The 274440-nt window shown below is 39.7% G+C and overlaps 38 protein-coding genes and 1 long non-coding RNA gene across 100 annotated transcripts; 21 read left to right on the top strand and 18 right to left on the bottom strand.

Annotated features, from left to right (window-relative positions):
• Positions 1-27: 27 nt before the first annotated feature.
• Positions 28-3676, bottom strand: LOC119557971 (odorant receptor 13a). 2 transcript variants are annotated; one of them, XM_037871038.1, is made up of 6 exons: positions 3303-3676; positions 1025-1459; positions 729-828; positions 550-657; positions 301-489; positions 28-248 (listed from the first exon to the last, which is right to left on the bottom strand). In XM_037871038.1, exons 1-6 carry the CDS (start codon positions 3668-3670, stop codon positions 174-176), a joined length of 1275 nt encoding a protein of 424 aa, XP_037726966.1. In that variant the 5' UTR covers positions 3671-3676; the 3' UTR covers positions 28-173. The 2 variants fall into 2 exon arrangements, with proteins under 2 accessions (XP_037726966.1, XP_037726967.1); XM_037871039.1 differs by having other exon boundaries at positions 1025-1456.
• A 1417-nt stretch (positions 3677-5093) lies between these two features.
• On the top strand, positions 5094-31940 carry LOC119557969 (zinc metalloproteinase-disintegrin-like batroxstatin-3). Of its 22 annotated transcripts, none has more exons than XM_037871021.1 (24): positions 5094-5836; positions 10337-11012; positions 11906-11956; positions 12118-12266; positions 12350-12406; positions 12481-12554; positions 12636-12708; positions 13105-13251; positions 13348-13647; positions 13720-13889; positions 13960-14129; positions 14198-14361; positions 14472-14636; positions 14703-14847; positions 14903-15074; positions 15246-15365; positions 15450-15627; positions 15789-15939; positions 17183-17288; positions 23668-23826; positions 24622-24683; positions 26690-27485; positions 28647-28943; positions 30082-31940. In XM_037871021.1, the coding sequence occupies exons 2-24, from the start codon at positions 10943-10945 to the stop codon at positions 30677-30679; spliced, it is 4374 nt and encodes a 1457-aa protein (XP_037726949.1). In that variant the 5' UTR covers positions 5094-5836; positions 10337-10942; the 3' UTR covers positions 30680-31940. The 22 variants fall into 22 exon arrangements, with proteins under 22 accessions (XP_037726949.1, XP_037726948.1, XP_037726947.1 ...); XM_037871020.1 differs by lacking the exon at positions 17183-17288 and adding an exon at positions 19741-19879 and having other exon boundaries at positions 5095-5836; XM_037871019.1 differs by lacking the exon at positions 17183-17288 and adding an exon at positions 19741-19879 and having other exon boundaries at positions 5095-5836; positions 28644-28943.
• Positions 31941-32295: 355 nt separating this feature from the next.
• On the bottom strand, positions 32296-32916 carry LOC119557973. Its single transcript, XM_037871040.1, has 2 exons — positions 32578-32916; positions 32296-32520 (listed from the first exon to the last, which is right to left on the bottom strand). The coding sequence occupies exons 1-2, from the start codon at positions 32845-32847 to the stop codon at positions 32314-32316; spliced, it is 477 nt and encodes a 158-aa protein (XP_037726968.1). The 5' UTR covers positions 32848-32916; the 3' UTR covers positions 32296-32313.
• A 950-nt stretch (positions 32917-33866) lies between these two features.
• On the bottom strand, positions 33867-37450 carry LOC119557566 (protein tramtrack, beta isoform). Its single transcript, XM_037870350.1, has 3 exons — positions 36922-37450; positions 35096-35982; positions 33867-34981 (listed from the first exon to the last, which is right to left on the bottom strand). Exons 2-3 carry the CDS (start codon positions 35902-35904, stop codon positions 34300-34302), a joined length of 1491 nt encoding a protein of 496 aa, XP_037726278.1. The 5' UTR covers positions 35905-35982; positions 36922-37450; the 3' UTR covers positions 33867-34299.
• Positions 37451-38311: 861 nt separating this feature from the next.
• Positions 38312-44018, top strand: LOC119557213 (stromal interaction molecule homolog). Of its 3 annotated transcripts, none has more exons than XM_037869870.1 (8): positions 38312-38404; positions 39559-40023; positions 40947-41110; positions 42058-42290; positions 42550-42665; positions 42807-42979; positions 43042-43633; positions 43710-44018. In XM_037869870.1, exons 2-8 carry the CDS (start codon positions 39693-39695, stop codon positions 43799-43801), a joined length of 1701 nt encoding a protein of 566 aa, XP_037725798.1. In that variant the 5' UTR covers positions 38312-38404; positions 39559-39692; the 3' UTR covers positions 43802-44018. The 3 variants fall into 3 exon arrangements, with proteins under 3 accessions (XP_037725798.1, XP_037725799.1, XP_037725796.1); XM_037869868.1 differs by lacking the exon at positions 38312-38404 and adding an exon at positions 38429-38580; XM_037869871.1 differs by lacking the exons at positions 38312-38404; positions 40947-41110; positions 42058-42290; ... (2 more) ...; positions 43042-43633; positions 43710-44018 and adding exons at positions 38425-38580; positions 40389-40414.
• Positions 44019-45362: 1344 nt separating this feature from the next.
• LOC119556564 (ran-binding protein 16) lies at positions 45363-51269 on the top strand. Of its 3 annotated transcripts, none has more exons than XR_005219980.1 (18): positions 45363-45603; positions 45670-46065; positions 46129-46358; positions 46812-46911; positions 46972-47187; positions 47242-47388; positions 47452-48131; positions 48194-48486; positions 48679-48832; positions 48893-49298; positions 49357-49495; positions 49553-49630; positions 49689-49750; positions 49808-49947; positions 50008-50127; positions 50207-50277; positions 50352-50439; positions 51070-51122. XR_005219980.1 is itself a non-coding variant. In XM_037868859.1 (18 exons), the coding sequence occupies exons 1-18, from the start codon at positions 45601-45603 to the stop codon at positions 51181-51183; spliced, it is 3429 nt and encodes a 1142-aa protein (XP_037724787.1). In that variant the 5' UTR covers positions 45363-45600; the 3' UTR covers positions 51184-51269. The 3 variants fall into 3 exon arrangements, 2 of the variants coding, with proteins under 2 accessions (XP_037724787.1, XP_037724788.1); XM_037868859.1 differs by having other exon boundaries at positions 50360-50439; positions 51070-51269; XM_037868860.1 differs by lacking the exon at positions 51070-51122 and having other exon boundaries at positions 50352-50480.
• A 153-nt stretch (positions 51270-51422) lies between these two features.
• On the bottom strand, positions 51423-55320 carry LOC119556565 (gamma-aminobutyric acid receptor subunit beta-like). The gene is made up of 8 exons (XM_037868861.1): positions 55191-55320; positions 54172-54387; positions 53631-53802; positions 53381-53562; positions 53171-53328; positions 52067-52570; positions 51780-52001; positions 51423-51723 (listed from the first exon to the last, which is right to left on the bottom strand). The coding sequence occupies exons 2-8, from the start codon at positions 54246-54248 to the stop codon at positions 51548-51550; spliced, it is 1491 nt and encodes a 496-aa protein (XP_037724789.1). The 5' UTR covers positions 54249-54387; positions 55191-55320; the 3' UTR covers positions 51423-51547.
• A 757-nt stretch (positions 55321-56077) lies between these two features.
• On the bottom strand, positions 56078-58741 carry LOC119556637 (gamma-aminobutyric acid receptor subunit alpha-6). 2 transcript variants are annotated; one of them, XM_037868966.1, is made up of 6 exons: positions 58576-58737; positions 57577-58239; positions 57438-57520; positions 57178-57380; positions 56467-57039; positions 56106-56414 (listed from the first exon to the last, which is right to left on the bottom strand). In XM_037868966.1, exons 1-6 carry the CDS (start codon positions 58611-58613, stop codon positions 56106-56108), a joined length of 1869 nt encoding a protein of 622 aa, XP_037724894.1. In that variant the 5' UTR covers positions 58614-58737. The 2 variants fall into 2 exon arrangements, with proteins under 2 accessions (XP_037724893.1, XP_037724894.1); XM_037868965.1 differs by having other exon boundaries at positions 56078-56414; positions 57178-57520; positions 58576-58741.
• Positions 58742-59956: 1215 nt separating this feature from the next.
• LOC119556487 (low-density lipoprotein receptor-related protein 4) lies at positions 59957-69973 on the bottom strand. 3 transcript variants are annotated; one of them, XM_037868743.1, is made up of 13 exons: positions 69906-69973; positions 68727-68957; positions 66761-68088; positions 66578-66699; positions 66171-66362; positions 64638-66103; positions 64051-64266; positions 62758-63983; positions 62307-62698; positions 62122-62247; positions 61942-62059; positions 61383-61881; positions 59957-61187 (listed from the first exon to the last, which is right to left on the bottom strand). In XM_037868743.1, exons 2-13 carry the CDS (start codon positions 68776-68778, stop codon positions 60829-60831), a joined length of 6096 nt encoding a protein of 2031 aa, XP_037724671.1. In that variant the 5' UTR covers positions 68779-68957; positions 69906-69973; the 3' UTR covers positions 59957-60828. The 3 variants fall into 3 exon arrangements, with proteins under 3 accessions (XP_037724671.1, XP_037724672.1, XP_037724670.1); XM_037868744.1 differs by lacking the exon at positions 69906-69973 and having other exon boundaries at positions 59957-60966; positions 61030-61187; positions 68727-69886; XM_037868742.1 differs by lacking the exon at positions 69906-69973 and adding an exon at positions 69863-69880.
• Positions 69974-77601: 7628 nt separating this feature from the next.
• Positions 77602-80457, top strand: LOC119557638 (G1/S-specific cyclin-D2). 3 transcript variants are annotated; one of them, XM_037870472.1, is made up of 6 exons: positions 77602-77795; positions 77851-78707; positions 78924-79145; positions 79219-79393; positions 79455-79600; positions 79658-79966. In XM_037870472.1, the coding sequence occupies exons 2-6, from the start codon at positions 78129-78131 to the stop codon at positions 79964-79966; spliced, it is 1431 nt and encodes a 476-aa protein (XP_037726400.1). In that variant the 5' UTR covers positions 77602-77795; positions 77851-78128. The 3 variants fall into 3 exon arrangements, with proteins under 3 accessions (XP_037726400.1, XP_037726401.1, XP_037726402.1); XM_037870473.1 differs by having other exon boundaries at positions 77602-77799; XM_037870474.1 differs by having other exon boundaries at positions 77602-78707; positions 79658-80457.
• Positions 80458-81038: 581 nt separating this feature from the next.
• Positions 81039-97066, bottom strand: LOC119558062 (dynamin). 7 transcript variants are annotated; one of them, XM_037871214.1, is made up of 17 exons: positions 96960-97066; positions 96115-96401; positions 94201-94274; positions 93377-94133; positions 93193-93309; positions 92903-93131; positions 92689-92846; positions 92516-92622; positions 90750-90943; positions 88906-89025; positions 88438-88449; positions 87586-87591; positions 85768-85971; positions 85615-85708; positions 85080-85219; positions 84873-85015; positions 81039-81511 (listed from the first exon to the last, which is right to left on the bottom strand). In XM_037871214.1, the coding sequence occupies exons 2-17, from the start codon at positions 96258-96260 to the stop codon at positions 81361-81363; spliced, it is 2652 nt and encodes an 883-aa protein (XP_037727142.1). In that variant the 5' UTR covers positions 96261-96401; positions 96960-97066; the 3' UTR covers positions 81039-81360. The 7 variants fall into 7 exon arrangements, with proteins under 7 accessions (XP_037727142.1, XP_037727141.1, XP_037727144.1 ...); XM_037871213.1 differs by having other exon boundaries at positions 96115-96489; positions 96960-97038; XM_037871216.1 differs by lacking the exon at positions 96960-97066 and adding an exon at positions 96897-96912.
• Positions 97067-97939: 873 nt separating this feature from the next.
• Positions 97940-98968, bottom strand: LOC119556579 (putative ribosome-binding factor A, mitochondrial). The gene has a single exon (XM_037868878.1). It carries the CDS (start codon positions 98906-98908, stop codon positions 98048-98050), a length of 861 nt encoding a protein of 286 aa, XP_037724806.1. The 5' UTR covers positions 98909-98968; the 3' UTR covers positions 97940-98047.
• Positions 98969-99928: 960 nt separating this feature from the next.
• LOC119557545 (membrane-associated progesterone receptor component 1) lies at positions 99929-102232 on the top strand. The gene is made up of 4 exons (XM_037870318.1): positions 99929-100123; positions 100301-100740; positions 101699-101851; positions 101921-102232. Exons 2-4 carry the CDS (start codon positions 100374-100376, stop codon positions 102157-102159), a joined length of 759 nt encoding a protein of 252 aa, XP_037726246.1. The 5' UTR covers positions 99929-100123; positions 100301-100373; the 3' UTR covers positions 102160-102232.
• Positions 102233-103711: 1479 nt separating this feature from the next.
• Positions 103712-116380, top strand: LOC119558219 (mucin-12). 4 transcript variants are annotated; one of them, XM_037871531.1, is made up of 14 exons: positions 103712-103820; positions 105325-106900; positions 106963-107961; positions 108018-108170; positions 108232-108273; positions 108329-108355; positions 109037-109459; positions 109524-111067; positions 111136-111333; positions 111398-111879; positions 111948-112348; positions 113181-113613; positions 113676-113763; positions 114390-116380. In XM_037871531.1, the coding sequence occupies exons 2-14, from the start codon at positions 105374-105376 to the stop codon at positions 115618-115620; spliced, it is 7548 nt and encodes a 2515-aa protein (XP_037727459.1). In that variant the 5' UTR covers positions 103712-103820; positions 105325-105373; the 3' UTR covers positions 115621-116380. The 4 variants fall into 4 exon arrangements, with proteins under 4 accessions (XP_037727459.1, XP_037727457.1, XP_037727460.1 ...); XM_037871529.1 differs by having other exon boundaries at positions 103716-105257; positions 114390-116379; XM_037871530.1 differs by having other exon boundaries at positions 103738-103820; positions 104987-106900; positions 114390-116379.
• Positions 116381-118462: 2082 nt separating this feature from the next.
• On the bottom strand, positions 118463-123955 carry LOC119556758 (BTB/POZ domain-containing protein 7). Of its 2 annotated transcripts, XM_037869179.1 has the most exons (7): positions 123747-123955; positions 122866-122971; positions 122610-122800; positions 122042-122145; positions 121386-121978; positions 118804-121323; positions 118463-118731 (listed from the first exon to the last, which is right to left on the bottom strand). In XM_037869179.1, the coding sequence occupies exons 5-7, from the start codon at positions 121794-121796 to the stop codon at positions 118588-118590; spliced, it is 3075 nt and encodes a 1024-aa protein (XP_037725107.1). In that variant the 5' UTR covers positions 121797-121978; positions 122042-122145; positions 122610-122800; positions 122866-122971; positions 123747-123955; the 3' UTR covers positions 118463-118587. The 2 variants fall into 2 exon arrangements, with proteins under 2 accessions (XP_037725107.1, XP_037725108.1); XM_037869180.1 differs by lacking the exon at positions 122866-122971 and having other exon boundaries at positions 123747-123949.
• Positions 123956-124813: 858 nt separating this feature from the next.
• LOC119557988 (glyceraldehyde-3-phosphate dehydrogenase 2) lies at positions 124814-126364 on the bottom strand. The gene is made up of 2 exons (XM_037871082.1): positions 126220-126364; positions 124814-126123 (listed from the first exon to the last, which is right to left on the bottom strand). The coding sequence occupies exon 2, from the start codon at positions 126102-126104 to the stop codon at positions 125106-125108; it is 999 nt and encodes a 332-aa protein (XP_037727010.1). The 5' UTR covers positions 126105-126123; positions 126220-126364; the 3' UTR covers positions 124814-125105.
• Positions 126365-129086: 2722 nt separating this feature from the next.
• Positions 129087-134606, bottom strand: LOC119557987 (guanine nucleotide-binding protein subunit beta-1). Of its 4 annotated transcripts, none has more exons than XM_037871080.1 (3): positions 134453-134606; positions 133230-133353; positions 129087-133124 (listed from the first exon to the last, which is right to left on the bottom strand). In XM_037871080.1, the coding sequence occupies exon 3, from the start codon at positions 132913-132915 to the stop codon at positions 131893-131895; it is 1023 nt and encodes a 340-aa protein (XP_037727008.1). In that variant the 5' UTR covers positions 132916-133124; positions 133230-133353; positions 134453-134606; the 3' UTR covers positions 129087-131892. The 4 variants fall into 4 exon arrangements, with proteins under 4 accessions (XP_037727008.1, XP_037727006.1, XP_037727009.1 ...); XM_037871078.1 differs by having other exon boundaries at positions 133230-133565; positions 134453-134601; XM_037871081.1 differs by having other exon boundaries at positions 133230-133472; positions 134453-134556.
• Positions 134607-135271: 665 nt separating this feature from the next.
• Positions 135272-136582, top strand: LOC119556552 (nucleic acid dioxygenase ALKBH1). 6 transcript variants are annotated; one of them, XM_037868837.1, is made up of 4 exons: positions 135354-135465; positions 135531-135557; positions 135664-136069; positions 136126-136582. In XM_037868837.1, exons 3-4 carry the CDS (start codon positions 135831-135833, stop codon positions 136472-136474), a joined length of 588 nt encoding a protein of 195 aa, XP_037724765.1. In that variant the 5' UTR covers positions 135354-135465; positions 135531-135557; positions 135664-135830; the 3' UTR covers positions 136475-136582. The 6 variants fall into 6 exon arrangements, with proteins under 6 accessions (XP_037724764.1, XP_037724768.1, XP_037724767.1 ...); XM_037868836.1 differs by having other exon boundaries at positions 135272-135465; positions 135531-136069; XM_037868840.1 differs by lacking the exon at positions 136126-136582 and having other exon boundaries at positions 135272-135465; positions 135547-135557; positions 135664-135803.
• Positions 136583-137231: 649 nt separating this feature from the next.
• On the top strand, positions 137232-137973 carry LOC119557258. The gene has a single exon (XM_037869942.1). The coding sequence runs from the start codon at positions 137535-137537 to the stop codon at positions 137937-137939; it is 405 nt and encodes a 134-aa protein (XP_037725870.1). The 5' UTR covers positions 137232-137534; the 3' UTR covers positions 137940-137973.
• LOC119557257 (myb protein) lies at positions 137964-140279 on the top strand. The gene is made up of 2 exons (XM_037869941.1): positions 137964-139326; positions 139386-140279. The coding sequence occupies exons 1-2, from the start codon at positions 137991-137993 to the stop codon at positions 140039-140041; spliced, it is 1992 nt and encodes a 663-aa protein (XP_037725869.1). The 5' UTR covers positions 137964-137990; the 3' UTR covers positions 140042-140279.
• A 208-nt stretch (positions 140280-140487) lies between these two features.
• On the bottom strand, positions 140488-141795 carry LOC119556812 (glycosyltransferase-like domain-containing protein 1-like). The gene is made up of 3 exons (XM_037869265.1): positions 141678-141795; positions 141343-141625; positions 140488-141284 (listed from the first exon to the last, which is right to left on the bottom strand). The coding sequence occupies exons 1-3, from the start codon at positions 141760-141762 to the stop codon at positions 140522-140524; spliced, it is 1131 nt and encodes a 376-aa protein (XP_037725193.1). The 5' UTR covers positions 141763-141795; the 3' UTR covers positions 140488-140521.
• A 5346-nt stretch (positions 141796-147141) lies between these two features.
• Positions 147142-148087, top strand: LOC119557388. The gene is made up of 2 exons (XM_037870133.1): positions 147142-147703; positions 147764-148087. The coding sequence occupies exon 1, from the start codon at positions 147218-147220 to the stop codon at positions 147518-147520; it is 303 nt and encodes a 100-aa protein (XP_037726061.1). The 5' UTR covers positions 147142-147217; the 3' UTR covers positions 147521-147703; positions 147764-148087.
• Positions 148088-148672: 585 nt separating this feature from the next.
• LOC119557364 lies at positions 148673-149624 on the top strand. The gene is made up of 3 exons (XM_037870105.1): positions 148673-149242; positions 149297-149377; positions 149431-149624. The coding sequence occupies exons 1-3, from the start codon at positions 148788-148790 to the stop codon at positions 149537-149539; spliced, it is 645 nt and encodes a 214-aa protein (XP_037726033.1). The 5' UTR covers positions 148673-148787; the 3' UTR covers positions 149540-149624.
• Positions 149625-151616: 1992 nt separating this feature from the next.
• Positions 151617-153670, top strand: LOC119557780 (nudC domain-containing protein 1). The gene is made up of 2 exons (XM_037870680.1): positions 151617-153010; positions 153076-153670. Exons 1-2 carry the CDS (start codon positions 151750-151752, stop codon positions 153558-153560), a joined length of 1746 nt encoding a protein of 581 aa, XP_037726608.1. The 5' UTR covers positions 151617-151749; the 3' UTR covers positions 153561-153670.
• A 650-nt stretch (positions 153671-154320) lies between these two features.
• Positions 154321-155561, top strand: LOC119557821 (transmembrane emp24 domain-containing protein 7). Its single transcript, XM_037870761.1, has 2 exons — positions 154321-154470; positions 154543-155561. The coding sequence occupies exon 2, from the start codon at positions 154641-154643 to the stop codon at positions 155271-155273; it is 633 nt and encodes a 210-aa protein (XP_037726689.1). The 5' UTR covers positions 154321-154470; positions 154543-154640; the 3' UTR covers positions 155274-155561.
• A 6862-nt stretch (positions 155562-162423) lies between these two features.
• LOC119556854 (mediator of RNA polymerase II transcription subunit 15) lies at positions 162424-165671 on the top strand. Its single transcript, XM_037869326.1, has 3 exons — positions 162424-162450; positions 162615-163091; positions 163311-165671. The coding sequence occupies exons 1-3, from the start codon at positions 162445-162447 to the stop codon at positions 165525-165527; spliced, it is 2700 nt and encodes an 899-aa protein (XP_037725254.1). The 5' UTR covers positions 162424-162444; the 3' UTR covers positions 165528-165671.
• A 1288-nt stretch (positions 165672-166959) lies between these two features.
• Positions 166960-170096, bottom strand: LOC119556665 (probable cytochrome P450 28c1). The gene is made up of 5 exons (XM_037869015.1): positions 169876-170096; positions 169090-169435; positions 168501-168911; positions 167785-167908; positions 166960-167727 (listed from the first exon to the last, which is right to left on the bottom strand). Exons 1-5 carry the CDS (start codon positions 170061-170063, stop codon positions 167291-167293), a joined length of 1506 nt encoding a protein of 501 aa, XP_037724943.1. The 5' UTR covers positions 170064-170096; the 3' UTR covers positions 166960-167290.
• Positions 170097-172800: 2704 nt separating this feature from the next.
• Positions 172801-173629, top strand: LOC119555886 (protein FAM170B-like). The gene is made up of 3 exons (XM_037867548.1): positions 172801-172851; positions 172960-173475; positions 173570-173629. Exons 1-3 carry the CDS (start codon positions 172801-172803, stop codon positions 173627-173629), a joined length of 627 nt encoding a protein of 208 aa, XP_037723476.1.
• Positions 173630-175504: 1875 nt separating this feature from the next.
• Positions 175505-195722, bottom strand: LOC119557693 (breast carcinoma-amplified sequence 3 homolog). 3 transcript variants are annotated; one of them, XM_037870568.1, is made up of 8 exons: positions 194690-195719; positions 187744-188877; positions 186933-187236; positions 185944-186871; positions 185572-185878; positions 185202-185458; positions 184987-185139; positions 175505-177146 (listed from the first exon to the last, which is right to left on the bottom strand). In XM_037870568.1, exons 2-8 carry the CDS (start codon positions 188610-188612, stop codon positions 176632-176634), a joined length of 3333 nt encoding a protein of 1110 aa, XP_037726496.1. In that variant the 5' UTR covers positions 188613-188877; positions 194690-195719; the 3' UTR covers positions 175505-176631. The 3 variants fall into 3 exon arrangements, with proteins under 3 accessions (XP_037726496.1, XP_037726495.1, XP_037726494.1); XM_037870567.1 differs by lacking the exon at positions 175505-177146 and adding an exon at positions 178449-182528 and having other exon boundaries at positions 194690-195722; XM_037870566.1 differs by lacking the exon at positions 175505-177146 and adding an exon at positions 178449-182540 and having other exon boundaries at positions 194690-195721.
• On the top strand, positions 192491-192904 carry LOC119557695. The gene is made up of 2 exons (XR_005220116.1): positions 192491-192582; positions 192640-192904. It is a non-coding gene; the product is annotated as an uncharacterized LOC119557695 (long non-coding RNA).
• A 488-nt stretch (positions 195723-196210) lies between the features above and the next one.
• LOC119558254 lies at positions 196211-205805 on the top strand. Of its 2 annotated transcripts, none has more exons than XM_037871581.1 (8): positions 196211-196322; positions 197154-197543; positions 198792-198976; positions 201413-201592; positions 202469-203405; positions 203803-204215; positions 204317-204644; positions 204713-205805. In XM_037871581.1, exons 2-8 carry the CDS (start codon positions 197429-197431, stop codon positions 205252-205254), a joined length of 2700 nt encoding a protein of 899 aa, XP_037727509.1. In that variant the 5' UTR covers positions 196211-196322; positions 197154-197428; the 3' UTR covers positions 205255-205805. The 2 variants fall into 2 exon arrangements, with proteins under 2 accessions (XP_037727509.1, XP_037727510.1); XM_037871582.1 differs by having other exon boundaries at positions 196236-196318.
• Positions 205806-208522: 2717 nt separating this feature from the next.
• Positions 208523-214236, top strand: LOC119558255 (endoplasmic reticulum chaperone BiP). Of its 3 annotated transcripts, none has more exons than XM_037871584.1 (3): positions 208523-208765; positions 210724-210869; positions 211445-214236. In XM_037871584.1, exons 2-3 carry the CDS (start codon positions 210745-210747, stop codon positions 213285-213287), a joined length of 1968 nt encoding a protein of 655 aa, XP_037727512.1. In that variant the 5' UTR covers positions 208523-208765; positions 210724-210744; the 3' UTR covers positions 213288-214236. The 3 variants fall into 3 exon arrangements, with proteins under 3 accessions (XP_037727512.1, XP_037727511.1, XP_037727513.1); XM_037871583.1 differs by lacking the exon at positions 208523-208765 and adding an exon at positions 209275-209428; XM_037871585.1 differs by lacking the exon at positions 208523-208765 and adding an exon at positions 210363-210483.
• Positions 214237-214467: 231 nt separating this feature from the next.
• Positions 214468-224747, bottom strand: LOC119558256 (casein kinase II subunit beta). Of its 7 annotated transcripts, none has more exons than XM_037871587.1 (7): positions 224035-224371; positions 223777-223852; positions 223408-223510; positions 223137-223328; positions 220900-221089; positions 220705-220786; positions 214468-215901 (listed from the first exon to the last, which is right to left on the bottom strand). In XM_037871587.1, exons 2-7 carry the CDS (start codon positions 223846-223848, stop codon positions 215833-215835), a joined length of 708 nt encoding a protein of 235 aa, XP_037727515.1. In that variant the 5' UTR covers positions 223849-223852; positions 224035-224371; the 3' UTR covers positions 214468-215832. The 7 variants fall into 7 exon arrangements, with proteins under 7 accessions (XP_037727515.1, XP_037727514.1, XP_037727517.1 ...); XM_037871586.1 differs by lacking the exon at positions 224035-224371 and adding an exon at positions 224613-224747 and having other exon boundaries at positions 214543-215901; XM_037871589.1 differs by lacking the exons at positions 214468-215901; positions 224035-224371 and adding exons at positions 217543-217725; positions 224613-224747.
• Positions 224748-225525: 778 nt separating this feature from the next.
• On the bottom strand, positions 225526-229606 carry LOC119556690. The gene is made up of 4 exons (XM_037869085.1): positions 229351-229606; positions 226477-226614; positions 226288-226411; positions 225526-225928 (listed from the first exon to the last, which is right to left on the bottom strand). Exons 1-4 carry the CDS (start codon positions 229510-229512, stop codon positions 225612-225614), a joined length of 741 nt encoding a protein of 246 aa, XP_037725013.1. The 5' UTR covers positions 229513-229606; the 3' UTR covers positions 225526-225611.
• Positions 229607-233923: 4317 nt separating this feature from the next.
• On the top strand, positions 233924-234436 carry LOC119558158. Of its 2 annotated transcripts, none has more exons than XM_037871403.1 (2): positions 233924-234034; positions 234108-234436. In XM_037871403.1, the coding sequence occupies exons 1-2, from the start codon at positions 234004-234006 to the stop codon at positions 234401-234403; spliced, it is 327 nt and encodes a 108-aa protein (XP_037727331.1). In that variant the 5' UTR covers positions 233924-234003; the 3' UTR covers positions 234404-234436. The 2 variants fall into 2 exon arrangements, with proteins under 2 accessions (XP_037727331.1, XP_037727332.1); XM_037871404.1 differs by having other exon boundaries at positions 233940-234011.
• A 7184-nt stretch (positions 234437-241620) lies between these two features.
• LOC119556922 lies at positions 241621-252290 on the top strand (the record flags this gene model as incomplete). Its single annotated transcript, XM_037869409.1, has 4 exons — positions 241621-241646; positions 244426-244528; positions 249419-249722; positions 250522-252290. Coding segments are annotated over 4 exons (2076 nt in total), but the record flags the coding sequence as incomplete, so codon positions are not given.
• A 1755-nt stretch (positions 252291-254045) lies between these two features.
• On the bottom strand, positions 254046-255008 carry LOC119557441. Its single transcript, XM_037870203.1, has 2 exons — positions 254429-255008; positions 254046-254368 (listed from the first exon to the last, which is right to left on the bottom strand). The coding sequence occupies exon 1, from the start codon at positions 254933-254935 to the stop codon at positions 254609-254611; it is 327 nt and encodes a 108-aa protein (XP_037726131.1). The 5' UTR covers positions 254936-255008; the 3' UTR covers positions 254046-254368; positions 254429-254608.
• Positions 255009-255399: 391 nt separating this feature from the next.
• On the bottom strand, positions 255400-262032 carry LOC119557300. The gene is made up of 6 exons (XM_037870009.1): positions 261955-262032; positions 258762-258915; positions 258567-258694; positions 258350-258497; positions 257815-257937; positions 255400-257748 (listed from the first exon to the last, which is right to left on the bottom strand). The coding sequence occupies exons 1-6, from the start codon at positions 262030-262032 to the stop codon at positions 256304-256306; spliced, it is 2076 nt and encodes a 691-aa protein (XP_037725937.1). The 3' UTR covers positions 255400-256303.
• LOC119557301 (farnesol dehydrogenase) lies at positions 260579-261756 on the top strand. Its single transcript, XM_037870011.1, has 2 exons — positions 260579-261259; positions 261332-261756. Exons 1-2 carry the CDS (start codon positions 260684-260686, stop codon positions 261509-261511), a joined length of 756 nt encoding a protein of 251 aa, XP_037725939.1. The 5' UTR covers positions 260579-260683; the 3' UTR covers positions 261512-261756.
• Positions 262033-274440: the final 12408 nt, after the last annotated feature.

Below are 274440 nucleotides of genomic sequence, written 5' to 3'. Positions count from 1 at the left end.
TAACCTAAAAAGTACACTTAAAAGAAATTTAAACATATAGCCTTTTTCATTTTATTTTGTTCGGAACTAGACTAGACACTATATTTTTTCTACATCTAGTTTTTAAAGCAATATGATATCATGTTCGCATCTAGTTTAAATATGCGTTGCACTACTTTATTATAAACATTTATTTAGTCAAGTTTATTTTCGTCATCGAAGTAAACAGACCTCAAAAGGGTAAAATAACTTAAGGACGTACTTAATATCTGAAAAAGATTTGAAGTAGGGATTATTTGCTTTACATATAGGGTTACATACCGCGGTAAAACTTTGCAGAGACAGAGTTGAGAATTTGAAAGCCGTTATCCTTACGGGTTGTTGGCTGCAAAGTATCATAAAGCTTAAGTGATTTCGGACTCGCTTGCTAGATGGTTTATAAGAATGATACTCAATTCGATCTGAGCCTTCCCATTGACATTCATAAAGAACTTGCGCTGTCAGAGTGGACTGTGTTTTGCAAAAATATGGGTTAAATTGGTTTAAAGTACTTTATTTACTAGTTCTAACCTGTTTTATTAGAGCATCGCCATTCTCGCAGAGTACGTATAATTGCGAAAGTGCCGAGGATATATATATAATAAACTTTACATAGTCCCCAATAAACATATTATTTCCCTGATTAAGAAAATAAATAAAATTGTTAGCCTTAAGAATTTGAAATATATTTCTATATCTATGGTACCTACAGTTATTATTTGAAAGCCAACCATGCAAATAAGAACTGATGAAATCATAAGGTTGACCAATAGAATTGGATTAAAGAAGTCCTCCAAGCGCTTAGCGAATCTAACAAGAAAAATAAGAAAGTTATTAATGAGTTCCAGTGTTGAAAAAATTTGGTATTATTTTTTAACGGATTAGAAACAAGAAGGCTTATTTATACAAGGGCCAGGGAAAAGTGTACAATATTTAATTTTCAATATTGCAAATAGAAATAAGATATCAATTTTTAATACGGTTAGTACATTTGCAAAATACCAACCTGATAATATTGTTGTGTTTTTGTACAATACGTTTGATGCGCTCCAGTTGAACCTCTTCAGCCAATTCCGGATTAACTATTCCCGTAAATATCTTGTCGATTCGTTCGTGTAGCAATCGAAACTGGCCGCAAGTGTAGGTTATAAAGAATCCAAGTATTGTGTCTTCTGCAAACAAAGTGGTCACCACGCAGATTCCTGCATATGACGTAAACATGTAGGTCAGCGCATAGCTGATCCAATTATGGTACGGATTGTATGGAAAGACCATTTTGTAGGGAAATGGCTTTTCCTCTTGGTCTATTTCGGGGCCGAAAAATAATTCAACCAAGGGTAAGACGCAGTACATGATTATAAGGCATGATAGCAACGCCGTCATTATGCTAAATGTGATCATGCGCTTACGGCACTCCTCAGCAACATTGTTTTTAGAACTGCTGTTGAAGGACAAAGTAAAAGAGGGGTATTAATAATAAATGTAAGCTTAAGAAAGTTTTACTGAGAAAAAAAAGATCACGAAAAAAACATTTAGATTTTGGTAAAAATACTATTTTCTCGCGGTTTTTGATCGTGGCTTAGCCAAATCACGGCGTACAGCTGTAAGAGTGACAGTTTTGAGCAGCTTGCTAGATATGCCAACGATCCCCATCACTTAAAGAAAAATTTATTTTTTGACCCATTTTCCCATTTTTTATAAGGGGTAACATCACGTTTTTTTGCGAAAATTGGAAAAAATTAAAAGTTTTCAGGTTTTAATGCCAATCGATTGGAAATTAAACTACGAGAACAACGAGGTATGGCTTTCGGTTTTCTGACTTTTATAAGCTTTACGGCATCCAAAATACTGATTTTTTAGGGCTGGAAAAAGGGATTCAGATTTTGGTCAAAAATACTCATTTTTCACGCGGTTTTTTAATCGTAGCTCAGCCAAATCAAGACTTACAGCTAAAAGAGTGACTGTTTTGAGCAGATTACGACCTATGCCAACGATCCCCATCACTTAAAGAAAAATTTATTTTTTGACCCATTTTCGCATTTTTTATAAGGGGTAACATCACGTTTTTTTGCAAAAATTGGAAAAAATTAAAAGTTTCCAGGTTTGAATGCCAATTGATTGGAAATTAAGCTACGAGCACAACGAGGTATGGCATTTGGTTTTCTGACTTTTATAAGCTTTACGGCATCCAAAACACTGGTTTTTTAAGGCTGGAAAAAGGGATTCCGATTTTGGTCAAAAAAACTCATTTTTCACGCGGTTTTTTAGTCGTAGTTCAGCCAAATCAAGACTTACAGCTAAAAGAGTGACTGTTTTGAGCAGCTTACGACCTATGCCAACGATCCCTATCACTTAAAGAAAAATGTATTTTTTGACCCATTTTCGCATTTTTTATAAGGGGTAACATCACGTTTTTTTGCGAAAATTGGAAAAAATTAAAAATTTTCAGGTTTTAATGCCAATTGATTGGAAATTAAGCTACGAGCACAACGAGGTATGGCATTCGGTTTTCTGACTTTTATTAGCATTACGGCATCCAAAACACTGATTTTTTAAGGCTGGAAAAAGGGGATTCCGATTTTGGTCAAAAAAACTCATTTTTCACGCGGTTTTTTAATCGTAGTTCAGCCAAATCAAGACTTACAGCTAAAAGAGTGACTGTTTTGAGCAGCTTACGACCTATGCCAACGATCCCTATCACTTAAAGAAAAATTTATTTTTGACCCATTTTCGCATTTTTTATAAGGGGTTTTTTTGCAAAAATTGGAAAAAATTAAAAGTTTCCAGGTTTGAATGCCAATCGATTGGCAATTAAACACCGAGCTCGACGAGGTATGAAATTCCTCATTCTGACTTTTATTTTTTTTATAGCAGCCAAAAAACTGAAATTTTATGGCGAAAAAATAGGGTTCAGAATTTTGTTAAAAATACGATATTCAAATTTTTTTCTCTCCGGTTTTTCAATCGTAGTTTAGCCAAATCAAGGCGTACAGCAAAAAGACCGACAGTTTTGAGCAGCTTGCTAGATATGCTAACGATCCCTATCACTTTAAAGAAAATTTATTTTTTGATCAATTTTCCCTTTTTTTGTTTTTGCAAAAATTATAAAAAATGGAAAATTTCCAGGTTTGAATGCCAATCGATTGTAAATTAAACAACGAGCCTAATGAGGTATGACATTCCTTATTCTGACCATTATTTGCATTACGGCAGCCAAACCAAGGCGTGCAGCTAAAGGACCGATTGTTTTGAACAGCTTACATTATTTTATTATTTTAACTTACTCTGGAATCCAGATTTCGTATGAAAAATGTTCAATTAGTTTCCGAAATTTTCGCTGGTTTAGGCGCAAATGAATGAGTCTCACAAAATTAAGGACTCCCATAAAGGTTGTACAACAGTTTTCCGTGGTGATTATGATATCCGAAAGGTTTTTGAGCAAAAAAGCCGTTTGATAACTGATTGTTATCCCAACGGAAGCTATGACGTACCACGCCCATGTTGTATAAGCAGTGGCAAAAAATGAATTGCCATAAAAAGGTTTGCTTTTCTTTTCGATTGACGATTCCGCTAAAGGCCATGAGCCATTCAGTTTTAGCCAAATACACTGAATGGGAAAACGAAGTTTTTTATATGGATAGGAATAAAACATGTCCTTCTATTTATCAATCGACTTGGTTCTGAAAACCCGGCAGCACTTTTATAGTAAGCCAAAACAACTGGCGATAAGGAAATATAAAAGAGAATTTACAGTGCGTCAAAATTACCCCCTTTAGTAATTTCCTATAATTACACAGTAAATATTTTAGGAAGGGTTTGCATACAATGCCCATACTCACCGCCCAAATCCTTTGACACCACCTCATTAAACGCTTAATATGAAATTTTTATCAAACGCATTTTCCAACAAAGAGTCTTTGTCGGTTAAATCGTTTGAGGGGATATACGTGTTTTACAGCAAGTAAAAATATATCATATAATAAACATTTTCAATGACATTTTTATCCTGATCTCAAAACGGTATGATATTTCTATTAAGAGTGTTTTTGTGGTATTTTTGCAAAAATACAATTTACCTTATTTAGTGTCCTTATATCTTGATCAAAAAGGTCGAATGCATACATGTCGAACTGTTTTTTGCATATCACCCTAATTGTTGATCCATATCACCCAATTTTTTCTAAACAACAAATATTTTTTAAAGCTTATCTTTTTTTGCAAAATATGTAAAAAAAAAAACAGAAAAAATTATTGGTTTGACTGTCAATTGATAGATAAATTTATTGTGAAGACACAAAGTTGTCCTCATTTCCCACGATTTTCGACAAAAGCCCACATTTTCAGAGTGTTTTAGGTGCTTTAAAAGGTCAATTTTATTTTTAATTATAAATGAAATTTCTTACATATGACATTTTATATTAAAGAGTAATACAAATATCACCGTTTAAATTAGGTCAGTTTTTGCTGTTCTGCAATACTAATTTATTTGGGGGGTGTGGCCGAACTTTAAGACCAACCTGCGCTGAGCGTGCATCTTTGGACCCAGTTCCCTAGCTAAAATAGTTCCCAAGATCTCGACAGGCGGGCAGACATGGCTAAATATATATGTATGGGTGGGTACATGTACACTTTACCTTCTTTTACAATTACGCACCTTTGCACGAATACAATATACCCTTTTGCTCTACATAACGGGCATAAACAGGCGTACCCGGATTTTAAGTCTGGTCGGAATCTGAGGACCCGAGAGACCAGAGAGCCTGACAACTGGAGGACCCGAAAACCGGAGAGTCCGAAAACCAGAGCATCCGAAAACGAGAGAACCCGAGAGCCTCCGAAAAGCGAGAAAGAGAAGGAGAGAGAGAGAGCCCAGATGCTGAGATGACAATGCCGAGATGACGGGCTGACCGGGATTGGGATTGCGACTCCGATTCCGGTTCGGTTTCGGATTCCGATTCGTTTTTCGGACTCCTATTCCGATTCGGAATCGGTTACCCAGTTCTCCGCTCAGGTTGTGCGACTGCGTCGGGCTGGCTGGCCATCGTTTTTCGCCTGCCCAAATCCTGCAGACGTGTTCGAGAGCTTTAGAACGTTGTTTGCAATTGCGGAAAGCGGTAGCGAGGCTAGAGATACGGCCACGGCGATAGTTTTTAACAGAAAAGAGTGCAAGATGCAAGAATAGCCGAGTTCGAGTCGAGCCAGCGGAGCAATAGTTAATTGAGGAATAATCGGAGTCGGCGCTTAAAGATCCATCACATAGCCAAGAAATAACTCAATTATTGACAGGCCAACAAAAAAAAAAGAAGTACACATATATATATATAACAAATTCCGTTTTCGTATCTCAACATTTCAACATCTCAACACACCGTGAACTTTCAACACAATAAAAAAAAAACAGAAAAGAAAAGAAAAGAAAAGAAAAAGAAACGCCAAACGGTTGGTCAAAATGTGAAAATTCAACAACTAACTCAACTCAGAATCAAATGATTGATATAGCAACGCAACGCAACTCAAAATCGGCTATAAAACCAGCACATTTTAATCAAATATGGGAAAAATAAATAGAAAATAGAATAAATATATATATGTATATGCTGAAAGCGAGAGGAGAGAAGATCATAAAATACATATTTTATGAAAATTTTTTGCATATTTTTTTTACTGTTTGGCCAAAAAATAAACTGAGTGTGTTCATAAAGCAGTACAATGTAAAATTATACGCAAGTCTTAACGCAAGGATAAACCAATAAATAATTAGTTTAAACATTAAACTACTGTATCAATGGATTCAGGCGAAATTTCCGAATTTCCGTAGGTAAGTGTCACTCGACCAGATAAACAAGTGTACAACCCAGAACCCAGAACCCAGAGCTCAGTGCTCCGAGCCCAGAGCATAATGATTTTTGTGCCATTACGTACATAGGTACTCTATAGTATGTACAGAAATACCATGCATATATGTACGCGAAAATAGTGGTATACTGTTTACTGGCTGTTAGGAATGGATGTACTTTATAGGGAAAATGTGTACTTTACAGAAAACTTAGCCAACGCACTATTATTGCGAATATTGTACCAAACCCCAAGCCCAATCCCTATCGGAATCCCTTTCCGAAACCGAAACCATATCCCCACTCGACTCTTGAACGGAAATGAGGCGCGGCTGACTGCGCATGACCAATGAATAATAGCGATACAGAAATGCTTTTATCCCACACTTTGTATTCCAATGCATATCTGGATGTTCTCAGTCGCTCTCCCTCTCTAGTGTATTGGCACGCAGGGATTGACTTGCCAAAAATTTGATTTCGATTTTTGGCAAAGGAGTCTCCGGGTTTCTCGGTACCAGTTAAGTGTGTCAGGGGGCATTTCTTTTAAGTACGTGCACTCCTTTCTTCTGCCAAGGCACATTTATCCGCAATTATTGTGGGTCTGGGCATGCGTTGCCATTGACCCACCTACACGAAGTACTGCACGGTAAGAAATCTATCACCGACTTTCGGTATTTTTAACTTTCTATACACAAGTGCCGCCTTAAAGCAGTCAAGCGGTTGCGGAATAAAACTAATTTGCATTTAACAATATTTAAAAACTCTTCCTGAACCCTTAGTTTTACATATGTTCCGGTGTTAGAAGTGTTCAATCTGATGGTTCAAAAGTGTATGGATCAAGAAACCAAATACTTAATAGATAGTTTTACAAATTTTTCTTAATAAGTGGCAACGCCCAAACATCCAGTGATCTGGAACAGCTGACTGTGCTGTTATAAGATCACCCACTCTCTTAAAACTGTGCTTCCAGTTTGAAGCTGTAATAAAATAACTATCAATAAACTTTATCAAGTCCAAAACAATAAAAAGAAAGATTAGTTGAATTAAAATTGCAGAAAATGTTACAGGCTTTATTTTGTTTACGTAAAAAAAATTATTATGCCCACAAGGCATATTTACTTTATATTTGGAATATACTAAAAACATTAGGTATCAAAACTAATCCAAAACCAAAAAAAACAATGGATTATATTAAAATAACTACAAAGTTGATTAACATATAGAGATTAAAGTAGCTTCCTTATAAAAAGTAAGTAGTAAAAGCATTAGGTTGGATACATTTTCTTAAATACGTTACAAACTTAAGATCAAAATTGAATACCCTCTATATAAAATATTTTTCTTTATACTTTTTTAGAAAAAAATTGTCAATTTATGGAGTTATGTATAAACTGATCCTCAAAATAAAGAAAAATTGAACATTATTTAGTCTTGTGTTATAATGTAAAATTTTTAAGGTTAAAAAAAGATTATAAAAATCATTATATACTTTAATTTAAGCTTCTAGAATTTTGTATTTCCTCATTCAAAAAATAATTGCTTTGTTGGGGAATTGGTCTAGATAAAAATACATGACCTACGACTTGACAGAATCCATCTAGAGCTCACTTGTTGCCTAGTTTAATGAAAAACCTTGTATGGGTTTATTGTTTCAATCGCAAATTTTATTTTTTTAATAATAAAAAAATAGAGATAAATAGTAAAATTCCCAAAAACAACACTGTCAGAATAGTTTCTTATTTCTCTTAGTGTACAACTACTAACTTTTGCCCATTTAACGGCTAGGTACTTTGTAAAACTTCTCAGAGTCATGGAATAATGTAAAATTTCAAACAATAATTGGAAGAGTGCGGTAGAAGTATTAAATTAAAATAAAGTGGTTTTATAATTTGATTTGATGTGACAAAGTGAAAGTTTTAATTAGTGAAGTTGCGGGAATTTTCCACCACTTGTGACCTTTTCCACTGGACAAAAGTATAGGTTTCTGCTCGGCTTTTTCGTTTTTGGAAACTGTGGGGGCATAAGTAATTTTATTGGCTAATAGATTTATACACATGTGCATTTTTCCATCTTTGGCTTTCCTAGACGGAAAGTCGGAGGCTGCGCAGTTTGGAACTGGAGAGCCGACGACTCTCGCGTTCTTAATTTTCATCCCTTTATTTATTTATTTTCTTGTCAGCTGCCGCTGTCTGGTTTTTTGGTTGTCTGCCCAAGGTTTCTGTTTCTGATTCTGAATCTGATGCTGATTCTGATTCTGCCGTGGACGCCCTCGACACCAAGAAAAATGTGTGACAATTCAGAGCTCCAAGTATCTCAGCATATATAAGCTAAGGACCTCTTTTATGAGAGCTCCTTGCTTAGCTGGGTTTTTTTATATGCTTTATGGGATTTAATAACTTGAAAGTTCGGGCATAAAAGTTTTTATACAGACTGATACCTGAGATATACCAGTTCAACACCCTTGACCGGTATTTAAAATAAAATACAAAACTTTAGCTGATATACCATCAAATGTTCTATGTACTTTAAAGTAAACATTGTATGGTATAGGGGTTCCTGAAAAGAGCTTATAAAGAGATCACTCCATTCAATTCGCATGTCGAAATCTTGTAAACTTTAATAGTTAAAGAATCGGTTTTGAGAAAAGAAATATTCACCTTGTTAAGTTCAAATTGATTCCAAAGATTAGCCACACCCAAATTGAAAACCTTTGCGACACCCACATTTTTAAAGGTGGCATTTTATCATATACAACTGGGTGACATAACGCCGTTTGAATTGGGACATCAACAATATTATTCGGTTCACCCATATTACCGTACTTAAAGAAAATGTTTACCCAAAAGTTTTGTTATTCTCGGTTTTATGCTCTCCCTAACCTCACTCCCTTTCGGCATCCGTCGCATCCTCTCCCTAACCTCACTCCCTTTCGGCACCAGTCGCATCCCCATTTGCCGCAATAAATTATCTTACTGTCTCTCCGACGAAATGACCTGAATTTGACGATGCTCTCCCATGAAAGAAAATTCAATAAATTATAGCATCGCATTTGGTAAATTTGAAGAACCTGTTGATTCTTGGGCACACCAAACCCAATATGAATTATCCTTTAATATATTTGTAATTACATTAAAGTAAAGTATTTTTTCCCACAATTTCTGATAGTTACTCCGATTTAAGAGATTTTCTATGGGTTGCATAAGTTTTGAGATAAACTAAGCCAAACTGAAATCGTAGTAATTCCACACACATACACACATATAAAAGGTAACATTCTAAATTCTCGGAATGTAAACAAAAGCTGTTGTGAGCAGCGCAGCTTGCAATTTTCCCCTTCGATCCCATCAAGTACTTTCGTTTCTGCTTTTTAGTCTCTGATTATCATTCTGTGCAAACGATTGCTGCAATCTGGGTTTCAGCTGCCGGTATAAAGGTGTTTTTTTTAGTTTTGAGAGCTCTTCAACTTAAATTTTTAAAGCTGGATTAGCAAAAGGTAACCTTTAAATAAATAAAAAGGGAAAATAAAAATATATTTATTATATATTTCTTTTAAAATCGAAAGCTTAGTAGGTTAAATTTTTCGATGTCCTAGTGTCTCAATTCTGGAAATCCCTGCTGTCTTGCGGAAATGCAATCGCATTCGCATTGGCAATCGTCTTGCTTACCGCCTAATGAATATTAATTATTTAATAGGATTTTTCTGCTAATTGAATCTGCTTTCTACAATTTCTCTGTCACCGCTAAATGTCTGTCCTTGCCTAATTAGCGCAAATTAAAATTGTCGGCTGTGGCCTCGGTGTGCTCTTCACTGTCCGGTCCCCAACATTCACATTCGCATTTAGATTCACATTCACATTCGTATTCACATTCACCTTAGTGCCAACGTGGCTTTTCATTAGTTTCGGTTGGGCAATCCCCTAATGCACAGCTCTAAACAGATTTAATCTCGGCTTTTTGAGAACAAAAATCGTTCATCTTGGCTTAAAATCCACTAAGCCCTCTAGAATCCCCAAAATAAAGAAAACGGAAGAAGGAAAACTACTTACAATCTATAAAGAAAGAAACCCGGAACTCGGTTAGAAAAATGTTTGTGACCAGCCTTGGCAAATATAAAATCTTCCTGGTAATTGATTACAATTTGTACTATCCTTATTCTGATATGGAAATTAGAAACACCAAAAGTTCTTTTTTAACTAAAAGTTTTTTTTGAAAAAGTTCTTAGTGTGGGGTGTTAACTTTTTTTAAATGTGCACCTATTGATATCCTATTTTGTGAGTAAAGTAATATTCTTTTGATGTTTACAAAAAGTAATATCATCGCCTAATTTGGATTTTAAAATGTGTGTTCTAGTGGTTATATAAGTATAGTGATTCGTATTGTTTTGTATACTTTCCAACAGTTATATGATATCCCATGATATTTCGCAATAAATCTTCATCTCGCTATAGGCTATACTTTAAATTCAACACATCTTTTATTTGCAGCAACAAAGGACATCGCTTGTTCAGAACTTGAGGCGGATTTTGATGCATTTTAATCCTGCTACGGTTGTTATAAAGAGGCGTTCTATGAAACGTTCCAGAGAGTGAATATTAGATTTGAATTTTATATCATTATCTTGTTTATTTTCCGAGCTTCCTTGAGCCAAGCCAAGCCAGTTCGTCGTGTGATGAATGCACAATCCCAGCAGAATCTGCAAGCCATTGAAAACCAGAAACCAAAAACCAAATCACAGCCTCAGTCACGAAAGCAAAAGCAAAAGCAAACCCACTGCCACTGACACACAGCAAACGCCTATACCATATATATACCAAATGGAAATTAAAATGTTCGGAAGAAGCGGTTGAGCGAATTCCCGATGGTCTAGAACGAGGAGTACTACTGCAAATCAATTCGAAAACCCACAGATACTGGGACACTGATACTACTGGAGGGAAGTTAACTAATGCAAAACAGATATTTTTAAGTACCACATGAAGGCAGTTTTCTATAAATTATTAACGAGAGCAAAGTAGGAGAGAAAACTAAGACTTAGAAGTGGGGCTGGATTCGACAACTTCACTTTTGATCACAATATTGCAGCCGCCGTCATGTGGATAAACATCGCCAATTTAATCGTCGTCATTGCTCAGCTGTGCGCTTTCGTCACATCTGCAGGGGGTAAGTTATATATAATCCTTTTATCTTGTATCTAACAGATTGCATCCTGAAAAACCCAACCCTTTTTTTCAATTTTCATCTCAACCCCATGTCTATCTTTCGATCTAGCGGTACAGAACAGTATTAAATCCAATCGGACGATTTAAACCTATAGAAGATATATCTTTTGTATTTGGGATAAAGTAGTTTACAAGCTTTTAGGTTAAAATAAACCATACAAAAATTGATTTAAACCAAAAATGACTTTATTTTTATTTAGACGAGTGTGGATATCAGATCTACTGAGATGTTAAATTGTTAAAAATACACCTTGGGTGTTGTAGAGTTTTAGAATTCCTACGCTTTACCGTAGCATACGAAATTCGGCAAAGCGTTTGGATTCTGAAACCCTACCGATCCATTATCTTTTGATTAACAATAATACAGTTAGGGCACTTAAACCATGAGTAATGATGTATTGAGTGCTTTACTGGGTTACAAAGTAAATGGTTATCTGTTAAAATACAAATGTTTAAATTAAAATGCAAGCCCCTCATCTTGTATTTAAAAGCCGTAAGGAAATAACAGACAACATTGTAAGAAAGGAAACATGTGTCAGTCCGTACTTTTAGCATTCTAACCAATTCAGAATGGTTTTCCTTTTATAGAAGGAAGTACGACTTTATCATTATATTTGACCAAAATATTTTTACGAAAAACCGAACCAAACTACTTTTATTTTTTTCAATGCTTTCTATTTCTAAGAAACAACTTCCCATTACAAAATAATATATCCAAATTTGTAGTTTGTCTTCTGTACAAAGTCCCTTCTTATAAATTGTACTTGTTCTATGGAGATCTTAATATGTTGATTAACCTCTAAGAATAAAAAAAATAAAATTATCTCCTTGCAGAAGCAGATTACACATTAGATGATTCATTTTGGAATGAAGAAAGTCCTGTTGGTAAGTGTATTTCTATCTATACATCTGTATTCATCCTTACTATAACTCAGTAAAAAAAATTGTACTTTTACTGCTTTCAAGAATATTTTATTAGATTGATACCATATGGTTCAAAACCAAGTAAATGCTTTAATACCATTTATTTCGCGTGTTTGTTTTAGGTGAAGTGGAACGTTTACTTAAAGAATACAGGCAAAATCAAGAGCTTGTCCGTCGAATTGGTGGTCATTATTACCAAATTATATATCCAGTACAACTGCGCCATCACGAGAAGATGGGCATATCCACGCGAGAAGTCAGTCTACCAAAGGTGAGAGATTGTTTCAAAGCCAAAACTATCCACCAATTTCGACTGACTAATCTTGCTGAATATCATAATTTATGTTTTGACAGCCGGGACAAAGACCTCGACCACACGACGACAGTGGTTTTAACAGGGGAAGAACAAAGGTGGGTTTTTCAAATTAACTTTTTCCTATACGTATCTTTACTAAAACAATTGCTTTTGATTTCTACACTTACAGAAACACTTCCATCGCACATCGCTGCTAATAAAAGCATTTAATCACAAATTTCGCTTGGACTTGGAGCTTAATTCGTAAGTTTCAATTACAAATAAACCATAAATGTGTACAAAGTTATATTAAATTGTTGTTTATTTCTATACATTTCTTTTCAGACAACTTCTTTCTCCAAACATACAACAGAAACATTACCACGTGGGTGGATATCTTGTGGATGGAAACCGACATGTGAGTTAAGGTTTCAACATTTCAAGAGCGATATTAAGTAACATTTAAGTTCGTGTTTAAAAGTTATACGGAGAAGGTTAAGTCACAGAACCCTCACAAAAAAAATTTTTTTTTTATAAACAATTAAAAAAAATAAATAAAAAACAAAAACAAATTATATAAATAAGAAAAGAGTTATAAAAAAAGAAATATTAGATAAAATAAAATTAAAAATTTAGATATAAAAGAAAAATAAACAAAACAACACTACAGAAAACAAAAAAAAATACAACATCCACAAAAAAAATTAGAAAGATTAATTTTGTGCATACATTTTTATTTATTTCTAAAGTGTAGGGTACAATTTACGGAAATCCAGCATTGTTTGACCCACTCTTTTTTTCCACATTTGTATAGGATATCGAGCACTGTTACTACCATGGGACCGTGAAGGATTATCCTGGTGCCAGCGCAGCCTTCCACACCTGCAACGGCGTGAGTGGCGTCATCCACATTGGTAACGAGACATTCGTTATCCATCCCTTCTACGGCGGGGATCTATCGGTAAGTCTTTCGTTACCCGCATTTACATTATTCAGAATATGTAGATATTCTCGATTTTTACATATTTGTTTTTTTTTGTTTTTGTGGCAAAAACAGAAACATCCCCATGTGATTTTCGAGGCCCGTACAAAGGCGAACAAAGGATGCGCCAACTCGGGCAACCTGGACTCGTGGCGGCTGTCGCGGCGCACAAAGCACTTGTCCGCCGGAGTCGCGGGCGTCGTCGAGGAGATCCTGCAGGGCGGGGTGGGTCGGAACAAGCGGGACGTCAGGGAGGCCACCAAGTACATTGAGACGGCCATCATTGTGGACAAGGCAATGTTCGATAAGCGAAATGGCAGCACTCGCGCGGAGGTAATCCACGATGCCATACAGGTTGCCAACATAGCCGATCTGGTAAGTAGTACACTGGATACTATGGAAACTTTAAATATTATTCGGTTATTTTTATTATTTTATTTTTTTTAGTACTTTCGCACTCTGAATACCCGTGTGTCGGTTGTGTACATCGAGACCTGGGGCAAAAACCAGGCTGTTATCGATGGTAGCAAGGATATAAGCAAGGCGATATCTAACTTTAATGACTACACCTCGAGGAATCTCTTTCAAATCGAGCGGGACACCACGCAGTTGCTCACGTAAGACTGTAGATTATACGAATATATTCTTTATGATAGGTATATTATATTATATTATTTCCCCATCAAGTGGTGAAACATTTGCGGGTGGGGAGGCTGGCATGGCCGTTCCCGAAACTGTTTGCACACCCCGTGCTGTGGGCATCAGCGTGGATGTCAATGTGTATGAGCCGCACCTTTTGGCGGGCACAATGGCCCACATGATTGGCCATAACATCGGCATGGGACACGACGACGGACGTAAGAGTTATCTTATCCTTTATCCTTTATACGGCTTTTGCCCAAACAGACTCTCATTTTTGCCGTAGGCGAGGAGTGCTTCTGCCGTGACTGGCACGGTTGCATCATGGCCCAGTCGATTGTGGGCCAGGAGAATGTGCAGCCATACAAATTTTCCGAGTGCAGTAAAAAGGATTACATTGACGCATTGCGGACTGGCCACGGGCTGTGTTTGCTGAACAAGCCAAATGAGGTGAGCAGATAACCGAGTGGCTAGAACCGGTTGGGAATTATAGAATTATAGAAGGAATTAACTTTGAAAACATTCTTTTTTCCGTGCTATTCCAACTAATTTCTATTTAGATCGAGCTTCGTCGCAATTGCGGCAATAAGGTGGTTGAAGAAGATGAGGAGTGCGACTGTGGTACTTTCGAGGAGTGTTCCATGGACCCCTGCTGCGATGGCATTACGTGTAAATTGAAATCAGAGGCCCAGTGTGCCGGTGGTGCTTGCTGTGATCAATGCCGCGTAAGTTATTGATTGGCTGACTAACATCGTAATCCTTCGTAATCGTGTTGTATTCCCCCTTTTCAGCTGCGCTCAAAGGATTACATATGCCGTGACACCAATAATGAGTGCGACCTGCCTGAATATTGCGATGGCGAAGTTGGTCAATGTCCATCAGATGTCTTTAAAAAGAACGGGTCACCATGCGGACTTAGCAAGACTGGCGTCTCAGGTGGGTAAACCATTTGACTACGCACATAATGTCCTACATATCCGTTGTCCCGTAGGTTATTGTTTTCAAGGATACTGCCCTACGCTGAGTTTGCAATGTGAGGCAATATGGGGTTACGGTGGATCCGCTGCGGATCGTCAGTGTTACGAGCAATTCAATTCTAAAGGCTCGATCAACGGACATTGTGGACGTGATTCCAATGAACATTATATTAAGTGCGAACCCGAGTAAGTACTATACATCGATAGGTCTGGATAAACCCCTGTTAAAGAATTCTTTGATTAAAACAAGTATTTAAAAAGTTTAGCAAATGGAGTAGATATTTTATTTTACTTATGATAACCTAAGGATGTATATTATATGGATTTCTCGTTTATTTTACTCAATCCCCTCAACAGAAACGTCCAGTGTGGAACCCTGCAGTGCAAGGATGGTGAACGACAACCAGTTAACGATGGCATCGACCAACTCTATTCACGAACCATCATTTCCATCAAGGGCCAGGAATTCGAATGCAAGTGCGTAGCAGAGACCAGTCAGGCTGGAGGAATTCAGGTGATGTCCGGATAAGGATAGTCTCACAATCGTTTGAGTATTCACAGGGCGACCAGCGGGCAAGTGGGCTCCAACAGCTATCCGGAACATGGCCTGGTCAAGGATGGAACTCCCTGTGGTGATAATCTTATATGCCTGAACCAAACGTGTGTCAGTCTCTTTCCCCACGTGGATCAGACCAAGTGCCCAGTCAACTCGCAGGGCCAAGAGTGCTCAGAACACGGCGTAAGTTCATAAATACATACCATGGTGATGCCATCGGCATCAGCTAGCTTCTTCATCTACCATAAGCATGTAGACTTGATTGGGCATGCAGACATGTGACATTTGACAGACATTACCACGACCACACTTTGCATATTTCCAAAATTCAAACTCAATTCCAGGTCTGCACGAATACCAACCGCTGCTTCTGCGATATGGGATGGGGCGGCAACGACTGCAGTACCATCGTCATTCTCACAACAGCAGTGCCAACGGAAGCACTGCCCACCCCGGAAAACACAATCAAGATGGAAAAGAAAGAAACCCCATATGGTAAGAAATAACTATGGTGTCGAGTGTCGAGTTCAGCGATGCTTGTATCTTGTATCTTACCTTGCGCCAGCTGGAAGAAACTTGTGAGCACCAAAGCTAAATAAAATACATCAAGTCCATATCGAATGGAACTGGTCTAATCAAATCCTATCCTTAGATATTTACCTGATTACTAGAGCTCTGCTTGAATTAACAGTATGTTTTGTAATTATATGTATTGAATTCTTTAAAAACTTTTAAGCATTGAAACATTTTGATCCTTACACATTATCAAACCTTAGAACATGCAACATACTTAAATATAAAGAATTCGCGCAGGGCTCTATTCAATACCAACCAAGTGTTGTTGAACGAGGTCAGTATCGCCTGGTTAAATCACGTTGGCAACTCACAATTGAATAATTGGATACAATCATATGCAATTCAGTTTTGTTACTTGTATGACAATGGTAGTCACGTCGGTAATTTTTCGTTTGGTCAGGTTCGCAATTAAACAAAATTGCAAAAAAAAAAAAAAAGAACTTAAGACATTTAAAACTTGGCAGTAGAGCACACTGATTTTTGGGAACTATTTATTTTAAGTTACTTTGATCTTTAATTGTCATTACACACCATGGAACACTAACACTTAAAACCAAGTTTGAAAGATTTAAGAGTGCAATACAGGGTGTCCTAACCTACACACTTTTTTGTTTCAATTCCTAAAGAATCCAAGTTTTTATACCCTCGCAGCATAAAGAAAAAACGCCATGCATATATCCATATACGCAAATATGTATCCGTCATTACACTAGATGTACTTGCCAAAAATCGTATAAAAAGTTAAAGCAAGGGGTTGTAAGATATACTTAATTATCTACAAGACACTACCTTTAAAAGCACCAGCAAAGTTTTGAACACATACAAATCGTAACATCGCTCTATGAGATACCTTCTACTCACTGGCCAATATTTATTATTTTTGAATACAAATTTACCATTTTATTGAACACTTGTATGCACTTGTTATGAGTAGCGGGTATCTTATATAAATCATATGACCCTAATATAAAATGCAAGCAATTAAGCATTCCGGATATCAGCGGATACCTTTCAAATGTTGTATGCGAAAAGTAAACAATTTTATAATTTTTGTTTTACTTTCGGAAATTGTTACAACGTAATTCAAAGCCGCAACACAAAGAATGGGGCATATAATATTTATATACTTTGATAAAAAATAAAACGCAACCACCATTTGCAGGCACCTCTGACCAAAATAGGATCAGCACATTAACCATGGTCATCATTTTAACAGTTATCGTCAAATGTGTCTTCATTAGTTTTGCAACACTGGCCGTTTGTTACAGGTAGAGTACCGAGCAAGTCAAGCTCTTCCTCTTTGAATTTAGCAACACTACCATCACCACACCTAAGTATACACGAACATTTTCATGTCAATACATTTCTTTCAATCTTCAATGGATACATTTTCGTTCATGTCTAAAATCTGAAAAATCTCTGAATGTGTCAACTCAAAGAAATATATTTTCTTGAAAAGATTAAGCATTTTCAACACAAAAAAAAATTAAAATACTAAACAATTTTTAATAATATAATAAAAATTTTATTCAGGAAAATATATTTCTCGCAGTTACTTTCTCAATTAACAGAAATATTGTCTCTCTTGTGATGAAAAGTACAACTAAAGAAGTTACTTTTGGTGATAATAGGCCTGTTCCTTAACTTAAATGTCTATTCTATCCTATTTAGTTTCTCTATTAATAGAACCATTGGTTTTGCCTTTAAAAGAATATACTGTTTGACCTTCTCTGATATTCACTTTCAAGCAAATCTGTAATTAGGTGGCCATTAAAAATTTACTTTGGTCTATACTTCAATGAGGTACAATTAGGGTACCTCCTGTTTTCGAGTTCAGCAGAAATAATATGTTTTGTCTAAATGCTTGTACATATATCTTTGCCACATCCTATCTCACACTTTAAAACACAGTGACTACATACATTTAACTTCATACTCACATTAAACATTTTACTTTTTGACTGCCCTTTGGATTTTATCGCTGTGTGTAAAATATTCGTAGTGCTTTTATAAGTTCAAAATTGTACGTGCTCGTAATTTGTCGTCGTAATCTACAAAATGTATAATATCAATATTTTTTGTTTGGGATTTCTATTTTGTTTTGGTTTACCATATTATTTATGACAATATGCATATAAGAACCTATCCGCAAACATAAAAAGAAAAAGAAAACACAGCAAAAAAAAATTCTAAATAAATTAAGAACAAAAATTATTGTTTATGCATTTACGTAAAATTATTATTGACAAATAAACATGACACTTCGTAAGGTCCTATTTTTAGTATTCTGATTTTTGCTCACACCTTTCGTAGGCATACTCATCAGAACACATGTATCAGCCATCATTTATCGACTTACGAACACGAAAAGGGAACAAAAAATAACATTTTGGAGACTGAAAAAAGAGCCAAAGAGCCTAGACATACTGGAAATTAAAGATTCTCAGGTTTGGCTATACAAATTTTCGGAATGTATAAAAACACCGATCTTTAAGTGTGACCAGTATATGGTTTTTTTCAAAACCATCGCTTAATCAGATTGTTAAAAAATTATTGAAAATTCTTTGAATCGACTTTTTTGATATCTCATATTGTAAAATATTTGAAAACATGTGGTGTATCGTTTTGCTATGAAATTGGGTGGAGACTAAATACTTTCTTGATGCTTCGAGGATATAAAAACCAAGCCTTGTCGAAGTTAGTATTTCTGTTATATTTTTAATCGGTATTTTTATATCGTAAACTTCTTCTAATGAAAATTAAATTTAATGTGTCATAAATTATCTTCAAATAAAATTGCGAATGAGTCCATACCCAAGGATTCTTCTTCTTTAATACGTTCCCATAAAAATGGGAACTTGGGAAATTTTGTTAGAATCCACTCAACATTGAGTTTTTACGTGCAAAATATACTTCTTGGGAAAGGGATTTTAAAATTCTTCCCTTTTTCGGAAAATTTATTCGAATAAGAAGTTACATAATGATCACCAATTTAATCTAAATAAAATTGAAAGGGTTTTTCTTAAAAAAAGTGTGAAATATAATGGAATCACAAATAATTTCCGGGATTGGATCTTTCGGTAGTATATGTAAGATTAATATCGAAAGCTCAAAACAAGTGGTAATTAAGCTTGATGTGCACAAATGTGATTACCATTGTCATATAAAAGCAAACAAAAAAAAACTATTAACTAACCTTTAAGCAATTGTGAGAATCGATTTTCCGTTTATGGCCATTTCAAAAGCCTTGGCAATCCGATCAAAATTTTCTCAATGAGAACACATACTACCATGTATGCATGTTATCGTTGTCATAAATTTATGTTTTACGTATTCATATTCAAGTAAGGAAAGTGATTTTACAATACAGTAAAACCAGAACAAATGAAAATGAAAAATTGAAAAAAAAAACCTCAAAGAATGTGTGAGATGCCTATTATATCATATTTCCCCCCAATGCAACAAAACTTTGTATTTCCTTGTTTTTTCGGCTGACTCACAACCCAACTGCAATAATGAATAACAACGAAATATCGTCTTCGAAATATCGAATCACTACGTAACCCAACGAAAAAAAACTATCATACAATATAATAAAATGAATCAACCTAAATGTATAACTCCATTATACGAAAACCAAACAAAACTCGAACAAACTGCACACAAATCAAATACAATGGGGCACATTACGAAAAACTTGGCTGAAAATTTCTCGTATAGAGAACTACCACGGCTCAAATACAGTGTTCCTAGTCGGTGTTCTAATGTCAGTTGTAGGGTTCGTTTTTATAACATTCACCTTGATGGCATTGTGCTACAGGTCAGTTGTAGTACATAGAAACTTCTCCCTGTGTCTAAGGTTAGTTGAAAAGAAGTAATGAAAAAGCCAGCTTTAAATACAAATACAAATTACAACCACAAAAAGAACAAGCAAAAAAGTAACATAAAAGTATTTTTTAAACTTTAAAAAAAAAAAAACACTTGCAAATGCAAATATGAAAAAAAACTTTAGTAAATTTGTTTATTTTGTTTCGCATTTTGATAAATTTGTCTGTGTCGTTGCATTTAAACCATTGTCATTGTTCATTTTTGTTAAGCTTCATAAAAAAAAATACCAAACGTAATTCAGTGTAATAACTAAAATCTATTTAATATCAGTAGCGTACGCTGGAATAACTTAAATATATTATTGCTTGTATTTCAATAAATTGGTCTGTATTTTTGTTTAAACAATGCAAGAAATAATTTATTTATTCTGGCTCAATCCGCGTACGAAACTGATTACCTTACACTTGCACATCTCTATACATCTTCTTATATTTATAATTCTTACACTCATAAAGATATTTTTCTAAATTTTAGAGCTATCGTGGCAGTCTTTAAATCAATAATATCTTTCTTAATAGCAATGTTAAAGAACAACTTTTTAAATGTACATTTTTTATTTGTTTTAAAGGCGATTGCAGTAGTCACACTTTCTAATATTTGTAAAAATCGAAATCGTCTTAAAAAAAAGGATTTCCAAAAAAAGAAAAAAATATTTTTGTATATAGATAGGTAAATATTTAAAAGATATTAAAATTGTGTGTTTTCTACGATTTGTGGACCCAATACTTTGAACCAACTTGCGCATCAAAATTCTCTATCACAATATTAGGTTATCAGGTTTTGTTGGGAATACCATAAATTCTAGTAAGGTGAAACACGTACCCCTCCCAGAAATTATTCTTCTGGGGTATCTATAAAACTGGATCCAAAGTCCCAAGAAATCTTGGTTGAATAAACTACGATTGGCTACTCCTGAAAATATTCTCCATTCAATTACAAATTAAAAAATCTTTTGAATGTCAGTTATACCAAGTCTTACATTTTCTGGTAATATTACTAAGAGACTGATGCAGAAACAAAAAGCGTTACCTAACGAGTAAAATCTTTAAAAAAAAATGGTATTGACGATCCAACAAAGTCATTATTTTGTAATTATTTTTTTACAGAAAAAACTAAATATGTAAATGTCTAAATAAGGTTACATTAACTAATTAAGTAGTTACTATATTGGTTTCATATTTTTATTGAACATATTTCATTAATTATATCTTTTAGTTAGTCACCGATTCTGGCTTTAAATTCTTATAGTTTTTGAGTCAATAGCACACAATTTGAAAGCGGCTATACAAAGGATTGCCATTTGTGTATGTTATCGTTGTCGTCAGTACGGCGGTGATCTCGTTGACGTTTTTCATTACTACTTTTGTTCAGTTTAGTCTGTCCAGCACTGTAATCATGCCAAACTATATATCCATATATGTATAATCCAATCAACAAGAAAAATAATGCTGTTGTTTCTGCCACCACCATTAAACATACCTGCAACGAAACCGATACCGATACCGAAACCCGAATCACGGGGCATATTAACCCAAAAAGTGTGCTCCGTAGATAGTTTTCACATAGATACTCTCGTAGACCCGACCCCCAGTTTAAAGTTACAGTTACAGTTAAAGTAAAAGTAAAAGTATATGAAAATGTATTCGTTTAGACCCGCTAACTTGCAGCCCAAAGCCAAGAGTACAAGTATACAATATACATCCACGACTTCTTGCCAATATCTAATAAGTGCGTATATAGAACACCAACTATATACTATATATCCAAGCGGAAGCTTGCGACTTTGACTTCTCTTTGCGCTTAGGGCCCAACATAGATGAAACTGACTTTGAGCTATGGTGGTGCTTTCTGCAGAGTAAGCCTCCTGTGTTCCGAAAAGCCGTCTTTATGAATGCGAATACGAATACAATGTACACACATAAAGCATTTATGTTTTGTTTGTGTAATATGGTATGAACATTGGGATCAAAACAACAATCACAGATACATTACAGATACAGATACTGATCATGAGAACATAAAAACACGAACAGTTACACGAACAGATACAGAATTTTGGTACAGATACAGATACAGTAACAGTAACAGCTACAGATACAGATACAATGGCCCAAATCATTATGGATACCGAATACACCTATATTACTACTGTCGAAACCATTGAAATTGGAAACACCTAAAGTACAAAATAACGTTATAGTAATCGCTACTGATCATTCCCGGTTAAACATATCGAACATTCAAACTTTTCGTGCATGCACAAAAAACACGTTCGCTGAGAATGTATGTTTAAAAAAAAAACTACAGTGCCGAGTTTGTTTAACGAATCTTTCGGTGGGCTTTTTAATACATAAACCAATTCACATTTAAATCACATTTTTGTTTCAAATCAAAATTTTTCGTACCTTCCGTGGGACTCACTTCAAGTTTAAGTCGCACTGCGCGTAGTTGCATGTGCCTTTTAATTGATTTTCGGGACTAGTTTCTTTTTCTATACCTGATTCCGCATGTGAGACTTAAAAAAAGATTTATCTCTTCCCATTTTTTTTTTTTAATTTATAAAAATTTAAATTCCTAATCAGATTTTGATCTTACTTTTATTTTTATTATTATGATTTACTATTATATCGTGCTGAATTTTTTTATTAAACCATTTTGAACTCCAATGCTATTTCGCGTTTTTATATAATCTTGGCCTGTATATTTGTTTAATTTTGAATGGCTTCTAAAATTTGTAAATATACGAGTATATATATCCTTGCATAGAAAATTAATTGCCAGATTCTTAAAGTAAAATAAAAAACCAGACGAGTTTTGATAAGTCTGTCTGTTTATATAGGTCGAAAACTTGTTACCTCTTTAAGAAACCTAATAAGACTGTTTTTTGTATAATAAATGCAAAGGTACATATAACAATTTCGGTTTACCGAGAAATGTAGATTTTTTATCCTTTCTATGACCTCCAAAAATATGCATGTATGGGTGTAAATATATTTTTTAGGACCAGGCGTATAACTGTGTGTTCATTTTTACAAAACATATATACAATTCATAACAAAAATCTTTATATTCAACCCAAAATGTTTATTCAAAATCTGTAAGCATTTGATTAATTACGACTCTCATTGCAACATTTCGTTTCCAAACAACAATCAACAACAACATCAATATAATGATCCAACAAAACAAAAATCAACAAAAACCAAATTAAACCTATTCAAATCGGTATTTATTAAATTACAAAAAATCAAAATCCTGATAAAAACTCTACAATCAAAACAAATTATTCAACGGGCCCCTCAAATACACACGCATGCACGTTAAACTATAAAAAAAAATATAAAAAAAAATTTTAATCGGGTGCATGCGTGTGTATGTGTGCACGTTTCTACCTCATACTCTTCAAATAAACCATAAACATTGTTTATTTATTTACTAACCGAACCAAACTGAACCAAACCAAAAACCAAAACCAAAAAAACATATACAAACCTACGAATTACCCATTTACCACGCCTCCTGTCCCATAATTACAAAACACTCTGACGTAAAATTGATTTTGCCGAATAATCAAATAAAATAAATACGATAACTGACTTCATTAACTATCTGTAAAACACGCATAACCTTACGCCTTAAATTATTACACATACTATATACATTGGAGTGTATGCAAAATCTATAATATATATAACGCATATAAATGAATAAACAACTACAACAACAACAATGTGAATGTGGGTACCGATGGCCACACAGGCGAAAGACCACAACGCTAAAGTACGATCCGCCCTATTCGAAGAAACCAATTGCAAAAAGTTACGGTGGAGCGGCGACGGCACCCAACCATCATTCCGTGGAGGAAGTCTCCTTGGATGGATCCAGCAAGTTAGTCTATGCCAATCAGACTGGCTTCAGGTGCGTATTCCAAAAAAAAAAAACGTATGAGAGTGTGACCAAGTGTCGAATAGAACTGTACCTGGTTATAAACGATACATCAGTAACTTTTTTGGCATTTCCAAAACTGTTTAATTGCTGAATTGTTGAATTTTGGTCAGCTGGTAATCAACTGCTCCATACAAACTCCATTCCATTTTAACCTCGAGGAAGTTGAATTGCTGAAAAAAAAAGTTTATACCTTATTTTATTAAAAAGCCATGGTCACTCTTTAACATTTTAGTATATGCAGTATGCATTATTAATTATTTAAAATCACTTCAGAAAGTATATTTAAAGTTCTTCTTACCTTGCCTTCTTATGATGACAAAATAAAATATTACATGTTTTTACTTCCGAAAAAGTTGACAACTGGTCACAGCTGTTTAAAAATTTAACAGGAACCATCATTTGGAGTCGTTTAATAATTCAACAGTTTAGGGAAACCCAGTTCTTTATCTGAAACGAAAATAGAATCAGTAAGAATGAGGAAAAATCGTACAACGTATGTCGGGCTGCTTCATCGTTTACAACCATTTTGAATTGGCTTGGTCACACTATTTCGTTTGAGCAAGATATGGTGATAAGCGATGCATCAGCCTTTGCATTTTCAAAAGGATTTTTTTAAGTAGAAAAAACGATCCTAGTACTTATGTATTCTGAAACCTTTGACGAACAGGCCGGCTGATCCATCGTTTACAACCAGTTTCAGCCGCTTGACCACGCTCTTACGAGCGAGCATGGTATATGCCGCCATTTCATTATTATCATTCACAGGGACAAGGGCATTCATGGACGACGCTACACGACATGTGGCGAGGACGATCAGTCACATGCAGGTTAATACATCATGTTTACAATATTTTAAATACTTTTGCTTAGATTAGATTCACAAACAAAGTGGCTGAGGGGTGTCACAGAAACCTCTTAAATACAAATTTCAACTAAAAGTCCAAGCTCGGTGTTACAAATATCTACAAAACTATATTTACAAAGCTTGTTCCTTTTAAGTTTTGTAAATATAGAATGATTTTTCACAATGAGTACTGCAATTCAAAATACTAATAATAACGTACTAAAAGAGCTAAGATAAAATCAAACTTGGTTAGACCTACAAAAAAAAAAGTTATATCAAAATCTTTGTGACACCGACGGAATTTTTTAAAGTTTCTTGAGATTTCAGTGATACCCCAATAATAAATTTAGAGTTGCATTTAAGGGGAGGTTCTCGTTCTATGGCCTCAAAAACGATTTATTTCAAAAACAATTTTTTCTTATAACTTTTCAAGCAACGAATCAGTAACAAAAAACAAAATTATCTAGGGGACTTGACAATTTTTGAAAACTACATTTACATATCGAAAAACCATTTTTAACTTATATTCACAGAAGTCTTTGGACTCAAGTTATTTAAATTAAATTTTTTTTTTTCATCCAATTTAATTTTTTTATTACGTTGAACGGGAATTTCCCCACAAAGACACTATGTAATCGCATATTAATGAAAAAAAAAACGGATTAAACTAATTTGTGTTCCTATGTTCCCGCTTAAAGTTTAGATGCCTTCCATGTTAACAACCTAAATTTGAATAGAATAATAATTGATTAACGTTTACTGCTTGTACTCTTCAGAGCTTCTATTATTGCAGTTACAGTTTTACATTAATACTCTCAATAGCAATCATAAGTTTATTTTCAGCGAACATAAATGTTATTTCTATATACGTACACTCTCCCAACAAGCTTCTTATTCCCTTTTAAAGCGACCTAAGTTTTTATCTTTGTTTTTTTTTCAAGATATAAAAAAACAAATTTATGTGGGATATATTCATATTCTCCGTTACTTTTGAAATATATTAGATATTTGTATCCATTTTAAATAGGTAAAATTACATTTCCGACTTTCTATTTAAAGGTCGGCAATTTTCCAAAGAACACTTTTGGCAATATGAAGACTTCATTTAGGATTGAAAATACCTAAGAAATGGCTGAAAAGCGTTGTCTATTTATGTTTTTATTCGCGTTTCAATGAATTGTTATTAATATGTATGTAAATAAAGACATTATTTAATTAATTTAAACTGAGCTTTAAGGTTTTTATTTAATTTATTATTTATTGACTAGTTTAGAAAAAACAGCGATGGACCGCCGCTTATCGACAGTATAGGTCGTGAAATTATTTTGAATTTTCATTTGAATCATTTGAATTTAAAATATATCCAAAATTTGTAATTTTTAAGGACAAAGTATTAGGTATATATATTCTTAATCAGCATCAACAGTCGAGTCGATCGAATTGCGTGTGTCTGTCTGTCCGTTACAAGAAAAACTATATAGCTAATACTAGATACATACAAATCATACCATATATTGATATAATTTTCTTATGTTAGAGATGTTATGTATATAAGACGAAACAAATTCTTTGATATTTTTATTTTATTCTGATTTCTTTCCTATCTTTTATAAGATTACTTGCCAAAAATTACCCCACTTTGTCTCGAACTCGCATGGTAATGATGATTAGAAATATACACACAAAATGGGGTAAAAAAAAACTGGGTCAACATTCGACCGAAATTAGGAATCGTTTTTATTCAGGGGGAACTGAAACAACTAGGGAAATCACAAGTCCAAAGAAATATCTAGGTATATCTGTTGTGCATCTTGTGCATATACACATATAAGTATACAAACATAAGTCATCCCCACTATAATCGCTGTTTTGCAGTCACGTGCCTTTCTCTACCAAATTTTGTACATATGTATATTCCTTTACATGCACATTGGAACTAAATACTAACTACTACCCAAACTTAATGCATTGTTATTGGCTGCCACACAGAGAAGGGTATATTAAAGAAGCACGGCTATGGTCTGGTGCACGGTGAGCAGCTGAAAGATAAATGGGGCGATGACAATCAGTCCGATAACCTCGAGCTTATAACCCAAGACGGCACCCTCGCCTCGACAAGCGGCGGGGCGGCTGCCTCCGAAGTGGAGCGAACGCTGAAGTCCCTCAATGGATATCACGAGGATATATTGGAGGCGCTACGAAATGCTGCAACGCACCGTGGTACCGGAACCGGAAACACGCCCGTTGGCAGCGGCAGTCTCAGCGAAGAGATGCTGCGCAAGACGCTGCAGGACTGCAACAATTCCCAGCTGGGATACTCGGCTGAGCAGCAGTATAAACGGAATATCGGATCGAAGTCCAGTTCGCGGGAGAATATCTGCGACAATGCGGCCGTGCACGCGATCATCCTCGATGGCAGTGGAGCTGGCCTCGGTAGCATGGGACTGGGTTCGAGCGTGGGAGCCGGTGGCGGATCGACGTCCATCTCGGGGGGTATACCGCACGGTGGTCAGATGCTCCATCACCATCGATCGCAACATCAGCTGCACCAGCCGTCGGCGGTCGGTATGCAACAGCAGCAGCAGCAGCAGCTGGACGATGATGATGCCCCGTCGACGGGACCGCTGCGAATACGCAATCTGGAGGATCTAATACGGCAGCTTGAGCACCACTCGTCCCGTCACATGAGTCCCAGCGGATCCGAGGATATACGAATGTCGGAAACAGAAGCCGATCGACACTATAGATTAGAAAGTTCCGCAGCTTGTAGTGAGTCATCTCAAGGGTTAGTGTTATTTCTGCTTCAGAACTTAATCACCGTACCGTAAAACCTTTTACTTAAAAGTATTGGCACCGAGTCAGTCAGACACCCGAAATGCCCGTCCTGTCCTGTCCTGTCCTGTTTTGTCCTGTCCCGTTTTGTCGTGTCTTGTCCTGTTTTGTCGTGTCGTTTCTTGTCTTGTTTTGTCTTGTCCACATGAATATAAAATGTCTTACATCTGTTTCTTATACACACTTCAACATAAATGACTAACTGCTGTGACTATGAATGTATAATTCATAATTTCCTAGAAGTTTTAAACACCTATCTGTATTGCTATCTGCTTTGTAACCATGGTATTAACGTAGGCAGTGAAAAGTTGCTTCCCATTAACCAACCGTATTCTTAATAGTCAACGCGTTTATAATTTTCCAAATAGTCAATCTGTGATAAACAAAAATTTCCAATCAACCCATAACTAAATCGTAGAGCAAGTGATTAATTACCTAATATATTTGATGGCTTGAGAGTATCTCACATGTTCATACTTAAAAAAAACTAACGAAGACAAAAGCTTCATACTCATCAAAAAGCATATACAAATTCATGACGTTATTTTAAACAGAAAAAAACTGACCTACCATTAAGGCATGAAAGCCACTGCTTGTTTGTACTGCAGTATATTAAATGTAACTCAAGCCAATGCCAATTTATATTCGCATTTCTTGCAGGCTTCAGGCTGGAATACCTTGTGTGATAAAGGTTGGTTCCCACTCTAACTAACTTAACTTAATACCATCTTGTGGTCTTATTTCTTAAGGGTCTTGACTTCACATCGTTTTCCTATTTATGTAATCACTTGCACATTTTTTAACAAGCATTGTTACCAATGCGTTGACATTGCTCTTAAGTTCCTCATGGCTATCGGTCTCTGTTTTGGTCTCGGTTTCAGGCTCCGTCCAAATCTCGTTTGCCTGTCGTTTCTAAAAAAAAAAAAAAAATATATGAAAAAAGAAAAAAAATACCAAAAATCAAAAGCCTAAAGTCCCCCTCCCTCCATTAACTCCCATGCCACTAAATAATTTGATTATTTGCTTGCCTTTTTCTTATCCTTATCGCCTATAGCTCCAATCAGCAAATACCACAATCTCAGAAAACCGCTACAATTCATGCGTCTTACAGCAGAAGCTGTCGTCCCCGTTCCGATGAGGAGTCTCGATTCACATTCGGTGGACGCTACCGACAGCCGGCATCTTCAGGACGACACGCGCCGCACCAGTCGCACTCACCCCACGCATTCGGGCACCACACGCACCACTCCCATGCCCACGGACATGCCACGCACGGTCCACACTCGTCGCACCACTCATCACACACCCATTTGCAGCAGGAGGACGAGGGCATCTACGAGACCGCTGACCACCACGAGCGCCAAGTGGTCGACGCTCGACTCGACTGCCACGAGACACCAGATAGCGAGAGGTAAGTCCTGGCCTCTATTTCTGTCTGTTTGTTCCATTGCCATTGTCCTTCCCACATGAGAAGCAGGTTGTAAACGGTGAATCAGCTACATGGATATTCGATTTTTCATATTTTGTATGCCTTTTTAATGATAATTTAGTGATATTATGTTTTTTTCGTTGTGTGTCCTTTTTGTTTGTCCCTAATCACGAAGGTCACCTGCTGATGCATCGTCTGATTGTTCCATTGACATTGCCCCTTCCACGTGAAAAGCTGGTTTCAATTGGAGAATTAGCTACAAGGATATTTGCTCTTTTCTATTTTATATCCCGTTTTTATGATGATTTATTGGTTCTACGTTCTTTTCGTTGAATGATCTTTTTTATTTGTTCTTAATCACAAGGGTAAGATGCCGATGCATCGTTTATTACCAGTCTGTCTGCTCGTTCCATTTCCATTGTCCTTCCCATGTGAAAAGCAGGTTGTAATGTATCAGCTGGTATATATCTTTTTTCCTCCTGTTATGATGATTTTTTGTTATTATTCTGCTATTTAAGTTATATGTTCTCCTTATATTTGTTCTGAATCACAAAAGTCATATGCTGATGCATCGTTTTTAACCAGTCACAAGTTATCAAGTTTTTAAATCCCAAATTTGTTGTCCGATACACATACAATTCGAGTATTTTCTTTTAATGATTGGTCTGTATTGGGATGCATCTATGTACCTTCTAGTTTATAAGTTCCTTTTTGATTTAATTGATTTAGATTCGAAGAACTTACTATTGATTTTTGATGATGATTTGAATTTTTGGTTGAAAACGTTTAACATACAGCTGTTTTAACCGTTTGCAAATTAAGCTAAAGAACTGCTTGTATCAAAGAACTATTATCTATATGTGTTGTAAAAACAATAGTTGTATTTGAATTTCAGTTGTAGTTCATTTTTTAGAATCGGTTGAACGACTTTAAGAGGAGTGATCAAAGTAAATTTTAATCTGATCAGTGATATAACTCTTTGCTGTTGAATCTTTAGAGAACATTAGAAATCCAACCCGAACCTATCAACCAACCGATCCGATCCCACATTCCCGTCCCAGATGGCCTCCTTTTGTTCTTACCATGTGCCGTTGTTCCTGCTACGATTATTATTTTCTAGTGATGACTTTATTCAAGCTCAACAACAGTTAGCCCGGTGGGCGAGTGAGGATGTGGTATCCGTCGTGGTATTGGACCAGCCGCCATCCGGTACAATGTCGGATTCCCAACCATACATCGACGTCGGACCCATTTCGGGGGCTATAACGCAGCAGCAGCAGCAACAGCAGCATCAGCACCACGGCGATCATCATCAATCCTCCGCAGCGGCATCGGCATCGGCAGCGGGAGCGGCGACGGCGGTAGCCAACAATTCCATAATGGCTTTGCCAATCGTCCCAAATGGTATAAGTGTAAGTCAGAGGGACTATTATCCATCCCCGCCCTCAACGGAAACGGAAAGCAGTGGAAGTGTTATCCAGCCGCCCATTCGTCGCGGTTTGCCATTAGCAGCAGCAGACACGGCGGCACTAAGTCAGCAGCATCAGCAGCAGTTGCAGCTCCTCCAGCTGCCAATTTATCAGCAGCAGCAGCATCAGCATCAGCAGCATCAGCAGCATCCGCATCATCATCAGCAATCAGGCGATACCAGCAGCAGCAACAACAGTCAGTCCGAACAAATCATCGAGAATGGCTGCTACCCGGAATATAAGCATTGATATTGTTATCTATATCATGGTCATCCCGACCAGGATCATGTTCACGATCGGGATCTGAGTCCAGATTACATCCAGAATCGCGCATAGATCAACAATCAGCCACGCCCACTCCACATTCCACTCACATGTGCCCGGAGCCAGCGCGCAGCTAGCTTTCTCTCTAAATAATGAAATTTGTATCGACCTTTATGATTACTTTAGCATAGTTACAAATACGTTGCTCGTGTATAAGCACATAAATAAATTTTAACTTTAAGTAGTTAAGTATATAAATGTAAATGTGAAGACAAAAACCAAAAAACAAATCCAAACTAGTTAACGTAAAATGGAGCGAAGAAAAGCAAAAAAACCAAACAAAAAACAAAAAAAGACACGTGGAGGAAAGGAGTAAAACAAAAAAAGAACAGAAAACAAACTTAACAAGCAACAAAAAATGTGTATTCTTATGTGTGAGTGGTAAATACATAGCCATACTTTATTCATAGATTAATAAACAATTATTAAGTGAGTACATCCCAATTTATATTCATATACTCGTCAAGATGAGATACAACAACAGCAGAACAGCATTAACGAAATACAAATAAAAATTGGGAAATATTTACATATTTTTTTTGCATACCTCGGACCAAGCAATGCCAACGTTCGAGTAGGAAAAACTTTCAAAAAACCGAAAAAAAAACACAAAAAACACAACAAAATTAAAAAAGCCAGAAGAAATAAATTAACACAAAACGCAGCTGTAAATAAGAAAACAAAACAAAAAACAATTAATATTTATGCTAGTTAGTAAATTATACGATCCTTTGCTGGACGTGTAGAGAACTTGAACATTTCGATGGTCACGGATAAGCGGCAGGAAAATAACAATTGTGCACTGGGCCCAGCCCGGGCTTTAAAAACCCCCTTATTGGGGCAATCTTACACCGACTGATAGAAAATTTTGGGCTATATTGCCAGTTCTCGTTCAATAATCTTAAAAACAAAATAAAATAAAAATAAAAACAAAAGAAAATGAAATGCAAAACAAAATTGCTATATACATAAATAATTAATAATTCAAGAAAACAAGAAAATGGAAAAAATTAAATCGGAAATATTAATATCTGTATGGTTAAAGTATTGAATATGATCAACATAAAGTTAAGGACAATGCTAATGTTAATTTATCGGTTTTGAAACATCAGTAATATATCGTATTGTACCGTAAATTAAGCCATTTAGAATGAAACGTACGAATTAAAATTATTTTCCAGCTTTACAACATTATTTTGTCTTAATTTCGGGGCTTGGCTTATGGGTTTACCAGAGGATTGGATAATATTTTGAGATTTATGCAAGAAGTATTCCCCGAAAGGTTACCATGAGATGACCACCACAATTTATAGATCTTATAAGTGATCTAAGCAGTAAGGTATAAAGTTATACAGTATAACTTAAGAGAAAATAGTAAGAACTGAAATCAAAATACGATCAGTAATATTCCCAACATTATACTAACCTGGATGGTTTTCTGTATGTTATGTATGGTATGTATGTACATATGTATGTTGTATTTGAATGGTATGGTGAGTGAACAAAGTGTTTTTTTGTTATATTTTTCAGACATTGCTGGGTAGATTGGTAATTTTGTTTTATTTCTCGGTTTGTTCCAGACTTTTATTATATTGTGTTTCGGTGACCATAACGCCGTCCATGTCCACAAACCGCGTGTGCGTTCCTGCGGCAATAAATCGCTTGGCAGCCTTAATATCCAGTCTTGGAGCCGCCAGAGATGCGTCTATTTCCCTATCGCGGGCAAGCATTTCCTTGGCGCGCCCCAAATCGTGCATCACACCATGCTGAATTGGAAATATATGATGTGTTATATTATAATGTATTATAGTATAATATATTACCTTTGCGACATCCACACCCTGCAGTTTCAGGTGTATCCAAAACAGAGTGCTGGTCAAATAAGCCAAGTAACTATCCAGTTTAATTTGGTCGTTGGTGCTCAATGTGCGTCCTGCCTGTATCGCAAGTGCCTTTTGCAGGTCGGATTCCAGAACTTCAATGCTGCTGTAGAAGTTCCTCAATGTTGCCTGTATATTTTTGTCATCTTGCAGGCTTTTGTCCAGGTAGGAGTCACACGGCAACCCCTTTTCAACAGTGTTTCCTTGAGACATTCTAAAAAATGAATATAAATCGTGTGCGAATATTTACATCTAGCCTTGAAGTGTGACCGCAGCGTGACCGTGAAAATATACCAAACTGGCGCCGAAAACAGTTCTATAATTTGATCATATTAAGTCCTGTTTACACTTACAGCGTTCGCATCAGACAACCAGTGGATCTTAACGACTTATGATGCGTTTACACTAGTGTCGAATTATGGAGTTTGCAATTTAGAAGAAGTTCCTTTGTTTTATTTGCGAAAAGCTTTTCTTAACAAAACTGATAGATGGGCGGGAAATTCGACGAAGGGAGTAAATATATACTGAACGTTGTAAGCAAACCAGCCGAGATATAAACAATTTCTAAGAATAATAAACCATCGTAATGAAATCCAAACAAAACTCTGCTGATTGGAAGTAAATATGAAATTCTTAGTAACCAAATCGCATGCACGAAGACAAAACTTTCCATTGTTGGCAACAAAATGTAAGCAAATCAAAAGTTTATAAACGGTTAAATAATTTGATCTTTAGCTTACTACTCAGATTGATCTTTTCACTATCTGTACATTAAATTTCTTACAAAAAAAAGATCAAAATATTTTTTCATTCTCTGCCGCCTTAAAAACTAGGTGAAAATGCCATACATCATTTTATTGGTACTTTGAATGCATTAAAATTTTTATTGCCAAGCCTTCTCGTACACAGTACTCATGCATTTAATACTATTTTCACAACGGCTATTGTAGTAGCGTATTACTTGAAGATATGGCCCAAAATTGTTGACACGATTGCAATGAAATGACCATATATCTACGCTCCGAATGAGTCTGAACAAGAATATATATACTTAATAGGATCGGAGATGTCTCCTTCTCTGCTTTACAAATAACTCTCTGAAAGTATACATAATGGTTTTCACATTTTGGGGTATTTGGCCAATAATACCACACAATATAATATATCCTTTGTCGTTAGCATTATGATTATGTCTTTTACGACCTTTGATTTTATTATGAATTGTCATTTTATATTTGCAATCACACAAAAACCTAGTAAAAGTTTCCAGGTTGATTTTATTAATAATTATCTTATTAACAATACAGTAATTTCTTAGAGTACTGGGGCGACAATAAACAGATTTTAGATTTTTACGCAAGTTTTAGTCATAGTCCTTGATAGAATACGTCTACTGTTAATATTTGTGTAATTTTTGAAATATCTTGATGATGAATAAATGGGTTGAACAGTGAGTACAATCAACCAAGGATGAAACTTAACTTGAAAGCGTATTAAAACAAATCTAAGAATAAATTGTATTTTGTTGACTATGTTATGACTAAAGATCCCACACGAGCCGATGCGTACCCCGAAATTAAAAAAAAAGTAAGCAGCAACTGCTTGGAAATCGCACTCTATTAATCTTTGCCCCACTAGTACAATACAGGTTCGCAAACAGCGTGGTTAGATCATGTGCAGCTTTTGATCGTTGAGCTTGAATGCCGCCGCCGCATCGCTGTGGAGGTGAAAAGGCACGATATCCGCTGCCGAGGCCATGTCAAACGATGGTGACATCGAGGTGGCCGTTGCAGTTGCCGGACTATTGCTGCCACTGGTGTTTGCGATGCCCGCCTTTAGCTGCAGGCTGTCCAAGGACATTTGCTGAGATTGGGAATGAGGATGAGGGTGAGGAGTTACGCTCGCAGGGACGGTTGAAAGTTTTCCTGAGTTTGTTGTGATTATTATGTTGCCGGCATGGGAAGCACCACGTCCACGTTTCCGCTTCGGAAGTATTCCCTTGCGCGCCATATAGAAGCGAATGGTCGAGACAGGAATATTGAACATATTGCTGACAGTTTGGAATGTCTCGCCCTTCGAAACACATTTGGCCGCTTGTGCTAGAGACGCCTCTGAGCGTCGAACGCGCTTATATGAAGTATATCCGTCGATCGAATTGTGGCTCAGTCCGCCGGAAGTGTTGGCCGATGTGTCGAGATCAGTGTCCAGGCTGACGGACAGACCGGAGCCGCAGGCCATGCCGGCGGCAAAGCTGCTGTCATTGTTTTCATCGTGAGCGGCCACATAGTTGTGGTCGTCCTCAATATTCGAGTCCAAATAGTGCTGGTGCTGCAGCTGCATTTGAATCCTGTTATAAAAGCGAAAGCTTACTTTAGTGGTGCAAAGTTATGGCGGACCCATCAAACAAAATAACAAATAAGAAATGAAACCTTTGATAACAAAGTACAGGTCGGCTACAAACCTCGACTGCTGAAGGGCTAACTGAGCATTCATTTTGTTGTCCTCGAAGTGATCCCCGTAGGCACTCCAATTGTTGGACACCTCATCGCCGGAATCATCCTCGGTCGGGGCATTCGAGTGGCTGCCCAGGACAATCGCAGAGGTGGCCTTTGATGACTGCTGCTGCAGTGCATTACTGCCGTTTATATGAGGTCGTTGCTGACGGGCGTCCTGATTTTGGCGCTTCAATACTGTCGGTTGTTGTTGTGTCTGCTGGTGCTGCTGTTGCTGCTGGTTAACTGGAAACGGTGGAGCGGAGGAGGTGGTTATCGTTGAGGTGGTTGAATTGGTGGCTGCATCATCCGTCTCCGTGCTGTCCACATGCTTAATGCCTCGCGGTGTGGATGCAATTGGATCCTTGAGCGCGTCGAGACTCGCCTGATGGAGCTGCTTGTAGTTTATCGTCGCCTCGGAACCGTATAGTCCGCGAATCTGTAGTTGTTCGGCACAACGCAGTAACTGACCAAGACCGGCTTGCGTGACATTGACCTCTCCCTTGTACATGAAGTCCACCAGCGCCTGGATCTCCCATAGCTTGATCTCACGGGGCAATATGATGACTGGATGCTTGCAGGGATGCTCCGCCAGTATCGCCTCAAAGTAGGTGGAGCATGCGGCCAGAACCAGGCGATGGCAGTGCACCTGGGTGCCCTCGCAGGCCAGGGTTACGTCCACGAATCTCTGCCCCGCCAAAAGCTGGGGAAACGCGGCCCCAATGCTTCCCAAATGGCTGTTCCAGCGTACACAAAATTCCTGGGTAACGCCACTCATCGTACTCGAATTAGTTGGCGCCTTTACTGTGCACGTTTGTTCACAAAACTATCTCTCATTTAAAGATCCTTGAATATCCTGCAGTGAATAATATACATTTGTTTTTCAAAACGTTTTCCAATGCAATATTTCAATACGAATTAAGGAATATAAAGTACGGGCTTTCTATAATTATATCCTAGGGGATCCTATAGTTGGTCAAGATAAATAAATTTACTTCACAGGATAGAAAACTTTTCATGCTATTTTTATAAATCACAAAATCGTCCGATTTTTACCAATATGAAAAATGTAACATTTTTTAGATTCATGTTTTTCAGCTACATATATAATATTGGTGTCAGACTTTGGTCAGAATATTGTTTTAAAATGTAAGTTATATCTAATTCTAACGATTCAGGTTTAATTTCCATCAAAAGACTAAAGATATTTATAAGCAATTCTTGAATATGTCATCCTGCAATAGGAAGCTTGTAATATTTAGTATTTATATGAAAAGCATAATTCCAAGTTTGGATGAAAGTCGAAATATCAGAATATCAAACTTTTCTTTTAATTTACTGATGATATGATAATATCATGTGAATGTGAGATAACCATTAATTATACAACGGATTTTAATATGTGCATTTTCAGTATCCCTTTGATTTGTTTGCATAAAAGTTACGGTACTTTCAAGTGTCAAATGTCAATGTTTCCTTTTTAGCTGTTTACCACTGTATATACACACAAACACACACCCAAACGCATACACACAGGTGTATGTGCCCGTGTACATGCGATTATTATGCGAGTAAATAATATCCTACGTAGAATTTGCAGGAAGCATGCGAATTTTCGCATGCCAAGCATTTAGCTACCCACATACACACATAAACGTTCGCATAAATACACACATCCACTGGCAATTTGCACAATTGGAAATGCTTTGATTTCTGCTCCTTCTATATTTAGTAATAAGGATGTAAACATTCGGATGTACGCGTTATGTGTACATATATTCCTGCGAATACATACCTGTTTGGCCAAGGAATCGGAACGGATTTAGCTGCTCTTTTGGGTTTTGACTTATTCGCTATGTAACACAATGGATATACATAGATGGCGTGAAACGAGAGTTTTATGTTAGGACCGTGGTGTCCTGTGCGCGTGAGCTATGTATCAATGTATCAGCTCCAGAGACTTGTTTAAAAATACACTATTTCCGCACCGAATATGTCACAACACACACAAATCTGTACATTATAGGGCCTTAACAATGGTATCTACTCTAATTCGCCATCGGGTATTGGGTATCCCATTCAAATGCTTACTTTAGAAATGTTTATTTTAACCAAAAATGCTGCATGCGCGCGTTTTTATATATTTTTCTTTCGATGTTTGTCTCGTTTGTTTAGTCTTCACATACTATCAACATATAAATGCCAATTACATGTGCCAATTCGGTTTTCTCCTAATGCTATCGAATATTCGCCCTTTCTAACGTTGCTCACGAATTACATGTAAATTATTAAATTAATATTGTCTTTCGCGCTGACAACTTCTGTAGCAATCAATTGTTATTTAAACTACGCGTTAGGCAATAGTTGGTGACATTTGTCACGGACTCAGAAACGCGCTTGTGAGTCAATGCATGTTTCCCACTGCGCTGATGCAAACACTTTATTTGGATATTTAACGGCTAAATGTTGCTATTAATTTGAAGTTTCTGTATATTTATTGAAAATAAATTACAAATATTCAAATGGCTGTCCAAACTAAAGAAGCCATGAAATCATTTATCGATGTTATTTGTTGTTTTTGATATATTATTATCGTAATTTAAAAAACTTGCTTAGAAATTGAATATTTAACATATCCTTACTTGCATTATATTTATATATATTTTTTACATCATTCCATAATTCCAATAGTTCCCTGGGTGAGACTGGGATATTATACTGTGCAATAGATTGTGCGCAGTGCGAATCATAACTTCATATGTTTCAAAAATCCCAACTATTCCTTTAATTATTCTCTTTAAATCACCCAAAGCGCTATTTAGTTAGGAAAAAAACTCTCCAAAAACTTCGTTTCCAATTCTTACGTTCTTCAATCAAATTTAAACAGTCTATTTTAAAATTTTGTAAAGCTTTTTCTGACTTTATGATCCTACTAGTGCAAGATTAAATTGCTTTTAGTATTCTTGCCGGAATTAAATGTATTTGAACCACAACGAATAAGCTTTTGAATGAAGAGTGATGAAAACCGGCGCTATGAAATAGTGGAAACATTGCTTTTAACCTGCATTCACTGAACTCGCGCAAATAGTTTGATTTCAAATCTTGTTCATTAGTTCAGTTTTATACCATCGTTGAAAGAATATTTTATGTCCAAAATTATGTTTTAATTAGTATTACATTATTGGCCCGAAATGATTTTCCAATTTGAAAAGTGATGATTGTATTTTGGCCGTTCAGTAGACTGGTCACATCGTTCGACTGAGGAATTTTATTTTAGTGTGAGTGCTTTTATTTTTATTTGAGGTCTAAAAAAAACTTATGGAAGTTTACCACTGGGCATCCACATATGTGTGGTTATTAAGTGTTTAGCAATGGCATTGTAAATTGTGCACTCATAACGCAGCCGAAACCAACCGAACACCATTGTATTTCGCAGTTTTCTACGTTCTTGGAAGTAAACAAATGTTGATGCCTTCCGAAACTTACATATGTACACTCGTATATAGTATCAATGTCTAATATTAAAAATATTAACAAAAAAAAAAACAAAAAAACAGTTATACAGTAAGCTTTGCCCATGATTTAAAGTCGATTTCTCAGCTGCCATGTAAATGTACCGTTATGTGTTGAGTGTATTACGATCACTGCACGATTGTTCTATGTTTTACGCATTTATTTCCTTCTAATTACAAATCAGAAACGATCTTTAGTGTATTGCAATTACACAGATGTAAATCGCATATTTATTCGACATGATACAATGGATCACAGCCCTGAGCTATCGAAAAGGTTTTATAAAGCACTTACAGCTATACTTACACTTGTTAACAAAAAAAAAGCAACCGAATTTTCAAATAACTACCCAAATTTTTATCTTGGCGAGCCAGAAATCTCTTTATTCTATTACTCATACACTTTTCGCCATAATTTGTTTTTCTAAGCAAATATTCGCTCAGCGGTTATCTTATAATAACCCTAAAGCTGAATCTCATCGACAAATAACAGCCTCATAAGTCTTGCGCCCAGTAAATCTCTATTTATTGGCGTATGCAATAATACTTTTGCACACAGTTGGCTTTGCCTGGTTATTTAATCAATTTTATTCACGTACTATATCACTATGGAATCTAAGAGAACTTTATTTTAGGGTACAAATCACAAGATCTGCGTAGGAAGAAGGTTCCAATACTAGAATACTATACGAACAGTCTCTCTATCGTATTCAGAACCTTTAAAAATCCGATTTGAACCAGAAATGTATGCCTAATAACCCGATACTGCTCAATAATACACTTATTTCCATCTGTTATGACCCTAGCATGCATATTCTTTATTATTATTGTACACGTTTTGAGAAGGTTCTCGCTATTTCCCTTTAAATCTATAAAATCTGACTTCATATTTCTAATATTTCATTAATATCCCATTTCAGGCTATCATCTGTTAAAACTATGATTTGCACGACCAACAAATGTGAACTGTTGACTTAGAGAACCCGAACCGATTGCTGATTATAAGGAGACGTCTGCGATAATTTACTTAAAAGAAGTCCGCACATTTACAAAAATGCGAAAGAATACTATTTGGAACTATTCTTTCATATTCATATGCTGTGTGCTGAAGAGCATAAGTTCGCAAGATCATGGGACACACACAGTTTCGGTCGTTTCGAATCGATATAACACGCAACATCAGTATAAGCAAAATCCCAATGTGGCCTCGCGTCACTCATCCCATGAGGCTGGTCACAATTCCCAGCCGGAACATGTGACCCATATCGCGGCATCGCATGCCGGAAGCGGAGGAGAGCACTCCACTCACCTTGAGCAAAATCTGCATAGGAGCTCATACAATCTCCTAAGCGAGGCTATGTCCCAGGCTGTCAGTAATGAATTTAGTAAGTGCCATGTGAACACCATTCTGCTTGTAATCAGATTATATTCCCCTTACCAAAAACAAGTTATTACTAACACATACTAGGCTAATGCATAAGTTTAGGTTTAAATTTAACAATTGAGACACCAACAAATTGTATTGATAAATAGCCTTTCTATTAATCCCAATATGAGCACGATTTTAAACTAAGATTTACATACCCTTGCTGAGGGATTCTTAGCAGTAAGCAGTATTATAGAGTACATGGATAAAATAGATATAAGCATGTCCGTATGTTTGTCTGTCCGTCCGTTTCTAAGCAAACTAGTATTTCAGTTTTGAAGGCAGACGGATGAAACTTTAACAATAGTCTTCTTTCTATTGCAGGTAGAATATAAGTCCGAACGGCTGGGATCGGACGACTATATCATATAGCTGCTATAGGAACGATCGCACAATTTATAGGACAATCTGGCCAAATTGGTAAAACCTTGCTGTTTTTAAATTTAAATTTTATAGTCGTTTAATTTGATTTCAGTAATTTTTTTTAAATTTAAATGAGAAATTGGCACTCCTTTTGTTTTATACTAAATATGACGACATTCATTCCGATGATTTCAGTAAAACGTTTTAGTTTTTTTTCAACGGACGTCTATAGCACAAAAACAGGGGTTTTTAGGAGACTTAACACTGTATTTAAATTTAGAAACTATCTTTAAGGACACAAATATATTTCTTTATGACTGCAAGGGTATGTAAACTTTGGCTTGCCGAAGTTAGCTTCCTTTATTATGGTTTTTCTTTAAAATATACCACTACTAGCTATCATCTTTAGGTCCTATGTTTATAAATGTATGTATTATATTTTCGTTTTTATCTTATTTAAACTAGATAATTTAGTTTTTATTTTTTGTATGATATCATTAACCCATCTATTTTTAATAGGTTCCATGGGTAGCGGTTCGGCAGATGGGGCATGTGCTGCTGACGATTTTGACTGCTATAGTGGAAGTGTTCAGGATCGTTTCGGCATGGAGGCTATTGCAAGCTTACATCGCCAACTGGATGATGATGATAATGGAAACATCGATTTGAGCGAATCCGATGACGTATGTTATAATGCCTTTTGTTCTTAAAGTACAAAGTATATCAAAATCACGTTTTCATGACTAGAAACTATAATCGCAGTTCGTTAAGCCGACACAAATTATACCCGATTCATGTGCTAGAAATAGAAATTTCATCATACAGAACCGGATTAGAGTATTAAAGTTTATAGCAAAGTCATTTGACACGCATCTTTACCAATTGGCTATTGCCTTATCCAAATGCTCACTCCTTTTCTGGACCATTTGACCTCAAAACAAATAATCATCTCCTTTTGTCCATAAAAGTTCGATTTTCAATCGGTTAATTTTGTTGATTTGATGTAAATAATTTCTATTTTAAAAGATAATTTTTTAAGATTAAAAATATAGTCTATATAGGTTTTTTGTTTAGAATTTTATCAGTTTTTTTTTACATTTATCAGATGCATTTATATTCTTTTTGACGGTTTTGGATAAATATTTTTGTTTGTTTTTTTTTTTAAATGTGACGACTATGCTAAAGATGCAATAAAGAATATGTTTATAAAGATATTGGCCTTTATAATTTGTATTATATCTGCAGGGATATACAAAACTCGGCTTGCCGAATAAAGCTTCCTCTCTTGTTACCCAAAGTTCATACTACAACAATTGTTTAAAATATTTTAAAAGGGTTTTTGATCTAAGAATATTGATTACAGTACCGATCACCAAATAATATTCTTAAAATAAAATCAGTTATCACCTTACTTATTATTCCTATCATGCCAGATCTTAAGTTTAAAATATTTTAATCGCGAAATAAGCTTACAGCTTTTGAGGGTGCTATTTTTTATTAGTTCCCCGGCCAATCCCTATTGGTCGCTAATGTAGGTCACTCTTTATTATTTCATTGTTCATCATTAATTTCAAACTATCAAAACTTCATTGCCTTATTTATTTTCTCATTTTTAAACGTATTTTTACAGTTTTTACGGGAGGAATTGAAGTACGACTCAGGTTATGAAAAACGGCAGAAAGCATTTCACTTCAATGACGATATGCATATATCGGTCAAAGAACTGTGGGAGGCTTGGCTGAGATCAGAGGTGCATAATTGGACCATCGAACAGACCACAGATTGGTTGGCACAATCTGTTCAGCTGCCCCAATATGTTGATCTGTTTAAATTACATAAGGTTACTGGAGCTGCTTTGCCAAGGTACGCTATAAATCATTTTTGGTTTAAACACTATAAAAATTCAATTATCTCATCTTTAAAAGGTGTTCATCATAGCCCATAATTTTTAGGTTTTTATTTTTTAGAAACTACAAAAGTTTTTTAAGCCAAGAAAGGAAGCTAACTTTGGCTAGCCAAGGTTTAAAAACTATTGCTTAACTTTTAACTATTCTTAGGTTTCCAATTACATTGGATTGAGCTGTAAAATTCAACGATTTTTTAATTATGTTCTGCTTTTTAGGTTGGCTGTGAATAATCTTCAGTATGTGGGCAATGTACTTGGAATCAAAGACCCTATACATAAGCAAAAAATCTCATTAAAGGCAATGGACGTTGTACTTTTTGGACCACCGAGAGGTAAGCTTTACAATCTATTAGTTAAATATTTCTGGTCCTAAAATATATGTTCTGAAAATGTATCAAAGAGAAATAATTTAATTTAAAGATGACTTTAATATTAAAGTTAAAATATATTGAATTACATTTATCATTTAATAGAAACTGGCACCCGTTGGAAGGACTACATATTGGTTACCTTGTTGCTAAGCGCTATTATTGGATGTTGGTACGCCTACCAGCAAAATAAGAATGCCAAACGCCATCTGCGCCGCATGGCCCAAGATATGGAAGGATTGCAGAGAGCTGAACAAAGTCTACAGGAGATGCAGAAGGTTTGCTTTTAATTTAGGTTCTAAAAAAATGTAAATATTTAATATTTTTATGAATTTTATAGGAACTAGAAAGAGCCAGAATGGAGCAGGAAAATGTGGCAACTGAGAAAATGGATTTGGAGCGGCGTCTCAAAGAGGCCCCCACACTCAGTTCTTCAAACTCGGATTTGGAAGTGCAGCAGCTTAAAAAGGAGATCGAGATGTTGCGCAATGAGTTGTCTCGTGCCGAATTCGAGTTAGTTGACAACTGCTGGGCACCACCACCTCAGCTTCAATCGTGGCTGCAATACACCTATGAACTAGAGAGTAAGAATCATCAGAAGAAACGCACATCGGCTGAGAAGCAACTTCAGTCGGCCAGAGAGGCTTGCGAGAAATTGCGGAAGAAGCGATCAAGTTTGGTGGGAGCGTTCGTTTCCACCCACGGCAAGAGTATTGATGATGTCGATCGATCCATTGTTGAGGCACGAAATGCCCTTGGAGATGTGACAAATGAGTTGCAAGAACGGCTTCATCGCTGGAAGCAAATCGAGACGTGCCTTGGCTTAAACATTGTTAATAACAATGGACTGTCGTACTTGGAGAATGTTCTATATGGCCGAAATGGAGGCTTACAAAGTTCCATGGGCGTGAGCTCAACAAAGGGGTCTAGAAGTGCGTATACGCTAACATTATATTATGCATATTATTGAATAGAATCTCATAAATATTCGTTATCTTCCATTGACAGCACGTATTACCAACAGCACCGAAGACTTGGACGATGAGTCTATACAAGGTAAGATGAATTTTGAGAACTTTTCGCTGCTTGCCACGGAATAAGGCTTGTGCGCTCAGTCTGTGAGGACAATAAAACCCAGCTCTTCAGTAAAAAGCATACTACTTGACGAACTAAATAAAACATAAAACCGCTTATTGAACCCTGAATGAAATCTGTTTTACATTAAGATGCTGTATTAATGAAGGTCATATAACATTATGTGTGTATGATATTTTAATCTTTATATTTGTAATATATCCATTTTATTTTTGATGTATACACAATGTCATCTACTTAAATATTTGTCTAAAACAACGAATACTATAAAACCAAACAGAGTTTTGTACGTAACAATGAACTTATTAATGGTGGTCCACTTAGTGGCAGATTATTTAAATAAACAAATAAAGTATTGATGGGGCCAGTTATGATTTGGTTATCGAGATTTGGAGACGGGTGGTCCTTCGAGTTGGATTTGGCACGCTTCTCGCAAAGGTAAATATGAATTTAAAAGGTTAATACACCGGTTCGTAAAGCCTGGCTTGGCTGAAGGTTTTACATAACAAACAATATCAGATCAGCAGGCCTTTCTAAGCTTTCAGATCTCCGTCATCGATAATAATTTATTCACGGGTGCTAATTGATTGGCTGAGTACATACCCCACCACATTAATAAGACGGGGGAGGACATAGAAATCTTTTCGGGTGCAATTCTTTCGTACACCAATAAATCTCGGTGAGATTCGATTAAAATAAATTTATGTCGATTATATTGCATGAGTCAGGTTCTCTTATTCGTTTCGGAATGACTTCATTACATCAGGAGATTATTTCCGTCTCTTTTCCACTTTTGTTATCTGTTTTTAAATGTTGTATATTATTCAATGTTTTTTTTTTTTGCAAATTTTTTTTTATATAAATAAATTTTATAACTTCAAATCTCATTTTTTATTTTAACATATAAGTAATTGCTTTCTAAAATATAAGAATAATAGTAAGGAATTGGCAAGAATTTTGTTAAAGTTGTGAAATAACGATTTCCACTTCAAGACATTGTGAAATACGATAATCTCACCTAGAACCACTCAGCGGAATGGTTGGGATTTTTCAAAGATGTGAAACTCTGTTTTTAATTTGAGCTTTTAGTCAAATTTTGATATTGATAGTGCAGGTTTTATTTTTGTGATTATAAAACTGACGGCCCCTTAATAGTTTTCAACTCATTGAACAGAACAAATTAAAAGCCTATTAAAATTTATTGAGCTTGTAAAAATGATCGAAAAATTCCGAATTTTCATAAGCTTGGAATATTTTCTAGAAGGGTACTTGGCTCTGCTACAAATTCTTTTCTTAATTTAAATAGGGCTTTTAAATTTGACGGAAAGAATTTTCGCCACATATATTTTTTTGCAAGCCCATGAATTTGTTTAGAACATAAGATTTAGTAATTTATATATAGATTTAGAATTTTAGTAATTATTTTACGCGGCGTCTCTTTTCATCAAGGGCATTTTTTGCGTAACGAATATTCGCAAATGCGATAATACCGCGTTCGCACTACTGCAGTTCAACAAGTGCGCGAATACCCCAACCATTCACACTTTGTTTGTTTTGGTCACACTTGCATGTTTAAGAAACGAAGTTGGCGTTTTGTTTTCATTCATGAATTTACCCAAAAGTTAGACATATCTCAGTCAGAGCAAAGCTACCGACAGCTCTATGACTATCATTTGTTTAAGCAAGTTATAATAAAGCCAAACTTTTCTTTTGCGGTTGATTCTAAGACTTAAAACAGGACTAAAAAGCGTTTCCAGAATTGACCAGATTGCTTTTGAAGCCAAGGCATCCGGCGTTCATCGTTATGGTATGTATTTCATGCGCGTTCCTAACAGAAAGTACGCAAATATAGGCGATTCCATGGTGCCCTCAGGATATACAACAACTGGAGGTACTGTGCAAGCAACTCTACGAAGCCACAGACATTAGCATTCGTGCGGAGGCGGAAAAGGCGCTGGTGACATTCGTAAACAGCCAGGATGCGCTGCCCAAGTGTCAGTTGCTATTGGACAGAGCCGATTCCAGCTACGCCCAGCTGCTGGCCGCCTCCACGCTCACCAAACTGATCCAGGGCCTCAGCCTCGAGCAGCGCATCGACATACGCAGCTATGCCCTCAACTACCTGGCTACGCGTTTCAACCTGCAGCACTTTGTTATCCAGGCACTGGTTACTTTACTGGCCAAGATCACCAAATTCGGCTGGTTCGACATGTACAAGGGGGAGCTAGTCTTTCAGAACCTCTTGGAGGATGTGAAAAAGTTCTTGCAGGTAGGGTTCTCTCTTTGGGTTACTGCAACGACCATCATTAATCATCCTGTCAACTCGTTTTAGGGCTCCACTGAGCACTGCACCATCGGTGTGCAAATTCTTTCGCAGCTGGTTTGCGAAATGAACTCCATTGTGGAGCTGGACGTCCACTTGTCGTTTTCGAAGAATCGAAAAATAGCCACTTCCTTTCGGGACCAGCAGCTCTATGAGGTCTTTTTGCTATCCTGCTCACTGCTGATCACGGCCCGCGACAATAGCAAAACCATTAATTTTATGGACGAATCGCAGCAAGCGTGAGTTAATTAAGCCAATTTTTTATTTCATGTCTTTAGTTTTTAAGAGTAATAATAAAGTATATGTATTTATATCTCTTACTTTTCATAATCTGCATAACAATGTATAATCTTAGCTATAGAACACTTGCTATAAATGTAATTATAATAGATTGTAAGTTAACTATGATCTTATTTTAATTCCTAGGATTAGTTTTCAAGAGTTATTAGTTTGGCATTATAAAGTATATGTATATATAGATCTCACCTTTCGTAATCTCTCCTAATCTTTCAAATATAAATTTAATTATAATATATTGTGAGTTAATAGTTTGACATAATAAGTATATGTTTACATATATAGTTCTTACCTTACTTTCATAATATGCATACAAAAGTATAATCTTATCTATAGGACAATTGTTATAAATGTAATGAAGTTAATAATTGTAAATATTTTGTTTTACCCCACAGGTTAATATCCCACGTGTTGCGTTTAACGAAAAATTGTCTTAGCTTTGACTTCATTGGCAGTTCTACAGATGAATCCGCAGACGATATGAACAATGTACAGGTATGTACGCAAATGCAACTAATTCATTTCGATTTACTATTAAATTGACCTTATACGTAGATACCCACAGCTTGGCGCCCTGCATTCTTAGATTCGAACACACTTAAACTTTTTTTTGCTTTATACCAAATTTTGCCCAATGGTTTAGCTAGCTACTCCATATCCTGCCTGGTACAAATGACATCTGTGCGTCGCTCTCTTTTTAGTAATTCTGAGAGAACGAAATTCCTTACACATTTGGTCGAAGGAGTGCGTGATATTTTGAACTCCCTGCACGTAAGTACATGAGAAATGATTCACAATATGCATTTCGTCAAGAATTTCTTTCAGGGCTTGAGTGATCCAGATAACTACCATGAATTCTGCCGCTTGTTGGCTCGCCTTAAGTCCAATTACCAGTTAGGCGAGCTAATAGCGGTCCCATGTTATCCCCAAGCCATTGAACTGATAGCAAAGTTTACTGTGCAGTCTCTGCATGTATGTATGACTTAGAGCTTTGGGATGTTGGTAAAAATACTAATAGCAATTCCTTACCCTTAGATGTGGCTTTTTGCACCGAATAGTGTACATTATTTACTCACATTATGGCAACGCATGGTTGCCTCTGTACCATATGTAAAGTCCCCGGATCCGCATTTGCTAGGCACATATACCCCGGAGGTTATCAAGGCGTACATTGACTCGCGCCTGGATGCGGTACCCGTGATTGTCCGAGACAATTTGGAGGACCCACTGGACGATCTCTGCATGGTGCAGCAGCAGCTGGAGCAATTGTCTGTTATAGAAAGGTGCGAGTATAACAAGACTTGTAGTCTTCTTGTTCAGCATTTTGACCAGAAGGCCCATGAGTACGAGAATCTTTTGCAGTCGCCCAACGCCAATCCCATAGACATCACCATACACGAGCTACAGCTCACGTGGTTGGTGTACATAATCGGGTCGGCCATAGTGGGTCGTCTTTCGGTAACGACAAGCGATGAGCATGACACCATGGACGCGGAGCTCGTGATAAGAGTTCTCCAGCTGATGAGCCTCACCGATGCTCGTTTGCCACAGGCTGGCTGTGAGAAACTGGAGCTTGCGATACTTAGTTTTCTGGACCAAGTCCGAAAAATGCACAGCAGTGAGCAGGCTCAAAAGGCAAATGTATACAAGAGACTTAACGAGGTGTTTGGACTGAGTGACGAGCAAATGCTTTTAAGTTTTATAAACCGTAAAATGTAAGTTGGATATTTTCAATTTAACTTACCATTGATCCTAATCATAATATTAACATTTTCAGTATTACAAACCTTAAGTTTTGGGGACGCTCTGAGCCGATTATCACCAAAACCCTTATGCTACTTTCCGATCTCTCTGTGCACTTTAACTCTGTGCGCAAACTTGCACGTCTCGAGGAAGTTCAATTCATGCTTACACATCACACGAGCGAGCATTTCCCATTCCTAGGAACCAATTCTACATTGAGTGAAATGAGATGTCGCACCATGTTTTACACTTCGTTGGGGCGTTTATTGATGTTCGATTTGGGCGAAGATGAAGAGAGATTTTATAAATTTTTGGAGCCTTTAACAAGTAACAAAAAATGATATAAATTGTATATACAATATATGAGGGTTCATGTCATAACGCTTAGTGTCAACGCTCGAGGGCACAATGCCACTTTTTGAGTGGGCGTTATGAAACTTTCAAAAGTGTTATGCACCCATATATATGCACCCAATTTATGATGACTAAATAATAATGCCCTTTCTATTTTCTATTTAGATCAATTCGAGTCCCTTGGTTCTGTGCTGATGGATACCAATATATTTCCTAACGATGAGGCTAAAAAGGCCACCATTGGCTTGGCTCGTGACCTTCGTGGCTTAGCTCTGCCGCTCAACGCTCGCATTCAATACACCATGCTCTTTGAATGGCTGTGCGTATAGATGTTGCTTTAATTTTGTGCTGTAAATAATAGTTTAATTATTACTTTCAGTTACTATGCGGACTACCTGCCCATACTGCTGCGCGCAATGGAACTATGGGCTCACGATCCTGCCGTCACGACACCAGTTCTTAAACTATTTGCCGAGCTGGTGCATTGCCGCACTCAGAGACTCGCAGGCAATGTGTCCAGCCCCATGGGCATTCTCCTGTTCCGCGAGGCTTCAAAACTTATTTGTATATACGGCAATCGCATTCTGCATCAGGATGTACCGCGCGACCGACTATACCCAATGAGACTTAAAGGAATTGCCATATGCTTCTTAATCTTAAAAAACTCACTTGGTGGAAATTATGTAAATTGTGGTGTGTTCAAACTGTACGGCGATGATACATTGGACAATGTACTGAATGTAATCGCAAAGCTAATACTCTCGATACAACAGAGCGATCTACTAGTGAGTAAACCTACTGTAAAAGGTATAACTACTTTTAAAACTACTTGACTACTTACAGGAATACCCAAAACTATCGACGGCCTATTACAACTTACTAAATTGCCTTTCACAAGATCATGTTTCTTATTTGGCTGCTTTGGAACCTGCTGCATTCGTTTACATTTTAAAAAGTCTCACTAAGGGACTGGCGGCATTAGGTGTGTTTAAAATATTAGACAAAGATTATAGCGACTGTAACCAAATTGTATTTTTAGACTCAGCCATTTACATTAGTTGCTGCACAATTTTGGACAGTATTGTTTCCTACATCTTTAAGCAGCTACAGATGAAAGGTAAATCAGAAAGTACATTAAGTTATAAGCATACCACTAATTCTGTAATTCTTTTTAGTTTCCACATTTCCAAACAAAAAGCTTCGTAGCTTAAACCAGGAAAATGCCCAATTTTTAAAGGTATGTATATGTATATCTATAATTTATAAGTTCTACATAAATATTTATTTTTATTAGGTTGTTGAAATGAATTCCGAGTTGCTTCAGAGTATGATGTCCTCGTTGTTGAACAACGTTTTGGCTGAGGACTGTCGAAACCAGTGGTCAATGTCACGACCATTGCTGGTTCTTATTTTACTCTACGAGGACTATTATCGGTACGATGATTTAATTAATTCCATAAATTACAGTCGGTTTATAACTGATCAATTTAACAGCTCCCTAAAAGATAGAATCATCTGCGGACAACCGATAGAGAAGCAACAGACGATGTCTCAATGGTTTGATGACCTTATGGTTGGCATTGAGCGAAATGTTTCCAGTAAAAACAAGGAAAAGTGAGTTTGGTTTTAGTTTACTATGGCAACAGTCGGTGTTACTAGCAATATTAATGAAAAATGTCTTTTGTTCTTATAGGTTCACCCAAAATCTGTCAACATTTCGACGCGATATGGTTAACTTGCCCAAATCAAATGCAAATTTAACAGGTGTGTAGTTTTACATGCTATTTGATTTGATCCGCTTTTAAACCTTACTTTGCCAACTCCAACTTATTTGTAAGTCACATAGGCGGTGGTGATCACTTTGCGACAAACGCACCTTCAACGGCGGATCAAAATTCAAACTCTGAGAACCAGTCCATGGTTCGGGTATGTGAAGCTATATTCATGTCTTAATTCAACACTGGTTTTCAGAATTAAATGAAGGAAAATCTTAAGACACGAAATTATGATTTTTTTTGGTGCAATTGGACTTTCTGAATATCCCATATTATTTTTATACCCGTTACTCGTAGAGAATGCAGATTCTAGAGATGTTGAGCCAATCCCATTGTTAATTTAAAAGTTATGAGTGACTAAGTTAAACAGGTTTTGGCATGGTCAGTAGTACCGCTACCGTCCGCTAGGTGCCGTCGTGCTGGCATCGGAATTTTACTTTATTTGAAATTAATAACAGAGTAATGGGTATCTGATAGTCGAGTCTCTCGACTATATCATTTCTTCTTGTTTTGTAGGGTAACGCTTTTTAACGCTTTTTCCCTGTTTTCGTTTATATTCCACTTTTTATCTCGAGTTCAAGCATATATTTTAGAGATTGGCAAGACAAAGGAATCTCGAAATAAAAAATTAAACCGGGGGGCAAACATTTGTATGTTTTTTCTTATTAAGAGAATCATATTTTTGGTTTCTGGATTAATTCCTTCTGTCAATTTTGTCAACTTTTGTGATGTATGTGAAATAAGCTCGAGTTCTGAATGTTAATTTTGAACTTTTGGTCAGCGTTTTCGTGTGATCGACCAATGTGCGACGGTGGATTCAAACCATGTGAGCCTGAGTCCTCGCCATATTAGAGCTAATGGAGAACTTGAGGACGAATGGTGGTTTTTCGAGTAAATTGGAGGAGCGGATTGGCAATGGATGCAGAATGATATAAATAGAATGGCTAGACTTAAGACTAGCTATAAGCGACTTGGAGTAGTAAACAGTAGAAACTGAAATACTGTGCGTTCTTAATGGACAAATGCGGCGGTAACATATAAAGCAGACTATTCAGACATTTTTAAAGTTATGTTTTTCAGATCTAATATATATATTTTTAATTCTCCATAACCTGCAAAGGAATACGATGACGATTCAGGTACGCCCAAATATTATGGCGAAGTCAATCTTTATTATGGAGGTTATAAAAAGTTGTATTTGGATCCCATGGTTCTGTTTCTAGGGGGAATTAATTACTCGTTTTGTTTGTTGGCATATATCATTCCAGAATATAAAACAGCCAGTAGCCAAGATTGAACGCAAGGAAACTGATCGGAAATATCATGCGGGAGTACTTGTCAATGATATTGACATCCTTGATCTTCGGTATAGTGGCTTTAATAGCAGAGGCACCTCTTTTGAGTGCATGCAACATACGTGGGCGGGCGGAGATACCTGTGAAGCGATATTATATTATATTATCATCTTATAATAGTAAGATATATTATTACCCCTCTGTGCTCGACGCCTCAGCTGGCTGTGTCCGGTGCCATAATTACGAGTTATTCGAAAACTTGGCGGAAACTTTCCCAAGTTCATGGTTTCGGTGCCTATGGAGTCGAGGGTGGCGTTGTAGGTACCCCTTCGTAGAGAGGGTATAGGACTCATGCGAACATCCTGCAGTTCGATAATGTCCTCTGTCGTTGAACACGTTTCGGATCTTTCGCTCTTTCCTGTGGACAACAGAGGTTAAAGGTTATTGTAACATGATCTAATCTTAACTGACTACTAAACTCACCTATCTTCCCTGGACAACAATCTTTGACCTTCTTTATTTTCTTTTTAGCTCTTTTGCCCCAGTAAGTATAGTTAACGGCAGCGTATTCAAGAAGGGCTGCAAATACAAAAACGAAGCACATGACCAGATAAATGTCGATTGCCTTTACATACGATATACGAGGCAGTGAGCTGCGAACACCCGTGCTAATTGTGGTCATGGTGAGGACCGTGGTGATCCCCAAAGCAACCCGGGCGCTCGTCGCCTCGTGGTTAATCCAAAACGATACCCACGACAGCATTACTATCAGAATGCTGGGCAGGTAGGTTTGGAAAACAAAATATCCGATATTTCGTTGCAATTTAAACGAGAGCGAGAGTCGCTGATAGACTCCGGTGGCCAGGCGCTCCTTGCGATCATTGGTTTCATATCCAATGATGGTGAACTGGGGCAGTTCCGCATCCTCCACTCCGCGGACTGGGGTTGGCTTCCAGTACATGACCACATCGCTGACCGTATATCCATCTGCAATAGTAATTAGTATTTTAAAAGATAGTGATAAGTGGAACAACGTGCTTAAAACTAGGAATAAATAACATTTTGTATTCAGTCATAGGATACTCTGGTATTTTACCTATATAAGTATTAAAAACAAAGTCTATATATCTAATAGAAGATATCTCTGGGTTACCCCGAACATTAGGTCTTGAGATCTCTATCTGTATCTCCAGATTGAAAAAACAAAGTCTATATATCTATTAGAAAATATCTCTGGGTTATTCCGAACATTAGGTCTTGAGATCTCTATCTGTATCTCCAGATTGAAAAAAACATTTTGTATTCGGATATAGGATACTCTAGAATGATTCCCATAGAAGTAAAAAAAAACCAAATCCATTTATCTAAAGAAAGATATCTCTTGGTTATTCCGAACATTAGATCTCGAGATCTTATTCTTTATCTCCAGATTAAGAAATCAAGTTGTATTCGGCCATAGGATACTCTGGTGTATTACCTATATAAGTTTTAAAAACAAAATTTATATATCTCTGGGTTATCCCGAACATTAGATCTTGAGATCCTTATCTTTATAACTAGAACTAGAGTATAATAGAGTCTACTCACAGCTCTCTATTTCCACAGTGCAGTTTTGGGAGTCCAATGGATAGTAGTGCAGATCCATCATGCACGCGAGGGTCGTGGTGAATCGCATGCCATATGTGACAGCTCCATCGCCGCCCAGACGTACCAGTTTATTTCTCTCAGTGACATCGTGCAGAAAACTAGGCGAATGAGTTGAAGATTAAGTTGAAATATAGCTGTCCTCAGTGGTACCTGTTTTTATCATTGGCGAAAAACGTGTCTGGTACCCATATCTTTTCAGCAAAGTCTCCTGATAGTGTTAGCACATCACTAATGCCGTCGTCATCATCGCCATCATAATATTGTCCGAAGATATTAAATGCCAAACGCTCATCGCGCCAGTACTGATTTAAATACATTGTTATCGTATAATCCTAGTGGTTAAATGGGATAATATAAATTCAGGTAATGTTCCCTACATTATAAATATGCGTAAACTTACCATGTTAACTTCTGATATGGCATCAAAGCTGGCTATGGTCAAATCCATACCGACATGCAGAGGCTCTCCGCCAAAATTGGGCCTGAGTCGAATATCGTAGCCTTGTAGTATGTTTGATATTGTTTGCGTAACATTCTCAAGGCGGCCGGCGAGCACATCTTTTCGAAGACATCTGAAAGTAGGTAACTCAGTTCCGTAATTATACGATACTATGCACTTTTACATTGGAATAGTCTACTATTTTAGAGTTTTTGAAATTACTGGATATTATTCTGTATTTATTTTCACTTAGGATTAATGGTATTGTGGTAGTTTTGTATTGACTGTATTTATTTTTACTTAGGATATGAAGATAATGCAGATTGGAAGTTTTTTTATTCGGACATTAAAATAGACTATACTGTTTTAGAGTTTTTGAAATTACTGGATAGGACAGTATTTTTAGTAAGGTCAGACTTGCAGGCGAAAATTAAAATAAACACCCTATAGGAACAATAATTGTTCCTTAATTTTTCTGTAAGTGTACTTTTTAATCACCTACCGAATCAATTGTAGCTGGGCGCCCAGTAGGAAGAAGAACAGACTACAGGTTACTCCGACGCGCGTAAAACATGTCATATTGACAGCTTTTGCTTGTGTCGTTGTTGGGTCTCAACTTTTTGGAATCGATTGTGCTGTCATTTCCAGCTTTTCTTCTATCATCGCGGCAGCAAATTCAAATGCATCTGTCTTTTTTACCCTGGCATGTTTTGAGGAGCTGTGGATGGCAACACAAAATACCCATTTCAATGATAACATGGCTCAATCATTTTTAGGAAATACATTCGAAAATAGTATTAAATTTCAGCAGCGAATTCTTTAGATCTTGGTATTTAAGTCTTATTATTGTGAGTATTATAAACATTTTAAAACCTCGAATTTCCTAGCGTTTCCCACATGTAAACAAAATAAGAATGCTGTATGCACACTGTGTTCTTATTGAGGACACTCTCCTTAAAACCATTGTATTATGTAATGTGTCGGAAATAATCATGGTGTAGAAAATAATTGGTCAATTATAATGTCATTAAATTAATTGTTCACTTTAAAACGCCTCAACAAGGTGGCAACGCTAAGCGCGTGTCCTTGTTTTTATTGTATGCATGATTAGTATACCCCGATTTTGTTCTCATTTTCTATCCAGCGCACATTTTTGGATGTCTCGCTAACCGAATTAATTCTTAAGCATCAAGTCGTTGATACTTGATTCTTTCTTAATTAAAAATATGTCGAAAATCTGATTTTTTTGTGGACTAGCACATTGAAAAAAAGCCGAATCAGGTGGACAAAAGCACAATTAAATAGACGTTGATATTAAAGCACGTTACAATCGAATGCAGGCCATTCAAATCGGCAGCACTACTTATGCATTTGGGGCAGCAGTTCCAGTTTGTCTTGCCTTTTCATCCATATCAATATCACCACCACTAGCCAATAAAAGGGGAATTTGCAATCGCACACTCAGCTTTATGCATTGGCAAACTTTATCACTGTAGTGCCCTTTCCCCTGCCCGCTGGCACCTTTTATTTGCCGACCCTGTCCAGTCAGTATTTTGTATATTTGTATTTTGTATTTTGGTCCTGGTTAACGCGTAGCCCCGAACTGCTGCGTGCGAGCACCCACAGTATCTATATCTATCTAATGAATAATTGCTTATAGAGATGCTTGTGCAGAAGCTTCTCGGGTGAGTTCATTTCGCTCGGCTTGACCTGCATTGCGCATCCCTATTATCCAAGTTTGTTCGCTTTATCAAATACATACATAGGCCTGTGCTTTCCAAGAATGTCCTTTCTATGCCTTTATGTTTGGCAATGGGACTGTGCTTTTCGAAAGCGACATCCTGCGGTCGTTGGGCTAAGCTATTAAAAAGCTTTACAGGTTTTTTTAAAATCTCTGAACTCTTTACCAAAGTAAATATGAATAAATTTAAATATCGATTTTTAGATCCAAGTATTGAATGTTAAGAAGTAGCGAAGTTAGAGATATTTTAACACTAAGTCAATCGAATCAATTATATGTATAAACACTGAGATTTTAAAAATGGTGTTTGCATTGTGTTTAAGTAATTCTGAAAATTGTATCTTTATGGTTGAATATATTGGGACCACTTACCACTAGTATCTCACCCCCTACGACGCGTTTTTTACATTCATTCATCTTGTCTACGCCATCATATTGGACCATGAGAACTATTTGTAATATATTCCGTATCACCACCAGTAGAAAAGATTTAGGAATGCACAAGACATGGAAAATTTTGAAAATGGTATCCCTGTGATCAAATATATTGCGACCATTCTCCACTAGGATCTCTCCCCCATCCGACGAGCTTTTGCCGACAAGGCAGTGAACCCAATATAAAGAAAATAGCGAACATTGAAAGTTCATAAATAGTATATAATTCTGATTATGATTTTAACATTTATTTATCTTGTCTATGCCTTCATATTGGACCATGAGAACTCTTTTTTATACATCCCGTAAGCCCACCAGTACAAAACGTTCAGAAATGCAAAGGACATGGGAAAGGCGACTCTTGCCACTCGATCGATTAGGGATACACTATTCACATAGCAATTGGCGCCCCCTTGTTCGCTTTTTTGTGCCGCTGCGTTACGTTCCCTTTGTTTCCGGAAACTATTGTCGCTCTTCAGGCACATCCACATCTGATGCAATCGCGAGACGGCCGGAGGCTCCGTTTGAGTGGTTCTCTCCATGGTGTTAGGCAGTATATACGACGGATCCTGGTTAAGGAAGAAGGGTTACTTACAGATCTCTTTCGCGGAGCTTACTTACATTATATGTTGGACAGAAAATAGCGTTGCGCTTGATAAAACCAGGTCCGGCCAAGGAATTTTGCAATGAAACCTCATATTCCAGATCAAGAGCATCGTGTTTGTTGCAAGCACATACCCCGTTTTTAGAGTCAATCGATTCACTAACCGGGCCCTCGTTTTCATCATTTTCAGTGCCATCACTGGAGCCCTCATCTGCAAATGGATCAGCATCAGCATCGGCATCACCATCACCATCAGCATCAGCCGCGTGATCCGACAAAGAGTTGGCTATGCAGATGTCCTCCCACTGATCCTCCAGCTGAGGACTCTCTCCGCTCCCGAGCTTCGTAAAGTAGTGCACGCCGGCGAATTCCAGTAGTGTGGCAATGCAATATAGAAAGCTCATCAATAGAAACCAATCCAAGGCGGTGGCATACTTGACTTTTGGCAAATCTGTGCGTGAGTCCAAACTAATGGTGGATAGAGTCAGCACTGAGGTTACACACAGACTGACTCGGTCACTTGTGGCCTCGCGATGTATCCAAAACGAGACCCATGACAAAACCACGATCAGTATACAGGGCACATACACCTAAATTAGTTAAATATTAGGCACTTTAGATACTAAAAAGGTGCTTAAAAGTATGCTGTGACTACTGGTCTAAAAACAAATCGTTGCATACTTTTAGATGCCATTTAAAGAGGTTTAAAACCTCCAGAGATTTCTTACTTGAATCAGAAAATATCCAGTGTGACGCTTGAGATTAAATGCCACATGTAAGACCGAAAAGTCACCTTCGCGACGCACAGTTGTAAAATTACGATGCATCATGCTAATGAGATCAAATTGATTTAATGTCATCCCCGGAACGAAAGAGACGGCATCATCTTGATTTTTCCATTCATAGATTAGCTGTTGGTTGATATAACCATCTGAAATGTTTAAAGATACATATAGTATATGAAAAACATATAGAACAGTGAACTTACAGCTTCCTATAACAAGGGGGCATGATTGCCTGTCCATGGGAAAGTTTTGCAGTTCCATGGGACACGTGGCCTTAATTGTTAGTCTGAATACCAGAATTATTATTTGAAATAAGTTATATAATAATGGATAAAAACATACCGCATTGAGTAGAGAATCCCTCCGTTTTGGTCGAGTCTAAGCAGTTTGTTGGGTACTGTAATCATGTGAATTTGGGAATGCTTGCCGTTGTAGAAATACGTGTCTGGCCTCCAAATCTTGTCCAGCATTTTGATGCTAAGGGATAAACTTTTGATGGGTCCCTTGAAGCTCAGCCGTTTGTCCCGCCAATACTGCCGGAAATAGCAATCCATCGAATAGTCCATGTCCAGTTCCGAAACTGGACCCATGCTACGGATAAGAATATTGGTTTGCACCACCGTGGGAACTCCTTGTCCATGTGTGGGTAACTGCGATTGTTCGTAGCGCTTCAGTAGGTTTTCCAAAATCATGGATATGTTGCGACTGAGCATATCAGCCGATGCTTTTCGCGGAACTCGACTTTGATTGGAAATCTCGGAAAAATAACCGCGTGTCATGTTGTTTTGGCTTCGTTTCATCGATCGAGCTGCCATTTCTTTTAGTGACGGCAATACGCGAATGGAATTGAATATTCTGGAACTAAACTCATTTGTTATATTTGGCATTTTGGTCAAAATCGCAGCCGGTCCTAAAGCCTTTATATAAAGAAGATCCGATGAAGTTGGCGCTAAAGTACCATCACCTACGTTTCCTTCGCTAATGCAGATAAAGTAGATCAAAAATCTGTAAAGCAAAATTATTGTCAAAAGTTTAGGTGCTTTGGTTGTCCTTCAGTTCATTCACTTTGGCCCAGAGTGTCGGAATTATAAAATCAATCGACTGTTTGCCCACTTTTATTGATTGCATCCCGTCGAACTAAGTGAGTGACAAGCTCGTGTAGCCCAGATTTTCAAAAAGGGGGTACTTATGTGGGCATAAATGAATATTTCATTGTTGTTAATGTCACTTAGCTTTATTAAATTGGGATGTCACTCAGTGCAGTTTAATTTTACTTAAAGGTTTTTGAAAACTATTAACAAATCTAGACTAAATAGATCCAGATTGTATTGGAAAACTTACCCGGTTATAATAAGTAGAGTTGGCGATTTTTGAACCATTTTAAATATTACGAAAAGTGTATGGGTATTATGAATATAATTATTTTCTGAATATAGACGGACACCAAAACCCTGACGTTCTCATCACCATTTGGACTAGTTCGTATTAAAACTGCTGCACGTTGTGACATGCTTTATATAATGCAGCATCAGTAGCCGCTGGCACTGTTTTGTATTCGCCATGCGCAAAGCATGTTGCAATTAAGTCGAGACGCCTTTTATGTTATGTCCCTTGGTCACAAAACCCTTTTTTGCATTAGAGCATGTAGAACACATACACATTATGAGGCATACTCATTTTTTAAATTCGTTTATTGTAACAAAACAATCAAATATCACTCACAAAAGTACCTTTGAATGTATAGAAAAACAATTTTTTAAATGAATTGTTTGTTTTTCAATTTGGAAAAACTATACTTAAACAAATTTAAACTGTGTGCTTTTTTATTACTATCATTATTGTCAGGTTATTAAATCCGAATTTGAAGTTGAGTCATTTGAACAAAACACAATCCGATCGCATTGCGATCAAAACGAAGCCTACGAACTCGAAAGTGAAGAGTTCGTGCACTAAACATTTTAGGGGGAGCATTGACCTAGGTTCTAGGATCCACCCCGTTGACGGCGAGCTTTTGCCGGAAATTCAGCGTTCATCACCTAGGTACAGTTCCTCGGTCATGAGATCTTATGGAAAGGGTACTCTTTTGTAGTTAATTGAGAACGGCTTAAAATATATATTTACAAAAAAATAAAACATATTACGCTAATCATGAACCTTTGAAGGCAGAATCGAATCACATGCATAAGGACCGAAAAGCACAGTATAACTTTTACAAAGCTCTATACGATAAAGCTTTCCGCACCATTTGTCCTTCTATCAAATGGTTTATTTCCGGTTTCACTCTAATCCGTGAAAACTGCAATGCTCTCTACTAAAAACGAACACCTTTATAATACTTACGTCCCGAGCATTAAGCTTGCTTTAAGCTGAAAGAGCAAGCTTAGAAACCAACGATGATGCTGATTTGAAATCAAAAATAAAACACATTCAGTACGCTAAGTAAATTCGTAACAACATTTAATGTAGGTAATACCACATATATATCCAGAACGATCATCGCCGATGGTAAACATTTCCTTACATTTTTGCATCACCCTTGAAACCTCAAAACCTTTAACTCTTTAGGACGCTTTTACAAAAGTTACAATATTTTGGCCAAAACCTATGACACCCTCAGGATAAAAATTCAGCATAGAATTTCCGGAAAAACTTAGCGAAATCATTACAGTTACAAAAAAAGTCAAAAAATCATTTTGCCCCAAATTTGTTGAGCAAATACAAGAATGCTTCTTTGTGTATTTAATAGTTTATACATCTGCAAGCAAAAAATATATTTACAAACACGGATAGAAAACTTAAGTTACCAGATATTTTGCTGAAGCCCTGAATGGAATTAAGCCCGCGGTTTTCATATTTCGAAAAAACATTTTTGAACTAAACCAGTTTAATAACATTTTATGTGAACCACTAAACCAAACGGTATGGGGCTTTCTTGGGCTCGGAAAAATGTGTTGATGCCTTTTCATTTAATTAAGTTTAAATACATTTTGCATACAGACTTAGGTCAACAGCCTAGCACATATATAAAATAAGGGCTAGAGAACAGAAATGAGAAATTTTTTCGACATTTTCTTTGCGGGGGAAATCTATCAAAAACTTCCGCAAACACCTGTTTTTTATGATTGGACTTAACAATGATTTTATCATTATCATATCCATCAGACATAAACGTAAACCAAGTTATGGCCATTTTAATTTGTGATCAGCAAACAAAAATCGCGCCCAATAGTAGGATTTTTTTTGTTTCAAAGTTGAAGCACCCGAATTACTTAATAGTTATTACTTATTATTAAAAAAAAAAATAGGAAAATAATTTAGTGATTTCATAATTGAATAATATATCATTTTTATATAATATATTTCTTTTGTAATATCATAAACACCCTTTGATCTTTAACAGGACATATTTGCACTCTCAAAAAAAAAAAAAAACACGAATGAAATTAACGGAATTTACTACTGGGTTTCAAGAGAAAATTAATAAAAAAAACCAGTTGATTTCCACATTTACAATCAAATAAATCACAATTGCATGAATAGAGAAATGGTTTCAAAGATATTTCTTTTGTAGGGCCAATTAACTATTTATGCCAGCTATGTGATAGTCGAGAGCGTTGTCAGTTGGATTGTTTTTGTTGAGGGCGATGCCATCGGTGATGGTGTCGGCACAAAAAGGCTCGAGGAAGCCGTCTCTGTGGTTAGACTACGCTCTTCATAGACCCCGGCTCGTTCCTGCAAGGAGAATTGCAATTGTATATCAATATGTTGGGGTTTTTGTTCTGTTTTAGGTCTTACATGAGATTTATCGTATTTAAATCGTTTCCATATATTCGTCTTTGGTTCCATAGGCGTACCATCAACGTTGTAGTTCGGATTTGAGAAGGTTAGTACAGATCTACTGGAACCGCGGGAGTTGCGATTGTTTTTCTTCTTGCTCGTATTGAAGGCAAGCACTACAAAAGGGAGAAATTTATTATATCAATAATAATTTGAGATAACAGTGAGTGTTTAAGAAATCTTTAGAGGTTTAAAACCTCCTTAAAAATGTGTTTTAAAGAAAGCTGTGAAAATTGAAACAATTCCATTTTTAAGATTTTAAACCTTTAGTGATTTCTTAAGCTTAGTAGGGGATTATAATTTGTACTTACTGAAGATAACTAGTATAATAATGACAACCATAACAATGACCACGCCCAGCGCCACTAGGACAAAGAACTCTCTTTCCTGATCACTCTTTTTCGCTAGACCATCGTCGCCATGGTTATTGGACTCGCCCATCAGCTCGGGCGCTGTGGAATCATCGGTGGACTCATCGGAGTATTCGAGCAGCGGATCGTTTTCCAAATTGGCATGCACCAAAACCTTGGGCTTCGTCGAACATGGCGCATCCTTGGGATCCATTATGTCCGGACAGGCACACACGTAGTCGACAAAGCGATAGAGACAGAGATGGGAACAACCTCCATTGTCCTGAGCGCAGTGATTCCAGCTTTTGGGTTGGCGGTTCAGCGAAACGGCTCGAATATCCAGAGCTCCACTTAGGGCGTCACGAACCTCAAAGGGATTACCAAATCCACTTCGTGGCAACCGCTGGGAACGGTACACCGATTTATTGTACCAATCGGTCCAGAATATGCTATTATCAAACTAGATAACAAAGGTTCTGTTAGGTTCACTTCGATTGACCATGGAGATAGTCATCCCTACCATAGTCAAACCAAATGGATGCGGTGCATAAGGAACAATAGTTTGACGGCGTTTGCCATTGAAGTCCACTTGGCCAATGTTGTCCTCCAAGGCGTCGGCCCAAAGCAACCTCCGATTGCTGTTTACCAATAAAATAATATCAATATAATATAATGTATAACATAAAGGGTTTTAACCTACCTAAAATCGATAGTTAGGCCCGTTGGAAAGCCAATTCCGGAAGTTATAAGGACAGTTCGATTCGAGCCATCCAAGTAGCTACGTTCGATCTTTGCAGGGGAGCTCCAATCCGACCAAAACAAATAGCTAAAATGACAGACAGTTAAATAAAATGCTTATAGATCACAAATGGATAAAGTTCATACGCCTTTTTAGGATGCACAATCAGTGAGCGCGGATCACCCAGATTGTCTTCGATTATCCTTTTACGAGAGCTACCATCAATCCGAGCCACTTCGATTAGCTTGCGATCAGTATCAGACCAATAGAGGTTGTCTGCTATCCAGTCGACGGCTATTCCATTGGGAGTAAGCACTTCGGTATTGACAATAACCTTGCTTTCGGTTAAATTCAATAGATTAACTCTTCGAATTACGTCCAGATTGACATCGGCGAAAAAGAGCAGATTCTTCCGGTAATGGAAATCAAGTACGACTGCTCCATGCACTCCGTTTATAGGCAAGACGACATCCATGAAATCTCCAGAGTTCAAAGAAATCATACCAATTCCCGAACGCAAGGCAATGAGAAGATAGTCCTGGGAGAAATTGTTTTGCTTAGCAGGATTTCTAATGGAGGACGTGGGATAAAGCTTACCTCTGGTAGATTTTGGCATTGCGTTGTGCTATTCTGACGCAACCTCAATCCAATGGGGCATTGACACGAAAACCCAGATGGATTACGCAAACAGAGGTGAGAGCAGCCACCGTTATCGCGTCCACAGACATTCTCAGCCATCTGCTGATCCTGATAGATGACCTTGATGTCCATCAATCCATCGATGTTAGTGATTATATCACGCTTTGCCGTAATGTTCCTTCTTTCGGTCATGTGCAAGGCCTTCGACTTCCAATCGGTCCAGTAGATGTTGTCCTCAGACAGAGCCAAAGCGTATGGATGATGCAGGGATGACATAATCAACTTGCGTTGATTTCCCGTATAATCACACGAGTCTATGGTCTTTAGACGAGCATCGACCCAGTAAATTCGCTTGCTCTTCAAATCGAGTGACAGGCCATTGGGCCATCCAAGATTGGCGGTTACAATGCGAGATCTTTCATTGCCATCCAAATGGGATCTCTCAATCTTACGATAGTGCCCCCAGTCCGTCCAAAACAGAAGACCAGCTTCATAATCCAAGGCCAAGCCACGTGGGGACTCCAGATCCTTGTAGGCTATAACATGTCGATTGCTCCCATCAAGACTGGCTACTTCGATAGTGTGGCGACCAGCATCGGCCCAATATATAGTTCGACCGATCGAATCGACAACCAGTCCATCGGGATTCTCCAAACTATCCCCAACGACCTTATGCACATGAAGACCATCTGGACTGGAACTCATGATGACATTCTCAACGGTGTCCGACCAAAAGATGTTGCCCGTCCTCCGATCGACATCGAGAGCCACCGCATTTGAGATTGGCGGCAGGGGGAGGACAACATCGATCAAGTGGTCGAAATCCAAGGATATTTGCCTTATATCGATTCTGTGGGCAAACAGAATGTACTGAGTTGGGCCTTCGGAACACGTGTGCTTGTCATCCTTTAGTTGAACCCCCACAGTGCAGGCACAGGTGTAACTAGTGGGATTCAGAAGACACAGGTGGGAGCAACCTCCATTCAGTTTATCGCAGGCGTTGAAGATGCGCCTTCGGGTGCGATGAAACACCCGGATGTCCATGAGATCCGTACTATTGGCGATAATTACATTGGTGTCCTTGCCCGTCAGCTTATTGGCGCTCATCACAGACTTGGTATCCCAGTCAGTCCAAAACACGCGGCCTTCGTTTACATCCAAGCCAAAGGGATGCCCAAGTCCATCTGTTAAAAGAAAGGCAATTTTACGTTAATGATAAAGTGAGGTAAACTATTATCGTTGACTACGTACTTAAAATTACTTGACGACCGCTGCCATCAAAGTTCATGTACTCCAACGTCTTTGTGCCACCGTCAACAAAGTAGATTTTACTCTTTTCATAATCAATCGCCAGTCCATTGGGATAAATTAACTTTTTCGATGATATAGTAATGCGATCATGTCCATCCATATTGGCACGTTCAATCATAGGATCATCACCCCAATCCGACCAAAACATAAAGCCATCTTGATACAAGGAAGTATACAAATTAGTACAGAAGGCATTGAAATAAAGGGTACGGTATCTTGGGATAAAAAGTAGGTATGTGTAAAAATTAATGATACTAATGACTAGCATTTTGCTAAAAAAGGTGGGTTCATTTTGAAAAGTAAATCGGAAAATGCTTGCGAAAGTCAAAACCAGAGCCTACCTGAAGATAAAACTCTCTATACTGAGTATCACAGTAATATTGATGATTCGACTTGTATGATGAGTATGATAAGGTATCGAAAAATACCTCCATATCATGCAGAATGTTAATACATATCTAATATATACCGCCTTAAGCTTTACACACCCACACATGACTTAGATAATTAGAACGTGTTCAACTAACCAATCGGGTTCACAACGATATCCCGTGGCTTGTATAGTTTCTCCCATATAAGCAGGGTTCTCATCTTTCCATTCGTAGTGGCCACTTCAATTCGATTCGTTGACGGGTCTGTCCAATAGAGTTTATCGGTTATCCAATCCAGGGCCAAGCCGACAGGAGAAACCAGATTGGAGTGTACGACACGCTGTTGATAGCTTCCATTGAGATGGGCCTTGTTAATGGTGCTACGCTCCACGTCGGTCCAATAGATGAAGTCCGTATCACTGCACCAATCCAGAGCGACGGCATGTTTAAGGTTGTCCAACGGGACTATCATATCAACCTCGTTAGGATCCGCTTGATTGTTCTTTAGGTGTCTCAGCCGGATGTCCTTGCGACGAGCCACTAAAACCAGTTTGTCGGCAGTACTTTTACAGGTCTTTGCATCCTCTTTCAGCGAAAGTCCTATAGGACATCCGCATCGACGGGAGGTTTTGTTAGGCAAACACAGATGGGAACATCCTCCACGAAGACCTCTACGATCCTTCTGGCAACGGTCGGCATACTCGGGCTGTCGGGCAGGATGATAGGCATGGATGTCCATGGGGAAATGGAAGTTCTCATGGACCGCTCGGAATTCCTTTCCTGTTATTTTATCGGCTGCCGATACTGTCTTCGTATTCCAGTCAGTCCAGTACATTGTGTCCTCGAAGAGGGTAAGGGCAAATGGGTGTGGCAGGTGTGTGCTGAGGATTTTATTTCGATCACTACCATCCAAATTGGAGCATTCGATGGCATGTTGCTTGGCATCCGCCCAGTAGATCTTGCTGTTGGGAAAGTCAATTGCCAGGCCATTTGGCCAGGTAACACCCTTTGATATGATAACTTTTCGTTGTGTACCGTCCATGAAGGCGCGTTCTATCTTCGGATTCGGTCCCCAATCGCTCCAGAATGCCAGAGCCTCTCCAGGATGCACGACGATGGCACGGGGCTTATCCAAGTCGTAGGAGGCAATGACGGTGCGCAGGTTGCCCTGGAAATTGGACACCTCCACTCGCCTGGTGCCGGAATCAGTCCAGAACAGCAGATCGTGAATCCAGTCCACTGCTATTCCGCCCGGGGACTCCAGACCCCATTTGATGACGTCTCGAACCCTGGTCCCATTCATATAAACCATCTTGATGACATCGGTGGAGACATCGGACCAGAACATCAGTCCCTTGCGATGATGGAAATCCAATGCAATCGCATTGTGCAGTCCCTTGACAATCGCCGTATATCGGTTATTGCTGAGCGTTACCCGGCGAATGTCCCATCGGTTGGCCACCAACAGCGTCATCGCCCCACCCAGCGCTTTGCAGGATCTTAGATCTGGACGAAGTATGTAGCCCGTTTCGCAGGAGCACTTAAAGGAACCCAGGGTATTGTGGCACTTTTGCGAACAAACCGGACTGGTCAGGTACTGGCATTCATCTATATCCGTGCAGCTGATCGATTATGGTTATCATTTTAATATCATGTCGGTTAACCCATAGACAATCGTGTACTACTTACTTGACTTTGTTTTTGTCCATGACATAGCCAAGTCGACAGGCACACTCCTCCAATCCCGCATTGGTTTCAATGCAGAGTTGCTCACACGGACTGGGCTCCAGGCACTTTCGTTCCTTGGGACAGTCCGCCTCGTCCTCGCCGGCAGGACATTCGTTGTGGCCATCGCAAATGTGTTTCTGGTGAACACATATTCTGGAAAAACAACCATGCACCAATTATATTCCTAAAGTCCTTTGTTGGTATTACTCGTACAAAAAACTCAAGATATAAAAGAAATAAAACAATAAAAAAAGGTAAAATAAAAAAAAGGTAAGCAAAAATGTTTTGGGAAGAAAAAAAAAATTCTCTTTCTTTTCTTTTCAGAAAGACACATCGACTCGTTTTACAGAAGATTATTTTCAACTCACTTGAGATTTGTTATGTTTTGTTTGGTTGGGCATAAAAATTGTCCCAGGTCGCATTGTAGGTGGCACTCAACCTCATCCTCTCCAGATGTGCAGTCTGGATAGCCATCGCAGAGCCAAGTTTTCTACGATAAGAGAAAACAAAGTTCTTATATGATATAATAGATTAAAAAGTATAGCTCATACCAGGATACAGCGTCCATTGTTACAGGTGAACTCATCCGATCCGCAGGTCAACGGATGCTCCGAACCCAGGCTTCCGCAGTCGTTCTCGTCCTCGCCCCCATCGCAATCCTGTTCCTTGTCACACTTCCAGCGCTTCGGGATGCAGGTACCATCGGCGCACTTGTATTCGTTGGAGGTGCAAAGCGATGGTTTCTGTGGGCAGTTCTCCTCATCGCTCCAGTCGCCGCAATCGTTGTCCCCATCGCAACGGAAGCGATTGAGGATGCACTGTCCACTGGGACCCCCAGCTCCACCCAATCCGCCGCGACACTTGAACTCCCCCTCCGGACAGCTGTTGATCACCGCAGCGCACTTGAGCTCATCCGAGTTGTCGTTGCAGTCTTGCTCCCCATCGCACCGGAAGGCCAGGGAAATGCAGTAGCCATCGTTGCAGGTGAAGTGCTCATCCGTGCAGGTGGTGCGATTGCAGTGGCTCTCGTCGGAGAAGTCCTTGCAGTCGTTCTCCCCATCGCAGAGCCAAGTACGCGGAATGCAGAATCCGTTCAGACACTCGAACTGATCCTCGGTGCAGTTCGTCCGAGCTCCGCAATGCGTCTCATCTGAATAGTCACCACAATCATCGTCGCCATCGCAGAGCCAGTACTTGCTAATGCATCGAAAGGTTCGGGGGCACATCACATGTAGCCCGGTCTTCTCGCAATCCCTCTGCAAATTCGGCATCGCATCCTCCTCGGGGTTGCAATTCTCCCCGGATTCATTCGAGTTCTGACAGTTGGCATACGTTTCGCCCGGTTGACTGGGATCATCCTGCACCAGAACAGCCAGATTGACCCTGAACGGTTTCTGCTTGTTACTGGGTCCACCTATGAATCCTTCCCGCCCGCGGGAACTGATTCGATCAACCTCCCGTAGACCTCCACCCCCGACTTCGGCTCGACCCCTTTGGGCGCCGACGTTACGAAATTTCGGAGTATCGCTCGAGCTAGAGCCACCGGATATCCTCGCCTTTGATGGCACAGACGATTCCATAGTATGCAATCTACCCTCGCCACTGTGATGGACTTCCTGGCTATCCCTGTCCTCGTTGTTATGTTGATAAGGCGGATAATTGGAAACGGGAAGGAGCTTCTCTCCGAATTTGCTAAGCTCCTCCGAGAGCTGGTCCTCCCGAGACTCGTTTCCCGTCTCTAAATGCCCAATCCTGGCGTCTGAGTGCAACTGTTTGTGCTTATTCCAGTCCCAACGCCCCAGAGCATTTGTGGGGTGAATTCCATAGTGGGGCGCGTTACGTTTCACAGCAAATTTCGTCAAGTCGCCTAGACCGAAACCTAGTCAAATATAAATTTCTCAGAATCATTAATTTTCCTATCAGTTGAATTTGCTTGCAAAAATTTTTTATAGAATAGTGCTGTATAATTTCTTATTATCAAAAATAGTTAAATATATTGATTTAAAAAATGGCAGTTTTGTTACTAATAAGAATAATATTTAATGAATCTATCTACAGATTTAATAGTATAGATAGTATGTAACATAAAGAGTTCAAATTAGAACCATAAAAATACAAAACATTCCAAAATGTTTACAAACAAATATTTCATCATTTTTTTAAGTGCGTTTTAGTAAATGTAAACATTTTGTAGATTCAAAATTAAGTAGCTCAAAAAATTGTCTTCCGTTTAATACACTCAAAAAAATGTATAAAATTGAAAATCAAAAAATAATCTGATTGTTCTGAGGGCTATTTTTGATTGTTTACAAACTCCATGATCATATCTACTAACAAATGGCATATTTATATTCTAGTAATCGAAATATTTGAAATAAAACCGCTTAGAAAAGAATGTTTTTGAGAGAGGTCAGTTTTGATCGGGTTGGGTTAACTTGAGAAGATGCTACTTTTCGGCTGTTTAAAGGTCTCTGTGTGGCGTAGGCGTTAACAGATATCCACAAAAGGAGTACTTACAGAGCCACACGAAGCATACCAATGGCCAAAAGGGAAAGGCTGTCAAATACATGTCCAGACATGTACACAAACTCGCCCACTCATAGGCACGTTACGTATGTTGTGGCGGTAGGCGAGCTTTACTGCTCCTGCTGCCAAAGCATTTGCTCGTGCTCTGCTTCTGCTTCTGCTTCTGCTTCTGCCGAGCGGATGCTGCTGTGCTGTTGCTTTCTGATGGCTTCTGTTACGATTCTGTTAGAAGAGAGAGAGAGAAAGAGACAGGTTCTCGATTCAAGCGCTTGCGTATAACATATTTGCCTCCCGAGGCAGATCTAGAGTTATATTTCGGGGGCGGAACTTTTTAAATAATGAAATTCACTTAATGATTTTGTCTTGTTGTTACATGTATAACAAGAAGTTGTGGGTGTGTGGGTGGTTAGGTGGGTAGGTGGGTGGGTGTATGTGGGGGCGGGGGTGCGGTCCCATCCGCGAATCCCGCCCACCTGATGTATCTCTTCTGTATGCCACACTAAACCAAACTTATTTTAAGCGTGGGTGTCACTTAAAAAAATATATATTCAATTTTCGCCTATCCCTTTTTAATGTGGATGCATTTGGTTAAAAACTGGTTGGTAATTATAGAACTCGTAATTGATAATTAATATTAATTATAACTAAATAATTTCACTTGTCTTTGTCGTCACTGTTACACCCTTAATATTTTTTGCATTACGGTTCGTGACCGTGGGAGGTGGAAACATTATCCTATTACTCCCACTTAGATGACATTGGAATTGGAAGCGATATTATGCGGCACTAGACTCATAGCACTACTCTCTTCAACTGCAGCTCCTATCCTTCTAATTGCACAGGGAGTTCCAAAGGACCCAGGGCTTATTCAGTCGCTGCGTGGGCTAAGCCCAAGGTCTGGTATTTCATAAATGTGTACAAAGGTGTTTATAGAGTTCTGCAAGGACCTTTCAGTATGAATACGACTTTTGGGACTTTGTTGGTATTTATATATGTCATGCGCACCACACACGCGAACATATGCAGATTAAACTAAAGATTATTAAAATTTTTTCAAAACTTATGCACTTTTCTATGCCTTTCAGAGAGTACACAGAACGGTCAAAAAAGTTATTAGTTCAACACACATTTTTGTCGAGAATTCACTGGAAAGAAAACTTATTTTCGTACAGCACGTCTCTTGTCTTCTCCGAGAATGTAACCAATATGAAAATTGCAAAGATTACATTACAGCATCCCTCAGTCGGAAAACAAAGTCGGTAAACGCGACTGTTAAACTTAACTCTCGGGTCCTGTTCAAAGTTTTTGTTTGGCTGCATGCCTGAGCTTTTTTCCGGGAATCGAGCTTTTGACGGTTTTGAGGTAAACTAATTTATTAGGCACTTTCCTCAGAAAACAAATCTAGTTAACGATAATAGCATAAGGCCCATTTACAATCCTGCATTTTTTCGGTTAGGAATAAATTCGTTAATCCGTGATACTAGTCAAACAGTTAAGCTGCTCAAAACAGTCGGTCGTTTAGTTGTACGCGTTGATTTGAAAACCGCGAGAAAAATTAGTTTGACCAAAATCTGAATCCGAAACGAACACCCTTATAAAAAATGCGAAAATGCGCCAAAATATAAATGTTCCTTTAAGTGGCCTGAATCGTTAGCAAAGGTCGCAAGCTTCTCAAAAAAGTGGGTCTTTTTGCTGCACGCTATGATTTAAATAAGCTAAGATTAAAAAACCGCGAGAAAATGGAGTAATTTTGAACAAAATCGGAACCTTTCGCAAAAAAATGTGATGTTACCCCTTACAAAAATTGCGAAGATTGGTTAAAAAATAAATTTTCCTTAAAGTAATACGGATCGTTAGCAGATCTAGCAAGCTGCTCAAAACAGTCGGTCTTTTTGCTGTACGCCTTGGATTGGCCAAACTACGATGGACAAACCGTAGAGAAAAATCCCATTTTTGACTAAAAACCGAATATCTTATTTTTGACAAAAACCAAAACCCCATTTTTTCGCCACAAAAATTCAGTTCTTTTAGCTGTCATAATAAAAATAAAAGTCAGAATGAGGAATGTCATACCTCGTTGAGCTCGATGTTTAATTTCCAATCGATTGGCATTAAAACCTGAAAACTTTTAATTTTTTCCAATTTTCGCAAAAAAACGTGATGTTACCCCTTATAAAAAATGCGAAAATGGGTCAAAAAATAAATTTTTCTTTAAGTGATGGGGATCGTTGGCATAGGTCGTATGCTGCTCAAAACAGTCACTCTTTTAGCTGTAAGTCTCGATTTGGCTAAACTACGATTAAAAAACCGCGAGAAAAATGAGTATTTTTGACCAAAATCTGAATCCCTTTTTCCAGCCCTAAAAAATCAGTGTTTTGGATGCCGTAAAGCTTATAAAAGTCAGAAAACCGAATGCCATACCTCGTTGTGCTCGTAGTTTAATTTCCAATCTATTGGCATTAAAACCTGAAAACTTTTAATTTTTTCCAATTTTCGCAAAAAAAAAAGTTCCTTAAAGTGATGGGGATCGTTAGCTTTTGTAGCAAGCTGCTCAAAACAGTCGGTCTTTTAGCTTTACTCCTTGATTTGTCTAAGCAACGATTAAAAAACGCGAGAAAAAAGAGTATTTTTGACCCAAATCGGAATCGTTTTTTTCCGCCCTAAAAAATCAGTGTTTTGGGTGCAGTAATGCTAATAAAAGTCAGAAGTTGTTAGCTGCTTAAAACAGCCTGTCATTTAGCTGCACGCCTTGATTTAAAAAACTGCGACCCACCGTAAAAATGAGTATTTATGACCAAAATCTGAATCCCTTTTTCCCTTTGAAATCCAATGTCAATATAAAAATTTTAGAGAAGTTTTTTTCTCAGGAATAAATTCCATAATCCGTTATATCAGATAAACTGTTAGTGCCAATTAAATGACTCCTTAAAATCAATTTAAATCATTTATCATTTGAGAGAAGAGGTTATAAAGCTTTAATCGTTATTAGGTAACACATATCGCAGCCACGACTACAAAGTTTATCTTAATCTTTATTAATTACGAGCAGAACCGTATGAACCTTTGTTCAATATGTTCAAAAATTGTATATAGAAAATTGTATATAATAGAAAATTTAATTTAACTACTACTACTTTGAGATTATTATATACATCTCTTCTGACCATTAAATATTGCTGGCCATGAGCTTGTTGACTGTAAGAACTACAATTGTTTTCCTGTTTTTTTTTTTTTATTTTAAAAGCTAACGGATTTTATCTGTTTACAAGCCCTTAACCACTCAGTTTTTCTAATGCAAGGTGGCAACGCCCATTATCTTTTTAGTATTTTTTCAGGGAACCCACGCAAGAATGGTTGGGATTCTTTTAGAGATGGCAAATACCCAACAGCATTTATTCTAAACCTTTATTTTAAAAAAAAATTGCAAACTTACAGTTATTTTCTTACGGTTGTTTTATCTGCCGTGACACTTTTTTAATCATGCATACATTTATTGATTCCTCTTCCATCGTTTTATAATAATAATAATATTGTTATAATTATAATATAACAACACTTTTTTTTTTTTTTTTTTTTTTTTAGTATAACAAATTTATTTATTTAACGTTGATCAGCCAACTTAATGGCTATAAAACGTTGTCTACGAAGAGGAAAAAATTAACATGGAAACATAACAGAAAAGGAGATTAACAATATTTACAATAATTGAACAATTTCATTGCTTTAGGACTCGAGAGACCTGACGTCCTCTTGTCCAGAGATCACCGGGGTGCCTTCGCTTTAGTCTTCTTCTCGTTGAGATTCGGTTTGCCAGGGATGCTGCTAGGTGGTTCGTGTGGGCTTGTAGACGGTCGTTGTAACGGCTTGAGTGCATGTTTATCTGCTCTCGCACCGAGGGGATGTGAAGGTCGCAAGCCAGGACATCGTTCCTTACGTACCAAGGCGCATCCGCAATCGTACGTAGCGCCCGGTTTTGAATTCTTTGGACCCTCATGACATTTGAGTCTGAAGCGGTACCCCATATTTGTATGCAATACGTGAATGATGGAACCACTATCGACCTGTACAGCAACATCTTGTTGCTAAGGCTGAGCTCACTTTTACCTTTAAGCATCCAATTTAGTTTCCGCAGCTTGGAGCGACATGTTGCTGTAATTTTGGTTATGTGCTGCCTCCACGTAAGACGTTTGTCCAAAATCAAGCCCAAGTACTGAGCCTGGGCTGATTGCGGTATGAGTGAGTCATGTAATTTCACTCTGGGGAGAATTTTACTTCTAAGAGAGAAGTTGCAGTGCTGAGACTTATTTCCGTTTATCGAGATGTTCCATCGATTCGTCCATTCGCCATACAAATCCAAAAAGTTTTGTGTGATTTGGGTTGCTTCAATTCGACACGTGGAGTTGGCAATAAAGGCTGTGTCATCAGCATATGTAGCCAAGAGGGTACCCAGTTCCCTAGGGTATGGCAGGTCAGCGGTATACAGAGTGTATAGTACCGGACCAAGAACGCTACCCTGAGGTACGCCAGCTCGAATGCATCTGATGGACGATCTTTCGCCTCTCACATCTACCATAAAATTTCGTTCTAAGAGATACGATTTTAGGAGAAGATATTGGGCAGTAGGCAGGAGAGTTTTCAGCTTATACAGCAAGCCATCGTGCCAAACGCGGTCAAAAGCTTCTTTGACGTCAAGAAAGACTGCTGAGCTGTACTGCTTGTTCTCGAACGCTCCAAGGATGTGCTGCGTTACCCGATGTGCTTGCTCTGGGGTTCCATGGTGACTTCTAAAGCCGAACTGGTGGTCTGGAATGGCGTCCTGCACACTTCTTACTGCCATCATTCTACTAAGAAATATTCTTTCGAATATTTTAGAGAAGGTGGGCAGTAGACTTATTGGTCGGTAGGATGCAACAAGGTTTTCCGGTTTTCCTGGCTTGGGTATCATCGATATCACAGCACACTTCCACTGTGTGGGAAAATGGTGGATACGTAGCATGGAGTTGAAAAGAAGAACTAGGAAAAGTATACCTTTCCTAGGTAAAGCCTTGGCAATTCTGCTGTCGATCCCGTCGAAACCGGGAGCCTTACTGCGTTGCAGCTTGCGAATTTGAAGGCAAACCTCTTCCGGACTCACGTGTGGGATAGGTTCAATCGCCGAGGAGGGGGCATTTAGGAATGCTAGGGTATTATCCACGTCTTCAGGCTTAGCAAGATTGAATGGCTGAAAGCGCCCTTCCAATTCCTCAGCAAAGGCCATCGAAATTTCGCTGTCTGATCTGCACCACGTGTTGTCGGCACGCTTTATTGGAATTCGGCGAGGGGGCTGTCGCTTAATATTCCTTGTTGCCCTCCAGAGATTGAAACCATACGGCTTTGTGGGATCAGCATTGCGGAGCATATCAGCAAAGTATTCACTCTTCGTTCTCAGCAAAAGTTTCTTAAGATCGTCCTCAGCACGACGATACTCTCTTTTGTCAGCAGGGTCTCGAGAACGCATAAATCTGCGGCGCAACGTCCTTTTAAGCCTCACCAAATCCAGGACCTCAGGTTTTAAAAGGGCATGAGGTGGATCAGATGGGCTGTTTGGTCTTTGGCCGCAGGTTGATGATTCGGCAGCGATGTGAATATTTCGCACAAACACTTCAGTTGCATCGTCAATGTCATCAGGAGTGTTCAGCTGCATGTTAAGGTTCACTAAGCCGTTAATCGCTTCCTGAAACTGTGGAATATTTGCATTCAGGGGCAGGACGAACGTCTTGCGGGAAAGCTTACAAGCGGAAACTCTGTAGTGTATTATTAGTGGGATGTGATCCGAACTTAGTTCAACAATTTCAGAGATGCTTAGTAAATCAGAACGAATTCCTTTGTAAATGGCAAAGTCTATGGCTGATGGCATGCGTTGGCTGTACGGGTAATGTGTAGGCCCTCCGGTAGCAAGAACCTGCATATGAGATGCGAGTACAATATCCGCTAGAGTTCTGCCCCGAATTGTGGAGTTACGTGATCCCCAGAGACGATGATGCGCATTCCAGTCCCCTGCAATTATAAAATTTGGCCCAAGCTCACTAAGAAGCTCTTCGTAGTGGTTAGCTGTAAGAGGCGAATTTGGAGGACAATATATAGATGCAATGACGATTTCCCCTTGGTCAGTCCTGACTTTGATCGCAACGCACTGAGCCGTTTGGTGTTCTATACATAAAAATTGGTAGTATTTAAGGCACGATTTGATGATAATTGCGGATCCTCCGCGATGGCGATCAGCAGGATGGTTTGAAAGATGTACGTCATATCCCCTTAGCTGGTAGTATGATCTAGAGCAGAAATGAGTTTCGCTGACCAACATAACGTCGATATGATGTTGTTTTACAAAAAGCTCCATCTCGAGTGACTTGTTGGCCAAGCCGTCGGCGTTCCACACACCGATTTTGAGTCCAATTTGACTCATGGTCGGGCTGTAAAGGCAGAGTGGAGACCAGCGGCTGCTTGAGCAGATCCTGGCGCTATTTGTGGTAAAAGGTTGGTGATAAGGGACATCATTGACATCATCATCTGAAGCATTTTGTCAAACCGAGCAACAAGGTCAGAAAGTTGTTCTTCAGATCGTAGATACATTTGTTCTTGTCGTTTCCATTGCTGATCATTTTGGAATTGCTCGTGATTTCGTTGATGTTGTTGCTGGAAGGACTGCTGCTGCTGATGGCGGGTCTCTGGGTATTGTTGTTGGTCTGTCGTCTGTATGGTTTGTGTCCGTAACCGAGGGAGGTCATTTGGTTTATGTTGCTGGTTAGGTCTCCTATTGCTGGTTCCCAGTGGAGGGAATTGGTTCTGGTGCAGGCTCGCTGGCTGCTGCAACTTGGATCGGCCACCCTGTTGGTTTTGGTGACGAGAATGACCATTGGTGACATTTGCGTACGACAGAGCTCCCACGACATCCGATCGAACAGTAGTCCTTTTGGTAGAGGTTTTTTGGGGAAGAGCGTTACCCTGGGATGAAAGATTTTTTCGGCGTCTTACTGTCTGCTGGTAGACAACACAGCCCTTGTAGTTTGCTGTGTGATTTTCACCACAATTAACACATTTAACAGGATGAATATCACGTTCGCAGGCCTCTATGGAATGTTTCTGACCACATCTCACACAGTTATGATCCAGAAAGCAGTTGTTTTTTGTATGGTGGAAGTCCTGGCAACGATGGCATTGTACGACATCATCCTTTTTGTACGGTAATTCCACTTGAACACGCTGGCGACATAGGGTCTTAACTTCGTGGATTTCCTTGTTGGTTGGAGATGGCTCTAGTTCAACAAACACTAGGTTGACGAACTTTGATTTGTCGAAACGGCTTTTTGGTCTATTGATAAAGCGAACATTATGGCCAAGCAAGGTAAGGCTTTCTTTGATGTGTTCGTCCGGAGTGGAGTGATGAACACCTCGAATAACCACGCGATAAGATCTGTCCTCTTTAAGCTGCCAGGAGTGGAACGGGACCTTTTTTGCAATCAAATATTTACTGATTGCTCTATACGCGTCTGAATCTGCAGAAAGGATCGAAACAGAATTGTTGGAATGACATTTTACGGAGTATTTAGACGGGTGTACGATTTTATCTGTGGATCGAATAAGCCCATTCAGATTCTCGCAGTTATTGATTACAATCGGCGGTGGCTTGTGATTGGGTGGGTTAAGAGCATTTTCGATACTGTTGTTGTTGGATTGACTTCTGTTGCGTTCGACGTTGTTGTTGTTACCGGAGCTGCCGTGGCTTAAGCCTGTGCTGGTGCTGGCCTGATCAGGGTTGTTAACCAACTGGCTGACTGGTTTGTAAGCTTGTAGATATTCTTCGGTTGTGTCCATGTCCGAAAGCTCAGCAAATCGGTTGGCGGACTCTGTGGTTTTGGGACTAGTGGCATTTCTCTGCACTTTATTAGCAGAATTGGGAGACCTGGACTCTGGGCGGCGTTTGTTGTTCCTTGGGGTCCACCAGTCTTCATCGTCGCCGGCTATGGCTTCTAGCTCGGGTTCAATGTCATTAGATGGTAAAGGCTGGGCGTTGATGGAACTGGCTTTATAAATGCTGCTAAATTTTTGTAACGAGGAATTAAGAGCATTAGTCATAGTCTGTTGCGCCTTAACCACCTTTGAATGGATGTCGAGATCGGATTCGGAGTCCGACATTGTAGGCATATTGGAAGCTGTGCACTGCTTTGTACTGCTTTACCGACTTCTAGTAGACAAACCCACTTAGAGTAGGTTCCACGAAAGCAGTCGTAGCCTAGTGGGCAAGGTGTGCACCTTGCAGCCGGGAGGCACTGGGTTCAGTACGGGGAGCGGATGCCTGTATTTTTGTTAAATTTTATTTTATTGAGATTATGAATAATTTGAATTCGAATTTGAATTCGAAGTAGCGGTGATTTGCCAGATCAACAAACTGCAACTGTTGCCTTTAGGTCTCTGTTTCACTTGTTTTCGCGATTCACCAGAGCTAACGGAGAGTCTGAGCACTGTCACTGCAGCTTTAGCTGCCGGATTTACAAAAACGAATTGATTTGCCACGAAGGTGGACTTGACCATAGAATCTTCACAAAGAATTTCGCAGCAATGCAAAAACGCGTCTGCACTCCACGAAAGCATGATCGAGACTGATAACAACACTACGTATAATAACTTTAAATTAATAAAAAACAAACAAAATAATTTCGGTTCGATTTTTTTTAAATACGGTATAATCGATTTTTTCTTGCCAAACATTTTCCTTAAAAATCGATACGCTCAAGATCAATATATATTATCGCCAATATTCAGTGGGTAAGGGCTATAACACAAATGGAACTAGTTTCTTTTTAGGGTAAGGTGTAACTATCTGGTTCACATAAATGCTTTGTCCACGCCGGTTAAGTGGCAAACGTGTGCAACATCGAGTATATATTCTCAAATAATTCAATTATTCCATCAAATGGAGCTCTGTGCAATTTGGATATAAAGCCATATCGTCGGGATGTGTTTATTCCGATAATAGGACAAACAGTTCGGCTTGTTTGCGATCATATCGATCATGCCATTGTATGTATGTATGTACATCAATATACATATGAGTATGAAAGACATTGTTCAACAGGTCGAAAACATATGTAAATAAAGACATGTAATGTGCATTAGACGAAATCAAAGTACTGCGATTACGTACATATATGGCGTAGAGGAATCGCTGTGAACGCAAGACTACATTGGGCATTTCTTAGAAATTGATATTTGTATGTCAAAGACGGGTTCCCCCAATATATGTACTTACGATCGCCTCCGATTGTACGCAGTATTTCGATATCAGAGTTCCCCGAAAATTCTTGATAATTCGGCACTCATAAATGGCTTAAGGGTGCCCCCAGACTCTCAACAATGGATCTTTTATGTTCGGAAAACCTAGTTGGTGAATCTGATTCATCATTGTATCGCCTAAACAAATGCCAAGAGAAAATGTCTGCGCCATATCCAACATCGTCAATGGGTGCTATAAAACCCCATACAGATCCAGAGCCGGTGCAAAGTCCTTCAGAATATACACAGAACAACCAGATGGACGAGAAGATTATGTACATATATGCATCGGTAGACGCGGCTGGGAAGAATCCAGAAGAATTGGAGCCAGAAGTACCAGTAGCAGCACCACCAACGCAATCATCTCTACAAAGTTATGCGCATTACATCAGCCAGGAACCGAAGCCACTGACCACGTCGCAAACACAATCACAATCACAGTCCCAGCGTTATAACGATCGGGTGCCCAAAACTGCCGATTCACCCGCCACGGACAACGTGAACACCGCCATCGGGGATCCCACACTGTATTCGGATCGGTGCCTGGAGAATGCCCTCAAGGCCGAGGAGAAGTACCACCAAATTGTGGACACGTACTTCACCATTCAGAAGGATATTACGCCGCCAATGCGAAAAATTGTCGCCGAATGGATGATGGAAGTGAGTATTTTAATTGCTGGTACTTAAAAAGATTAAAGACCGATTTAGACATGCCCTCTAGTAACCAATCTGTAAAAAAATAAGTTTTTTTTAATTTAATTTCAAATTAAATCCCTATTCTCTGTATTCTTATGGTACCTTACTAAACCCCCTTCTCCCGGCACATCCTTTGTTGTTGTAATTAAATCAACTTTAAAATTATGAATTATTTTGCAGGTGTGTGCTGAAGAAAATTGCCAGGAAGAGGTCGTGTTACTGGCATTAAATTACATGGATCGATTTCTTTCAAGCAAATCGGTGCGCAAGACGCATCTTCAAATTCTGGCTGCCGCCTGTCTTTTACTTGCTTCAAAACTCCGAGAGCCCAGCTGTCGTGCACTTTCGGTAGATCTACTAGTTGTTTATACGGACAACAGCATTTATAAGGACGATTTGATTGTGAGTACTGGTTACTTTATGATTTTTCCATATTCAATAACTTTGTATGTCTTTCTACTCATTCTAATTTAAGAAATGGGAGCTGTATGTACTCAGCCGTTTGGGTTGGGACCTTTCATCTGTGACTCCCCTGGATTTCCTTGAGCTTTTAATGATGCGCCTGCCGATCGGAAGTAAAAACTTTCCGGACATAAACATTGGAAAAGTTAGGGGACATGCTCAGGCCTTTATATCTCTGGCAGCAAAAGGTATGCTCAATGGGTTTTATAAAACTTATGGTAGCTGATATACTGTTTCTCCCTGGTAAAGAACATAAATTTGCCAAGTTTTCGGCCAGCACAATAGCCGCATCCAGCATAGCTGCATCGATGAATGGCTTAAAATGGCATCTGCGGTCGGGACACAACTTACACTTCCTATTGAGTCTTATGACTGACCTAACCAGCGTGGAGCAAGTGAGTACACGGTGATCCTTCATTTGTAATCCTGCATTTACACGTTTTCTTGAACAGGCTCAGGTGCAGGATTGCATGTTGCACATGGAAGACATCTTCAAAGAGCACAGTCGAAACCTGCAGCCCTTTCTAGTGAACATAGACCCCTCGCAGATGTCCACGCTGTACTACCAGGGTCGTTTTCAGATACATCAAGCCCAGCACCTCTCGCAAATCTCATTACGATCCTTGCCTCTGCCGAAAACTTCAGCCGACTGTGTGGAACAGCAACAGCAGCACAACTTCGGCTCGGCAGCGCCTCATCGAACACATACGTGCAAAATGCAGGCGCAGGCCCAAAATGAGCTACAAGACATTACATTTTGAGGTGTCAAATAGTAATACAAGCAGATAGTTATGCTAGATTTAAATCTAAAATAAATAATATACCATTTTTACTACTGTATAGGATCACGATTACATTATATTCCTATGACTGTAAAATTGGTCAATATCATATTAATTACGTCTGTGCCGATGTATTTCATTAACCCAACTATTGTGACCAATTTATGGGTTTTTAATTTAGCTATCATTAATAAATTGTATAAAATAGCGTTAGACAATCATCATGAAACTTTAAAATGGAAAAAAAACATTAAAACGAGACTGAATGTAAACAGTAAAGCAACATTTTATATATTGTGTATATAAGCTTTTCGAAAAACCTACCCAGGCAACCAAAAAATATCGAACTATTAAAATAAAAGTTTTCAAAACCCATCCAATAAAAGAAATAACAATATGTTAAAGATAAATTCAACGAAAAGTTTGGATAATAATAATTATAGTTTGTAATAAATAATAGGAAAAAGCAAGTTCTTGTTAACTTTTTTTATTTCCCATGTCGCCACACCCTTATAAGGTTTGTATACATTTTCGAGTACATAGTTTTTACCTCAAAAACACTAAAAAAGGGGTTTAAAGGGGAAAAAACCTTACCTTCACACCCCATACCAAATAATTTCAGAACGCACAAATTATTTTGTTTTAATTTATTTTCTTATTAACATATGACTATAAACAAGAATCATTGAAGACCATAGCCTTAACACACAATAATATTTTTTATAGAATAGATTTCTGGTGAATTTTAATATTTTGCGGACATATCGATGCTAAATAATTTTGTTGGCATTTCATACTTTGTTTTTAAGATAGTCCATTCAAATTTTTAAAGTGAGTATATAGATAATTTTACCATCAATTTAGAAGCATTGTAACACTGCAATTAACAATTTTTTTTTAGTTATCCTTCCGTTTTATTTGAGCTTTAAAAAAATACTGGCTTTATTGCACTCCTGCGGGCGTTGTTGCACTCGCCCGTCTCTTTCACTGCGTTACAAATATAAGATAGTACCCTCTGTAAACAAGACTATAAACCTAAAATCGTTTTACATACATACATATATATATATATATTCATAAATACTCGTTTTGGAAAATAAATTTGTTTATTTCACGTTAAAATATACTTTAAAAAGTAAATGGTTGATGATGATACTACTAATTCGAGAGCATTAATTTGTATGTGGAAATATCCAGCGATGTTGTGACACACCGATGGATTTTTCCATAGATTTAAAACCAAACAGACATCTTGAAAGCTTCGAGTTATACTTCTTTGACTTTTGATGGTGATATGATGACGCGTACGTGTTTTTGCTATTCCTCAGTAAATAATTTGCATACTTTGCATATTGTGCTTAATTTTGCTCGCATTACTTGAATCGGGAACTAAAGGCATTGGATAACTCATTGATAGCTGACTGGCCGACGGCCTGGTTGACCTGTCCACGCATACTCTCCGGAATATAGCGATTGGCGCCCGACTGCTGAACAATGGCACCGCCGACAGCTCCAGAGACACGGCTTGAAATGATAAGTGGATTATTGAGTTTGGTATTAAAGCACTTCAGGGGTTTATAAAGCGTGTACTGATAGATTTGCGCAATTATCCCAACCAACCAAAAACTTGTCGAATCGAACTAATATGTTATATAGTTATGTGCCACTGACCGTAAGGATTATAATTTTATTTATTTAAAAAGATAAAAATATTTAATTTTACTTTATCAAGTGTTCCATTTTAAAGTATATTTAAGTTATGGTGATTATGCGATTTTCGGTTTTTGGTATATACTCATAAAAAATTTAATAGTATATTCGGTATTTTAGATTTTCGAAGTTTCATTCAAAGTGTAGTAATCTATCCGCAATCCAAACAATTTAAGAAACGAACTTTTATGCATATGTTTATGTAAAGATTATAATTTTGTTGAATAATAATAAAATTATATGAGATTTGCATTTAAAAAACTTTAAAACATTTTGTTCTAGTTTTTAAAGTGTTTAGTTTAGATGTATGTTTAAGTTTTGATGATTTTTAGATTTTAATAAGGTATAGATTTATAAAGCTGAGTTCTTAAGAACTCTCAAGACCTTTAATAGACCTGAAATAAACCATCAAGAGTATTCCCTTTAGCTTTTCCCAACACGACTTCGCTATGTATGTATGTTATATCGGTGGGTATTATTATTAAGTCTAAACGCCAAACATAAAGTAAATCATGTTTCCCGCCAGTAAGCAATACACACTTATTTAATACGAACAATTTATGTATTTATTTATGCACTTTATTTGTGTATACGCAAAGTGGTCATATGTAATATAAGTTGCTGCATATTTCCATCGTCACAATCCATTTGAGTAAGTCACAAGAGTATTTTCATGACTTATATTTGTAATCAACATTAAAAATAATACATTTTACATATAAATATTGGAAACACGTATGTATATTAGTTTATAGTTGCGGTGGCAAAGAATCGATCTAATTCAGCGATCGGTACATGTATGGAATATGCCGATCGCTGGTCTAATGTCAAAACCAAAGTATACTTGATATTGCCATATTAAATTATGTTAAATAATATAGTTTTATGTTATTGGGAATCGATACAAATCACTCAAATGAATGGCTGTTCAATACACAGCTAATTTTGTAAATATTTTCATTGGAATTACACAAAAAACGTTTTATTAGATAACAATACAAATACAAACTGATTTTAATCATTGAAAAGGAATGGACAATACAAATAAGCGTTAATTTAATCGATTAACTTAATCGTTTCTTGGAAACGGGACACCTAGTAATTCCACAATCGATACATTTTATCGTTAGGGGAATACAATGTTTTTCTTACAGAAATTACATAAAAAAGAGTAACAGAATCTCGATGGCAAACAAATAGTTAATGTGTGTCAACCAACTCATTTTTAATTTACAAAAAAATGGAAGAATGCTTATTGGAGATCAGAGAAACGAAAGCACTCAATATGTTTTAATTCCAATATTTGCAGTTACTTTTTCGATTAAATGGAAGGGGTATTTATCTATTTTATTAGTTTTTGAGTTTTGTTTTTAAGTTCAAGGAAATACTTTGTGACTGACTTGAAATGTTTTTAACGTTGCTTTACCTAACATTTTCTAATTTAATTGGGTTTTTTTTATAGTTTAACATCAACAACAACACAATGCAGTTAACGAAAGCTATTTATTAATAGTTAGCTATATAATTAAGATCATTGGTTAATATCGTCACTAAGCATCTGCCCATACAAATAGTTTACAAACTTTTGAGCGTATGCCATTGATAAGGGGACATCAAATTATAATAATAATAATTAGACTTGCACGAACAAATGCACATACATTTGTACATATATATATATGTATATTATATCTACACAGGAAAGTAGACATTACGAAAAACATCTTATGGAATTAAAGAAATCATGTGCATCTCGACTATTTGCTTTTCACATATTAAGAATTTATATCAGTTTTAACGCTTTCAGATTATATATATATGACTACAATAATACGCAAGCGATTTAAATGTATCGATTTCCCATCGTTGTTAGCTTTTGGATTTTGCCGGAATAATATCAAATTACAATTGTTGAAAGTATACTATAATTGGGTATTGTGTTGGTTAAATCGTCAGCAAGCTACTTTCTGAAGTTCATCCCCATAGATGTTTCTCGATGCTGACAACAATTTAACGACGTCTGTACAATTGTATATTGTAATATTTTTTATTTATTTGGTGTTGTGTGAGTGAGTTATAAGAATGTTTCGGTTTTAATCGTATCACATAGAAAGAGAAAAAGAGACAGCAAAAACAGTTTTATTAATTTTGTTCAAAATATCTGGGACAGGAACATTGTCATTTAACTTAGGTTTAACACTATTAAGAGGAACTTCAAAGGTTACTCGAGTATTTCATAAAATATTTGTGGGGGTTTCACAGAAATCGCTTTTGCTTTAATTTCCAATTCTCTTCAATTCCATTTCGCGGTGCCACCGATATTCTTTTCAAAGTCTACTAAATAAAGGCTTTCTTTTTCGAAAAGAAAGTTAAGTTCCTGATTTTTAACACTGGTTAGGTAAATAGTTAGTGCATAGTCAGTTAGTAAGCATTAAAATCATAAATTAAATACATAGTATACATTTTTAACCAGGACTATATTGTGATTATAATGTAATACCCATTAAAAAATATACACTAGCGAAGTCGCATTGAAATATGCTTGAGTGAATACTCACGGATTTCAAAAGTCATTGTACATCGTTAAAAAATGTACTTTAGAGGGCACTTCTAATTATTATTAAAAACACTTGTAAAATGAGATCATTTCTATGCAGCAAACACATGAGATAAAAAGGTCTCTGCCGATTGCGAATAAAATAATACAAATAAACTACACAGAGGTGCCACATAAATCGCTTTCGATTGAATTTATCTTTAAATGTATTACCTAGAATAGAAATATGATTATTTTGAAAGCTTAGTTACATATTACATGATTTAAAGGGAGTTAAATATAAAAGAAAAAGCTTAGAAATTAAAAAATTATTGCAACATAAAATCAAATTTAAGATTTATTGTCTATTCGGATACATTTAAAAATGTTTTTTGCGGTTCTGTGGCAACGCGATTATTTTGGCTTATCGATAACCCATATCGTTAAGGATTTCTGTGACACCCCTAATATATGGATCATTATTTACAAATACCGCTTTTCCACTTGCAGTTTTCTTTTAGATAATTAATTTCAGATGTTTAAATAAAACCAATCATTCGAATTATCAACTTATTGCATAATAATGACCCATATATGGTTATGTGTATTTCCAATAGACAGAAAACGGGGAGTACTCACGATGGTAACATTGGTGGGGGCAGAGCTCCTCCGGGACGACCGCCGGGAAGTGGTGGTGCCCCACCGCCTGGGCGATTGGGAATCGCTGGAGCTGGGCGGCCTGTGGCTGGTGGCAATGGTGGGTTCCGTCCACCTAAGGAGCTCTGGAAAGGAAGCCATATAAATAGGTTATATCCCTACCATGAGTATTATTTCATTCAGCCTTACCTGTGCGGGAGGTCCTGGTTTACCTCGGGCTCCACCCGGGCTTGGAGGGGAAAGACGTGGGTTATCCAAACCACTTGGTAACCAATCATTTTTAACTGGAGGAGGCAAGGGCGAGGACACAGTTGCCATGGATACGTCGCCTTAAATTTAATTGAATGTGGAAAAGCTCTTAATATACATGTTAACGAGAGAGAAAGCTATAGTCGAGTGTCTCGACTATCAGATACCCATTACTCAGCTAACCAACTCAAATTAAATGCACCTTCAAGTGGAGGCAAACATAAATGTGGGCTCCACTGTTTTGGGCGGTTTGTGGGCGTTACTTTGGGCGTGGTACCCAGCTGAAATAAGCTTTCGCTGCGCAAAAATCTCTAGAATCTGCCAGCCTGATCCGAAACTCCGCGCTTATACGGACTAACGGACAGGCGGACATGAATAGTTCGATTTGGATAGTGATCCTGGTCAGGAATATATATACTTTATAAGGTCGAAATGAAAATTAGACTGCAGACTGTAGCAGACTGTTAATATTTACCTATGATCTGCAAAGCATCTTTGCAAGCACGGTACATTCGCAGCATCTCCTCTCGTCGTGTAGCGGACTCAGCCGACTCTTCCATCATCTGGGACTGTAGGAGAAGAGCTAGTTGGTTAACCCTCATCTAAAGACCATTATTAGTTAGCATACCTGATCACCAGACGCATAGAGATGTGCTAAAAGCTCTCCGTTGATAAAGTCCTTGGCATTGTTTATAATCAGCATCATAATTGCCTTGGGCACCATGTCTCGCGTGGTCTTTGTCACGATCTTCATGTAGGAGTCAACCAGATTACGGATGGTCTCGACCTGTCGTTCTAGCTGTGGATCGGTGGAACTCTCCTCGCTGGCCGACTGTTGTTTGCGGAAATTCGTATAAGGTTTGGGGTTTGGGGAATTTGATAGTCCATAAATGATCGTTGATAATTTTATAAAGTGCATAGGTATTTGAAAACAAAAAAAACAACTGAACAAATATTTTGAAAACATAATCACCAACTGAATCGTGCACATAAAAAGGAGAAATAACGCTTTAGTCGAGTTTCCGACTAACATTTAACCCGCTACTCACTTCCCTGGTAAAAATGATGTTCCATAACCAAAAGGATTTGCGAAAAAAAAACATGCATAAAGGTCGTATAGATAGATATAGGTTTGGTATTTAGTGTTTTCCTGGGGCAAAGTAGCCAAGGCGAACAATTTTCATTGACTTTTGGACTACATGAAATTACGTACATATAGACAGGACCTTAAATCGGAAAAAGTTCCACGAGAGACTAAGACCTTTCCAAATGGAATTTAATCTCAATTTTAAATAAAAGTTAAACTTTGATATAAGGGATCGCCTATGATATTCTTGATACTGTAGGTTTTTTTTTAAATAAAAAATTAACACTTCATTTTTTCAGGGGTGGCGTAACCCCTTTAATAGTGATTTCTAAGCTAAGGCTTTATTAAATATGGTACTTTACTATTTTATAAACAAATCCAATAACGGGAGGGATATAAAAAAATACTTATTTAATAAAATTATAATTTGATATCTGTATATCCCATTCACTTTGGAGATGGTACCTATCCATTTCGATACATTTTAATCAGGGACCGTATTTATATTGTTTAAAATCAATTTGACCATAAGGTATTTAGAAGATCTCCTCCAATAAACAAGCTTCAATAAAACTGTCCGCAGTTTGAAGATTATATTTTAAAAATGGGAAACAGAACCTTTTATCATTTATCAGTAAAATAAAATCAAAACCAGAAAAAATTGTTTAATAGCTTTAATGGATATTTAATTTTTTTTTCAGAAAAAAATGTGTGCCTGGGGAATAATAAATTTTATTGAATTTTTATGAGCATGAATTCGATGAATTTGAAATTCCCCCACTCGTTTATGGAATATCCGAACTCTCATCTTTATTATGACCAAAAACATGTTAAGTACCATGCGTATAAATATTTAGAACGTTGAGTAAAATAAATGATACCAATATGTAAATATAATAACAAATAATTTAAGAAGACCAAATTGCATGCAACTGACGACTGTCTCTTTTAAGTAAAATTTTGATAAACATTTAGGGAAGAGGTTTGTATTCCAAAACAATAACCTCTTCGTCTATATACAACACTTATTTACTTCAAATTGAGACGAATCATCTTGAAATTTAATAAAACTAATAAAGAACGCTATAGTCGAGTGACCGACTATGGGATACCCGCTACTCACTGCCCTCTTACGCAATGATTCCAATCCCAAATCGTTAAGTCTTTGAGGTCCAGAAATCCCGACGATCTTACGGACAGACAGACATGGCTAAATCTTATATAGGATTGGTAATAATTCCAGTATACGATTTTTTCTCTACGAGTAACGGCTATAAATATATAATAAGGTAGTGGAAAATTCAACAATTACATAAATAAAGAAAATGAACTCAATAAAAACGATTGAAATCAACATACTTTTTGCTAAAAACCAACCGGAAGAAATTATTAATTTTGTGTATATATTTTATTTGGCGTTTCATAGATTTGTCGTTTTGTTCGGTAGGTGGCGGAAAAATAGAAGAGAACAACATGTTCACAATTGTTAAAAGAAACACGTAACAACACAATAGTCGAGAGTTGCCCGACTATGAAGATAATCTGTAATTTTAGGCTAGTTAAATAAACATGGCGTACTAGGTATATCAGGTAAAAGAACCGAGTCAGCTACCTTCTTTCGATCACAGATTTGGTTAATGAAAAAAATATCACAGTCCGAGAAAATCGATAAATGCTCAAACCAGAGCAATATAATTGATTAATGGTAAATAAAAAAACTTTTTTGAATAGTTAATAATGTTTATAATGTATTAAAAGTCCCACTCGGATGGTGATATTTCAGTTAATCGCACCTCTAACCATTTAAGGGGTTACACCACCTTGACATTACCAGGTGTACTCTCTTTTAATATAAACACTTAAAAAAAAGTTTTTGTTCACTATTAATACAAATTATTACTTTTTTTGAATGTGATGACATTTAAAGCCGTAGTTTTAAGCATACCTCAACCAATAATGATATATTAGTAATATTAGTTTACAAGGAATTTTGAAAATAATTTTTCAAAAAACGGCTAAAATACCTCACTATGTCTCTTGAAAATAAAAAAAAAACAAATAAATCGAACAAAACAAGTCTTAATTAATCAAAACATGTTAAAATAATGTTAGTAATGTTATTAGTAATAAAATTCGCATAGGTTGATACGAATTCTCGTACGTGGATATATTAAATAAAATATAGTCCGTAAAGTTCAAAGATTAACAAACCTCTTGTCCTTCCTGGATGACGAATATACATTAAGCATCAATATTGCGAGTTATTTTGTAGATTCGGTCAGTGAAACAGCGAAAACAAAGATATATATATATGTAAATTATTCTGCCATGAATGTTTAATTATTTTTAGTTTATTATCTATGTAATAGTTTGAATTTTGTTCACTTTATTTGGAATAATACTTAAATGATAAACAAAAAAAAAAAAACAAATTACGCAAATGGGAGAAAAAATTCCTATGACAACTATAGGAGTAAAAAGAACACAAGTATCATATCATATATACACTTTATAGGGTTGAGAATTTTAACCTAAGTTAAAATACGAAGTGTATGGGTTATTATTGAAGGGATTGCACACTTTGTAGGCAGTTAATATAACCAATTGGTGTAGATATTAGTGTACAGACCAGTATCTAGAAGACGTACTTATGTGGATAATGGGTTTCTGTATACGCACCTCATCGCCATTCTCCTGAGTCTCCTGCTTCTCGGGATAGACACCAGCTCGCAGGAAGGAGGCCTTCCACGACTCCACATCCTCCACGGTTTCGCACGACAGCTCAAGTTGTTTGTAATCCTAAAATACCGTGTGTTTGGAAAACAAAACATTTGTGATGAGACATATTGTGAAGCACATGGTACATTCATTAGACAATCAGATCAAGAAGATGGTTATATTTCTTAAGAATTAATTTTGCTTGCTTTGGTTTTCAAGTTATATTATATAATGAACTCATATTAAGACGTGCTCGGCGTAACTCGATACTCATTCTTTGCTTTTTTTAAATAAAAAAAGGACTAATTTGTTCTTATTCTTTAAAAAATCTAGGGTTCGGCACTGAAGATCCTTAGAAGGCGGAAAAGTATGAGTTATATTATAGAGTTATAGTTCCCGAGAACTTGGTATTTCAACAGACGGACTTTGAGAACAACGCAGACAATGGACTTCTCTCTTTCAGGATGTCTCTCCATCGAATGCTCGGTTATTCGCCGATCACGCCATATATGTATACCCATTGAAGCTTTCGCATTTCGAAAGTCATTGTCGATCTGTGTAGCCTAATAGCCCCATCTGCGCATCTGTTGTGGAACCGTTGATCGACTGTTAAAATGATAACTATAACAAACATGAAGAATTTAAGAGAAATTAATATTGTGTGTGGTGTCGTCTTTGTTGGGAAGTGAATAATACTGTTTTTGTTTTATAATGTTATTCAAGACCGATCACACCTTCGATTAACATCCCTAGACATTATATTGTGTGCCTCTGAGTCCAGGATATCACGGTCCGTGAAATATGTCTTTGTGCTGAAAACGCGATTTCAAGTCTCCAAAAAATGTTTTGAAAATATGCAGTCCGTTTAGGGATTACTTTTTAAATATTAAACTGCTTGTCATATGTCTTAATATGCTATTTATAGCTAATATCTGCTTAAAAGTATAAAATAACTACTGCTTAAACATAAATATTAGATCTGTGTATACCGAGTATTTAAAGGCATTGTAGGAAATTCTGGCACATGAGGGATACTAGATGAAAGCTCAACTTGCTTACAATGGGTTAAATGAAAACGCCCTTTTAGTAGTTCCGAAAAGGAAAGGAAAAGAAAGAGTTGATTCTGATAAATCTTTTAGTCTCCTCAACTTAAGCGAAAAGTTAAAAAATACCTCTCGGTATCTTAGATTTCCTGGACCAAAAATCGTTTTAGACCATAAAGATTCTCAAGATTCGACAAGCTTTACGGTATCATCAACGATTCTGGAATATCATTTCTAACGTTTTGTGCACTTTCGAAACAAAGTTTCTAGACATTTTCATTTTCTGACTACTGCGCTGAGGTGCATAAGCTTTAAATACAATTACGAGATTAGATAATGATGTATGACTAATTTTTGCGCGATTCACTGCGAATCAGTTATTGTCGTGAACTTCTTAAGCTTAATAGCATCACAAAATAAAAAAGCAAAAGGAGTTTACGACGCAGCAAGCTCCTTTTCCTTTAGTTCGACTTAAATGTTGATAAAAACATAGTAATTTTTATATTATACAAAAAAATAATTAATTGATCTCTTGCCCGACTATATTCAACCAAAGGATTCAAATTGGGGTAGATTATGAAATTTGAAATATTTTGCAAAAAATATCTTCAAAAATTCCTTCTTTTTTTTTTTTTGTCGTTTGTTTAGTTATTTTGATTTAAAGTTTTTCTCTGGTTTTGTTTGTTCTTTTTTTTTTTTGCTTTTGCTTTTTCTGAAATCATTTAAAATTCATTTTTTTGTATGTTAACAAAAATTACTAACCTTATAAACATTACGTCCATCGGGACTAAATAAAGCAAATGTAACACGTCTAGACATTGACATAAATCCCTGTTCAATATCACGCAATTTTAAACCATCCAACGGCAGCATAAACTTCTTTTCCTTCTCATCCTCGTCCTTATACCAGGAGATACTCTCGGAGGTCAACACAAACCAATAGGGACGCGATCCACCTGCAAGACACAGTTGAAACTCAATGAATGCCCATGGAATTAACGTGCGTGGTAAAAATTGTAGGCCAGTCCTGTGCTAAATATTACAGCGTTAACCGCGGGGGTAACCTCTTGAAGAGGTTACAACTCAATTTGGATTAGTAAAGCTTGTTTTCTTTTGCCCAACGCTTATATCTACTATCATATTCAATTTTAATATGTATACAAAACTTTTGTATATTTGATTTATTACTTTTTCCCCAGTTTCTTTGTCAAATTGGGATCGGGGATTTGGGTTTCAAGTCGAACATCCATCTGGTGAACAACTGTCGCTACCCTAACCGAGGTTCTGAGAAGAATAGAAAACATTCAAGGTCTGTGGGTGACTAGATGATAAACATGTTTGCACTGAGGTGAATGCACACAAAAATGCAAACGGATAGTTACGTTATTATTAATAGTAAAACTACCATAAAATGATATCTTTTGTGTAATTTGTTGTTTACGTAACTGTAAGAAAAGGTTAACAACTATTATTGTTGATTTGATTACTATTTGCTGGTAAAACAACCAGAAAGTGGTAAGTTGTGCAATTTTGTTGCTTACGTAACTGCAAAATAAGGTTAATAACTATTAAAAATAGTGACGTGTATTTTTTTGTCGCTTTTTTTTATTAATTAATAGTAAAACTGCCATAAATGGTAAATTGTGTACTTAGTACTTTGTTTACTATTTACTAGTAAAACAAACAGAAAATGGTAAGTTGTGCATTTTTGTTGTTACAATAAGGTTAACAACTATTAAAAATAGTTAGTTTGGTTAGTATTTAATAGTAAAACTACTATGAAATGGTAAATTGTGTGTTTTTGGTTGGTAAAATTGACCAACCGATGGTCTATTTTGGTGGTATAATTTAACTATTATATTGGCCAATTTTAACTAAAATTTTTTAGTGTGTGGAGTGCCAAAACCGATGGAGGATGGATGCCCAAGGGGCTAGATGTATTAGCCGCAATAATGCTTTCTATGATGGTGAACTATCCAATAAATTAAGGCTTATAGCATATGTCAGGTCAATGTATGGAAATCGCAAAAAAGTTTAAGCACTTAATCACAAAAGTAATGCAACACAAAATAATACCTGCAGGAGGGCGGTTTCTTAGTGGATTAAAAAGCAGTCCAGGTCGTCCCAATTTTGGTTCTTTTGATAAAAAGATGTTTTTAACATAAAATAGGAAGAGTATAAAAAAAAATATCAAGGTTCTGTCACCAAAACCGTTTTGTCATTTCATAACCATCCTTCACCATTTACAAGGCCCAGTACTCCAAACCGAAACAAAGCTAATGCTGCAACGCTCAAAAGCGGTTTATAAAGAGGTTCTTCGAATATTCGGAAGCTATCACATAAAAAGTGAAGGATTAACAATGTCCCGCCCCCAACGATGAAAAATAAAATGTTTACAACGCGTTCCTCCATCATTCAGAGGTAATTTCTCGAAGGCAAAGAATAGGGGGATTCGGCGGTACAGGGGTACAAACAGCTCCCTAAAATGTGCTGAAATATGCTGAGACCTTGAGAATTCGTGTACTTACCTTTCATGATACCAAGGTTCTGTATGACCATGTGACCCTTACGAATAACTTGGTTGCCAAGCTGACGAGTACCAGTTTTATTGGCATTTTCAGATTTATTTTGAGCGCTATAAGCAAACGAAACCAAGTTCATAAAACGTTTTAGAAAACAAAGAGAGATTTTCAATACGCACTTGGCGAAACCAATGAAGTCCTCATGGTTGGTATTCATGTAGGCCAGCTCAAAGTCAATGAGCAGAAGAATCTGTTCCTTGCAGCTGTGTTCGCGTTGGCGAACATGTGTTGTGATAATACGTTCGGTCTCCTCACGCAAACGTGGGTATCGACTCATCTAGTTGGAAACATAATTAATACATAATCGTAAGCCACATGAATTGGTTAACTTACTTTAGCTGTGCACATGCGCACAACCACAGAAAGTTCCTGTACGACTAGATCGACACACTTTATAACCGGCTCCTTGAGCAGCGCTATTTGCCTTTTCACAATTGCCTCGAACGCCATGTCCGGAGTGAAGAGACCCACGCGAATACCGTGAATATTCCGAATTGCGAATGAGATCTCTCGCCGCAGTTCCTTTTCATCACAAGCCATCTTAACGATCTCGAATCGCAGACTGTAAAACAAACGAAATGTTAATACAAATGCGGAGGAGGCTTTTGCTGCGAAAAACATACCGTTCGTGGAAAATGCGATTGATCTTGGCGCCACCTGAGAGCTCATTTGTATTGACCAAAGCTGAGCCGCTGCCTTCAATTGTCCGCTCAAAGTCCGATTGCAACTGCTGAATCATTCTATGTAAGCACACATATGTTTTATAAGTTATCGGATATATATAGATAAACATCTTCTTGGCCTTACTGGAGCATAGCTTTTGTCTTGATGCTGGCATCGCCGGGCTGAAAGTGCTTAAACTCCTCAACCTCCTTCTCCAGGGTGAGCATCTGCTTTTGCAACTTGTCTCGCAAGCCAGGTAACGTGTCCCTTATATGGTTGGTGAGTTGTTGGTTGAGTACCCTCTGCAAGTAGGGGGTTCCAAGACGGTCGGCCATGTGACGGTAGGAGGGATGGCTCAAGAAGAACTTGCGCTCGGCCGCCAACGCCTGGTGGATGTCCTTGCGCCCCTCGATATCCTTCTGCGATCGGTTCACCACGCCAATATAGCCACGGCGCAGAGGAAGCAGCTTGTTCTCAAGAATGTCCCGGGCATCGGTGCCCTCGTCCATAAGATCCAGCTTTGTGATAACGCCGATGGTGCGCACTCCCTGCGGATCCACCTCCTTGGCCAGCTTGAGGGCATCCGAGTTGGCCAGATCCGTGTTGGCCGGTGTCACAGCCAGAATTAAACAAGTCTCTTTGCGAATAAATTGGAATATCATCTGCTTAATTTGCTGTTCAATATCCACTGGCTGATCGCCAATTGCCACTTTCGTTAGGCCAGGCAAATCAATCAGAGTTAGATTGAGTACATGGGGCGAGTAGACGCGCAAATTAATTGGAATGTTTGAAATGCCTTTGTTACTACCGGTCACACGATCCGTCTCATCTTCGATTTCTTTTCTGATCTCATCAAAGCTTGAGAACTTTTTGCCTTTAATGTGAAGGAACTCGCCATATTCTGTAACGAATGGAAAGCAGTTTTATTTATGAATGCCCCTTTGGTGATATTAACCCCTTTAACTCACCGGTAACTCCATTGATCAACTGCAATATTAGGGGTCTGCGGGTCACGATACCAGAGCCACGCGGCAAGAAATCTCTGCGAAAAATAAGAAATTTTTGAATTAGTTATCAGATGAGATAAGGAGATACTTAAGGTGTATGCCTATCCCAAAAATCCTATCCTATACATTCATATTGATGCCGATTTCAATTTGATTGTGCGAAATCTCATCTCATAGGTAAACGCCCCTTCCTTAAACATAAGTATTTTACGATTCTCAATGTTTTGCTTTTAATCTCATTGATAGGGTCAACGCCCCTTTTCTTGAATATACGAAATTCGGAATTTGCAGTGTTTAATTGCAGGCCCTCGCCACTATTTGTGCTTTTCGATTAATGCGTCAGCGAAGATGACATTGTAATGAGGTTACATCTCGTTTATAGCGCATCCACCAAGTTCAATAAAGTTCCCTTGAAAGAAGGGGAGTTTGATTTTTCTAACCCTATGAAACTGCCCTATTTTATTTAAATATATTATTTAACAAAAAGAGATTTAAGCAAGTAAGATCTAAAACCTTGATACTTTGTTACACATTTTTTTAATGAATGATTACATTTAATAAGCTCCTATATATTTTTTAGAATATGTTATTTATATATATGAGATTATGTTAGTACTATCTAAAGGCAGGATAATTTGATAACAACATTTTTTAATTGGATTATTAAATTAAAAATTGTTCTTGACTAGGGAGATTGTAAATAAAAATACATATATATTAAAACGTTGTAGCCCAATTGTCGTTATCATTAATCTCTTGTATCTTTTGATTGCTTTATATGTAATATGGTAAACCTCCCCAATATAAAGATTTACATAAATATATGGAAACAAAGATTTTCATAAAAAACAATTCGTCTAATTAATTGTTTCACAAACAAAAGCCCATCCAAAGTATTTTGCCAGTCAAAGTAAAATTCTGCCCCCAACATTTTCCTCCATTTTCCTACATACATATATGTATGTATGTAGGTACATGTAAACACGGCGCATGCGAAATCTATCTGGGCTATTTTGAAAATGGTTAGCTTATGTAAGCACAAACTCTAAATGGTATAATGCAGTTTTTAAATACATTGATGTGTTTATTGATTACTCTATTTTCAGCACAGATACTCTTTCAGTATAGCTTAAATAAATAAATCAAATATCCATCATGTCGTATACAATAAACGGTTAACTGATATTAAATAACCATTTAGAAATTATGTTTCTTTACAAATCGTTAAAAAAAACTTTAATGGCCTGGTACAAACATTTTCCTTATATCATTTTCATTAGGTTTGTATTAAGAGTGGGCGATAGCAAGGAAAAATGAGCCACAGCGCAGGCTTATAGATACACAAAATAAACGTTATTGATACATATATTCTAGATTTTTGGTTAACAATTGAGCTATATCTTTTCCCTGTCCCTGTCCATCGGAATTTGAAACTACATTTTAGATACAAATTTTGATAGCCAACCAAAAAGATAAACTTTCTTATCACGATAATTAAGTTACGGCCAGCGCTGATAATGTTTGGCCATTATTTACAAGTACACTTGCTTCGAAGACAACAATTATAGATTGTTAATAAACAATAAAGAAGAAGAAAAAAGTGGGGGGTAGAGTGTTATCATATGATGATTCATACGTAATTGAAGCCTTATAAATTGGGTAAAGCACAAGGACTGCTCTGAATCATTATGATAATGTCCATTGGGCAAAGCTATCATACAATACAGAGAATTCCGCAAGACTGGAAAAATCGATTTGCTGTGGGCAAGAAGCTCCACAAAAAGCACAGCCAAAGCCAAGCCAGGCTATTATCAATCAAAATATAGGCTAGTAATTTGGGGTACTGATAGCACAAATAGGGGTTGCGATACTTACTTGCCAACGAAGTTCTCCAAAACAGAACTCTTGCCAGCTGATTGGCCGCCGACCACTGCGATTTGCGGCAGATCCAATTGCATATGGACGCCCAGCGATGTGAACGCATCTTGCAGCTTGTTTACAATCGTTATGAGGTTATCCATTGCGGCAAGTGCTGCTCTTTCACAATCAGATTAGAGATTGGGGGTGTTCAGAACGGATCGAACTGCGATCGTGACTCCGTCCGGGTGCTTCGTGTTTTATTCTCTGCGTTTTCTTCTGCACTGCGCCCTCCTCTGCAATTACTGTATTGTGTTGTTGTACATTAATTACATATCATATATATATGTGTACTTTTCCAGGTCCTTTCTTTTTGCACTCTCTGCCACTTTCCTTTTCATATAGCATAGTATATAGAAGTAGGATTAAAAAAAAAAAAAAGAAATAACAAATATGCGTAAGCAAATTGAAGACCGAAAACGTTATTGGAGAGCGCTCGTGTGTTCGTTCAAGAGTTACTCATTCTCGCACACGGTGCGAGTTAACCCGATATAATAATACCACACCACAATAACCTTTTACTTCATTTCATGCTTCTGATTATAATGGAACTCTGAGAATTCGCGACATCTAAAGTTTGTTGCGTTACAAGCGAAAATGTTTATCGACATTTACACAAAAAGAATTTGTATATATAGAAATTATCATCGACTTTTCCAATCGTCGTTGTCGTTCAATTCTCAGGCGTAGTAACAGTGTAGTGTTTGTGTCTTAATGTCATGCCCATCGGCCAAACGCACAGCTAATATAACAATTTTGGGTCTTGTCTTTAAACAAATATTCTTCTTATTGTGCAAACTGACGACTATCACCACACTCCACCACTCCAAAGCGTTTCAATGAAATTTTTCGACTAAAACTAGAGATGCAAAAACGCATTCATAATCTGTACCCGATAAGCTGGTCTGATTTTTTTTTTGGTATAATTGATAGGGCTGTGTGAATCACCCGCAGTATCGATATTCGAGTTTCGATAGTAATCGATGGCTCTCGGGGTCTTGTAGCGTGTTCAGGTGGAGTATAGTTCTGCAACAGCGACAAAACTCTGCAACTGCGGCAGAAAGCGGAAAAAAGTTACTAATCCTCGCTGCATTGAAAAGTAAATCCGTATTTACAGCGGAATTATGTAATTCGTATTTCTATTGAATTTTTTTACGAGCATTAAATTGGAAATCACTCAGTACTATTTTCAAAAGGGTGAGATATTAAAAAATGTTTTGTACCATGTAGTTCCTGTAATTTCAGCATACAAAATTAAAAAAAAATATTTTTATAAAATTGTTTTTTTTTTAATTTTGTAGGCATTTTGAGTAATTGAATCTTAGCTTTTTACACAGACTACCATTGTTCTATTGTTGCTGCGTTTGCAGCAGCGGCATCCTGTTCGAACAGGTTGCAACAACCACATCACTATGTGCGGCTTTCCCTATCGATAACTATGCAAGCGCAAGGTCGCGGACAAGAGCTTTTTAAAAACAGCTGACTAGTTGGGCAGAAGATTATGGATTTTCTATACTCATTGCTATCGAGCTCTATTGTTAACCTGAAATGGGGTTACTATTCCTTACTATTACTATTTCCTCTTGCGCATGTCAGCTTATTTTACGTATTTTAGCCACTGCGCAGGCACCGTATCCATAGGGGTGGCAAAACGTTGCAATTAGGGCGAGTGGGTTCGATATTTTAGGGTATAATCGATTATAATAACCTTTGGCATTTGATTTAAAGTCGTTAAAGCTTTTTTTTCGAAATAGTCGTTAACCTAAATTGAGTTGGGACAAAATTAAAATTTGTACTAATCGATTTTTGTATTTCAACAAATTGTAATTTTAATTAAAATTTATCTACAATAAAACAGAGTGCAACAAAAACGGTCAAAAGGCCCTATCAATCATGAGGTCTTGGAAACATTTTGCTTATGATGAACCCAGGCATCTTTGGACTTGCGCATCTTGCCGAGAATCTTATCCATAACTGAGCTTTGGTTAAAACTGAGGAAATCTTGTCTCATCTCCGGCCATTCAGTGTCTGAAGCAGCCTGACAACTCTGTACATCGATTTCCTCCGGTTCTGTATGGCTATTTGGACTAGAACTGGAGTGTTTATTCTGGATGTCCAGTTTGGATAGTACTTCCTGGACCTGATATAGACCACTGCTCGTTTTGTCGCGAACAAACTTTATCCGGGGTACTTCGCCCATCAGGTGGAGCTGCGATAGCTCGTGCTGCAGTTTGCCGCTCAAGCGATTCAGTTTATCCTCGAGCACATCGTTGGCTGATCCATCCTTGCCCATCCAGTAGACATTGATTCGGGAAAAGTCGCTGGTGATCTTCACATAGGAAATTTGCACTCCTTGTCCCACGATAGAGTCGGCCACTGCGCCGGTGGCCAAAATATCGGTTATGTTCGTCATGAAGACCTTGTTCAGGACGGACATGCGCCGAATGTTGTCCCGAGCCGAGTGCGAATGGGGTGTTCCGAACTTCAAGGCGTGCAGCGATGAACCCGACTTTTGGTTTCCACTGCCGCCATGTGAGCTGACCTCAGGTGCTGGGTACCACCGGCTATTACTGCCCTTAAGCCGGTTTCCAAACAACGAGCTGAATATTTTGCCCTGCCGCATTACGTTGTCTTTCTTCGTGTTTTTTGTGCTTTTATTCCGTGAAAGCGTTCGTTGGTATACATTGTTAATTGCCAAGTTTCCAGTTTGCAGCCTCAGTAAACGAATGGCTAACATTTGGTATAGTTGCATTAATTATTATTTACTAGATAATATAAATGAAAACAAAGTATGAGTGTGACCAGGCCCTTGGCTTTTAAGTATTCCATAGAGATGGAAAAAATATCGAGACGCATCCATCATTTATTTCTGAAATAGCCTCCTTCCACTGATACACCAGCATTTCAAAAATTCTCGTTCGGTTCATTTTCGAAATTAATAATTAGACTTGACAGAAATATTATAGTTAACATCTGATTTTTTTATAAAGGTTTAAAATACAGAAAATTCCATGTCTCTGCAATTTGAATAAAAATATACTTACGTATATTAATCGAGTTTCATTCAAAGAAATTACTGCCCCACCCCCGATTGTCTGTACACAGTTTAGCCTTCACTACGATAAGTAAATTAAAAGATTTTAAAAGATTGTTACTTTTCACAAATCTTAATTGCAAAATTTTGCAAAATATTCGAAAACAATACAATTTTACTGACTTTTCCGCATTTTTTGCTTTAAATTAATAATACTTAGAGAATTCTCAATTTACAATATTTGTATAGTTAAATGGTAATGTAAGCCATACAAAAATTAAAACTTAGAATTTCTTAATTGTTAACAACTTTTGATGATTGGTCTTCCCACAGAGATCTACCCACCATCCTCCACCCGTTTATCGGATGGTCAATTAGAATTTGCCTCTCCGAAAATATTCCGTTAGACCTCTATCCAATCTGAAGGGCCTTTTTATGAAAAGCTGCTACAAATTTTGGAACGTAATATATTAAGGTTTGTTGAAAAGTCTCAGAACATGTTGTGCCATACGTAAGTAACAACTAATATTATTTTTATTCTTCGTTCAAATAATGAGAACAGGAAAAATATTTACATCAGCTGTTAACGTATGGCGGATAGTGGATGTGCTCTGTGAAATCGCAGTTTCATACCCAACTGTTCCCAACGGATGGATATTTTCAGTGGGAATCGTACATAGTACCAACACTTCAGTGCCTGACAACATGGTGCTATCGCTCCTTTCGATTACTTTTCAGTAATAAAAGACCTTTAACCTACTAAAATCATTGTCACAATTTTCATAGGTAGCTCGCAAATTTGTAAATACAGTAAGATCCAAAAGGTCAGTATTTCTGAGCAATAGTAATATTCATTTGTGAAATCATACTCGTGTAGAGAGGTGTAAATACATGAATATGAAAATAAACTTGTTGAAAAGACACGGATAAAGGGTAAGCGAATAAACTTTGGAATTTACATTGCAATTGCATATGTACATATATTTCGACCCATTACTGATGCGCTTACACATATATCTACCTTCTTTTTCGGATACCAACCGGAATGTGTATATTTAAATGATCATCTGTTCGTGACGAATTGCATACTCCCCAAATGACGATACACAGGTTGATGTACAATATTGTAAGAATCAGCGCATAAAAACATCACAGGGACAAAATACAATTCCCCCAAAACAATATGGACTCCAAAATTGGTGCTGATCAGGCACAAAATTCTGTCTATGACAAGGAAATCGGAAATAATCTGAGTAACGATGAATCTTCATTTCTGGGCAATATACTGCGCGAAATCCTGTACAGTCCAATGAACTTGGCCCTGTTGGCCATAATATGCTTCTTGGTCTATAAAATTGTTCGTGATCGCACCGAAGTTCCCTCTGTGGGTGTAGCAAAGCCATCTGAGCCGGAGTTACCTAAAATTCGCCGTGACTTCACCGTTAAGGAACTGCGCCAGTACGACGGAAATCAGCCGGATGGTCGCGTTTTGGTTGCCGTTAATGGAAGTGTTTACGACGTTAGCAAGGGAAGACGTTTTTATGGCCCAGGTGAGTGTTGCATTACAATTATAAAAGTATGATTGTACTTGGTCCTAAGTTTGTGGGTGTAGTTTCACAAACTTTAGGTAAATTTCGGCTTTAAGGTTTATTGTATGTTCTTGTAATTTCTTCGTTCTGATATTGGTCGGCTTTATGAAATGTTAGTTTGATCGATTTGAATATCGGGTGTCTTTTATGTCGTCAATTAATAGACTATATCCTATTTATTAGTTCCGAAATTTTTCGCATATCTCGCCAAATTTTCATCATTGTTTTTGTCGCCAAGATTAAGAGCTTATCAACATTAAAAACTCATAAGTGAACTATCTGGACAAGCTCACAAATTAAATAATACCTTAATAATGTAATTCGATGATAAGCATGAATTGCGAAAAAAAATGTTCCAAACTAACCAAGCCCAATATAAAAAAAGCTTTTTTAATCAAATATTGTTCTATAATCATTTGTTTATTTAAACGTTGAATAGGAATAACTTATGGTTAACCTTTAGTGAATTAAATAAAGTATACCAGCTGCATTTGCTAGAAGAGATAGATTGATTAGTAGTTCAAATAGTAATAGTAAAATATTCATTTCCTACACTGTTGTATTACAACAGTGACATGTAAATTGGAGTTAACATTAAGTGAATTAAATAAAATACAACTGAATTTGTTGGAAAACTATTTACGTTCCTTTGTAATGAAAAAACTTATAAACAATAATATTCACTTCCTAAACACTTTAATTAAAGTAGTGGCATTTACAAAATGCATTGGGGTTCTGCTTAAGTTAAGAAACGGAAACTGCTGAGTGCGAGCGAGTTGCAAGACACTTGTGACGTAGATGCGCAGAAAACCCTATTGTTGCGCACTAGATAGCGCTTTCTTTTTACTACGATGTCGCGGTCATAATGACCAGGCATCTAATATTAGCAAAATGTATTAATTTCCCGGCCTTCCTACAGGTGGACCCTACGCTACATTCGCCGGAAGGGATGCCTCTCGCAACTTGGCCACATTCAGTGTGGTTTCGAATGACAAGGATGATTACGACGACTTGAGCGACTTAAGTGCCGTGGAAATGGACTCTGTGCGCGAGTGGGAAATGCAATTTAAGGGTAATTAAATCGTAAATTACTTTAATCAATGCACATTTAGTTAACATATTTTTTGTATACACTATTTAGAAAAATATGAGCTGGTTGGCAAGCTTTTGCGTAAGGGCGAGGAACCGACCAATTATGACGAGGATGAAGACGAGGAAAATGTCAACAATGAGGATGCAGATCAAACAAACAGCTTGCGTAAACAACTACCCAAGTCGAAAACTGAGACTGATGACAAGAATCAAGAAAGTCACATTTTGCAAGGCAACAATGCAACCAAAACCAACGCACAAGATGAACCAATTTCTACCGACTGTTAGCGAATTCAGGTTTTTGTTTGGCTTTTGGATGTGGCTGTAATAGTTTATTTTCGGTTAGAAACACAAAAAAAAACTAAATAGCATTTCCGACTCGTTTGATGCTGCCTCTGCTCCTTTAACTGAAACTGAGAACAAGACCTAATTGGAAAACATTTAAAGAGAACACCCTAATTTGAGCCATACAAAACAAGGCATTGAATTCATCATGAACATTTAAAAAGAATTTAAAAGGTTATACAAAGGTTTTTTTTAATGTTATTCTTAGAGTGCAGCCTTGACAAAAGCTATAGTTGTTACTATCTATTTCACGTTGTGATGTGATCTTGTTCCATATATTATAGTAGTACATTCATACACATGTAACAAACGGAAATCATAAAATTAATTAAGGAGGAGGCCAATTTGTGAGGGTATGGGAGTCATTTTCGTGGCAATATAAATTTAAATGTAACTATATTTGAAATACAAATTAAATACTTAAACCTATCTATGTGTGCTTTGTTTGGCGGTTCGGGAAAACTTAAAAAAGTGAGCAACTTGACGAGGAAATCTCTTCGAGTGGAATTTTTACGTACGTCCGTACAAATTCCAACCGATATCCACCCGAGGGGATTTTTGTGTCACCACCGTTTGTCTTCTTTTTTTTATCCTTAGTCGACAGCAAATAATTTTATTGATTTTCTATTAAATATATTTTAAAAAAAATATAAGTATACAAAAATATTTGTTTACACATTTTGCAAAATATTGTGGGTTGTGGGAGCTATTGAATTGCCTATCGATTACAGAATCAAAAATACTTGAACGGTATTTTAGTATATATTTAAACGTATCGGGGCTGACAAAATGTCTTCAGGTGCAGTTCTGTCAAAATTTGTATTAACGTACATTTGATCTAAAACCTAATGTTACCAACTAAAAAACATGCGGCAAAGTAGTTTCGTTTAAAATCATCGGTTTATCTTAAAATATCTATAAATTATCTAAAAAGACTCTTATTGAAAACAAAAATTGGTGCCCTATTTATTGTTTTTAATATTACATATTTTCTAACTTAGTGTTGCAACACGATATCGTAAACATTTAAGTCACCTGTTTCGCGGGACGGAAACAAAATTCCAAACGTGTTCGACTGCCACATTGCACCGTTCCCACTATTCTTTAAGTAATTGTGATAGGTCAAACTAATTTACTAATTTCCCGAAATATATTTAGAAATTCAACTGACTAAAAATAAAATCTGTTGATTCTAGACAAAAGGTACATATATTTTCGGTCAAATATTTTCTTAATAAAAATTAAAAATAATTTTATATTATATTGTGAAAGAATATATATAGATAGATTTATTTTCGATTTTAGCAGTATGTTCTAGGAAATAATCCGAACGAAACAGCTGTTTGAACAATTATCGCCAGTTGATAACTTTTCGCATCTACCAAAGGCAACGAAACGCGAAATCGCTTCAACGCGTCCACAGTGGAGGTCCACCACCGTTCCGATAGTTCCCAATAATGTTATCCCCTTGAAAGTGATTTTGCCCCAAGTTATCGAAAAATTGTCCGTCTCTGAGACTATGTGTTGGGTTCTTTGTGGTTAACAAAATTTTCGGAAAATAATATTGGATTTTATGTAAAATATACATAATTGGCGTGATGACAGTTAGTTTGAGAATGATGCATATTTTGCGTTGATGCGCGATATCGATTCTGTGGCGTTTGTTGTTCGTTTGGTGTGTGTGGAAAATGTAAAAAATGTAAAAATGTACGAACAATCGTTGTCGTCGTCGTCGTCGTGGTGTATGTCGTATATGTCGTATTTGTCGGTTGTCGATTGTCGGTTGTCGTATTTTGTATGTATGTACATTAGTACGTGCTGTGTGTGATGTGATGTGCTGTGCTGTGTACTGGTGCTAACGACGCTGCGCTGTCTGTTACTGAGTACACAACATGTAGGGACGACACTATGTCGACGGTACGGCCACGGCAATCGCAATCGCAATTAGAAAAGTGTAAGCGAGATGACTATTGCAGCAGCTGCCTCTCCTCTCTCTCTGCTAGAGACATTGTACAGAGCAGAGCGGTGGAGAGCAGGGCACATACATACATACATGTATGTATGTACAATGCTAACTAGCGCGCGAGCGCTCTCGCCTCGCCGTTGCGGCAACGACATTGTCAACTTTAGACTTGTAGACTTATAGACAATATAGGATAGGAAAAGGAAAGGCAACGCAAGGCAAGGCAAGGATAGGAGCGAACGAAAGGCGCAGAAGGCGTAGAGAAAAAAATACCGACCCGAACTGGTGTACCACCTCCTCCCCATCTGCGTATATAAATATATACATATATACTCGCGTACGAATTTCTATGTACGCATGTATGTACGCTACGTATGTACATCTATGTATGTACGTACATATATCTCAAGAAGAAGAAGAAGCAGAAGAGGAGGAAGAAGAAGAAGAGGAGGAATACGAACAAGAAGAAGAAGAAGAGTATATGACGAATGATGAAGTGCTAGACAAAATAAATATGGACTATTTTCGGTGAATTCCTAAATCGGCTTTTGTGTGTGTGTTTTTTTTTTTATGTTTTTATGTTACATACTTTATATACGCTGTGTTTTGTGTAATTCTGCTGACCTGAAATCAAAAAATAAATAAAACAAAAAACAAAGTGTGCAGAATTAAATATTATGTGTGTGTGGTGTGTACAGAAAAAAGCGCAATAGGGAAGTTGACAAAAAAAAAAAAAGGAAGAGAGAAGGAATAAGAAAAACAAAAAATATTAATAATATTTGAAATCATTTTTGCGACTTTTCGAAGCCACCTCCTAACTGGTTTAACCACCGGTCGGAAAATGAAAAACCCCGCAGTGGTCCCAAAATAACAAAATAATACTTCAAAACACAGTCGGCGCAGCATCGATTTTTTCAAAATACACGCGATTGAATCGGTTCGGTTGGCCAAAAAAAGAAAAAAAAAAAAGAAAAAAAAACGTACCACCTTGAATCCCCAATATTTGTAAAGCATTCGCCCCCCAATCGATGGTATAAAAGAAAAAAAATAAAAACCCTACCCGAATGCATTGGAAAAGGTTTGGTCCAAGATGCAAAATCATACATAATAATAATATATGGTCATCGCTGATTTATATTCCCAAGGAAAAGGAACTGAGGAACAGTAATCCACTGGAAGCCTTACGCAAAAGAAATGGACACATCAAATGCCAGCGCTAAATCAAAGACGTCTGCGTCGGGCGGCAGTAGTATTAATGGTTTAGGAACCCAAATCAAGCATATATCGTCGCAGGACATCGGCTCCACCAGCGTTTCTGTCCAGGATGAGAAGAGCGAGTCGTCGTCGTCGTCGTCATCGTCATCATCCTCGCCGCAGTCCACCCTGCACCCGGTAGTGGGTCAGCATCAGAATCCGACTCTGAACCAGAATCACAATCTGAATCCGAATCAGAGTCAGAACCAAAACCAGAATCCAAGTCAGAGTCAGAGTATATCGAAGGGTTCGACGACTGCCCTGGCGGTACTGCATCTTCCTCCGCCAACGGCGACCGCCTTAGTTCAAGCAAGTGCCAATATCCCGGATCTGGGCTCCATGCCGCGTGCACGGCCATCGTTCGTATCGAACAGTACCAGCACCACCTCCTCATCGACGACCACCTCCACCTCCACCTCAACGACGGATGGCGGCAAGCCCATGGCCGTGGCAGCGATTCCCCCGGAATCCATCTCCATATCGGAGCCCACCTGCTGTCCACCTGCCTCGGCGGTAAACTCGATGACCAGTGCCTGTGACTTTGACTCCGATACGGAACTCTCCATTGTGGCAGCCGCTGCGGCGGTATCCGCTGCTTCAGCCGGCATCGATTCGAGGTCCCCCTCATCTCCGCCACCTGCGCCGGCATCCGCATTAATGCCCAGCCTGAATTCCAGCGCGGGAGGAGGAGGCGCTGCAACCATGGCCGGCAACCAGGCGGGCTTTGGAACGGGATCAGGAGCCTTGGTGGGGAACACCAATGGCCACAGCAACACCTCCAGCAGCAGCACTCACCTGAGTCTGAATGCCAAGCAGCAGCGCCAGCAGAAACGACGGAGGGAACGGGCCCAGCGTTTGCAGGCGGAGCGCGACAGTCGATGTAATGCCAGCTCGCTGGGCGGCACCTTCATTGCCGGCTCCTCTGTGGGTGCCGGCAGTGCCATGAGTGCAACCAATGGGAGTCAAGGAGGAGCAGGAGTTGGAGGCGGAGTGGGACCAGGTGGAGGCCTCGTCACGCCCAGTGGCGGCGGATCATCGGCGATGGCAATGGGCAATGGATCGGCGGCAGGACCCGGCAACAACAATGGCATGATATACCACATCAATAGCGCTGGCAGCATGGGCGAGGATAGCAACAATTCGAATGGCAACTTCACCAGCAGCAGCAATGGGAGCAACAACCTGCTGCCGCCCACAGATAGTATTGCATCTCTGCTTCTAAATCCACCACATTCCCCCGAGTGCAACACGGGCCTGATGGCCACGCCCAGCGATAGCGAGGGCGAGTCCCTGGACGAGGATCTGCTCTCGACCTCGTCCTCGTCGACGCTGCTCCTGCCGCGGGACAAGCCACCGCCTCGGCCACCACCTCCGGTGCGAAGAAAGCTGCCGCGATCTCCGGTGCTCGAGGAGGAGATCATCGATGGCTTCGCTATTCTGGAGTTTAAGACATACGAGGATCTTGAGGTAGGTGTTTTCATTGCATTCCCACGGCTTTTCCATTAATAAAACATCTATTTTCCTTCTAGTTTGCCATCAAATTGGGACAAAAACGCAAGGAGAAACGACTTTCGGCACTGGACGAGCTAACCTGTACCTACAGCATAGAGGAAATGAAAATTCCAAAGGTTATCGATACGGGTCAATCGCAACCTTTGCGTGTCACCAGCCTTTCCACACTCACGGTTAACAACAACAATCTGAATCTTAAGGATAACCCCCAGCCTCTTCATCGTGCCGGCAATGTCATGGGCAGCAACAACAACGTTAACAACAACAACAATAATAATAGTAATAATAATAATAACAACAGCATAGCCAGCAATGGACCCAATGCGAATAGCAATAGCAATAGCAATAGTATGGCCAATGTGGTCTATCTGCTGCCCTCGGTGAACATTGGCAATGTTTTGGAGGCCGAAACGGAGCCCCGAGATCACTGGCGATCCGAGTACGGGCAGCAGCAGGATCAATTGCAGTCGGACAATAGCGCGGTGAACAGTAAAAGTAATAACCTTAGTGATGATAATCAAATGAGCAACAGCAACAGCAACAACACTAGCAGTAGTCACCAAATAAATCACACCAACCAAGCGAGCAAACAGCCAGCGGAAGGAAGCAGCAATGCAGCAGCGAAAATCCAAGTAAACAGCAGTGCAGTGAGCAGCAGTACAAGATTTTTGGAGAACGACAACGATTCACTTATGCTGGATATCAGCCTGCCACCGCTGGGCGTTGGTGGCGCCGTATCATCATCATCATCATCATCGCACAGTCATGATCATATTGACGTTGGTATGATTCACGCCAGTTGTACTGGCGGCGATGCCAAAAAATCTCACAATTCCCCCGCCACAAGTAGTAGCACCGTTGACCAATTACATGTGACCAAAACGCTGCCCACGCACACGCACCAGCTCAATAATCTAATATCAAGTGATCTTACTGCTGCCGCAGCCGCCAGCGCAAACAATAACCACCTGGGTGTATGCAAACTGGGTGGATCGCAATCAGCGCAGGTCGTTAAAGTGAGTCTTATCATTTATCATATTACCAATTCGCTTATCTGTCTCATTATCATTAGAAATCGAATGGTTTGGAGAACATGGAAACCGTGACGACATCGGCGACCTGTCGCTCTCTGGAAATCCAGGAATCACCAAGCGTTCCCGCGCAATCCTTTGGGCCCAGCAGCAGTATAAAGAAGGAGAACGAGCAAAGTGATCTTTTGAATGACGTAAGCCCTGAATTCCCGCCATTCTATATGGTTTATTTAATCGATTATCATTTTTGTCCAGGCTTCTATTAATTGTAGCAGCAACAGCAAAGGAAATAATATCGTAAGTATATTTTAAAAGGCCTAAACCAAACAGTTCTAACACTCCTTTTTTCCAGTGTGATAATGTCAGCAATGATAAAAAGGTATGTGATTGCCTACAAGGTTTTTTTTGTACCAATGAATCCCCTGAATACGCCTAATTTGAAAATGAAGTTCGCCTTGAATTGAATGTTTTCTTTATTTATATTTCTAATGTTGAGGAACTTTTATGTGATTTGTTATAATTGTTATATTAATTAATTTTGTAGAGTTAATTACAAGCTATAGGCCATGTATAGTTTAAAACTTAAAGTTAGACTTTAATAAATATATTCCTAATTGTTCGCATTAGAAGACTCCTAAAAAAATTATAAATTCCATATGTCTGTTAAAAGAAAATACTTTAAGATGAAATTGATCGTAGAAAACAATTTACAGAATATGAAAATAAATTAAATGACATATTTACAATTTTTTATAAATTTATTAAAATGAGAATAGCACAGAATTTAATCTTATCTCTATGTTCCTCAATATACTTCTGTCTCTTTCGATCTCACTGCAAAATAAATTGATTGAGAAAAAAATGCAAGCTGTTCTATAATATATTCATAAGAATAACAAATTATAATAGCCTAAAGGCAATATTATTTTGAGAACCTAAGTAAGAAATAAAACATATTTGTTAGGGTGTATATAAAAGTTAGGGTGCTATAATAGTCACTTTGATTCCCATCCCATTGCATTTTTATAACTTAAATAATAAAAACCCTTTGTGCTTGCAGAATTCTGAACAAATATTTGATATTGATAACCCCCCAACGCCCATGAATGTTTCAAATACTTCTTCGTGTCAGGATCGATCGACTTCCCGCAAGCTATCCGACCTGCCGCACCTGAAGAAAAAGAGTGCGGCGTGTGGAGATGGTGGCACAACCTTTTCGGGAGTACCTTTTGCACCGTCGATGGGCACGGTGACGGCAGGAACTTCAGAAACTCCGGATGGAAGTAAAGCTTTAAACATAAAAAACACATCGGAGAGCAGTTCACAAGGCAAGGCAGCGTTGCATGTGGGTGCTTCTGTCTCCGCATCCTCGGCGACGGCGGGGGAATCTGGGAACCGGGAGCTGGGCATGCTGCAGAAATCCACGCCCGAGAAGACGCTCTATCCCAGCATGTGCGTGCCGCCCTCTGTTTCGGCAGTGCAGGTGAGTTATCCTTATGCTTAACCCCTTTTTCAAGTAACTAATTGTGGCTTTACCTCTTAAACAGTTTCCCAACGTTGGACTATCGGCTGGAAATGAGAAATGTGTGTCAACGGTTGCATCCGACATTGATCAAAAGATTATGTTCAACGCCAAGACAACAGTTTCAAACGGCTTGTCATCGGGGGTGCAACGGTCAATGGTTCCATTACTATCTGCTGCGCCATCGCCGGCTGCGGTTACACTAGCCAGTCCGTTTGGCGCACACATGACCACACCGAATGCCGCCGGACTTTCCATCTTGAGTTCGGCCTCCAGTGTGATTCTGGCGAGCAGTATAAAATCAAATGATAACTTCTCACGAAGTAATAGCAGCAGCAGCAACAATAATGGCAGTTCGAATGGCCAGGGACAGTTGCCGTCGTCCGTCGTGGGATTGCCGAGCACGCCAGAGATTGCGAAAAACAATTCAGCACCAACCTCCTCACCAACCAATCCCATAGTCAATGGCTTCCTTAGTGTTTATCCGCCTGCCAGCAATGCGACTTCGTCTGCAGTCACGACCAGTACATTGCCGCGTGTCTCGCCCAATGCCAGCAATAAATTAGTGCCGCCACCGGTGGTCTCCACATCCATTTCGATTAACCCAAACTATGTGGGAATCCCATCTGGTGGAGCGACATCAACGTCCGGCATGGGAAAGGTGGTCTTCGGCGCCGGCGGGAATGCCATTGTGGGCACAGGATCTCCGCTGCTTTTTCCCGGCGCACCACCTGCTCCCATCTCGCATGTGGCCACGGGCGTGCCCATGATCATCCAAGCGCCGCCATACCGAGCACCATATGGGAATTATCCCCTCTATGCTCCTTATAGCGGCCTTACGCACGGGTCGTACCTGCCTCCAGTGCTGCCGGTTGCCGCGTCCAACATACCGCCTCCTGCCCAGCACCGAAGCTCGGATAGCCGGAACAGCCGGGAATCGCCGGCTGCGATGAAGGCGAACCCATCGAACATGGCGATGAGTGTCTCGATGACACCCAACCTGCGATCCATAACGCCACTCAATAATAGCTGTGCAATTTCCAGCGGCGCATCGCAACCCGTTGTGACGGTCGTTCCTTCGGTGGCGAACTCATCTCAAGCCCTCTCGCTAAGCAATCCACATATATCTCATTCCCATCATGTGCCTGTCTACGCCACCGGTGCATTTTCCTCCGCGGCAGCCGGGACAACTGGCCCGAACTCCGGACTATCCACTCTGGCGGTGACCTCGCTCTCAAGTTCGGCTGCCCCGCAATCGCACTTCCCGCAGTCCCAGCAGATGCTCTCACAGAGTGGCAACTTCTCGTCTGTCTCGCATATGCTGGCGACGCACTCGATGCCATCGCAGAATCAACCTTTGGTGCGTTGCGGGAATACACTGTATTCATCTGCATCCGCCGCTGCCTCCAACTTTAGTCCCTCGGTTCTCGCCGTTCAAAGTTTAACGACAGCGGTCACGTCGAGCTCCTCATCGCCATCAACATCATCAGCGTCATCATCTGTGATCCAGAAGGTTATTTCCCCCAAGGGAGAGAGCCCTTGCAACAAAGATCGGGATCCCAGTTACAGGTGGGTAGCAAATAATAGCTTATTTTGCCATGAAAGGATACAGTATTGATCATTTGTTTCCCCTGCAGTACAAATATGCGGTCCCACGGTGCATCAACAATACTGCCTCCTGTCGTTTCGCAGGGCATGAGCATGGGATCCTCATTTTGCGGTATTGCCCCAGGTCAATATGGAGGTACAGGTACCCCAGTTTTATCCTCGAGTTCTTCAATGCCGCCAGGACTGGGCAATCTCTCATACTCTTCGAAGGCAGCGCTATGGTTGAAGTATGCATCAAACACTTGTCTTCATATGTGTCCAATTAACTAACAAGTTGTCCCTTAATTACAGCTCTCCTGCCAACGCAGTGGTAACCACATGTGCTCCCTCTACACCCATCGTATCGAGTGGCAGTGCCCGTCCGACTCCGCCGCTGTCCAACTGCTCGAGCATGGGCATCGGCATGGTGAATGCGGCATCGACGGCGAGAAGTTCTTGCAATGCCATATCGCCTCTATCCATTCCCGCGACCGCTGGCATTCACGTCTCCTCCACAAATCCCTCTTTTCAGTCCTCATCGAACTACTTCCCAGCACCCTTAGCGCCGCCACCATCTTCCCCATCGCCAGCCACCTCTTCCGCGGCCATCATCAGCTCATCCGCTTCGCAATTTCCGGCAGTGTCGCACTCAATGAGCAGCATTGTAACGACGGCGGGAGCCACCACGACCACGGCCTCATCTATGTCACAGCCCACGGTGGCGGCGATATCGAACCCGGTTACAAATGCGCCGCATCCCTTTTCCGCGGAATCGCTTTTTCAGCCAAGTAAAAGTAAGTGTTTCCCACATTTCTCCTTTAAAAGAGCTTGTATAAAATGTATCAAATCATTACTTTTGCAGATGATCAAGCTGATTTGCTGAGGCGAGAGTTGGATAGCAGATTCCTGGACAGATCTGGCTTAGCTGTTACCCCTACACCGCCATCATCAACGTATTTACGAACCGATCTCCAGCACCAACAGCACGCACATCTCCATCAGCATCCGCAGTTGCTTCCGCCAGTGTCAGCTTCATCAACTCCCCTAACAGCTGTGCAACCGTCTTCTGGACAAATATTTCCCCCGCCATTATTTAAAGATATCTCCAAAATGTCGTCCGTCGATCCTCAGTTCTATCGCACAGGCATGGGATTGCCAACGGGAGGCTACTCAGGATACACCTCGGCTGGCCTTTTGCACAGTGGTTTGGGAGGGCCAACGCCTTTCATGCCTCCCAACCACCTTACTTCCTTTGCTCCTAAGGTAAGAATAACGGGTATCACATTTGGGCTACTAGTTAGGTTTTTAGATACGTTTTCTCAATGTCATGTTGGGGTTCAAGTTAGTTAACTCTCAGAGAATGAAGAATTCTTTAGGAAGAGTAATTCGTTTTCTCAATGTGATGTTAATTTTACGAAAGAGAAATCCTTAGACTTTCTTTGCTGCTAAGTTATGAAGAACAGATATTAGCCAACTGAGTTTTGGGCTACTAGTTAGGATTTTAGAGCCGATTTCTCAAAGTCATATTAAAGTTCTAGTTTGCTGTCTGTGTCAGAGATGTAAGATTTGTTTGAAAAAAAAATTCGTTTTCTCAATGTGATGATAAGTTTAAGAAAGACAAATCCTAACAGAGTTTGTTACTCGGCTTGACAAACCTGAATAAGATTAGTAGGCCAGCTTTAACTGGAACTGGCCTCCTGTTAAAAGTTTTTTGTCTAATTAAACCTAACATGATGTGGAAAAACTTATTTTTATCGAATGAGCAATTAAACATAATGACTAAAGTTAACATGAGATTGGGAAATTGGCGTTAAATTCAGCAAACTTTAACTGGACTTTAACCTCTAGTTAAAAGTTTTTAGTCGGACAAAACCTAACATGATATTGAAAAACTTAATTTTATCGAATCGGCAATTTAACCCAACGATATAAGTTAACCTGATATTGAGAAAGTGAAATATTTATGGTACTTAATAGTTGAAAATCTTTTGTTGGTGTCATAGCATCCGTTCTCGTTTTAAGTTAATTATATTTTAATTGGTCAATTATTCTTAAACTATGTTATTTTAATCTAATCGTTTATTTTTTCTTACAGAAAACTGGTCGTTGGAATGCCATGCATGTTCGAATCGCGTGGGAAATCTATTACCACCAAAACAAGCAGAGCTCTGAAAAGACAGGGTTTCCGACGGCGTCATCGAATGCCTCCTCGATCAGCGCACCAATTCCTCCTGGCAACCTGATCAGCGGAGGCGGCGGTATGCCCAGTGGAGCCAACACGCCGGTGAATAATGTGGCAGCCATCCCGGCGGTTGGCGGCGGTGTCCTGGTGTCCAATGGTCCTGGATCAGTGCTCGGCATGAAGACAACGCCAAATATGGGTCTCAATACTCCGCCACAGCATATTCTTCATCGGGCGAATGAGATGCCGCCGTCGGCAGCGTTTGCCAGCTCTCTGCCAGGTCGATTGGCCTTCGAGGCGTCTCCTCTGGCCGCGAGTTTCATTGGAGCACCCCCTAGTCATATTGGTAAGTAGAGAAATGCGTAATCATCATTGCACCTTGTCATCTCATGCAAATTGTTTCGACAGGAACAGCTGTTTCCCCCTTTGGACGCTATGTGACTCCGTTTGGTTTCACAGGGCTAACACATTTCGGTGGCCACTTAGACTCGTGGAGGTAAATAAAGAACTTATTTATTACTAAAAACAATCTATATTTGAAGGCTATGATAAAATTTTCTGTTAGAAAATACAATATAACAAAATTTTTTTTTATAAGCCATTTTTTTTTTTGTTAATATATAGGATAAATACTTATTTTTATTATTATAAAGGATAATTATTTATTTTTATTTAATCAAAATGAAAGGGATGGCCTTCTTCTGATAGTCATGTTCTCCAAAAAGTATATTATTCATAAGTACGAAGGTCATATGCTTATAAGTAAAAAAGAATTTAAGACTATAAGTTTGTAAAACGAAAGTTATTGAATTATTCATTTGTTAAGTTTAAAGAATTATTATAAAAAAATAAATTATATTTAAAAATTTATTTCGCTTATAGTTACATTTATAATTGTATAATTCAAATTTTTTTAGTCGACATTTTTAAAGAAGGGTTTTATATCAATGTACATATATTTGTATTGGCTACGTTTGCTCAGTATTTTACAAACTTTTGTAAGAACACTGCACACACTTTTTAGGAAAGATGGTTATAGTAAAATTTTATGAACTGGAAACTGGGTTCTTTTGTTTTTTATAAATTTCCCTTGTTAATATATTTTCGATTTTTGTTTTTTAGGACAAATGCAATGCAACGGAGTGTCGCATATCATCCCTCGTCGGCGGCGGCGTCTCCCAACTGGCCGGTAAAGACGGATCCTGGCCTGGACAACGCGCGGCGCGAGGCCGAGGAGCGGGAACGGGAGCTGCGGGATCGCGAGCAGCGGGAACGTGACCGCCAGCGACGTGAGCGGGAGGAGCGTGAGCGCAAGGAAAAGGAGGAGAAGCTGAAGCGCGAACAGCAGGAACGGGAACGGGAACGAGAACGCGATCGCAAGGAGCGCGAGCGTGAACGGAGGGAGATAGAGCGGCGGGAAATGGAGCGGGAGCGGATGCAGCAGCAGCAGCGGATAAACGAGAGCAACAAGCAGGCTGCGATCCAAGCGGCGGCTGCTTCAGCGGCACCCGTACGCGATCGCTCTCCCCATCGGAACGTGGGCGAGATGAACACCGAGATTCGGATCAAGGAGGAGCATCCGCGCACCAAGGACGAGCAGGATGTGATGCTGCTGCGTGCCTCGGCCGCGGCAGTCGGTGTCGGTGATCCGCGCTATCATTCCTCCTCGTTAGCAGCTGCGCAAGCGAATGCAGCTGCAGCGGCGGCCCACCATCATCATGCCAACTTCATGGCAGCCAGTCGACATGGTTTGGCGCCACCGCCTTCGCACCTGACGCGCACCATGATGCCGCCCACCTTGAGTGTGGGGCACTTTGGTGGACCAGCTCCCCCGGGCTGGGGCATCGATCCCTACCGCGATCCCTATCCCATTCTCCGCTACAACCCTATCATGGAGGCTGCTCTGCGACACGAGGCCGAGGAGCGACAGAAGGCGATAAATATCTACGCAGCCCAGTCTGCGGCCCATTTGCGAAGCAAGGAGCCAAGTCCCATTCCCCCTTCGGTTGGTTCTCTGGGCCCACCACCGCCCCACCATCGGATGCAGATAGTATCCGGCGGCGTTGTTCAGTCATCAGGGGTTCAGCAGCCCGGTCCGCCGAATCAGCAGCAGCAGCAACAGCATTCTGGTGGGCCCGCCATGGGCAAGAACCCCGGGCCGCCGGCACCAGGAAGCATTCCAGTCCAGCACATGATTAGCGTCGATTCGATGGGCCAACAGAGTGTCACCACAAAGAAGGAGGCGGACCACACGATGGGCATTGTCTCGAATGCAGGTGGTGTTGGTCTGAGCTCAGTACCTGGCGGTGTAATCGGAATATCTCCAGTGTCATCAGTGGCACCAAGTCGATGATAAGAAAATCGTCGTCGTTACTCTAACCAAAATTGTAGAAGCGAATAAGACAAAGAGATTTTTTAAAAATTTCGATCACCACCACCAAAATGTCATCATATACGCAAGAGTCCCATCCTAATTACCTCCTCCCAGCATCATTTTGAGCCTGAGAGAACACCAATAAATGAAGCGCAACGCTTTTGTAAACTATAATTCTTGAATACACACCACACACACACACTACACTACATTGATTTGTAACGTGAGGAGATAGACGAAGGAGAAGTTTGTGGCAAACAAAAATCAAATTAAAAGAGGTTAAGACTTCCTTATACTTCAGACCTAGCATTCAACCTAAGCACTGAGTCCCCCAAATTGGCAAAATACTTTCCTCGATCTTAATATGGTCGCGCGCGTTGAAACGTCACATATAAGTAATACGAACTTTACTTATTTTTAATAAATACAAATTACAAGCATAAAAGTATATTTAGGTTCGCAAATTTAGTTTAAGTGTATTTGTATTATTTGTATAATATTAATGTAAGCTTAAGAACAGCCCCCGAGACATGTTGAGCAAGAAATAATTATAATTTGATTGTACATATACTTATATACAAAGAACTCTCATAGTTATATGACATCAACATGCAGCCTATGGAATCCAAACTATCATGCACATGATACATAACTCTATGTATATCAGTGACAGCTTCATTCCCTTTGTGCATTACGTGTTTAAGGACTAATTATCATATATGCAATTTATGTAAAAATTGATAAAACTAAAAATAGAATCATTACAAAGAAAAAACCTATGTTTTTCACTGGCCTAGATTTTAGGGGTTTCCAGAAGTAACTCTCATTTGGATGGAATATCTTAAACATATATAGATGCCTAGGAAACCTGGGTAAGACCTGATCCTAATTTTAAAAAAAATGATGGATTGGGAATTAATTTGGTAATTAAAAAAAAGGTTGGTATTGGTAGGGATAATATCTTGTAATATAAAACATCAAAAAAAATTTGTTATCGGTGCAAATCAATAAAAGTCGAAGGTCGAACAAATGTGATGGATATGTTGATGAATAGGTTTTCATACCAAGTTCTCGATATAAAACAATATACTTACCTTCACACTAATATTTTACAAGGTGATGCCCTTGACACAAATTAATACAAAATATTCCTATTGGAGTGCCAGAAAACACCTGAAAAAATAGTTTTCCAATATTGGCCTCTCGCTCTTTTTCACGACTAAGACTTAAGTTCGTCCTATTAGCAACGTAGGAAAAGATTTCCCGTCTTATATATGAAAATTGAGCAAAAAGTATTTTCCTCATAAGAAATCGGTTTTTGGGTCAGAATATGGAATGCCTCGTTGTGCTCGTAGTTTAATTTCTAATCCATTGGCATTAAAACCTGAAAACTTTTAATTTTTTCCAATTTTCGCAAAAAAACGTGATGTTACCCCTTATAAAATATGCGAAAATGGGCCAAAAAATAAATTTTTCTTTAAGTGATGGGGATCGTTGGCATAGGTCGTAAGCTGCTCAAAACAGTCACTCTTTTAGCTGTAAGTCTTGATTTGGCTGAACTACGATTAAAAAACCGCGAGAAAAATGTGTATTTTTGACCAAAATCTGAATCCCTTTTTCCAGCCTAAAAAATCAGAGTTTTGGATGCCGTAAAGCTTATAAAAGTCAGAAAACCGAATGCCATACCTCGTTGTTCTCGTAGTTTAATTTCCAATCCATTGGCATTAAACCCTGAAAACGTTTAATTTTTTCCAATTTTCGCAAAAAAACGTGATGTTACCCCTTATAAAAAATGCGAAAATGGGTCAAAAAATAAATTTTCCTTAAAGTGATGGGGATCGTTAGCATACGTAGCAAGCTGCTCAGAACAGTCACTCTTTTAGCTGTAAGTCTTGATTTGGCTAAACTACGATTAAAAAACCGCGAGAAAAATGTGTATTTTTGACCAAAATCGGAATCCCTTTTTCCAGCCCTAAAAAATCTGTGTTTTGGATGCCGTAAAGCTAATAAAAGTCAGAAAACCGAATGCCATACCTCGTTGTGCTCGTAGTTTAATTTCCAATCCATTGGCATTAAAACCTGAAAACTTAATTTTTTCCAATTTTCGCAAAAAAACGTGATGTTACCCCTTATAAAAAATGCGAAAATGGGCCAAAAAATAAATTTTTCTTTAAGTGATGGGGATCGTTGGCATAGGTCGTAAGTTGCTCAAAACAGTCACTCTTTTAGCTGTAAGTCTTGATTTGGCTGAACTACGATTAAAAAACCGCGAGAAAAATGAGTATTTTTGACCAAAATCTGAATCCCTTTTTCCAGCCCTAAAAAATCAGTGTTTTGGATGCCGTAATGCTAGTAAAAGTCAGAAAACCGAATGCCATGCCTCGTTGTGCTCGTAGTTTAATTTCCAATCCATTGGCATTAAAACCTGAAAACTTAATTTTTTCCAATTTTCGCAAAAAATCGTGATGTTATGAAAAATGCGAAAATGGGTCAAAAAATAAATTTTTCTTTAAGTGATGGGGATCGTTGGCATAGGTCGTAAGCTGCTCAAAACAATCGGTCTTTTAGCTGTAAGCCTTGATAAGTATTTTTGACCAAAATCATGGAATTATGGTTAAATAAAAAGGGAATACGCTGTTCTTGTCAGTTTTAAATGTTTTGAAGTCTTTAATCAGCTAGCCATTAGCGGTATAAGAACTCCGATCACCAGTCTTCAATAACCACAGCGAAAGTCCAATTTTTAAGAACATTTTGCAGGAAAATTGTATATTTTCATCTTATTCCAGCTTATATTATATATTGATAGATCATTGGAAAGGGGTATCATTTTGACATTTATTTAGTAGTTTGTTTTATTTATCTAGATTTTTAGTTTTAATTGTATCGGATTTTTATTTAGAAAGGCATGCTAAAATAATGCCCATGATCGGGGGCCACTCGAAATCTCTATAAAAACCTTGGTGGTCCAGAATTGTATGTCCCGGAATGTTGTGGATGTGATGTTGGCGATGGTTGACCCTGCCGCAGGATTTCGAATGGCGAATTCGAACGCTGCATAAAGTGGTGATAGTTGTTTGTTGGCAGTTGGTGCTTTAATTACAGATGTGATATATTTAATTAGGGATATAGTTATGGGATAAAATCAGTATAACAATGACTAACCTGTATATTTCGAAGGGTCATAGAACCGACAGCACTTCCAATTATATGAGGGCTCGGGCCATCGCCTAAATCTAATTGCAAGCTCTCGGACATGTCGTTATTACTGCTTACTGCGCGTCCGCCCATGTTGCCTGGGCCGCATCCAGCTCCATTGTTCGTCAGGTGGAGCTGTCCCAGCGAGGCGGTGGCCATCGCCACATCGGGCATCATCTCGGACAGATGGCTATTGGCCGCGTCCAGGCCACATGCGCCGCCCTCGGCGCCCATGTCCAGTCCCAGGCCATTGCCGTGCGGGAACCGGAAGTCGCCCTCGGTGATGAGGGCCGGCAGGTCGTTGCGCTGGTGCACCGATGAGGAGAGGCGCGAGTAGCTGCACTGCAGCGTGGGACCCGAGCCGGAACCAAATGCATTGGCCACGCCCATCAGGCCGTTCGAGTGGTGGCGTGGGAAGGTGAGATTTCGACTGTAGCACGGATGGGCGGCGTCGGTGCCGCACGACGCCACGGATGAGCCGCCCATGGGCGACAAGAACGACGGTGCAACGGTGGTGTGTCGCGAAACTGAGCAAGTGGCCGCCGGCGATGGCGGCGGGCTTTGATCCTCGTCCTCCAGCAGGGAGTCGTCCTTCTGCGACGTCGTGGCAATTGTCTCCTCGGCGTGGCTCTCGTTCCTGCCCGGATTGGTTTGCAGGGCGATTTCTAGGAGGTCGGACACCTCGTCGGGCAGATTGAATTCCCTTACCACTCGCAGCCGTATTTGCCGATCGATTTCACTCTTCGAGGAGAGCGGCAGCAACAGAGCACGCTGGCACATGGGCGACTGGCGCAGCTTGTGCTCCCGCTTGCGCATCGCCAACAGGGTTTGGTTGTCCGGTGGTGGTATTACAGCGGCGCCTACTAATATATCAACATTTCCATCAGTACTACGGTTTTCTACTGTGCTAAGATCACTATTCGCCTTTGAATTCATATGCGACACCATGTAGAGGGTGTCCGGTATGTCGGGGGGATGTCGACACCGGCGCATACGCATTAGCTCAACCTGATGGTGTGACGATGACATTCGATCCTCCAGCAGGGCCTTGACCTCCTCGAAGTAGGGCATAAATAGGCGGGGCCGCACGTACAGCCCCTGGTTTTTGCCCCCACGAATCCAGGCATTGATACGTAAGTTCTCTCGATCATCGCCGATCATGTGCGATGGCGGTGTGCTCACCAGACCCCGTCGAATCGCCTGGCAGAGGACCTCGCAGTGCGGCGGCAGGACATGATCCATGCGCACCAGCGGCAACAGTTCGGAGAGTATTTCGCGCAGCTCTATGTCGCTCAAGTCGCGTTTCTTCACCCCCTTGCGCGCCACCGAGTGGGCTGTGTGGGATAGCAGGTTCGGTTCCCGATCCTCCATGCGCCGGATGAGCTCCTGCTCACCCCACTTGAGTACGGCCTGCAATACCTCCAGTTCGGAGGCTTGTAGAAAGTTACTATGCAGAATATGTATTAACTGAGATTTATCGAGTTGATGCAACACAGGCGAGGAGCTCACAGCGGCGAATTCCTCCCGCAAATACTGACAAGCTTGGCGAAAGACCCAGGCGGATCCATAGGGCTGGCAGCCCCACTTCAGGACTGTGGGTAACGTCTCAATCGATAGCCATTCCAGAATCAAATCCTCACAGCCCTGAGCCAAAATATCCAGCTCCAAGAAACGACCGATCTGATATAACTCCATGGCCTCCTCCAGCGTTGTGGGTCTTACCCGTCCTGTGTTGGTGAGAGCGTGTACCTCCCCTAGGGAACCGGCCGATGTGCCCGATCCCACGCCTCGCAAAATCAATGTCAAGTCCACCGAGTCCAAGTAGATGGCCTGCAGCAGTACACGCGCATATCTTTTTGGTATAACAGTTTCATCTAATACGATGCGTGTGGGCACATGCAACGAACGCTCCACGTACTCGTCAATATTGCGTGTACGACGCGCAATTAGATTCCGGAAAAATGGTGACCTCGCGCTCAAGATCGCTTTATGGCATGGCAGTTCGATCTTCGGCCGGAAGCCGTACTCCGAGGTGCCCGAGTCCTGTCGCAGATAATCGTTGCTACCGTCCGCCGTGAAGACAAGGGCTGCATCCGCATAGTCCCCCGTTTCCAGCAAATAGCGCAGATCGTGCTCGAGGGGATTCGGTGTTCCAAAATCCTTGCCCAACTGTCGCAATAGACCAATGTCAATGTTCGGATCGTGGGGACAAAGATCACCGGTGTATAGGTAGCGCAAGAGCGATGAGAAAAGTTGCACATCTATGGGGGAAGTGGGTAGCTCGAGACATATGCGCGCTCCGAAACCAGGACATCCTGCCAGCAGGTCCCGAAAATATACACAACGTGCCGATAATATTGCACGATGGACTGAGAATATCGTTCCACGAAAGACCAGATCACAATCGGTGCACAGATTCTTCTCATAGATGGCAGCCAGGTCCTGCTTAAATGTGGCTGCCGGCGGTCGTGCCAACTCGGCCTGCACCTGTAAGACAATTCGGTTAATAGATCACCAAGTAAGAGATTATAGGGAAATGTTATGCTAACCGACAAATCCCTCAGAGCCGACAGTGCCTCGAACTCCTCGCACAGAGCGGCCAGCTCAACGGGTGCCCAATCGGAGACGAAATCTCTAAGCACGCGAGCGTGATCACAGGCCTTGGAGGAGCGCCGTCGCCGTATGAACTTGCGTTTGAGGGTGGCAAAGCCGGTGGCACGCTTCCTCCTCTGATCCCGATGGTAGTGTGCTCCACTGATGACGATGCCCGGAGCACCACCGGCATTCCCACTTGGCCCGCAGCTACTGCCACTGCCGTAAGCACCTGCTCCGCCGGACATCTCGCCCATGCCCATGGGCAGAGCGGATAGGTTGCCATTCGAGCTGCTGGAATTGCTGTTTCCCCCGCTTCCCGATGAGGCCACCGTGGGATAGCTGCTGCTCGACGTGTTGGCACCCATTCTGAGTGTGTGTGGGCTGGCCGGCAGATCCGGATCAGATGCCAAATACTAGACTGACTGCGGTACTTGGTGTCTATGTTTTTATGCAGGGCATGCACAAGGCATTATATCTTTTACTTTCATGTCTATAGTGTCGGTATATATGGGTTTACTTGTAGCAGCGCGTTGTTAACAACCAGATTCTGATGAAAATAATATTTTCAAGATTAAAAAAGGCTTAATTTTGGGTATTATTTGCCAAGTACCTTGTTTGTGCATTTTATAAATTCAGCTTTTGGGACCTCAAAGTCCTGGAACCCTTAAGAAAAAGGTATTTTCCTGTGGACATGATAACACCTGACAGATTTTTCTGAAATAAAATAAAAATAAGTAGTTTTTGTAAGTAGACTGAAGCTATTTGTAGCCTTATCTTAAATGTTATTGTTTTAGTTTCTATGAATTAATAGATATCAAATGCTCCGTAATAATAGAGGAAGTACTGAACCTCAAAGGAAATGGACTGTATTTTTTTTTTCAATTTAAAAAAAATGATATAAGACTTTGCCAAAGATAAACTAATGAGTAATGAAGGCATGACTATACAAACAAATGTTTTTAATACTTGTAAATATTAAGATATTAGAATTCCTATAGGATAGGAATTTAAAAGAAATGAGAAATGCTGGTAACATATTTTGACCACGCCTTTTCCGCCCCCGCAACTGTTATTAATGAAACCCACATACATATGTATATACAATTTGCATGTATATTTTGGGCAGATTAAGTAACTTTTCAATAAGTTCAGCTTATTTCTTATCACTTGGTACCAACCTGTGCTATTACATTCAGTCTTCGAGATCCAATTGTTTGCAGTTTTTGATAAGAAGCCCACCGATGGGCAAGCTTTAATCCCCCAGCTCTCAGAACTCCTTCATGATTGGATTTTCCTTGCTGGTGGAAAAACGAAGGCTGCAGAATTCAGCCTTGAAAATGCAATGCAAGCTAATAAACAATGTTGTAACCTAGAAGATATTATTTGGGTGGAATTAACGCATACATATCGCTGGACATGGGTGTACATACATACCGACAAAACAAACAACGTTATATTATGTACATAGTTTTCATGAGCATTGTCTACATTGACCCACATATGTTTGTATGTATGTTCGAAAGTAAATAGGACATTCCAACTGAACGAAAAAACGAAACAAATTGTTTAACTATTAAAAACCAAATATTTCACTTGAAAAAAATATAGTTTCTTAACACCAAGGAAATGTAGAACATTTATTTCTCACAAATAGTTCACTGATACACTTTTAAAACCCTTAAAACGAGCGTTTTGCATTCTATTATTTCGTTTCTCTCAGGTCCACCAAATACATACATACACACTCTCTTATGTACACACAAAGTTGCCAATACGACATGGATGGTCCCATATGTATATATGTATATTATAAATAGTTCGTATGTTTAGGCAAATACACACACTTTTGGGGGGTTTTCTAACGCTTTTCACCGTTATTTCAATTGGACAACACTTCGTGACTTATTCATGGACAACATTGAAATGTTAAATTTACATATACCAAAATAGATGGGCATATGTATAGAGAAACGCACTGTTGCACATGTGCAACGGAACATCTATTAAAATTTCCATACATGTGTATAATTCACTTTAAAATCCCACAAAAGCTGCTTTTCAATGTTAACGAAAGTATTCGAGATGTTTTGACACCGTTGGTAATTATTAATTATAAATGAGATCCGCACATATATTTCCAACGCACATATGTATGTGCATATTCAGCAATATGTATACAGATTATATTCACTCTGCACATACGTAAGATGAGAATTCTATATTATGGGTTTTACGGGGGCGCACAAATGTTTTATTTTATTTTCACTGGTGAAAATTTGTCCAACTCATACACAAAATCACTCGGGGAAACATACTCTTTGTTTGCCACTCCAGTTTTACACAAGTTAACGCGTTTTCACTTGACCACTTTAATTCACATTTAGCAGGAACCAATGGTCTTCGCGTGTTACGATGGTTAATGTTCAGTTGCTACATTTGCATTTTCAATAATTCACATTTTATCTCAGGGTTTCGTCAATTGATTATTTTATTTACATGCCATGCCAGTTGCGTTGCGATTTCAGTATTTATATACTGAAAAGTATACATAATTCGGTATATAAAATATTTATCGATAAGCGGTATTTTATCGGATTTTAGGCAATTTGGCCTAGCGCTTTTTCTGGGATTTCCAGTATTTTATAAAATACCAGAATTCCAAGCGAATATTTATCGATACCAATTGAAAGGGCAAAACGCGCGTTGATACCGGATAAAAACTGCGTTTGGCTGCCTTCTAGTTAAGAAAACAGATCTGTTTAATTCTATAATTTAAATTTTGAATTTTTTGGCATGCAATTTTTAATATAAAAAGTTTTAAAACTAAAAAATAAATACCAAGAACATAACATACCCAAGGGCTATACAAGCAATTTAAAATCATTTAATTCAATAAATTAAATTACCAGAGGCGTCTCCATAAAACATGATTACTTAATAAGTTTGCCAAGGAGATACAGCTATACAGCTATGAGATACAGCTATCGATAGCTCAATTATATTCAAATTTTACTGGGATCATCCCTGAGAAATGGTTGGTATATTGGAAAGCTTATAATTATGTTTTTCTGATTTTTTTAATTTGAAAATTAAGTATGCTCAATGAAGTATCTTAAAAAAGGTTTCAGGGAAATGCCATCCCTAAAACAAGACAAACTTTAAAAATTATGTAAAAAGTCATACGAAAATTTTATTATAGGCGTCAAAATGGGGGTGGGCAAACTTTCAGGAATATATAATCGATAATGGTTTTAAAAATTTCCAATTGTCAAAAAAAAAACCTTTTTATCTAACTTATAGCTCCACGTTTTCCTGTCACGAATTTCAAATAAAAAGGCCAAAATAAATATTTAAATGCCTATAAATAATATTTTTTTACAACTACACACAGAGTGAAACTTTATTCAACAACAGTAAACATATTAATGTGTATATGGATGTATGTATTTAAATTTTTCCAATGTGTTTTTTTTTGTGGCTGGTAAATTGAAGAGCGAAAACAGAAGCATATTTCATAGCGCATACGTGATGCTCCGCCGGGGAGCAATATTAATATTATGTGATCCATTACTGATCCATTTCTGATGTGTCTCACCCCATTTTACCGCTCATCTAACTTTAACTTTCATATTGTGCGGATGGGTATTGGTATTCTGGATGGATGCATTCCATACTTAATCCTTGCTCTGCATGTACTTGATCAGATCGATGACGCGGTTGGAGTAACCGAACTCGTTGTCATACCAAGAGATCAGCTTGACGAACTTGTCGTTCAGCGAAATGCCAGCCTTGGCGTCGAAGACCGACGAGTGGGTGTCGCTGAGGAAGTCGGTGGAGACCACCTCCTCATCGGTGTAGCCCAGGATGCCCTTCAGGGGTCCGTTGGCGGCCTCCTGAACCTTGGCCTTGATCTCATCGTAGGAGGCGCCCTTGCCCAGACGCACCGTCAAATCGACGACGGACACATTGGGCGTGGGAACGCGGAATGCCATGCCGGTGAGCTTGCCGTTGAGGGCTGGGATAACCTTGCCAACGGCCTTGGCAGCTCCGGTGGAGGCTGGAATGATGTTCTGGGCAGCGCCACGTCCATCACGCCACAACTTGCCGGAAGGTCCATCGACGGTCTTCTGGGTAGCCGTGGTGGCATGAACGGTGGTCATCAGACCCTCAACGATCTCGAAGTTATCGTTGATCACCTTGGCCAGGGGAGCCAGACAGTTGGTGGTGCACGAGGCATTGGAGACCACCTTCATGTCGGGCTTGTAGGCATCCAGATTGACGCCGCACACGAACATGGGGGCATCGGCGGATGGGGCCGAGATGATGACCTTCTTGGCACCGCCCTTCAAATGGGTGGACGCCTTGTCGATGGTGGTGAAGACGCCAGTGGATTCGACCACATATTCGGCACCAGCGCTGGCCCAGTTGATATTGGCCGGGTCGCGTTCGCTGAAGACGGTGATCTTCTGGCCATTGACGACCAGGAAACCGCCCTCGGCGGCAACGGTGCCCTTAAAACGTCCATGGGTCGAGTCGAACTTGAACAGATAGACCATGTAGTTCACATCGATGAAGGGATCGTTGACGGCCACAACGGAGGCTCCCTTATCGATGGCGGCGCGCAGCACCAGACGACCGATGCGTCCAAATCCGTTAATTCCGATCTTCGACATGGTTAACTTCTTTGTTTATCTAGAAAACAATATAGTATACACACATATATAAGTAAATGTAGTTAATGAAAAGATTGGTGGAAAAAAGTGTTGGAAAAGAGGAGATCTACACTACCTTTCGGCTTGCTAGCGAGGAATCGACTGTGCTGGCTGAGAAATTTTGAGCACTTTCTATGGGCGAAAACTTGGGCGAGAAAATTTTCAAAGTCAGATGAAGGACGTGCGTGTCAGACCACCGCAATAAAAAGAGCTTTCGGCTCTCATCAATCTCAAAGCTCAGTGCTGCCCAGCAGACTTATTTTTCGGAATGTTTCAGAATAATATTAATATTGGTATAAATAAATAGAGGGGTAATTATAAATAAGTAAAGTAATTAAAGGAATTTTTTAAATTATTGTTATTAAATTATAATCAACAACTATTTTTTAAGAGAGCTCTTCATTGGTAAGTTTGTTTGCATATAAATATATTTAATATCCATCCATAAAATTGGCACAATTAATATAAGGATATAATACAAAGTAAATATTATATCTAAAGTTAATTAAAACAAAAATATTAAATACCAACTTTTTTAGAAAGCTTTTCATTTGGTTTTTTTAAAAGTGTTTGCTATGTTATCTTCTAGGTACACTCCATTTCACCTACTCAATTTTGTTGCTGGAATTTGAGCTTTTTTGAGCTTGGAGAGAACATGCGAATTTAGAAACTGCACACTCACACATACTTACATACATATGAAAATTCATACACTCCAAGTTTGGTTGCCGGTATTTATATATGTACACTGGTATAAACATACAAACAAACATATGTGCAAACGTATATACATTTATAAAAATCTTAACTTAAGTTTATATCCCTACAAGTAAAATAACTCATTAAATTGAATAATTCTTTACTATTTAGTCATACTTATGAGTGCACATTGTATTATGTACATATGTATGTGTAAAGATTTATACATATGTATGTATGTTTATGAGTAAATCATTTTATGGTCATTTTCTTATCTCAGGCGATATTGTATTATTCATAACAATTTATTGCTGTTAATTAAGACCCTCTTCAAAATTCAAAATACATATTTGTAAATACATACATATTTCATTTCATTTTTAACTTTCGATTTCAATAGAGCTTTCATCATCCCTTGGAATTGTGGAAAAACACCTGACAGCTCAACCACTATATTTCATGAATTCTGATTTCATATTGTAATGCATTGTATTAGTCACAAAATTACATGAACCATTAAAACTGAAATTTAATAACTTTGTGATGAAATCTTAATACAAATGTAAACTTTATGAATTTCATTTTTGAATTCTATGTAATAGAGCAGTAAATCCAGTTTACATAAATGTTTAAACATAATCAAATGTATATACATGCATACAAATGTATTTGGCTGTGAAAAAAATCAAATGTAACATTGTTATAGGTTAAAAATAATATAACGTGAATTCTTCAGAAGATAAATGAATTAAATAAAGATATTATATTCATGCCTTATCAGCATTAAAGTTTTTTGGAGTTTTATGTGACATAAAACCACGCAATTTATAATTGTTGTAATTCTATTGGAGGATTCCAAAGCATTAATAAACATCTGTTTGCTTAGCGAGATATCTAATGGGCCAATGTGTTTCGTTATCGTTATCGATAGCAAACGCGCGAATATGTGCGATATTCAACCGATGGTTATCCCGTGCAACCCTAAATTATTAATGTAACGGTGGCAATTTAAACGATCACTATGAAAACATTAGCAAAAAGATTTCTGAAAAATATATACAAATATTGAAGCCACTTGATGCTCTGTTAATTTATTTTTTTTTTTTGATTTTTTTGGCGGTACTTTTGAATTATAGCTTTTACGTTTGGTGTGACATTTCAGGGGTGGGTCAAAAGGCGGTTACTTTTTTGATGAAGCATTCGTTTTTGAATTCCAAAAAAATTCTCTTTTCAGTTGCAGTCCATCGATTTTTTATTTTTTGTAGGTCTTTTTCACTACCTAAAATGATAGTGAAGAGTTTCAAAGGAACTTTGTATTTAATTAGACAAATATTAAAGCTTTATTTATTTTTTAAAGGATATATCTCTTACCAGAAAGAATCGAAGAGATAGTGGTAAGTCCGTGTAAAAGGCTCTGCCTTTGAGTTGAGTACCTAAGTTGAAGGAGCTACTTACGCAATTTAATGAAACTCTTGAAGTGGGGTTGTTGAACCTCACGTCAACATTCCACCTCGACTTTTTAACCCAGAAACCTCGTTACAGATGGCAAGCTCCTTGACGTCACAAGCCAAACTAGGCTATCTGTCACTCTACATTCTACAGAATCCCACTAATGTCCTCTAAGGTTTTCTTTTATTAAAGCTAATACCTTAAAGTTTTAGGAAACCGTAAATATAATCCTATTTTTTACCTTTTAATCCGTTTTAAAATTAAATTCTGGTAACTAGTCAAAAACTATTAGTAAGATCATTGTTTAAAATTGTCTAAAAAATGAATACTTAAATAAGCCAAAAAATGTTAATACAAAATTGTATGCATTTCGAAAACAAATAAATACAGAGGAAAATATTACGCGTTGGAACCAAAATTTAAAATTGAAATTCTTTGATTTACACATATGAACAGAAAAATGGAAACTAGATCAGTTTAAAAGTAAGTATTTAATTTAATTTTAAGTTAGGGTCGCCTACAATATTTGGAAGCATGGTATTCCTGAAATACTTTTATAATGGGATCCCAAAACTAAATAATCTTGTATAACTACAATGTGGCAGGTAAGTCAATGTTGAAATGAAATGACCAAGTGTTTAATTGAAAAAAAATGTAATTTGATTGCATATAAATGTATGACTATTAGCATGCCAGTTTTATTAACCCGTTAATCCTGACAGACCAAACTCTTAATTAATGTTTTCGGCATGTACATACGTGCACACGTACATTAAATGATATATGTATGTAGCATTTGCTTAACACAATTTTCTTTATTATTTATTCTAGATATAACGCTGAGTTGACGGCTATGACACAAATTATAAATTAATGTTAGTAATCTTCAGTTTTCATTTAAATATGTATGTTTGTATGTATGTTTATTACATGACCATGTTTTATTCAAATTTCAATTTGTTTTGTTGACAGCTTTTCTCAATTATTGTTAATAACTAATTACAAATAAACCATTTTATTCAATTTGTCGATTTTTTAGGTAGACAAATAAAACAGTAATTAAATTACAATACATATATGCGCATATATATGATCGGTGTGGCATATATATGTGTAAACATAACGTATACATAATTAAATTTACACGGAAACACACATACATAGAGAAGGGTTCTGATATTAACATACTTGAGGGTTGTGGGATGCGCGTTCTAATAACAAAGTACTCTTAAAAAAAATATTTAAAAAAGAAATAACACGTTACTTTGCTCCTTTTAGGCTGTGATAGAAAAATACGTTAATTAAACTTACTGCTGGAGTAAAAAATTCCTGACAATTCGTAAAGTGCGTGTACGTAATTATTATTATTGACCTTAGATGGACTTACTTTGGCGCATTTTTTCATTTTCGCAAAATAGATCAACTTGAATTACTCCTTGTTTAAGTTAAACAATAAGATTATCGTAATTTTTTTTTTTGGTTTTATTATATTTTATTATTTAAATGTTACAAAGGTTTCTTTTCATAATTTATTCATAGTTTTGAAACAGCATTAGTTTTTAAATGGCCGTCCAGAATGTCCAGATTGTACTAAAAATAAGTAAGTCCATCTATGGTGAAAAAGCAGAGCTCAAATAAGCTTACCAATAGTTACACATATACATAGGAATATTCGGTTCAATATTATCAAGCATCAAAAGTCGGTAAAAATACACAATTTTGTCCATTTTAAATGTTGATTAAGATTTTTTGATTGGTTTTCTTTTTTTGTGGGGACTGGTTTAGGATTCCTCGTTATCGTTGCTTGAAAAACTATTCACTTTAAATCACAATTTACCTATCGGACCAACATATTATCGTTAAAAAAATACTTCGAGAAGGTCAATAAACTAGTTAAGTTTATTACAGTTTTCAATGAACTATGGTATAGCTAGGATTTCAGAATGCTGGAATTGGTTTCAGCGAATTTCCTATTACCGCTTAAAATTAATTTAAAAAAAAAACAAAATATAAAAGTAGATAAGAACTTGATGATTCAGTATATTCGTAAGACAGCAAGACAATATCAGTATTTTCACAATATAAGCTTTAGTTTTTTGGTTGTTTGGTTGCATTCTACAATCGTTTTTGCATTTTTCAAACCTCGATCAAGCCATATACGTTGTAAAACCTCATAAGAATTTAGGAGAATAAAATGAACAAAAATTGAACTGTATCAATTGTGGTGAGAGGGATGAAATGCTCAAATTATTTCCATGATGCTTTAATGCCCTTACTGCCGCAATTCTATGAATGTATTTGTTAAGATTTTGTTAAACATTTATAAATGTATTATAAGATTTAAAGGTGTTTTTCAATTTATTGTTATAGCTTATATGGCCATCATATTATATATAAATAGTTTTTCCACTTTTTCACTAATGCATAGTTTACATATATGTTATTTAAATCATTCTTATTTTTGTTTGTATATAAATTAGGGACTTAAACATAATAAGACAAAAATTTGTTATAGTGTTTTTGTTTACTTTTTTTTCATTACTTGATTTATAAAGTTTATTACGCAATTTTTTTGTTTTTTCTTTTTCGTTTTTTGTTTTTTCTTTACTTTTAGGTTGTTTTGCCGTGATTTTTTTTATTTTTTAAATGCTTTAACTTTATTTGACTTCTTTCTTCTTGCCTCCCATTTCATCAGGATCCACGTTCTGAAGTTTATGTATTATACGCAAAAGAATATGTATTTTTACTTGTTGACATACATGATTACAATGATACCATCTTTCTCTTGTTCTTGTTCATTTACTTTTACTTTTACTTTTACTTTTACAAAGTGCAAACGACTGACTGACGCAATACGGTGTTGGCGCACTCCTGGGATCACCGGGGAACCGGGGATTCCCCAGGATCCTCAGGTTTTCGGCTCTCAGCTGCACTCCCCACTGAAATGCGATTTGAACTAAGTTTAATTTACGTACGTTTTAAACTGTAGCTGTAACCGGAATTCTGACTAAACAACTGACTATCTCATCAGCGGGCCCCCATCGTCTCTCAACTTCATTTTCATTTGGTTTTTCTTTTGTTTTTTTCTTCAATTTTCCATTTACACTAATAATATTCTTGTATGCGTGTGTATGTCTATTTGTATGTTGCTGCGTATGTCTGCGGTTTTTTTCTTTTCTTTGTTTTTTTTATTTGTTTTTTTTGTTTTGTTTTGTTTTTTGTATAATTTTAGTTAATAAGTATATAGCAATATAAATAATGTTGTATATAAAGTTCTTTGTTGTTGTGGTCTACGTTCTAGTCAACTAGCTGCGCCCACACATATTCAAAACGTCCGGCACTCATTTAATATTAACCACAGAGGTAACACCGAATCATCATTTACATTAGATCACAATGTAGATGATGGGTGAAACACTATCCGCAGACTGCGCAACCGTTGACCTGACCCCACCCCACCCTTTAATGCATTTTGAAGTTCTTTTTTTCCATTTTCATTTTGTTTTTGGTTTTGGTTTTTCTCTTTCTCTTTCTATCCTTCCTTCTTTCTGTTTATGTTAATGTTTATGTTCTTTTGTTTTGTTTGTTTGTTTGTTTGTTTTTAGTTCCATACACGCAAGAAGGAGTCCCACGATCCTGTTGCCACCGCCATGCCGTTCTCGGTGACCCCCAAACAGGATACACGGTTGTCGTGGCCGGCCAGGATGCCGGACCGTTCTGCCTTCATCGTGTCCCACACATTGCAGTTGAAGTCATCGTAGCCCGCTAATAACAGACGGCCGCTCTTCGAGAATGCCACCGATGTGATGCCGCATATGATGTTGTCGTGCGAGTACATGGCCAGCTCCTGATCGGCCCTAATGTCGAACAGTCGACAGGTTGCGTCGTCCGAACCGGTGGCGAATGCCTGTCCATTCGGGAAGAATGTCACCGCATTGATATCGGACTCGTGGCCGGGGAAGGTCTGTTTACAGACGCCCTCACGTATGTCCCAAAGCTTGGCCGATGCATCGCAGGCGCCAGAGACGAACGTTTTGCATTGGGGCGCCAGCGAGAGGGCCATCACATCGCCGGTGTGTCCCAGAAACGAGGTGACCTGCAGTCCCGTCTCAATGTCCCACAGGCCGCACGACATATCACCGGAACTGGTCACAATCTGATTGTCGTCCAGGAAGCGGCAGCACGATAGATAGCCACCATGGCCGGGCAGCTCACGGGATACCCGGACATTGCCCTCGCGCGTCTTTAGGTTGTAAATTGAACACATGTTGTCTAGGCCGCCGCAGGCCACATAGCTACCGGATGGTGCGTACGCGCAGGTCATCACCCACGATGATCGCAGTGGTATGGCATGGACTTTGTTCGTGGTATGCGAGTCCCAAACAATTAGTTTGCCATCCTGTGAGGCTGATACGAGATTCCTTGAATCGTTGCCCCAATGCATGGCGTAGATTTTCGCCAAATGGCCGCGTAATGTGCGACGGGTGCGCATCTGTATGCGGCCAATGGGTTCCAGCGAGGTGGCCGCTTGCAACAGGGATGTGTCGCAGGCCGCCTTCCGGGCATCCCGTATGGCGTTCTTTAGGGATTCGGCCTCCTGCCTCAGGCTGTCCAGTTCATTCATCTTGTGATCGTTGGTGGTGCTGGTGCTGCTGCTGCTGCTGGTGGTGGTGGTTGTGGTGGTGGTGGTGTAGAGATGGGATGATTTGGTGGCGGCTGGAGGATTCGGTTAGTCGGTTATTCGGATGATCGGATGCTCGGTTTCCGATTCGGTTTCGGGTCTAGCCGGCTCTTTCTCAACTAGATCCTGATTCCACTCGCTCGGTAGATGTGCTACATTTCGGTATATACGATATACCGGGCGGGGGGGCGGAAAAGTAAACAAATGTAGAGACTTCACAGAAGGCAAGTGCATCATAATGATATGGGTGTACTTACGCTTACTTTTTTTAAGCTGGCCAGTAGCTTAGTCAGGATGAAAAGCCTCGGATGATCACGCTTGCATACGGCGATTATTTTGTGCACTCTCTCTCTAGTATGGATTAATCATGAACTTTGTGTTCTGCAAGAGTTTCGGTTTTTTTTGTTTTTAGTTTTTTTTGTTGAATACTACTATTCACGCATTATATTCGCGGTGTGCATTTAGTTTTTTTCTGACGGTTAAGTCGTCGTCCTTTTGCTCTGCCAATTGAATTATTTGGTTTTTCTTTTGGTTTTTCTTAGTTTTTTTGGTTGGTAGTTGGTATGAATGTGCGGTTGGTGTATTTTAGATCCCTGTAGAAAGTTTTGGTTCGTTAAATATACTATGTTTCAGTGGGGGGAGGGCGGGGATTGGGATTTCCTAAAAGATTTCCTGTGAGGGGTTTTCTCTTCTTCTTCGTTTTCGTTTTTTGTCTGATTACTAGGATAATACGAAATGTGGATACTACAGAAAAAAAAAGAACTATATGATCTTGTGTACGGGGGACAAGATGGAAATATGAATTTTAAGCCGCCACGGTTTTTAGTTTTCCGCTTTCGATTCGATTTCAATTTGAATTCCTCGCCTGTGCTGGATGTGTTGGATGTGGGATATGGGATATATTCCTTTTGCTTTTTTTGTACACCAAAATTGCAATTTTTGCACCACCACCGCGGCGCACAGTGGGCCGCCGATTGGAGCAAGGAGCACGACCAGTGGGTGCGAGCCGTGCGCAATTGAAAGCGCGGCAGCGAAAGCAGGTCAGAAGTTCCCGAGAGCGGGCGGTGAGACAAAAACAGTCGCGTTGATTGGTTGTCGCAGTCGCACCAACGTCGACCCCGTAAGCACACACATGACAAAGAGTGGGAAGGAAATAGATATAAAAAAAAAAAAATAATCAATTTTAAACGTTGAACATTTTTCGTTGGGCAGGCACACAGAATATATCTCTCAGATACGGATATTTTTCAAGCCGAAAAAACACTGGTTTACGAATCGAAATCGGTTTTTAACTGCGCCCCCTCATAATCATAGATGTAGGCGGAAAATACACGGAGTCTACTGCATTTTCCCCACTCGTCGTAGAGTATGAAAATTTTTTTTCTTTTAGCACATACACACACATTACCATAGATCAGTAATTTTTCTTTCAATTTTCATTCACCGGACAGTTCCTTGCTGACGACAAAACGCTACTTACACGCAGTGTTAACTTTTTATACGCAAAACAAATTCCCGTCTTCAACTACACAAATAACTGAAAATTTTGTTAACGAAGCCACCAATCTGTAACTTTTCATTTGCACTCTACAATTGGCAGCCAACACCTAGAAACAAATTAAGGGTGCAAGGAAGCAGTATCGATGTATTCGGCTGTTATCGATAGCATGGATACATATTCGGAGACCAGCCCGTTCCCACTTTGGGCGGAGGACGTGAAAATACGGAGCTGTTATTAAGGTATTTTTTAATTTCAAAGCAAATTATTCGAATTTTTAAAAAAAAAGTTTAGTATTTTAAAACAAAATATGTTGAAACCTTTCAATTTGTATTCATTCTTCTATTAATCTATCAAATATATTTTACCAGATTTAAATTCGCGTTTTCGGTTTTTATTCTGTTCCCACTGATTCGAATTTATGGGATCTTTAATAGTAGTTCACATATGATTCGTGACATTAACAGTAAAAAAGTTAAACGATAACTACACAATTTGTTATGGGGCTATCATAAAACAGCTGGAAACGAAATCGATTCAATTTAGTTTCCTTAATATATCGATATGATACTTGAGATTCGATTATTATCGAACAATTTAAGCAAAAATGAATCACTGAAGAGAAAAAAAAGGTTTTACATATTTTCTTGAAATATTTTTATGATTTATGATGATGCTTTTCAATATCTTATGTTTGGATATTTAATTTTCCCCAAACATCTGGGGGAAAAGACCGGTACCTGAACATCGATTTATTTCCACCCCCAAGAATGAATTCTTAACGTGTTGAATAGCATTTAAGATCTCTCCAAACGCAGTCACACTACCTGTAGTTAATTGTATATTTTTGTTTATATTGTATATATTATTTATTAACTATGTTTAAGCTAGCTTTTAAGCAATACAAGGCGAAAAGCAGTAGTCCCGACTTAACAGAGGTGATTAATGTTGATGATATTGAAGCTAGGCAAAACGATCCGCTGCAAAAAGATAATGTAAGTACTCGACCTGTTGCATATGCAATTGAATACTGGTGTTATCTCCCTATTTACTATCTTAGAATGTTCAACGTTTAGATATCAGCAATGTAAGAAATATTCAGATGATGCCAGGCATTAAATCGCCAAGTGACTGGCGATCTTATGCACTTACTCATCATCCTGGTATTATTATTATCCGGAACCCATTTACAGAGCGTGGCCGGCGTTATTGGATTGCTCGATGTCTACGGGACTATCCGCGGAGACCAAATATTGTCAACTTAAATGAAAGACTCTTCGAAGATTCTGTAAGATCGGACTGGTGGAAACAGCTTAATCTGTGCAGCGATGGGGAAGAATTCCAACGGATAAAATCGGCGATGCGTTGGACCACATTTGGATATCATCACAACTGGGACACAAAGCTCTACGATGAGCAGATGCAGTCACAGTTCCCAGAAGATTTAAGCAATCTGTGTCGATTGTTTGCGTCCACTTTAGGATACAGTGATTTTAAGCCGGAAGCTGCAATAGTAAATTATTATCCAGTTGGAAGTACTTTATCGGGCCATACGGATCACTCCGAGCCCAATAAATCCGCCCCATTATTTTCATTTAGGTAACATAAAAAAAGGTGTCCCTTTCACAGAGTTTAACTTGTTATATGTTTTACAGTTTTGGTCAGACCGCAATATTTTTAATCGGAGGAAGAACTTTGGAAGAAAAACCCTCCGCAGTTTATCTTCGGTGTGGAGACGTTATGATTATGTCCCAAGAGTCACGACTATGTTATCACGCTGTTCCCCGCATTATGAGAACCCAGACCCCTTGGTCTTCTACCCTGACAAATGAAAATGCCGATGACGCTGATATTGGATCACATCTGTTGGATATGGACTTATTTCAAAATGTAGGGGAACCGAATTTTTGGATTCCTTTTTCGAATTATATTGGCGACTCTCGTATTAATATTAATGTACGTCAAGTGCTAAACCCAGGAGATTCAAATTTAGGAACACTTTGAGCGAACTGATTTTTATTTCTCAAGTGAGTTTTAGTTATTTCATAACTTTAAGTAAACTGTTTATATTCAGGTAATTTTTTACGTACATTAATAAAAATTTTAACCGAATTTGGTTGGAAGAGATTTCTGTGACACATCGGAAATCGCTTAGCGTTGAAATCGAGAAGTTTTTTTTTACGTTCATGAATCAAAAATAAAGTTTTATATTGAGCTATCTGTCTCCGTAGAACTCTCGTTTTTATTATTTCTTAAATCATCGGCGCCAAACAAAATAAATATAAATCAAAATCGTGCAAAAAGGAATTTTTAATTTTTCAAATAAAAAATAGCCTTATTTTTAAGGCTATCGGTTATTTAAAATTAAAACAAGCATGTTTCCATTTAGAAATTACGAATGTGTCCCAAAATATTAAAAAATTAAGCTTCTGGTTTAAAAAATATCTAAAATATACCGGTGGTTCACCACCAGAACACTACTATTATCAGTAAATATATCGATATTTTTTAAATTACAATAAGTAACTTATTACCTTTTCCTTTGATTATTTGATTTGGAAATAAAAAATCCAATAAAATATAAATATTTAAAAATAACTAGAAGCCTTAGTTTGGGAGCGAACGCTAACTATCGAAACTACGGACATGTTATCGAACGCGATATCGGACGTTGCTACAGTGGAAACGGGCGTAATTATCAAAAGAGTAATTTTCTCGAATGGTTTCCGTCGTTTTGTTGGGAAAATGCCGATGGTCGTCGAACGGTCACACTAAATACTGAATTTTAAAATAATAAACGATACGACGCCGTGAAATTCCAGTGTAGAAACGTGAATAATTAGATAAAAAACCTAAGAGTGCGTACATTTAGAGTAACAGTTGACATTTGAAATGATGGGAGTGTGACTTAAAGATACTTATATGCATGTGCAAGCGAGCTAGCTCCTAGATTTATACCCGAAATATACATCACATAGAGAATAATGTTTGGCATAGGTGTACGAATATCGTGAAATGTGAACATTTCGCTCTGCATGTTTTGGATAATTTTGGATGGCTGAGCATGTCCATGGACAGATCCTCAATTAATTGCAACCTAGAGGTAATCAAGAGCACAATTGGGGTTAATCCGCATTCGAATTCCAACCCGAATCCGAATTCGAATCCAAGCGAACAATTCGATTTCGATCGCACCGAAAATGATGCGACGCACCCAATATTACGAGGCGATCACCGACACCAGGGTGAACTGGTCCAATGTTTGACGTGCCGCATGCAATTCAAGAGCTTCTCCTTCAGCGACATATGTGCTCACTACATTTTCACGCACAGCAATCGGAACAATTGCGATTTTAGCAATCACCTGTACAAGTGTCTCTACTGCAAGCGCGACGTTCACTATTTCCTGCGAGCGGAGAAGTCCGATCCCGAGATCTATCACTTTTGCTCACCGCGGAAACAAAGTTAACCGATCTATACCTTATACACCATAACCATATACGATATATTATAACTAAAAATGGCGAGTGCCAGCAGTGAGAATGGCGAGGAGCTAATGGTCTACGATGGGAACTCGGATTCGGAGGAGTCTGAGTACTCGGAGACCGAGGATACCCATGATGGCGACAAGGAATCCCCACTAATAACCCCACATAGCAATGCCGATTCGGGTTGTCCCCTGGAGGTATCCCTGCCGGACCCCAAGTCGGCTGGCCAAAAGGGTCAGAATAAGAGCAATAGCAGCACTGGCACCAGTACCAGCACCAGTCTTGGGGCAGTGAATCCCAACTATGGCTTCGGCAAACGTTGGTCCAAGTCCGAGGATGTGCTGCTCAAGAAGCTGGTGGAGAAGCATGGCGAGAACTGGGAGATCATCGGGCCGCACTTCAAGGATCGCATGGAACAGCAGATCCAGCAGCGTTGGGCCAAGGTCCTCAATCCGGAGCTGATCAAGGGTCCCTGGACGAGGGATGAGGACGACAAGGTCATCGACCTGGTGCGTAGCTTTGGACCCAAGAAGTGGACCCTCATAGCCCGGTACCTGAATGGGCGCATTGGGAAGCAGTGCCGCGAGCGTTGGCACAATCACCTCAATCCGAATATCAAGAAATCAGCCTGGACCGAGGAGGAGGACAAGATCATCTACCAGGCCCACATCGAGCTGGGCAACCAGTGGGCAAAGATTGCCAAACTTCTGCCCGGCCGCACCGATAATGCTATCAAAAACCATTGGAACTCAACAATGCGTCGTAAATATGATGCCGAACGCAGGTCGGCGAATGCATCTGGTAGCGATTTGAAGAGTTCGCGAACCCATCTTATAACGCTGATCAAATCGGGCGGCATCAGCAAGGGGCAGCATAATAATATGCAGCTCAAGTTGGCTTCCACGGAGGCAACAGATAACAAGCCAGACACAAAATCCGATAACGCTGAGGGCACGCAATTGAATAATGTAAAACCTGAGCTCACCGAGTCACAAGATTCTTCGGGAACCGATAATTACCTCAGCTCTCTGGGTACTCTGAATTTGAAGATGTCACTACCGCGCCAAACACCGAATATCTTGAAGCGGCCGCGCAAAAACATTCCCGAAACTCACCTTCAGGCTGGTCCATCGAACGGGGTTTTCGGCCAGGAAGAGGCCGCCAAGCCCCGTCTGCCCGGTTCGCCTGTCATCACGCCCATCAAATCTCTACCCTTCTCGCCGAGCCATTTCCTCAAGTCGCCATGCCTGACCACATTCGAGGATATGAACTTGCGAGCCAGCACACCAGTGACCAAGGTCTACAATCGCGTTGGCATGGAGATCAAGAAGGAGCTGGAGACCTCATCCATTGAAACTCCGCACAAGAGTAAGTATCTGTGTACATTTCCCATGGCAATTTAAAAACACAATCATTTCTGTTTTTAGGCCAACTTGGACCGCGAACACCAACGCCTTTTAAGAAGGCACTAGCTGCCATTGGCAAGAAAAGGGACGGTCGTCGATATGAGCCCTCCAGCCCGTCCAGTCTGGCGGAAGATCTGGCTGAAATCATCCATGAAGAGCATCTAAGCAATTCCCTGAATGGAAACAATTCCAAAATCACGGTTGGTGGCGATCAAAGCACTTCGTTTAGCACCGAAAACAATGCCCAGTCGCCGGTTTTGAAACGTGCCAGAAAATCACTGCTCTCCACTTGGAGCTCCAATCATCTTTCCAACGGAAGCATCGCCAAGAAGATTCAACCTTTCGAAACCGAGACGCCCAGCAAGTTTCTCACGTCTCCAGGCAACATTTTGAAGGACACGCTCTGCAGCGAACAGGATCTGCCGTTCGACGAGGGCCGAAAGGAGAATCGACCATTCCATAACCGCAGAAGCTACAAGTACCGTGGTGCGTTGTCCTACGATCATGTCATCGATCCGAAATGGGCTCGGGTGGCCTGCGGCAAGACCAAAGATCAAATATTTATGGAGGAGCAGGCCTATGCGTGTCTTAAAAATCTCTCCTGTATACCACGTTCCCTCAACTTTGAAAAGCAAAAATGTTTGGTAAACTCATTCGACCGCTTTGGTTCACTATAATTTTTTCATGTTGCTATAAGAGGTATTACAAAAATTATTATGAGTATCATTTTTTTATAATGTAGATACATACGGCTCCTTAAAATTGCACATACATTTAATAACACTTTCGTTTGATGAGCAACGCATTTCAAAATAAGATTAAAAGTACTACATTTATTGCATTATTGGTTACACACACCTTGATTTGTATCCCATTTTTTCGTATATTTAATAAATAAATATGCTTGAAGTGAAAGAAGCTTGTCTTTAACCAAATCTTGGGAATGTTGGCCTTGTAGCAGGAAATATTTCAGTTTTCATTTTGTATTTAAAATGTAGCTTTTGGAATGTATAAAGAACCTTTTAATAAAATTGGATCATATATTTTTTTCATGTAAGATAAAATAACAAAAGAAAACAAGTTTATCAGTCATTTGTATCTATCTATATTGATGTTTTCTTATCAAAGGGAAGCAAAATACATGTCAAATGTATAGATTAGTTAAGACTTATATTTATGTTTAACAAGTCTAGATATTTTGGCACAAGTTGCTGCGCCGAGAAGCATTCGAAACTGAATGTCTCGAAAAATTGATCGCGCTGTTTACGAAAGACCCTCGGATTTCGGCAGAAGTTATAGAGCTTTTTGACCAAAGCGTTGGAGGTGTTGTACAGGTTTTCCTTCGGATAGATTTCAGGGTAAACCAATTTATTGGGGACTATGGGATAGCAACCACAGTAAGTGGCCTCCAGCATCGCCACGCCGAAGAACTCGTGGTCAGCAGTTGAGATGACAATATCACCAGAGAGCAGAGTTTTCACATACTCGTCTCGTTCCAGATGACCAAAGTTTACCAGCTTATTCCCCAGCTTCTCTTGGATATTATCGAAAGCCTCTGGAATCTCCTGGTAGCTCTCGCCACATATGGTCACCTTGAAGTCCACATTGCGCCCATTGAGCTCGTAAAGCGCCTCAGCCAATAGCTTTGGATTCTTGTCGTGCTCCCAGCGATGTGGCCATATGAGGTGCAGGCACTGCTGATCCTGATCCAGATCGGTATTATCTTCTTTAGGGGTCTTCCGTTTGTTGGGAAATCGCTGAAACTTGACGGGGAAGTATAGAACTTGGCATTTCTTCTGAATTTGTTCCCGAATTTGTTTTATCTTAAAATCTGGCTGGATTTTTAGGAAGGGTTGCACATTGTCCAGAAATGAAGTGCAATTGAACTGGGAATTGAAGAGCACAATGTCGGCGGCGAGGCTAAAAAAAATGTGTATTATAGAAAATCCATGGAAAACTATATGATCTAGGGGCTTACCAGGATAGGATCTCATTGAAACCGTATTGACAGTCGCGCTGTTTTACCTCACGTACTGGATAGATCAGCTGGTTTTCGTGGAAGTATACGATTTTCCGGCACGCTCCAAGATCCGGACGGACGCCTATCAGTTCGGCCAGGCTGAGTACGGAGCTGGTAAATAGCACCCGGTATTCGTGATCGAGGGGTATCAGCTGGGAAAAATGCAGAGCGGAAGTACGAGCTCGCCAATGCCATTTCTTGGCGGGAAGGCTGAATATCTCATAGTCAGTTTCGCTGAGACCTGCGAATTAGTGTTATGGTTAAAGGAATAAATTGGGTATCAGACGACCCACCCTCGATCAGTGTGTCAATCAGCTGTTTATGACTGCCCCCGTAAAACGGCTCAATAATCAAAATATGCGGTTTGGCGGACGACATGACTTCGGGCAGTTGGAAAAGTGTGACCGGTGAGAAAAATACTTTATTTGAATTATTAAAATAGAATAGAATCAAGTAAAACCAATGGAAATAAGTTTTTTTATAACTAAATATTCAAAACTTGCAAAAATTTCTTTTCTTAATTTTTAAAAATAATAGACTTAGAAATTGTTCTATGTAAATAATTTATTGATGTGCGTCAAATTAGCGTCGGCCTGTTAGCAACGAAAACGGGAACGGTGGAATATGGAACATGGGGCTCTTTTTATTTTTGAATTTTCTCGCTATTTGGGGACCAAATCGAAAAATCTAAAATGCTAGATTGTTAAGAAAGAAAAGATCTATCGATCTAGGTAGGTTTGGGACACATCCGAGGCCTATTAATGTTTCAAAAATGCATTTGAAAAATCGTGTCCCCACAATTTTGTTAACTGCTCCCCTCACAGAGGTTGTGCCAATATGCACGGTAAACCAAGCTATTGAGGGTTAATTCAAGCTCCTTGTCTGAAAGTTTCATCAAAATCAAACCCACAGTTTTCGAGAAAATAGCCTAACAGTGACGCAACCTCGGATTTTCCCCATACAAAAAAGGGGGGCAAAAATGAAATTACTTACTGCTCCACTCCTAGAGGTTGTGCCAACATGCACGGTATATGGGTAGATAGGGGATAATCTAAGGAGTGTTCTGTGAAAGTTTTATCAAAATCAAACCCACAGATTTTGAGAAAATTGCTTAACAGTTGGGGGTGTTAAAAAGGTTAATAAAAGGCCGTTTAATCCAGAAACGGAACCATTGGATACTAAGACACGAACCACAATGTAAATAGCTTAGCCATGACAATCATTCGACGCTAACTTTCTATAACTTTATACAGCTCTCACAGAGGTTGTGCCAACTTGCACGGTATCGCATTCGAAGGGGCATCATTATAGCTAATTTCTGAATAAATTACAGGCAATTCAAACCCACAGTTTTCGAGAAATTCAAGTCTTTTCAATTATGGCTTTTGCCACGCGGTCACACTGTCAAGGCCTGCGATAAATCGTATGACCCGTGACATCAACCATCAAAATATATATGCAAACTTTAATTAATTCATACAGCTCTCACAGAGGTTGTGCCAACTTGCACGGTATCGCATTCGAAGGGGCATCATTATAGCTAATTTCTGAATAAATTACAGGCAATTCAAACCCACAGTTTTCGAGAAATTCAAGTCTTTTCAATTATGGCTTTTGCCACGCGGTCACACTGTCAAGGCCTGCGATAAATCGTATGACCCGTGACATCAACCATCAAAATATATATGCAAACTTTAATTAATTCATACAGCTCTCACAGAGGTTGTGCCAACTTGCACGGTATCGCATTCGAAGGCGCATCATTAAAGCTAATTTCTAAATAAATTTCAGGCAATTCAAACCCACAGTTTTCGAGAAATTCAAGTCTTTTCAATTATGGCTTTTGCCACGCGGTCACACTGTCAAGGCCTGCGATAAATCGTATGACCCGTGACATCAACCATCAAAATATATATGCAAACTTTAATTAATTCATACAGCTCTCACAGAGGTTGTGCCAACTTGCACGGTATCGCATTCGAAGGCGCATCATTAAAGCTAATTTCTAAATAAATTTCAGGCAATTCAAACCCACAGTTTTCGAGAAATTCAAGTCTTTTCAATTATGGCTTTTGCCACGCGGTCACACTGTCAAGGCCTGCGATAAATCGTATGACCCGTGACATCAACCATCAAAATATATATGCAAACTTTAATTAATTCATACAGCTCTCACAGAGGTTGTGCCAACTTGCACGGTATCGCATTCGAAGGGGCATCATTATAGCTAATTTCTAAATAAATTACAGGCAATTCAAAGACCAGCGAGAAAGCGAATTCAGCCAAGACATTTACCACAATAAGGTACTTATCGATATATCGCCAAGTGCCAGGCTACGACCTACAACACTTAATTGAGCCAATCGAATACTTTTGGCCGCCAAATATTCAAAAATATATATTTTTAATATCAAATCTTCATTGTTATATGTATGCACCCCCTAATTGGTATTTATTTCCTGATTATTTTAATATATAATTCATCAAAATCGAGCCAGTGGTTTGGTAGAATTTAACATTTTACTGATTTTAGAAAAATATAAAAATTCCCTAGTAGCTATTGTGGAGTTGCCATACTGCCGAATAGAATCCCCGTTACTTTGAATGAGAAGCTCGTGCAGAGACGTAAGGTGAAAGAAAAACGGGAAGAAACGGAAAAGATGGCACGCCAAATTTCTATGATAAAATGCGTAAGTTTATTTTTGATTTTACTTATTAATTATATTAACAATAAAAATTTATTTTTCAGACAATCACCAATTTTTATCTGGGGGATTCCGAGAAGGAGCGCTCCGCCGATGCAGGGGAGCCGGCCAGTCGGCGCCGACGTCGTGCTGGTGACGAGGATCGGAATGGCGAGGAGTTGGAATGTCGGCGGCAGCAGGAGCGCTCCGCCGATGCAGGGGAGCCGGCCAGTCGGCGCCAACGTCGTCCTGGTGACGAGGATCGGAATGGCGATGGCGAGGAGTCACAACGCCGGCGCCGACGACGCAATCGCCAATCCGCTCCTGGTCACCAGGACGACGTCGGCGCCGACTGGCCGGCTCCCCTGCATCGGCGGAGCGCTCCTTCTCGGAATCCCCCAGATAAAAATTGGTGATTGTCTGAAAAATAAATTTTTATTGTTAATATAATTAATAAGTAAAATCAAAAATAAACTTACGCATTTTATCATAGAAATTTGGCGTGCCATCTTTTCCGTTTCTTCCCGTTTTTCTTTCACCTTACGTCTCTGCACGAGCTTCTCATTCAAAGTAACGGGGATTCTATTCGGCAGTATGGCAACTCCACAATAGCTACTAGGGAATTTTTATATTTTTCTAAAATCAGTAAAATGTTAAATTCTACCAAACCACTGGCTCGATTTTGATGAATTATATATTAAAATAATCAGGAAATAAATACCAATTAGGGGGTGCATACATATAACAATGAAGATTTGATATTAAAAATATATATTTTTGAATATTTGGCGGCCAAAAGTATTCGATTGGCTCAATTAAGTGTTGTAGGTCGTAGCCTGGCACTTGGCGATATATCGATAAGTACCTTATTGTGGTAAATGTCTTGGCTGAATTCGCTTTCTCGCTGGTCTTTGAATTGCCTGTAATTTATTTAGAAATTAGCTATAATGATGCCCCTTCGAATGCGATACCGTGCAAGTTGGCACAACCTCTGTGAGAGCTGTATGAATTAATTAAAGTTTGCATATATATTTTGATGGTTGATGTCACGGGTCATACGATTTATCGCAGGCCTTGACAGTGTGACCGCGTGGCAAAAGCCATAATTGAAAAGACTTGAATTTCTCGAAAACTGTGGGTTTGAATTGCCTGAAATTTATTTAGAAATTAGCTTTAATGATGCGCCTTCGAATGCGATACCGTGCAAGTTGGCACAACCTCTGTGAGAGCTGTATGAATTAATTAAAGTTTGCATATATATTTTGATGGTTGATGTCACGGGTCATACGATTTATCGCAGGCCTTGACAGTGTGACCGCGTGGCAAAAGCCATAATTGAAAAGACTTGAATTTCTCGAAAACTGTGGGTTTGAATTGCCTGAAATTTATTTAGAAATTAGCTTTAATGATGCGCCTTCGAATGCGATACCGTGCAAGTTGGCACAACCTCTGTGAGAGCTGTATGAATTAATTAAAGTTTGCATATATATTTTGATGGTTGATGTCACGGGTCATACGATTTATCGCAGGCCTTGACAGTGTGACCGCGTGGCAAAAGCCATAATTGAAAAGACTTGAATTTCTCGAAAACTGTGGGTTTGAATTGCCTGTAATTTATTCAGAAATTAGCTATAATGATGCCCCTTCGAATGCGATACCGTGCAAGTTGGCACAACCTCTGTGAGAGCTGTATGAATTAATTAAAGTTTGCATATATATTTTGATGGTTGATGTCACGGGTCATACGATTTATCGCAGGCCTTGACAGTGTGACCGCGTGGCAAAAGCCATAATTGAAAAGACTTGAATTTCTCGAAAACTGTGGGTTTGAATTGCCTGTAATTTATTCAGAAATTAGCTATAATGATGCCCCTTCGAATGCGATACCGTGCAAGTTGGCACAACCTCTGTGAGAGCTGTATAAAGTTATAGAAAGTTAGCGTCGAATGATTGTCATGGCTAAGCTATTTACATTGTGGTTCGTGTCTTAGTATCCAATGGTTCCGTTTCTGGATTAAACGGGCTTTTATTAACCTTTTTAACACCCCCAACTGTTAAGCAATTTTCTCAAAATCTGTGGGTTTGATTTTGATAAAACTTTCACAGAACACTCCTTAGATTATCCCCTATCTACCCATATACCGTGCATGTTGGCACAACCTCTAGGAGTGGAGCAGTAAGTAATTTCATTTTTGCCCCCCTTTTTTGTATGGGGAAAATCCGAGGTTGCGTCACTGTTAGGCTATTTTCTCGAAAACTGTGGGTTTGATTTTGATGAAACTTTCAGACAAGGAGCTTGAATTAACCCTCAATAGCTTGGTTTACCGTGCATATTGGCACAACCTCTGTGAGGGGAGCAGTTAACAAAATTGTGGGGACACGATTTTTCAAATGCATTTTTGAAACATTAATAGGCCTCGGATGTGTCCCAAACCTACCTAGATCGATAGATCTTTTCTTTCTTAACAATCTAGCATTTTAGATTTTTCGATTTGGTCCCCAAATAGCGAGAAAATTCAAAAATAAAAAGAGCCCCATGTTCCATATTCCACCGTTCCCGTTTTCGTTGCTAACAGGCCGACGCTAATTTGACGCACATCAAAAACCTAACGACTATTCATTTTTCCTCGACTGCTATCGATATATATCGGCTTTTTATCTACAGCTATCTGATTCTATCGGTCATTTCATTTCATTGAAGTGGCAACATTTTTAATAACATGTGAGGTGGGTGTACTCGCTAGGATGGGATCGGGGATTGGCTAACTATTTGAAGCCATTGTTGCTTTAAGAAAAAGTAACGGATTCTTAAGTCTTCAAGACGACCGAGGCAAAGTACAAGATATTAATCAATTGAATTCTTGCTTAAAAACCAGTACCTTAAGAAACAGTTCGTTAAAGGTCGACTTAAATTTAGAAGACTTTCTCAACTTGAAGAATTTCTCAACTCGAACCCGGAGTTAATAATCAAGGCTTCGGAAAAGTGGTTTGAAGTTTCCGTATGAACGCCGAGATCTGGGACAGGCAAGTAGGCTACTCCTCTTGTATGCCATTCCAGTTCGAGTATATTTCATTCAAAAATAACAACCAGACGCTCTACATACATAACACCCTATATCAACTTATTATATAGAAATCCATAGACAACCATGTCATCGCCAGGAGGGGACGAACTGCCGAAGATATGTTGCTCGGAGTGCTTGGCGAAGATACTCGAAGCGATGCAATCTCATCAAGGAACTCCTATGACTGAAGAAGAATCCCCAAATGAGGATCCTCTGCCTCCCGATGATGAAATATTCGTGATCAGGGGGCTAGAAGACCACGAGCTGTCCGATGATAATATCATCCTGGTCATGGGGATGGAAGGCGACATAAGCGAAGACGACGAAACGGCTTCCAACGGAGACGACGAAAATGTTCTTCCCGGGGAACAGCCAAAGAATAATTAAAACTCAAGTTCATACAAGAAACCCCTACAAAAACCGAAAAAAATTAAAGATGTTTGTTCCATTTGTGCAGCCTGCAGAAGGATTACTTGAATAATCTCTTTCCACCGGAGTTACGCATTCTTGTCCGAACACAAGTCATGATTGCCATTAATAAAAGTTCTAGAGCCCTCATTAAAAATTAAGGTAAGTGCATTTTCAAACAAGATTTTTATAAAACTTAATTCTATTCCACAAATAATTTAGAACTGGCCGCTGACGTAATGGTCGACTCTCATCATCACAACTGCCCTCTAGAACCGGAGTATGCTTATCTGGAGGATCAGAATATTCAGGTCGTCGATTGGCGATCCCTGATGGAGGTCAACCAGTGCCAAGCAAAAAAAGATGGAGGGAAATCCTTGCAAATAGATCAGCTTAGATGTAAAAGCATACATTACATTTGAGCTGACACAGTTCATATTTTACCATTTAATTAAATGTACATATTTAAGATTGTCTGCCAATTGTGGTATCCAGAGTCTGAATCAAAAAAAAATATATCATTTCCATCTCATTTTAATCTATAAACAATGAATAACTTTCTTAAAATAACTTTTATTTTGTAATGTATTTTATTCTCAACGATCTGGTGAAGAGAGCCTCTGGAGATCCCTCGGGTTCGTTGTCAGCAACCTAGGGCTTTCTTTATATTCGGGTTCGGTCGTTTGCTTTGAGCCTTCGAAGTCGTCTTAAAGGTAGTTCGTTAAATACCACTTTTGGCCTTTTTCGAGAAAGCGATTTCAGTATCCAAATATTGAAACAACTAAGACTCGGAATTGCGAATGCCTTTCTTACTGGGATTCGGACCTGACTTCCCAGGAGGGTGCATACCGAAACTTCATGGCCGCAGTAAACGCAACTACATGTTAATGGGCTCGTATAACTTGACATTCGATTCGTTGGAAAGTATGTAGCAGGCTGAAGGAAGCGCGTCAAACTCTATTAAATATATACTTTCATGTTCAGGGTCACTAGCTGACATATATATATTATTGAAATATATTTTATAGAAATTTAAACAGCACCTAACAGCATTTCCTATCCCACAAAACATAAAACTAAGCAACCATTTACCAGCACTTCGTATAAGTTTTCTATAAGGGCCTCAGTCGGTCGACACCCAGTCTAGAGAGAACAACTAAAAACGTACAAAATTATTGCCAACATCAACTAAAATTTAAAACTATATTTTTTTCATTACATTCGTTTATTTTCCAAACAACAAGCTATGCCGAAATATCCGAGCCCAAACAAAAGGGACCGCAATTCCCGTGGCGAAGTACCGTCGGTCCGGGGAAAGCAGGTCGAAATCCCTGTAAAAGAGGCAGTCGCCACCTCGAGTCCTCGCATTCTCGAAGATTGTGATAAAGAAAACGCCTCCTCGAAACGGGCCAACCGCAGTCAACGGCCAGGTCAATCAAAAAAGCCAAAGGGTTCTCTAAAACGTCTCAACTTTAAGAAATCTGACAAATGCGTTGCTAAACGATCGACTATATTGATGGCCCTGCAGCAGAATGAAAGTCTTGGTGACATCGTATCGGAAAGGTCACCCGAGCCCTATAAATCGGTTATTTTGAGAATGATGATGAGCCTGGGAAGAGGAGTGTTTGGCTTCATAAGGAAGAGCTCCCCAATAAATCTTTACAATGCTGAGCCTGCGGCGGAGAATACTTCTGAACTGATGTAAGTAAAAGAACCTGTTTTTGCGTTTTCTCCACTAAAATTGAATTCTTCTAGGCCGCAGCAGTCTGGATCTCAGGAAGGTGATACTGCAAATTTAGGGCAATTGCCTCTGGAGGAGAATCCTCCTGTTCTAATGTAAGTAAAAAACTTTTTTGGTGATTTTATCCACCAACCTTTTGTCCTTCTAGGCCACAGCAGTCTGGAACCCAGAGAGCCAAAAGAGTAGATGAAGATTCGGCTAAGATACCATCTCGCAATGCTTTGAATGATGTGCATGACACAAAGCCGTTTTCGTAACCAGTTATCTAGTTTGCAGTTAATAAGGGACTCGCGATAAAATCACTATATCCTATAATAAAACAAATACCTACTGCATTTATTAAAATTTAATGGTTTTAAGAAAACAATGTCCACAAAAATGATTCTTTGTTTTCGATTCAGATTCAAACATTGGCTTAATATATATGCATATACATATACCATTTAAGAAACAACAAAGGAGGACCCGTTACTCAGCTAAGGGGAGTGCGAGGGAGATGGAGATATGCAAGCAGCAAAGCTACTTTTTTCCAGATCTCAGGGCGCCACCTGGTGGCTATTGCATTATGTGGTTATATCTTAATTAATAGTTCCTTTTGAACAATTTAAATATATGAATATAGGTATTAATAATCAAAAAAAAAATCGTCTTTTACAAATTCTTAAAAAATTTAGGCGTCAAGCTAGATTTAAGCGTTTGGAACATACTTTTCGCCGAATACATTATACCCCCCCTTTTAATCTACGAGTAACGGCTATACAAAATGGCAGATTATTATCTGTATTGTTTGTTTTTACAAATATATAGTTATATATAGTTATTTTGCATTGCATTTGTTTTTCCCATCCTCTTTGCTTGGCACTGACCCATTTGCGAGTGTGTCATTTTCTGATCCTTCTAAAAAGCAAAGAGTAAGAGAGTACTGGTACTAATGCGTGACAAGGTTGTGTAGCAGATTCTTGTTGGCGACGGGGTAGCGCCAATTCGGTTTATGCTGGCGATACGAATCGTTCCGGAATCGGTTATCCCCCAATTCGGTCTAAAACTTGGCCAACGCCAGGGGGTTGGAAAAGTCGTTTATAAAAACAACAGCATATTTCTTATTCGGCTGCCAGTCCTACGATATTTGTGGAAAATTATTTAGAATTGTGAAAATCATTTTTGAAAATGCACTTACTTAAACAATAATAATTGAAAACACTTCATTATCAAAGGGTGCCAAATTTTTTTCGATTCTGTAATCGGGAAACGCTGCGTTTTTAATGGACTCGGACACGAACGCGTAACTCCGGCGGATAAAGATTATTGAAGTAAACCTTCTGCAGGCTGCAACAACACGAACAACCGTCTTTAATTTTTTTTGTGTGGGGTTTTCTTTGATGAAATAGTTTTAATTATTCTTCGTCATCTCCGTTGGAAGGCGTCTCATTGTCTTCGTCTATGATCATGATGAAATTATTGGGCACCTCTTGGTCTTCGTCTATGTCGTCTTCTAGCCCCATGATCACGATGATATTATCTTCGGGCAGAGGATCCTCATTTGGGGATTCTTCTTCAATCATAGGAGTGCCCTGCTGTAGTTGCATCGCTTCGAGTATCTTCGCCAAGCACTTCGTGCAACATATCTTCGGCAGTTCGTCCCCTCCTGGCGATGACATGGTTTTCTATGGATTTCTAAATAATAAGTTAATATGGGCTGTTATGTATGTAGAACGTCTGGTTGTTTTAGTTGAATGAATATAGTCGAAGTGTAGTGAAAGCAAAGGGAGACGCCTACTTGCCTTTCCGGGAGATTTTTGTTGCGCAGGCAGCTGCCGTACGAATCGATCCAGAGATGTTTCAAAAGCGCTTCACTATATGTATGTGTAAACCCTATCAGAAATCGAGTCGCATTCGCTTTGGAGGAACACCACCGGGGACGAAGTTAAACTGTTTAACTAATATCTTCTGAATTGTAAAATGGATTGTGTGCTGCCTTTTAAAATTAAGCCCAAATAATTCAAAATATATAAAATACTAACTCAGAATTAAATTAGAAATAAATAATCTGGATATTGACTAAACAGTTAAACAAATTTAAGCTATTAAGGGAACAACCTAAGTGGTTACTGTTGAATTTTAATTATAAATAATTTGTTGAAAATAAACACATGTAATATTTAATTTTAAATTTTAATGTAAGTAATGCGGACTGGTAGTACAAAGATGTTACAGAGTTGCTATGGCTTTTTAGGGAATACCCTAAATGTTTAATGCCGCCACATGTTTAAATAGGCGATAACAAACAAAGATCGAAACACAGACCTATCGTAACCGACAATCGATGACAAGCTGACGTGAGATTTTTGATTTGATTTGTTTTGTCGGAACTTGTCTTGTCGGAATTTCCTCTCCATTTGCAAGCATTTGTGGACGCGTCGTTCTGGCCAGGTTCTAAATCAAACTAAGGATCGGAGTGTAAATCAGAATGCCGGTGGTGGAGCTGTGCGTGGACCGCAGCCTGGTGTGTCCCAACTTCGATGGCTACAAGCTGTCCTTCGATCCGGTGCCGGTGCTCCGGCAGGAAATCGAGTGCGAGCCACTGCATCTGCAACCGCACCGGGATCAGTACTCGCTGCTGCATGTGGAGCTCTTCGGCCGGCACAATCACCTGGTCGCCGATCCCTGGCAGCGCCACTGCAGCTACTACATCAATGTGCGCCACCAACTGGTGCAGTGCCTCTACGATCCGCAAAGTGGGCATTCACTTGGCCAGCGGGTTGTCTACACCATCGACTATCGTGACCAGGGCGATGGATTCCAGCATTTGGAGGGGGACTACAACTACTCGATGTGCTTCGTTTCGGAGCGATTCTGTGTGATCTGCGATGGGATGACCTCGTACCACCTGGTGGACACCGGCGATCGATCGCGAATCGGTGAGCAGACATGGGAACGGATCACTCGCACGCCGGTGAATCATACCAGTGAGTATCGCGGATTTTTGCTCTACGACGCCCGGCTGGATGTGGTGCAGGAACGCAAGCAAATCTCTCTGCTGGCCGGCCATGTGGCGCGCCGGGAAAAGGTCACGGCCAGAGAGCGAACACACGTCTATTACATGGATTTGACATGGGGACGCTGGACCCAATCGCTGGCCAACGGCGAGTGGTCATATATCGTCTGCCAGCGACTAGAGACCACTGGCATGGTTCTTTACTGCGCCTTTGAGTCGCGCGCCGAGTCCCTGATCATTGCCAGCAATCGCGAGTTGCAGACACCCGAGCAGCGCCGGGAATCCGATGATGCAGACGCTGTAGCTCCCGTTCTAGCGGATCCACCAGTTCCTCCAGTTATCCAGGTGGAAAATGGCGACCAACCACACTATCGTTGGACTCAGACAAATGAAAATGTGCACATCCGTTTCGAAGTGCCCACTACTGCCACCAAAGACGACTTCAGCGTAAGCTGTACAAATACATATGTTGAAGTAAAATATCTGGACGAGGTGCTCTTTACCGGGGAATTATACGCCAGTTTGAACGACGATTTTACCTCCTGGACCTTGGAGGCGGAAGGTCTGGAAGGCTTGGAAGTGACGCTGTCAAAAGATGAAAGACAGCACTGGCCACGATTGCTCGCACAGGGGGAAAATGGCGAAGAGGGCGCTGCCCCGCTGCCCATTCCCAATCTCGAGGATCCCATTGAGGAGTGCGACCTGGGACTGGTTGACGAGGACATTAAGATGGGTGAGTAGTGCATTCTTCTGCACAGAATGAAGGTATTAATTATGTATTTCCCTCATCTCTCCCAGTGCGCTTCAATCTGTCCAAAAGGTGCATTACCCACACCATTTTCCTGGGCTCCAATCCACTGCTGTTCACCGCCACGCTGCGTCCTGGATTTCCGGCCGCCTTTGCCACACGCCAGGGCGTCGATGCTTCCATATGGCTGCAGAAGTACCAGCCGAGTCGACCGGACGAGTGGGGCGTCCGCCACGAAGGCCAGCTGCATGCCTTCGGCTATGTGCAGGCCTCCAAGGAGATGCGCAAGTACACCGCTTGCTGCCCGGATATGGAGTATGTAGCCATCTGCGAGACCTTTCGCCATGTGCTCGTCTATTGGCCGCGTCACGACTCAGCCGACGGACTGCGCAAGCGCAACGGTCCGCCCGTCACCGTGGGCAAACAGAACCTCATCACCATCGACCACACTCTCGGCGAGATCGTGGGCATTACCACAGCCAACAATGTGATAACCGTTCTTACCAAACGCGCTCTGCTCCACCTGCAGGTGTAGCAGGGTATCAATTCCTCCTGGCTTGCAGCACTTTTTGGACTTTTCTATTTTTATTTACGTTTAAAATTTATCGTTGAGTAAACAATAAATGGAAATTGTTAAACCATCAATGGCGTTGCTATTCAAATGTTGACATTATTTTTAAAAATCGTTTTAAAAAAATTAAACTTAATTTACATATGAACTCAAATGGACTTTTTAGGATATCGTTGTTATTATTATTATTAATTAGATAACAAAAACAAAACATTTAAGTGATTTTTCTATAATTTTTTTGTTTCGTTTTTTACAAATTTTAATTTACCAAATAGCTTATTTGATAAGATACGAAGTAGAATAAAAAATTTAATGCAAGTTACTGAACAGTTAAGCCTAAAAGCTTATTTATTTGCAACACTTTTGTCAATCAAAAAGATTTTAGTTTTTTTGTTGATTAAAGTTATACTTATGTATGTATACCATTTACCGGAAATGAAATGTATTATTCTTAGGGTTTTTGTATTTTATAAGGCATCTAGTCAAAGTTTTTGTCTAATGTTAGAAACATGTAAATATGAAAATTGTTAATACTATTGATTCCCTAATATGATTGCTTTATATAGTTTATATATAACATAACAAATAATTTTATGAAAACTTTTAATAATTCCACCCAAACAAGTATTTTACAAGATCTGGCAACTCTCCTGTGAACCGCCAGGTATCGATAGGCGATAGCTGCGATAACAGATACGTGTTCGTGCAGTGTTGCACATCGACCGGCAAAAAGAGTGTTGACACGTGTCAGAACTTTCGGCCTATTACACCAATCGAAGAACGATAGCCAAATCCCTTGCAAATAACGCCGACCCACTTATCGATATCACATCACAAAAAACAAAAACACGTCACGTAATCCGGACGGAGGCTGGTGAGTCCAAATGATGACAAGGTGGCATCGCACTTGCCCGGAATCTAGTGACCCAGCGTTTTTCCATTGCAGCTGGGTAAATCGCAGGCGGTGAAGCAGAATATCAATTGAAAAGAGTTCGTGCACTTGGAGCCCCCAGCAGATACCAAAAAAGGAGAGCACTACCAGCCATGAACACACAAATCGTTGTCTTTGTGGCGGCCCTCATGATGCACTGCATCTCCGCCGTGGAATTCACCTTCGATCTGGCCGACAATGCGGAGGACTGCTTCTACGAGGAGATCAAGAAGAACTCGAGCGCCTATTTCGAGTTCCAGGTGTCGGCCGGTGGGCAATTGGATGTGGACGTCACCCTGAAGGATCCGCAGGGCAAGGTCATCTACAAACTGGAGAAGGCCACCTTCGATAGCCATCAGTTTGTGGCCGAGACGACGGGCGTGTATACCGCCTGCTTTGGCAATCAATTCTCGGCCTTCTCGCACAAGATCGTCTACGTGGACTTCCAAGTGGGCGAGGAACCGGCTCTGCCGGGTGTGGACGAGCATGCCACGGTGCTCACGCAAATGGAGACGTCCTCCCAGGCGATTCACAAGGGCCTCAACGACATCCTGGACGCCCAGACGCATCATCGACTGCGGGAGGCGCAAGGTCGCAAGCGGGCCGAGGATCTCAATCAGAGGGTCATGGTCTGGTCCTCCCTGGAAACGGCCGCCGTCATCCTGATCGGTCTCGTTCAGATCATGGTGCTGAGGAACTTCTTCACGGACCGAAAGCCCAGCCAGGCGCACTACGGGCGGCTGTAGAGGATCGGGGTTGGTGTCGGGATCTAGCTTTGTGTAAGCCCTTGGACGGAATGGGAGCTCTGCGATCTCCAACTGTCCAAACAATCATAATCCCCCGAAATGTTGTCAATCTCGTCTTAGCCACAACGTATTCATTCCCCCCTCCCTCAAGGGCGTTTTCTATTCGGGAAAAAAACCCCCAAAACGACATGTAATATTTTTTTTGTTAAGACCTCACCCGGAAAAACAGAGAATGTTTTTTTTAAATACATGCAAACGCAACCATAACTCGATAGCTAAAGGAAAACATATTGAGTGTTTTAATAGGGGGTCCTTGGGATAAATATTCCATTTTTATATGACAATACGAAAATATAACATGGGAAGAAAAAAATCCATTATTATAGTACAAATTCTAGAAGCGCATTGGAAGTCTATCCTTATTTTACTATGAACCCCAAACCAATCAAAATGTAATACGTTTTAGTTAGGCATAGTAGGGAATAGTTAGTCTTATTATTTTCCATTTGAGATGGCGTGGCCCCATTTACGATACATACATGGATGTTGCTTAGATATGCTCCAAAATTCAGCTGGGTAAATAGAACAGAACTTCGGTTGTATGGGAAGAGCAGGAGATTTGTGTTAGAGAAGTTATGTTTAATTGGGTAATAATTTTAACAATAATAAGCAAGAATAAACTGTCAATTTATTGGTAAAGATATGAAAATGTGGTTCTACACTAGAACTCATATCAATATACTATTTTCCATAAATAAAAATAAAGCCTTCACTTCAAATTTTTTCATAAAATTAACATTTTGATAAAAAGTCAAGAGTCAAATTTGATAACTATTGACACGTACTTATCATATGGTATAAAGGGATAACCTTATCTTCATATATTTTCATTAATGCATTAATCTTGTTGATAATTATCTTTCTTATCAACTTGGTAGATTCGTTGGGTATTATGGTATGATTTTTTCCCATATGATAAGATATCTGTGTTTCTGCATTTCACACCAAAATATATCAAAAGGTAATGCGATTTCGAAATCGTGACGGATTCGGGTTACTAAACGTCAATTATGCAAACAAAATTATTGCCACTGCTAAGATAATACCCCATTCAAATGCAATAAATCTTTTTAAGTGTTTTATGTACGGACTGTCATCTTTCATTTGTCGATCTTCATTGACTGACTCTTGGAATTTCGCAGATCTTTTGTCAATCGCGATGGCATTGCCAAATATGTATATCGAGCTATAAATACGATAAATGGTATGCCAATTAATAGTATTTAAATCAGTCCAAGACAATGACAGTGACACATCGTTGGTAGTATGTTTATTGCCCCATTCATGACAAAAGGCGCTGAGACAAAAAAAAATACAAAAAGATTTGGATTTGGGATTTGTATTTACGAAAATAATGCAAAAAAGATTAGTATTAACAGATTATAACATTTTTTTTAGGTTTGGTAGTGAATTTAAGCTTATAATCTAAACTCATCTTGTTGTAAAAATTATTATTCAACATTACAAAAATAAACTTCAAAATAATTTATAAATATGTATAATACTTATCATTTTTCAAAAAATATAAAATTTTGTTCAAATCTTATAAATGTAACCTGAACTCACCTTATTTTAAAAATCTTATCAGAAATAGCAGGGCAGTAATATATTAATACATCTCTTTTACTTAACGATTTTGTTATAATAAACGAGTTTCAAGTTAATTTTCAAGTTCTTCAGTTTCCTTAACATTCTAGACATTAAATACCATTTATTTTTTTCCACACTTTTCAATTTTAGGAAGCTAAGAATAGTCAGGCAGAGCTTTTTGAATTTCTTCTTGGTTTTTCCCTCTTTTTAACTATTTAGTTGACTGACCCTAAAATATGTTGACCCGAACTGAACTCTTGACTTGGCAACAACAGATGGCCGGCCACTTAAAGCCAAAGTGAAAGGGAAGACAACGCTGAAGGACATGTGTAAATGAATTGTCTGCGGATCGATTGATCGATGTCAAAATGGGGTTAATCAACCGTCAACACAGCTTGCATGCTAATTACCTAGATTTATAATGATAATAATAACGCGGGTAATCGTGGCACACGTGTCAGAAGCCCAAACCATTAGCCTTTCAGCTATATATATATAATTATATAATAATATACATCATAATTATCCCTAATTTTATATTTTAAAGTGTTTATTAATTCATTATTTTAAAATAAAATATTATGTATCATATCATGTACATAATTCGGAATGTAACCCGAACATTCTGTCTATATAGCGTTTCTTTGTAATGCCATTTATTGGTATTTTATTGGAATAGCTGATATTAAAAGAAAATAGTTAGACCCTTTTAGTTGCTAATATTTTGATTTCCATTTAGTAAACATAAAATATGCGCTTTTTATACTTTTAAGTTGAATGTTAGATAATTTCTTCGTGTGCAGCAATTATTTCTGGAAGGATTACATGGCCAGCAGGGGTAATTAAAAAGTCAAATTTTAAAATCCATTCAGATTTGCATGGCGTGGCTCAATAGATAATGGCCAATCAATGAATCGTCACTGTCGAGGCCCCCAAAACAAATAAGCCGAACACGCCCCGAACTTCCTGAGGCACACCAGACTTTTTTTTAACCATCTTGAACACCGCGGCATGCCTCTTTTTTGGGCAAGAGGTCGCCGCTTTGGCTGCCGAAGACTCTTCAGGTTTTATGTATCAATTAGCAGTCCGACGACACCGGTTCCATCCGTCAATGGGCAATCTTCGGCCGGATGCTGCGAGGGCAGCTTGACAACTTCATAGGTCTCATATTATACAAAATTACAATTTTAATGTGGGACTGCTTGAGAAGGTTTTACAAAAGTGGGGACTCAAAGTTTAAAGAAGAATTGCTTTTCAATACTTTAAAAACGTATTGTTATTAAATAACATGTTACACAGAGAAAATTCTGAAGTTCTCATCTCAGTTGAAAATGCTCTTAAAAATACAACTACATTTTTGAAGTCGAAAATATTTATTTTTGCTATAATCAAGTTGAATTGGCGGTAATTACATTGTAAATCTCAACAAATAAACTATTAGTCCAGTCAGTAGGGTATATTTATCAAAAAGTTGTTAAATAAACTCAATTTAACTTTTCTCTTCTCACCATTTCGTTCTAATATTAAGAACATTGATACCAAAATGTACTTAAACGTTTTTGAAGAACGAATGTTCTCAATTCGAGAACAATGTACTGGTATAAAATCATACACAATAAAAGTATTTTTAGCTCTGAATTTATTTTGTATAATTTTCAGAACTCATTTTTACCATATTGGATACTATATTGTTAATAATTAAAAAGTAATTTTATTAAAATGTATTTTTAATAAAATATATTAAGGTCTTATTGATCCACCCGCTTGACAAATCGATTCGGTTTCCCTTTTCTTTTCGACTTCATTTTCGTATCTTGCTTTCTTGAGGTAGTAAGTTTGTTTATCTTTATCTGCTTTGCCAAATGCTTCGAGTGCACAGAAAGAAAATCTTTGATAGTATTTAGGATAAATCACAAAAGGCCAACGGAATAAAAATTAATTTAGTTCTAATATAATTATATAGAACTATGGCAAATTAACTAATGATAAATTTTTATTTTTATTGATCAGTATAGTTAGATAGTCAACTTTGTTTTCAGTGTGGCCTCATCATATTGCGGTTGCAACCTGTTGCTGTTGTTGTTCCTGCTTGTAGATGGCACAAATTTAGTATTGATAAATCTTCCAACTTTATGCATGGCCAATAAGTATGTAAATCGACCTCCACTAATGGGTGGCGATGTTTGTTAATGTGAATATATATATTTTTTACATTTTCACAGAGAACCAGACAGAGAAAGAGAGAGTGAGACGGCTACAGAAATAGGGGGAAAGTGAGCGAGAAATTAAATAATTAACAAGCCAGGTAATATGCATACCAAATTTTTTAGTTATGCCAACAAACTGCAGGGGAACTCTCATAAATAATTACCAAAGTATCTCAGATGCTAATTCGGTTTGAGCGGAAATTTATGGCACGATAGAATCTGGGATTGGGCCTACAAATTCCGGATAGAGTTACAAAAAAATGCATTTCATAACTATTCAAACTAATTTGGTAATGGTCCTCATAATGATTTGATTGAATGGGTATAATTAATTTGCCAAAGGCATTACATAAACGATTTATAAACTGCCTACATTAAAACTAAATTAGAATTCGAAATTCCACATGATTGGTATTTACATTTAAACGTAACATAAGATTTGATCAGTATCTTAGGTGGGAAAACTTTATCATTTTGTGACCCTTTTTGGAGGGTGATATTTTTTTTAATACATTTTCTATTATTAACAAATATAAATATTTTGTAATTTCCAAATAGTTTTCAAATAAAAGAACTATTTAAAAAATAATTTTCCAAGTTCTGAATCATTCTTACCTTAATATCAAATAATTAGCCTATCAAAATTCGATCAAAAACCTATGTTAAATTGTTTTTGTTAAGCATTTGGAAATTCCATATAATTATGCAATCCACAAAAAAGCAATAAATGCCATCCGAAATAGACGTTCACACATTGTTTTATTTAATCAGTAAATAAGTATCTTTGGGCCAGACCCTTTTCGACCCTTTTTGTTTGGCCAATATTTCGATTCAATTCAATTCAATTATTTGCATGCCCCGCCTTTGTTGACCATCTCGTCTGAATTTTTCCCCTGCCGGTCTTTTGTGTTGGCCAAGTTGTTAGCGATCGGTCGCCATTTGGTATACATTGGCTGGTCGGTGGGCCAAATATGCATGAAATATTTATGCCAAGATGGGTCAAGGTTTCTCGACCATTGGCGAGGGGGAAGTCCCCCAAGAAAATGACACGGGTTTCTGCGGAAAAGCAAATAAACGATGTCGCTATAATGGTTATACAACGCCATCTGTTTTGTTGTGATTTGTATCGATCGACTTTGAATAGAGTCATGTTTTATGTGTAGCTTTTTAGATAAGCAATGTGTTAATGGTGGGCCTTTTTGGTGGTTTTTGCTATGGGTTTCGGAAGCAAAAAAGTTATCTATAAATGAAAAACAAGCTATGTTAATGGTATATCAATAAACATTTTGAGAAACCTTTTTTAAAATTTATAAAATCAATTTATATTGTGTATAGGTATATATAAAGTATTTTACAAAGCATTGTAATTGATTTTTTATTTACATTATATTCCTATATCACTTACTTTTCTTTTAAACGTGATAACTAAATACTATCAATTTTCCATCAGAAAATAAATAAAATAATGTATTAAGTATTTTACATATCCTATAATTGATAATTTATTAACATTATATTCCAATATCACTTACTATTCTTTTAAACATAAAAATAAATAATGCCAATTTTCCATATGATATTAAATAAAATAATATATAAATTATTTTACAAAGCCTTAAATTTAATCATTTATTAACAATATATTCCTATATTACTTACTATTTTTTTTAAAGATAATAAATAAATAATACCAATTTTCCATTAGAAAATTAATAAAATAATTTATCAAGTATTTTACAAAGCCTTATAATTGACTTTTCATTAACATTATATCCCAATATCTCTTACTTTTCCTTTTTTAAAACATAATAAATAAATAATACCAATTTTCCATCAGAAAACTAAAAAACAGCTAATGGGATGCGATTATAAACATCCGACTGATGTTGCACAAGAATCCACGAAGATATCGGTTAGCAGGTGGTAATATTTTGAATCCCAATCGAGGCGGAGACATGCTTATCAATGTTTAATGTTTAATTCATGGCCCAAAAATCAAAAAAACAAAAAAAGAAGCACCGAGGCGAGCCGACACGCATTGCTAATGACAGATGTAATAATTTTTTGCAATGCCAGCCAGATATTTAGCGGGCATTTTGCGAAACCCAAAGTTCGAAAACTGAAAAGCCGGTGCATATGCAAAGCTATAGGTATAGGTATAGCTATAATAACAGGAAACCCAAGCCACCCGATAACGAGCCGGATTGCGCAATCCGCACGGAGAACACACGGCCCCCGGTGACTGATGTTTGATGTCCGATGTCCGATTTTCGATGTCCGAGATATTTTTGGGAGCAGGCGTATTAATTACATCCGCCCATGGCACACGATTTCGGGAATCAGATGGGCTACACTGGAAAATATATATATATAGTTTGGTTATATCTCCGCCATTGCCGAAGAAAGGTCCTGAAAACCAGAGTTACATTTTAGGTAATCTATTTTTATGCGAAAGCGATTACAATTACAAAACATCTATTTTACACATTTTGTGTAGGTGTTTCTAACAAGAAAAGTATACAAAATGTATTACTAGTTCAAAGTGGTATGATATTAAAAAATAATATAAATATGATAAGTTCAAAAACATTTACATATTCTGATTTGTTTAAAGAATTAAATTGTCAAACGTTTACTGAAGTATAATATATCAATCTCCAATTATTTGTATAAATAAATTTTCCAAAATAAATATATATATTTTAAAAAGATCTTTGATTTTTAGAAAAGTGTTTCTGGGAATGATCAGTGGCTAAAATATTTAATATTAGGGATCAGGGATATTTTCCAAATAAAGGTATGAACAACAAGATAAGTTAATTTCAAGTACTCAACGAACCATCTTTACATACAAAATGTATCTGAGCTACCAGCCATGTTATATGGGCAAATACCATTTAGTCAAACCCTTTTTTTATGCTCCAATATATATATTGGGGGCTATTTGTTTTTCTGGGTGTAGTAGTGTTGACCGGCGATAACTCAATAAGCGGAATCTGCATTTTCGAGCGAAATGCGAACGAGCGGCCGAAGCGCAACTATTCGAAAATGTTGCGCAGCATCCCAAACTAACTAACCCCAACTAATGAAAGGCCCCCCTTTCTGACCACCTTGGAGTTTGGCAAAAGATGACGGAGATGGGGATGGAAATGGAGATGGAGATGTCGATCGCTGACGATGAAGATGAAGATGCGCCGACTAGTTTTCGGTTGGGATCGGATTGACTGAGGCCCTTGTATAAAACGCGTGGCCGGGTCAATCGGGGCATCATTGATCGGTTGGACATCGAGGGCTCAAGCACGACCACTGTGAAGATGAATGTAAGCAGAGCACTTTCCCCCACCAAGGCTAAGGATTACCATCGAGCCAAGGATTCATATAATCATCCACACATCCATTTCATATCAGTGATCAAAACCCATCTATTTTTTTTCTGTGACTCAAAAACTGTTTTGTGCTTTCTTTCGATTCGTTCTCGGTGAAGTTCTTTGGCGCCATTATTGCGCTCGCCATCTGTGCGCTATGTGGATTAACCCAAGCGGATATATCGCTCAAGTTGCAACAGCAGCAACAAGAACCGCTGATCACCAAGGAGCAGTACTACAAGACGGGCGGTGGCTTCCATGAGAGTAGCTACGGCAACTCCGGCTACCAGATCTTCGAGGTGCACAACCATTTCGCTGGCCAGGCCAAGGGTCCGGCCTATCTGCCGCCCCAGGGTCAGAGTTCCAGTCAGGGTCAGGGTCATGACGACAGCTTGGATCTGTCCTTCCTGAACTTTGCCGATGCTCCATCGGCAGTTGCTGCTCCTGCTCCGTCTCCAATTTCCGTGCCCTTCCCTTCAAGCTATCAACATGACTTCCAGCGAAAGGCTCCGGCCTCGTCCTCTGTGGGTTACAATGGCCAGGCCTATCTGCCACCCGCCAGCGCTGCCACGCCCATTGTCCAGCAGCAGCAACAAGTGGTGCAGCAGCAACAGCAAGTGATTCCCCAGCAACAGCAAGTGATTCCCCAGCAACAGCAAGTGATTCCTCAGCAACAAGTGGTGCAACATCAACATCAGGAAGTGCAACAGCAACATCAGGTGGTGCAACAGCAACAGCAGGTGGTGCAGCAGCAACATCAAGTGGTGCATCAGCAACAGCAGGTGGTGCAGCAGCAACATCAAGTGGTGCATCAGCAACAACAGGCGGTGCAGCAGCAGCAACCACAAGTGCTGCAGCAGCAACAACAACAAGTGGTGCAACAGCAAGTGGTGCAGCAGCAACAACCCCAAGTTGTGCAGCAGCAACAAGTGCAGCAGCAACAGGTGCAACAGCAATACAGTCAGCAGAGCTATGAAGCACCCGCCTATCTGCCACCCATTGCCGTCCAGGAGGTTGCCCAGCCAGTGCCCATCAGCTACCCGCAGCCACAGAAGGCTTTCCAAGGACCCACCTATCTGCCACCCCAGCAACAGCAGGTGCAACAGGTTCAGGAGGTGCAACAGCAGCAGCAACAAGTGCAGCAGGTTCAGGAAGCTCAGCAGCAGCAGCAGCAACAGCAGCAGGAGCAGCAGCAGATTGCTGTGCAGGCACAGGGCCAGGAATATCAGGCTCCTGGCTATTTGCCCCCTGGCTATGACTTCACCAATCCCGATCAGTTGCCTTTGTCGCTGAGCCAGAGTGTGGCCACCTCGCAGAGTGTGTCGTCTGTGCAAAATGTTGCCACAACACAGAGTGTTGCATCGGTGCAAGAGGTTGCTGGCGAGTATCGTGCTCCTGGCTACCTGCCACCTGGCTACGATGCGCCATCTCCACAGGCACCCAGCCAGATCAGTTATCAGCAACCACAACAGCAAGCACAGCAGCAGCAACAAGTGTATGTTGCACCCACGCAGGCAACTGTTAGCGATCCTGGCGCCCTTCCCGATGGCTATGACTTTGTGAAGCCCGAAAATGCCGAGGCAGCCATTGCCGAGCTGCACAGCCTGCAGACGGCAACCAAACTGCTGAAACAGCAGCAGGAGCAACAGTTGCTGTTGCAACAGCAGCAGCAGCACCAGCAGCAACAGCAGCAGCAGCAGCAACAGGTCGTCGTGCAGTCTCAGATGCAGCTTGCCCAGCAACAGCAAAACGCAGACATTGTCTACGGTCATCCCCAGTCGCAGCAACAGCAAGCTTTGGCTCCTCAGAGCACACTGGCAACATCCACTGCAGTTGGCTACCAGCAACATTACACGGCTCCTGGCTACCTGCCACCAACTGCCACTGTTTCGGCTCCAGCTCCAGCTCCGTCTCCCGTATCCGTTTCCATTCCAGCTCCAGCTCCTTTGGCTGCTCCAGCTCCTGTTGCCGTTGTCCAGGCAACAGCAACATCTAGCTCCTACCAGCAGCAACAGCAGCAGCAGTTCAGGGCTTCTGGCTATCTGCCACCAACTGTTGCAGCTCCTACTCCTGTCCAAGTGGCAGCTCCTGCTCCCGCTCCAGTGCGTGTGGCAGCTCCTGCTCCCGCTCCTGTCCATGTGGCCGGACCCGCTCCCATTGCCATTTCCCTGCCAGCTCCTTCGCCCACCCAGGTGACCCACATCCACTCCCTGCGCAGCTACATGAACACCGTGCAGCCCTTCGCCCGCTATGCACAGCCAGTGGCCGTACGCCAGCAACACCAGCACGTCGTCCGGCATCAAGTGCAGCAGCAACACCAGCATGTGCAGCAGCAACATCAGCATGTGCAGCAGCAACATCAGCAGGTACAGCAGCAACAGGTCATCGAGGTGGCGCCCATGTACCGTGAACAATCGAAGCGTCCCCGCTTCTATGCCCCAGCCTATGTGAGCAATGCTGTGCCCCGCCAGCAACAGCAGCACCTGCACCACCACTACCACCACCGAGTGGTGCAGAGCCAGAAGCTCCAAGCACTTCCATCTCCCACCCTGAACTTCAAGGCCCAGCAGTCGCTGCAGAAGTTCATGCCCAAGGACGTCCAGGTGGCGGTGAATGTGGCCATGGCGGCCACCGCACCCGTGGTGGCACCACCCGCCCTGCGTGGCAGTTCGCGGGTGCGCACTGTACAGATCGTGAAGCCACATGCCACGCGCACCTTCAAGGTGCTGGAGCAACTGGATCAGGCTGGCGTCAAGACGATCAAGATCTTGGGGGCCACCAATGAGCAGCCGCAGGGACGCCATCAGGTGGTCAAGGTGGTGACCCAGAATGCGCAGAGCGGTGCCGAGAGCCATGTGCAGACGGTGAAGATCTACGATGAAGTGCAGCAGGTGCAGCAGGTCCAGCAGCCACTGCGCCTGCAGCCACTGGGCGGTGGCAACAACGGCTACTTGCCACCAGCGCGTCCCAGGTCGCGGATTGTGCGCCAGGCTGCCAAGCCGCTGCGCCTCTATCCCGTCGCCAGTCTCTAGAGGATGGGGTCATGGTCAACTCCCAGCACTGATTAGTTGTTAATTTCATCATCGAGCGTCTACTTATTTTTTTTTTCCACCTCATTTCGCATGCATTTCTGTCCACACTACTAGCAAATCGATATACAAATACCCCAAATCGCATTCGAAATCAAATCATTTGCATGCAATAACAACCGATTCGAATTTCTTACCCAATAAAATGTATACTTACGTAAAATATGTAAATAATTTGGCTGTTTAATTTCGTTGATTGGGATTGCTCATCCATTGGAGTTGGCCATGCATTTGCAGTGGACCTTGAGTTTTTATGGGCTATGGTCGAAGTTTGGCATTAATTCTGGTGAAATGGAAATAGCCAGGCATTCCAAATTTGATGGGATTTAAATTGGATTTGATTACAATCGTCAATGCATTTATAGGCCTTTGAATTTTAGGTATAAGTATCTTTACTATGTATATATTATATTTTATGCCTACAGCAGAAAAGGTATTTTTTAATTTTTGAGATTAATTTAAAAAAGGTTATTTTCCAATTTTAATTGGCTTTAAGTTGTTTTCAATACAATCTTCAGTGCCTTTATAAGTTTTAAATATCTATATTTTATATTCAGATAGGAAGTTAAAACAGTTTTAATTCACATTTTAAGTTTCCATCAGCGTAGGTTATAAATCTACCATTTGGTTTCAAAAGAAGTCGTATAACAACTTCGTGCAAGTCACATTTTATAGCTCCGAGCATCTCCGTGATCTCTATGACGATTTAGACGATGTCTCTGCTCATCCCAAAGGCGTGTCTTCCCCTTTTCAAACTCTCTCCCAACGCGTGACCTTCGTTTTCGGTTTCATTGGGGTTTTGGGTTTTGACGGGTTTTAAATTTGTTTGCTTCCGCTCTTAGTAACCAGCGAATAGTGAAAGGCCTGACCGGATTTAGGGCCTACACGACTCATTTTCGACTCATATGTAATACGATGACACTTAATCGCACCTTACTCAATACTTAAATATCTTAATCTAAAACAAACCACATTATTTGGCAATTGCCTCATTTTAAGTTATTAGGAAACTGTTTTGTTTTTCATTTTGTGTAACATGCAACTTGAAATCCACTTCATAATTTCAAACTAATACAAAAATGTAGGTTTACAAATATAAAGTAATTTAATTCTTTTACTTCAAAAAAAGGAAATTATTTTTTTCTTTAAGTGTATTTCTTATGAATGCAATCAATGCCACTTATTGATGTATAACCAGTGTTTGAGTACCGCCCGATGACATAATTCCCATTTGAATGCAGCTAAGCCCTGAGCCCAACAATAGTATTGAGCCACTCTAATTTTTATTGAACCGCCAGTAAACCTTTACCAATAAACAAATCATTGATAATTTTTGGGGACAGACAAAATATAGTAATAAAATATCAAACCAATATCATTTCGTAAATATTTAATTTAAGTATTGCACAAAAAAAAAACAACATCTATGGTTTTCTTATGACACCTAGCTGTATATCACTCTGTTTTGTGATTTTGATTTTAATAGATCTAATTAGAAATTTTATTTGAAAAATCTTATAAAGTTGGGAACCATTAAATCACTGTGTTTTATGATTTTGATTTTAATTGATCTAAGTAAAAATGATTTTTGAAAAAACCTAACTTAATAGAAAAACCATTAATTTTAAAACCTCATCTGGGCATGTAAATACTTCTTAAGACCTACCCCAACCCAAGGAAAGTACTTTTTTCTGGATCTTTTATGTCTAGATTTTTCGCGGAACAAACTGCAGCCAAATGCCGCCCTTGTGGACCCCCACAAAGATGACGGGATCGATTTCGGTGCCGTTTCGGGTGCGAGGACTGACCAGGACCTCGAACCGCTGGACAATGGCCGCCAGAGCGGCCTTCGACATGGCCAGGCCCAAACGCATTCCCACACACTGCCGGGGTCCATTGCCGAAGCCCAGGAAAACGCCCTGCTGCTTGAAGTTCCTCAATCCGCCATCCAGGAATCTTTCGGGCCGGAATATCTCCGGTTCCGGATGGATGTCGGGATCATTGTGCAGGGCGTAAATGGGAATCATCAGGTTGTCGCCGGGTCGCAACTTAAGCGGCTCCGCATGGTGACTACCCCGCAATTCGTACTCCTTTGTGCAGGTCTTTGAGGACCAGCCCCCGGCTGGATAGATCCGCAAGCTCTCTGAAAAAAAGGGCCTTGAGATACATGGTTTTTCGGAAATACCATAACATCACGCACCATTGAAGCAGGCACTCAGATAGGGCAGGTCTATGAGGGCGTCCAGATCGGGCAGGTCTCCGCCGGGATTGGACTCCTGGAGTTCCTCGAACAGACGTTGCTGGCAATCCGGATTGCGACCAAGCTAAAGGATAAGTATGGCATATATGAAATATTGTACCTTTTAGAAATGATCTGATTTTAATTGTTTTGTTTGTAGAAGTTCGAATGTGAAAATTGCTTTACTCCTACATTAAAGTTTCTGACCCAGCTTATAAAATCAATAGGATTTTGAAATCACTTATAAAGATTTCTAAAAGTATGCAGTGTCAGTCTTTCGGAATAAAAACATCGATCTTCAGGGTAGAAATTATATTGTTGCATACTTTTTAACACCTTCACAAGTAACTTAAAAATCATGAACTTGTATTAACAAAAAATATGCGAAAACAGTCGACTTATGTATGTATGTACTATTCTCGTCTAGACGATTTCAAACCAAAGAAAAAGTAGGCCTTAAATAAAATATTCCTAATATCAGAGCAAATTTAGCCCAAATCACATGCAAAACTCTATAGATTTTGCGAAACCGAGTGATTTCTTGGTAAGTTCTTAAACCAACCGTTCCTAAAACCATCGGAGATTTCTGAGACACCCTAGTAAATCTTTAAAGTGATCTTTAGGGCAAACTACGGCCCAAAAGGCCACCTTATCAAGAAGCATTAACTTAACCTTACCAGCAAAAGACAGTGGGCAATGCTGTTGGAAGTAGTGTCCAGGCCGTCGAACATAAAGGTCATGACATGCGAGGCCATATCCCCCTCGCTGAGATCGAGGTCCTTCTGCATCTCGAGCAGATGGTTGATGAAGTCGTTCCGCTCCTGGTGTTTGGAACGGCGCAGGCGCAAAGCTTCGCTGATCAGCGCCCCGTAGAATTGATCGTGGGAGCGGGGAAACACCTTGGGGCGCAGGCGGCGGGGAAGATTTGGAAAGAGACCACAGACGGCACCGGCAATGGCCAATCCCTTGTTCTCGGCGGACATCTCCTGATTTTGCCGGACAACCGGCAGTGGATTGTCGCTGAAGGTGCGCGCCTGGATGCCCAGAACACAGTCGAATAGAGATTCACCCGTAAAGCGCAGGCCAAGCTGTAAAAAAGTGGAGAGATTGTATTAAAATGGTATCGATCGCATGTTTTTAAGCCCCTCAAAAGGTGCTTAAAAGTATGCTAGAACTAACGTGCTTAAAAAACCGTAGCATACTTTTAGGCACCCTTTAATGAAATCTTAAATACAATTTCCAAATTGCTGGCACAGAACTACCCACATCAATGCTATCGAGCTCCATTCCGCCCACCGACTTCCTGGAGATGAACTCGCAGAGATCCCGACAGACTCGCTGCATGATGGCATGGGTGGTGCGGATGCGACCGTTGGTCAGCAACGAGGAGAATACCGCCCGCTGGCGGCGCCACTCTTCACCCTCCAGAACAAAGGGATTGAGGGCGACCAGTCGATCCTTGTTAATGTCGATCATCTTAGAGGCATCGTTGTCCTCGAAGTGGCTGAAGGCGCTCACATAGATCTCGTAGACCAAACGGGGTTCCAAAATTAGCAGCTTGGGTGCGCGCACCAGGAAGCAACCCACATAGCTGTGGGTATTCCGGTACCGCCTGCAAAGTATAAAGAAATGTTATAGTAGTATATTATATTATTAGTATAGTATAGTTATTATTTGTTTAACTTCGAATGAACAACTTTGGGAAATATAGAATTTATAGAAGATTTATGAATGAATGGTAAGTCTCAGTTGGATGCTCTATAAAAAATATTCCATTTACAAACTAATACAAATTCCTTAACACCAAAGGTGTATCCATAATAATTACGTTTTCCCTACAATGTATACAAACGGTATATACTATACAACCCTCTTAACAAGCGCGGATCTACAGGGGGGGTAATGGGGGATAGATCCCCCACTCAGGTTAAAAAGTATATGTTGAATGTATTTTATTCCAAATTTTTGCTTTCTACTCAACAATTTTTCTTTTATCCGCCCCCACAACTAAATTCTGGATCCGCCACTGCCCCATAATATCACAATACCCACATGTAGATATCGCGCATGTCCATGGTGAAGTGTTGGCGTGGCCACACCATATTGGGAAAGGACCCGAAAAGTGGAAGGGCTCGGGGCTCCGTGACTCCGCGACGCCGCCAGTGGCCATAGTTGGACACCAGAAACACATAGATCACACCCAGCAAAGTCGCAATCCCCAGCAAAAGCGATCCAAACATGACGACGATGCAAGCGAAACTGAGTGGGTGAAATTGAATCTGATATGCTGATCTTGGGCACCGGGGGATCGCCTCCCTAGCGTGCTTCTATTTTATATTTTATTCCTCACTTCGCAATGAGCCTATGTGGGATTGCGTGTCTCTCAAATAATGGGGTGCCATTATCGAATTAACCGACGACCTGCTCTTATATCAAAACACATAAGGAGCTGTATTATAAAGTCGACCGTTGAGCTTTCGTATTCTGAAATGTTTTCGCATTATAATGAAACTATATGTATTAAATACATGCGTTTTTAACGTTTCTTATAAAGAATATTATTTAGTAAAAATAACCTAAAAACCGGTTACCTCTCGTCTCGTTTGCCGAACTGATTTAAAGGGCGTAAACTAGAAGAATAAGAATTTGAGTCTTTTGAGTTTTTCGGTTACTCAATATGAGAAAATTTATTCTCAAGTTGGAAATTGAAGAGCACATTTGAGAATTTTGTGATCAATTCAAGTTTTTTTTCTTAAAATGAGTTTAATTTTTCTTAATATGTGTTTTTCCCCAAATGTTGTACTTAAATGCAGTACATCCTCAAATTGAGAGTACAAAAACTTGATTTGAGAACGTCATATTTTTCTCTGTGTACCGTTCGGGTAACCTCATTGGATCCGAAGATTTTTTTTCTAAACGTCAATAGAAATGCGTGTCAATGACCTAGCTAAGAAAAAAGACTGTTAAAAAGGGCATAGGTCACTAAATCGAGGATCATTATCATACAACCCCAAAGAAAGCTCTGCCAACAGCCTGACAACCCTGAGCAAAAACAAATTCACCCCACAATGGGAACACTTAATTCAACAAAGGAGGCCATTGTCAAGTGCTGTGCTGCGATATTTTTGTATTCATCCACAAATATTTATTTGTCCTCGGATTTCTAAAACAAGAAAACTTTTGGCAAATCTTTGCTTTTAAGACAAATAAGGCGAAAAACATCTGCATTTCCTAATACTTCCACTTGAATTCACAGTGAATTGTCATCTTTGATGTCATTTAAACCACAGCGAATGCATTAGATATGGTTTCTGGTTTAAGACTACACTCTGACCTAATCAATCAACTAAAACATCGAGACTCTATGAAGGGATTTGTGCAGCAGTCGACTTCTCCATCAATCACTAAAGATTGAACAATGATTGATGATATGTTAGAGATATAATAAACGGTGATATCCCAGATTAACGTTAAATATTCAATACAGTTTACAGGCAAAATCCCATTTTTTGCGTTCTCTTGGGATACTATTTTACTTTAAAATGTAAAATTTTGTAAAGCAGTCTTGGCCAATAGTCGATATATATTTTTTTTCAAGTGTAGGTTCAGTTCCCACTGGTCAGTGACATTGACATTGTTACGCCTGACGAATCTCGGGACCAAAGCGTATCCAATTATTGTGACCTCGTCATTCCTGCTACAAAATTAAAGCAAATCCAACCTGAAGAGATCTTGGACAGCGTTGATGACTCCGCGATGTCTGGAAAGTGTATGTGGGGAAACAAAATTATAAATATATATGCATGTACAATGAATATAAGTTCTTTTATATGTTTATGTATTAAATAAAGAAATACGATTAAAACAAATTGATTAATAAAAACTCATTACATAGTTAACAAAAAATGATGACAACTTCGGCAAGCTGAAGATTTCTTGTCCTTTTTGCTCGTTGAGTAAGAGGTTATGTTGTATTCGGGACCCTATAATTTCGACCCTATAATATACATATATATACATATATATTCCTGATCTGACCGTGTGAACGCTGTGATCTCTGAAACTATAAGAGCTAGAGAGTTAAGTAAATGAGACTTAGCTTTGGCTATCAATTCAAATGCCAAAAACGTATACAAAAGGACATTATTATTCAGATTCTACTCTTGCCATTGAAGCCCATGTTGCCAAAAAAGTTTTTCAAGATATATTTCACAGAAAATTATATATTTTTTTCAATATTAACAAGTAGTTATCTATAGTTAAAATCTATTAGTTAAAACGTTCCATTGGTTAGCTGAGTAACGGGTATACGATGGTCTATGATAGAGTAAAACTTTCTTTAGTTTTTTTTTTAAACAAATTTTTTTAATGATATTAGAAAAACTTCTGCAAGGGTATAAAAAACATGTGCTAACAGGTTTTACATTTTTGATAGTTTTCGTATACTTTTATCAAAATAAATATTGTAAATTATGTATGATTTATCTAATAAAAGTGGAATTCATAGGATTGCTTAAATATTACAATGTAATATTACAATATTCCCACACCTTTAAAGCAAAAGCAATGCATTTTAGCGATCTTTATGATAAATCGTAATGTCGATTCAATATATTCCAAGAAATACATTGATTTTATGTAGATTTTTTTGAACTCTTTTTATATAATCTTCGTTATATAAGCAATTCTAAACATTGCCAATCCTAAAATAAAACTGATCTTTGGAACAGAGCCACATGTGCAGAGGGTACGAAACCATTGTTTTTAATTGCGTGTAGAACAGTTACCCTCGATTGGGGTTTTGGCAAACAGTGCCAATTAAGTTCACAAACTCGGATTCTAAGCGTGTGCTGTGCAAATAGCGAAAAAACAAAAAGACAAAGGCATAGATCTGAAGATCGGAGATCCGAGATGAACGGAAAAGGTGGTGGTATTTGCTCTGGCCAAATAAAAATCAATTTTTCGGGCGTTGGGATGATGGATGTTGTGGATTTGCCAGTTGGAAGCTGCTATATAAGCCTGGTTGAGGTTCTTGGAAAGGCACAGTGTCAGCTTCCACTGCCCCAAACAATAAGATGCGATTCCTGTGCGCTCTGATCTTTTCCTGCCTCCTGGCTGTGGCCCTTTCGGCAACAGCGGATCCTACTGCAGCGGCTCCCGCAACAGCGGATCCGACAGCAGCGGCTCCTGCAACAGCGGATCCAACAGCAGCGTCCCCAACAGCAGCGTCCCCCACAGCAGCGTCCCCAACAGCAGCGTCCCCCACAGCAGCGTCCCCCACAGCAGCGGATCCTACAGCAGCGTCCCCCACAGCAGCGTCCCCCACAGCAGCGTCCCCCACAGCAGCCGATCCGACAACAGCCGATCCTACAACAGCCGATCCTACAACAGCCGATCCTACAACAGCCGATCCAACAACAGCGTCTCCCACAGCAGCGTCCCCCACAGCAGCGTCCCCCACAGCAGCGTCCCCCACAGCAGCGTCTCCTACAGCAGCGTCCTCGACATCGAGCAGCACTAATACAGCAACCAACAACCCCACCTCTACCTCTACCACGACCACGTCTACTACTGAGAAAACCACTGTTACGGAGGCTACTAAAAGGAGGGCAGAACATAAAACACGCTACAAACACACCAAATCCAAGAAGAGTAAGAGCAAGAAGAGCAAGAAGGACAAGAAGGTCAAGACAAAGAAGCACAAGCACAGGAGAACCAGGCGCACCCGTCGTGGTTAAACATTCAGATCCTTCTATACCAACCAAACTACCCGATTCCACCGAACTATGAAAACATCGCGGCCTAATATCTTATTTTTTACCCAATAAAGCATAAAAAAAAAAAATCTCAAAACCTATATATTGAATTTTTGGGGGCCACATCTTCTAGTTGAAAAAATGTTGATAAAAAGATTGCTTAAACTATTATAATACCAATTTTGGTTTCAAAAATAGAAAAAAAAAACGATACACAGGAAATCCAACGTCGAAATACAATCATAGTGATAGACATTATTCAAAGGAACCCAAATCAATATTATAAGTTCTTAAGTAGAACTCCATAGTTCATTTTCGAACCGTATAGTTATTAAATAAAATATAAAATATAATATCATAATTCGATATAAACGTAATCCAATTTTGGTTTCGAAAATTCAATTCCTAAAAAAAACGATATCACAGGAAATCCAACGTCGAAATACAATCATAGGATATAAGTCCTTAAGTATAACTCCATAGTTTATTTTCGAACCGTATAGTTATCAAATAAAATATAAAATATAATATCATACTTCGATATAAACGTAATACAATTTTGGTTTCGAAAATCCAATTCCTAAAAAAACGATATCACATGAAATCACATGAAATCGAAATACAATCATGGTGATAGGCATTATTCAAAGGAACTCAAATCAATAGTATAAGTCCTTAATTAGAATACTTAATTTTCGAACCGTATAGTTATTAAATAAAATATAATATCATAATTCGACATAAACGTAATCCAATTTTGGTTTCGAAAATCCAATTCCTAAAAAAAACGATATCACTGGAAATCCAACGTCGAAATACAATCATAGTGATAGACATTATTCAAAGGAACCCCAAAATTATAAGTCCTTAAGTAGAACTCCATAGTTTATTTTCGAATCGTATAGTTATAAAATAAAATATAATATCATAATTCGATATAAACGTAATCCAATTTTGGTTTCGAAAATCAATTTCCTAAAAAAACGATATCACATGAAATCCAACGTCGAAATACAATCATAGTGATAGACATTATTCAAAGGAACCCAAATCAATAATATAAGTCCTTAGGTAGAACTCCATAGTTAATTTTCGTATCCTATAGTTATTAAATCCAAATAAAAAACAGTTTTTGTTGAGTTTTTAGTTAATGCATTTATTATAATATATGGTTAGATCGAGTCTAAAATCGACCTCTCAAAATGAATTCTATGACACTCTCGGTTATACAAATGAATAAAAAAAGTTTTTTTTTGCTTTTGATTTGTGTAATTTTTGATTAACTAAGGGCAAAGACATGCGACGACATGAAACGAACATCGGGATAAGATGCCCATATATATGTAGATATATATACTCGAATATGTAGATATAGGTTTTAAGTAAATTGTCTGCCAATTTGCGTATCTATATAATGTGTGTATATATATATGCGAAGTCATTTCCATAGACTTAGGTGGCTAAAAAGTTTTGAAAATCGAAACACAAAGTGAAGACGATAGTTGCAAGTATAAAAAATATGTTTATGTTTGTTTCTCCTCCTATATAAATCTTCCATCCTCGTTTTCATATAAAATCTTCAATCTTCTATATCCACAACCTCAACCTGGCCAGCAGTATGCGTGTGTGTGTATGTTTTTGTATCTATGATTATTTTCAGCGACCTCAGTTTTTTTTTTTGTAGGTGGAAACAGGAAGCGGCAATGAGAGCAAGGACTCAATGCTTATCTGCGATTGACTTTTGATTAGTTTTGGGATGGGATTTCTTAGTATGCTCATCTATAATATATATAAATGTGTAGATCATCGTTCAACGTTTATAAAAATATATTTGTGTTTCGCCATGAAGTTTGAACTGTTCTCTTAAGACTTTTGTTTTGGGATGTCGATAATGCACCAATGTGTGAATATTTATACTATAAGTATAACTGTAAATGGATATGTTTTATTTTTCTCAATTATTTCGGAGACTTTGTTGTTGACTTTACGTTAAGGTTTGCGTGTGAGCTTTTAATTTCTCGTTTCTTTTTTTGGAATGAATTCTCGCTTCAGAGTCGAAGAATTAAATAAACTGTGAATGCTGAAGGCAGAAATAAGACTTGGAATTGGTTAACTTTACAGGTAGCTAAATGTTACGGTATAACAAAGTGCATTCTACAACTATGGGAGAGGAAGTCTGTGTAGTAATCATTTTTTTGTTAATTATAATTCATTCCCATCCAACAGTCACAAAACGCACAGTGAATTGTTGAACTGGATTTCATTGGTTTACATAGAAAAGTATACAAAACTAAATTCCTACTTAATTAAGGTACAAAAAAAATTGGAAAAATTAGCAAATCGAAATAAGGTGAAAACTTTTTCGAATTTGGGCTTAAGGAGCTTTTCATTTTTAGTCTAAGGTAAGTAGATGGTGTTATTATGCTATTACATATTTCATATTTTGTGGTTTATTGTGTTTGCTTTATGCGCCTTCTGATCATTAGATATATGTATATATATATTTTTAATATTGTATTGTATTTCGCCTCTCGTTCGTTCTACGCTCCTCCTTTTCTTTATCTTTTTACTTTGTTTTTGTTAAATTTTATTTTAAATATCACGGCATTCAGCTGAGGTCTGATCTGATCTATTTCTTATGCTTATATATCTTTTCACACGATTTTGTTTACGTTTTTATTGCATTGGCATTTCACATTTTCGTTTTTCTGGGGGCTTTGTGTTTGTGTTTTGTGGAAATCAAAAAACAAAAATAAAAATGGCTGCAAAAACGATACCGGATATATATATCAACTATCGACTACTTGGACTAAACAAAACAAGTAAAATTAATCTACAATAGCTCATTAGAGACACAGATACAGATACGAATACCGAGGCAGATGCCGATGCCGATGCCGATGGAGAGACAGATACAGAGAATGGGTAGGGCGAGCACCGAAAGCTAAGTCTGGGTATCCTCGCCAGCACGCGGACTCGGACTGAAGAGCTGGGAGCAGATGCGTCGCAACTGGAGCTGGCCACCCAACAGGCCTGCCCTCTGGATTAACTCTCACAAATTCCGCCGGCCCAGTTGGCGATCCTCCCGCTCAGCATCCTCATCCTCCTCCACCTCGTCGTCGCGGTCGCCATCATCCTCTTCGCCATCCAGCTCCACATCCACCTCGAAGCGGGAGCCACCACCCCTCTGCGGCACTCCGCCAGTGGTGGTCGCACTCTCGCTGAAGTGCATCAAATTGGTGTCCATCAGCCCGTTTGTCAGGCTGAGTGGCGGCGACGATTGCGACGGCGGTCCTTCCAGCGAGAGGCGACTGTTGGTGCTGATGCTGCTCATGCTCAGCTGGTCGTCGAACACCTCGATGTTCACCACCGTCGACAGTTCACCGTGTTCGCCGAAAGAATGGCGAATGGGATAGTCCCCAGCATCTGTGACTTCCGATTTCTGGCCCTTGTTGTTCAGCATCGCATTGGGATTCATGTTGCCCTTGGTTGGGATTATGTTGTTGTTGATGTTGTTATTGTTGTTGTGAGCCAAGCCATCCAGCTGATCCGTGGTAAAATAAGTGCCTATGAAAGGAATATATTTAAAATAAATTAATCAACTTAATCAGTGGATTGTTAATATTTGTATTTCCCCAACAAAACATTAAAAAAATCTTAAATAATAATCACATTAATTTGATTTTATATACAAAACCCTTTACGGCGTTCATGAATTTTTCATGATTTCGGAAGAACAATATAAAAATAAAACATCAACTCCTAAGATATTTTAAATATAAATTCCGAATTTGTGCTTTTTTCCTAAGATATTTAAAATATTAATTCTGAATTTAAGCTTTTAATAGTTTTTAAATGTGATAATAATAATATTATAATGATGTTATATATGTATGATATAATATTATTATATGTCATGATATATTATAATAATATAATATGATACAATAATATTTTTTATACAATATTAAAAACTGTTGATTTTTAAAAACAATTTCATAATGTTAAATCTGCAAAACAAGATCCCAAACCCCAGTGACAACACATTTTAGCCTCATTTGTTGTTTTAACTAAAATTGCATTTATTTAATTATACATCATTTAATTAAATTAAATTTTAGTGTTTAGCGATTTCCTTGCCTCCTTTTTCATCCATCTCTCAAACGTAAATCATAAATACTGCGAGTTAGACATAATTTTTATACGATATACATATATATATATACAGAAAACAACTGATTTCCTTACTTTTTACAATCTTCTAAAGAAAAAAAATAGAGAAAAACGGAATAAAAACATACACAAGAGACAATTTCTAAAAATTTAATAAATTAACAAACGTATCAAGTATAGTAAAGAAACAAATAATAGAACATTTTAAAAGGGGACCTTGAGTGTGGGAGAAACTAGATGAAACTTGAACGAGTATGGAGAAAACTTAACGAAAGCAAAGCCTAAAAACAAGTTCAAACGATTGTGACATTGGACAATTAGTATTATAATCAATATGGTTTAGTTATTATAATTAGTTGCTTTGCAAAAGTTACACCCAGTTGGATTTTGGGCAGGAAAGTGTAGTTTCTTGGGAGAATCGTTCTATGGATAAAATTGAATACCCATATGGGGTTGAATATTTATTTAACCAGTAACTTCCAACTGTGTGTCCTGCAAGCTAGAGCTGCATGTGTGTGTGGTGTGTGGTGTGTGTGGGTGGGTGTGCGTAAGCTAGGGGGCAGGATTTCAATTTTACAAATTTCGATTTTCGCACTGAACGAATTTTCGGGCGCCATTTATGTACAATTTGAGAGCATTAATTATTTTTGATACATGATCTGTGTGCTTACGTTTAGGCCTTTTTCTTTTTCTTTCAATTAAATATATATATATTCATTTATACATATATATAAATGGGTGTGGTTTATATATATGTTATGTTGTATTCATAATTTCTAGAAATGTATAGCTAACAATATAACTTTGCACTTAAAACTCGGTTAGTATTTAAATATTTTTTGTCGCTTTTCCTCATTGGTTTTTATGTTTTTTGTCTAAACGAATAGCTACAGTCGTTTTGTTTTGTTTTTTTATGTTTTGTTTTCGCTTTAAATTATGCATTATAACTAACTTTTTGTTTTTCTTTTCGATAAATCACATTTTTTTTGCAGAGTTTTGTGTTTTGTTTTGTTTGTTTTTTTTTTTTTGTTGGTTTTTGTTTTGTGGTTACTGAAATGATTTACTTTTCTTGCACACAGCTAAAAATTATGAATCTAGAGTCATCTGTCGTGGTTGTTGTCCATTTCAATATGTGGGTTTCGAATTGCCCTCGTTTGCTGCTGTCCCCGGGTAGAAGAAGTGATTCCCTCTACTTGGCTCTGGTTCTGCCCACCGGCTGGTCACCTTCCTCCTGTTTCACGATGGGATTGGGCTGGTTGTCAGGTTGCCCTGGCTGTTCCGAAAGAGCATTATCCGGCGGCGACGGCGGCTGTGGCTGCTGCGGCTGCTGCTGCTGCTGCTGGAGCGCATGGGCAGTGGGTGCTCCTGCATCCTGTCGGTTGGCGTACAAATGCCACAGCACCACCAGGCTAAAGACGCACAGCAAACATATCGCTAATTCTTATCTCTTGCGTCGTTTCGTCTTCTTCTTTGTGGCACTCGGCGGACTGGCCACGCCCACGCCCAATCCCACAGAGGTAACGCCTCCGGCGGCGGGCAGAGTAGCCGGGGTGGCAGCACCCGTGGCCAAGTTCCCAGAGCCAGCTGCTCCGCCTGGCGAAAGGGAGGATGGCAATCCAATGCCCAGACCCAGACCTGTGGGATCCGGATGAGCAGTCGTCTCCACACTGCTCTCCTCCGCAGAGGATGTGGACGAGGAGGTGGCCGCCTCAATGGCCGCTATCAGATTTATCTTGTGCTCCAGCTTCTTGGTCTTGAGCTTGTGCGGTGCGGCATTGGTTGTGCTGGAGGAGCCGTAGACTACATTGTCATCGGATGTGGTGGCCGGCACGGGTCCCTCGCTGTCCGTGTTGGTGGCATTGGTGGCTACGCCACTGCTGCCGAAGTGCAGCAGGTCCTCGGGCAGTGATTGCTCTGGCTCTGTCTCCTCAACATCCTCATCCTCGTCGGGTATCGGCCTGGCAGCTGGTTCCTGTTCCTGCACCTCCAGCTGTGAATCGCACATGCTGATGCTAATCAAAGGACGCAGCTCCTCGTCGTCTGGTTCCCGTTCCCGTTCCCTTTGCTGCTGCTGCAGCTGGAGCTGCTTCAGTCGCTTGTGCTTCTTGCTCAGCTTCTTGATGGGCTCCTCCATGATGACAATCTCCTCGGATCCGGAAGAGGTATTCGATGTGGAGGCGGACTTCTGCAGATCCAGTGTATCCAGGGTTATGTAAACGGGTTCCGGTGTGGTCACCACCTCGGGCTGCACCTCTGGATCTATGTTCCTTATGCGTTCCTGTTCGTTTTCGTAGTGCAGGGAGCCGCACAGGGCCAGGATCAGATTTTGTTCGGTGAAACCCCGGGGTGGTGGGGAAATATTTCGCGGGATCGCCGACTTCTCCTGTAGCGGACTTTCGAAATTGATTAAGCTGACCGTTTCCTTCTTGGAGTCCTCTTTGACCTCGAGGGGTTCCAGTGCAGGAAGTGGAGGCAAGGCCTCCAGGGGCTTTAGGCCGCTTAGGAAGTCCTCAAACGTGTCCTTGACTTCTTTCGGGGGAGTATTTAGTTCCGGCAGCAGTTTCTCATCCCGCTTCTTTTCCGGACTCGCTTTAGTGGGTTTCTTGCCCAGGCTGGGATAGTCCTGAACCGCTGGCAGTTTGGGTGGAGTCTCGTCGACTACGCGCCTCCAGGCGCTGGTCGCGGCTGCCGGGATGAGGGTTTCGAGGGATTTCTCCTTCTCTTTCAGCTTTTCTTTCTCCCCCTTCTCTTTGATTTTGGCCTCTTTTTCCTTCTGCACCTCTTTCTCCTTCAACTTAGCCTCTCTTTCGAGGTCCTTGAGCTTTTCAGCTTTCTCTTTTTCCTTAAGCTTTTCCTCTCTTTCCCTTTCTTTAAGCTTTTCCTCTCGTTCCTTTTCCTTAAGCTTTTCCTCTCTTTCCTTTGCTTTAAGCTTTTCTTCCATTTCCTTTTTAAGTTTCTCTTCACGTTCCTTCTCCTTTAGTTTCTCTTGCCTTTCTTTCTCCTTGAGCTGTTCTTCTCTCTCCTTTTCCTTTTGCTTTTCTTCCCTTTCCTTTTTCTTGAGCAGCTCCTCCTTAATCTTTTCTTCTCGTTCCTTCTCCTTAAGTTTTTCTTCTCGTTCCATCTCCCTGATCTTGTCAGCTCTTTCCTTCTCCTTGATTTTCTCTTCGCGTTCCTTCTCCTTTATCTTCTCTTCCCGCTCCTTTCTAAGCTTTTCTTCTTTTTCCTTCTCCTTGATCTTTTCCTCCTTGAGCTTCTCTTCTCTCAGCTTTTCTTTGATCTTTTCCTCCTTGAGCTTCTCTTCCCTCAGCTTCTCTTTGATCTTTTCTTCCTTGAGCTTCTCTTCTCGTTCTTTCTCCTTTAACCGATCTTCTTTTTCCTTGAGCTTAAGCCTTTCTTCTCGCTCTTTCTCCTTAAGCTTTGTTTCTTTTTCTTTCTCCTTGAGCTTCAGCTCCTTCTCTTTGGATTTCTCCATTTCCTTGTCGATTGTCATGGTTTCCACTGCTCCACCCGGTTGTAGCTTCTTCTTGCCCATCCTAGGAGGCTCCTCCTCGGGATCCTGCTCGTCTTCCTCTGCCTCCTCATTCTCGTCCTGCGCATCCGACGAACTCATCTCCACATGCAAACTCAATCCCTGGGCACTGGCACTGCTCACCATGACGGCAGCAATGCTGCTCTTGTTGGCCAAAAGACTGTCTGCATGATCTGATTCCGGATCGGAGTCCTCCTCCGGCTTGGCTTTCTTCATCACCTCATTCTCCTCCTCCTCCACTATGATCTTCTCCTGCTCTAGATTCTTCTGCATTAGATTCTTCTGTTCTAGATTCTTCTGCTCTTGATTCTTCTGCTCTGGCTTTCTTTCGATCACTTTCCCGCTGGTCTTTTGCTTGTTACTCTTGGCCTTCTTCGCTGATTTGGCGATTGTGGCAGTGGTGGCCTCATCCTCGGAGGTGCCACTCCCACTCTTCTGGCTGGCAGTTTTAGTGTTGTTGCCCTGGCTGGGATTACCCTTGGGCTTGTTAAGGTTCGAAAGCTCCGCGAATTTCTGCGCTTGCGCAGCATCCTCGGCAGCTGCCAGGGATCGTAGGGCTTTCTGTTGCTGCTGCTGCTGCTGTGCCTTGTGCGATTGCTTCTGGGACTTTTGCTTCTCCTTCTGGACGAGCACCTCGTCCACCTCCTTGGCAATCACCGGTACAATCAACTTATTAACCAGCACCACTGGCGGTTGGCAAATGGCCTGCTCCAGTTCCAGCTCTGATGACGTGGCCTCTTCCGTCTTCTGATTCTTCTGGAGGAGCTTTTGTCTCTCCACCGGATCACTGCAAAAGATGGCCACCACTGGCCGAAACAGGGCCTCATCGCAATTCTCATGGATCACCGTATCCTCAGCGGCCAGTTGGCCCACCACCTCGTCCAGCATATCTGCCTGCAGTTCCCCAGAGATCCCAGCATTCAGATCCGTGACCGTTCCCAAAGGATTCACCATTTTCTCCACACGCGAATAGCTGCATATGTTGGGCAGAACGGAGGCCAGGGCGGAAATGGAATCCATCGAGTGCAAATGCGTCTCCGTATCCGGATGCTGATGGTGATGCTGATGTTGATCCTCCACCACCTCGTCCAGGTCGTTGAGGCTCTCGTGCTCGGCGAGGGCATCGTAATAGCAGGCATTATCACAATTCGAGGACGAACTTCCGATGCCGCCGGCGGCCAGGTGATCCTGGGCGGCTGGCGAGGAACCGGTGGCCAGGTGGTCGCCACACGGAGGAGCTGCATGATCTGCAGAGGCAGCTGGAGGCGGGGCACAACAACGGTGGGGCACAGGACACAGAATACAGAGCGGAGAAAAAGAGAAATAGAAGAGAAAACAAATTATGAGAAAAGCGCATTTTCGGTTCGTACAGGAAACAAAAAACAAAAAGCCAAAGGCAAATTTTGATTTCGATATTGATTCGAAGATTTGAAAATGTTTAATTGGAAAATATTTTTTAGCTTCTTTTGTTTTTTCTATTTATTGTATGCATTTATTTTTAAATATTTTAGCTAAGCTTGGTTTTGTTATTATTGGCAGTATGCGCGTTGAAAACTTTTATTTTTCGAGCAGTTGATCGATTGAAAAGGAAGCGGAAAACACTCAAAACAAAAAAGGAAAATCGAACGTGGAACAGAAATAAAAAACTTTGTAAATATAGATATTTGTTTTAGGCAAATTAAATAAATGAAAATCGAAAATATATTTTTATAACTGTCTATTTTATTTTTTGTTTTAGTGTGAAAACGAAAAGAATTATAAAATTAAAGTTAAAAAATAGTAGCGTGACATTGATTTTGGGTAAATAATAAAGAAACTGGAATATTGTTTTATCGTGAATTTTGAATTGCGTTTTTGAAATTTTTATGGCTTTGGCTTTTTATTAAAAGATTCATGTAGATTAATGTGCTCTTTCCTCTCAACCGTTCTCTCTCTCTCTCTCCCTCCCTCGCTTTCTCCCTCTCTCCATCTCACTCGATCCCAATCACTCTATGGCTTTCTCACTCGCACGTGCAATGAAACTTTCGGTTTACAATTTTTCTTTCGTCATTTTTAGCAAACGAATAAAAAATAAATAGTGTATTTAACGAATCACAAGAGACAAGGACGAAAAGGGGCACCCATAAAAAAGTGAAGCAGAAGAAGAGGAAGCGGCGAAGCATTGAGGTGAAAAGTGCATCGAGGTGAAGTAAATGCAACCATGTGAAGCATTGAGGTGAAAAGTGGGTCGAGGTGAATAAAATGCAACCATGTGATGAATAATATGCAACCATGTGATATAAAGTTCAGAAATAGTGGTGCAAATTACACAAAACTGAGTGATGAGAGTGGGATGGGTGGTAAAGTTTTAAAAAGTATATGTCAGAAAGTGTGGTTATAAGTAATAACTATTTATGAAAAGAAAAAACAAGTTTGGAAAAACATGTAAAGATCAGAAGTTCGGTGGTAAAAAAGATCGTTAAGGAAATTAAGATAATAGTTCATCAAAAGGAAAAACTAGTTTAGAAAAATTTATAAGGATCAGAAGTGCAGTGGTTAAATGGTTATGGAAATTAAGAATGTTTGGCTGTGCTGTTTCGTGGTGAGAAAAGCGTCCAAATCGAGCTGTAGAGGCAAATTTTGTTACATTTTTTTTCAGTACGGAAATCAGACTAGATCAAGGCTAAATATGTCCATACATTCTACCCGATCAGTCCAATGTAATCCCAGGGAGTTAAGTGCACGACAGGATTAACAGCGACCAATGGGGCAAAGAAGTGTTAAAAGTAGATGTGTAATATAATGTGTTGCAGTAGATTTATTTTAGCGGTAGGTAGAATTTGTGGGTTTCTTTCTTTTGGATAGAAGACTCTGCTGTGGCAAAAATGTTGTTAGCTTAAATTTAGTTGTCATTAAGATAGAAATAGATTAATTTTAGTTGTACCTCACTTTACGGCTAAACAAAAACACCAAAGAAAATATATATGGTCAATTTGCATAAGCAATGATTTATCCGGCTAGAAAAATAAAATTTCAAGAACTGAAACCAAAAAAAAACACCAAACACCAAAAAATGTCCAATGCACACACACACACACACACAGCGAGAAAGGGAGAAATGTAAATGGATGAGGAATGTAGAGAAAGATTAGTGATATAAGAAAGTTGAGTAAAAGGATCATGCTAGGGTGAGAGGTGGGAGGGATGGCTATAACATCATCATCATCAGCATCATATCATCATAGTTCATCATCATTATCAACAACCAACAACCAATGCCAATTTCGTGGTGTTTTATAATCAATTTTTAAATACAGCTTTTTTTCTTTTGTTTAAACACCAAAAATATTTTGAATTAAACATTTTCATTTTGAAAGCGTTCGAAAATTAAAACGTAAGAATATATATATATATAATAATGTGTTTCAAAAACAAAAGCTTAAAACCAAAATGTAAAAAAAAGAACATTAAACGTTTGAATAGATCGTAGACAATTAATAAAACGATTTGTGAAGACATCGAGAATCGGTTAACGATCAAGGAGGATGCCTTTGATTCGAGGGATTCACTCGATTGGATGGCCAGAACGGAACTCAGATCCCCTTTAGAACCACACAAGCAAGTCTCTTCCCACAATCATCGGCTAGCATTCGAATAGTCTTGCACAACATGCGATATTTATGTGTACATCTATCCAGGACGATTTGCGACTCGCTTGCCACTCACCCGAAGTCTCCCGTCGCGCGGCAGCCGTGGATGGGGATTCACGCATGGCATCCGCCAAATCCTCCTTGAGACGTGTGTCGCCGTGGACATAATCCGAGTCCAAGTGACCATGTCGGAAGCGATCCATCAACTTGGGACTCTGCTCAATGCTGCCTATTAGGTTCACAGAAAATACCAGTTAATTCCAGAAGCTATAGTCAGGTTCAACCTCTTACTGTAAGATCCGGATTCGATAAGAACCGGTACTCCGGCACCGCTGCGTCCCGTCACCGCTGAGCTACCAATGCCAGATCCTCCCACCGAGGTGCCTGCTGCATTCAGTGGCATGTTCAGCGGACTGGACCGATCCTTGGCCCCCACCGAACCCACTCCCAGAGCAGACGAAGCTGCTGCCGTCGAGGGCAGCGTGTTGGTCGACGTCTTGGTAACGCCTATCTCCACCGCCTCTGCATCGACGTGGTTCAGATTCGAACTGAAAGAGAACACATAAATACGAATAAGTATTGGGATATATAATAAATCAAATGCTAAATTAATTGCTATTAAAGATATCTTTAGTAATCCTCAATGGCATATATTCCTCACCCGCTGGGCGTGTTGTAGTTCTTAAAGACAAACTGCGGTCCCATCCACAGCCGGCGGTGGGGACCCGCGTGCGTGATGATCTCCACCTGCGCCAGCCAGCTTTCGGCCCGCTCGTCCGGCTCATCGAAATGATGAGCGCTGTCCAGCAGCAGGCTGGCATGGCGATCCTTGATCAGCCAATTGTCCAGCGTTAGCGGTGGTGCGATTTCTTGAGATCCATCCTTGCGCCGCCCCAGGTTCCACTGGGCGCGGGCCTCCACCTCCAGCTCGATGGGCGTGTCATCACAAATCTTCTCTTTGGCAACATCTGTGCAAGGATGAGTAAATGCCATTCAGTAGATGAAACAAGAACACACCAATTGAGTGACTCACGTGAGGCTAGCTTAGTGTCCAGATCGTACTGGATGAGTGCCCCGTGTCCGGCCATCACGAAGAGCGAGTCCACCGCCTTGCGCTGGACGCGATGCGGTTGCTCTCGTGTCGCCATCGGTGGCTCCAGCAGCCAGGAGCGCGACTTGGCGAAGATGGAACAGACGCTCAGCGGTTTGCCACTGTCGTCCGACAGCGAGGAGAGGCGCTGTCGCTGTCGTTGGCTACTGCTGCCCACACCAACGCCTCCATGACCGCCGGAACTCGCTCCGGTGCCCATGCCAACACCGCCGCCCACTCCACCGCCCAAGCCAGCCGATCCTGGCGGTGATCCTAGAGTGAAGGGCTGGCGCAGCTGGGCCAGCGGCTGTACCACCGACGGCCGCGGATATGGCGGCAACGTGGGATTGTGATACGGCTGCAGCGACTGCACGAACGTCGTGCTCTCCGAGTGCGAGATCGGCGAACTGGAGCGGCCATCTGCTCCGAGGCCGGCGCTCCGGTGGAAGCGTGACAGCTTGTTGACCACATGCAGCGAGGTGTGCGTGCGAACGCCCATGGCGCCGCCGTAGGGCGTGATGGGGAAGACGTGGGTGGTGCCGCGCAGCGTAGACACGGCAGCCCAGCGCGAGTCCAGCGAGAAGGCGATGTGCTGCACCTTGGCGCTGGTATCACCGCGATGTAGCACGTACAGGTGGTGCACGGCGGCCAGGCTGGGACCAACCGGATGCGGTTGCACTCGGAACACGTGGAAATCGTGGCCGCGTCGATCGGCGGTGAGGAGCAGCATGCCGGAACTGTCGAACTCCATGGCCACCAGAGCCTCGCTGTGGGCCACAAAGTGAGCCACGATGGGATCGCCACCGCCCTGGGAGCCACCCGTTGAGCTCAACGGAGTACCCGTCGTGGGGCTGTAGTCCTTCACCGGATGCTGCAATCGGAAAGATCAGTTATAGATCAGGTCGGGAAAGGTAAATCCCATTTCCACCCACCTTCACATCGATGATGGTGACCACACCCGACTGCTTGGCATCCGGACCGCCGCTGGCCGAGTCGAAGCTGCTGCTCTTGGAGCTGGCACCGCTGCCGGCGGTGGTGCCCGTCAGACCGGCGGCCACCTGCTCGCCCAGCTCTCGCAGTCCCTTGCCAAAGGATTTGGCCGCATTAAGCACAGTGGCCGTGTAACTGGGAACGCCCTCGCCATCGCATCCGCCGCCGCTGCGCTTTGAGTGCAGCAACTTGTGCTCTGCATACGCCAGCCAGCGCGGTCCCAGCGCAATGGGATTGGGGTTGATCCTGCCAAGAAAGAGAGCGAATTATAATTATAAGTTCAAGTTCTAGGCGAGTGTGGATTGGCTACCGCCAGTTCACTACAAAGTTCAACTGAAACTAATCCTAACTTACATCACGTTTTAACCCACCTCTAGTTCAACTAAGAACTGTAATCAAAGTTAATCGACCCTCTAAATTGAGGCCATTACCTCCTCATTATCATTATTTCCAAATGATTGGGCGGCATAACTAACTTCACTTTGAACTGAACGATCAAATGGCATTTACATACATATATGTATATACTTTAATAATTAGATAAGAAATTATTAAAGTAGTACATTTGACCCTATAAAAGGTTACCAATGACTTTATTGTATCTCTAAGACCTTAATTAATCGAATTGAAACCCGGAATATTTAACTATAAGGTGAATAATCAAAAAGTCTATAGAGTGGACTAGAAAATCAAAGCATTGGAGTAAGCTCAACTGAAGTACTAGGATATATAAATTCCATTGAGTGCACTCACCCCGGACTGGGATAGCAGGTGGTGATGGTTAGGCGGTCCTCCAGCGTCCTGGCATCGAAGACGGCGATCCGTTCGTGGAACGTGATGACCACCGCTGATCGATTTGCCTGGATGTCCAGCACGGCGTTCTTGAACTTGATCGTCTTGACCTGGACGCCCGTTTTGAGGGACATAAAGTTCACGGCACTGAATTGGGCGGCTGCCGATACGCCAATACCGCCAACTCCTCCACCCGATCCGCCGACTATTGTGATTCCACCGCCGCCGCCACCCAAACCCAATCCCGGATTGCCAGCCAGTAGACCGCTGGCCGCTGCACTGCCTCCATCGACGAACGCCACCAGGGGACGTTTCTCGGCAAAAGCATCGACCGGCTCATCCGCCCGCCCATTCTCGTCCAGGGCAACAGCCGTGGCCGGCGTGGGCAGCACCCGGAGGGCAGTGACGACGCCGTGACGCCAGGATAGCACCTCAACGGCCTCGCCATTGGCCGGAATGGCCCACACTTGGACGCCCAGACCGTAGCCGAGTATCAGAAGCAGTGGCGGCGCTGCATTCCCCTCCAGCTCCCAGTCATCACCGAAGCGCGGATCGCTGACATCTGCACACGTTTCGAAACGGGCCCAGGTGATGGTGTCCTTGGGATCCTGCACCGGCTGATTGGCCAATGTCACCTCATTGATGAAGCCAATGGCCGAGTCGAGGATCGAGCGATCCGACACTGTTTGCGGCGGCACAATGGCGGGCACGGCGGTGCCCGATTTGCTGCTACTGCCGGCCGAAGCGGAGCCAGAACCGGATCCGGAGCTCGATCCAATGCCGGAACCGACCACGCCGGAGGGATGGCGGCGTGGCGAGTCCGCGGACATGATGCGGTGGCTGATGGGGGGGATGGCCGGTGGTGGCTGCTGATGGCCGCCGGAATCGCTCCTCTTCTAGCTGCTACCACAGCTGCTGCCAATGATGCAGTGCCTCCACACTGGAGGTCAGTGGACTGCGGGCGGCTGGGGGGGTGGCAGTGGGCAGTGGGTGTTGCTCTCTCTCTCTCTCTCTCTCACTCGCTTATGCTATTTCTCCCCTGGAGACACTGCGTCTGATCGGTTCTTTCTCTTTCTGTGGCTCTCTTGTTGTCAACTGCAAATAGAAAGCAAAAACAATAAATAAACAAATTAAACAATCTCACACATGCATCTTCCGCGCTCTCCGCTCCCCGCTCTTTTCACTCTCTTTAGGGTGAACCCGAATAGGCGGTCAAGAGACCTTTGCCCGAATATGTGAAATATGATCTTGTAGTTTGGAGATCTTATGATGATAGTCGCTCAACCTTTTGTTGGCTTTTTTGCATGTCATTATGATTCATTATGTGCGTTGACTCACTCATTGCACAATACATTTGCTGTTGAATAGCCTTTAAACTGGTTGTAAAAACAATAATATAAAATAAGCTTCATTTAGTATTTCAAAAATAAAATCACCAGATAATTTTAAGAAAATAATACAAATACATTACTTCCAATAAAAAGATAATGTTTGCATTAGAAAGGGCCACACTGCGTATGAGCGATAAAATAAAACAACATCAACTATGATGAAACAGTAAAATAAAGTCCACCCTAATGGTCATTCCATTCCGTTCCGTTTTCCCTTTGTCTCAATCAAAAAGCTTTAATCTTTGGACAGAGCCAACCCCCCACCACCCACTGTCACCTTCAGCCCCACCCCCCTTCCCATCACCACTTTACGCTCTCTTGTTACCAATTTATTAGCGCATTACGTGGATTTTCTGCTCCACACTTTGTTTTTATTTTAATTTATATTTTTTTTTCGGGTGCTTTTTGTACCCCTTTGCTTTTGTCAATTCCGATTCCATGGGTCGCACATTACGTGCAATAAAAAAACAACAAAATACGCTTACAAATTGTTTGTATAAGAAAAAAGAAAAAATGCTAGAACTACGCAAAAATTTAAACAATATTTGTTGTTTTTCTTTTTCACACTGCCAACGCGAAAACAAAACAAGCTCCAAGCCACAACAACAAACCTCAAAGTCACGCAGAAATCATCAGGCCATTTGCTTTGGCTTCTAGTTTTAGTTTTCTGTTCCGTTTTCGCCTACGATTCGCCAGCAAAACGCAATATGCAAACACAAAGAAGCTCTCTGTTTCCCCCATTTATTGAAAATAACCGTTTTAGCCAAGCCGCAGATCTCTTTCACCTCCCCTTTCCAATTGGCGAAACGAAAAAAAGGAATTGAGCGAGAAGAGCAAACGACGATAGTGCAACAATTGTCCAGAAAAGGAAAACACATTAACCCACATGACCCCACGAGAAATTAGTATTGGGAATACTTCGTTTCAGGGGAAAAATATCTATGTAATTATATCTATTTTTATATTTACCAAACTTGTAAAGCAACAAAACTTATAATCAACAAAATTTAAAATTAAAATTAACAAAATTAACAGCTCTAAAATCTATCGAAAGCTAATTTCTAAGATTCATATTCTTCAAATTGATCCACTTTAATGCTAGCTATTAATATGATTCGAACCCATTAAATTCCGAATTTAATGTTATGTGCCACACCTCCAATACACTTTAAAAACATTTAAAACATATTTATAATTCTTTGACTATCTTCCAAGTGGTAATTCCATTAATTATTCAAACCGTTCAGAGGACAGCGGGTGAACGATCCCTAGCGAGATGATTACTTAAATAACGATTTATTCAGTAAATACATATGCAGCTTGCAAAACTTTTCCACGTGTGGAATTGATTAAGCGAGTATTTCGCCACATATAGATAGAAATGAGGTAATTATACTTATATATACTATATACACACGTATGCACATGGCATATAGTATTCCGTATTGCAATTGGCAAATGATAAGCCATGAAGTCGTGTTGTAAAGGCGTAATGATTCAATTAAACGCTTGTGAAAATTGCGAAATTCCGAAGAGGCATTACTTTTGAAGCACTTGAAGTTCCCAAAAGAAAGAACATATGTGTGATGGGGTGGGGGTCTTAAGGGTTAAGCCCCCAAAAAATAAAGGGTATCTTCATAAAGCGGGGAGTGGGGGGGTGGGAAGAGTGCAGCTGCATCGCTGCATTCCTCAATTGGCTTGGCACACGCGCAACAAAAACAATAACAAGCAATGTCACACACACACACACACACACCCAAAGGCTACTCGTGAGAGAAAGAGATGGCCTCCCGCCCCCTGGCTGTTCCTCTCTCCCTCCCACCCACGGCCACCATAAGTAACGCATTTGTCTTTGTTCAGCAATAGGAATCCAAACGGCATTAATTTCGTGGGGGAGAAAGAGAAAGACCTCCTCTCAATGTTAATACAGCCAAACCTCCAAAACGCATTCCAGCAGTACAAATTTTGGGTCACCAAATATTTACGGAGAAAACATTTTTAGAGGATTTCAACTACATTTATAGCAAGGTAAAAAACAATTGATATTTTGAAACTTCTTTAACTCGAAATCTATTTTATATAAAAATGCATAAAAACGCATTTCAGCATTAAAAATGTTGGATCACCAAATATTTACTGAGAAAACATTTTTAGAGGATTTCAACTACATTTTTTTTAAGGTTAAAAACAATTGTAATTTTGCCACTTCTTTAAGTTGAAATCTATGTTATGTACAAAAATGTATATAAACGCATTCCAGCATTAAAATTTGGGTCACCAAATATTTACTGATAAAACATTCTTAGAGGGTTTTAGCTAAATTTATTGTAAGGTTAAAAACAATTGTAATTTTGAAACTTATTTAAGTTGAAATCTATGTTATGTATAAAAATGCATAGAAACGCCAAATATTTATTGATAAAACATTTTTAGAGGACTTCAGCTACATTTATTGTAAGGTTAAAAACAATTGTAATTTTGCAACTTCTTTGAGATAAAATCTATGTTATGTTTCAAAATGTATAAACATATTTTGTTAAGCTATGTATTAATATACATACATAAATATCACATATGTAAGTTGAAAAACACAATTTTTGAGTTAATATTGCAGAACGGTTTTTTGTGTTTTTTATGTATAAAATTGCATCATCCTATCTTTAATACACAGAACGTGAAAAAACATTCGTCATACTAAAAATATTTTTTATATATCTGAACCAAGCATGTCTAAACATGTATGTACATTGCTCATAAAGTTTTTATTTTCAAAACAATGTTCAGCTTTTCAAAACTTCGATAAGATTCTTTTTACAGAAGTTAGACTTTGCTTGCCCTCGCCTTAGTTTACACGTATCCTTGAAACCCAATCAATTCCAGCCCAAGTTCAGGCCAACGCATAAACGAATCTCAGGCTCAAATGCAATTGCAGAAAGAGAGGAAGAGGAAAGAGAGAAAGAGAGGAAGAGAATGCAAAGGAAAAGAGAAACCCCAGCATGTTTTTTGTTTTTTCACTCGTTTTGGGCCCATTGTTTATGCTGCCCGTTGCCAAAAGCCACTTGACAAAATCTCAGCAACTATCTTTTCCCTTTTCCTTTGTTTCCTTTTCCTTTTACGATAGCCAAAGATAGCCAACAATAGCTCACTCGCACACGAATGCAATTCGCGAACAGGTGTTACTATAAATACCCACACACCGTTTAGATACATATTAGACATGCAATTTCATCAGTTCTGGTAAAAACGTGTTTTTTTAGGCTGTGAGTAACAGCAGCTTAAATGCAACAGAAATAATAGTTATCAGCGTCAAGAATACACGACAAAATAGGATAAATATATTATATGAACAAGTAATAAAATGCTTTTTATTATTGATAATTGTAGCATTTGTTGCTCCCCCAAAGTGCACGTAAAGTATCTGTGAAACACATTTCTATATAGCACAAGTTCATCAACCCACACACAGCTGATTATTTTCACTAGATTACGGACGAAATAATTTCTATTGAGGCAGATTACAGAGGAATACGTATATCAGTCACACAGGCCCCCGTACACCTCACCAGATGATAAGGCTTCTGGGTCGCCGTCCACGTCCCTCAACCTTTGGCAGTCCTTGGATGCGAACAAAGGAACCCCTTGGTCTAGTGTAGATAAAACTAACCTATAGGCCATGCAAATACGCACAGTAGAACTTTATCGAAATAAACTGCCTGAACCACTTAACTTAACTCAGTTTTAATAGAGATTTACTGTGATAAATTCACTTTGTTTTAGGTACTTGATTACATTTATCCACATATAAATCAGTCAAAAAAAACTGGATGATTATAAATACATAAATATTCCTTTGAATTTCAATAAATGATATATTAGACTATATAAGAAAGATTTGAAAACAACTTTTATATTTAAAACATAATCTTTTTTAATATTTCTAAAATATGTGATTGATTATAGATTGTACAGACAATATATTTTTTAATGGTACAAGAAAACCCCTCTTTTAATTTTTAATAGGAGTTTTTCTGTAGCATTTTCTATGATCATGATACTAAAATTAAAAAATCTGAATCCATCTTAAAACCAAGAAAATAATTGATTTAAATCATATAATTTGAAAATATTAAATATAAATGTTTAAATAAAAGGTAATAAAAATGAGAAAATGAAAATATAAATTATTCAAATAGATTTACTAATTACAATTATTAAAGACGAGTTTACTTTATTAAAGCTCCACTGTAGTGCTGACAGGCGGAATGCAATTTTCGCTTTTTTTATGTTGTGTTCTTCTGCTTTTGTGTTTCTGCTTTTTTTCAATGGCACCCACCCACTCGCCCAAACATTGCCAGATTTTTTGGCAAACATTTCTATTAGGTAAAATCATATGTGGGCGAGGAGGGAAGTGGGGCGGAGGAGGAGGAGAAGAAGAAGAGCAGGCAGATACTGGGGGTGGCAATTGAAAAATGTCACTTTTAATGTGCGTTTTAAATTCGTAAATGAAGCGAAAACAATTTGTGCCATTCAAATATTTTTGTTATTTTTTGATTACACGACCAGCGTGTTGTTTCTGTCAATGTTGTTGTTGTTGTTGTTGCCCTTAAATACAGTTGGAAAACAAAGAGCCAAAAGCAGAGCAATTATCAAAATATATACACAAGTGAGAGAGGGATAGAGAGAGAGAGAGAGAGGGAGAAGAGAGCCGAAAACGAAAACAAAACTAACACACATTCAGATGCACTTGAATGCACACACAAACGCATTTGCAGCAACTCAGCTGCAACGAAATTTTGTTGTTGCTCTCTCTCGCAGCGTCGCACAGTGGAGCGAAACGCAGAAAGCAAATTGTTTGTTTTATATAAAAATGAAAATATAGAACAGGTGATTTCACGTTATAAATATGGAATATCTGAATAATAATAATGTATTTGAAAATATGTTCAAAATCTAGATCTTCCCTATCAAATTTAAATTTTCAGAATAATAATAACACACATTTGCTTTCATTAAACCTCTGTTCTTTTCACTTTTTATCCACTGTGCCCAAATGTGTTCCATTATCAGTCCGTTTCGTTTCCACTGCTTTGTTGTTGCCCGTCTAATGCGCACATACACACACATGTTTACATATGTATATAGGCGAGTGTATCTGTGTGTGACTTTTTCTCCTTCATTGTTTGTGTTTTGAAATATTGTTTTTTTCGCGTCACAGCCAAAACAAAATTTCCACTACTTTTGACATTTAAATAACAGCAAATACTTGGTGGTACAAAAAGCTCTGCTATCTCTGTCCACTTCTCCTCGTCCCCTCGATTTTCGCTCTATTCTTGGCTCTTTGCACCATTTACACATCCGTGATTTCGACAGGGCAATAATAAACAAATAGTTGCATAAATAGAGGTTTGATTTTCGATTTACATATGTATATACACGATTTTTTTTTCATTCTTTTTCGTTCGTTTTTTTTTTTTGCGCGTCAAACAAAAACAACTAGAAGAAGAGGAAGAACTTACCACTTGCGTTGTTGTTGCTGTTCGTTGGTTGAATCTGAATCAGCAGCTGAAACACAACTCGTTCCACTTTTCTCACACGTTCCGCGCAAAAACAACAACACAAACAAAAATCATATGTTTTCAGCTGCTCGCTCTCGCTCTCTTGCTCTCAATGTCTCTCTCTCTCTCTCTTGTGTTGGCTTTTGTTGTTGATTTCCTTCTGCTGTTGTTGTTCTTGTTACTGTTGTTTTTCGAGATCCTCTTTTTTATTATCTTCGTTTGTTGCAGGCGGCAGCAGCAGCAACAAAATCTCCAACTGCGTCTTGCTTTTCCTCTCTCTTTCTTTAACGCCCCCTTTTAGTTGCTTTTAATTATTTGTTTTTTGTTGTTTTGCCACGCCCTCTAAGTGTCGTCGCTTAATTTTTTTTTTGGGCTTCCACTAATTAATTTCAGCTTTTTTCGAAACGCGCAGCCAGTTCTCAACTGCGGAGCTCGAGTTTTGTTTGAAAAAAACTGAACTTTTTGTTTCTTCCTCTTCTGCCGCTGCCGCCGTCGACGCAGAGCCCTATTGCTGGCTCACTCGCACTCACACACACACGCACACGACCAATACCAACGACTGCGCTGCGTCGTACGTTTTATTTTCTTCTACTTCTTTTTCGTCGTTATTCGTTTATGATTTTGTTATTGTTGTACTGCCTACTGCCAATGTTGTTGTTGCTGCACAAAAAGTAACTGCGACATTCAAATTAATTCTGCAATCGTTCGCCTTGTTTTTGAACTCTCCGTTAACTTATATATATATATATATGTATCGATTAAAGACGATTTATGCGTCGCAACAGAAAAAAAAAACAGAAAATAACCAAGAGAGACTGCTGCCAAAACGAAAGGGAAAAAAACTAGTACTAGCTGGTCTGACTGCTAGCGAGCGTTTGCCTTTATTCGTGTAATATCTTTAGCGGACACTTAGTATTATTAATTGTTATTATTTTGGTTGCTGCGCTGTTTCTGTCTCTGTTTTTTGTCTCTCTCTTCTGGGTGCTGGGCCAATGTGACCGTGGCGGCTAGAAACCAAATGCCCAATTGGCAGGGTGATTACGGTACGGTCGAAAGTAACTGCCAGCTATTTGACCATCTCTAGTTTGGTGTGACCAGGCCTGGGCTTTCGGTAAGAAATACCTAAATATACCAAATGAAGTTATATCTGTATAAGGAACATAATCAAATTCAAAAGCCTTAAAACAATAAAGCCGGGTTTGTTAATAGTTTTGTATGAAATAATAAATCATGTAAGTACACACATAAAATCTCTTAGAACACGTTATTTAGACACAGTTAGTTGTTTATGTTGTGGCTTTTAAGTACTTATGATATGATTTTACGTTAAGAGATTACACAGAGATTAGACAGATTAATGGGACTGACAATGAAAGAGCTCATTTTATGATTCATTTCATTTGTACCATTTTTATAACCTAAAATTTTGAGCTTTTTATGGCTTAGTATTTTTTAGTATGTTATTGCCCTAGGCCTGGGTATATTCAGACGAACGCCATCTGGCAACACTGGCGCTGCATTAGCGGCAAAAGAAATAAGTTTTTTGCCATTAGTTCTGTCGCACAACAATTATAAAGCTCGGCCAGCTGGGTTGGTAAGCGGTCCGCATCCGTCCTTGATCTATTACCAGTTCCAGGAGCAATCTAATCCTGCCGTCCAATATTTTTTGCAACCCACAGCCACAACGGCACATTGTGTGTGTTGTTTTTCGAAATTCGCAAAGTGTGTGTTTTGTTGCGGTTGCGCCAGTGTGTGTGCGTGTATGTTCGTGTGTGTGTGGTAGGTTGTGTTTTGGTATCCAGAGTGAGTTCATCCAAAAAGAAAAAGGAGAAGAGAATGGAAATGGAAATGAAAATGTTATATGTTGAAAATATTATATTTGGGTCAAATCTGTGTGCGTGTGTGTGAGTGCCTGTGTCTCTTTCTTTTTTCTCCTTAATTTCCTTTCGCCTTACTTTCGTTTTCTTTGCGCTTTGTTGTTTTTCTGGTCCGCATGTTTGTTGTTATTGTTGCACGCGCTTCTTCTGCCGGCGCAACGAATTGGATTTATTTATAAAACGAAGATTTACACACGTTTAAATATTCTGCTCTAAACAAATGCAGGCAAAATGAAGAGCCTGTATGTATGTGTGTGACCTTCGTGCAGTTTTGCAATTAGAAAAAGGGGGAAGAGAGAAGAAGCAGAAGAGGTCCTGTGATAGTGGGTAATGCAATCAGATCGCTGCATGTCTGCGCTCGTGTGTGTGTGTGGCTGTGTGCTTGTGTGAGTGGTGGTATTTTCCCAGCTTTAATTCAATTTTCCGAGCAACAAGCACTTACGGTTTTAAAACAATTACACACTCACAGTTTGAAAGCTTTTTAATCAGGCAATTTACCTTAGCCTTTCCACTTTGTTATTTTCCACATTTCTCGCTTTCCTTTGCAGCACAGGAGCGGAGGCGGCGGAAAAGGAGAAAAACAGAAAAATAGTAAAACAGAGAAACTGAAAAACAAACCAAAAGACACGGCAAATCAGTCTAGTCAACAAAAGCAGACCAAATGAGCACGCACTTCGAGACTAACGAGCAGCACAAACTAAGCCAAAAATAAAGCTAAAGATAAAAGAGAGAGGCAGTGGCAGCAGCAGCAGCAGCAGGCAGCATCATCACACCAGCACTTCCCACTACACTGAGCGAAATCGAGACGAAAATCGCCAGCAAGATGCGGGTGGTGGCCATGGTCAGCGGCGGCAAGGACAGCTGCTACAACATGATGCAGTGCGTCGCCGAGGGCCACGAAATCGTCGCCCTGGCCAATCTGCATCCCAAGGACAGAGGTGAGTGCCTAGAAGTCAGCAAACTATGGGTTCGATCATATCAAACCAAAGGATATATCCAATATATAGAAACCATACCATATCTTCATTTTCAAAGCTTTATAATCGACCAAAAAGCACAACTATAGTATCAATTATTTCAAGGCAAACGAATAATTACTTAAGTTTGATCATATCAAAACAAAGGATATAGGAACCATACCATTTTTCAATTTTCTAAGCTTTATAATAGACCAACAAGCACATACATATGTATCTATAGTATACAAACAAAGGTATAATTACATGAGTTCGTTCATATCAAAACCAAAGGATATAGGTAGTCAATATATGTAGCCCTACCATTTCTAAATTTTCTAAAATTTTCGATCAAAAAGCGCAAACCTATATTATCAAACATTTTAAGTCAAAAGGAATAATTACATAGGTTCGATTATATCAAAACATGGGATATTCATAGGTAGTCAATATATGCCGTCCTTTTATATCTACATTTTCTGAGCTTTATGATCGACCGAAAGGCACATATGTAACTAGTATAGTTCCATAATTTCAAACCAAAAGAACAAAGACCTTCTATTGAACTATCCTCATATACAAACCAGTTTTAAGGGATCTTTTAGTTTCCAAGTCACCTATAAGATATATTACAAAAAAGGGCCCTTAAAGTATAGATATATATATAAATATATCAATCATTTCATTTCAATAGAACATATATTTTTCTGAATTTCATCGAAGTTTTCCCATATACAAACAAGTTTTAAGGGATTCGTTAGTTCCGAAGTCAGCTTTAAGATATATTACAAAAAATGGTCCTTAAAGTCAATATATAGATTATCTTTAAAAGTAACAAAAAGATATGATGATTTTGCCACATAGTTTCTATGACAAGTTCGTCATTTTTTACTGAAAGTAAAATATATTTTTAATCACGTTCGGAAAGTTCATTTCAGAATCTGACTGGCTTTTAATCTTGTAAAGTTTTTTTCGAAATCAATTTGATTTTAACCCAGTCTCATTCCATTTGAACTTTAATAACAAAGCCTTTAGAAAAGTTTTTCAGAAAACCAATCAAATGAAATTCCAAAAAGGGTTTGGAAAAAGTCTTTGATATGTATACCTAGGCAGATTCGACCGTCTTATATTAATGCCTTGTTATTATTTGCGCAACCATTTACTACCGATTCGCGTTAAACCCGCTGCCATTTGATCTCTCGCCGCTGACTCCAAATTGTTTCATTCCAGACGAACTGGACAGCTTTATGTACCAGACGGTCGGCCACATGGGCATCGAGATTCTGGCCAGCGCCATGGGATTGCCGCTCTACCGCCGCGAAACCAAGGGCAAGAGCACCCAGACCGGCAAGCAGTACGTGCCCACCGATGACGACGAGGTCGAGGATCTATATAGTCTGCTGGAGACATGCAAGGTGATTGATTGCTTAATGATTGCTGTGCCCCCTTCCAATCCTCAATCTTAGATTAAAGTTGTTTGATAAGAAACTTGGGAAATCGTCTGCAATTGCCAGTGCTATTGTATGTCGTCCAATTCATAGAAACAAGCTACCAAATACCCTTTAAAAGTCTCAAATGAAACAGAAAATAAAAACATCTATAGGGTTCGATTTGTTTATTCTAATGAAATCGACGGCCATTGCTATTGTATGCCTTCAATTTCAAAGAAACATGTCTCCAAGTACCCAATAAAAATCTCAAATTAAACAGAGAAAGTAATACCATCTATAGGGTTCGATATGTTTGTTCTAATGAAATCGAACGCAATTGCTGTTGTATGCCTTTAAATTCAAAGAACCAATTTACCTAATAGCCTTTAAAAGTCTCAAATTAAACAGACAACATAATACCGTCTATAGGGTTCGATATGTTTATTCTGATAATAGGAAACCTGGAAAAATCGACTTCAGTTGCTATGGTATGCCTTCAAATTCCAGAACACAAGTTTCCAAGTACTCTATAAAAATCTCAAATTAAACAGAAAATAATACCGTCTATAGGGTTCGATATGTTTATTTTAATAATAGGAAACCTGGGCAAATCGACTGCAACTGCTATTGTATGTCTTCAAGTTCAAAGAAACAAGTTCCCAAACACCCTTTAAAAGTCTCAAATGTAACAGAAAATAATACCATCTATAGGGTTTGATATGTTTATTCCAATGGGGCTACCTGAGTAGTCTAGAATGAAATTGAATCGCATAAATTGCATTTGTTTACCTCACTAGCCATTACTATTGAAAACGATTAGAATTACTTGTTTATGTCTCCTCGCAACCCTGCTTATTTTCCTAAAATCGCAAATGTTCGTTATCAGATATAGTTATATGATATAACTTATATCATATAGCAGTCTAGTGAAAAAATTTTTGACTGTTTGTATAGGTTTACTTAGACAGAAAAATAGCCTTTTCCCAAATGTTTAGAGTTTCTGAGGGTTTAAAGAGCAATTATCATAGCTTTGATCATAGAGTTTTTGGATAGGTCTTATTTTAAATTGGTTTCTAGTAAGTCTTATCACTTTTTATCATAAAGCTTGCCAAATTATCCGAAGAACATGTGAAAAATTCTAACCAAAGTTCTAAATGCTCTAAAGCTCTAAATTTATAGACCCAATATAATGAAAGATTTCGATATTATTTTGCGCTGTGTGAAGGGCTAACAGAGCCAGCAGATCAGGGATAATATCCGCGCTTGTTGTGCCGTGTCCTTGGACTTTTATAACTTTTACTCGTGCCCACTCATCCTCGCTCCTCATCAATCAACTGCAGCTCAGATTGCAAACTGCAACCACAAACCGCTCCGTAATTGGGTGGCACATCTACAGCCACATCCACATCCATTTGCGATGGGAAGTCGCCGGGCGGTAATCTTATCGCGATGCCCGGCCCATCGAGACGGGACGAACTGTTGCCGTGCACGTGAACCGCCCGGGTTGAATAAAATACGACTAAATAACAACAAATTATAGCAGAGAACCGCAGCGAAAAAACCGAAATCGAAAACCAAAACAATAACAATACGAGTAGGAGTGTAGAAAATCGCACAAATTGTTTATTTACCCCTCGATACAGAAAGAAATTGAACCTGCCAAGGGGAACTTATGATGATGATTACAGTTTTTCGGGCTCTGGGTATTAATAACCGGCTATCATTATCAGGGCTCTCAAACTGTAATTACATTTTGCATTCCCCTAGCTGATATCGCATTTTTTTTATTATAATTTTCGCTTTATTTTTACTCGTCGCTTACATTACAATTTGAGCTGCTTTAAGCTGATAGGAAATTAATTACATTCGGAAAATCCCATTTATGTATAAGAACTTGTTTTCGAGTACAAATTGGGTTCTATACTTAACCCAATGGCTCGTATGCATTAGTTTTTCGGGTTTCTAGGCAACTTAATTCCTTAAACGTTGAAAAAGTTGATAAGAAAGTAATGAAATTTTCGGTTATTGAAAGTTAGGATCTATATATTTATTTATCAAAGATTATGGTGACATTGGCAAAACTAAGACTGACATACACATAAAATAAGTGAGTTATATTATTTTAAATATGGCTTTTTGGACTTCAGATTGCATTTAATAATCGTTATAATATTTTATTTTGTTTAATATATGTTAAGATCTAAGAACAAAGCAGTTCTTAAAGCACTTTGAAAAAGCTTATTGCTTTGGTATTGTGAACAAATATATAGTGGTCCTGTATCTTATTATCAAATCTTTAGGACAATTCTTTTTTATTTCACCTTCAATCTGTCCCAGAACTTCTCTTAAAAGGCACTTAAATTTTTTCTGAATGTATAATAATAATACTAATTTGTGCATTTAATTTGGCTCCATTGACAGCACGAACTTCAGGTGGATGCGGTGGCCGTGGGCGCCATTCTGTCGGATTACCAGCGCGTGCGTGTGGAGAACGTGTGCAGCCGCCTGAACCTGATATCCCTGGCCTACCTGTGGAGGAGAGATCAGACTGAATTGCTGCAGGAGATGATCGACTGCCAGGTGCACGCCATCATCATCAAGGTATTGAATGAGTCAACCATCACACTCAGATTCCTCCAAAAAATAAAAAAAAACAAACACCTTCGCTGGCTGGCAGATTTATAAGGAACATTAGCCATCAGTTTCTGAGGACTTATATATTTATAGTTAAAACTTGACATTTGTCGGTTTCATAATCGTATCGAATCGAATTCCATTTCCTCAGCCGAGTTGTCATTCGTGCTAAATTTAGCACATGTAAACAAACGCTCGAGTTGCTCAGCTGAAAATGATCTATTTCACCTGAATTCCACTTCAATTGCCATATGCAATGTCTGTAAAATTAAATAATTTATTGTTTGCCCATCAATTTGAATCTTTAACGTGTATTGTACGTAAGTTAACAGCATAGTAACAACATAGTAACTACATATATGGCAAATAAGTTCTCACAATTTTATTTGCTTATAAGAGGGGTCTGGCTAAATGAAGAAATCATTTTATAATGTGGAACCGATGAAAACATGGGTACTTAATATTTAATACTAGAACACATTTATGTATATGTAGAGTAGCACAAAAATAGGAGGTGAAATGAGCCATTTGTTACTTAATATCAAATTTAAATTTATTTTTAGTCTTGGTAAAGTGGGAAATGTTGTGAAAAAAGAGATAGGAAACGATAAATCAATTGAAAAAATAAGTTATTCTATTAGGAGGGAAGGATAGAATAGGGTAATCGTAGAATATGGAAAATCAATTAGAAAAATTCTATAAGTAATTCTGTAAAGAGTAATGGATAGAAGGGCATACCCAATGCATTGTAAATCTGCCCTCCATCGAAGGTGTTTCGCGTCGCAATATTCCCCCGCTTAACCATCCATGGCGCCTCCATCTCCCCCGATATCCCGGACACAGGTGGCTGCCCTGGGCCTCGTGCCGGATCGTCACCTGGGCAAGTCGCTGCGCGACATGCAGCCGCACCTGCTGAAGATGCGCGACAAGTACGGACTGAATGTGTGCGGCGAGGGCGGCGAATATGAGACATTCACCTTGGACTGCCCGCTCTTCCGGCAGCGCATCGTTGTCGAGGACATCCAGACGATCATCAGCAGTGCCGATCCCATCTGCCCCGTGGGCTACATTAATTTCACCAAACTAACGCTGCAGCCAAAGGAGGCGGCGGGCGCGGCCAGCAGCGGCGGCGGCGGCGGCGAGGTTGTGTTCGTGAAGCGTTCACTCGACTATATAAGCGATCTGAACGAATCGACGTACAGCGACCTCAGCGATCCGGACTTTAGCGAAACGGAGCTGGAGCTGATCGAGAAGGAGACACGGCTGCGCGAATCGCTTAGCCAAAGTGAGCTGATCTCGCGCAGCAACTCCTTTGGCCGCCATCTGGCCGCCACCGCCTCCTCGCCGATACCCATTGTCACGAAGAGCGCCAGCGTCGACGAGCCCACAGCGGCGGCGGCGGCCACAACGATCCTGGGCGGTGGGCTAGGTGGACCGCCAATCTGTTCCACCTCAGCCTGTGCGTCCATGCTGCTGACCACCACCGCCGACGGCCTGAGCAGCCTGGCTAGCTCACAGAGCCACGGCGGTGGACATGGGCTCGGCAGCAGCACGGCCGCCGTGTGCGGCTCGCTGTCGCTGGCCATCTCCTCGCTTGGGCTCAGCGCCAATACCTGCTGTCATCCGGGAGGAGCTGGAGGAATAGGAGTGGGAGCACCCAGTTCGGCCACCACACAGCCGCCCAGTCCGATGAAGTACGAGCGGGAATTCCGTCCACTGGCCAACGAGGCCAGAGCGGCCATCAATGCCAAGGGCTGGATGTGGCTGGCGGGCATACAGGGTATCCAAAGAGTCTCTATTGCATCTTTATACAATCACATCCGAAGAGCACGGTGGTCACTCGAGCTTAGAAAGATAACCAATTTGATTTTTGTATTAACAGTCACATACTTTTGTCGGACTTGTGTCTTATTTATTAATGTTTTAATATAAACTATCTAAAGCTGCTGTATTCAAAAATTAAAACAAGAAACGTACGTTAAATAACTTAGGCTTTAAAACATTAATATTTTACTTCAACTAAACCTTCAAAAATACTAATATTGTTTAAATCAGTAACAACACTTTGTTTGCATTAACTTGTAACTAAATAGGATAGCTTTTTTCAAGTGACCGCCGTGCCTTATCTTTTTTCTACTACAACATGATTGCTAACCCTTTGCTTAATCCTTTGATAGGCTCCGGATCGGAGGGCATGGAGCAGGGCATGGGGCAGGCCCTGGACACGCTGCGCGACATGTGCCAGGCCAAGGGCTACGATCTGCAGGATCTGTGCTATGTCACGCTCTACGTACGCTCGATTGGCGAGTATCCGGCGCTAAATCGTGTCTACCATCGCGCCTTCGACTTCCATAATCCGCCGACGCGCGTCTGCGTCGAGTGTCCGCTGCCCGATGGCTGCCATGTGGTGATGGAGGCGATTGCCTACCGCCAGCCGGTGGCCGGTACGATATCCAGTGCCGAGGAGCGGGATCGCGAGGGCGAGGAGACAGCGGCGGCTCTGCTTAACGGGCGTCGGAACACGATGCATGTACAGGGCATTTCGCACTGGGCGCCGGCCAACATTGGCCCCTATAGCCAGTCCACGAGGGTGAGACTATCCAGTATATACAGAGAGATTACAAGATCCCATTTGATCCATTGATCCATCGCAGTGAAAAAGCCAAGACTTATATCCAAATCCCTTTTCAGATTGGCGACATCACTTACATCTCCGGCCAGATCGCCCTGGTGCCCGGCAGCATGACAATCATCGAGGGCGGCATCCGTCCGCAGTGCAAGCTCACCTTGCGCCACATCAGTCGCATTGCCAAGGCGATGAACGCACACGGCCAGCTGCGTGATGTGGTGCACGGCATCTGCTTTGTGACCCATCCGGCCTTCATCGCGGAGGCGCGTCGCCAGTGGGAGCGTCGCACAACCAATGCCATCATGGACTACATAGTGCTGCCGGCGCTGCCGCGTGAGGCGCTAGTGGAATGGCAGGTGTGGGCGCACACCCACAACGATCGATTCGACTGTAAGGCCGGCAAAGCGGAATCACTCCAATCTCCAAATCGAATCACAATTTGTTAATCTGTTTCGCAGACGAGGAGACTGGCTGTTCGGTTGGTGACTACACCATCTCGATACGTCGTCGCTGGAACTACGAGAACAACTGTGCGGCCATTGTGTGCTACGTGTCCACTGGGCTGGCCTCGTCCACCACCCAGCTGACCCAGCTGAGCGACGACATCCTGGGCAACCACTGTCGTCTGGCGCAATCGGTTAGTGCCGAGCATCTGGACGAGATCCTCACGTATGTGGTGAATCGTCTGCTGAAGGACTATCCGCTGGCCAAGAAGCAGCCGCAGCAGCAGCAGCAGCCATCGAATTCGGGTACACCACCTGCCACGCCCACTCAACCAGGCGGCGCTGGCGGGGATCAGAACCAACCAGTGCCGGCAATCCACCTGAAATTGTTCTACCAAGTGAATGCCGCACCAGCAACTGATGTACTGCTCCAGGCACTGAACGATTTCCGTATCAAGTGCCAGGATACGGCCGCCATTGTCTACACAGTGCTGCCCGCCTGCAGCCTGCATAACTTCAGTACGTTCCTGTCCATTTGCGGAGTGAGGCATGAGTAGGAGCCCCACGCAGACTGTTTGGAGGACGAGAATGGGGATAAAGATATGGATAAGGATGATGAGGATGAGGAGGAAAATGATGAAACAATTTGCTGCCACCGCACCAAGCAGAAAACAGAATATATATATATATACACCACTATATATACACAGATATATGTATAATGGATGGGTCCCTTTTTGGTTTGACAAAGAGCCGTATTGGCAGAAAGTAATCATTGGATAATTGCGAGCCAGTTGGTTTTCAAAACTGCGCATCCATGTTCGTACTACAAACTTCAAAATATGCATTATTTTGTAAAGCTTCCAACACAATAGCCGTTTGCCTATTCTAAATGGGAATAATCAAACTTAAAGCAAGTTAAATGTCTCCGTTTTAAAATGCAATTTTTAAACTGTTGAACGTCTCCGTAAATTCCATCTTCATTCATCTTTTTTGCATGTAGAATTATTACAAGGCCAACTGGCAAATATTATCCAGAATTTACTTTCTGTCCAAACACTTTTCAGTTTGCATTAAATACAAATCGACCCACTTAAATTTAAAATCAGCTTGCCCTCTGTTGATATTGTTAACTAGCAGAAGATCCTAAGATCGTAAAGATGCCGTAGAGCCTGCATGCGTATCCACAGAATAGCTCACTTCGTGTCGCAGTTTCGGACCAAACTCTCTCGCAAAAGAACAAAAAAAACCAAAAACACTCAAAACGGATCTATGCAACTCAAGTGTTTCAGCAACTAGCGAAGGAAAACCAAGCATACAAATTCAATTTAAAGCAACTTTATATATTATATACGAAAAAGCAAACCATTTTTGTGCACTCTTTTGCCCAAAAACAAAAAAGAAACCAACAAACAACTGTAACTATACTCTTATACAACTATTAACTACTAATCGTTTTTCGATGTGCTTTTCCTTACGCTCCGATTTTATATATATATATATATATATATAAATGTACATCTCAGCGATTTTTCTTCATTTTCAAATAGCCACAAACTTTTGACCAACAGAATACTAAAAAAAAAAAAACGGCAGCATTGTAAAGCAATTGATTATTATATGTCGTGGAGCTTTAAATATTGTGGACAGCAGATGATGTGGCCCATTCTTTGACCACGTCGCATCATTTTCATTATCAATAATCCGAATGTAGCTAATTCGCCATTGAGAACCTAGTTTATATCATCTTTTTTTTTTTCATTTTTGTTTTTATAGATATCGAAATTACCGAATAGAAATTATGGAGTGTGTTGCTTAGAGTACAACTTGTCCATAGTTCTTCCTGCACAATCTGCGACAGAAAACAAGACGATTTTGGTTGAATTCCACACCAAAATTTTGGTCAGCATACACTTTTATAATGTAAAGTAAGATACGATATCGATGGGGCGCTGAGCGGGGGAATGATAAAAAATGATTATTACATGCTATTATGTATTGTTATGAAAAAAAAAATATATTGATATTGATTGAGTGTCATTACAAAAGTCGAAAAACAACCAAAGAAACACTGGGCGTTTTTTATTTCTCGGGCGGATGCGAGCTGATAAGCTGCCTTGCTGGACGGTTTAAGAACTCGCTATACGTACTATGTGGAGTCAGTCTTATCGGCAGTCCATTGATTTATGAAATACATATATCATTGGCAAAGAAGATCCGCGAAATGCCCGGAAAATGCGAGATACACGTGGACTTTTGGGCAACGCATTTTTGTATATTTTGGATTAACCAAAAATATGAGTCATGAACTAGTTTGAACGCATACAATGTGGTCAAAATCATAGTTTCAAATGAAGGTTAATGAAAATTCTCCCCATTTTCAGATGTACCATGTATGTGTGGGTCTTATGTAGACAATCCATTAACAGTAGTGACCAAATTTCATAATCATTGTCATTTTAGGAGAATAGAAGTCAAATTGCTTTAGATTTTATAATATTAGTGGGTTTCTAGGGAAAATAGCATCTTTTTCTTAAGGGGTATTTAAAAATATGGACTAATCAACAAGGTTTAAATATAATATGTAATTAAGCAATATACAATTTTCAAAAAACAGAGTTAAAAGTGGATATTTTTAAAATGGGCGGATAAATATTTTTAACAAAATCAATAATTATTTTTGGTCCATACTAAAATATATTTTTTAGCTGGTTATTAATATGTTTTTATTATATCAAAGGTGATACTCAAATTTAAGATTGACCATTTATATTTACTTAAACAGATACTTTATATATATGTATGTACTTATGTATATACTTAAATAGAGAATAGGTTTATATTTTATTAATTTCTATTAAAAAACAATATTTAAAAAAAAAGCAATTAACCAGAAAAGATTTTTATGGTAAAATATATATATAATTGCTTATTTTTAAAACTCTTTAAAGCGATATTTTTAGATTTTTGATATACAAACATATTATTGATATTTTGTTCTCTGCTCGCTTAATTTTAAAACAGCTGCTTAAATGTACATAGGCAATATTAATATTTGTTTAATATAATAATATACATATTTTTAGTTGAAAAATCTTCAAAATACTTAAGTCATAAGAATTGTCAATACGCCCCACTTAAGATATGATAAACACCCAGATCCAGCTGGAAGCTTAGGGGTAAACCTGGGGCAACGTACACGTCAGTGGTCGCGTTACTTGAAGAAAACCCATATTTGCATAAGACAAACACCAAAAAAGAAGGCCAAACCAACTCTCCTCTCCGAAAATGTTTGGGTAAACAAATAGTGGAAAGCTCGGAGAGAGTGAAACCTCCGGTGGGCGGTACTACGACACGTCAGTGATAGGGATGGATCATCTTAAAAAACCATCGGTTAGATTTACATTTAAAAAGATAGTTTTGTAATAGTTTAACCTTTGGTTATAATATTATTCACTTTAATAATAAAAAATAAATCATATTATACAAATATTATTATTATATTATACAAAATGTGTTCAAAATTTATTAAAACTGGAATAAAAACAAAATAAAAATATTTATAAATATGAAAAATACAGGGTCTTTATTACAAAAATATATTACAAATTAAACATGTTGCACGTATAAATAACATATAATATCTCCTCAGTATCACTACTTAATATTTTCATTTATAATTTCCACTATTATTTTATAACGTGATATTTTTCGATTAACAACGGCCTATCGATGTTTCTAGAAACGGAAATTCATCGACACGTCAGTGGTACGTGGAGCGCGGAGCAATAAATAGCCGGGGAGCAGATAGCAATAATCAGTTTCAAAACAAACGTACAAGGAATAAGATCACAGCAAAAGAGAAACGCGATTTATACAATTAAAACATATTCCACTAAGAACAACGTAACGCGCTGTGACCGCAAATACAATAAACAAATTACGTTACATTCCCATTAGATCAATTAAAACCAAGCCAAAAAACAACAAAGACTATACTTCTGTGACAAAAAAGTGACAATTAATTAAATAAGTGAATATTTTTTTTAATAGTTTTAGTTAGCAAATGTAAGTATACAAGAAAATGGTTATAAATATTTGAATGTGTGATGTACATGGTTGACACTAAAATTGGAAGTACTTCGGAAGATATTAAAAATATTTTACTTTGGTCCTAAGTAACCAACCAACCAACCAACCAATAAGTGTATACATATTTTTTTTTATTTTTTTTGTGGTGTGTGCTTAAAGATATAAAAAGGTATTTGTTTTTACAATGATTTCTAGCTTAAATGAATGTTCCAGATTTGTTTGTTTTCTTATAAACAAAAACCAAAGAAGCAGCTGGTTTATATGTATATATATTCATGAGAAAAGAAATAGCTGAAATGGGTTAGAAGAAATACAAAATTAGATAATATTTTTTATATTTGCCAACTAAAAACGAAATCAATTTAAATTATTGAAGGTAGAACTTTTTTTAAAAGTCGGTTACTTGCTGACCGACGCTCGTTTTCCAACACTGAACCACCACTGACGTGGCCCAGAGTTGCAAGCGTGTGCGTGTGAGCGTATCACAGCCTGTGACTGTGTGCGTGCTTAGAAAGCGCCGGCAAAAAAATCAGAAAGCAGCAGCCACATATTCTACTGCTCTGTCAGTTCCATTTGAGGCGTCGAGAAAGCACATTAAATCGAAACCAAGTGAAAATTGGTAGCCGCTCAGCGATAAGTGTAAGTGTTAGTTAAAAAAGAAAACAAAGCGTAACAATATTAGCAGTCATAACTGAGAAATGCAAAATGCACTGCCAGAATATTCGCGAACAGGAAAGAAAAGGAGAGCAAAAAGGGCCACCCACCAATACACTTAAATCTTTATAGTCGCCATGTTGGCAAAGGAAAAGGGGGCTACAAATCAAAAAAAAAGGCTGCTCCATAAAAAAAAGTCACCCGCACGTGCCCCAAAATAAATAGAAACGTGCGAATTAAGTTTTTTATAGTTGCATTCAAGAAAAACCCACCAATGACGTGGTGGCCGTGACACATTAATAATGTTAATACACAAATAACCAATTGGGTGAATGAACCTTGGTTTCCTCTATTTTCTAGAAGTTTTCATCAGTTAAAAGTTTATATTTATTTGAGGCACTGTATGAAAACAGTTAATTTACAGTTATTTCCGCATGAATATTTCTTTTTTTTTTTGGGAGCGAAAAGCGCCTGCGCGTGCCGCTGTCTGTGTGAGTGGGTGTAGGGCTATCTGTATGTGTCTGTGTGTGTGCCAGCGCTCAATCCGCTTGGTACACGTCATATATTTGGCCCAAGAGCTTAAAACTTTGGAGAGCGAAATCCGCTGGCCAAAAGTACACGTCAGTGTGGCATAGAAACAAAAAAGACCTAAAAACTTGAGTGGCTAAGCTATAAACAGCTGTGCAAATTCAGCTTTTTGTAAAGGGAGGGGGGACTTTCTCCAAGTGTGTGAAAGAACCAAAAGAAAACCAGTTATTTGGCTGCTCTCTCGCCGGTAGCACTCCCGTCCCCCTTGCTCTCTCTTTATCTTCTTGAGAAAGAACCAGAAAAATGTTACACGTATACAAAATTCGCTGCGCTCTCTTGCTCACCTACACTCTCTCTCTCTCCCTTTGGCGACGTCGACGTCGGTCAATGTCAGCAGAGCAGAGCAGCGATGAGCACAGCGCTTAGCAGTTGCCGGGCAGTTAGCCACTGAAGTAGACGTGTTCTTTAACCGATCTGTATTATATATAGTATCTCTTGGAGCCCCAATATAGGTACTGATATTGGTAGAATAGGATTTTGAAGTGTGTGCCTGGGTTGCCAAAGTGGCACAACTAACGGTGCTTGTTGACAGTTGACAAGCTGGCCGACGTCATCAGCAGTAGTGATTCTCTCTCAAAGAGAGAGATAGAGGGAGAGAGTGTGCGTGTGTGATTGTGTTGACGTGTACAAAAAGCCGAGCTTAAAATTGTCAAAACTAATTCTAATTTTCCCTATTCCCTTGATATTTGCAGTTTTCCTGAGAGATCTTCAATATGAGGTTATGCATATTACTGGCTGTCGTGGCCTTCGTTGGCCTCTCGCTGGGCGAGGAGAAGAAGGAGAAGGACAAGGAGCTGGGCACAGTGATCGGCATCGATTTGGGCACCACGTACTCCTGGTAAGTAGGGTCACTCAAAGCCCCTGAAGTTCTAGACCCCAAAATACCCACGTGAAACGTATCCCCTATATCTGGATCATAAAATAAACTGCGATCATAAATTCTATGATTGAACTAGAACCTATTGTGATATATGGATCTTATCGTAGTGTCAGTTTCCAAAGCAGATCATTTAATCAATAGTTTGCATTTATAAATCGTAGTACTTTTCGTAATTAAATAAAAATACTTGTTGCTGAAAAGGATCCCTAGTAAGAGGAAATAATATTAAGCATTTCCGAACACACCAATATTAATGGTTTTTTGAATTAAAAAAAACCTTAAAAACCTCTTTCTAATGTATAAAAAGTATAATTTCCTTTTAAATTAACAGCTTATAAGCCTTAAAACATTTAAAACATTGACTTCCCTCACTTCCACGTGCGCATATAAGTATTTTTTCCCGGTAGCTTAAGGTCCAAGTTCAAGTTTTACTATCACTTCACTAGTATATTCAATGATCCAGCAAATCTCAATAGTAATCAGACAAGTTTCCATTCACGAAACCTTACTAATCCCAACATTTCTCTTTACAGCGTTGGTGTTTACAAGAATGGACGCGTTGAGATCATTGCCAACGATCAGGGCAACCGTATCACTCCCTCCTACGTGGCCTTCACCGCTGACGGTGAGCGTCTCATCGGAGATGCCGCCAAGAATCAGCTGACCACCAACCCGGAGAACACCGTTTTCGATGCCAAGCGTCTGATCGGTCGCGAGTGGTCCGACACCAATGTGCAGCACGACATCAAGTTCTTCCCCTTCAAGGTTGTCGAGAAGAACTCGAAGCCCCACATCAGCGTGGACACGTCGCAGGGCGCCAAGGTGTTCGCCCCCGAGGAGATCTCCGCCATGGTTCTGGGCAAGATGAAGGAAACCGCCGAGGCCTATCTGGGCAAGAAGGTCACCCATGCCGTTGTCACCGTGCCAGCCTACTTCAACGATGCCCAGCGTCAGGCCACCAAGGATGCTGGTGTGATTGCCGGTCTGCAGGTGATGCGCATCATTAACGAACCCACTGCCGCGGCCATTGCCTACGGTCTGGACAAGAAGGAGGGCGAGAAGAACGTGCTGGTCTTCGATTTGGGCGGCGGCACCTTCGATGTCTCCCTGCTGACCATCGACAACGGAGTGTTCGAGGTGGTGGCCACCAACGGTGACACCCATTTGGGCGGTGAGGACTTTGATCAGCGTGTGATGGATCACTTCATCAAGTTGTACAAGAAGAAGAAGGGCAAGGACATCCGCAAGGACAACCGTGCTGTCCAGAAGCTGCGTCGTGAGGTTGAGAAGGCCAAGCGTGCTCTGTCCGGTTCCCACCAGGTGCGCATCGAAATCGAATCCTTCTTCGAGGGCGATGACTTCTCCGAGACCCTGACCCGTGCCAAGTTCGAGGAGCTGAACCTGGATCTGTTCCGTTCCACCCTGAAGCCAGTGCAGAAGGTGCTCGAGGATGCCGACATGAACAAGAAGGACGTGCACGAGATTGTGCTGGTCGGTGGCTCCACTCGTATCCCCAAGGTGCAGCAGCTGGTCAAGGACTTCTTCGGCGGCAAGGAACCATCCCGAGGCATCAATCCCGATGAGGCTGTGGCCTACGGCGCTGCTGTGCAGGCTGGCGTGCTCTCTGGCGAACAGGATACCGATGCTATTGTGCTGCTCGATGTTAACCCACTGACCATGGGTATTGAGACCGTTGGCGGTGTGATGACCAAGCTGATTCCCCGCAACACTGTCATCCCAACCAAGAAGTCGCAGGTGTTCTCGACTGCCTCCGATAACCAGCACACCGTCACCATTCAGGTGTACGAGGGCGAGCGTCCCATGACCAAGGACAACCATCTGCTGGGCAAGTTCGATCTGACTGGCATTCCCCCAGCACCCCGTGGCATTCCCCAGATTGAGGTTTCGTTCGAGATCGACGCCAACGGCATCCTGCAGGTCAGCGCCGAGGACAAGGGTACCGGCAACAAGGAGAAGATCGTCATCACCAACGACCAGAACCGTCTGACGCCCGAAGACATCGATCGCATGATCCGCGATGCCGAGAAGTTCGCCGATGAGGACAAGAAGCTGAAGGAGCGTGTGGAGTCCCGCAACGAGCTGGAGTCTTACTCGTACAGTCTGAAGAACCAGATCGGCGACAAGGACAAGCTGGGCTCCAAGCTGACAGACGAGGAGAAGACCAAGCTGGAGTCGGCCATCGATGAGTCGATCAAGTGGCTGGAGCAGAATCCCGATGCCGATCCGGAGGAGTACAAGAAGCAGAAGAAGGATCTGGAGGCCATCGTTCAGCCGGTGATCGCCAAGCTGTACCAGGGTACCGGAGGTGCTCCTCCACCAGAGGGCGGCGATGAGGATCTCAAGGACGAGCTGTAAGATGGCCCTTACACATCCACACACAGCCCAGCCCACATCCATTCGAGATCATAGTGTTGGAATTAATTCAGACTGATTAAACAATTATAACTTAATTGCAAACGCAGTAGCCACAACAACAACAGCAACAAGAAGAACAGCAAATATAGCAGAGACCACAACAGCAACAGATAATACTACTCAGCAGCCATCCCCCCGCCCCGCGCCCATCCATTCGACCTTTAAGGCAACATTTTCCAAAACAAACAAACAAACACAAACAAACAAAACCCCCTTAAAGAAAACATAGCAAAACAATCCTTTTTTTATATTTTTTTTTTCATACATTTTAATTTAAAGTATTTTTGTCAACTAAAAATATGAGAAATGTAATAACGATTTATTCGAGTGTTCCTCGCATTTCTTGCGTCCATCCGCCCACTTCCCACACGTTAGCTGCATAATTATGTAAAACTGTAAATTTTTTTTTATATATATACACATAACTGTGACGACTGTAAGCCCCGAGATCCCCGATCCCCGAGGAGTCGCAAATCAATAGGTTAGCCTACGGATATGTAAAGCGGAAGCAACAAACAAACAAAAAAAAAAACACACAAAACACAGACAAATGTTATATGTATAAGCGTGTAATAATCGGATCCGCTGGCACATTTGCATGGCTATTTCGAAAAATCAAAACACGGATTGAACCTTGAATTTTTCGAAAAGCAAATGGAAATGTGTCGAGGGAGTCGGGTTATATTGAAGAGATGTAGAAGAGCACAGGGAGCTGCGGGTCGTGCGGATAAGAGGTCGATGAGAATGCAAACGGCAAGAGATAAACCACAAAATCACAAGAAAAAACCACTAAAAAGAAGCAGTGGCCCCAACATCAGCCAGGCTTTACAAAAGGATTCTTCGATTTTACGAAGGATTTTCTAATTTATTTAAAAATAAAATAAAAAAATTGAAAAAAGAAATGAATCGGTTTTATTATTTTGGGGGGATTATTATTATTTTAAGCTACTGAGTTGGGTTTTTAAGTTTATGGTTGTCGAAAGGAGAGCCAATCTTAAAAATCTAATTTTATCTTGAATTTACAAAGGTCATAAAATCAAAAAAAAAATGTAAATTACGGACAGAATAAAAGCTTATTGGGTATAGTAAGTTTCCACCATTAAAAAATACACTTTTTCGGTTTTCATCTTTATTGTTTTTTCTTCATTCGCTGGCATTGAAATTCATCATCATTTCCTTGCGCATCAAATCAACCATATCTCTGTTTTGCTATATAATTCCTGTGATAACGGTATTATCTTCACACGCCGACGGCTTTATCATTTTTTTAATCTTAATTATTCTTAAATACATTAAAAAAATACATAAAATATTTTGTTGGTTTCTGTTTTTTTTTTTTTTTAAATATCAGTTCTGTTCTTGTTTTCGCATTCGATCTTGAATTTAACGAACTCGGAATAGCAGAAAGTTCACTCCGCCCCGGAAGTGTTAAGTTTCTCCGGTTTTTTGGGGGTGAAAATAACTGAAGTTCCGAATTCGCTTAATTTAAACGCAATTTGAAATTTGGGAACAGGTCTGGATGTGTATGTGTGTGTGTACATATATAAATAAGCTAACGGTATATTGTTTATATGTTATATGTATATGTATTTCTATATAATTATATGCACTCTCAGATTTCGAAAAAAGGGAACACCGAAATGTTTCGAATTCGGCTCACGTTCAGTTTTGGATTTTTTTTTACTGTTGTTCTTGATTTTTCAAAGTTCTTGAAGTAGTACGCTTTGAAGAAAAAGCTAATAGGTTGGGGTTCGGAATCGTTATCGTGTTTTTTTTTTCGAAGGGAAATAGAAATGAGGGAACAGAGGTGGGTATCCGGCCACTTGACTTAATATTTTAAAGACTAATTATAAATCGGTTTAGCCCCTTTCATTTCACTTAATAAATAAAATGCAAAATATATAGTTGAATAAACTTGTTCAGTGTGACCCGAGTTTTAGTGCAACTCGCAGAGTGGAAAGTAATCTAATAACGGTCAAATTAGGAAAATGTATTAATTAAATACATTATAATATATAACATTTCCTTAACATTATGGATTAAAAATATTTTAACTTTAAAATAATGAAAGAAGTTCTTTCTTTTTGAAATAAACAGAACAAATTTAGAAGAACACATATTTACTGACAAGAAAGGGCTCCAATTTAAAGCAAGTGATACATTTTTTGTTATTAGATTATCCTTTACCCTTTCGTCCAAAGCTCTGGCCACACTGCACCTGATCCTATTTTCCTTCTTTTTTCGAACAGAAGCTGACTGTGTGTGTGTTTCGTTTCTGTATGTGTTAATGGATCCAGCGTTGAAGATTTTGATGTTGGTCCTTCCTGTCTATCTGGGGTTTTTTTCGTAAACATATTCTCGCTCGCTTTTCCAAACTTTCGTTTTCAGTGTGTCCCGGCCTGTATGTGTGTGTGTGTGATTGAGTTGAAGTGTCTATGTGTGGGTGTGTATCGGCTGCTGGACTGCTTGGCTGCACTGCTTGCGCTTAGAGGCGCTTGGGGACCGTATCGGCATTATTCTCAGGCTCTTCGTCCTTGGGCGGCTGACCACGTTGCTGCACGGATCAGCAAATTACCATTATCGAATCGTATCAGATCATACCGGTTTGCAAAAAAAAAAAAAAACACACATGAAAAAAAATGGAAGAGGAGAAAGTAGAAAAAGAAAGCGGAAGAGAAAGAGAAAGAAGAAACACACACATCAATATCAATTCGATCAATTGTAGGAGTAAGTTGGTGTAAATACGACCGTGTTTCCAATTCGACAGGATCAATTTCGTAATTTTCACATTTCGGTGATCAAAATATAGATCAGTGTAGCTTTTAAGTTAATTGTTACAAATTACAAATTCCAGAATGTAAATCCTTTTTACTGTTTTTATATTTCTGCGTTATTGAAAATGTTAGAAGTTAAAAAACGTTTTTATTCCAAAAATGAACTTTTATATATGGCACTTATTTAGTTTATTTAATTTCTCAGTCGTTAAATGAAAATGTAAAATTGCTGATCACTGAATCAAATTTATTCCGCAATTGGAAACCGGTAAGACGATTATAATGGTATGGAATGGCTGCAGGGTGTTGATCTGAACCGTGAATGTCTATACCAAATGAGTTGGCCGAGCCAATGGAAAAGTCCCATGGAAATCCGGGTAAACATGGCGGTGATATGAATGTCCTTCTTAATCTCCAAGTTCTAAAAAATCTTCGTTATGTGTGTGTCTCCGCGTCTCTGTGTGCGTTATATATTTCGCCAATTTGTTTAACATTTTATATGGTCCTACCAGAATTTTTACAGATTTAAGAAAAACTATTTAATAATGCCACAGAATAAAATTAAAAAACCGATTTTAAATTTTAAACGTTCTTTAATTTTAATTTTCTTTCGAAACTTTGTTGTTAAATGCATTTTACGTAAATATTTTATTCTTCATATCTTTAGAGCAGATCCTCAAATTAAAAATATTCCGTTTAATGCTGCTTTTCCTTGATAAGTTCCTGAATAGTATGCTTTAAAAACTCTACTTTTTTCCGTATGATCTGCGGCTTCTTTTTCGAATTAGTATTATTGATAAAATCTCTACAATTTTCACGAACACCAAGTGAAGTTGTACTCTAAGTCGTGCCAGTGATAAGATAATCGAGGAGATGGAGAAGCAAGCAGTGCCAAACATAGTGTACATGGGTAGGTGTTTTTATGGCGAGTGAGGTGCATGTTTGGACCCAGTTAAGTTATTAATAAAAATAAACCAATAATGTATAAGCATATATATTTTTTTGACTGTTTATTACTGTATTCGTTTAACATTCTCATTCGGATGGGCGCTAATTGGGTAAAATAGTGGGGAATATAAAATAAATTAGGCCAGGCGGATGCTGCAGCAGCCAGCTTTTGTCACCGCCGGTTTTACATATGTTGTCGTTGAAGAATGATGGTTCGAGAAAGATTTGTAGAATTTGTAGATTTGGTGGAATTCTCTATAAATCGAACTAATCCTAAATTGATTGCTTCTTAATAGTTGCTGATAAAAAGAAATTTAAATTTGAATTCCCTTTTACCACATTATCAAACTAGCAGAGCTCTTGAAAATCTTAAAATAATATATATTTGAACTCTTTCTGTGAATTGACAGCTAAAAATGATCTGTAAACTATTCTGATATGTTAAAAACTTTTTGAAAACAGTAAATTTTTCATTTTTTTTTAGATTGTCTACAAAATATTTGAACATTGTTTGTGCAACTTTATGACTTCATCAGTAATAGTTTTGTGCGAGTTATAGAAGTTCGTCTGTGGAAAATGAGACAACGGCGAGATCACTCGGCCTCGGCCTCGGGATCAGGGCGACTCAGGATCTCCTGACACAGTGCAATGTAGTCCTTGAGGAGGTGCAAAGCATAGCATATAGAAGGGTTAAATCAAATTAAAAAAGGTATGCGATAATACCCAGGACGAGGGCACATGGAACATGAAACACAGCGGTGACATACAGTATTAATCCTTGGGCGTGCGTAATCGGGGATCTTGTTGTAGACGGAACACGCAGGCCACCCACATATCATACAATTACGGTCAAAATAATGGCCCGGCTTGGAAATATTTAAATTTAAAATTTGGAATACTATATTATATTCAGAATAGAAAGCTCAAAAAGCTAATAACATATTTCCAGTAGGCTGATAAGCCCTGAGCTTCTGTTTTGACTGTATCTGTAAGTGAATCGTGGGACACTTAATGTGAGGGTTTTACTCTGATTCGTTGTGGCGAAATGATAGACTGCGTTTTGTATTAAATATCAGTTTTGTTTTTATTTTAGTTATTGTTATTATTACTTTTGTTCTCCATTATTTTCATTTCTCGTTTCGTTTTATTTTCTCATTAATTAATTGTAAACAGTTTTCTGCACACTCTCAGATTAACTTATCAACGGTCCTCGGCCCTTCTATCGATCTCTATATAGATTTCCATATATATATATACTTTATTTCTAATTTTCTTAAAAAACGTTCTTCACTTCTCGTTTTATTGTTTGTGTGTTTTGTTTTGCGTTCTCTTAATTACGCAAATATTCATATTGTTCTTAGCAACATAAAAAAACAAAATTTACTTAATTCGTTTTGGCAGAAGAAATGCAATTCTATATAATTACAATTGGGGCAAAATGCTCTTGGAACTACATACAAATAAGTTTAGAATTAAGGAATTAAAAAAAAAAAACAACAAGGGGTAGGGGGGGGGGGGGGAAGAATTCAGTAGAATTAAAAATGGAAACGATTCTGAATTGGACCCTTAAAAAACTAATCTATACCGATTAATGCCGCTACAACTGGAAAAACGCCAAAGCTATATATGCATGTATTTTTTAACTATGCTGAACACACACAATCTGCAACGAGTTTTAAATGCTGGCTTTTTTTTTGATTTATTAATCATTCGTTTTTCTTTGCGTTTTTGATTGATTGTTGAACACTGCCACAAGTTTGTTATTGCTTCTGCGAACGATTAGGCAACACTTGCCATTGGTTTTGGTTGGATAACAGTGTGTGCACACCATGGAAAAAGGATGCAGCCATGTGGTCCTTTTTCCATATTTGCTGCTTGTCCGTGCATGCTCATGAGTGTGTGTGTGGGTGTTTGTTTGATTGTGTGTGTCTGTGTGCTTTTGGGGCTTCTTCTATGCTCGTTCGTTTAGTTGCTCGAGTGCTGCTGCCATTTTACTTCCTCTTTTCATCCACATCCTTTTTATCCAATCGGTTGCTTCTCTTCATTTTTCTTTTCTCGCTGTGTATGGTGTATTGGTGTTCTGTGTGAGTGTGTTTGTGTGTGTGTGTGTTTTTTTTGTGTGCGTGAGCTTATGGGGATGACTGTATTGGATGCTGTATCTCTTGAATTTCGGTTACTCCTTTTAGGGAGCTGGGCTTTCGATATCCAGAATATTCATGCCCGGCATTATCTTGGGGAACATCAAGTTTTGGTAGGCGTTAATGGCCGCTGCGGGACTGTTAGGGGGTTTCATTAGCGTTGTCGTTTACATAAATGCTGATCGTTATTTGAGTTCTTTATTATTTGGAAGTACTACGTTGCATATATCGTTGTTTTCTCTACTTTAAATTACTCTTCTCACTTTCTATATCTCTCTCTCTCGTTCTCTCACACGCTTTCTTCTCTGTCTAATTCGAGTCTCTTTTTGTTTGTTTGTTTTTCTTTTTTGGTCAAGTGTTGCACTGCCAGTGTTGTAAAATGCCACACAAAAAACATACATACATCAAAGGTGACGAAACGAACAGTTATTAAATACAAAATAATCGGTTAATTGACTAAAGCAACTAAATATTATATTATGCATGTGTGTGTGGGTGTATGTGAGTGTGTTTGTTTAGTCCTGGAACTTAAACTTCAATCCGTAGGATTTCCTGCTCTCGGTAATACTAAAATCTAACATAATACACATGTTCTCGAATGTTTTTTTTTTTATAGATTAGATTAAAAGAATTGAAGTGATTTAAATAAAAATCGCATGAGGTTTTAACATGTTTCAGTGTGCTAAATGAATCGGTATGTGTGTGTGGGGATTTCCTTGCATCTATTTCTTTTTTTATACAATTTTTTTCTGTTTAATGTTTAATTTCTCTTTTTTTTCTAAATATAAACGCAATTTGTTTTTTTTAAGTTTATATATTTGTATAAATGATTCTTTGCTCCTGGCGCTCAAAAACCTCAATACAGTTGTCTCTCTCCGTCTCGCTTCTCTGTCTCTCAGTGTGGTTGTTGTTGTGGTTGTTGTTGTTGTGTGTTGCTGTCTATCGGTCTGCCCGTTGTAAACTATCATTTCGATTTTTATTGATTTTTGTTTGGTTTACATGCAGTTGAATGGATTGTTTTTTGTTTTTGTTGTTGTGTTCGTGCGTATGTATTTGTGTTGTTGTAGTTGTTTTTTTTTATTGTTGGTGGTTTTATTGAATTAGTTTTTCTACACCCAATGTTAAGAATCGATCGATTGGAACGATCGATTGTAGATCGATAGGTTTTGTTTTTTTTTTGTCAGACAGGCAGAGACACGTTCAGATTCATTATCATATTCAGGTTCAGGTTGTCGATCGGATTTTATGGATGTTTGATTTGATTTGGTTTTTGTGGTGGTGGTTGGTTTGGTGGTTTTGTATGTGTGGGGAGAGAAAACAAATAAAAAAAAGATATAATATATATATATGCTTAGTTGAATGATTCTTAGGTGGCGTTTTGTTTTTAGTCAATATATAGATTTTTAGATTGAAAAATAATATACAACAAAAAAGATGAGAGAGTATGGTTATAGGGGAAGAGGAGGATAATAGCTAGTTATTGAGTTTTAAATTTACCGCTCGTAGTGGCATTTTAAAATTAGCTGCTGCCTGCAGCTGAATTTGATAAGCTAAGCTGTGTATTTTAAAGCCATACAGCCTGTACGTGGTTCAAGTTGTCGGTGTTTCGGATGTACGCAAACATAGAATAAGAATGAAAATTGAAGTGTAATTAAATTGGGGTAAATACCGCAAATCTCAGTCAAAACTCACCTTGGAACAAACTGATTAGTAGGACGCTTGGGACGATACTCGGGATGCACCATGAAGAGCATGTGTGGAAATCCAGTGCCAAAATAGGCGCCATCGGTATGGTGGTGGCGCGACGATTTTGGTGTGTACACGTCAATGCACTTGGGGCAATAGGTCTTCACCATTGCCTCGCCGGGGATGTCCGACAGACCTGAAGATTGCAGAAGAAATCATCAAATTAGGCTTAATGAGTTAATGTACAAAAATGATATATATACAAAAAGAATTAAGTTTTCGGTTTCGGAACTGAAGTTAATCCTTTTCAGATCAAACTACTTTGTACTTCCAGATACAGAAGCATCTCGTCTTAAAGTTGTGATAAGAAATGGGAATCCCTAGGTTAGGCGACTCAATCCTATCTATCGCAAATTTGCAGTAAATGAGACTTTTCCGACCCCATAAAGTATATGTATTCTGGATCAGCATCACTAGACGAGATGATCTAGTCATGTCTACCGTCTGCTCGCCCGATTCTACGCAAACTAGTCTCCGAGTCTAAAAGGTACCGGGATGAAACTTTTCCAAACGTCTTCTCTATATTGCAGGTAGTATATAGGTTAGGTCGGAAGGACACGAATCGGCCTATATCCTATAGGATCCATAGGAGTGACCGGAAAATTATATAAAAATACTAGCTTCGTTATTTTTGATCATATTCTCTTACGATTTTAGAATTTCTATTAAAATTTATTTTTAATCAAAGGACTATATCATATAGCTGTCATAGGAAAGATCAAAAAATTAATTAGCTCGTTCTACTTATTATCGAAAGCTGTGAAATATATAATGTGCTTTGAATGTCGAATTTCATTGGCACCGATTGGTTTTGTCAAATACAAGCGAAATGTTTATTGCAGTCATCATATTCAGGTCTGTTTGATTGTTTACAATTTGGCGGAAATACGAGAAGAAGCAGTTCTCAGGGATGGGATTTCGAGTTATCATCGTTTTTGCGTTCAGCTTTCCTACTAACTTAAATATTTAGGTAATTGAGAATTGTTTATAAGACATGTCTAGCCCATGTATTTGTTTTCACGGATTTTACATGAGTTCGCGGAATTATGCAGTTTATTTGAAGCGCACCAAATTGAAATCAATCTTATATTTGTATAAGAAACTTGATTCGACACTTAGCTGATGGGTCGGATCTTTTATCTCATTGACTCTAAGGAAATATATCAATTATTATATGGCACCTCCTATTGCTAATTAAGCTTGGCTTATGACAAACGTGAACGCTAGGGAAGTTTCTGGAGTGATTTATCTATCTCTAGCAGTAGAATAGCTCTTACAATGTGGTGAAATTAAAGTATGGTTTTGTAATAAGCTGATGTCAGAGGCGTCGCTAGAAGCAATGCATTCTGCTTTAAGCTAAGCATTTCGCTTTGCTGTCACTGGGAAACCTGTAAAATCCCTTACTCGTCTATTCTGACATCAGCCTAATAAAAAACAATATTTATTATGAAGGCAGAATGCAATGATATATAACTAGAAAAAGCTTGCTTTTTTACTGTTAGCAATTATAGAAAATTGCATAAATCTTTTCGTTGGGAAATATCCTACTTGGGTTGGGTTAACTCTGAATGGATCTTTGATCTTTGGGTTGGGTTTATTCTGAATGGATCTTTAATCTTTAAATCAAAATCTAACCGATTATGTTAAATAAATTAATAGAAGATTCTTTACGAAGGTTCTTCTGGTAGACTTATTTGCTTGGAGCTGAAGATCAAAATATGGAAATTACAATTTAGGAACGAGAAATTTTAGTTTCAATAAAAAAGAAAGGTACAAATTTGTACGGCTTAGCAGATAGTACAAATATCTGTTATTCAGGGGAGTATAGGTGGTATTTCGCATATTAAATGTTTAAATATGTCAAAAGTCGTTATTATGGAAATATAAGTAGAGGATATATGATATTAAAGAAGCCTTAGATTTAGGAACTAAGGGCTTTACAAGAAATATATGTAAGTGGAGGATATATGATATTAAAGAAGCCCTAGTTTCAGGGACTAAAGACAAGATATGCAGTTGATTTAGGAATACTTTGACTGGTTCTTCAAGGATGTTGTAGTATCGGTGATATTAATAATTTAAATGTTAGTTAGTTTCGGAAATTGAGCGCAGATTAAGGAGGTTATCGGTTCTACTGGGGATGGCTTATGCCAGATCGATCCCTCAAGGATCTGTTTACGCACCTAATGGCAGCATAGGCTGACTTTCGCAGTAGACACGTGGGCAGTGTCCGAAATCGCCAGTTTGATATTTCTCGATCATTTGAGCGATGCCGCGATTTGTTAGTATATATCTAGCGTGTATGAGGCCGTAGAGCATCTCGGCGGCCTGCTCGGTCATGTCGGACTGCAGGGGATTGTCCTCGAGCTCGTCCTCTGTGGGTTGTATGACATTATAAATATGATATGATATTACAAATATATCGATTTAAGGAAGAAGAGATCCCATTCTTACCAGGCTCCAGATCCAAGATCATGTCCAAGGCCTGGCGATAGTTGGGCACCTGCTCATTTAAACCAGTTAAATTGAATTTGTCCTGTATGTAGTCCTCGTCCACCTGGAGTAAGGGAAATATAAGATGGTAGAAATTAGATCTGGCCAGGAATATGATATGCACATATATATATGTGGTATATAGCTCCTGCCTATGTGTGTGTGTACAGTTGGACACATTATTGCCCCACCTTGCGGCACACACAGACACACACACACACACACACGCAGGAGAGGCGACTTTGCAATTGTTGCACTTATAGCGCGCGCTTAGATAACGCGAATATTGGCATTAAAAGGGGAATCAGATTGGGCGGGTAATAATCTCACCTCGCAGAAGAACTCATTGCCACGAAGTCCACAGAACCAGGTGACCCAGGAGACTTCCTCGGAGCTGCTCATTTTGCTGCAAAATAATCGAAGGGAATTCGGAATTTGTATTTGAAATTGATGATTTATATTTATGCTGTCAAATTATCCTGCACACGCACACCACTATGCACACATGTCACACACGTACACCCGCATTCACACACACACACTCGCACACTCGCTCAAACATATAAACGCTCACGCAATATTACATACATTAGGGGGATTATTTTGCGTAATTTGGGCCTGGCGTGCGGAATTTATTGTTGAAATACCATGGAACGCAAACTTGACGAAAGTTTTTCCACTTTTTCCTCTTTTTGCCTCCGCTTCTTGTTGCTCGCACACACTTCCACACACACCATACACTCTTCTTTGCGCTTCTTTTCCTGGTTTCGGTTAGCGTTTGCCTTATTGTTTTCTTAATTTTTTTTTTTGTATGTTCAGTTTTTCCGATGTTATTTTTTTAGAGAGTTACTGCTTTCGAGCGATCGCACCGTTCGAATGTGGGGGGAAAAATGAAATTTTTATACTCGTATTTTGACAATTGACAAGCGCTCATACAAAATGTGCCGAGCAGTAAGAAGAAGCACACTCTGGTGGAAATTGAGAAAAAAAGAGACACATATACAGGGCCACTCTGACATCCACACACACACACACACAGGCACACGCGACATGCACACACGCACGCCTTTACACTGAGGAGCGCAAGCAACGCACACAGGCTCGCTGCTTTGCATTATTCCCGCTGGCGGCCGTCTTCCAGCGCACTTCCAGTGGCCAGCACTCACCTAAATTGTTATTAATTACGCAAATTGATTGACGTTTGCAATGCAGCAGAACCGGTAAAGGCAAATATTGTAGTGAAGACGGGGTACCAGGTATGCAATCGCGCCTATCGATAACCGCTGCCTGCGCTGTCCGCAGGCGAATGTCAATCGATGGCGTAGTGCCATCGCTATGCGATATATCGCCATGTCAGGTTTGCGCGTTTTGCAACACTGCTTGGGGTAAGCAAATAGAAGATATAATTTATAATTATCTAAAGTTAGTTATAAAATAAACTATATTTAAAACTTTAAAAATATGATTCACTACCAACGCGGAATTGTGCCTCCTATTATGGTAGTGATCTGTTTGTTTGGGTACCTATTACTGCTGTGGGCACACATCTTTAAAGGTTTTAAAAATTCAGGAATATTTTTATTTCAATAATTCGAATAATCAATCCCAACCCAACTAAACCAACATACTTTTTCAATTCCGTTAAGTGTTGTGTTTCATATCAAATATCGATATGAATTATTCTTTATATCGATGCATAGATTAAGAAGAAAAACGTAAATGGCGGGCAATTCCACTGCACACACCCGATTTAAAATCGCTGTTCACATAGAGAACCGCTGTTGCAGAAACAGCTGATCATCCTATACAAGCCGAAAACAAAATGGATTGCAAAGCAGAACTAATTGCAATTTCTATATTAGCAAGTAGAATTTTGTAGCGGAATTATAGCGACCATTCGACGTATTTTTCTAGCTCTTGTACTCCTTATGGAAAAAAGTTATTTTATCGCTGATGTAAAAACCCTCTGTCTGAACAGACTGTAAGTCCGAAATTAAATAATACTTGTGTTGTTCTAAATTTGATTCTTTTTATATTTTGTCTAATTAGATTACGTATATTACGTATCAAAACAATATATTAATGTACAAAAAAAAAATCATTTATTTAAAATTTTAGATAGGTATACACAATAATACGTTTTTAGATGTGTGATTAGTTTATTGTCACAGTTTATTGACAACTTTGAATATTTCCTTGGCCTTCTGGCGACCATTTATCACGTAGGCCAGCGGATCGTCCTGACTCGATTCCATCAGGTGGTCGCAGGACTCCTGCCCGATGTCGAACATAAAGGATGCGTCGATATCCTGCGGTAATTTGCCGCGCAGGAAGCTAATCTCGTTGTCGGCCAGAGCCGGTTTTCGGGCCAAAAGCAGGGCGGACAGGTAGCGCGGCTGCTTTATCTTCTCGGCACAGTGCATCACGAGGCCCCAGGTGTCGTAATCCGTGTCCAGGACGTAGGTGTTGTAAATGCCCTCATCTGGAATGGGGTTTCCTTTGGTTATGGTTTATAATAACAAGGCCAACTTAGGTGATAGTATCTTAAATAATATTATTTAAATGTCATAAATAGATTTATTCTGAGGATATCCTAATCAAAATGGCTGTCAAAAGTATGCAATACGATTAGGCTGATTCAGCCAGGACCTACATTTCAGGGCATACTTCTGGGCACTTCATTTTGTTGCATACTTTTAGGCACTTATTTACGTTGCATACTTTTGGGTACTTCCTAAACTGCAATCTGGGGTGCTAATAAAGGTCTTTCTATCCATTTCCAACCGTTTTTAAATTGATGAAACCCCATCTAGGGATCAGGTATATGTCAGGATCACTCACATATATCCTCCGTGTGCTGCCAATGTCCCGGTTCCTCAAATCTGGGTATCATCCAGGTGATATTGCCAACCAGCTTTTCGCGCAGCGGATCCTCCGCGAATATGTAGCTAAAGTTCATCGTTATCTATTTGGAATGATATACAGCCATTATAGAGATTGATTATATAAATATTCCCAAGTTGCACCCACATGTTGATCTTCCTTCGAGAAGGAAAAGTGACTGCGCATGCAGGCGTATTCCGGCAGCTCCTCCGTGGAGGCATAATACTGCACCACGTACCAGCAGCCCATCATCCGCTCCAAATCGAAGTTTTTTATAGCACCCACCTGTAAGATACAAATATACATTTTACTCAACAAAATAGAAATACTACCTAAAAATAAATTTGTCAATTTGTTCAAGTGAGTGTTTCGAAAATATAAAGTGATCATCCTAAATATCACAATTACCAACACTACAAGATTCTTAAAATATTTGTAATATATGGGTACCAGGCATATTTGTAATCAAATGTTATATATTCAGACCCGTTTTTGTCGTTATTATGGTAAACTGAAAGTAAGATTAGTAAGCCTAGATTTGGTAACATTAAAAGAGACTTAACAAGAGGTCCTAAAATAAAATGATATAATATCAAAATGGTTTAAAATCTTTAAAAGATACTTTATAATATATTTTTTACTACCTTGCACAAGCCCAAGATTTTCTTATTTCAATAAGAATAAATCAATTTCCCTTGAAAAACATTTTGGGGATTTTTAGATTTGATTGCGCCTGTAAATGTTTAGGAATTGTTGGTTTTAATTAAAATTTCTATTTTAAATAAATGTAGCCCCAGATCAAGAGGAGCCAAAACTCTAATGTACAACCAATAATAAGAAAATAAATGTGATTTTCGAAAGGTCAAGGCTGCAGGCATGCAGATAAACAAACCAAATTAACATTTAGGCCACAAATGCCTTGGCTATTTTCCCTCTTCAACTTGGCTGGCTGCATTTATTTACACTGTTTGCCCTGGCGACCACAAAACCAAACAGACTTCGGTAGGTGAAAGAGTTAGAGAAGCGACAGACGACGAAAGCCGTTAGCGCTGTCACCGTGATTGACTACTGACAGTTCATTGAGGAGTCGCAGTCGCAGTCGGTTCGTCTCTGTTGCCGTCTCTCTCTGCGTCGCTGTTGCCGTCTCTTTCGCTGTCTTGCAAGACGCGACTTGCAGACGCGAAATGCAGACGCAAGTCAGCCTCTGATTGATGCGCCTCAAAAGCGCATTGCCCCGCATGTGCCGCCCCCCTTTTCACTCCCCTTTCACTCCTCTTTCTTCCCGCTGACTCTTTCTTCCCGCCGCCTCTTTCTTCGAGACTCTACTACGTGCGTGTCTTTTGTCTATTCTTGTTGATTGTTTTCTGGCTTTTGGCTCGCTTTTCGGTGTTTGCACTGGCATTTGTATTTGTGTGACTGCACCTGCATCGAAGTGCAATTGTCGCCGCCAACGGAGATGCAGACAGTGGCGTAGGGGAGGGGGGCTGGAGAAAGGGGGGCTGAAGACAGCGAGACGCAGACGACGTCTGAGCCACTTAGAAAGTGTGATTGATTTTGGCATCGGTGTGAGCCCATTTCTTCTGCCTGGCTCTTTCTGCGCCTGGCTTTTATGTCCCATTCATTCTTTTCGCTAGCGATGGAACGTGGTCGCCAAGCGATAGAGGGTGAAGACTAAGCCACCTATCATCAGTTACCATTTGCTGTGATCAAAGGCTTTTAAGGGGCATACATTTCCTGAAAAAAAAATATTTGCCGAAATTACCCAATTTCTGACCTTAAAACGGTTGGGAATTATAGAGCACAGCTTGAAGTTATAAAGATCTTAATAGCTATTGGGTCTTTTTACACCATTGATCAAGAAAATAACAAGTGGGTGACAAAGTCAAATGAGTGTAAATTGTCATTAGACATGATTGATCGAAAGACAATTACACAAGACTAAAATTGTTTTTAAATTGTTCAATACGGATAGTACCTAACTGTAAAAAAAACATTAACATCTATTAAAAATAGTTACTTGACAAGTTGTGTGTATTTTGTTATTAGGAGAGTACCCATTTTTTTTGCCAAAGTGACAATTAGATGGGTTGGAACCATTTAACTGATATATTGGTAAATTGTACCTAAAATTGTTTTTGAGCTCAGCTTCCTTAACTTTAAGTGCCTCTATAAGACCGAAACTGGTACGAACTGTAAAGGCTTAAGTTACAGAAGAACAACTGTAAGCTCGATATATTCCCATAGTAGGTACATAGATGGTGCCACCACTAGTGAATTGAAATATGTCACAGTGTGCCCGGCATATTGATGAGCCTTTGGGCTTGAGCTTGGTTTTGAGATGCTTTCCTCCGCCGGCGGCTGTGCTCAGAATGAAATCGAATCGAAGCTAAGCGAAGTGAAGCAAATAGAAGCGTTGCCAAAGAAAGTGATCCAGTTAGGAGAGGCCAGGGACGTGACCAGGGACGGGAACCTGTACATCCGAAACTGCACCTGCATCGAAATATCTGATGGAGTCTCAACTGTCTGCCGTTCTAATTGTTTTGTTCTTTACCTAAGTTATTTCCATTGCCTAAAGGTGACCTCAATTCCATATATTTTCGGAACAAATGCCATCTTGTTCTTGTGAAGAGATTAATGGGTAGATTAGTAAGTCTGGTATAGAGTGTATAATGGGGAGGAGGTCATATCGTTTAGGGGTATTCTTAAAAGGATTCTTAATGATCCAAAATGATCTGTTTCCTTTTTTTTGTGAAAAATATGCTAGTCACCAGAGACACATACATATATGATATATGATATTATATATTAAACAATGTTTATTCAGAACTCTATCATTATACGGGGCTTTTGTTCTGGCTTAGTCAACCCAACGAATGCAACTTAAGATTTATATTTCTATCACTAAGCCTGAATCGTAATACGACATATATGTATATGCGATCATACTCATTTGAGATGGGGTTTCCTGGTGTTTTGGTCTAGTTGACCTTGGTAAAAGGTGTGGGTGGGAAGAGTACCTACCTTGGGACACTCATTACTTGGACCTGAGCGCCTTCTGGTCTGGTAGGCATTGCTATTGTACGTTGTCCACATATTGCCGCCCACTGAGGTGAACAGTTCCAGGATAGTCACAAGTACGCCGAAAAGCAGGAGCGATCCATTTCTCCCCATGATCGGGGGCATTTTTAAGGATTTCGGGGGGCTTTAATTGCCTATAATTGTTGATCTTTCGGCGGGCTGAGACGCGCGATCTCCGTTGCGTTGTCGCGGGCACTGATTTCGATGGCACTGCGCCATCTCCGCGAGCAACATGCGACATTAGCATCCAGCAGTAACTACACTGTAAACAAATATATGAAAAGGAAACTAACTTATATACATGGTAGTGAGAAAAGTAAGGAATTTTTCTAGTAATTACATGCTTAGATTTTCTCTTTACTGGGATATAAAACATTTAATCGGATCTTAAAATATTATTCTTTAACCAACAATTATACTTTACTATGGATAATTTTTTTAAAATGAGTTATAAAGAATATACCATTTTTATTCAGAGTTTTTGTAAAATACATGGACGTGAAAAAAGTAAGGAAATTTCCTACTAATTACGAGCTTAGATTTTCTCTTTTCTAGAAAATAGTACCTTTAATCGGATCTTAAAATATTATTCTTTAACCAACAATAATAAATTTACTATGGATAAATTTTTTTAAATTAGTTATAAGGAAAATACCGTTTTTATTCCGAATATTTGTAAAATACTTGGACGTGAAAAAAGTAAGGGATTTTTCTAGTAATTACAAGCTTAAATTTTCTCTTTTCTAGGATATAGTACCTTTAATCGGATCTTAAAATATTATTCTTTAACCAACAATAATAAATTTACTATGGATACTTTTTTTTTCATATTAGTTATAAAGAAAATACCATTTTTATACATCATTTTTGTTGATAAAAAACAGTTTATTTTTCCAGTGCACCACAGCGATTCGGAACGCAACGGATTCGGATGTTTTTGCGGATAAGGCGCCTTCTTATTGCCACAGAATTCTATGGGAATAGCTGTGGCTGGGTCATTATCGGCTGGAAATAAATGCGACACAAATGAGCACTTGGTTGCTTTTTAGCTGGGCACGAGTATGTACAATGTACATAAATATAATACTCTTTTTTTATAGGTTTTTCAATCGTAGTTTAGCCAAATCGAGGCGTGCAGATAAAAGACCGACTGCTTTTATCAGCTTGCAACCTGTGCTAACGATCCCAATTACGAGCACAACGAGGTATGACATTCCTGGTTCTGACGTTTATTTTCTTTAAAGCAGCCAAAAAAATTATTTTTTATGGCAAAAAAATGGGATTCAGATTTTGTAAAAAATACAATATTCAGATTTTAATCAAAAATACCATTTTTCGTTCCGGCTTTTCGATCGTAGTTTGGCCAAATCAACCCCTTCATCTAAAAGAACCAAATTTTTTTAATCAGCTTGCTAACTATGCAAACGATCGTTATCACATTTAGGAACTTTTTTTTTTACCAATTTTCGCATTTTTTATGGGGTCATCTTTTTTTTTGAGAAATGTGAAGCATTTAAAATTTCCAGGTTTGAACGCCAATGGATTGGAAATTAAAAAACGAGCTCAACGAGGTATGACGTTCCTCATTCAGACTTTTATTTTTATAATGGCAGCAAAAATATTGATTTTAAAGGAGAAAAAATGGGATTCCGATTTTGGCGGTTTTTCTTTTTTAGCGTTTTTTCAAACGCCAACGATCCCCATATTGGAAATCTATATTTTTGAACAATTTTCGATTTTTTTTGGAAGTGCTTACATACGTTTTTTGTTGCGAAAAAAGGATTTAAACTTAGTCAAAAATACTCATATTTATAGTGCTTTTTAAAATGGTTTTTGCTGTTTAATTTTTTTTAATATTATCAAATTGGTAACGAAACCTAAGATTCCAGGACATGGTTTCCCGTCTATTTAATTCCATTCTGGAATGGCTAGTTCCCAAAATGTAGCCACTTTCCTAGGCGATCGCATCGCTTCCAGCGTGGTGAATTCCCTCGCTCATAATTAAATATTGGAATTTAATCAGTCGCCCGCCCTCCCTCTCACTTGCTCTCTTTCCAAGAGTGCGGGTGAGTAAGCCGCTCTTATCAACAACAACGTCCGTTTGCCAGTCAATGCCTTACATTGCACTTACATGGCAATACACAAACACATACATACGCATGTGAAATTATTGAGTCTGGGGAACGGGAACTAAGTATTTTTGGCTGCACTGCATCTTGTTTTCACTTGTCGCGTGGATGCAGATTTCCTGATTTCCAGGCAACTTTCTCGCCGCGGAGAGCGTCGTTTTCGGGGTGGTGTATTGGAAGTGTGTTGGTGTATAGGGGAAGGGAAGGGGGGGGGGAGTATGGGGTGTGGGGAGTTAGGAGTGGGGAGTGGAAACAGGAAACATTTTAATAGCCTGCAAATTTATTCTTTACAATCGCCAGAACCAACCGAGCGCACCGCTGGACACTTTCTCTTTATTGCGAAACGAGTTGCGCGGCATTTTCACGACCGGACTGGAATGAAACTGGACATCCTCAGAGAGGTGGCTGCTTTTGCCGCTTCTTCTTCCGCCTGCGTCTGCATTTTAATCTTTTTTTTTACCTTATTTTTTATTTTTATATTTTTTTTTTTTTTGGAGTTGTCTGGTTTTTTGTTGGCCAGCCCAAAAAAGCGGCGCAACTTTCGTCGCCGCATTGCGTTGCGATGCGTTAGCGGCCAGTTCCGGCTTCTACGGCGGCTCCTTCTTCACCCCTCTCTCTCTCTACCCATCTCTCTTCGCCTTTCTCCCCCTTTCTCCCCCTTTTCTCTTTCCCATTGCAGACGCACCGCTGCAAAAAGCGGCTTTTAATGCGCCAGCGAAACGAAACGAAGCGAAAAAAGGCAACAAGTGCGCAATCGGAGAAATGTCGCCTGCTCCTTCGCTCTCCCGATTTTTCTTGGCCGCGTTAAGTTCCTGATCTCTCGCTGGAATGTGTGTGTGTGCATGTGTGAGTGCAGATGAATGGAATCTAAGATCAAGGGCCGCGAAAGGGGGGTGAGTAATAAAGAGAGACACAAAAAGAGAGAGAGACAGAAAGTGGAGAAGAAGAAGTTTTAAAGCAGGACCCCTTAACCCATATGTTGTCCTAAATAGAGGACTTTATATCCGCTACTCGTAAAGGGAGTGCGTAAGGGAGTGAGTAAGAAAGAGAGACAGAGAGAGAGAGACAGTAAGTGGAATAGAAGAAGACCCCTTAACCCATATGTGGTCCTAAGAAAAGGACCTTATACCCGTTAATCGTAGAGTATTGTATTGTATATTGTATTAAGGGAAAAGAAAGTATTAGGTAGAAGGAACCGTTTTCGACCACAAAAAAGCATATAACAAAGCATACAATCACACACACAAACAGCTTCGCAAGACTCCACCAAGGATCACTTTATGATGTGAAAATAAGCCTAATCATGGAAATGCCACTAGTCAATATAATATCAAGATCCTTCATAGTCCAGTATAATGCATTGTTAATTCTCAAAAGATGTGGCAACGCTTATCACAAAAAAAGTTCAATCTTTTTATTAACCATCTTCCCAAACCATCATTAGGTTGACATCCCAAGAATGCACCGAGGTACACTGTCTGAAACAAAAGGAAGCTTTATCGTGGGACACTACGTCAACACAATATCAATACCAAGGTCCTTCATAGTCCAGTATGATGCATTATTACTTCTGCGAGAACTCTGAGGATGTGGCAACGCTAATCACGCATAAGGTTGCCATCCCAAGAATGCACCGAGGTACACTGTCTTCAAAGGAAGCTTTATCGTGGGAATGACTCTACGTCAACACAATATTAATACCAAGGACCTTCACAGTCCAGTATGATACATTATTCATTTTGCGAGAACTCTGAGGATGTGGCAACGCTAATCATAGATAAGGTTGTCATCCCAAGACTATGAAGCAACAGGAAGCCACATTCTGGCAATGCCATTATGTTAACACACTTTCCATATCAAACTCTTGCATGTTGAGTATATAATAAGCTACAACTGCGATAATTCATCTTCATATTGGCACATTGTTGCTCATTCTGCTAAATGCACGATGAGAAAATTCTGTTGTTAAAAATTATAATAATTAGCAAACAAAATCAAACTAAGTACACTAAGGAGCTTATACCGAAAAAAAACGTTTATAATAAAACTCCAAGAACGATGGATTTTGAAACCCGGAACTGGATATGATAACAATTATAATATATTTTAAAGCAAAAGTACTCTGAGAAAGTGAATGTTTTAAAATTGTAACTTATTAAAAAAAAAAGTGTATAAATATCGATTTTGGTTTTTTATCAGGAGGTTTCTCAATGAACGCTTCCATTGATGCTTTTGGACACGCCACTCGATCATCCAACCGAAATGACTGGCGTAGACCCCACCGGAATCGGAATGCCTGGAATCAAATGCGAGTGCCACGCCCGATTTCAAGTACGAATCCGATTCGGAATCCGAATCCGACTGGCAACAGGTGGGGCAGGTGGGCAGGTGGAGCCGGTGAGCCACAGGTGAGCCACAGGTGACAGACGACAGTCGACAGTCAGGCAGACGGAATGTCTGGCGCGGCATGGAGTGGTATGTCAAACGTTCATCTGCCGGTAATTAAATTTGAAAATGATTTAAATTTCACCAGCGAATATTTCAAATTGGTCTTAACACTTTCTTTCGCAGCATCGGCATCGGCATCGGTGCCAGGCATCTGTCTCTGTTTGGCCAACGGCCCACCCGCAAGCGGCGACCGACTCGATGACCCAGCTAAGAAAGCCCCCTCTGTGCCCCGCCCATGGGCAATCCATGGGAGCAATGCGGCTGATTGGAGATTTGTTTTCTATTTGCAATTGATCGATGCTCGCCTGCCAAGCGGCAACAACAGCCACAAAAAAAAAAAGGAAAATGTTGGCAAAAAAGTTAACGCAAAAATTGAGCTGGACGTTGTTGGATGGTGTCCACGTCCGGTGGGTTCGTAAATGGCATACCGAACTTGGGATCAGGCCGATGGATTATGGTACCGGCCGACAGAGCCAACTTTCAGCTCAAGACCTTCTTGAACAGCGCTAAAACAAATGGGCATTTATAAAATTTTAATAAAATATGTTGGACTCTAATATTTATATCACTCCCGTAGTACGAAACCACTCTTCGTAAGCTAAAATTCTCAGGCATTGTCGAGTCATGACATTATTTTGTACACTTAGCACTGGTAAACAAAATCCTATAGTTATTTTTCCCTTTTCAAATAAGATACTGAAAACGAAAATCGGTAAGCTGGTTAGGATGTTATGCTAGTTCTTGACGACCTCTATAAAAAAAATATTTTATTTATTAAAACCTTTAGGATCTCCCATATCTTCAGAGCCAAGGAATAATACATAGTATTTTCCTAATTTTTGGAATAAGCGAGCCAAAAGAAATCAGAAAGTTATATCATTATTTTTTATCATATCATACCTTATATCACAAACAAAGTATTATCCTTACAAAAGTTACTTAAATAGGCAATGAGATAACATCAGTATGGAAAGTACTTAGTTTAATAAGTTTGATTGCTAATAAATTGTCTAAATCCTAACAGAAGATACAAACACATCAGATGACTTTTTAATAGATTGCCCAATAAATAAAGTTATTTTTTATAAATATCCAATGTATGTTGAAATATAAATACCCTCTGATTTTATTTATCATGATCTTGTAATACTAAAATCTCAATTAGCAATCAGAAAATACAATTACATCAGATGGCTTTTCAATAGATTGCCTTATAAATAAGGTTTTTTTTTTATGAATATATAATCAATATTGAAATAAACATAGCCTCTGGTATTATTTATCATGATCGTGTAATGTAAATATCGCACTTGGCAACGATTTGAACCCATTTCGCGCAACTGAGCCAGCCCATTAAGATCTTGGCCCTTGCAAGTAAATCAACTTTTACCCAAGCCAACACTCGGAGCATGATTCTGGAGTGGTTGCCACCAGCTGCTCCTCGATCTCGAGTGCGTGTTCCGAGCCGAAAGCGTGTGGGATTGCTTGGAGTGCACTCGCTGGTACATGATACACCGTAGATCATGGCCAGTTTCGCTAGCCGCTCAATTATGCAGCGACACGGGCTCAGAGACATACTATAGTAAGTGCTGGAAAATGGGGGACTTTCAAGTAGGGGGGGGGGGTCTATGCGTGCCCTTCCCATGGCCACCATCCATCATCCGTCGACCAACATCGTCCAACATAACCCATCAAGTGGGTTCCGTTTTGTTTGCGCATGCGCGGCGCATTCAGCATCGATATTTCACGATCGTCGTCTGCGTTTTATGGCGATGGAGTAGAAAAATGAAAAAAGTGGAAATGGGGGAAGAGATGGAGCTGACTTCGTGCTGCTATTTGGTGGTCCGCGATTTTGTTTTCATTTGGAAAGTGGGTGTGTTTGTCTAGCTGTCCGAAAAGCCCGGCTCTCGAGCTCCCAAAAAAAAACCCCCCAGACTGTGTCCCCTTCTCCAATGTCAACTCTGTGGTCACTACTTGCCGGCCTGTGGAAAAAAAAGGGGTCTTCGAGTCTGGGAAAATGCATACCCTGGCAGACTCAGGGGTCAGCCGAAGCTCAAGTCTGTGGGCCCGAAGAAAGGAAATGCTAGGAATGTCGAGGAAAAACGAGGAAAGTGATCTACGACGCTCTTCAAATTGATCTTCCTAATATGAGTTTTTTAGTTTTTGGCGGGCGGAGGTCAACTCAGTCAAGTGGTTAAGTGATCAACCACAATTTATGTTGACTTTTTGGATGATCCTTAAATATTTACGCGGGAAGTTTACGATCTAAAGCTTTATTTGCTTAATCTTTACATGTTTTGGTTTCAATTTAACGATCCTATACTAAGTTTATGTCGACTTGTTTTTACTACATAATTTAGGGAAGTGATATATTATCGTGTTAAAAGTGATTGTGGAAAATCAAATTGATAGTGGTGGTAGGGAAAAAATAATTTTTAAATACTTTTATTATGAAATATTCAAATTAGATGTGCTATATTTGACTTAAGATTTTTTTGGCTATACCTTCAATATGAAAGTTCTTCGTTTCATTTCCCAGAAACTTAACCAAACCCAAAGCCAAAACTTTCTTGACGAGAATGTAGTTCAAAAGTACCCAAAAAGCTTTTGTTTTTTTTGCGGAACTTTCATAACCGACTCGCATCGGTCGTTCGATCCCAGTCATCCATCCGTCCATCCAAATGGGGTCCGCACCTGAAATTCCAATCGGTTTCCAGGCTGAAGATATGGCCCCAGGCCGAGATACTCGGATGCTTGGGATGCTGCGATATGCTCTCAGATACTTTCGGATACTCTCGGATACTGAGATACTCAAGATACTCGTACATGCGTGTGCTGGCTTAGATTGCCGAATTGCAAGGCGGATCGAATCGAATCGAATCGTATTGGCATCGTATCGTATCGTAACGTATCGGATGGGATGGGATCGGATGGGATCGGTGGAACTGGCAAGGGGGCACTGGCTTTGGTACTGGACTGGTTCGGCTGAAGAATCTTTTTCGACAGCGGCTAATTGACTTTCAATGTTGTTTTATTTTTCTTTCGTTTCGTTTAATTTTATTTGAGCGTTGTCGAGGCGAGAAAGTGAAATTGATAGGCAGACAAGTGGCTCTCCCAGCGACTCCAAGCTGTCTGTCAGGCGAAGGGGATGGCGGGGTGCGGGGCCCCAGCCGAATGGGATTCTAAGGAGGCGCTTTCTAAGTCCCCAACAGCATGAGTTGCAAACAGCCGTGCACTGGGAGAAAATGTGACGAAATTAATCAACAAATCGAATTGAAAATAAGAGGTTTTTTGGGGTTTTTGGTTTTTTATGTTATCAAGCGAATTCTGGACAAGTTCCTACACTCAGGGAAAAACAACGTGCTAAGATCAAGTAAAAAAAGCTTTGATTTAAGAACGATTTTATGCTTACCATTTAAGAACGTTCGTGCTGCAAATATTCTGATTGTAGACCAATATGTTCTGAAACATAGTATTTCGGTCTTGAAAATTGTATTTTCCATGCTTGTCGAATTTTGTACACCGAAAATACTTGATTCAAGCACGATATACTTGATTTTTTTTCTGAGTGTATGTAACACAAAATTTAATACATGATGGTACACAATGGCGGATCCAGAATTTTGTTGTGGGGGGATACAACAACATTTGGTTGAGTGGATATCAAAAATTTGGAATAAAAAAAATTGTACATGTACTTTAAAGGGGATCTATCCACCCCCTCCCCCATTTTTTTGTTTCACTATTTTTAATCTTCATTATTATAATTTCGTGTCTTTCCGGGTTCTTTACAAAATATTTTATTTTTATAATATATTTTGAAAATATATCATATACTTATATCATTGTAAATATTCCTGAGGATAGTATACATACTAACAATGACTAACTAAAGTCTAACAAATAAAAGGACCTCTTTGTTTATCCTCAAAAATATTACTTTTGTTTTAATGTAAAGGCCAAAATATTTTTAAAGTGAACCATAGTTAATCTGGTGGGATTTTCTCACAGTGCACAGGCGGCTCTGGCTCTAACCCAATTCTTCTCCCTTGGGTGGCGGCTTCTTCGCTTAATACTTCCACACCCACAGCGGACAAAAAGTGTCTTCTCATGGCCTAATAACAGCTATTGCTACTGTTTGCCATTGCCGTTGCCGCTGTTGCTGTTGCAGTTGCAGTTGCAGCAGTTGCAGCAGTTGTTGCCGCTGCTGTGGCACTTGTTTTTGTTGGCGGCGTTTTCACTTTGGTCGATATCTGCCATTGCCACCTTGTAACCCCTCTGGGCGCTGGCCAAACAGCCGAAAGGTTATACCAACAGCAGCAGCAGCAGCATGTTGCTGCACACCAGCAACACCAGAAACACCAGCAACAGCAGCAGAAAAACAAGCGCGACAGATGACAAATGCTGGCAGTTTTGCCGGCGATGATGAAGTGTCAATGCAATGAAAACTAAACCAATAAATTGTGAGAGCGACCCAAATAGTTGGCTAGAAACCGGCGTGGCGAAGAGGATTTTGGCCCGGCAGCGTACGACGATATGTATGTGGCATTAGCTTCAGTTCCAGATGCAGCCAGAATCCCATAGAATCCCGATGGACGAGGCATATGTACTTCGACCTGTTGGCGGAACGGCGTCATCATGTTTTCACCCAGAGACCTTTTGCCACTACAAAAAAAAAACATAGCACCACATTTGGTCAGCCAACAAAACATTACCCCCCCCCCCCCCCCCAGCACCACCTACCAGTAAGAAAAAAAAAAAAAAAAGTTGTGAGAAATTGAAGCGCAATTCAAGTCGGCGGTGGATGGTGAAAGTAACAAGATACTTTTAATAAGACATCTTGCGACGCCGCTTAAGATGCGTGAGGCGTGCAACCAGCAGACAAAGCTGCTGCTGCCGCTGCTGCCCTTCTCCATATGATATGGTATATGGTATATGATAACCATAAGCCCCTCTCCAACAAGCCAGCAGATCTTCCGGGGGGAATGAGAAATGGGGAAATGGGGTTTACGAATCCGAGTCGGAACCACTTGCTCATGCAAAACCGCCAGTAATTGACCAAGTTAGCAGACTCAGACGGCAGACTGGATGGCGCGTGTTACTTAATGTGCAACGCGGACCGATAGACGGCCATGATCGCCGATCGGCGATAGACGATGGCCACTTTCTGGCGGAACCGGAGCACCACCAGCACCACCAGCACCACCAGCACCACCACCACCACCGCTGTGATGCCAATCGAAATTACTCCAATTTCGAAACGGGTCTTTTTGGTCATATTTAGCGAACAGGAATCGCGAGGAGACACGGGGCGCCCCTAAAAAACGCATCTCAATGCTGCAAAGTGGAATTGAAATGGCGATGAAATGCCCGGCCCCGGATCGACGGGATCGTCATGCCGGCACAGTGGGTCGTTAGGCGGTCGATGGGGTCATTAATGGGGTCCATTAAGTTGTTATTGCATCTGAAATTCGGACCACCAAATGTTGGCGGATCATTAACACATATAGATCGATACACTAAAGTATCCTTATACGTTATACACACAAGGATCATAAAAATAGGAACTTATACTATTACTTTCGTTTCCTTTTGGATGGGAAACTTGGTCCATGGCTCAAGTATTGTAAGCATACTATTCAAATGCACTTTGGTCATGGTTCATAAAAAAATTAACTCATCCTGGAATTGTATACCAATTCTTGGACATTTATGTATCTTTAATACCACAACTAATATATTTATGTATGCTCATAAAAACTAATTTTGATTACCAAATACTATTGAACACTTAAACTAGCAAGTAATTAAACAATTTAAAAAATTCCAGGTTCGGCATATATGTATCTTTAATACCACAACTAATATAATTATGTATGATCATAAAAACTAATTTTGATTACCAAATATTATCGAAGACTTCAACTAACAACTAATTACAGATTTTTAATACAAACAATTTTTAATAATTACTAAAAACATGTTACAGATGTTTATAAAAACAGAAAATATGTTTGAAAAAAATACCAATGGTTTCTCTATGGTTTTATTATTAACTTTAACAAATATGTCAAATTATTTTTACAATAAGCATTCTTCTTTTCAGTTTCTGTATCTCCTTGAATAAAAACCCAATAAATTGTATATATTTGGCAATGATTTTGCACCACTGTGCCTTCGGCTTATCCAAATATTATTAAAGACTTAAGCTAGCAACTAATTAAACAATTTTAAGATTAGAGATTTTTATTGCAAACTATTTAGAATAAATATTAATACTAATATTATAACATGAAACGTTACACAAAAGAAATAATTATATATTATATTTTTAACTTTAGCAAATATGTCAAATTATGCCTTCTTCTTTTCAGTTTCCAATAAATTCTGTATCTACTTGAATAAAATCCCAATTAATTGTATATATTTGGCAATGATTTTGCACCACTGTGCCTTCCGGGTTATCCAATTATTATTAAAGACTTAAGTTAGCAACTAATTAAACAATTAATAGATTACAGATTTTTATTGCAAGCAATTTAGAATAAATATTAATATTAATATTAAAACATGAAACAATACACATAAGAAATAATTATATATTATATTTTTAACTTACAATAAGCCTTCTTCTTTTCAGTTTCCAATAAATTCTGTATCTCCTTAAAAAAAATCCCAAATAATTGTATGTATTTGGCAATGATTTTGCCCCACTGTGCCTTCCGGGTTATCAATTGCCTTCGCTGTTGCAGTTGCTCATCCTATTATTTCAACGAGAGCAATTGTTGTTGCTGCTGCAGTGGTTGGTGTTACAGTTTTTGTTGTTGCTCCGCAATGCCAAATGCGGCAGTTGGCAAAAATATTTTATGGAAAAGTGGAACAGTCGATGAAACAACAACAGGGGAACTGTATAAATAAAAACACGATATCTCTTCCTCCCCCCACCCCCCTTTGTTTGTTTGTTCTCCACTCTTGAAGGTATGCTCTTTGTTGCTTTGTTGCTCTGTGGCACCACCCAAAGCACTCAAACCACCTGCATCAACTGCACCACCTGCCACACCCACTTACCACCCACTGGGGCAAACGCAACGTGCGGCAATCAAAGGGCGCCCACGCCCATTTCTCGGCTTGATTGCTTGCCACAAATGGAGCATGGGCAGTGGGCAATCATGGTGGAGTGGGGGGCAGTGGTCAGTGGCGGCGGCGGTGGGGGCAGAAGGGGAATAGAAAGTGCAAACAGTTAGAGGACTTGTCCCCATGCAATTGTCACCACCGTCGTCGTCGTCGTCGTCGTCGTCTGCTGCTTCTGTAACCCATTGCAACTGAAAGTTGAAGCTGCTGCCCAGTATAAACAAACAGAAGACTGGGGAAACCAACTAGCAACTAGCAGGCAGCAGGCAGCAACTAGCAACTAGCAACCGACGACGCATGCCACGAGCAGCGGCGACAACAGCAACATCAGCCTTAGAAATACTAGAGGCAACAGCAACAACATGGGCAGTAACAATAGCAGCAGCAACAACTATTTCAGGAATTGTTGCAACAACATTTGAAGCAACAGCAACAATAAGAGCAACAGCAATATTGGCTAGGAAAACTGCAACAACAGCAGCAATATTCACCTCAAAGACAGCAACAGCAACAGCAGCAGCAACAACAGCAATAATAGAAACAACAGCAACTACAGCAACAACAGCAACAACAGCAACATTAGTCACAGCAGCAACATTGGGCCCAAAAAGCGACACTAGCAGCAGCAGCAACAACAACCACATGCAGCAGCAACAGCAACATGCAGCAGCAACAACCACATGCAACACACACCGCAACAACAGCAACATGAACCGGCAAGCTGTACTTGAACAAGTCGTACTTGGCGTATCGTATTTTGGATTTGGACTTGGCCGACTGCCTTAGTGGAGGCCTCAATGGAAAGAAGAAATTTCGCTGCCGGCGCCGACGGCGACGTCGACGGCGCGATGTTGCTGCTGCTGCGCATGCGAAGTGTTCCGCTGCGAGAAAGCAGGTGTCTGCAGCATTCGGCGCTAAACCACGGCGCGAAGCAGACGCGTTTCTCTCTCTCTTTCACCTCCTCCAGGCGGGCCATCCATCCAACCATCGATCGATCGATCGATCCTCGGGCTCGAATAAAAAACAAATAATACAACAAATAAAAAAAAAAAATTACAAAGAAAAAAAAAACACTCTGCGTATCCGAGCAAAACAAACAGCAAACACTAGTTGCAAGACGAAAGCAAAAAAAAAAAATTTGAAAAAAAACACAAGCGAAACGGAAAGAACCGCTTGCAAAACGGTTAGCAAAGTGATCAACACGCTTTTTGTGTCCTTTTTTTTTTTTTGGTATTTTCTTTTGTGTGTGCTCCACTTGCGATCGTTAATTGTTGACCGCGTGCAACGCCCCCTCTACCCCCCGCTGCTGTCATTACCGTCAACCCATCAGCAACATCAGCAACTGCAGCAACATCAGCGGACAGCAGCAGCAACATCACCGGGCAGAAGTAACGGCCACCGTTCGAGTGCAACCGTTTTCGAAAGTTGCCGCTAACGCATCCTGTTTGTCAGCCTTCGGAATTTGAAACTGGAGAATTCGAATTGGAATCGGAACTTTAACTGGAACAGCCAGGGGAAACGTCGGAATCGGGCCAAGGACCCAGTAGGTGAGGATCTCAAACCCGGAAGTAGCTGTATTGTAAGAAGCGGAACTGAGGGATGAAACGTTTGGAGAGAAATCTTATGTTGAAAGTTTCCGAATGCCTATAAGGATATATATGGACAGGGTGGTAATCATTAAGAGATTAACAGATACCAAAGCTACTGAAATTTTAAGGTTCCTATTTCCGATTTCACTTTCAATGCCTTAGCAAAGATGTATATTTGATTTTAAGAGAAGTTCATCTTCCATCTTTATCAAATATTATAATATTTTACAGTATAATTTTTAGCGGCCCTAGACTTTTTGTATCTTTTGAAAAGACATCTAGCTGTTTTGACTCCTTGAGTAATTATCATTCCAGGGAATTAACATGTTGTAGGAAAACATTGATATATACAAAGCACTAAGTAAAGATCCTTAACTTTTAGACGGGATTTTAAAATTTTCTCAAATATAAACAAATATTAAAACATTAAAAAAGGTAGATTTACTTAAATAAATACCAAACTTCAAAAAATACTATAATAAATATTACTGTTTTCCTGTTCATAGCTTTTAAAAAACCATCTGAATGCTCGATTGTTATGACTTAATTTATCTTAGATACCAGTAAAACAAAAAAAAATGCCACTCAATAATTGAAATACTCACCGAATGGTCGTAAAAGTGAAAACACTAATTAACAGAATTATTGTTTTCTTTTAATAGCTGTTAAATGCCAATAAAACAATTTGCCACAAAGATACCACAGCTATTGATTGAAGTTTTAAGAACTGTTGTTTTTTTCGGAATGCGATAAAATGACCATAAATTAATGATAAGATTAAATGTTTATAGTTACTTTACCTCATGAGATATAAACATAATTCAGGGAGGAAGTGACTACAGATAGACCATTAGTAAACCAAGAAAGCAACTTCATGAATAAATGATATTCACCACCATTAATCTGGATTTTAAAATAGTAAGACCTTTATATTTTTTATAGTCAGTATAAGATGAATAGGAGTTAGAAATAGTGGACAATGGTCAAGGTCGATGCACAATGAACGAAGAATTCACTTAATTCTTCCAAAGTTCTGCCTCACCTTGCTTGCACTCACTCTTTCTTCACTCTCTCTTTCTGTGGAAATCCCTTACACCTTTGTCACTTTTTTTGGCCTTCTAATTGGCCAACTAAGAGCACTCATATTTGTCTGGGCCAAGATGACCCACTTCAGTTATGGGGAAACCTATTAACACTTTTCACCTACCCAGTTACCCTTTTCTTTAGCATTTTAAAAGTTAAGTGAGTTGTCATTAAACAGATTCTTTTCTTTCTTGACTTGTCGCAGCTTCCCTTTCTTTCAGCCCGTCAGTCTTCTACAGTCTTTTCATTTATAGACTGTTGGGCAGCAGATGTGGGGGGAGATATGTGTGTTATAAGGAAGGTGGAAGGGGGCACAGCACTTAGCGAGTCAATCAATCATCATTGAGTTGACTGAGAAATTGCTAATAAATTGCAATTAGCGGGAAACACTTTCATATAGCAGGTAACCATAACAATGTGAAGAAATAAAAGCGAAAAGCACTTTCTTCTCGGCGTTCTCTCTTCCGCTTTCCGCTTCTTTCTTCACTTCTTTGGACGCCCACAACAACACTAACTATCGAATAATGATAAACAAATTAATTATACGCTTAACAAACAGAAAACATCATCAGCAGCAGCAGCATTACCAGCAGCAACCACAGTAACGGCAGCAACATGCAACATCAACATCAGCATCTACAGCAACAACACAAACAAGTGCGCTGCAGAAATCTACGAAGAAACGTAGAAATCGGTGCTAAGAAGATTTGGCTGCCGCTTATCATTTTCCTTTCACTGCAGGTGAGTTGAGCCGATGCAAATAATTGAAATCAGTTTTAAGCCAAAAGCCGCAGACACAACAGCATCATAAGCATCATCAGCAACATAAGCAGCCACAGCAGCAACACCAGCTTACAAATAGATAATTCCCATTAGCAGCAGCCGGCTTAAGCTTCTCTTTTCATCATGGGCGTACGAAGATTTTCATCAAGGGGGATTTCAGGCAATTCGGTATACATAGGTGTTGATTAAAACAGCAGCTTTATAGTTTTTCTTTTTTGTAAAACCAAGTGCTTTTAACCATTTGCCTAAACTGGGATTGATTTTATGTCTTATTTCGCGGATAAAAGGTGTGTTATTATTGATAGAAGTTTTTTATGTTCTTAAAAAAGATTTGGAAAGTTGGGAACATGACCATATTAAAACATTAACTTGTATTTATATCAGAAACCAAGTTAAGGGGGGGTTAAATATATATGCAAAGGATATAAGTAAGACATTTCATATATTCTCAGTAAGCGCAATATATTTGTTTGAGTTTTGACTATATTTCTCTATGAATATTATTATGCCCCCTCTGCCGGCGCCTCTGCTCTTTCTCGCTTTCCGCGATCCCATCGCCCCCCTCTCTTCCTGTCTGCCTGTCGTCTGCCTTGTGTGCAAGTGAAAGAGCGCCTCTGCCGGAACGAAATGGAATGAAGAGGAATGCCATGGAATGGGACAGGTTGGGATGGGACGTGTAATTGGCATGGCCTCGTTTCTCGAGAGTGTGCGAGTGTTACATGTGCTGGTTTTAGTTCCTGGAACCAATCAGGAGTATATGTGCTAGTACATATGCGATATCGAAGTGACCAGCGAGGAAAGTAACGGGGAATCGAGTAATTAGTGCGCGCAATGGAAAGGATACACATCGTAGATGTCATCTGGGGAATTTAGAAACTTAATGTTGCAAAGATAGCGTTTTAATTAAGATTGCGAGTTCAGCTGGTGGTATTTAACAATCCTTAAATGAATGTTGAATTTAAGATGGGAATTTTTAGAAAGAAAAATTCTTCTTAATTCAGATTATAATTCACGTGAGCTTTATAATAATTAAGGTATTAGAGTTCAATGAAATGTATAAAATACTAACTGTGGGACTATCTTAAATGTCTGATAATCAATGTTTTAATATAAGAAGTAAAGATAGTTACAATTTAAAGCTAAGAAATGTAGGTATTTTCATTTAGGTCACTTTATTGACACCAAAAGGAACTCTTAGTGAGAACGAAATGAAGCAATGTACGAGTTCTGTTTGAAGTGCATGCCCATCTCGTTGGCCATCCCCATCATTCCTTTCTCTTTTTCGCCTTTTGGCACATATTAAAATTCCATGTGCATCCACTTTGCCTAGGTAATACCCATCCCCATGCCCGAATCTCTTTTCGCCCAGCGTTCGTGAGGTTAGAAAGTTTTTTTTTTTCCAGCCTTTTTGGTCATTCTGGGGCGATGACACAATTTAGCCCGGCCAAAAAGAGCAGCAAACCAAAAAAAAAAACAGTTTCCATTCCTTTAACAAGCGGCAGCATGTGGTGGCAACATCATCTCCACTTTTCGCTTCCTTTTCGCTTTCATCTTGGGGTCGAGAAATGCTGCCAAACGGCCTGGCGTTCACCTTTGACCCTCCACCAGTCCACCGCCATCCACCTCCTCCGGGGCCAAGTGGCTGCCAAATTCCGATTCTCTGCTAATGTTTCACTTTCTCCCGATTTGGTGCGCTGCCAGGCAGACAGCCACAGCCACAGCCTCTTCCCAAAGACCAAATCCCAAATCCGAGGTCCCAAAAAGAGAGCCTAGCACATTGGTAGAGGTCAAGATTGACTGCAACAGCCGGTTTCGTCTTTGGTCTTTGGTCTTCCGTCTATGGTCGCTAGTCTTTAGTCACATCATTAGTCTTCCCCATTGGGGATTACGGAAACTGAAGTGTAGTATGTGTTTGTAGGGGGGGGGGGGATTGTATTGTATTGGGGAATTGGGATGGAAACTCACGACTCCCCGCTGGCAGATTGCCAAACATTGAAGCGCACTTGGCACACATTTCAATTAACGCAGTTCTCTCGGGGTGATTAGTTTGTAGTTCAAGTCGCATATGAGCTGGGAACCGGAACAGATCGAATTTTACAAATGTATCTTTGAGAGTATATAACGAAATTTGCATGTGGCAAGTGTTAATGCGTTATAAAAGGGGTAATCATATGAACAAATACTTATAATTCGGGTCAACTTTTGGTTTTACTGCCAATGATGAAAATTACTTGTTAAAGGCACCTATACCTGATAAATACAAATTAATATAATATCGATTTTTTGAAGACTTATGGTTTTAACGTGGCTTTATTTACATAAACCAAATGATGTTTAGAATTAAATTAAATAACAAAAGTTTAATAAATAAGATGAATTATAGAAGGTAATCGTTAATAAGTAATAATACTTGGTTGGTAATCATTGTATTAGAAGAACCATAAAAATCATAACATCATTTCTAGTTTCCTAACTTGTTTTTCTATTCCTATACGAAATACCTAGTCTGTAATATTTTCTCTCGCTGTGCGAATTGCTCAAATTTAAGTGTAGTTTTTTGGTATTCATGGCATGCCTCTGCAGTCGCTCCAAATCACGTGCCCGCATGCAAATTTGATTATAGAATTTTTTAGCAGTGGGCTTTTCGGATTCGTTTCGTGGGCAACTCGTTGGATACCATCATACCATCGTAGCATCTCGCCAGCCAGCATTTACCATCTACCTTTTTGTCGTCAATCGTCTGCCGCGCTTGCCACATCACTTTCTACCAAACAGGATTGCTTCAGGATGCCGCCGTCGCCGCCGTTGCGACATCCCATCTTGAGACTACTAAAAAAAGAGAAGAAAACAACAGCAAATGCAATATCAAGATACTGAGATACTGAGGCACTGAGACACTGAGACACTGAGACACTGAGACACTCAGATGCTCAGTTTTCTCAGCTTCCCAGTTGGCGGAGAAAGTTGTTTTCGGCGGTGCGGCACAGATTTGGCCAAATGGGATGCAGCCTCGCCATCTTCGCTGGGCATCTTCATCATGGGTATGGCCATATGGGTATGGGTATCTCAATGGGTATGGGTATCTTGGCCATGATCGCCATTGCCATTGCCATGGCCATGGCCATCATCGTCCACCTGTCCGCAATTGCTCCAGTGCCACTTCCCCCCGTCTCTCCATTCGGGGGCACTCGTCTAATTGCCAAGATAGCCCGGCAACTTGGTAACTTGGCAACCTGGTAACTGAATCAGTCCAGTTCGGCGACAAGTACATGGCAAAGCCATCGCTGCGGATCAAGATGTTCCTGAATGGCCAGGCAAAATTAAGACCTGGTCACCCGGAACATGGCCATTGGCCAAACACACACACTCACCGAGTGAAGGACGCAAAAAGAAAGTAATGGAAAATTAATTAAGTTTATTAGCAGATCGCACAGTTGGCCAGATGGATGCACGGGAGTTACGGGATGCGACATGGGAATCTTGATTAGAAAGTATGGATGGGTTGCATTCAACACACCAAATTGTACAACGCTGATATATAATCGAAAATATTTAAGAGATGGGTCAGGTCTATAAACAAGTATGATATACCTATGATATATTATATGATAGTATATGTATATGATATGATGATATACGTATATGATATGATGATATATATGATATGATATGTAATATATCACATATGTATATGATATGATGATATACGTATATGATTTGATGATATATATGATATGATATATAATATATAATATATGTATATGACATGATGTTATACGTATATGATATGATGATATAGTCTTTTGAGTCCATTTAAGTCTAATAGCTATAGATGTTTAAATTGCAGATGATGATATAGTCTTTTGAGTCCATTTAAGTCTATTAGTTTTAGATATTTAAATTACAGATCGATAGATTTTTGTAATGATCATAAGACCATAAACCATTTTAGTTTTCGACGACCATAAAGCTTTGTTTTTTTTTAATAATTTCTATGTTTTTATTTCGTGATAAACTGTAGCTTACACAATTTTAAAAAGTACGGTTTTTTAAATCCTATTCCTAGAAAACCTCTATATCTCTCTTCATGTTTTTTAAGTACTACTCTTTTTTTTTGAAGAACTGAATTTTATTCACAATCTATGGAAAGTAGAATTTAGGATAGCTCAGTAAAGCTTTCTGTGTTTTTTTCCAAGCCATTTAGAATTCAAATAGTTGAGCAGTAAGTAAGGAGATGTTTCTTCCCACCCATCATACGGCATCTAATTCATCTAGATTGTATCTAATCTGTTACCCGGCTATTATCGGGTACACATCGCCATGATCCCAACCCGGCAATTCCGACTGGATGTCGATCGCGATCTCAATCTGGGTCTTGATCTTGGCTTGAGTCGATGTCTGGTGTCTTGGGTCTTTGGTCTTTTGTTTGTGTTGTTGTCTGGTCTGGTTGGGTCTGGTCTGGTCGGGTCTGGCCTGGTCTGGTCTGGTTCTAGCCTTGACATCGCCTTTTAAGCCAGGCGGATCTCCCTGGCAATTGGGTCGCCGCACGTTGCATGTGGCACAAGAAGAGTTGTTGTTGGTTGTTGGTCTCGCTGGTTGGCAAACAGTAGAGGAAAAAAGCGAAATTGTTGCAGTGGCTGTGGTGGTTTTTTTCTCTTTTCCCTCTTTCTTTTCGCTGCCAGTGGCTTTTTGCTGCCTTATGCAATTGAGTTGCATGCCGCATCCGCCTTGCAACCTGCCACTTGCCACTGCGCCCATTCCATTTGACATTCCCCAACTGAAATCATTCCGTTCTTCTCATCCTCTCCATTTCTTCATTTCCCCAACCCACCCGAAATGGGGTCACAGGTCGCCCTCGTCTGCGCGGACGATGTGGAGGTGGTGAAGGCCATTGCCGGTGGACCGGATGACGATCTGACCATCGCTCTGGGGGACCACGAGAACGAGCTGGACCAGATGGCCCAGGAGTCGGAGCAGGAGCAGCAGCAACAGCAGCAGCAGCAGCAACAGCAACAGCAGCAGCAACAGCAGCAGCAGCAGCTGCCGCAGATCCAGATGCAGTTGCCCCAATCGGTGCCCAAGGTGCAGGTGCACTACCAGCACAACATGCCACAACCACCCCCGAATGTGGCCGTGGGCCTCACCATGCGCAGTGAGTACAGGCATACCTCCCAAATCATAGCCAAAGGTGTATCTAAGGGCCGATTTCCCAATGTCATGTTAAGGTTCTAGTTTGCTATCTGTCAGAGAAAGATAACGTGAAGTTAAATTGTTCATATGGACAAATTCCCTTTCTCAATGTGATATAAATTTACAAACTCCAAATCGTCACTCGCCTAAACTCAACTTTAACTAGAACATTTCCTCTGGTTAAATAAATTACAAGTTAACTGAACGACAAAAGTTAACATGACATTGAGAAATCGGCCCATAAATAAATAGCTAAGGTACAAAAAATCAGACCATTTACAATGGAATTGTTTATTTTCTTATATATATTAAGCGGCATTTTCTTTATGATGAGTAATAATTTAATATAAATATAATCTTAATTAAAAATTGTTGTTTAAGTTAGTATTTGTTTTTATAGGCAATAAGCTTAAACATCAAGTTAACATCAACTAATGAATTATAAACACGGCTTAAATTAATTATTTTTAAGATGATCTTTAAGAATATATTATCCTTAAGTCATTATTCACTTAAAATTACTTTTATTTATTTTAAAATTACCACTGACCTGTTGTTATAGCAATTTTTCATGTTTAATCTGACCAGGCATTGATTAGATGTTCTATTTAGAAATCTTTTCAATAGAAATTTCAGTGAGAATAGGGGATACATATGGTTAATGTACAATATAATTTAAAATATTAAGCTCTTTATGTATTATTTGTTATATTTATTATATTTAATGCTGACTGTTTTTAAATTCCACGCTCAACCCGCAGACAACCACCAGAACATTCCGCTGAGCTTTGGCCAGCCCTTTGGACCACCTCCCCCTCCCGGAGCTCAGTTCTACAAGGGACCGCCGCCGCCGCAGCTGCAACAGCGACCTCAACCCCCGCCGCAGTTGCAGTTGCAGGTGCAACCGCAGCAGCAACAGCAGCAGCAGCAGCAGCAGGGTCAGCAGCAACAGGTCCAAGTGCCCGATCTGAGTGTGGGCGCCTCCAGTAACAACGAAATCTGGGCGGCTCCCGTCCAGGACATGCCCAAGATCGTGTCCCTGGACGTGAAGTGCGAGAAGAACGGCATGAAGGTGTTCGTCCAGTTCGACAAGCCCTTCAATGGCATCGTCTTCTCCAAGGGTCACTACAGCAACATGAACTGTGTCCATTTGCCCTCGGGATTGGGTCGCAGCTCGGCCAGCTTTGACATTGGACTCCACGAGTGCGGCACCGCTGGCAATACGGACAACTATGGCCAGGGCTATGGCCACGAGGCGGGCAGCACTGGTGCAGGAACCTATTTCGAGAACATCATCGTCATCCAGTACGATCCGCAGGTGCAGGAGGTGTGGGATCAGGCCAGGAAGTTGCGTTGCACGTGGCACGATCAGTACGAGAAGAGTGTGACCTTCCGGCCATTCCCCGTCGATATGTTGGATGTGGTGCGTGCCGATTTCGCTGGCGATAATGTGGGCTGTTGGATGCAAATCCAGGTGGGCAAGGGACCGTGGGCCTCTGAGGTCTCGGGACTGGTGAAGATTGGCCAGACAATGACCATGGTGCTGGCCATCAAGGATGATGACTCCAAGTTTGATATGCTGGTAAGGAACTGTGTGGCCCACGATGGCAAGAGGGCGCCCATCCAACTGGTGGACCAAAGGGGCTGCGTCACCCGGCCCAAGTTGATGTCGCGCTTCACGAAGATCAAGAACTTTGGTGCCTCCGCATCGGTGCTATCCTATGCCCACTTCCAGGCCTTCAAGTTCCCCGACTCGATGGAGGTGCACTTCCAGTGCACCATTCAAATCTGTCGCTACCACTGCCCGGAGCAGTGTTCGGCGGAGACGAATCTCCAGGATGTGCACCACCTGCAGGTGGGTCCGGAATCGCAGTATGGTCCACCGCCGCAGCTGCATGTGGATGCCTATCATGTGGCCAGTGCGATTGGCAAGCGGCGGGACGAGCGAAGGGTGCAGAGAAGGGCTCGTGCGGTGGCCGAACCGCAGGTGGGTCTGAACAGGATCATCAAGGTGGTCTCCTCGGGCGATCTGACCTTCGCCATTGATGAACAGGCGGGCGGAAATGGTAATGGCAGCTCCTTGAATGGATCATCCAATGGGGGATCGGGCGTGGATCGCAGTCCACAGACCATGGTATTCCCGCTGCGAGAGGAGGGTCTCATCTGTATGACCACGCCGGGCTTTGCCATCACACTGATTGTCCTCCTGGGCATCCTCATCACGTCCTGCCTCACCTCCGCCGTGCTCTACGTCCGACTGCGTCCGTTCTCGTCGTTCGCCGCCAGCGCCAAGGAGCGGGCCGTCGCCTTCACGAATCCCCAGCTGGCACCGCTGCCCGTCATCCAGCTGCCCTCGCCGGCGGATCTGCAGGGAACGCTCTCCAAGAAGCGGGCGATGTCGTGAGCACGCCCCCGACTGTGCGACTGGAACTAGTTCCGTGGGCGGGGGACGGAGGATGGTTTCCATGGGATCGGGTCTTGGCGGTTTTTAGTTAAAATATAGCGAAGATAACACCATCAGTTAAATATTCTCTACCGTTTCGAAAAGAAATCAATTTAAAATCAATTGAGTTAAATAACATGAAACACAAAGTATGTCTAATATCTTACGATTTTAATAATGCTTTATCATTTAAAGTTCATGATAAACTTAAATTTTTTGATTTTCAATCTACTTTATATTCCAAATTAGTGTTATCTTCTTCCTCAGTAGGTCCATTCAAAATCGCAAAGCATTCGTTTCAAATCTTAAATCATTTGCCATTTTAAGGAATGGCAATGTTCGATAAACCATTTCTATTTGGCGATGATATATGACTTGTGTTTTTTGGATTGCTACTTAAGGGCTTATAACTTTATTAACACAACCAGCTAAAGACCCTGCTTCTCAAATGTTACTGCCATTGGTGCCATCACTAGCTACCGCATTTTGTTAGCGCTTTCGTTTCCGTTTCCGGTTCTAGGTACAGTTGTGTCTGCGTCTGCGGCTCTTAAATTTGTAGCGTACACTTCGTTAGTATAATTTTTGATACAAATCATTTAACATTAACTCAAGCCGTTTACTGGGTTCCCCTTCTCCACGTTCCCCTCCTCCATTTCCATTTCCATTTCCCTTAAACTCTACCTTTGAAAACCTTTTCTCGACACCACTACCAATTCTTCTACTGTATTTTCCGCTCCTTTCTTCCCTTGGTGGCAGTCGATAATCGATTATTTTTGTTTTAGTTTAAGCCTAGGTTCTATTTCATGTAAAACGGTGCTAAGCCATGATCAGCCCATCATACCCATCTGACAATCACTTGTAGCTTTCTTCAGCATTTGAGCCGATATAATTCATTACTTAGAGTATTTCTCGTAAGACTCTCTTAAGACTTTGTAGACACGCATACACACATTTTGCACACACACACACTCACACAGAACACACATGTAACACATGCATAACAAATATACACTTGAATTAGTCACTAAATATTTTAAGCGCTTTAAGCCGTAGACTAAGCCGAATACTTCTGCGTCCCACTGTCAGCCATTTCCCCAGACCCCTGGATCTACATTTATCAGTTAGTACGTCCCGTAGTCCACTTATTTATTTGCATAATGATTTATACATATCGCATACATACCCGCATATATACCGCCTTATATATATCTTCAATTTTTTTTGACTACTTTTATAAGCCGAGCAAAGCGAGTGAGAAGAGAAAGTGTTCAATAAATTGTTTAGAATCCCTTAAAAAGGCGTTGTGGTTTTAATTTATTCAAAAGGATGGTCAATACTAAGGGTGAGTATCTTGAAGATGTTTTTCGCAGGAACCCCTAGAATCTGCAAAGTTAATCCCAACTTGTTAGCTTTGAAGTTTCCGAGATCTCAGTGTTCATACGGACAGACGAACGGGCATGGCTAGTGATCCTGATTAGAAATATATATACTCTATAGGATCGACAGATCTTCCTCCTACTTCGAGTAAGGGGTATACAAATCGAGAGGTTGGTTGAAAATGTTAAAATTAAAATTTTATTAGCACCTATCTCACAAACCATCAAACTTAGTAACCAGTAAATCCAGTATTGCATACCATGGTATCAGTTCATACGAACTACCTTTAAGACGACTTCGAAGGGTCAAAGCAAACGACCGAACCCGAGTATAAAGAAGGCCCTACAACAGCGAAAAAAGGTTGCTAAAAACGAACCCGAGGGATCTCCAGAGGCTTTCTTCACCAGATCGTTGAGAATAAAATACATTACAAAACAAAAGTTATTTTAAGAAAGTTATTCATTGTTTATAGTTTAAAATGAGATGGAAATGATATATTTCTTTTGATTCAGACTCTGAATACCACAATTGGCAGACAATCTTAAATATGTACATTTTATTAAATGGTAAAATATGAACTGTGTCAGCTCAAATGTAATGTATGCTTTTACATTTAAGCTGATCTATTTGCAAGGATTTCCCTCCATCTTTTTTTGCTTGGCACTGGTTGACCTCCATCAGGGATCGCCAATGGACGATCGGCATTTTCTGATCCTCCAGATAAGTATACCCCGGTTCTAGAGGGCAGTTGTGATGATGAGAGTCGACCATTACGTCAGCGGCCAGTTCTATATTATTTGTGGAATATAATTAAGAATTATAAAAATATTGTTTGAAAATGCACTTACATTAATTTTTGGTGAGGGCTGCAGAACTTTTCTTAATGGCAATCATGACTTGTACTCGGCCCAGAATGCGTAACTTCGGTGGACTGAGATTATTCAAGTAATCCCTCTGCAGGCTGCACAAATGGAACAAACATCTTTAATTTTTTTGGTTTTTTGGGGTTTCTTGTATGAACTTCAGTTTTAATTATTCTCTGGCTGTTTCCCGGGAAGAACATTTTCGCCATCTCCGTTGGAAGCCGTTTCGCCATCTGCGATGGAAGCAGTTTCGTCGTCTTCGCTTATGTCGCCTTCCATCCCCATGACCAGGATGATATTATCATCGGACAGCTCGTCGTCTTCTAGCCCCCTGATCACGAATATTTCATCATCGGGAGGCAGAGGATCCTCATTTGGGGATTCTTCTTCAGTCATAGGAGCTCCCTGCGGATGTTGCATTGCTTCAAGTATCTTCGCCAAGCACTCCGAGCAACATATCTTCGGCAGTTCGTCCCCTCCTGGCGATGACATGGTTGTCTATAGATTTCTTTATAATAAGTTGATATAGGGTGTTATGTATGTAGAGCGTTTGGTTGTTATGGTGGAATGAAATATATGAGAGATGTAGGGAAAGGAAAGGCGGTAGCCTACTTGCCTTTCGGGAAAACTTTCTTCCAAACATAGTCACGCAGTCACACCAACAAAAAATATTTTTATTAATGAAGTATACTAAGTACATATCTGTTAGTCCAGCGGTTTGCAGCATCCCATTAAGCTGTCGAGTGCCTCGACTATCACATACCCGTTACTCAGCTAACCAATTTAACTTATTAACTAACAGTCCGACTTAAACCATACTTTGTACGCCAATAGATATTAAAAAATAAAATAAAATAAAATGTACAGTGATTTAAAAATGTGGAATTGTATCCCTCAGCTTGTTACATACTTCCCTTCAAATACAATATACCCTTTAACATGAAAATGCAGTTTAATTATTTTCAACTTAACTAGGCTTTATTCAATTGTAAATTTTAGAGTTACAAAATTTGCTCTTAATATGCATGCAAGAAATTGCATTTCTTTTTTGTTGGTTTTTTTTTTTATGAAAAATGGTAGTCGGTTTGTATGTGTGCGTGAGTGAGTTTGTGTTTGCAGGTGTTTGAGTATGAGAATTTTCTAAACGATCGAGTTGGCTATAGAATAATTTAACTAAATTTCCCCCTAACATGTTTTGGATGCCGAAAAGAGCACACAACCAAAAAAAAAACAAAACAAGTGTCCGAATAAACATTAAATTTAAATTTTTCCATACCGCTCGGCTTACAGCTAAATCTCTTTATGTATAAGTTATAGATATATGTATAAATAAATAAGTTCCCTTACGCCTAGCGGATGTGCGATGCCACCCGACTCCTTAAACCCGGAACACCTGTCCGGAGTCTTCATTGTATTTGTGTGTCTCTCTCTTTGTGTACTTTCCATTTCTCTATTGTTTTCATTTTACTATGCAATTTTACGACTAAATGCACCCGAAAAAACAAAATACAAAAAAAAATTTGTAAAACATTCAGCACCGAAACGAGCAGTTCGAGTATTGCATTGTTGCCCGATCTCTGATATCTGCACCATATATCTTTTTGTCTGGATCAGGATCCCGAACAAACAACCCAATAATACAAAAAAAAAAAACAATAATCATAATAAATAATAATAATAATGGAAGGCATTGACGTGTGGGCAACATGATTTGATTTTGCTTTTGATTTCCGTTTCCGTTTCTGTTTCCATTTCCATTTCGATTTTGTTAGCGATTGCGTTTGCGATTACGATTACGATTTCGATAGCTATTTCGATTCCTATTCCGATTCCTATCTCGAGCTTGATCCTGGCTGCTGATCACTGGACTGTTTCGTGTCCTGAGCTCGGCTGCCTCACTTGTTGCTGCTGCTGTTGTTGCTGCTGCTGCTGCAGGTGTCGGAGGCGGAAGAGCCGCAGGGTCATCCAGGAGGCCAGGGTTCCGGTGACCGGCGGCATGGGCGTCTGCTTGTCCAGCGCCTCCTTCTGCAGCTGATAGCGATATAGCAGGGATCCGGCCACCAGAGCGGAAACAATCGTCGCCGAAATGACCACGATGAAGAGGATACTGAAGCCCGGCACCGGCATGCAAATGCCGTAGACCACCTCCTCGCTGATCTTGCCCTGGAACACGGTGACCGCCTCCTGTTTGGAGTCCGGCGAGAAGGCCAGGTCCGCCTCGGATATGACATCGTACAGCCCACTGACGCCCACGTCGGCGCTGCGCACCTTGCGATCGGAAATGACCAGGGATCGGCGGCGACGGCTCTTGGAGGCAGCTCCTCCTCCTTCGCCAGCCAGCTTATCTCCAACCTTATCCTGCCCCTCCTTCGCCACCGCCTCCTCCTTCCCCTTCTCCGGCTCCTCTTCCTTGTCCAAATCGATGTGATCCTCGCGTGGCTTCTTCAACGCCTCCGCCTGTGGCCTGTACACCGGTCTGGGCACATCCTCATCATTTTGGCCATGGGGCTCCAGCGAACGGGGTCCCGCCATCGGAACACCCATGCGTTTCTGGGCCTCCAACTGCCTGGGACCGTGGGGGAACTTGCCACTCTTCTTTAGGCCCAAATAGCGCTCGCCCTCGATGCCCTCCATGTCCAAGTCGGCGAGATCCTCGTCACCAAACAGATCCGACAGATCGGCCTCCTCCTGATCCTCGTGCACCGGTCGCGGCTGCAGATGAACGCTCTTCTCATGCCCATAATCCCCGCCAGCTGGCAGACCACCACCACCACCGCCGCCGCCGCCGCCGCCGCCCAGCGTCTGTTTGTGATCGTGAATGATGTCCTCGTAGAAGATATCGTGATCTGGACCCATGCCCATGCCCATTCCCATGCCCATGCCCATGCCATGTTGACCACCAGGCGGCAGGGCCAGATCTCTGAGCAGATCGTTGCTGCTGCTGCCCATCGCATCGGACATGTGGACATCCTTGCGCTCATTGGCATTGGTCAGTCCCAGGCCCAGGCCCAGGGACTCGCCGGATCCACCTCCACCTGCGCCGCCCGTGTTCTGGCAATGATCGAGGCAGCCGTGGCGACAGATCTCCACCTTGCATTTGATGTGCACACTCAGGGCGTCCGGGAACTTGAAGGCATGGAAGAAGGCGTAGGTGATCACGGTGGCCCTCTCGTCGGGCGCACGGGCCTTCAGGAAGCGGGAGATCATCTTGGGTCGCAGCACGCAACCGAACTCGTCCGACAGGTTGATCACATGGCCCGATCCATCGGAGGCCACGCAGGACTTAACGCGCATGTCGAACTCGCCTGGAGAAGATCGATGGAGGATTAGAATTTGTCTATAGGGAGCACCTTAAAGTCGCCCAATCTCACCTCGATAGTCATTGATGGCCACCACCAGGGTCAACGTAGAGCCAAGTGGTACGATACCACTCACTGGAGGCGCCCAAGGCCCCTTGCCATGCTGAATCTCCATCCAACAGTCGACATTGTCACCTGGGGGATAAGATTGGGATAATAAGTATCAATTTTATAATTTTTTCAGTGATTAATATTAGAATAATATTATTGGAACATTTTGATGGTAAGGTCTAACTTTCATAACTCGAATTCTGTTTCGTGTCAAATGATTTTTTAGGTTTAGATACGTTCATTAATCTCTCTTTATAAAGGGAAAAGTGGTTTGTCTTAATAAAAACATAAATAAACTAAGCCACTTACATATTTTTTACCCTGGTAAGATTTGACTTATAGAACTCAGAGTTTGAGTATAATAATAATTCTATTCTATAAGTAATTCTACATTTCCAAGACATGTTTGGTTTGGCAATTATCAAAAAAATAATAATATAGCATCATCATGATTTTTCTATTTACCTATCTACATTGATTAGAGAAGAGTACTCACCCCGGAAATCAAGCTGGATGACATCGAGGTCGGCTATGACCATTGGTGGCTTGGAGGCCGTCTTCTCGTAGTCATTGAACCACTCGCAGCGCAATCGCTTGGCCTCATCCCAAACCTCCAGCAGATCCTTGTCGTATTGGACCACCACCTGGTAAAAAAAAGAGGAATATGATATTATAAGAAAACTTTCTTCTTATAGAAGATGACGATAACTCACCGTATTCTCGTAGAACTGTCCGTTGAGATCCGGCTTGGTGCCGCAGCGGGAGTACGAGATGCGGAAGGAGAAGAACGTTTTGCCCGTGGAGGGCGGTACGTAAACGCAGCGCGGATCGCTGTGTTGTCCTTTTGGGTATGATTATAGAAATAGGTTACTCTATATATTGATATACCAGGACAAGTAATAACCCACCTTTGGAGCTGACAATGCCCTCGAATGGGTGCGAAAAGGTGAGGTGAACATCCATATGATCCTTGCCGCACATCACCTCCAGCGAAACAATATTGGGCATACCGTCTGGCCGCTCCATGGGCCACAGTTCATTACCAGCTATGACTAAACTAAACTGCAATGGGTGGGGGAATTTTTACAGAGCATTAGTAAGTTGGGGCGAACTTTCAAGTAGTGAACCATAAACAGAAATTAAGGGGTTCCATAATATATATAGATTGTAGTGGTCGAGCCATAGACCTCCTACAACCCGAAACCATCCCGAAATCCATTGGCCAGCCTTGTGGGTGGGCTACCAACTGTTCCACTGGCACCTGGCACCTGACAAACGTGTTGCCCAAAAAAAAAAAACGAAACGGCAATCCAGTCTCTCCAGTCTTCGGCTACCCAGGTCCCCTGTCTTCGGAGTCTCCAGTCTTCGGACTTCGGTCTTCGATCTTCGGTCTTCGGTCCCCCGATCCGATGGCCAATGAAGGCCAATCGAAATGGGAAAGCGAATTCCACTTGGCCTGCATCCGTTTGGCAGCGTTTTCTTCAGATCCCAGGAGGAGGTTTCGGGAGGTGGTTGCACCTGACATTTGCATATTTGCATACCGATACCTGCCCCAAACTGCCTTGCCACATGCCGCATAGATCAGCTTCAGCTGCAGCCTCGACTTCAGTCCGAAATCAAATCGAGGGAAGTCTGATCGAGTTGCCCGCTAAGGAATTTGCATTTTCCCCCGGCCCCTTTGCCGCAGTAAAAGTTGCCTTTCTGGACTGGAGAGCCGACCGAACGAGTGGACTTGTGCCTAGTTATAGCCGGGTATATAGTTTCCGATCGGGCCCGCTGGTGCCACATTGTCTGGCGTCGCCTCAACGGACGAGAATGGTAATGAAGGAGCGATTGGATCCAGCCAGATCTTCCAGTTGGCTAACCGAATAAATTAGTCTATGCAAATGGGATGTAATTGTTTTACATCTTGATCAAGCAAACGAATCGTTTGCATTATTGCATTTTCATGTAACACATTTCGCTGGTAATAATTCTCACAATCTAATAGTGTTTGCGTTTTACATCATCCTTTTCTTGTATAATTATATGAAAAAAAAAAGGTTCATTTCTCATTAACTTTTATCATAGATTGTGATTATTATATAATTATGTATAGTATTCAATAAGATTATACATACAATTATCAAGAATAGACAACACCACGTATACGTAATAATCAAACTTAAATACTGAGGTATGTGACCTTTAGAAATAAGAAAAGTGTAGAAGTGTTTTTTTTTTATACATGATTATATACTTTCGATGGATTCCCACATTTAATTATAATCTATACTGTGTGAAAAAAAGATGTTTTGTTTTTTTGGCAGTTTCAAATTAAAGTCTCTGGCTATTTCTCCAGCTTGTATTCCATCACACCCCTTCAAAATATTAGAAAGCTAAACAAACGTATTAATTGTGATGCGGTAGTTCTATTCCAGAAGCCCCATACAAATGTGCTGACCCATAATGAATTCCACTCACGTTCATTCTCATTCCCACATAAAAATAGAGAGGGCCTACTATTATTCTAGAATGAATTGATCAAGCTGACTATACTATAGCTTTATGCACACTCACGATTACGCTACAATCCAAAACGCCGGGTGCCGAGTTCGTTTTTTTGGTTCGGCCGAATCGAGTCGAGTGGTGAAATAGTCTCTCGAGTCTCGCAATTTACTTCGGAACTGGTCGGTTCATCGGGGGGGCTGGCTTATAAAAGCAGGTGGTTCGGCTATCAAAGAGCAGTTCTAGAGCAGGTCGCAATCGCACACCAACCGTGTATATTAGCCGTCCCCAGACCCGGATAAACATTAAATCGTAAAACAACAAAAAAAAAAACATTATAACTATGGATCGTTGGCTGAATCGCGTTGCTGTCGTCACGGGAGCCAGCTCGGGAATCGGAGCTGCCTGCTGCAAGGATTTGGTGGCCAAGGGCCTGGTCGTAGTGGGTCTGGCCCGTCGCGAGGAGCGTCTCAAGGAGGTGAAGGACTCGCTGCCGGCGGATCAGGCCAGTCGCTTCCATGGCCGCAAGTGCGATGTGAGTAAGGAGCAGGAGGTGATCGACACCTTCGCCTGGATCGATGCCACCCTGGGTGGCGCCGATGTCTTGGTGAATAATGCCGGCATCGTTCGCGCCGGAGTCGGGATCACCAAGGAGGGCAATGGCGATGATCTTCGTGCCATTCTGGACACCAATGTCCTGGGCGTGTCATGGTGCACTCGCGAGGCCTTCAAGTCGCTGCAGAAGCGCAATGTCAACGATGGTCATGTGGTGATCGTGAACAGTGTGGCCGGACATCGGGTGCCCAATATTCCTGGCTTCACCATGGGCATGTACTCGCCCTCGAAGCACGCGATCACCGCCCTCACGGAGGTCCTGCGCCAGGAGTTCCAGAACAGCAAGACCCAGACCAAGATCACGGTTAGTAGGCAGAGATTGCCACTTGTTTGAGTTACATTCTGATGTAAGTCTTTGTATTTTTACCACCTATAGAGCATCAGTCCCGGCGCCGTGGACACTGAGATTATCGATAAGGCCGCCCTCGTCCACTTCCCCGACCTGCCCCTGCTGCGCTCCGAGGATGTGGCCGATGCCGTCAGCTACTGCATCCAGACCCCGCCCAATGTCCAGATCCACGAGCTGATCATCAAGCCCGTGGGCGAGACCATCTAGGCATCCAGTCCCCTGACCGTATATGTAGTCTTAGGTACACCTTCATAATTATACGCATTTGATCTAACAGGAAAACGTTTTTCAAGAGGGGGTTCTATTCTGATCTTAAATACTCCCCACTCAACAAGCTACCTAGTTTAACTAGCTTACAGATTTTATAGGAATTCTAGGATATACAAAGTTTTACTTGTCAAGTTTCAGTTTCCTAATGATAATAATATATATTTCAGCATTGATTCATCTTACAGATAGTTTTTGCAATATCAACAGTGAAATGTTGTTAAGGTCATTGAATTTGCCCGTTAATCAAAGCATTTGTTTATCAAACAATTGCGATTCCCAGTGATAAGACCCCGGTAGATAAGATACCAGTTCCAATTGCTTCTATTTATGGTTCCCACTTGAAAATGTAGATTGTATAGATTTTGGTTCCGCTTACTTACCATAAGGTGTAAGATAAATATACAGCTACTAAACTTAAGGTCCCACAGTCGTGTAGGGCCTTTTTGTGGGCTCCACATAATGGCGCTGTGGGTGTGGCGATCGGATCTGCAAGTGAGAGGGGAAAAAAAGGTATAAAGTTAGTTAAGTTCAAGTTCTGGAAGGGACTACCTCAATGACTTGTGTATTAGATGGAGAAATGGAGAGTATTGGTGGGGACTTATCGGATTTTCTCTCTTCACCTCTTTATAAAGAGATTGCTGCGTCATTGGGCAACAACACCATCCAGAGAAATCAAGTTTAAAATCCCAAAAATGTTTGTTTAGTACATGGCTTATTTTCATAACATTTACCTTGTACCTAATTGGTGGAAAGTATAAATTAGCTGTATTTCCCCCCATCAACATGACTAATTCAAACGCTTTCACTCCACTGTGCCGACACGTGTGTTATTCTATGCCCATTCAAGCCAATCAACATTATATACTACTATACATTCCACTAATTGCACACCATTAATTGATCTAGTGTGTACAATAAACTGGGCGGTATTTAACTTCTACCTTTTGATTTGCAACTATAAAATATCTATGCTATATCTTTAATGGGCGGCAATCGTAATGGGCGAACATTCACAAATCACCAGAACGAGGAAGTGCGATATCGAGCAAAAGGCACGAATTCTCTGTAGACCGCAGGTTGAGGGAGCTAAAGTCGTGACCGGCAGTAAACGGAGCTACAAAAATTGCAACGATTGCAATGAAAGATTGACTGATCCCCTGATCCCATTACAATCGATTTCCCTGACGACTGCCAATCGTTAATCGATGCTTGGAGGCCACAAAAAAAGGTAGTTGTAATCTAAAACGCAGAGCTAGACCATAAAGATCGAATGCCAGTTCTATTTAAACCTAATTAAAGGTAAATAGTCTTCTTCAGATTTATTTGCGAATGACTTTTTTAGGTACGTTAATGGGGTTTTAAATGCGGGAGCTTAAAGATATTAATGGCACATTTTAATGATCATTTGATTGGAGGAAAAAAAAAAGTTTCGAAACTTTAACAATAAATCATCTTGAACATATTGTTGATTGCCGTGGCTAATCATGCCAAGAAAAGCATTCCTAAGTTAATTACTGTGATATCGAGAACACTTTTACTTGGCCATCCAATTAAAACGTAGCTGGTTGGGTAGTGTCATTAAGTAATTCCGCATGACTTAATTATGGGGGCTGTGTAGTAGCAGGAATTCTTCCCAGCGAATTCTTAACCCGAATTCCTTTCCTTTCTTCGGGGCTTCCCCTTCTCCGTGATGCTGCCCCTGTACTTTTTTTTTTTTTTTTATGGGGCGGCACAAGAACACAGAGTGGGCGCGGTCACATCGTCATCATCATCATCATCGTTGTCGTCCTCCGACCAATTCGTATGTTAAATATCAATTGTTAAAGGCCCTTACCCTCGCTCGTTGTGGCATGTACACATATATCTTTGGATTTTTTGGTTCTTTGATTTTTTGGAGCTCGTCGAACGAGCCCGTCGGGGTAATAAAGATGTCGATGCTCGTCATTAGCGCGCTGCTCGTATCTGGGGCCAGATCGCACTTAACCTGACGCCCCCCGGCCAATGGAATGGGCCAATGGACATGGACATGGACATGGACATGGACAGGGACCTGGACATGGTCCCATGGACTTAAACCATTGGACCAATGGATCGGCCGAAAATTACCCGGCCACGTGAAATGGCCGCAAATGTGCGGCTGCGGCTGCGGCTGCGGCTTTTGGCCGCGACCACGAAAAGAAGCCATAAACAAATTGAAATTTAATAAACGGCCGGGCGGCCAATTTCCCTGGACCTGATCCTCGAACCCGAACTTGGACCCAAGCAACCTGCCGATCTCCATCGACTCTGATCCATTCGATCACGGGACCCCCGGGGGCGCCGTTTCAACATTGCAAATTGAGGTGCCTGAGATCGATGTCGGTGGAAATGGAGGTAGAGATGTAGATGGAGGTGGAGGTGGGAATGGAGCCAACTCCATTGAACGTGAATCATCGGGGGGAAAATCGGACATGGCCCGTTCGGTGACCCACTGCCAAGAAATGTGCCCCTCTGTCAACCGAATTCTTCACTTTTCTAATTAATTGAGACATTAAGGATCAATGCCAACGGGGGGTTGATTGGTATGTTAACACCTAAATAGGTTTACAACGGAAGTTCCTGGGGTACTGAATAACTATACGTTCTCTTTCTCAGTAATACACTAAAAGTGTAAACGCTATTTTTAATTAGATTCCTAAAAGTACTCATCGAAACTAGTCAATTAATTTACCTAAGCATTTGGTGTAAAGCTTGATTTATGGCGGCTATAACACTTATGCCTAATTACATTTTCACTTCGGGTCCTCAACATCATTATAGGTAGAGACAGAAATAAATAAATAATAAATAAATAAAATAATAATAAATAATAAAATCGGCAAGCCGATTTTTCTATACCCATGCAGGTCGTTTCCGTGGGACCATTGTATGTACAGAGCTTTCCGATTTTAGGAAAGACGGACATGGATATATCGACACGTCTAGTTTTGTTGATCAATAATATATATTCTCTATGGTGTCGGAAACGTCTCCTTCACTGCGTTGCAAGCCTCTAACTGGAATCAATATACCCTCTGCAAGGGTATAGGAAAGCATTATGTAAAACAGGCAATATCCAATTGTCGAAATGATATAGCACTTGTTATTTATTTATTTATTTATTTATTTATTTATATAATGCTAACAAGTAATTATAAACTAAATGCTAACAGAGATCATGAGCTATAGCAGCTATAGGCCTTCAGCTCTTCTGGTTTAGTATAATTTCATTTTGTTTTCTTTTGTCTATTTAAATCTAGCTTATAATCTACATGGTTAGATATTTACAGTGTTTTATTTTTATGCTTATTTTTGATTTTATTTTTATTTTATTTAAATTATATTTTATTAATAATTTTAGCTTTGATCAGGAAGTTTGAGATGATGTTGAAGTTGTCGATTGTGGGGTTAGCACTTGGTATTAACGCATAATAAATATACATAATATGGTATTTTTTCGACATTCCTTAACCAAAGCCGTTATCTTGTCCGCATGTTAAACTAAAAGTAGGTTCTAAACTCCAATTTTACATACGATTTTAGTTATAATGTAACATGCGGTTTGAAAACGACCCTTAAATTGGTTAATGTAAAACTAAAATGTTTAATGTTTATTATAACAGCCAAAAGCTATTTCACTTCAAAGGCCTAAAAAATGTTACATACTGTTATTATATCTTTTCTGTTCAAGGGACTAAACAATTTTATTTATATTTACTACCAAAGCATTCTTGTTTAAGTCGATCAGTAATTGCTTTAAAGGCTCCTTTCTGAATTATAGGCTGTGATCCAAGATAGGATTAGAAAATCATAGAATAATCATATTATAACCCATTGATTTTCCAAGCTAGGATTTTTAAAAACTATATAATAACGTTATAACCCACTGATAAGAACCTTTAGTAGCGCAGAGAATCACGCTCTTGCCGTTAATTGTAATTAGATGGCCGAAAATTTCACTGCTGCAAACTTTCCAATTTGTTCAATTCTTTCGCACACGAGGCCGAATAAATGCGATAAATATTTACCCGGTCGATTGTGCGTTGGCTGCTGCCTTTCGGTCCGCACTTTCCCTGTTCGCCAGATCGACCAGCAATTAAAGAGACGCCGGCAATCAATCAATCAATCAGTTAGCCAGTCAGTCAGTCAGTCAGTCAGTCAGTCAGTCGAGCAGTCAAGCCCACAGAGCACTGCCATAGAGCAATAATAATAAAATCTCATTTCTTGCCTCCTTTTCATTGTCCGATTTGTGTGCCCACTTTTACCCAGGTGCGCAGCTATAAAACAGGTGAAAATGAAATCGGAAACAAAGCGAATTCGAATTTGTGGATTCAAGATACAAGATTCGAGTCTCGAGATTCGAATGCACGAAAAGATGATGGACAAGCCTCCGAATGAAGCGAAAAATGCGGTCAGTGGAGATTCTCTCGCAGAACAGTAAATAAAAAAAACGAAATATAAAAAAGAGCCGACTTGATATTGGCCAACGGTAAACGGTAAACAGCCGATATGCTTATTTGTCTTTAATTCGTAGCCAATTAATTTCTCCCCTCTTGGTTATAATTTTGTTTGCTTGGTCTTTCATCTAGCGAGTCGAGAGTGAAATCTAGTCGGATTTCAGTGCGAAATCGGTAAGTGGCGCCCAAACAAAAGAGACCCAGACTGCGGCTAGACTAACTGTAATTTAGGTGCTGATTTGCATTTGCGCCGACAGAGGGCGTCCAATTAAGAGTCTTACCCGAGGGCACTGAAGGGTGCTATCTAAATGGCTCGCATAACCATCTATCTACGGGCTTATTAACAGTTCTTTTAAAAAAATATTTATAACTTGCCAAGCTACGTTTTGAGTTAGGAAGTGAGTCGAACACTTGGCTATTATATTATATTTAACTCTTGTTATAAAGACCATAAGGCTAAAGAAGGGATTATTATATTTTTTCCAACCTCACCCTTGATACTAATCGGACTTTTAAAGACTTTGACTCAAAATAGTTTAGCTACCTATAATTATTTCAATTAGTTTTAATTTTATGGGCTAATTATATGGTTGATTTTAGGCTTAAGACCTCTGAAACACATTCGATTTTTATTTTTAAATAACAATATTTCTTTGGCATCAAAAAATTAACCTTGTTGATGTTGATTGTTTTTAATGCTACAAAATGAATACTATTTCATGGACGTTTTTTAAGAACCATTTAAATAACATAGACCAATATACCAATATGTATACATCAATATTACTCTATTTTTATTATTTATGCTTCTAATAATAGGTATATATTTGGCCTCCACTCGAACTTTGTTAATTAGTCAGAAAATGAAAGAATACACCTATAACTGGGTCTATAAATAACGCCTGTTTATGTGTGTTTTTGGCATATACCCCTAGCTGGCTATGAAAATTAGCACCTTTCCCAGCGCTGGGATTTGCTTGGGGACAGAAAGAGTTGGAACCCCGACTGACTAGCTAACTAACTTACTAACTAAGCCAAAGAAAGTGCGACGGGGCTCTTTGGCCGCGTGTTGCACGCTCTAGTGGCGCTTAATTAATGACGCCGCCGATGCTGCCTCTTCTGCTTCTTCTTCTGGCGCTGCAATTAACAGTACCGCACTTGCAGCGGCGGTAAAAAAGAGCGGATGAGCGGAAAAGTAGAAGTTAACTCGACACGCTCCGCCAGCTAAGCCCTCCATCTCGCCCCCCCCAATCTACCCCCCGGCGAGCCATATACCCCGAAAATAAAACCCATTCAAAGACGATCCATTCATTGACTCATTAACTATGCATCAAATCAGTCAAAACGAATCGCATCAAAGGCGAATCAAAAACCAATCAAAACGAAATCGAAAAGAAAATGTCGCATTAAAAGGTGATCAATGCCGAACTTTGATTACGGCTATGCTGGTTTTCACTTTTCTTTTGCAAATGGAAATGGAAATGCCAGTGGAAATGCCAGTGGAAATGGAAGTGGAAATGGAAATGGAGTTGCATCCATCGGATACGATCCAAACCGATCCGATCCGAGTTGGAAATGCCGATGGCGCCGACCACTTTCGAATCGAATAACGGCCTGTGCAAAAACCAAACGGTAAATCACCTGCCCATGCTTCATTTCTGTTTACATACATATATTTTCTATAGTTTTTTTGTATTTTCTGATGAGATATTCATATATATATATACTCGTATTTTTAGCCACTGCTCGAATGGCTAGAGCTTAGCTGCAGTGAAAAGCGCAATAATCACGATAATGATAATGACCATGGCTATGGGAAAAGCAAAGCCGAAATCAAAATACATTTTTAAATGGTTCACTTTCTTTTAATTAAACTGGTTCCAAACCAGCCAGCAGCATCGAGTTAGCCACCTTTTTGGAGCAAGTTTGTCCACTTTTGGCCAGCGTTTTTGTTGCCTCTTTTTTTTTTTTTGTTTTTCGGGGGCGCATTCGGCGGACAATCGCCAAATGCAATTTTATTCGGTGTAATTAGCCTGGTACGAACTGGCGCAGCAATTAAAGTCTTGAAACCCCAGCGATGCATAGGATCCATTTGCCAACCTAAGTTTTCCAACAAGCTGCGGACAGTCTGCTTGACTTAATAGCTTCAGAATATTAAAGCTTTAGCCACCACTGGGAGGCAACAATTTGCCAGTAAATCTCATGCAATTGGGAATGGAGATGGCGATGGTATGGGGGGCAGTGAAGATGACATCGTTTCCCAGTTGTTGCAGCAGTTGTCAACAGCTATTCGCTATTCTCTGTATAGCTCTTTTCGGCTGGAAACGTTCAAATGGCACTGGCAAAGACCGAGAACGTGTCAAATGGCCCCTGACTCCATTCCATTCCGTTTCCATTTCCATCTCCACCCCCGGGCTATTCAAATTTGGGCCAGGCCCAGAGCCTGGGAATCATGGCTTCAAACAGCACTTCCCCCAACACATTCATATACCGAATAAGCCGCTGTAGCGAAACTTTTGCTTGGCAGCCTGTTGTCAACATGACAACTGCCAACTGGGAGCCCACTCATCCTCCATCAGCCTCCACTCCCACCAGAGTCAAGTGCAAACAATGCTGGCCGGATTCGGGACTGGGTGGTAATGCCGAATGGAGAGTGTAGATCTCTCGGATGCAAAGCCAAGTCCAGCCAGCCAGCCAGCCAGCCAGCCAGCTGCTTATCATCGGATGCACAGACCAAGTGCAGCCAACGAAAACTCAACAACTTTATTGGGCTTGTTTATGCCGCAGAGTGTTCAAGAGATGCTCGATATGCTATGCCCTTGGGTCATTTGCCCACTCTGGGTGTCAAGAGGGCTTCAGGCTTTTGAATATGCACTCGGGTCCCAGACAATATTGGTATTAGCTTTGAGGCTAGTTTAGAGAGACTTGAGCTTTACATATACAGAGTTTGCTGAAGTTCGTCAACGGAAATCCATAATGGATGGATATAATCTATTTTAAATTGTAAAATCTTTATAGAACAATCTTACTTAGTTACATTTTCCAGTTTCATTAACCAATAAATGCTTGTCTGATAAAGTAACGCTATGCCCTAACCCGAAAAGATACTTATCTTCATTATAATCTCTGTCATATGATATGATCCCAGGGCAAATATATCTTTAATACTTTAATAATAAGATACTTTTTATAATGCGAATCATTGTGCTTCAGATTAGAGTACTAAAGACCTCAAAATACTCCGTTACTTAAAGGTTTATAGCATATTGCGTTTCTACCAAAGATTTCAAGTGACACCGCCACTCAAGAACGCCTCCGCAGTACATAAAAAAAAAAGGTTTCTTAAAGTTTCAAGCTTGATGAGCCCCATTAGGTCAATCAGTACTCTCACTTTTCTAACCCAAACTCCGCTTGGTTGGGGCAAATATGCACTAAAGGCCGAAATGTGCCACAAAAAGTTTCCATTTCATTATGGAATGTTTGTAGAAAGGCGAAGAACAGTTAGACGACGAGACGCCGGCCTTCTCCCGAACCCATCCCATGGCATCTACAACTTTGGCTAGTGTCCGAAGATCTTCGGATGATGATGGCTGAATACAAATTAACATTCTGTGAAAGAAAAGACTTGTCGACGGGGCTTTATCTGGTATCCGCATCTGCATATTGTACACGTCTTTGTGTCCGTATCTGCATCTGTATATGTATCTGTATCTGTATCTACTGTATCTACGATGTGTCCGCAAATGTGGAAATGGATGTGAAAGAGCCGCTTTGGCATCGGCAGCACTGGGAATAGAATTTACTGGGTCGATCGCGGCAGCAGCTCATAAATTATGCGTCATCGGTACATCGATGAGACTTGGAGAGTCGACTCTCAAACAATGAGTGAAGAAAGGGGGGGGCAGACCTTGAGCTCAGAGGTGGGGGGAGGGGTGGGAAAGGTAAGCGGACTCGCTTAGGGTCCCACCAATAATGGCTAAAGCAAATCATTTGAGGCCAAACAAAGAGATAGTCCAGTGCAAACAGATGCCGCCGCCGTGGAGATAGTTGCCGTTGTTCGATACCGATGGCAATACTGATTCCAATACCGATTCCAATACCGCATTGCATTTATGGCCAAGTCGCGTGTTTGTTTGCTTCTATTGCTGCTTGTGCTGCTGCCAATCTGGCCTCCTGGAATTGAGTTTATTGTGCCACAGCGGCGTGCTTTGGATTGTCGCATCAGCTTAATTAGAATTCGAAGTAGTTAACGGTGCATTTAATGCGCTCCAAAACGGATCAAATGCATTAGCACCGCTACCACCGCTCACTTCTTGGCCACCAGCATACATACATTTACAGATATATCTGCTCAAAGATCTGTTCCATTTTTATCTGTATCTGTTCTCTGCGGACATTCGCAGACTAATGAACCAACTGCATTGACGAAAGTTGTCATAACATTTAATCTGCTGCCAGAATGTCGCATTGCCACACGTCTTAATGGTGGGAATGTGGTCGGGTGAGGTGTCAAAACAGTATGTTAATGAACTTGTTTTCGACACTCTTATCCATCCGTGCTATCTGTCTGTCCTGTATCGACCATCATCTTGCTTGTTTAATTAATACGGCGTTATGCCAGTTGGTTTAAGGATTTTTGCACTCCTTCCATCGCTTCAAATTGGCTTAAGATGGGGGTTATAATCTTATTAGACTTTTCAGGACCATACAATGCATTTATAGCAATTTAATTTACTAAGCCATATTTGATATCTATCGCCTATTCAAGTAAAACTGAATCTTAACTATCTGCTTAGTTTTTTGGTAATATAAACAGTTCTTAAACGTTTTCGTTTGACTTATAGATATAACAAAGTTTTGACCGTATCATGGTATCATGCTATCTTAACTGCTACTTAGCCTAGAAATACTTAAAACTTACCGATAAAGAGTAATCTTTCCGAAGGTCAAGACACAGCTGTGTGTGATACGTGATCTATCTCGGCTGCAGGGGACTCCTTATATTTCCGTGCTTTTATGAAATCCCGGCGCTGCGTTTGGCAAATGCATTAAAACGTGAGTGAATCAGGCACACCGAAAAAAAAGTGTGGTATTAATACAATGTACAGAGGTGGACAGAAGTGAAATCGGAACAGAACGGACTGAACTGGACTGGACTGGACCGCCTAACACGTAACGCAAATAAAGAAGAATCATCATCGGCTAGTTTGAGCTCGAGTCCGAGAGAAGTCCGTGCTCATGGCGACTGATTGATGATTAGTTGCCATTTGACAGGTGTGTGCGAGTTGTGTGTGTGTGGGGGGGGGGTTTGGGGGTCGGTCAATAAATAGTGCACCTGTTGGGGCGTGTGGGAATATACATATGATCCGCCAGATGACGTTGCTACTTTTTGTGGGCCTCCATTCGGCTCGTCTCTCGAGCCGGGCCTGCTGTACGTGCGATTGTTATGATTATTATTATGTATGATTGTTAGATTTTCCACACGGGAAAAACTTTGGAAAGTGCCAGTCGCCCCACAAGGCAGTGCATGCAACACCTTTGATTTTGATTTCGATTCTGGCCAGGCTGAGAAGACACTATGCAGGCGAGAGATAAAGAAGAATCGGTGGAAGACGAGGTGCGCGCAAGAAGCGGAGGCACCAACAAGCCAGCCGCATTTGTGCTAATTGGGAAAATTAGAAAGCATGAAATGCTCGGCTGCATTTGCTGTCTAGCTGGTTAATCGGCTCCACTGGAAGCGCAAGAAGACGAGGCTGCAGATGATGCTGGAAAGGCAAGGATTGGATGTTTCACAGAACTCAAAATGCGATTGGCTCTGCTGGAAGACGCAGAAGATTAAGATGCTGGGAATGGCAAATCCTGTACATTTCACACAACTACAATCTGTACTGGAAGCAGACGAAAAAGAACAAGATGCTGGAAAGGCAAAGACTGGATATTTGGCTTATACTGGAAGCTGAAGAAAGAGTTCCAGTCGCTGGAAGAATGCCAGATCCTGGATGTTTCACACAACTCAAAATTCAATTGACAATAAGAAAAAAAAAACACAAAAAAAGGAAAAAAACAATTTGCTGATTTTGGTGGAAGAAACACTCACTTCACGGGAACGTTTCTTCGCTACTCTCTTCTCTGCTCGTTCTTTCTCTTTCTCGGTGTCTTGCTCTTGAGCAAGTAACGGTAACGGCAGCGACAATAATAACAACAATAAAAAAAATATATGCACTAACACTCGTCGGCACTTTGGATGTTTTTTTACTTATATGTATTTATCAAATAATATATTTCTATTTTTTTTCGGCTGGCACACTGGGGATCGGGGATCACGGATCACGATCACGGATCACGACCGGGAGCAGCAGCACGTGTGGACTCGGCGAGCGACGAACGCGAAATACGCGAGCCAGCCAGGCGATACTTTCTTTGGCCTCGTAATGTAACTGTCGGGAACAGCAGCAAGAAGAAGAAGGCGAAGAAGTAGCCGCAGCAGCAGCAGCAAGAAGAGGCAGAAGAAGCAGCAACGGCAACAGCAGCAGCCCAAGAAGAGAGAAAGAGGGAGCGAAAGAGGCGGGCGAAGAAGACTGAGCAAGCACACACACACACACACACAGGGGAAAAAGCTCTGCCTGCGCCGACTGCGGCTGCGCGACGAGCTTTTTACACCTGCGTTGGCAGCTGCGCAAATGAGCACAGCTCAGCCAGCTCTTGTTGTTGTTGCTGGCGCTGTTGCGGCGCCGCTAATCAAGCGGCCTAATGACATAGAATCGCCTGCCAATTAGACGACCAATAATAGCACTTCAATAAAAATCCATTTGGACGCCCCCTCAGTCGGCAGGAGATCGAGATCGAGAGATTTCCTTCTCCTGCAGGAGAATTGCTCCATGGAAATGAACGTCGGCCTCGTGAATTTGGCGCTCTTGAACTTGAACTTACAGAGCGATCACTTCGAAGAGAGCCCGATACTTGCGAATTGATGGATACCCTTTGAGATTATCTTAGATCTTATGACCTAATATCCTAAGTCTGCTTTGGTTATATTAATATGTATATGAATTTAGTCTTTATAGTTTAGTTAGTTTCTATTATTTAGTTCTTCGTTCACAATTCTACAATTCTTTTTTAATTCAGTTCCGAATTTGATGTGTATGTTGAGTCACAGAATCTCTTCATTTACACTTACTAGTTAGGTAGTTTCTATTATTTAGTTCTTTGTTCACAATTCTACAATTCTTTTTTTATTCAGTTCCGAATCTCAGAATCTCTTTATTTAAAAAGAACTTCGAAAGATAGTTTTAAAATAAAGGCCCATGTTAAATCCATTAATATCTTTAAGATAAAGAAACACATTCTGTTTAAAAATGTATAAGATAGACGTAACTGATTCCATTATTCGGTATACCCCTCGGTACCTGAGATCATTCAGAAAGCACTTTGCAAGTTATGCGCACGCAGGGAGAAATATCGTAGCCAGCTTTTCAGGTGGGCAAGGTGCATAAGTCATCTGGTTGGCTTTTTTGGGGCTGGGAACCGATCTGCCGCCTCATAACGGTTAAACAGTTTTCGCCCGTCGTTGACAACTAATCAAGATGGGAACAGAAGTTGATCAAAGCTGATTTGAGCAATAAACAAAAAAAAAATCCGTTTCCTCTCGCAATCGTTCGCTCGTTCCGTCTCCCTCGCACACATCGGAATTGGCAAGCTTGCAATATAGAATGTGCAACGGTTTCCATGCTGGCTCTTCTTCTCCTCCTCCTTCTTCTTCTTCCTTTTCTACTACTACTACTACTACTACTTGGCAGCTGCTTTTCTCCTCATTTGTTGTTTGTGTGCTTGCGAGGCTGCTCCTCTTCTCGCTCTCTTTCTTTCTCTTTCTCCTTCTCTAGCTGCCTCTATCTCTCTTTGTAGACTGGGCGCATTTAAACGGTAAACATCATGAATGCATTTGGAAAGTGGTTGTGTTGTGGTTCGTGGTGTTTGCATTTTGCATTTCTTCGCATTCTTTTCTGTTTATGTGCCTGTGTTGCTGTGTTGCATCGCACAATTGTGCCAACAACAAGGCGGAGAAATGAGAAGAGCCAGCAGAGGAATCAGAAGAGCCAGCAGAAGCAGAACAACAGCAACGGTAATACCCACCGAAGACGGCGTTTTCATTTCTGAGAATTGATTGGCCGTCGCGCCTGCATACTCCACACGCCACTGCGACTGCCTCTTCCTCAGTCTCGGCTGCCACATCGGGTTTTTATTTAATACCCTTGGCTTTGGAGTACCGGGGGTATGATGTCTTCTGCCGAAGAAAGTGGGAGAATCCCCTAACCGAGAAGAATGTCTACTAAAAAAGATGGTAATATATGAGTTATAGTTGTATTTGAAAGGGTATTTGTTAAAGTATTTTTA

The sequence above is a fragment of the Drosophila subpulchrella genome, chromosome X (genome assembly GCF_014743375.2).
Source record: "Drosophila subpulchrella strain 33 F10 #4 breed RU33 chromosome X, RU_Dsub_v1.1 Primary Assembly, whole genome shotgun sequence".
Taxonomy (NCBI): domain Eukaryota; kingdom Metazoa; phylum Arthropoda; class Insecta; order Diptera; family Drosophilidae; genus Drosophila; species Drosophila subpulchrella.
Note: the sequence above shows the minus strand (reverse complement) of the source record. Positions and strands in the feature narration are given on the sequence as shown.

Coding starts and splice junctions, on each gene's coding strand:
- LOC119557545 (XM_037870318.1), top strand. CDS start 100,374: ATGGACTCCAAAATTGGTGCTGATCAGGCACAAAATTCTGTCTATGAC. Junction 100,741..101,698: donor AAGACGTTTTTATGGCCCAG/GTGAGTGTTGCA, acceptor GCCTTCCTACAG/GTGGACCCTACGCTACATTC. Junction 101,852..101,920: donor GTGGGAAATGCAATTTAAGG/GTAATTAAATCG, acceptor TACACTATTTAG/AAAAATATGAGCTGGTTGGC.
- LOC119557213 (XM_037869870.1), top strand. CDS start 39,693: ATGCGAAAGAATACTATTTGGAACTATTCTTTCATATTCATATGCTGT. Junction 40,024..40,946: donor GGCTGTCAGTAATGAATTTA/GTAAGTGCCATG, acceptor TATTTTTAATAG/GTTCCATGGGTAGCGGTTCG. Junction 42,980..43,041: donor GTCTACAGGAGATGCAGAAG/GTTTGCTTTTAA, acceptor TGAATTTTATAG/GAACTAGAAAGAGCCAGAAT.
- LOC119557821 (XM_037870761.1), top strand. CDS start 154,641: ATGAACACACAAATCGTTGTCTTTGTGGCGGCCCTCATGATGCACTGC.
- LOC119558255 (XM_037871584.1), top strand. CDS start 210,745: ATGAGGTTATGCATATTACTGGCTGTCGTGGCCTTCGTTGGCCTCTCG. Junction 210,870..211,444: donor TTGGGCACCACGTACTCCTG/GTAAGTAGGGTC, acceptor TTCTCTTTACAG/CGTTGGTGTTTACAAGAATG.
- LOC119558254 (XM_037871581.1), top strand. CDS start 197,429: ATGCGGGTGGTGGCCATGGTCAGCGGCGGCAAGGACAGCTGCTACAAC. Junction 203,406..203,802: donor GTGGCTGGCGGGCATACAGG/GTATCCAAAGAG, acceptor ATCCTTTGATAG/GCTCCGGATCGGAGGGCATG. Junction 204,216..204,316: donor CCTATAGCCAGTCCACGAGG/GTGAGACTATCC, acceptor ATCCCTTTTCAG/ATTGGCGACATCACTTACAT.
- LOC119557693 (XM_037870566.1), bottom strand. CDS start 188,612: ATGTCCGCGGACTCGCCACGCCGCCATCCCTCCGGCGTGGTCGGTTCC. Junction 186,872..186,932: donor TCACCATCATCGATGTGAAG/GTGGGTGGAAAT, acceptor TTCCGATTGCAG/CATCCGGTGAAGGACTACAG. Junction 185,879..185,943: donor GGACACTAAGCTAGCCTCAC/GTGAGTCACTCA, acceptor ATCCTTGCACAG/ATGTTGCCAAAGAGAAGATT.
- LOC119556487 (XM_037868743.1), bottom strand. CDS start 68,778: ATGTATTTGACAGCCTTTCCCTTTTGGCCATTGGTATGCTTCGTGTGG. Junction 64,267..64,637: donor TATCGTTGTGAACCCGATTG/GTTAGTTGAACA, acceptor CCTTGTATCAAG/ATGGCTTTATGTTTTGGTCG. Junction 63,984..64,050: donor CGGTCGTCAAGTAATTTTAA/GTACGTAGTCAA, acceptor TTCTTTTAACAG/ATGGACTTGGGCATCCCTTT.
- LOC119556564 (XM_037868859.1), top strand. Junction 49,948..50,007: donor CTCTACGAGGACTATTATCG/GTACGATGATTT, acceptor TCAATTTAACAG/CTCCCTAAAAGATAGAATCA. Junction 50,128..50,206: donor TCCAGTAAAAACAAGGAAAA/GTGAGTTTGGTT, acceptor TTGTTCTTATAG/GTTCACCCAAAATCTGTCAA.
- LOC119557258 (XM_037869942.1), top strand. CDS start 137,535: ATGTCCATGGACAGATCCTCAATTAATTGCAACCTAGAGGTAATCAAG.
- LOC119557300 (XM_037870009.1), bottom strand. CDS start 262,032: ATGTGGAGCCCACAAAAAGGCCCTACACGACTGTGGGACCTTAAGTTT. Junction 258,695..258,761: donor GGGCATTGTCAGCTCCAAAG/GTGGGTTATTAC, acceptor CATACCCAAAAG/GACAACACAGCGATCCGCGC. Junction 257,938..258,349: donor CATCCAGCTTGATTTCCGGG/GTGAGTACTCTT, acceptor CTTATCCCCCAG/GTGACAATGTCGACTGTTGG.
- LOC119557988 (XM_037871082.1), bottom strand. CDS start 126,104: ATGTCGAAGATCGGAATTAACGGATTTGGACGCATCGGTCGTCTGGTG.
- LOC119555886 (XM_037867548.1), top strand. CDS start 172,801: ATGGATGTTGTGGATTTGCCAGTTGGAAGCTGCTATATAAGCCTGGTT. Junction 172,852..172,959: donor GCTATATAAGCCTGGTTGAG/GTTCTTGGAAAG, acceptor TTTCGGCAACAG/CGGATCCTACTGCAGCGGCT. Junction 173,476..173,569: donor ACACACCAAATCCAAGAAGA/GTAAGAGCAAGA, acceptor TTAAACATTCAG/ATCCTTCTATACCAACCAAA.
- LOC119557364 (XM_037870105.1), top strand. CDS start 148,788: ATGCCGAAATATCCGAGCCCAAACAAAAGGGACCGCAATTCCCGTGGC. Junction 149,243..149,296: donor GAGAATACTTCTGAACTGAT/GTAAGTAAAAGA, acceptor GAATTCTTCTAG/GCCGCAGCAGTCTGGATCTC. Junction 149,378..149,430: donor GAGAATCCTCCTGTTCTAAT/GTAAGTAAAAAA, acceptor TTGTCCTTCTAG/GCCACAGCAGTCTGGAACCC.
- LOC119556758 (XM_037869179.1), bottom strand. CDS start 121,796: ATGGGTGCCAACACGTCGAGCAGCAGCTATCCCACGGTGGCCTCATCG. Junction 121,324..121,385: donor CGGCTCTGAGGGATTTGTCG/GTTAGCATAACA, acceptor ATTGTCTTACAG/GTGCAGGCCGAGTTGGCACG. Junction 118,732..118,803: donor TGACCCTTCGAAATATACAG/GTTAGTCATTGT, acceptor CTGTAATTAAAG/CACCAACTGCCAACAAACAA.
- LOC119557301 (XM_037870011.1), top strand. CDS start 260,684: ATGGATCGTTGGCTGAATCGCGTTGCTGTCGTCACGGGAGCCAGCTCG. Junction 261,260..261,331: donor AGACCCAGACCAAGATCACG/GTTAGTAGGCAG, acceptor TACCACCTATAG/AGCATCAGTCCCGGCGCCGT.
- LOC119557638 (XM_037870474.1), top strand. CDS start 78,129: ATGGATCTTTTATGTTCGGAAAACCTAGTTGGTGAATCTGATTCATCA. Junction 79,394..79,454: donor TATATCTCTGGCAGCAAAAG/GTATGCTCAATG, acceptor TCCCTGGTAAAG/AACATAAATTTGCCAAGTTT. Junction 79,601..79,657: donor ACCTAACCAGCGTGGAGCAA/GTGAGTACACGG, acceptor TTTCTTGAACAG/GCTCAGGTGCAGGATTGCAT.
- LOC119557987 (XM_037871080.1), bottom strand. CDS start 132,915: ATGAATGAACTGGACAGCCTGAGGCAGGAGGCCGAATCCCTAAAGAAC.
- LOC119556665 (XM_037869015.1), bottom strand. CDS start 170,063: ATGTTTGGATCGCTTTTGCTGGGGATTGCGACTTTGCTGGGTGTGATC. Junction 168,912..169,089: donor TGGAGCTCGATAGCATTGAT/GTGGGTAGTTCT, acceptor ACTTTTTTACAG/CTTGGCCTGCGCTTTACGGG. Junction 167,728..167,784: donor TCTGAGTGCCTGCTTCAATG/GTGCGTGATGTT, acceptor CCTTTTTTTCAG/AGAGCTTGCGGATCTATCCA.
- LOC119558062 (XM_037871214.1), bottom strand. CDS start 96,260: ATGGATAACCTCATAACGATTGTAAACAAGCTGCAAGATGCGTTCACA. Junction 89,026..90,749: donor ATGGACGTAATGTTTATAAG/GTTAGTAATTTT, acceptor ACGGTATTTTAG/GATTACAAACAACTTGAGCT. Junction 85,016..85,079: donor AACCAGGACCTCCCGCACAG/GTAAGGCTGAAT, acceptor CTTCCTTTCCAG/AGCTCCTTAGGTGGACGGAA.
- LOC119557971 (XM_037871038.1), bottom strand. CDS start 3,670: ATGTTTTATTCCTATCCATATAAAAAACTTCGTTTTCCCATTCAGTGT. Junction 658..728: donor TTGGCTTTCAAATAATAACT/GTAGGTACCATA, acceptor TTTCTTAATCAG/GGAAATAATATGTTTATTGG. Junction 490..549: donor GCGATGCTCTAATAAAACAG/GTTAGAACTAGT, acceptor TGCAAAACACAG/TCCACTCTGACAGCGCAAGT.
- LOC119558158 (XM_037871403.1), top strand. CDS start 234,004: ATGGAGTGGTATGTCAAACGTTCATCTGCCG. Junction 234,035..234,107: donor TGTCAAACGTTCATCTGCCG/GTAATTAAATTT, acceptor TTTCTTTCGCAG/CATCGGCATCGGCATCGGTG.
- LOC119556637 (XM_037868965.1), bottom strand. CDS start 58,613: ATGGTTCAAAAATCGCCAACTCTACTTATTATAACCGG. Junction 57,521..57,576: donor GGGATTCTCTACTCAATGCG/GTATGTTTTTAT, acceptor TCTGGTATTCAG/ACTAACAATTAAGGCCACGT. Junction 57,040..57,177: donor CTGGATATTTTCTGATTCAA/GTAAGAAATCTC, acceptor TAACTAATTTAG/GTGTATGTGCCCTGTATACT.
- LOC119557257 (XM_037869941.1), top strand. CDS start 137,991: ATGGCGAGTGCCAGCAGTGAGAATGGCGAGGAGCTAATGGTCTACGAT. Junction 139,327..139,385: donor CATTGAAACTCCGCACAAGA/GTAAGTATCTGT, acceptor TTCTGTTTTTAG/GCCAACTTGGACCGCGAACA.
- LOC119556552 (XM_037868836.1), top strand. CDS start 135,349: ATGTTTAAGCTAGCTTTTAAGCAATACAAGGCGAAAAGCAGTAGTCCC. Junction 135,466..135,530: donor ATCCGCTGCAAAAAGATAAT/GTAAGTACTCGA, acceptor TTACTATCTTAG/AATGTTCAACGTTTAGATAT. Junction 136,070..136,125: donor GCCCCATTATTTTCATTTAG/GTAACATAAAAA, acceptor TATGTTTTACAG/TTTTGGTCAGACCGCAATAT.
- LOC119557780 (XM_037870680.1), top strand. CDS start 151,750: ATGCCGGTGGTGGAGCTGTGCGTGGACCGCAGCCTGGTGTGTCCCAAC. Junction 153,011..153,075: donor TGACGAGGACATTAAGATGG/GTGAGTAGTGCA, acceptor CATCTCTCCCAG/TGCGCTTCAATCTGTCCAAA.
- LOC119557973 (XM_037871040.1), bottom strand. CDS start 32,847: ATGTCTCAAGGAAACACTGTTGAAAAGGGGTTGCCGTGTGACTCCTAC. Junction 32,521..32,577: donor AGGGTGTGGATGTCGCAAAG/GTAATATATTAT, acceptor TTTCCAATTCAG/CATGGTGTGATGCACGATTT.
- LOC119557441 (XM_037870203.1), bottom strand. CDS start 254,935: ATGTCATCGCCAGGAGGGGACGAACTGCCGAAGATATGTTGCTCGGAG.
- LOC119557388 (XM_037870133.1), top strand. CDS start 147,218: ATGTCATCGCCAGGAGGGGACGAACTGCCGAAGATATGTTGCTCGGAG.
- LOC119558256 (XM_037871586.1), bottom strand. CDS start 223,848: ATGAGCAGCTCCGAGGAAGTCTCCTGGGTCACCTGGTTCTGTGGACTT. Junction 223,511..223,776: donor GCAATGAGTTCTTCTGCGAG/GTGAGATTATTA, acceptor CCCTTACTCCAG/GTGGACGAGGACTACATACA. Junction 221,090..223,136: donor TCAGCCTATGCTGCCATTAG/GTGCGTAAACAG, acceptor TGCAATCTTCAG/GTCTGTCGGACATCCCCGGC.
- LOC119556812 (XM_037869265.1), bottom strand. CDS start 141,762: ATGTCGTCCGCCAAACCGCATATTTTGATTATTGAGCCGTTTTACGGG. Junction 141,626..141,677: donor GATTGACACACTGATCGAGG/GTGGGTCGTCTG, acceptor ACTAATTCGCAG/GTCTCAGCGAAACTGACTAT. Junction 141,285..141,342: donor TTCAATGAGATCCTATCCTG/GTAAGCCCCTAG, acceptor CATTTTTTTTAG/CCTCGCCGCCGACATTGTGC.
- LOC119557969 (XM_037871014.1), top strand. CDS start 10,943: ATGTGGATAAACATCGCCAATTTAATCGTCGTCATTGCTCAGCTGTGC. Junction 15,075..15,245: donor TATATTAAGTGCGAACCCGA/GTAAGTACTATA, acceptor TCCCCTCAACAG/AAACGTCCAGTGTGGAACCC. Junction 27,486..28,586: donor TGTAGTGAGTCATCTCAAGG/GTTAGTGTTATT, acceptor TATCGCCTATAG/CTCCAATCAGCAAATACCAC.
- LOC119557566 (XM_037870350.1), bottom strand. CDS start 35,904: ATGAGTGGCGTTACCCAGGAATTTTGTGTACGCTGGAACAGCCATTTG. Junction 34,982..35,095: donor TTAGCCCTTCAGCAGTCGAG/GTTTGTAGCCGA, acceptor CTTTTATAACAG/GATTCAAATGCAGCTGCAGC.
- LOC119556579 (XM_037868878.1), bottom strand. CDS start 98,908: ATGCAACTATACCAAATGTTAGCCATTCGTTTACTGAGGCTGCAAACT.
- LOC119558219 (XM_037871531.1), top strand. CDS start 105,374: ATGGACACATCAAATGCCAGCGCTAAATCAAAGACGTCTGCGTCGGGC. Junction 109,460..109,523: donor CCTCTGTTTCGGCAGTGCAG/GTGAGTTATCCT, acceptor CCTCTTAAACAG/TTTCCCAACGTTGGACTATC. Junction 113,614..113,675: donor AGCACCCCCTAGTCATATTG/GTAAGTAGAGAA, acceptor TTGTTTCGACAG/GAACAGCTGTTTCCCCCTTT.
- LOC119556565 (XM_037868861.1), bottom strand. CDS start 54,248: ATGACATGTTTTACGCGCGTCGGAGTAACCTGTAGTCTGTTCTTCTTC. Junction 52,002..52,066: donor TTGTTGTCCAGGGAAGATAG/GTGAGTTTAGTA, acceptor TGTTGTCCACAG/GAAAGAGCGAAAGATCCGAA. Junction 51,724..51,779: donor GAGGCGTCGAGCACAGAGGG/GTAATAATATAT, acceptor ATCGCTTCACAG/GTATCTCCGCCCGCCCACGT.
- LOC119556854 (XM_037869326.1), top strand. Junction 163,092..163,310: donor TTGTCCAGCAGCAGCAACAA/GTGGTGCAGCAG, acceptor GTGGTGCATCAG/CAACAACAGGCGGTGCAGCA.
- LOC119556690 (XM_037869085.1), bottom strand. CDS start 229,512: ATGCCCCCGATCATGGGGAGAAATGGATCGCTCCTGCTTTTCGGCGTA. Junction 226,412..226,476: donor TCTCGAAGGAAGATCAACAT/GTGGGTGCAACT, acceptor CATTCCAAATAG/ATAACGATGAACTTTAGCTA. Junction 225,929..226,287: donor GCAGCACACGGAGGATATAT/GTGAGTGATCCT, acceptor ACCCCATTCCAG/ATGAGGGCATTTACAACACC.